The sequence below is a fragment of the Elephas maximus genome, chromosome X (genome assembly GCF_024166365.1).
Source record: "Elephas maximus indicus isolate mEleMax1 chromosome X, mEleMax1 primary haplotype, whole genome shotgun sequence".
NCBI lineage: Eukaryota > Metazoa > Chordata > Mammalia > Proboscidea > Elephantidae > Elephas > Elephas maximus.
In genome coordinates, this window is record NC_064846.1 from 56548154 (window position 1) to 56814455 (window position 266302).

General features: G+C 42.6%; 10 protein-coding genes and 1 pseudogene across 33 annotated transcripts; 5 read left to right on the plus strand and 6 right to left on the minus strand.

Annotated features, from left to right (window-relative positions):
* Positions 1 to 7890: 7890 nt before the first annotated feature.
* Positions 7891 to 12663, plus strand: ARMCX2 (armadillo repeat containing X-linked 2). Of its 6 annotated transcripts, none has more exons than XM_049872886.1 (5): positions 7891 to 7975; positions 9093 to 9246; positions 9494 to 9605; positions 9771 to 9916; positions 10196 to 12663. In XM_049872886.1, exon 5 carries the CDS (start codon positions 10325 to 10327, stop codon positions 12275 to 12277), a length of 1953 nt encoding a protein of 650 aa, XP_049728843.1. In that variant the 5' UTR covers positions 7891 to 7975; positions 9093 to 9246; positions 9494 to 9605; positions 9771 to 9916; positions 10196 to 10324; the 3' UTR covers positions 12278 to 12663. The 6 variants fall into 6 exon arrangements, with proteins under 6 accessions (XP_049728843.1, XP_049728845.1, XP_049728841.1 ...); XM_049872888.1 differs by having other exon boundaries at positions 9806 to 9916; XM_049872884.1 differs by having other exon boundaries at positions 9494 to 9601.
* An 18841-nt stretch (positions 12664 to 31504) lies between these two features.
* On the minus strand, positions 31505 to 36233 carry ARMCX3 (armadillo repeat containing X-linked 3). Of its 4 annotated transcripts, none has more exons than XM_049872774.1 (5): positions 36096 to 36233; positions 35483 to 35562; positions 35178 to 35245; positions 34836 to 34907; positions 31505 to 34547 (listed from the first exon to the last, which is right to left on the minus strand). In XM_049872774.1, the coding sequence occupies exon 5, from the start codon at positions 34399 to 34401 to the stop codon at positions 33262 to 33264; it is 1140 nt and encodes a 379-aa protein (XP_049728731.1). In that variant the 5' UTR covers positions 34402 to 34547; positions 34836 to 34907; positions 35178 to 35245; positions 35483 to 35562; positions 36096 to 36233; the 3' UTR covers positions 31505 to 33261. The 4 variants fall into 4 exon arrangements, with proteins under 4 accessions (XP_049728731.1, XP_049728729.1, XP_049728728.1 ...); XM_049872772.1 differs by having other exon boundaries at positions 35178 to 35242; positions 35483 to 35590; XM_049872771.1 differs by having other exon boundaries at positions 35483 to 35590.
* A 6772-nt stretch (positions 36234 to 43005) lies between these two features.
* Positions 43006 to 46063, plus strand: ARMCX6 (armadillo repeat containing X-linked 6). The gene is made up of 3 exons (XM_049871883.1): positions 43006 to 43119; positions 43439 to 43516; positions 44241 to 46063. Exon 3 carries the CDS (start codon positions 44384 to 44386, stop codon positions 45287 to 45289), a length of 906 nt encoding a protein of 301 aa, XP_049727840.1. The 5' UTR covers positions 43006 to 43119; positions 43439 to 43516; positions 44241 to 44383; the 3' UTR covers positions 45290 to 46063.
* Positions 46064 to 58508: 12445 nt separating this feature from the next.
* On the minus strand, positions 58509 to 65311 carry LOC126068715 (protein ARMCX6-like; annotated as a pseudogene).
* A 9966-nt stretch (positions 65312 to 75277) lies between these two features.
* Positions 75278 to 80015, minus strand: ARMCX1 (armadillo repeat containing X-linked 1). Of its 9 annotated transcripts, none has more exons than XM_049872872.1 (5): positions 79887 to 80015; positions 78927 to 79098; positions 78515 to 78622; positions 78080 to 78153; positions 75278 to 77155 (listed from the first exon to the last, which is right to left on the minus strand). In XM_049872872.1, the coding sequence occupies exon 5, from the start codon at positions 77023 to 77025 to the stop codon at positions 75673 to 75675; it is 1353 nt and encodes a 450-aa protein (XP_049728829.1). In that variant the 5' UTR covers positions 77026 to 77155; positions 78080 to 78153; positions 78515 to 78622; positions 78927 to 79098; positions 79887 to 80015; the 3' UTR covers positions 75278 to 75672. The 9 variants fall into 9 exon arrangements, with proteins under 9 accessions (XP_049728829.1, XP_049728830.1, XP_049728832.1 ...); XM_049872873.1 differs by having other exon boundaries at positions 78927 to 79112; XM_049872875.1 differs by having other exon boundaries at positions 78565 to 78622; positions 78931 to 80015.
* A 587-nt stretch (positions 80016 to 80602) lies between these two features.
* Positions 80603 to 149233, minus strand: ARMCX4 (armadillo repeat containing X-linked 4). 8 transcript variants are annotated; one of them, XR_007515925.1, is made up of 7 exons: positions 106300 to 106393; positions 104789 to 104867; positions 104355 to 104434; positions 103947 to 104038; positions 103518 to 103600; positions 89927 to 90003; positions 80603 to 82670 (listed from the first exon to the last, which is right to left on the minus strand). XR_007515925.1 is itself a non-coding variant. In XM_049872739.1 (5 exons), exon 5 carries the CDS (start codon positions 103468 to 103470, stop codon positions 97039 to 97041), a length of 6432 nt encoding a protein of 2143 aa, XP_049728696.1. In that variant the 5' UTR covers positions 103471 to 103600; positions 103947 to 104038; positions 104355 to 104434; positions 104789 to 104867; positions 149183 to 149233; the 3' UTR covers positions 96665 to 97038. The 8 variants fall into 8 exon arrangements, 6 of the variants coding, with proteins under 6 accessions (XP_049728696.1, XP_049728691.1, XP_049728693.1 ...); XR_007515924.1 differs by lacking the exon at positions 80603 to 82670 and having other exon boundaries at positions 88133 to 90003; XM_049872739.1 differs by lacking the exons at positions 80603 to 82670; positions 89927 to 90003; positions 106300 to 106393 and adding an exon at positions 149183 to 149233 and having other exon boundaries at positions 96665 to 103600.
* A 5161-nt stretch (positions 149234 to 154394) lies between these two features.
* HNRNPH2 (heterogeneous nuclear ribonucleoprotein H2) lies at positions 154395 to 160085 on the minus strand. The gene is made up of 2 exons (XM_049872777.1): positions 159956 to 160085; positions 154395 to 156604 (listed from the first exon to the last, which is right to left on the minus strand). The coding sequence occupies exon 2, from the start codon at positions 156549 to 156551 to the stop codon at positions 155202 to 155204; it is 1350 nt and encodes a 449-aa protein (XP_049728734.1). The 5' UTR covers positions 156552 to 156604; positions 159956 to 160085; the 3' UTR covers positions 154395 to 155201.
* A 162-nt stretch (positions 160086 to 160247) lies between these two features.
* Positions 160248 to 170940, plus strand: GLA (galactosidase alpha). The gene is made up of 7 exons (XM_049872490.1): positions 160248 to 160564; positions 164462 to 164636; positions 166049 to 166226; positions 167044 to 167135; positions 169182 to 169343; positions 169458 to 169655; positions 170527 to 170940. The coding sequence occupies exons 1-7, from the start codon at positions 160362 to 160364 to the stop codon at positions 170791 to 170793; spliced, it is 1275 nt and encodes a 424-aa protein (XP_049728447.1). The 5' UTR covers positions 160248 to 160361; the 3' UTR covers positions 170794 to 170940.
* Positions 170941 to 172992: 2052 nt separating this feature from the next.
* RPL36A (ribosomal protein L36a) lies at positions 172993 to 175767 on the minus strand. Its single transcript, XM_049871449.1, has 6 exons — positions 175762 to 175767; positions 175361 to 175477; positions 174825 to 174930; positions 174562 to 174629; positions 173345 to 173467; positions 172993 to 173068 (listed from the first exon to the last, which is right to left on the minus strand). The coding sequence occupies exons 1-6, from the start codon at positions 175765 to 175767 to the stop codon at positions 173048 to 173050; spliced, it is 441 nt and encodes a 146-aa protein (XP_049727406.1). The 3' UTR covers positions 172993 to 173047.
* Positions 175768 to 180387: 4620 nt separating this feature from the next.
* BTK (Bruton tyrosine kinase) lies at positions 180388 to 216209 on the plus strand. Its single transcript, XM_049872650.1, has 19 exons — positions 180388 to 180531; positions 191590 to 191760; positions 192274 to 192372; positions 194694 to 194762; positions 196364 to 196445; positions 202951 to 203079; positions 203394 to 203461; positions 205628 to 205815; positions 206196 to 206258; positions 206814 to 206868; positions 207155 to 207234; positions 207414 to 207541; positions 208415 to 208489; positions 209352 to 209523; positions 210029 to 210245; positions 211302 to 211366; positions 212008 to 212126; positions 213085 to 213242; positions 215724 to 216209. Exons 2-19 carry the CDS (start codon positions 191620 to 191622, stop codon positions 215793 to 215795), a joined length of 1980 nt encoding a protein of 659 aa, XP_049728607.1. The 5' UTR covers positions 180388 to 180531; positions 191590 to 191619; the 3' UTR covers positions 215796 to 216209.
* An 838-nt stretch (positions 216210 to 217047) lies between these two features.
* On the plus strand, positions 217048 to 219721 carry TIMM8A (translocase of inner mitochondrial membrane 8A). The gene is made up of 2 exons (XM_049871885.1): positions 217048 to 217262; positions 218909 to 219721. Exons 1-2 carry the CDS (start codon positions 217131 to 217133, stop codon positions 219068 to 219070), a joined length of 294 nt encoding a protein of 97 aa, XP_049727842.1. The 5' UTR covers positions 217048 to 217130; the 3' UTR covers positions 219071 to 219721.
* Positions 219722 to 266302: the final 46581 nt, after the last annotated feature.

Genomic DNA, 266302 nt, shown 5'->3' on the forward strand with positions numbered 1-266302 from the left:
TCAAAAGCATCAATTTCTCTTCAGTCTTCCTTATTCATTGTCCAGCTTTCACATGCATATGAGGTGATTGAAAACACCTTGGCTTGGCACCTTAGTCCTTAAAGTGACATCTTTGCTTTTTAACCCTTTAAAGACATCTTTTGCAGCAGATTTGCCCCATGCAATGCGTCTTTGATTTCTTGGCTGCTGCTTCCATGGCTGTTGATTGTAGATCCAAGTGAAATGAAATCCTTGACAACTTTAACCTTTTCTCCATTTATCATGATGGTGCTTATTGATCCAGTTGTGAAGATTTTTGTTTTCTTTATGTTGAGGTGTAATCCATACTGAAGGCTGTGGTCTTTGATCTTAATCACTAGGTTGTGTCATCCGCATAACGCAGGTTGCTAATGAGTCTTCCACCAATCCTCATGCCCATTCTCCTTCATATAGTCCAGCTTCTCGGATTATTTGCTCAGCATACAGACTGAGTAGGTATGGTGAAAGGATACAACCCTGACACACGCCTTTCCTGACTGTAAACCATGCAGTATCCCCTTGCTCTGTCCAAACGACTGCCTCTTGGTCTAAATTCAGGTTACTCATGAGCACAATTAAGTGTTCTGGAATTCCTATTCTTTGCAATGCTATCCATAATTTATGATTCACAGTCAAATGCCTTTGAGCAGTCAATAAAACAAGGTAAACATCTTTTTGGTATTCTCTGCTTTCAGCCAGGACCCATTGACATCAGCAATGATATCTCTTGTTCCACATCCTATTCTGAATTCACCTTGAATTTCTGGTACTTCCCTGTTGATGTACTGCTGCAACTGCTTTTGAATGATTTTCAGCAAAATTTTACTTTGTGTGATATTAATGATATTGTTTGATAATTTCCATATTCTGTTGGATCATCTTTCTTTGGAATGAGCACAAGTATGGATCTCTTCCGGTCAGTTGGCCAGGTAGCTGCCTTCCAAATTTCTTGGCAGAGAGGAATGAGCACTTCCAGCGCCACATTCATTTGTTGAAACACCTCAGTTGGTATTCCATCAGTTCCTGGAGCCTTGTTTTTTGCACATGCTTTCAGTGTAGCTTGGACCTCTTCCTTCAGTACCATCGGTTCTTGATACTATGCTACCTCCTGAAATGGCTGAATGTCAACTGATTCTTTTTGGTACAGTGACTCTGTGTTCCTTCCATCTTCCTTTGATGCTTCCTCATTAGTTCAATATTTTCCTCCACAGAATCCTTCAAAATTGCAACTTGAGGCTTGAATTTTTCCTTCGGTTCTTTCACTTTGAGAAATGCTGAGTGAGTTTTTCCCTTTTGGTTTTCTGTCTCCAGGTCTTTGCACATTTCATTATAATACTCTACTTTGTCTTCTCTAGCATCCCTTTCAAATCTTCTGTTCAGCTCTTTTACTTCATTTCTCCCTTTTGTTTTAGCTACTCTATGTTCAAGAGTAACTTTCAGAGTCTCTTCTGACATCAATTTTGGTCTTTCCTTTCTTTCCTCTCTTTTTAATGACCTCTTGCTTTCTTCATGTATGATACCCTTGATGTCACTTCACAAATCATCTGGTCTCCAGTCCTTAGTGTTCAATGCGTCAAATCCGTTCTTGAAATGGTCTCTAAATTCAGGTGGGATATACTCAAGGTTGTACTTTGGCTTTCATGGACTTGTTTCAGTTTTCTTCAACTTCAGCTTGAACTTACATATGAACAATTGATGGTTTGTTTCACAATTAGTCCCTGATATGCAGCTATTGCAGCTATTGATCTGGCTAATGCCTTTTTCTCCATACCTGTTTCAAAGGATCACCAAAAGCAGTTTGCCTTCAGCTGGTAAGGCCAGAAATGCACCTTTCAGTTGCCTATGTCAGGGCTACATCAACTCTCTAGTCCTATGTCATAATTTCGTCTGCAGGGAACTTGATCGCCTTTCTCTTCCACAAGACGTCACACTGGTCCATTACATCGATGACGTTATGCTGATTGGATCTAGTAAGGAAAAAGCATCAATGACTCTGGACTTATTGGTAAAACATTCACGTGCTAGAGAGTGGGAAATTAAGCCCGCAAAAATTCAGGTGTCTTCCACCTCAGTGAAATTTCTAGGGGTTCAGTAGTATGGGGAATGTCAAGATATTCCTTCTAAAGTGAAGGATAAGTTATTGCACCTGGCCGCTCCCACAACTAAAAAGGAGGCACAATGCCTAGTGGGGCTCTTTGGACTTTGGAAGCAACATATTCCTTATTTGAGTGTGCTACCCTGGCCTATTTATCAAGTGACTTGAAAGTTGCTAGTTTTGAGGTAGGGCCCAGAACAAGAGAAGGTTCTGCAACAGGTTCAGGCTGCCATGCAAGGGATTCTTCCACTTGGGCCATATGATCCAGCTGATCCAATGGTGCTTGAAGTGTCAGTGGCAGATAGAGATGCTGTTGGGAGTCTTTGGCATGCCCCTATTGGTGAATCACAGCACAGACCCCTTGGGTTTTGGAGTAAAGCCTTATCATCCTCTGCAGATAACTACTTTCTTTTTGAGAAACAGCTTTTGGCTTGTTACTGGGACTTAGTAGAGACTGAATGCTCAACCATGGGACAGCAAGTCACCGTGCAGCCTGAGCTGCCCATCACAAACTGGGTGTTGTCTGATCTACAGAGCCATAAAGTTGGACATGCACAGCAGCGCTAATCATTAAATGGAAGTGGTATATATGAGATTGGGCCTGAGCAGGACCTGAAGGCACAAGTAAGTTGCATGAGAAAGTGGCCCAAATGCCCATGGCCTCCAGTCCTGTCACATTACCTTCCATCTCCCAGTTTGCACCTTTGGCCTCATGGGAAGTTCTTTAACGATCAGTTGACTAAGGAAGAGAAAACTCGTGCCAGGTTTATAGATGGTTTTGCACAATATGCAGGCACCACTCGAAAGTGGACAGCGGCAGTACTACAGCCCTTCCCTGGGACCTCCCTAAAGGACAGTAGTGAAGAGAAATCTTCCTAATGGGCAGAACTTTGAGCACTGTACCTGGTTGTTCACTTTGCTTGGAAAGGGAAATGGCCAAATGTGAGACTGTATACTAATTCATGGTCTGTGGCCAATGGTTTGGCTGGATGGTCAGGGACATGGAATGAATGTGACTGGAAAATTGGAGACAAGCATTTATGGGGAAGAGATATGGAGATAGACCTCTCTGAATGGGCCAAAGACTTGAAGATATTTGTGTCTCATGTGAATACTCCAAAGGGTGACCTCAGCAGAGGAGAATTTTAACAATCAAGTGGATAGGGTGACACGCTCTGTGGAAACTAGTCATCCTCTTTTCCCAGCCACTCCCGTCATTGCTCAATGGGCTCATGAACAAAGTGGCCATGGTGGCAGGAATGGAGATGATGCATGGGCTCAGCCACATGGACTTCCACTCACCAAGGCCAACTTGGCTACCGCCACTGCTGAGTGCCCAGCCTGCCAGCAGCAGAGACCAACACTGAGTCCCTGATATGGCACCATCCCTTGAGGTATCAGCCAGCAACCTGGTGGCAAGTTGATTACATTGGACCACTTCCATCATGGAAAGAGCAGCAGTTTGTTCTTACTGGAATAGACACTTACCCTGGATATGGATTTACGGTCCCTGCACACAAAGCTTCTGCCAAAATTACCTCCGTGGACCTATAGAATGCCTTATCCACCATCATGGTATCCCACACAGCATCGCCTCAGATAAAGGGACTCACTTCACAGCAAATGAAGTATGGCAATGGGACCATGCTCAGGGAATTTACTGGTCTTACCACGTTCCCCTTCATCCTGAAGCAGCTGGCTTGAGTGAATAATGGAATGGCCTTCTAAAGACACAATTACAGTGCCATCTAGGTGTCATTACTTGGCAGGGTTGGGGCAATGTTCTCCAGGAGCCTGAATATTCTCTAAACCAGTGTCCAACATATAGTGTGGTTTCTCCCATAGCAAGGACTTATGGGTCCAGGAATAAGGGGTGGAATGAGAGTGGCACCACTCACTATTACCCCTAGTGACCCACTTGCAAAATTTTTGCTTCCTGTCCTCACAACGGAAACCCTTGTGGTGTAGTGGTTAAGTGCTATGGCTGCTAACCAAAAGGTCAGCCGTTCGAATACGCCAGGTGCTCCTTGGAAATTGTATGCGGGCAGTTCTACTCTGTCCTATAGGATCGCTATGAGTCGGAATCGACTCGACGGCACTGGGTTTGGTTTTGGTTGGGTCCTCACAACCCTATGCTCTGTCCAGAGGTCTTAGTTCCAAAGGGAAGAATGCTCCCATCTGGAGACACATGTGTGATCCCATTGAATTGGAAGTTAAGAAGTTAAGAATCCCACATGGCCACTTTGGGCTCCTTCTGCCTCTGGATCAACAGGCAAAGAAGTGTTACCATACTGGCTGGTGTGATTGATCCTGATTACCAAGAGAAAATCAGACTGATATTACATGATGGAGGTAAAGAAGGATATGTCTGGAATGCAGGAGACCTCTTAAGGCATCTCTTAGTACTACCAGACCCTGTGATTAAAGTCGATGGAAAACTACAGCAACCCAATTCTGACATGACTACAAATGGCCCAGACCCTTCAGGAATGAAGGTTTGGGTCACCCCACCAGGCAAACAATCACAACCAGCTGAGGTGCTTGCTGAGGGCAAAGGGAATACAGAATGCATAGTGGAAGAAGGTAGTTCTAAATACATTTACAGCCAGGTGACCAGTTGCAGAAATGAGGACGGTAATTGTTATAAGTATTTCTGCCTTGTATGTATGCATCAAATATTTTTGTTTTCTTCACTTCTAAAATATAAGATGTAAATAGAGCTAGTGCATATCTGATTGTATGTGTGTTTGTTGTATCATGTTAGGCACAAGTATGACTTCATAATTGTCTTTATTCAGAGATTATGTATGGATTAAGGAGATGGGTACAGGTGCCAAGTTGACAAGTGATCATTAAGGTTGTGTGTCAACTTGGCTGGGTCATGATTCTCAGTGGTTTGGCAGTTATGATGTAGTTTGGCAGTCATATGATGATGTGATTACTTCCATGATGAGATTTGATGTAATATGATCACCTCCATGAAGGGATCTGCTGTAAGTAGCCAATCAGTGTAAAGGAAGTTTCCTTGGGTATGTGGCCTGCATAGAATATAAGTGGACTCTCTGGCAAGACTCACAGGCTTTTACTTGCTCTGGATGCTGCAGCTGGCTCCTGTTTATCTGACCTCCAGTTTTTGGAACTCGAGCTACCAGCTTACCTGTGGTCTTGCCTGCCGATCTCGGTCTTCGCAGCTTATGAGCAAGAGCCCTGCTGTCTAACCTGTTGATCTTGGGTTTGCCAGCCCCTGTGGCTATGTGAGTCAGGAGACGCCTCCAGCCTGACCTATGAATTTAGAACATTCAAGCCTCTACAACCACATGAGCCCATGAGCCATTTCCTTGATGGAAGTCTCTTTATATAGATATTTATATGCTTCGCTGGTTTTGCTTCTCTAGAGAACCTGGCCTAATACATTATATATATATATACACACATTTTAAATATATTATACATACTTTATATATTATATAAAACAAACAAAAAAAAAGCGTTGCCATCAAGTTGATTGCAACTCACAGTGACCATATAGGACAGAGTAGAACTGCCCCATCAGGTTCCCAAGGAGCACCTGGTGGACTCGAACAGCCGACATTTTGGTTAGCAGCCAAACTCTTAACCACTACGCCACCGTGGTTTCCATATATTATATATACTTTTATATATGTCATATATTTCCATATTATTAGAATTTTTACCACTAGTATATATTACCTTAGGAACCCTGGTGGCATAATGGTTATGTGCTCGGCTGCTAACCAAAAGGTCGACGGTTCAAACCCACCAGCCACTCTGCAGGAAAAAAACCTGCCAGTCTGCTTTTGTAAATATTACAGCCTTAGAAACCCTACGGGGCAGTTCTTCTCTGTCCTATAGTGTTGCTATGAGTCAGAATCAACTTGATGGCAGTGGGTTTAGTTTACCAGAAAGGAAAAAAAATGCAAGATCCCTAATCTGGACAGTTATATATAACACAGACTCTAGGGCATCGTATTGGTCCGTAATACTTGGGGGAGGAATTACAGACCCTTAAGAGACTGATGAGATCAATGATCTCTATTCCCACAAAAAAAAATGCACTTAACTACACATGCACTCACAAACACAACTTGGCACACAATTTCAGGTAGTCCACGGACTTGGTCAGGTGAACACACCTACGCTAGCTTTATCAGTATGATCATGGGGAGAATGCCTTGGGCTCAGGCATAAATTTGCCTGAGGGGGCACCAAGGTGGGTGTGGACTGGAAAACAGTGACCCTGCATCAAGGCTAAGTTCTTCCTGGATGCCCTGGTGTTAAGGAGACCAGAGATTAGTGGCCCAACAGGGTGCACTTCTCAGGCTATGTGGGTGTCAGCAGCGACTAAGGGCAGAGAACGGGCAGGCCTGGGTGCTCTCCTCTCAGCAATCACTTCTTCAGGCTTCTTGAAAACCACCGGCTTCAGGGGTAGGTGGGAATAGCAGTTCTCAAAGGCTGAGTTTCTTCTTGGTGAATTTGGTGGAAAAAGGGAGGAGGGAAGGAAAGAGCCACCAGCTTGATCACCAGCTTGGTCACCTGTCCATGTATATTTTTGGAGTGAGCGACAGTCAGGTGTCTGAAGCAGAAGATGAGTCTATGGATTATGGGAGCGTGGAGGGAACAGCACCTTCCCCACCTCTTGACAGGGCAGGAAGGATCAGACCATCTTTGCAGTCCTCAGACCTTCAGCTGCCTGGGCCTCACAGCTCTTCCCTTTGCCCAAAAACTAAATCACCAGCCTGGGACCTAATCCAGGGACAGGTGTTCAAAACTGTCGTGGTTACAGCCATCAAATTACAGGAGATTCACACAGCAGTCAGCAATGGTTTGGGAACATTAAATAAATGTGTTTCTCTAACAGAAGAAGACAGGATCATTTATTTATCCATCTGACAAGCTGTCCCGGGAGGAGAAAAAGTAGGATATTATTTGTCCAAAATAAATAAAATTGGACAACCAAACATCTCCCCATGGATCGATTTACAGATCATGTGGAAATATGCTAGTCTTGTTGAGAAAATTACCATGTTTAGATTTGCAAATACCTTAGCATGTTTTGAAATGGTCCTACGTGGCCAATAAAATTAATTTTCTATGGGAAAAAAATTAACCCAAATTAATGGTGCCTTCCAGTTTAAACGGGGAATCTTTTTTTTTATACAGCATGCCCCTCTTTTTCATTGCTGTTTCCCTCTGTGAGCTCTTGTCTTATTGTATGTTCTTACTGTAAAAACAAAGCATGGTGATAGTTTTAAAAACAAAGCAGAAGAGTATTACAAAAATACAGACCCCACTCTCAACTCCGTGTCTCCTTGCCCATATTGGGGTAGGGACCACACTGCCAGGAAAATGGTGAGCACAAGTGGCTGGGGGATTGGAGGAAGAGAGAGGAGAAGGTATCCAGTAGCCCAAGAAAAGATGAAACAATTCCCCAACAAAAAAGTAGAATTTGCCAATAGCCCTCCAAGAAGATGCAGACCCTCCCTGGTACCCAGAGAAAGGCACATACTGACAACAGGGAGAAAGGGCTACTTTTGGCCCCTGGGGCTACAAAGACAAAAAAAAAAAAATGAGTGACAGCACCTGGTGTGGTAGGGTGAGGTGAGGTTGGGGGGGTAAAGCAGAGGGCTTATACTCCTGGTGGGAGTGGAAATTGGGGACCCAAGCTTACTGGCGATGCGGCTTTCACGTGATCAGGAGCTGACGTGGGCAAAGGTACTTAAAGCCCTGACCGCCGTCCTCCCTCCTCCTCTGGGTACCAACTCTCTATTTCGCTGTGCACAGCAGTGCGTTTAACCCAGGCGAAGAGGAGGAGGAGGAGAAAATTCTGCCAAATCTGGGCAGGTGGGTGTAAGGGTGGGCACGGCTTGGGAGCCCTGAGCAGGGGCAGCCCAGAGGTACGGGCGTCGGAGGCCAGGGGAGCCTCTGCCTCGCCCACTCCTGGCCGGCTTTCCCGACAACAGCGCTCAGTCGCAGCTCCTTTTGGTGGGCGGCGGGGACAGGGGGAGGGGGAGCAGAAAGACTTTGCTAGACTTCGCGAAGAATCTGCTTACTCCCTCTGGCAGCCAGTGTCGTCCCACTTTGTTTTTGACACTCAGGCCCCGTGCCCCGACACCGGGTCCTGTTTTGAGAAGAGGAGGGAAGAGAAATAAACGTAGCAGCGCATCTAAGGCCAGTGGAAACACTAAAAAAGGCTGGACCGAGGGGCATGCAATCTAGGAACCTTCTGGCTGATTCACTCCCACTCATTTTGCAGACACCTCCTCCGACCACCGATCCACGCACTCTGTTCCTCCGCCCCCTGGCCTTTGGGGTGCTGAAAAAGGGGTGTGCCAGCCCCTGTCGGGGGGTGGCGGGTTTGGCGCTGTCTGGGCTTCACAGGAGAAAATCTGGGGTTAAACCGCCGTACTAGCTCCCAGACCGCCTTCCAGATACTTCGGACCCACACCGCCCTTCGCCACCCCCACACACCCGTCTTTTCAGTCCTGGAAAGGGAATTCGGGTTCTCAAGCCGGAGAAATGGCGGTTATCTGGGGATCTGGGTGGGAGGCGGAGCCCAGAGTGGAGAAACAGTGGAAAATCACGACTCGAACCCAAGAACGCAGTCATGGAGGCCTGTGTTCTGCAGACTAAGGCTAGGCCTGAGGGGGCTGGAGAGTGAAGAGAGGGTGATCACAGGAGGGGGACAACTAGACTGTTCAGCAGTAATCCTCGGTCCCGTGTCCCATCCAGCTTTCGCTGCACCTCGCCCCGCCCCCTCCCACTTCAGTGCAGAGAAGGGGTGTGGCGGTGGCGTGTCCCTGAGAAATGGCGGAAGACGGGGCGGTGCAGAGTGGAAGGAGGCGTTGAGTGCCTGAGGAGACTGCGCCGGAGGAGGGATTGGAATGAGAGGAGAGGGGTGGGAAGAGTTGAGGGAATTTGGGAGGTAGAAATGTTTGACATTCTGATGTATGAATTCCAGAAGGCAATTATTGGGACTCTTGTTCTGGTGCTGATCCATCCACAAGGCTGTCAGTCTCCAGCGTCTGCTGTCTGTATGTCTGCCTTTTGGTCTGTCCTTAGGATGAAGTTCTAACTGAACTGAAGGAGGGATAAACAGCCCTGAATCCTTGGAGGTCAGTGTTGAGGAGTGGGAACTGTCTGGGAAACCCTGGTGTGGGCGTGACAGAAACCAGAGCAGAGTCTCGGATCAGAGGCTCCTCCTCCCCTTCCATCTTCTCCCTTCTACTAGCACCCTTGCCCCGCCCCCATCCTTTTTGGTGCAGGGAAAGGGGTGTGGCATCAGCCTTAGGAAATAATTTCAGGGGAAGGGGGTAGGGAAAGGAAGAAGAGCCCTGAGAGGGAGAAACTCTTGACCCACAGGGGTTCAAATCAGCAAAGGGACCGGTGTCAGACCATCGAGGCTCCTTTCGGCCCCTGCACAACCACAGGCTTGAAGGGAAAAGAGCAATCTGCTCCTGATTCCGGCAGGTTGGTATGTGTATGAGCACCCTCTGCGGACCCTTGGGGTGGGGAGGTAGGAGGGTAGGCATCAGAGCAGAATATGGGATTTCTACTGCCTTTCTCTGCTCTCCATCAGCTTTCTTGACGCTCATACTGCCTCTGATCTCCCTCTTAAACCAAACCTGTTGCCATCCAGGTGATTCTGAGACATGGCAACCCCATGTGTTACAGTGTGGAACTGAGCTCCATAGGGTTTTCTTGGCTGTAATCTTTATGGAAGCAGATCTCCAGGCCTTTCTTCCGCGAGGTGCCACTGTGTGGGTCCCAACCACCAACCTTTAGGTTAGTAGTCCAGTGCAAACAGTTCGTGCCACCCAGGCCCCATCCCCCCCCCCCATCTAGGTGCTGGAAAATTGTGTGTTGGATTGGCAGGGCAGGCTAGGGATGAAGACAAAACGTTGGACAACCAGGGCCCTGAATGAACAAACGCGGGCCTTGGCACAGTGTCCTGGGTGCTAGCCTACCACCAAGCATTGTGTCCCCACTCTCTACTTAAAGCAGGCCTGGGTAGGCACAAGGTGAGCTGGAGCCCAAAGTCTCGTTTCTATCCTGTACCCTTAGGTCCTGCTCAGCTTGTAACCTCAGCAGAACTTGCTAGCCTGAGCTGTAGCATCTCGCCCAGGCGCGCACGCATCCCGCTTGGGCAAGCCAGCTCTGCGCCCTGAATCAGAGAATCACCTCAGCTGCACCATGAGCCGCGTTCGGGATGCTGGCTGCGTAGCCGCGGGGATAGTGATCGGGGCTGGAGCATGGTACTGTGTGTTCAAATACTCCAGGGGAAGAGACCAGAAGAAGAGACTGGTCAAGGCCAAGCCCAAGGCCGTGGCTCGTACTGGAGCCAAGGCTAGAGCCGGGCTAAGGGCAGGATTCACAATCGACCTTAGGCCTGGATTTGGACCTCCAGCCCCAGTGCTGGCTGGGGCACAGGACAGGGATCAGGATGGAGACTCTGCACTGAACAATGGTGGAGCTGAGGCAATGGTCCCAGCTGCGGCCAGTGCTGAGGCTCAGAGTGGGGCAGGAAGTCAGGCCCAAGAGGCTGGTGGGGCTGGGGCTGGGGCTGGGCCTAAGGCTGAATCGGAAGTTGGAACTGCAGCGCCTTCTGCAATGGCACCACCTCCCGGCGAGGCACAGGCTCCTGGAGCTACAGAGGCTCCCACAATGCCAGAGGCTCCCACAATGCCAGAGGCTCGCACAATGCCAGAGGCTCGCACAATGCCAGAGGCTCCCACAATTCCAGGGGCTCCCAAATTGGCAGAAACCCCCAGTGCAGATGAGGCTCCTGCAGTGGCACCTCCGAAGGCAACAGAAAGTGTGAGGGTGATGGAGGCTCCCACCGCTGCAGCGCCTACTGAGGTGGCAGAGGCACCTGAGGTGGCAGCACCTGCTGAGGTGATGCAGACTCCTGGGGCGGCAGCGTCTACCCAGGCCGCAGAGCCAACAGGTCCTACAGAGCCTCCTGGGACTTCTAGGTCCTCTAGAATAGCTCCAGTTCCTGGAACAGCAGCCACCAAGAGAGCGACCCCAGGGGCACACACTGGGGCTATACCTAAGGCCGGGTCAGCGACTGGAGCTGTACCCAAAGGCGGGGCCAAGGGTGGAACCAAGTCCCGTGCTGGAGGCAAAGGCAAGGGCAAGAAAAACAAAGTTGAAGTAGACGAATTGGGGTTGGGCTTCCGCCCTGGGGATGGGGCGGCAGTAGCTGCTGCAGCCTCAGCTAATGGGGGACAGGCTTTCCTGGCGGAGATCCCTGATTCTGAGGAAGGTGAGTCCGGATGGACTGATACAGAGTCCGATTCAGACTCTGAGCCTGAGACCCAGCGCAGAGGGAGGGGGAAGAGACCAGTTCACATGCAGAAGCGCCCCTTTCCTTATGAAATTGATGAGATCCTGGGTGCCCGAGACCTCAGGAAAGTCCTTACCTTGCTTCAGAAAACAGATGATCCTTTCATCCAGCAGGTAGCTCTGCTCACCCTGAGCAACAATGCCAATTATTCATGCAACCAAGACACAATTCGAAAATTGGGAGGCCTCCCAATTATTGCAAACATGATCAACAAAACTGATCCTCACATTAAGGAAAAAGCCTTAATGGTCATGAATAACCTGAGTGAGAATTATGAAAATCAGGGCCGGCTTCAGGTGTACATGAATAAAGTGATGGATGATATCATGGCCTCTAATCTGAACTCAGCAGTACAGGTAGTTGGGCTAAAATTTTTAACAAACATGACTATTACTAATGACTACCAGCACCTGCTTGTCAATTCCATTGCAAACTTTTTCCGTTTGTTGTCTCAGGGAGGTGGAAAAATCAAGGTTGAGATTTTGAAAATACTTTCAAATTTTGCTGAAAATCCAGACATGCTAAGAAAGCTGCTCAGTACCCAAGTGCCAGCATCCTTTAGTTCACTCTATAATTCTTATGTGGAATCAGAAATTCTTATTAATGCACTTACTCTATTTGAGATCATCTATGACAATCTCAGAGCGGAAGTATTCAACTACAGAGAATTCAATAAGGGCTCCCTTTTTTTCTTATGCACTGCATCTGGAGTGTGTGTTAAGAAAATCCGAGCTTTAGCAAATCATCATGACCTTTTGGTGAAAGTGAAAGTTATAAAACTAGTGGATAAATTCTGATTGGCTGTGTACTCCCAAAGAACTTGAAGAAATTTCTTGGTTTATGCAATTTGGAAGCACTGAAAAGTGAAAGTTACTGCCTTTCCACTTTGCTCATATAGTAAAAGGATCTTTTCAGCTGCCAGTTTTGAATAATGTATCATCCAGAGTGATGTTATCCGTGACAGTCTCCAGCTTTAAGCTGAACCATTTTTTGAATACCAAATAAATAGTCCTCTTGTACTGAAAACACATTTGTGACTATAATCTCACTGCTTGGATGGAAATATTTTTACTGTTTCCTCTATATGAATTGAAAGTGAACCTGTCCATCATGAATAGCCTACATTTCTATCATTTGTTTTGACTTGAATTTATCCACCAAAGATTTCATTTGTGTATCATCAATAAAGTTGTATGTTTCAACTGACAAAAAATTGTTCTTATGCTTGAATTTAAAATCTAGCTGAAGAGATAAGGCACATAAATACCAAAGGATTACTCATTGTCGAATGTGTGCTATCTGGTTAAATGAAGCACAGGTTGCTGAGGAAGTTTCAAGAAGAAAGGATACACTTAAGGTGGGCCCTAAGGGACAGCATGAGAAAAATCAGATGGGCATTCCAGGAGAGGGAAATGGTATGAACAAAGGCATGGAGGTTGGAAATACGTTGCTGTGATAGGAAGGAAACCAGTTTGCCTGGAGTGGAAGCTGTGGAAAGAGGAGTGATGCGAGATAAAGGTGAAAATTTAGGGTGAGGCAAGTTTAGGGGAAGATCCTGAACCCTAAGCTGATGTATTAGAATATTATCCTGTCATGTTCTGGGAATCAATGAACATTTTTGACTAAAGGAAAAATAATCTGGTGGCAATGTGCAAGCCGAATTGAAGTTGGGATGGAGATAAGAGTGGTGACTGAATATGAGGACATTTGTTAAGAAATTGTCGTAATAGACTAAGCATGAGATGATAAAGGGTAAAATAAAGTGGTGGTGATTATAAGAACTGTTAGGGAAAGATGGTAATAAGTGACTCCTCTGAAAAGAGAAGTACCAGGATCTGCTGGTACTTCTGCTGGAGGCTTGGGTACGGGGCGACAGAGAGGGAGGATTGTATGGTCCAGTGCAGGTCCTGACAGGGAAAGCCTCTCTTTCTAGGACAACTCTGGTGACCACCAAAGGCCAAAGTGGGTTACCATTTCAAAGGATGACAAAAAAGCAATGGGGCTTCCGGAAGCCAACTCTTCAGACATGGATTGGACTGGACAATGGGTTGGAGAGGGATGCAGGTGAGGAATGAACTTCTTGGATCAGGTGGACACTTGAGACTATGTTGGCATCTCCTGCCTGGAGGGGAGATGAGAGGGTGGAGGGGGTTAGAAGCTGGTGAAAAGGACAAGAAAAGAGAGTGGAGGGAGAGAGCAGGCTGTCTCATTAGGGGGAGAGTAATTGGGAGTGTGTAGCAAGGTGTATAAAGTTTTTGTGTGAGAGACTGACTTGATTTGTAAACTTTCACTTAAAGCACAATAAAAATCATTTTTAAAAAATGGGGCAGAAAGAATGATGCTTGGTGCAGACAAGTGTTTGAGGTCTAGGTCGGCCTTCTTTTGGAAGAGGGACAGTGGTGTGGCCTTCATGGGAGGGAGACCCTCTTTGGGGGTCCTCGTGACTTCACTTAAGAACAGATGTACCTTCCTTCCTCCCCTCCCTGGCTCACTGAAACAATGAAAGAAGCACATGGAAGGCGTCCCAGAGATTTTTCAAAACCAGCCTACTTTCCTGACATCCTTCATAAAACCCTCATTTTTCTACAAGTGTATGGTAGGCTGTGGCAGTGATGGGGATAGGGACACCTAGGAAGGAGACATGTAGAAAAAGGATAGATTGGCATTACATATTGGTATAACTTATTATTTGGGGGATAATTTAGCAATATGCATAAGAAGTCTTAAAAATGTGCATGCCCTTTGTCCAACTCGTAGAGTTTCCCCCCTTAAGGAAATAATCAAATAATTGTACAAAAAAGAATATACAAAAATGGTCAATTCAGCACTGTTTCTAAGAGTGAAAAACTAAAAATAACTTAAATGTCTGTTTTACCCTGGGTTCTCTAGAGAAACAGAACCAGTAAAGCATATAAATATATAGAGAGGTAGAGATTTATATCAAGGAAATGGCTCACATGGCTGTAGAGGTTAGAATGTCACAAGTTCATGGGTAACCCTGGAGGTTTCTCCTGATTCACATAGCCACAGGGTCTAGCAAACCCAAGATCGACAGGTAAGACAGCAAGGCTCTTGCTCACAGGCTGCAAAAACTGATGAATCCCAAGATCAGCAGGCAAGACCGCAGGTAAGCTGGTAGCTCAAGTTCCAAGAACCCAAGGTCAGATGAACAGGAGCCAGCTGCAGGATCCAGAGCAAGAAAAAGCCTTCCATGAGCCTTGCCAGGAAGTTCACTTTTATTCGATGCAGGCCATGCACCCAAGGAAACTCCCTTTCAACTGATTGGCTACTCACAGCAGATCCTATCATGGAGGTGATCACATTATATCAAATCCCATCCTGTAAGTGATCACATCATTATATGACTGCCAAACTACATCATAACTGCCAAACCACTGAGAATCATGACCCAGCCAAGTTGACGCACAACCTTAATGATCACTTGTCAACTTGGCACCTGTACACATCTCCTTAAACCATACACAATCTCTGAAAAAAAGACAATTATAAAGTCATACTTGTGTCTAACATGATACAAAGAACACACATACAATCAAATATGCACTAGCCCTATTTATAGCTTACATTTTAGAAGTGAAAAAAACAAAAACATTGGTGCGCACACATACAAGGCAGAAATACTCATAACAGTTACCGTCCTTGTTTCTGCAGCTGGTCATGTGGTGGTAACTGGTATTTAGAACTACTGTCTTCCACCACACATTCCATATTCTCTTTGCCCTCAGCAAGCACCTCAGCTGGTCATGGTTCTTTGCCTGGTGGGGTGACCCAAACTTTCATTCCTGAAGGGTCTGTGCCATTAGTAGTAGTGTTAGAATTGGGTTGCTGTAGTTTTCCCCTCACTTTAATCACAGGGTATGGTAGTACTATAAGAGGTGCCCTAAGGGATCGCCTGCATTCCAGACATACTCTTCTTTACCTCCATTATGTAATATCAATCCAATTTCCTCTTGGTAATCAGGATCAATCACACCAGCCAATATGGTAACTCTCTGCCTGTTGATCCAGAGGCGTAAGGACTCCAAAGTGGCTAGGTGTCATTCTTAACTTCCAGTTCAGTGGAATAAGGGATGTGTCTTCAGGTGGGACCATTCCCCCCTTTGAAACTAAGACCTCTAGACTGACAGAGCATAGGGTCATGGGGACAGGTAGCAAAAAAAATTTGCAAGTGGGTCACTAGGGGTAATAGTGAGTGGTGCTACTCCCATTTCCACCCCTTGATTCCTGGACCCATGGATCTTGGCTATGGGAGAAATAGCACCATATATTGGATGTAGTTTAGAGCATATACAGCCTCCTGGAGAACACCGCCCCAGCCCTGCAAGATATTGCCACCTAGCTGGCACCTTAATTGTGTCTTGAGAAGGCCATTCCATCATTTTATCAAGCCAGTTGCTTCAGGATGATGGGGAACGTGGTAAGACCAGTGAATTCCATGAGCATGGGCCCATTGCCGCACTTCATTTGCTGTGAAGTGAGTGCCTCTATCTGAGGCGATGCTGTGTGGGATAGCATGATGGTGGATAAAGCATTCTGTAAGTCCATGAAGGTGATTTTGGCAGAAGCATTGTGTGAAGGGAAGGCAAATCCATATCCAGAGTAAGTGCCTATTCCAGTAAGAACAAACTGCTGCCATTTCCATGAAGGAAGTCGTCCAATGTAATCAACTTGCTGGCTGATTGCTGGCTGATCACCTGAAGGGAGAGTGCCATACTGGAGACTCAGGGTTGGTCTCTGCTGCTGGCAGATTGGGCACTCAGCAGTGGCTGTAGCAAGTCAGCCTTGGTGAGTAGAAGTCCATGTAGCTGAGCTCATGCATAATCTCCATCCCTGCCATGATGACCACTTTGTTCGTGAGCCCATTGAGCAACGATGAAAGTAGCTGGGGAAAGAGGATGACTGGTTTCCATAGAACGTGTCATCCTATGCACTTGATTATTAAAATAATACTCTGCTGAGCTCACCCTTCGGTAAGCATTCACATGAGACACAAATATCTTCACTTCTTTGGCCCATTCAGAAAGGTCTGTCCACATACCTCTTCCCCATAAATCCTTGTCTCGGATTTTCTAATCATGTTCCTTCCAAGCCCCTGACCATCCAGCCAAACCATCGGCCACAGCCCATGAATCAGTATACAATCGCACACCTGGCCATTTCTCCCTCCAAGCAAAGTGAACAACTAGGTACACTGCTCAAAGCTCTGCCCATTGGGAGGGTTTCCCTTCACCACTGTCCTTCAGGGAGGTCCCAGAAAGGGCTGTAGTGCTGCCACTGTCCACTTTCAAGTGGTGTCTGCATATCACGCAGAACTATCTATAAACCAGGCACGAGTTTTCTTACCTCAGTTAACTGGTCGTAAGGAACTCCCCATGAGGCCATAGGTGCAGACTGGGAGGTGGAAGGTAGTGTGACAGGAGTGGAGACCATGGGCATTTGGGCCACTTCCTCATGCAGCTAACTTATGCCTTCAGGTCCTGCTCAGGACTGATCTTGTACATACCGCTTCCATTTAAAGATGGAGTGCTGCTGTGCACATCCAAATTTATGACTCTGTGGGTCAGACAACACCCAGTTCATCATGGGCAACTCAGGCTGCATAGTGACTTGGTGGCCCGTGGTTAAACATTCAGTCTCTACTAAAGGCCCAGAGAAGCCAAAAGCTGTTTCTCAAAAGGAGAGTAGTTACCTGCAGAGGACGGCAGAGCTTTGCCCCAAAATCCTAAGGGTCTGCACTGTGATTCATCAATAGGGGCCTGCCAAAGATTCCCAAAGGCATCTCTATCTGCCGCTGACACTTCAAGCACCATTGGACCAGCCGAATCAAATGGCCCAATTGGCAGCACTAAGTCTAACACTAAGGAATTGGCTAAACAATAAAAAAAAATAGATGGTATAATATTATGCAACTACTAAAAACTGTGATCTATTATGTTTATTGGCATGAGAAGACATTCATCATATGCCTGTGGTATCAATTAAAAAGGTTCACATGATTGAAACTCAGTGAAAAATTTTTCACATGTTTATTAAGTACATCTCTGTGTAGTCACACAAAATTGGAATTATACTGCACATCAGTAGTTTTCATAGTGTAGTCCATAGACCAATGCAGGCATCTGGGACCATAAAGTCAGGACTATTCTCAAAATAATACTAACATGTTATTTGCTATTCTCACTATGCTAGCATTTGCACTGATGGTGGAAAAGTAATGGTGGGTAAAACTGCAGGGGCCTTACCATGAATCAAGAGAGTGTCCCCAAACTATACTAGAGGTGATTTTATTCTTTACAGCCACACACACTATTTTTTTTTAAATCTAGCTTCACTTAAAAAGGTCCTTAATGGGACAGAATTTAAAATCTTCATGGAATCCAGACTTTCTGGAGTCGCAGAGGCTGGGTGAGACCCTGAAACTATTGCCTTGAGATAATCTTTAAACCTGAAGCTAAAAGTATTCCCTGAAGTCTCCTTAAAATCAAACAATAGTTCAGCTTAACTAGTAAAAATTGTCTGCCTTGAGCATTATGCTCTTTTAAGAACTAGATATATGGGATCAAATTGACAATAGCAACTCGAAAGGTTACATAGGAAGCTTAGGGGGCAGTGAGTTTGTGTTAATGGGGGAGGAACAGTTTGGAAAAGGAAGGTGAGAATGGTTGCATAACTCAAAGAATGTAATCAATGTCACTGAAGTGTACATGTAGAAATTGTTGAATTGCTAATGGACTACCATCACCACAACCTCCACCAGACTGAGCCCATAACAACTAGATGGTGCCTGGTTACCACCACTGACTGGTCTGGCAGGGGTCAAAATAGAGGGTCCCAGAGAGAGTGGGGGAAAAAATGTAGAGCAAAATTCAAATTAAAAAAAAAAGACCAGGCTTGCTCGTCTGACTCAGACTGGAAATATCCCAAGAGTGTGGTTCACGGACACCCTTTTACTCAGTACTGAAGTCACTCCTGAGGTTCATCCTTCAGCCAAAGATTAGACAGGTCTATAGGGCCAACGATAACACACGTGAGGGGCATGCTTCATAGTTCGATCATGTATACAAGATTAACGGGCACACCAGCCCAAAAGCAAAAAGGAGAAGGCAAGAAGGGACAGGAAAACTGGACGAAAGGAAACAGGGAACCGAGGTGGAGAAGGGGAGAGTGTTGACGCATAGCTGGGTTGTCAACCAATATCACAAAACAATTTGTGTATTAACTGTTTAATAAGAAACCAATTTGCTCTGAAAACTTTCACCTAAATCACAATAAAAAGAAAATGAAATTGTTGAATTGGTGTATGTTCGGCTGTGTATATTTTTAATAAGAACAAAATTAATTATTTTCAAATGCCGTTAATAAAACTGTAAATATTATAGATTTTATTAAATATCAGTGCTTGAATCCATGTCTTAATATTCTGTGTAACGGAATAAGAAGTATGCACAAAGCACTTCGGCTGCATAGGTTAGTATAATGTTGGTTTCAGAGGAACATATTTGCATGATTGTTTGAGTGTGCGCTGAATTAGCTGCTTTTTTTCTTGAAACACCATTTTTACTTAAAAGAATGACTGGCAGACAAACTATGGTTTTTCAGACTTGGATATTTGGCAGATATTTTCTTGAAAATTAATAAAGTTCTCTTTCAAAGAAAACAACTGACAATATTTGTCACTAAAAATAAAATTTGAGCTCTGAAGCAAAATTAGAATTTCGGGAACTTGCATCCTCAACCATGAGCTTGACAGCTTGTAATACGTAAAGATTTTTTCTCAAGAAGATTGCTGGAGATAAGAATGGAGACAGCTTTTCTTCCTTTTCTCCTTCTAAGATGATGGAGTGCCCTAGGGCCCGATGTTGATCCTACTCACTTTTACTGTGACCGTTGTAACCCGTATAACATTGAACCCATGACCATTTAATAAAGAATATCATTGCTGTCATAACAAGATGCCCCTGGATGAGTGAGACGAAACCCAAGATGTTTTTGAACCTTTAATAGGGAGAAGCTGAAAAGATGTCAGCCCTGAAACAATAATGTCTTCTTCTGGGTGAAGTAGAGGTGATTATTGGAGCTCATATGATGAGATGGTTGCATTAGCATCTCTTGGCTTATTAAGGTAACCCAACCAGCTTCTTTGCTCTGATTAACAGTAGAAACTTCCATTTCCTTCAGGTGAAACTTATTCCCATGCAGAATTGTGTTGTCTGGTTTTTTGAATGAGCTAAGAATCAAGCAATAGGCAAATACCTCATTTCCTAAAATCCGGAGTTTTGTGTCTTAAATCACATCACATGTAAAAGATCAACAGCATAGTTCAAGTGTGGCTGAGTCTTATAAGAACAATTTTTTTTAAAGGTTTAACTTAGTAAAATAATAACAATAGGTACCAAGGATTGAGCATCAGCTACATTATTCCTAAAATGTTTCTGGTGAAATATTCCTCGGGTATTCTATACTATTTAGTTTTTACCTTTTATATTGCATGTTCAGTACATGGGTGAAGTGGGGCAGTTCTCACAGCCATGTTTCCACTGCATAGTCCTGCCTTCCTTGCTTTAATTTATTGATCTGGGTGAACAATTGAATCAAGAAGTGACAATGTTCTCTTTTTATGAGAATATGAACTGATAAATCCAAGGACTGAGAATAAAGAGCTTTTATTTTAGTGGCAGAGCACAAGGATGAAGCAATACAAACTCCTTTTCACGTCCCTGAAGCTGCACTTGTTTCCACCCTTTATCAGGCCAGGTTATTCAACTTTACCATTACCTGTAAGAAATACCACAATGATACATGTTACAACGTGGATGAACCTTAAAAACATCATGCTGAGTGAAATAAGCCACAAAAGGACAAATACTGTGTGTTTCCACTTATATGAAAGGTGAGAACAGGCAAATGTATATAGACCTAAGGTTATTAGTGGCTACCAGGGGTGGGTAGGAGGGAGGGAGGAAAGGAGACTCACTGCTTCGGAGACACTGAGCTTCTATTAAGGAAGGAAAAAGTTGATGAATACAATGAATGTCACTGAAATGTACATGTGAAGCATGTTGAAATGGCACCTGTTTTGTTACATATGCATTCACCACAAAAAAAGTAATGGAAAGAAATATCACGATATCTTACCTTTAACTCCCTTTTTCTGCTTTAAGCAAATGGCTACAGACTAAGACCAGAAATGAAGTAGTAAGCAATATAGAGTCTCAGACAAAACGTGGGATATTGGAGATGAGGTAGGGCAATGTATAATGACACTTCCTTCCACAGTCTGGGGTTGGAAACTAACAGCCTACAATTAACTGAGAGTATTTTCCTTTTGACAGTAGGTTCTAGGTGACAAGGTAGTTGCTCTCATAGAATGATTTCATGGGCAAGAGGAATTGGGTGGGATCAGATGTTGTTTCTAAGGACACTGAACAACTTCCAGTGACGACAATGAGCAGGAAAGAAGATGGAATTCCTGATTAAATGTGAAGAATCCTACTGCAGGAATGCCTTTCTACTTAAAGTCATCAACACCACTTGAAGAATGAGTTTAGGAACTGGCCTTTTCTGTGAAGTAATTGTAGGATCAGTTGAGTTCACCACCTTACCAGAGTTCTTTATTGCAACTGGGAACACTGGTAACTGAAATGGGTGATCTGAGAAATCCTGACCCTCCTTGGGCCTTTTGGAAATAGTTCCCACTGTTCTTCCCTTACAAGGAAAATAGCACTTTGCCTCATAGACCCTCACTGAGATTCATACTTGGAAATATGAAAACATCTTGGGTCTAAGGGTGATATTGCAATATCAGTATGAAGAAGAGAAGAATTATAGATTTTGAGTGTGCCTACGTTTAGACGAGTCCATGTTAATCATAAACAGGACTTTTACCTATTATAAATATATTGATAATATATTGACTAGCTCTAGACTTTTATTAGATATGAATGGTTAAATTTCAAGACAAACTACTAAAATAATAGAAATAGAATGTACAGTGTCTAAAGCAGTAAAGAAAAAAATGCAGTAAGAAAAAAACATTTACTCCAAAAGAAGGTGAGAAAGGAGAAAGGTGAAGGCTCAAAAAATGAAGGCAAATATAAAGCACACAGTTTAAATGTATCAGTAACAACAATAAGTGGAAATAGTCTAAACTTACTAGTTAAAACATACTGTCAGATTTTAAAAATCCAACTGTATGCTAAAGAATAAGCACATAAAACTTTGAAATAAAATTACAGGAAAAGTTATATCATGCAAGCACTAACCAAAGGGAAGATGGCATAATCAAATTAATATGAGATAAAATAGATCTTAAGATGGAAAGCATTATTAAAGATAAAGAATAGGCGAAATGTTAAACAAACTGTGGTGTATCCATACCATGGAAAACTACTTAGCAAAAAAGACGAATGAACCATTGACACACACAAAAACTTGGATGAATCACAAGGGCATTATGCCGAGTAAAATAAAAATAAGACAAAAGCCAACATCAAAAGGACACAAATTGTATGATTCCATTTGTATAACATTCTTGAAATGAAAAAAATTAAAGAGCTGGAGAACATATTAGTGGTTGCCAGATGTTAGAGATGGTGGAGAAGCAGAGGAATGGGTGTGACTGTAAAGGAGTAGCATAAGGGAGATCTTTGTGGTGATAGAATGGTTACGTATTTTGACTGAAGTAGTGAGATAATTGTATCAATGTCAATTTCGTAGTTTTGATATTGTACTATAGTTGTGGAAAGTTTAACCATTGGGGGAAACTGGGTGAAGGGTATATGAAAAAAAAAACCATTGCCATCAAGTCGATTCCAACCCATTGCAACCCTATACATGAGACCTCTCTATACTTTGCAACTCCCTGTGAATCTATAATTATTTCCAGAGTAAAAAGCTTTTGGATGATAAAAGGTTTAATTCACCTAAAAATATAAAAACAATTCTAAATTTATGGGCATTTAATAAAGTAACCTCGAAATATACAAAGAAAAAGGTTATGGAACTATAATAAGAAATGAATAAATCTAAAATCACGCGGGAGATTTCAACAGACTTCTCTCAAGTACTTTAAGGACAAGGAGAACAAAAGAAAAGCTACAGAAATATGCTGATTTAGTGGACATAATTGGAATTCTGCATCCGATAATGAAAGAATACACATTCTTCTCAAACATACATAGAACATTTACAATAACTGGTCTTGTAATCGACCATGAAGCAGGTTTCAACACATTTTCAAAAATCAGTATCATAAAGATCACATTGTCTGACCAAAATGCAATTAGGATAGAAATCAATAACAAGATAGCACTTAAAAAACCCATGTGTTTGGAAATTTTAAAACATGCTTCTAAATAACTCATGAGTCTCTGTCATATCATAGAAATAAAAATAATACAGTATTGGTGCAAGAAGAGATAAATAAATAAATGGAAAGGCTTAGAGACAGACTTGTATACATGTGGAAACTTAATATCCTATAAAACTGGTACCACAAATTAATGGAGAAAGGGTGAACTGTTAAGTATAAGGTCTTGGGAAGACTGGCTCATTATTTTGAAGAAAAATAAAACTGGATCCTTTCCTAACACCAAGTATAAATCTGAACTCCAGAGGATGAAAGGCCTAAATATGAAAGGTAAAATTATAAAGTAAATAGAAGATAATATAGAAGATCCACAATCAACAGCCACGGAAGCAGCAGTCGAGAAATCAAAAGGCGCATTGCTTTGGGCAAATCTGCTGCAAAGGACCTCTTCAAAGTGTTGAAGAGCAAAGATGTCACCCTGAAGACTAAGGTGCACCTGACCCAAGCCATGGTATTTTCAATCACATCATATGCATGTGAAAGCTGGACAATGAATAAGGAAGACCGAAGAAGAATTGACGCTTTCTAATTGTGGCATTGGAGAAGAATACTGAATATACGACGGACTGCCAAAAGAATGAATAAATCTGTCTTGGAAGAAGTACGACCAGAATGCTCCTTGGTAGCGAGGATGGTGAGACTTTAGGATGCGAATCACAGCATCACACCATTACGTAAATTAAAAATTCATGCATACACAATAATGTCAGTTTTAAAAGAACTCAGACAAACAAAAATATACACATCAAATATATTAGAACCGTTGTCTCTAAGGAAGAGGGTGAAAGTAGGAAGCAGAGGCAAGGAGTGAACATTAAAATTTGTACTTAACCAGTTGCTGACTCATGGCAACCCCATGTGTGTCGGAGTAGAACTGTGTTCCATAGGGTTTTCAATGGCTAATTTTTCAGAAGTAGATGGCTAGGCCTTTCTTCTGAGGCACCTCTGAATGGACTTGAACCTTTAACCTTCTGGTTAGCAGCCAAGCGCATTAACCATTTGCACCACCTAGAGGCCCCATGATTTGTACTTACTTTCTCCTATTTTCCAGTATTATTGCAGCCCAAAAGATAAGCATCAGCATGCAATCTTTTACCATCAGAAAAAAAAGCAATAGAGTTATTTTCATTGGAAAATTTACAAGGAATCTATTTGGGGAAAAAAAATCTATCATAAAAAAGATTTTCAACTTAAGAGGGAGGCACCACTTCATGAAAGTGCCTTAGTCCAATTAAATTTTCACAAATGTATTGTTTTTCTACACAAGAAGTATTTCTAAACATGCTAAGGTATTTGATAAGTTTTTAGACTGAATCCTCCTAAACAGTGAGATTTAGCTCTCAACCAAGGGAAGAACTGTGAGGTTGAGGCAGCTAATGATCTGATCCTTCCTGCCCTGTCAAGAGTTGGGGAAGCTTCTGCTCCCCCACCCCTCCCATATTCCAGAGCCTCTTATCCCCTGCCTTCAGGCTCTTGATTCTGTTGCTCACTCCAAAAATATACACGGACAGATGACCAAGTTGATGACCTGAGTAGATGCCTTTGGCTCTTTCCTTCCTTTCCTCCCACTCTTCCTCCCTCCACCAAGTTCCCACAGAGGTAACTCAGAGGAAACATAAAAAAAAAAAAAAAAAAACCTTTGCCATCTAGTAAGTTCCAACTCATAGCGACTGTATAGGACAGAGTAGAACTGCCTCATAGAGTTTCCAAGGAGCACCTGGTGGATTTGAACTGCTGACCAGAGGAAGCACAGAAGGGATTATTCCCACTTACCTCTGCAGCTGATGGTTTTCAAGAAGCCTGGAAAGGTGATTGCTGTGGGGAGAACCCTCCAGGCCTGCCTGCTATCTCCCCTTACTCATGGTGCCCAGGTGGAAAACTTCCTAGATGCTGTCTGCTACCTTTTACCTGTACTGAGAGGTGCAGCCTGCTTGGTCGCTCATCTTTGAACTCTGCATCTCCAGGAACCCAGGAGGAGCCTAGATATGCTGCAGGATTGCTGCCTGCCAATCCACCTTCTCCCCAGTGACCCCTCAGCCAGACTTGGGCCAGTGTCCAAGGAAATCACTTGCTAATGATGCTGATTAACTTAGATCAGGTGTTCTAAACTGGCCAAGTCTATGAATTCCTGGAAACTTATGTAAAGTTGTGTGTTGGTGGTAGAGGGAGGCTGTATGTGGATTTTTCATAAAGAAAGGCCATAATTACCAAGTGTGGAAGGGTGACCCCCAAAATAATACTGATCTTTCGCCCAGAAGTTCTATGTTTAAATTTGTTCCTAATAGGATATTTTTATTTTGTTTTGGTAATAAAATTAATGCATAGTCATTGTAAAAATATTCAAACAATGCAGAAATGTTTTCTTTTATTCATTTAATAAGTTTTTATCAATCATCTGTGCAAGACACTAAGAACACACTGGTGAGAAAAACAGACTAGGTCTTCACATTCATGAAGCTCACAGACTAGAGGGGGGTATACATTAATCAAATAATCACAAATACGTGTATAATTATAATTCCATATATGTACAAGGAATTCCTGGTGGCAAAGTGGGTAAGAGCTACAGCTGCTAACCAAAAAGTCAGCAGTTCAAATCCACTAGGCGCTCCTTGGAAACCACATGGGGCAGGTCTACTCTGTCCTATAGGGTCACTATGGGTCAGAATCGACTGGATGGCAATGAGTTTGGTTTGGGGGTTATATTAATACTTATAATTGCCATTTTGTCCTACCATTCCACTGGGGTGGCTGAAATTAAATCCATGCAAGATCTATTATTTTCCCCATGGTTGGGTTTCAGCTCAAGAATGCTTACAAAGTGCCTTAGAGTTGTTCAAGGAAAAGGTCCATGTGGTCCTAGTATCATTGTTCTACACAATTCACTACTCTCATTCCTTCTTCATGGTCCCTTCAGATATGTGAGCTCTCTATTTTGCTTCTGTGTCATCCCTGAGGGATTGGTACTTTCTCTGCTGCTGTTGGGCCATTGCCATGCTAGGATAGAAAGCTTGGTAGGAACCTATACTACCTGTCTGAAAGCAATATAAAACAGCCATCCCCCCCACCCCAACTGTCCCTGAAAAGGTATGACACAAGTCACCTACACAATCCAGTCCAACTAACATATCCTAGGAACTTTCTAGTCAATAGAAGAGTGAACTGACTTGGAAAGCTTTCCCCTTCCCACTTCAAAATTCACAGAAATGATAGAATATGTATCCCTCTAAAAATAGTAATATGGTCAAGTTCATAATCATGAAATGAAAATCTCCGAAAAAAGAAAGAATTAACAGCAGAGCAGGAGCTAAAGACAAATAAATGGATATTGGCTTTAAGGGCTGGGGACCAGTGTTTTAATTCCACATAAGGACAGGAGGCGATGTCTCTAAGCAGGGGAAGATGGAAATCTGGTACTGAGCTCCTTTCTAAATCCAGGCCCGCCTGAAGTGCAACCAGGACATTAAATCATGATTAGAAAAACCTTCCCCACACCAAAGATAGTAAGATACTTGACAAGAAATATAATTGTGTTCTGTGTGAGACCACGGGTGGATAAGGAGCCCTGGTGGCACAGTAGTTAAGCACTCGGCTGATAACTGAAAGGTTGGCAGTTTAAACTAGCCACTCCAGGAAGATCTGCTTCCATAAAGATTTACAGCCTTGAAAAGTCCATGGGGTGGCTCTACACTGTCCTATAGGGTCACTATGAATTCTACTCGACGACAATGGGTTTTAGGAGGTTTTTTAACGGATTGATAAAGAAACCCTGGGAGCCATCGGAACACAGGCCAACTCTATCCATAGGCATGGAATTGAATTCACAGCTTCTGCATGTGAAGGAACCCAAATGCCATAAACTAACATAAATATTAATCTGCAACTGCCTAATACTCTGTCAAATAATCACACATATAAATGTGTTGTTGTTAGGTGCCATCGAGTCAGTTCTGACTCACAGCGACCCTATGCACAACAGAACGAAACACTGCCCGGTCCTGAGCCATCCCCACAATCGTTGTTATGCTTGAGCTCATTGTTGCAGCCACTGTGTCAGTCCACCTCGTTGAGGGTCTTCCTCTTTTCCGCTGACCCTGTACTCTGCCAAGCATGATGTCCTTATTCAGGGACTGATCCCTCCTGACAACATGTCCAAAGTATGTAAGATGCAGTCTGGCCATCCTTATTTCTAAGGAGCATTCTGGCCACACTTCTTCCAAGACAGATTTGTTCGTTCTTTTGGCAGTCCGTGGTATATTCAATATTCTTCCCCAACACCACAATTCAAAAGCATCAACTCTTCTTCGGTCTTCCTTATTCGTTGTCCAGCTTTCACATGCATATGATGTGATTGAAAATACCATGGCTTGGGTCAGGTACACCTTAGTCTTCAGGGTGACATCTTTGCTCTTCAACACTTTGAAGAGGTCCTTTGCAACAGATTTACCCAACGCAGTGTGTCTTTTGATTTCTCGACTGCTGCTTCCATGGGTGTTGATTGTGGATCCAAGTAAAATGAAATCCTTGACAACTTCAATCTTTTCTCCATTTATCATGATGTTGCTCATTGGTCCACTTGTGAGGATTTTTGTTTTCTTTATGTTGACGTGCAATCCATACTGAAGGCTGTGGTCTTTGATCTTCATTACTAAGTTCTTCAAATCCTCTTCACTTTCAGCAAGCAAGGTTGTGTCATCTGCATAACGCACGTTGTTAATGAGTCTTCCTCCAGTCCTGATGCCCTGTTCCTCTTAATACAGTCCAGCTTCACGGATTACTTGTGCAGCATACAGATTGAATAGGTATGGTGAAAGAATACAACCCTGATGCACATCTTTCTTGACTTTAAGCCAATCAGTATCCCCTTGTTCTGTCCGAACAACTGCCTCTTGATCCATGTAAAGGTTCCTTATGAGCACAATTAAGAGTTCTGGAATTCCCATTCTTCGCAATGTTATCCACAGTTTGTTATGATCCACACAGTCGAATGCCTTTGCACAGTCAATAAAACACAGGTGAACATCCTTCTGGTATTCTCTGCTTTCAGCCAGGATCCATCTGACATCAGCAATGATATCCCTGGTTCCACATCCTCTTCTGAAACCGGTCTGAATTTCTGGCAGTTCCCTGTTGATATACTGCTGCAGCCATTTTTGAATGATCTTCAGCAAAATTTTGCTTGCGTGTGATATTACATGTTTAATCTCAAGTGTAATATTCTATCTCTAACAATAAATAAGAAATCATCTCCAAACAAAAGAAGAAATGACACTCTCTTTCCAGGATTCCAGTCAGGGAGTACATAGAAATGTTTAATAGCTTTTTGTGTCTGTCACCCCACCCCTTAGTAAATCATTATATATATTCTTCTTTTTGACTATTCAGAGGTTTCCCTTGGGTACATAAGTAGAATGAGTCCACTGGGAAATGGTATCTGTCACAATCTCTATCTAGCTTATTTGTTTGCACCTTGCTTTCTCCTAGACACTAAATCCTGAACACATCTCTTTTATGCTACAACTAAGATGATCAATATACAGTAATGGTAGTTGCAGCACTGTGCCTGTTAGGTGAAATATTAGAGACCTGGAAAGGGAAGAGGGAACAGAGTGGGAAAACGGATGAATTATGAGTAAAAAAAAAAAAAAAAACAAAATGAATTATGGGTAGAAGTGTAAAAAGACTTTCTGAAAATCTTTAATCTATCTCTCAGGTAGACATCTCTAAACCAAAAAACCAAACCCACTGCCGTCGAGTCGATTCCGACTCATAGGGACCCTATAGGACAGAGTAGAACTGCCCCGTAGAGTTTCCAAGGAGCACCTGGTGGATTCGAACCGCCGACCTTTTGGTTAGCAGCAGTAGCACTTAACCACTATGCCACCAGGGTTTCCAGACATCTCTCGGTATGTCTAAAGAACAATATATGAAGCAAAGCACTGACGCAGCAGTGAATAAACACAGAACCATGAAACTGATTTCGATCAAATCTCACTCAAATCCTAGTCCTGCTCCCACAAGACCTTCCTAGGAATTTTCAGTTCTCCAAAATTCTCCAGTCTCTTGTATTATTTCCATAGGTCATTAATCATATTCATTGTGCATTTCAAAATTTATATTATCTGCCACTGAAATGGAGCCCTGGTAAAATATTATGTTTTGGGCATTATGTTTTGATAAGAGAGCTGAATCCCATCCTTGTAAAATCACTTTGAGCAAAATTTGAACTGAGATAGGACCCTCCCCTATTCCTAAAACAGTTAAATGAGAACAAAACAGCAGGCTTTTCTCTGAGTTTTCCAATTTCCTTAGCTGCTCAGGAGCAGCCATCGTGTCTAAAGAGAGGATCCTGCCTCCTCCCTGTCCTCATGAACAAGTTCACCACGACAATCCCCCAAAAGTGTGAGAGTGATAATGTCCAAAGTGAAAACATTAGGACATTGGTGTGTAGCCCGACCCTGTGACCGGCCTGGATCAGGCAGTTACGCAACTGTCTCACACAGCACTTCTCTCAAAGTCCAGAAAAGCCAGGTGGGGGACATCAAAACTGCATGCAGTGCACGGAGGGCTGTGTCAGTCTAAGGCTAGTTCATTCTTTCCCAGTCTCTGTTCAACAAGGGTTCCAAAAAATCTTGGTATTCAGTTGCAACCAGAGTCACCTTATGACTATAACAACGACAATTACTATTCCGTATTAAATGCCCAATGGTGCATGAGAAAGGAGGCCTGGTTGCACAGTGGTTAAGCAGCGGTTCTGCTAACAGAAAGGTTGGCAGTTTGAACCCACCAGTCACTCCATAGGAGAAAGCTGTGTCAATCTGCTTCTGTAAAGATTACAGCCTTGAAAACCTTATGGGACTATTCTACTCTTGTCCTATAAGGTTGCTATAAGTTGGAATCAACCCAACGGCAACAGGTTTGTTTTTGGTGTGTGCGATAGTTTCATGAGAATTAAAGGGTCATCTCGAAAGACACAGAAGCACATCAACCCCTAAAAACTATCACCAATTATCTCTCCGGGAGGAAATAAAAAAGTATGAGGGAGGAAGAAAGAAAAATGAGAAGGGACAACCAAACCAAATCCACTGCCGTTGCGTAGATTCTGACTCATAGCAACCCTATAGGGCAGCTCCATAGGGCTTCCAAGGCTGTAAATCTTTAGAGGCAGACTGCCACATCTTTCTCCTGAAGGCTTGTGCCCCTGCCTCGCTGTGGCTTTTTATTATCATTGTTGTGTGCTGTAGAGTCAATTCCGGCTCACAGCGACCCTATAGGTCAGACTAGAACTGCTCCATAGGGCTTTCTGGCTGTAACCTTTATGGGAGCACATTGCCAGGTCTTTTCTCCCACTCGTGTGTTCAAACCGCTGACCTTCCTGTTAGCAGTCAAGCACGTAACCATTGCGCCACCAGGGCCCCTTGGCTTCTTATTACTGGGAAGTTAATGTCATGTTCACCCCAGCTGCAAGAGTCACTCAGCACCTCAAGATCAACATGCCTTGAAATGAATATTTCTCAGATGCTCAAGTTGCATATCTGGGTCAGGGGACAAGTTTGCAGTCATTGCCTCTATTTTCTCAACTATCTCTAGTAAATATTTATTATTATTTATTATTTTTGTGAGGAAAAAATTAAATCAGATTCTGAAAATGTATCTGCAGCATGATCCAACCTCATGTGAAGAATATATAGATATATGTGTAGTAAAAATGTCTGGAAGGGTATACACTCAGTTTCAATTCTGTCCTGCTCTCCACAGCTGTCACAGTCCCTTACAGAATTCTATTTGCAGCCCTCGGCCCTTCACTCTGCATCTTCTCTCTGAAGGACCACATCCACTCCTGTGTCCTCAATCCCAAATCCTATCTGCAGCCCGCACTTCTCCTCTGAACTCTGATTAATGCATTCAAATGACAACAGTGTGTTCCTATCTCAATGTCCCAACAGGTACCTCAAACATTATTTTATTGTTGGTTTTTCGTTTTTTTTTGTTGTTGTTGTTGTGGTTAATTTGTGACTTAAGAGACCCCTGTGTTACACAGCAGAACTGCTCCACAGGGCATTCTTGGCTGTAACTTACAGAAGCAGATCGCCAGGCCTGTTTCTTCCATGGTGCCACTGGGTGGATTCGAACCAATCTTTTGGTTACCAGCCAAGTGCAAACCATCTGGGCTAACTAGGTACCTTTCAAACTCTATTCCCCATTTTAAGCTGGATTCATCCTCGTTCCCTCCCAAATCTGTTTCTTCCACCTAACAATAGGAGCAAGGAAAATTTTAATTCCCTTCCCCTCATCCCCGCCCCTTACAACTCGTGTCAAATGAGTCCCCACTTGTACATGGTTCAGTAGGGTCACCATACCCAATAACTGTAAACCAACCAGTCTCTGATCCTTTTGTCTACTACAGACATTAGAGTATCTAGAGACCTGGAGTTAAAACTAGTATTGAACTAGCCAGAAGATTTTACTCTTTCCTGGCCTCATACAATAAAATAGGATACCATCATCTGGCCTTCCAAACCAAGTAGGACTATGTTGTGGAGGTTGGTGAGATCATGTCTGAGGAAACACTTGGTCTCTTAAAAAAGAACAAAAACTTTATTCCTTTGAGAAACTATTTGGAAGGTTGCTTTGCAGGAATGACAGAACTCTACAAATAGTCACTTAATAAATGTTAACTTTTATTGTTTTTTTTTTAATTAAATGACACTGACACATGGCAGAATACCCCAGCAAAACAAAGGTCAACCAAAAAACTATCAACCCTGCATTCTAAGGAATTAAGGGTGCTCACTTTTCTCGATTAACTGCTATGTGCCAGAACATTGTAAGTACTTTGCATGTATTACTTCATTTAATCCTCATGACAAGGCCCATCTTCTCCACTTATCTGTCATTTCAGAGAGGAAGCTTCGATTTCAGAGAGGAAGCACTGAATTTTTAATCCAAATGTTTTTTCCACTCAGTACATACTCCAGTCGATCACCTGCTTCATTCCCAATACTTTTCTTTTTCAAAAATTTCCTAAAAATCAATGCTCATTATAGGTAAATGAGAACACATAGATGAATAAAAAGTAAAAAGGTAAAAATCACTCATTTCCCACCCAGAGATAAGACTGTTTGGGTATCTATATTTCCAGAGTTTGTAATGTCTATTTAAACATATGCTTTACTATTAAAAAAAAAGTGCAATCATACTATGATTACTGCTATCTAACTCTACCTTTCTCACTCAACAATGCATGGTGAATATCTTTTCCTGGCAATGTAAATTTTCATCAACATATTTATTGCATTCCACTGTGTGAACATGCCATAATTTATTTAACCCACCCAGTGTACTAGACACTTAGGTTGTTCCCAATTTTTACTACTTTAGATAGCACTAGGATGAACAGCCTTGTACATATACTGTTTGGCCAATTATCCAGTTATTTACTTAGGACAAATTCCTGTGAGTCAAAGAGTTTACATGTTTGAAGCTTATGCTATATATTACCAAATGGCCCTCCGCAAACCTGGTGCCAGCGTAAACTCATTCCCATTGCCAGGGTTTGAAAGTGTCCATTTTGCCACGCTCTTTCCAACACTGCACAGTAGGAGAGAAAGATTTTTATATGGGTCCCAAATATTCTATCTAGTTGAAAATATTTAGAGGCTCTCAGTGTTCAATGAGATAATATTCAAACAGCTTTCCACAAACTAGCCTCATCCAGCCCTCCAAATGTATGCCCTACTCCCACTTCCCACACTCTCCACTGTAAACAGATTGGTTTCCTCACCGAAACAGGGTTCCTACCTCTATGCTTTTCTCACCCCATCCTCCCTCACTCCTATCTCCTCCAAGAAGCTTTAGCTGACTATCCTTACCCACAGAAACCTCTGTCTCCTCTGTACTCTGAGAGTGCACATTTGACAACAAGCATACGCTCAAGCTATTCTGTTATCTTTCTGTCTGTACGTTTCTTATCTCTTCAACTAGATTATAAACCAAAAGACAAAGATGGTTTCTGTCGTTCTTTCCCTTTTTTTCCTTCCCCTTTTCTTTCCACAATTCTATTGATGAGACACGAATGAAGTCAATGCAAATGACAGAAAGGAGCTCACTTACGATGAATTGGTTCACTGTCACTTATGCTGAGAAAATAGAAAAAACATTTCCATCTAGGCAGCAAGATAAAAAGCAACAAACATGTTTTCAGAACAAGTATAATATTCATTCATCCAGCTGAAACCTGAAGGCCAACTTGGAAAATATCAGCATTGATGATACAATATGATATTCATTATTCAAAATTGGCAGCTGAAAGGATTCCTTTACCAAATAAACAAGGTGGAGAAAAGGACTAGCTTATAATACACATTGCTTCTAGACTGCAAAATTAAGACGTTATTCCTGGCTCTTTGGAAACATATGCTCAGCCAGTTTGGCCATGAATTTTCCAATTTTTACTTTCACCAAAAAATCATGGTGACTTTCTATTCCCAAAACCTTATCAGCACATACTTGAAATTCTTTAAAAAAGAAAAAAAGTGAACCTTCGCCGAAGTGGTTCTGAGTAGGTTCATTTTCTTCCCATTTAAAATTGTCACTTATATTCTCAAATATGATCAAAAGTTTAAGAATAATATCTTTGTTCTCCTTCTTATTAAAGAGGGAACCCAGTGAAGACGGTACTTGGGCCCTGAGCAGTTCTCTAGTCATGGCTGGATTTTCAGCCAGATTCAAAAGGAGTTTCAAAACCTGAAGCTTGGTTTCTTCATTTCCTGCTGAAAATAAACGAAAAAAGTCTGAAATGGAATTAGCAAGCATGTGCTGATGCTCATTGGTAACAGTCATATTTGTAAGCAGTCTTAGTCCAGCCAGCTGCACAGATGAGTTCAAGCGAGACGTGACTGTGTCGTCACACACTTGATTCATGTATATCTTAAGCCTGCGCTGATTTTCAGCATTCACGCTCAAGTTATTCAGAACAATTAAAGCTTTTTCCTTAACTATGGGATCGCGGGTATTGAGAATCTTTGCAACGATTGGGAGACCACCCAGATCCCGAATAATGTCTCTATTAAATGCATAAGCAGCATTGTTACCCAGAGCAATTAAAGCTGCTTCAAGAATATAAGGCTTTTCAGACATCTCAACCAAGCAAAGAACTTTTTGCAGCTCTAGAGGGGACAAAATAGTATCATCTGAATTGGGGGAAGCCCGTTTCTGGACGGCCCGACGTGCCCGGGTGGCCCTGGCCCTGGCCCTGGCCCTAGCTCTGGTCCCGGCCTCAGTCCCAATCCGGGCCCAAGGCGGGTACCATACAACGCCCTTGTTCTCATTGTTGTCGTCATCATCATCAGACCAGTCGTTGTACCTGCCCCCAGAACAGTCGCCAGTATCATCCATATCCCCAGACCCGCCCTCAGCCATTTTCTCTTTGTTCTGTTTTCTTCCTCTGGTCAGTCTATAAATGCAATAGCAGGCACCAGCCCCGATCACCAGTCCCGCTGTCACCCAGCCTACTTTCCTAGCGTAGCCCATGCAATCGTCCCTGACAATAGCAGGGACCAAGGAACAGAGTAGTCACTCAGGCCGGGGGAGGATGGCTGTGGGCCTGGATTTAGGCCTGTGGAGGGTAGTAGTCTTCAGCCACTTCAAGGCCACAACAGCTGATACTGCAGGTGGACCTAAGAGTGGAGGAATGAAACGGAATTTGACTTTCGCTTCTCTTTGTGTCCTCCCAAGAGGAGAGTTGCACCAAGGGACAGGAGAGTAGTAACTGAGTGCTTGGTGTCAAAGGTGGATTGTTAAACTCTCTCTACGCCCTTCATTTCACCCTCTCCCAGCACCGCCCCCCTCCCAGCTCACTCCCACCCGGACCTAGATAAAAGCAATGGAGCCCAGGGACTCTGCTAGGGCTCAGCCCCACCCCTCGCCCCTCAGCCATTCCCAGGGAATAGCACCCTTTCACTAACCTCCACAAGACAGGGCAGTTTGCTCCTTCTTCCCTCCCCTGGAGGTGTGCCACGCCCAGCAACCCTTGGGATCTGCAGAGAGACCAGAGCCAGTGAGGACTGAGGGCTCCATGCACAGACTAGTACCCTGTTCCCCTGTCAGTTTCCCGATTCACAATCCGATTGTCATTTTCTTTAACCTCTCTACCCCTCTACTCCATTCAAAACATGCTCATGCCTGCCCCTCTCCCTTAGCCTGAAATGGGAGGGATGGAAGGAAAATAAGGCAGCAGCGGATGAGCTGGTCCAAACTTCAGCTGATCTCCGGCCCCCCCCCCAGACAGCCCCTACCTCCACACCAACCTCGACTGCTGATGGGGGGGAAACTTCCTCCCTCGCTTCAAGCGGTGCCACCTGCTACAGCAGACCTGCTGGATGACAGATCGAAAACATGGGGACTAACTGCTGGATGAGAGAGGAGGATTATGAACAAACTATCTGATAGGTTTCCCTCCTGCCACCCTCTCCCCTCTTCCCCAACGCACGCCATTTCCCCACAGTCCCGGGAGTGAGAAAAATACTCAGACTCAGAGCTGAACCTAGATTACCATCTCTGGTTTCTCCCCACCCCCACGCCCGCCCCTCCTGGGGTCCGCAGATGACCTTACCCTCAAATCGACCTTCACCGATCGAGGTTGATTTCCTTCCTCTTCTCTTGCCCAGCGTTGTGCCGAAACCTACGTAAAGACTGGCCACCCGAGAGAGGATCGGACCCACTAGACACAGAGCCACGGTCAGGAAGCCACAGACACAGACAGAAAGACGGGAAACAGCCGCTACTGAGTGCTTGCTGGACGGACCAGTCCCCAGAACACGAAACTCTTTTCAAATTCGGAGGCCCGATTGTCAAAGGGTTCCCACCCTTATTACCTCTCTCGGGGCTCCGCTAACACACCGCGTTGCACCCCACCACCTCCCCATACCCAGCTTTACCCGCCGGCACTGTCCTGGTAAACTGGGAGCCAACACCCAGGCTGCAGCTCCCTTTCCGGATTGCAAGCCTCTGCTCCCAGCAGATTCCCACCTCCAGATCTCTGGGCTCCACCCCAAATATGCCCCTGCTCACCGTTTCGAAGCATCTAAACGGCCTGCGAGCGGGACATACGTCTCGGACAGCGGGAGGCGAGGGGGAGAGACGGACCAAGGCGCCCCAGGACCCGCGACGGTCTCCGCCCTACGCCTTGGGCTAACCCCACCTTATGGAATCTCCTAGGCACTGACCTGCAAGAATCCGGGACAATTGCCTTCTCCTCCTCCTTCTTCCCCCTGCAGCAGGCCCGCCCGCCCTCAGGGCAATGGGGAGCTGGTACTCAGACGGGAACAACGACCAGGACAAGAAGGACTTCTGCACACGTCAGCTCTTGGTCACGTGAGAGCTACGTCATCCACCAACTCGGGTCCCCAATTTCCCCTCCCACCAGCAGTGCGGCAGAAGAGGGCCCGCCCCCCTCCTTTCCTTCCCCTGTACTCGGCCTTGTCACTTCTTTCCTCCTCGCTAATCCCATCTCCCTGTGGTTGTATTCGCCTTCCTTTGACTACCAGAAAGGGACAGCATCCTCCCCTGGGGCTACTGGCTACTTGTACTTTTTTTTTGAAATTTTACCTCCTCCTTCCTGGGCTCCTGGGACAGCAGACTCTCCCTCCACCTCCTCTCCTTCCAGCTATTAATGTCTACCATTTCCTCTGAAATCTAGTCCTAGATCTGAAATGCACAAGCCATCGGAAAAGGAGGCCTAGGAGTGAGAGTGTGGTTTTTACTTTCTTAATACTTTTTTGTTCTTTTTGTCTGCCCCTGCTCCCACCTCCAGTCTGCATTCTTTCTATGAGAAAAAAAAAAATACAATAAAGCTATTTTCATTTGAGTGGGAAAAAAGGAGGAGTGGGAGATTGACGTTAGGTGATGGCCTCCAAAAGTTCCACATTTTCTCCCTTTACGGGCAGCGTTACCCACTTCACTTAAAACAATCTTAATGTTTTCTGGGCCCTGGCACATAACACAACCCTGAACAAGCTAACTAATCATTGCGTCTGAGAATTTGTAAATCTTCTGGCTAGGCTGGTCTTTTACATGGGAAAGCTACAGACTTTTGCCCCCATCTGTTATCAAGGAAGAGGCATTGAGCCCTCAGAAGCCAGAAGCACAGAAAAGGTGGAGTAGAAATCACAACTTCTTGGTGGGTATCTATAAGATAAAGAAGCACGCACACTGACAAAGTGAGTGACCTGCAAAGACCATTACAAGATAGTCTTGGGTAGAAGTAGAAAATATCACCTTGAAATGAAATAGATATTGAGGAACACTGAGACCAAGACAAAATTGGCTGAACTCTGCATCTAGCAATAGAGTGAAACTCTTCCACTGACTGGTTTGATGATCTCAATGATACATCTATCATCAATTATTTAACTTTTTTTTTTTAAATGGGAGAAGTAATAATGTCAGAACAGGGCCTGTGTATAACTTTTAAAAATCTACAGACAATATGAGAGTAAATCAAGAGTCTGCAGAGTTTGGGAACAGGTAAAGCTCCAAGAAAATTCATATCGAGTAACTTCTGGAAGGCAGTACTAGGATATGATTGAAATTTAGTAAACAGAAACCACATCAACTATATGGCTCTGTGTTTACAGATATATCATGTGAAGGGAATTATTTAAGCATAGAAATATATGAAAAGGAAAGTCAGAGTGAAATGTTGGTAGTTTCCAACCCAAGCACTGTCTGGGGAGAAGCCTTGGCTAAGATAAATGGAACATTTAGCTTTCCTTGCCAGAGCCATCCCCATGATGTGTAAGTGCTTCAAGCTCCCTTAGCTGAAAGCTACTTCTTAAGGTGAACCGACTGTCCTTTCTCTGATCGCAGGCTCACCAAGCAACCTTCTGAAGATGTGACTTCCCAAATAGTAGCTTGCCTACATGGAGAGAACAGGCTGACTGACAAAAACCTCCAGTACCCCCTCACAGTTGTATTTCTCAGGGTAAATTATTCAGCTAGTACTCTGTTAAGACTTAGCTTCCCTCATGGCCTACTTACAGAGACAGAATGCAGAGATCCATGGGTTTGAGCATGCAAATCTAAATTTATGGAAGTTTCTGTGAATGGGAGACTTCCCTTGACAGAGGCATTTGCTCTTATTGTACAGAGTCAGAGGTTGATCACTTAACACTGAGGACAAGACTGAACTGGAGATACAACCTTGTGGTATCCTGTCAGGGAAGCTAGGTGGCCTTGGGTCAAAGGACAACCGTGTGTATCACTATTTCTGAACTGTACCCCCCTAATGTTAGGTTACACTACAATTAAGATATGCTGTGGTCCATAGGGAAACCCTGGTGGCGTAGTGGTTAAGTGCTACGGCTGCTAACCAAAGGGTCGGCAGTTCCAATCTGCCAGGTGCTCCTTGGAAACTCGATGGGGCAGTTCTACTCTGTCCTATAGGGTTGCTGTGAGTCGGAATCGACTCAACGGCACTGGGTTTTTGGGCTGTCGATAGGCCCCCAGTGCTTCAATCACAGCTAGACAAAGGTTTACTATCCAAAGCAGGTAAAAAAAAAAAAATTGCTGTCAAGTCGATTCCAACTCGTAATTCATAATGACCCGATAGGATAGAGTGGAACTGCCGCATAGGGTTTCCAAGGAGCACCTGGTAAATTCAAACTGCCAACCTTTTGGTTAGCAGCTGTAGCACTTAACCACTATGCCAGAAAAAAAAAAAATTTTTTTAGGGCTCCTACAAATAAACAACGTTTGAAATAGTTCATATTTCTCTCTGGGAAAAGAAGTTCATTTTACATTTGATATACCTTTTCATTTTCCCACCAAAAGGCTGGACATGTGACCAAAACAGGCCAACCAAATGCTCTCTTGCTAAAATTTGAATCTTGAGCAGAGAGATAAAAAGCTGAAAATCATTGGAATTATGGTATCCTGACAAAACCATCTATCAATTCCTGCTACCCAGACCCCTGAGAGCTGACCCTGGTTGTCAACATTCTCTCATTGTTTAAGTTAACCAGGTTTGGGTTATATTGCTTGCAACCAAAGAAGCTTAACTAATAATCAATATCCCAATGCAGAAAGTAATATCATTTTTCAAGATAACAATCCTCTATAATGTATTTTCCTCACCCTCTCCAATTCCATCAGTGTTACCATCTGCAGACCCCTTTTTTGTTTTCAGGCACTATACAGCATACCACATTTGACCACATACTGATTTAAGCCAAAACATTCCTTTTGGCTGTGGCTTCGCATACTCTTTTGCAGGCTCAGGAACTTTTAACAGGCGTGTTTGAAATATTGCTTAAGGATTTTTCCCTTTTTGCTTTTGAAAGAGTATGGCAGGCATAAACATGCCCCGAAATAAATGTTAGTAGATCTATAATGGAGAGCAAAGTCATTTTTAAGTACTAGTTCCCAGGTTCCTTGGTAGGAATTATGGGTCAGAATGACAAAGTGAGAGAAATGAAAAGGTTGTCACGCCTGTGGGGTTTTTAGATAGAGATTCAAACCTGTAAATTTTCTGACAGACTGTGGGAGAATGGGGGTCTGAGGAGTGGGAGTCATACACTGAAATAACTGGAGAATGTACAAAGGGGGATATTTTATTACTAGCGAGGAGAGGTAAAAGTGAAGTGTTTGTCCTTGAAGCCTGACGGAGGGTTGTGAAAATGAGTCCTTATTATAGAACCATGTCTATGACAAGACACCTGTCTTTGCTAAGCGTTACATACTTTTTAGTCCTTTCTAGTGTATATATTCAAAACCAATAAGACCCACTTATATAAGTACCTAGGAACCAAAAACCGAATGATGACCAATTAAATCTGAAATGCCTGTTTGGAAGGCGTCATAAATGGAATTTATTTGTCTAGGAGAAGCGAACAAAGGGTGATAAAAAGAACAGTCTAAATTCAAAAAGAAAGACCAGACTTGCTGGCCTGACAGACACTGGAGAAACTCTGAGAGTATGGTCCCTGGACACCGTTTTAGCTCAGTAATGAGGTCACTCCTGAGGTTCACCCTTCAGCCAAAGATTAGACAGGCCGGTAAAACAAAACAGGACTAAAGGGGCACACCAGCCCAGGGGCAAGGAATAGAAGGCAGGAGGGTACAGGAAAACTGGTAATACGGAACCCAGGGTTGAGAAGGGAGAGTGTTGACATGTCGTGGGGTTGTTAGCCAATGTCATAAAACAATATGTGTACTAACTGTTTAATGAGAAACTAGTTTGTTCTATAAACCTTCATCTAATGTACACTAAAAAAAGAACATTCCAAGGGAATGCTGGGGAAACAAATGTGGTAGTAGTCTAGGAGAGGTGGAATATAAGATTGGTGAGTGTGAATTAGAAAAATTTGAGAAAGACCAGAAAGTGGGGACATGTTCTTCTGAAAATTCACCAGCAAAACTCTGTAGGCTCCCTGGCTAGCCTCAGGGAAGGGCCTTCCTTACACTGGGGCCCCTAAAAGGGGGAGCTTCCTGCTAGGGTGTCATATTTCAGCGTTCTAAGAAAGAGGCTGCCTGGAGGGTCTATATTTAGAGTATGACTCTGGGCAGGGACAGGTGGATGTCTGGGGACTAAATTCTGCATATGTTGTCCCTGAGTTCTGGGGTTATTCTGAGGGGCTTAAGTGGGTGGTACAGTGAAACTGGAACAGAAAACAGGGAATGAAAGGGTCTCTTTCTCCTGGCGACTGCTTGGGATCCTGTCCTTCTACATGAGGGAAAAATGACCCGGACATCCAAGGGGTGTTGCAGTGATTTGCAGTCATCCACAGGCCCTCACCACCATCTCCACTGGAAAGTGCTGAGCACTAAAAAAGGAAAAAAATGTTGCTAGGGAGTCAATTCTGACTCATGGCGACCCCACATGTTTCAGAGTAGAACTGCGCTCCATAGTATTTTCAATGGCTGTAATCTTCCTGAAGTTGGCACAGCACCGCTGGGTGGATTCAAACCACCACCGATTCAGTTAGTAATTGGGCGCAAACTGTTTGCAATACCCAGGGACCTAGCCACTGCTATAGTTACATGAGTGATGGACACTGGAGATATCTCTCTCACCAGTGCCATGATAGAAGGAAAATTCCACCAGCTAAGCCTAATTTCCATTAGTGAGAAATCAGGGAATTCTCAAATTTCTGGATGATTTATGAGTTGCACCATGAAACTTCTCAACAGATTTTTTTTTCCATTTAAATTTTTTTTATTGTGCTTTAGGTGAAAGTTTACAAATCATGTCAGTCTCTCATACAAAAACTTATACACACCTGGCTATGTACTCCTAGTTGCTCTCCCCCTAATGAGACAGCACACTCCTCCTCTCCACCCTGTATTCGCCGCATCCATTCAGCCAGCTCCTATCCCCCTCTGCCTTCTCATCTCGCCTCCAGACAGGAGCCGCCCACATAGTCTCATGTGTCTACTTGATCCAAGAAGCTCACTCCTCACCAGTATCATATTCTACCTTACAGTCCAGTCCAATCCCTGTCTGTAGAGTTGGCTTCAGGAATGGTTCCTGTCTTGGGCTAACAGAAGGTCTGGGGACCATGACCTCCAGGGTCCTTCTAGTCTCAGATCATTATTAAGTCTGATCTTTTTATGAGAATTTGACGTCTACATCCCACTGCTGAACAGATTTTAAATAAAGCCCTTTTAATGGAAAGCAGGCTAATATATGAAGTGACTAATTGTAAGGTTCAGCATTCACCTGAAGGTTTCTAGGTGGTGCAAACTGGGCTGCTAACCTAAAGGGTGGCAGTTTGAACCCACTCGGTGGTACAGCAGAAGAAAAGCTCTGTCGATATGCTTCTGTTAAGACTTGTTGTTAGTTGCCATGGAGTTAACAGAACTGCTCCATAAGGTTTTCAATGTGGTCCACTACAAGCCAAAAGGTTGGCGGCTGAAACCCATCCGAGGAACCTCAGCACAGGCCTGGAAATCTGCTTCCGAAAAGGCCACAGTCTTGAAAACCCTATGAGCAGTTCTACTCTGCACACATGGGGTTGCCATGAGCCGGAATTGACTCAACCGCAAGTAACAACAGCAAGATTCAGCTGGAGCTGGAGGTCTGCAGCCAGAGTGAAAGCCATCTAGCAACTGTCTATGAAGACCATCTCAGCTGACTGACATCTAATACCATGAATTGAGACAGGAGGAAAAGGAACAGTGGTTTACTTATCTAAAATGGCCACAATTAGACCACTGACCTTCTCAGATTGAAAGCACACTGGTTTTGTTTGTAAGGCTTATATAATTATTATCATTTTAACACACTTACTGTGTAAAAGCTGCTATTGCCTATGAAGCCAGAAGAAGATGTTTTCAATGCGATACAAATTAGCTTAACCAAGTCAATGAGGTCTTCCAATGAACTGGGAATGCTTACTTATTTTATATATCTTTCATTAAAAAATATTTTATTCTTTTTTCTCCAAGTGAAAATAGCTTTGTTGTATTTTCTGATTACACAAAAGTGTTGCTTAAGCCAATACAAAAAGGGCAGAAGAAATAGAACATAAACGTATCAAAAATATTAATAAAAATCTCACTACTATTTGGAGTTCCTTTTCTGACAACCCCCCTCCCCATTTGGTGCAGGGACTGGATGGAAGAGGGAGAAATCAAGGAGAGGGGGTGCAGAAGTTTCAGAGCCTAGAAAAGGATGAGACAATTCCCCCAAGATGTGTGTAAGCGAATGGTAGCCCCAGGAAAAGATGCTGCCCCTTCCCGTAATTGTTGTTGGGTGCCATCCACTGATTCAGACTCATAGTGACCCCATGTGACAGAGCAGAACTGCCTCATTGGGTTTCCTAGGCTGTAATCTTTAGGGGAGTAGATCGCCTGATCTTTCTCCCGCGGAGACGCTAGGTGAGCTCCAATTGTCAACCTTTCGCTTAGCAGCCAAGCGCTTAACCATTGCGCCACCCGGGCTCCTTTGCTGTAATTACAAAAAAGCAAATTCAAACTCCAGGGAGGCAGGGCCACTTCTGGTCTCTGGTATTGTTAAAGAGAAAAAGAGTGACAGGGCCCAGGGTAGTGGGGGGAGGTACGGGGCGGACTGGCGCCTGCCGCACTGCTTGTGGGAGTGGAAATTGGGGGGCAGAGCTCACTGGTGACGTGGTCCTCACGTGACCAAGGGCTGCTTAGAGCAGAAGTCCTGCTAGTCGCCTCCGTCTGGGTACCAGCCCCCTATTACTCTGCGGGCGGGTTGAAGGAAGAAGGAAACTCTGTACCATGCAGGTCTGTGTGAGGGTGGGCGCTGCTTTGAGGGAGGAGGGGTGGGAGAGGGCCAAGAGCGCCACGGGGTCAGGCTCATCGGACCCATCGGGCTGTTGTCCCCTCCTAGCCTACTTTCTTAATACCCCTCCCCCCTCTTGTCCTCTGCCCCTGTTAGTAGAGAAAGCTGGCGGGCTTCGAATGGGGGTGGGGGAAGCGGACGGCGGTTCTGGAGACTCGGAGGAAAGAAAGATTCCACAAACAGGGCACCCGTGTCCCTGGTGCTGGTCCGTCCACCAAGCAGCCAAACCGTCCGTCCCCTCTGTCTCCTGTCTCTCTGCAGATTTGTAGATCTGTTGGCCTGTAGGTCGCAGCTCCAGTCGCGGAGAGGGAAAGAGCAAACTGCGCTGGAACCATACAGGTCGGTGTGAAGGAGGGATTAGTCCGGGACCCTGGGTGGGGGTGGCGGTGGTGGCAGCGGGTCTGGAATCTGTGCGGGCCAGGTCCGAGTCGCCCTCTCCCGGCCCCTTCTTTCTCCACACCCCCTCCCATTTCAGTGCAAGGAAAGGGGTGTGGCGGCCTTTGCAGGGGAAATGGCGGACGACGAGGGGGGCCGGGAAAGCTCGCGTTGGGAAAAGTCGGGCTGGGAAAAGTCGGAAGAGTGTGGGAAAGATTTTAAACTCAGGGTCAAGAATTCAGAAAAGCGAGTCTTGGGACCGATGTCCTCAGTGCTGATACATGCACTACACTTTCAGTTTTCCACTTCCACCTTTCAGTCTTTCCATCTGTCCTTCTGCCGAACTGCCCACCCATCACTGTGTAGGGAGCACTGCCAACAGAACAAGGGAAAAAGGAATTTACCTGACTCAGGTAGAGATTTTTATCGGTAGAGTTTGGTAGGTGAAACTGACTAGCTGAGGGTTTGCCTCTCCCTGGCACCCTTCTGGTCATCTTAGCAGGACCCCATCTCTCCACCTTCTCCGTGAGGCCTAGAAGAGAAATGATGGGCCCTGGGGATAGATAGGGGGTGACAGAAAGGAAGAAAGAAATAGTTAGCTAATAATTCACCTTTCTCACCAACTGTCTGCCTGCCTGGTGAGGCACAAACCCTAGCCCAAAACCCTAACGCTCTTTTTCATGCATAGATTCATCACAAGAGACTTGAAGGAGCCTAAGAAAGGCTGAAGACTACCACCCTCCACCACCACTCATTTGGGCCCTAAAAGACCCCTTCAATCAGGCTGAGCAAGGTGTTCTATCCTGCCCCAAGGCTGCCATAGACTTGAGTATGAGTCGAGCTCGGGAAGTGGGTTGGATGGCAGCAGGACTAATGATTGGGGCTGGTGCCTGCTACTGCGTTTACAAACTGACCGTGGGAAGAGAGGACAGTGACAAGTTGGAGGAGGAAGAAGAGGAAGAATGGGATGGCGATGAGGAACTGGGTGAGGAAGAGTCTGAGATGCACTTTGATTTCACAACTATGGCTCGGCCGTGGACTGATGATGGGGATTGGACCAAACCTGGGGCCCCAGGTGGCAATGAGGACAGGCACTCAGGTGGAGGCAAGGCCAACCGAACACACCCTACTAAACAGCGTCCGTTCCCCTACGGACATAAAAGCACTTGGAGTGCCCAAGGCTTTAATAATGTCAGCTGTGTTCTTGACCTCTCCAAGAGTCCTTTCATTCAGGTAAAAGTGTTGTTTGCTCAGCCCAAGGATGCTGGTTTTTCACGTAGCCACGGTATCAATAGTCATTTGGCCAGCCTCTCCATTGTTGGAAACATGATCCCCACTCCTAACCCCACTGTTGAGGAGAAGGCTTTCTGTGCCCTGGGTAACTTCAACGTGAGTGCCAAAAATCAGGCCCAGAATAAGATGTACATCAACCAAGTGTGTCGCGAGACTGTGTCTCGTTGCTGCAACTCATTTCTGCAGCAGGCAGGATTAAATGTGTTAATAAGCATGACAGCTATTAATAACATGCTTGCCAAGTCCGTTTCAAACTTGAAGCTTCCTTTGATATCAGAAGGCAGTGGATGTACTAAGGCTCAGGTTTTGAAACCACTAATGGGTTTGTCTGAAAAGCCAGCCTTGGGAGGGGGGTTGCTCGGGGCCCACGAGCTATTGTCATTCATGCCCCTCTCTATCAGAAATGGAAACAGAGAGATTCTCCTGGACACCCTGGCCCCTTAAATGGCCATCCCAAACAGCAACGGACCGAATCCACCCAAAGCCCGTTTGTTGAGCACTCACCTGTGTTCTCACTCAAGGAATCTGCAGTGGGTGCTGTAGAAGATGCAGCCTTAGCCAATCACCGCATCACTGGGTGAAAGTTACAGTTGCTGAATCAGGGACCACACTCTCACTGGCCAGGCAGGGGTGCCCACAGAGCTCAGAGTGACCTCTTGGTTTTATAAGTCTGCAGGCAATGCGCATTGTATGTCCCTCCCTTGCAGCCTTCTTCTTGTGAAGGGCTCACTGCAGCTGCCAGCTGTGGGTAAAAAACATCCTATTACAGCATCACAGAGCGATGTTGTTCCCTGTGGTGGTCTCCCTGTTTAAGCTGGACTGTTCTGTGGAGACCAGACACGTGTCAGAGCTTGTGCTGGAAACGCATTTGTTGCTGCTTAGATTGAATTCTCTTTTTCAAATCTACTCTTTCTTCTCTGCGAGCTGACTATTCATCAAAAACCTATTCATACACTCCGCTTTTGTCAATTGTACCGACTTCACTTTACTCACCCAAGTCTTCATTTGTGTGTATCATCAATAAAGTTGTGTGCTTTGATTGGCAAAAAAAGAGACATGGTCCTCGTCCTCGAGTTAACAGTCTACATGAAGAGAAAGACAAACACACACACTAAATGCTAACCAGCTGGGGCATTGGCTCCCTGACAAAAGCACGCTCACCAGTGCTCACAGGAGGTAGAAGCTGAAGTGGGCTGCAGTGATCAGTAAAAGCTTCAAGAAGGGGCTGGGTGGTGGCGGGTGGGGGGGACAGGGCTTAGGAAATGAAGATGGAATGTGGAGAGGACTAAGAGTCAACACCCGTGAAGCAACCAGCACAGTTCCTGGTGCAGAGAAACTCCTTGATCAGGTTGCGTGCCCCTCCTTCCTTCCTAGACTGCCCGCCTAGAAAGGAAGGTCAGTATCTTTGGGGTTTGTCTCCCCATCCCAGGGGGGAACACTGCCACGCATCTGCGTGCTCTTAATGCGTAATTATAGCACTAATGGTTGCCATTGGCTGAGTGTTCACTCTGGAGTTCTAGCCTTCCTGCAAAGCAACTGTTAAACCCACTTCCAGCCCTCCTCTCTTCCTTGGGGTCCCCCACAAATTCCTGGCAGAATGTGAAGGGTAGGTGTCTGACTTTTATGTTCTATACCTCATCTTTTTGATGGGATCTGGGGAGGGGGCCCTGAAGTCCTCCCGTAACTCCCTTTGAGGGTGGTAGGACAGATGCTTAGGGTGCTTGGCATGGCTCTGGCCTGTCCCTCCATCCCGGAGACACCTCCATCCAAGTTCCCAGCACCCCTTTGAGAAAAAGGAGAGCCCATGTGCACCAAACCCCTCTGTCTTAGTTACCTAGTGCTGCTATAACAGAAATACCACAAGTGGATGCTTTAACAAACAAAAATTTATTCTCTCAGAGTCAAGTAGGTTACAAATCCAAATGCAGGGTGCCAGATCCAGCGGAAGGCTTTCTCTGTCTGTCGGTTCTGGGGGAAGTTCCTTGTCATAAATCTTCCTCTGGTCAAGGGGCTTCTCAGCGCAGAGATCTCGGGTTCAAATAATGCTCTCCTCTCCTGATTCTTCATTTTGGTGGCATAAGGTCCCCATCCTCTCTGCTGGATTCTCTCTTTTATAACATAACTGCTTCTAACTCCACCTCATTAACATCGTAGAAGTTAGGATTTACAACACATAGGATAAGCACATCAGATGACAAAATGGTGGACAACCACACAATACTGGGAATCATGGCCTAGCTAAGTTGATACACATTTTGAAGGGACACAATTCAATCCATGACACCCTCCATGGGTCTGTGCAGCTCATTCTGTCCCTCTCCCCGCCCCCAGACGGCTCCCGCACCCACTTTTTTCCATTCAAGCCTGCTTTGCCAATGCTGCTCAGTGTCTTTAATCTCAGTACAAAAGGAGAGGATCTTCTTCCTACTGGCTCGTGGTTGGAAATTCACACACGCCTCCCTACTCCTCTGCGCATCACCAAATGCCCATTTGAGTACTGCTACAGGCAATTGTCCACGATCTCCGAGGCAGTTGACGCTTTAATGCCACAGCTGACGCCTGACACAAGGAGGGCCTCCGAGACTTTCTGTCCATCTCTCCAGCAGCTCTGTCATAGGGAAGCCTGTAAGTGTCTCCTTGGTGTGGCCTTGGCTCAGCCAAAGCTCTCTTCTGTATTCACTGGCACTGCCCTTCTAATAACACTCCCTGTGTCTGGAAACACACCCCTCTATTCCGCCCTTCATCCCTTGATTGATTCCTGTGCTGGGTATGTGTCCAGTTCCCAATGGATTCTTCCTAGATATGGAGGGCAAAATGGAGCATGCCTGCCACTCAGGGCCTGGTTAAGACATCTAGAGGCTCTAAGCACTGGAAAGATTAAAGTGCCCCCTCCAATACCTAATTCAAAATCAAAACAGCACTGAACCATCATCAAGCACAAAACTTACCTTTATGCTGCAATTAAAAGAGGTCCTTTCTGGGGTTCCCCCACTGCAAACATTTTGACAAAGTCACCAAAGCTGAGCTTGTCACATTCTGCATGGAGGTGCCCCGGCCTTAACAGTGGCACACCAGATTAGACTATCTGTTGTGTAATCTGGGACTGCCTTCCAGCTCCAGAAAGGCCCCTGGTTTTGTGTTTGCTTCTTACACATCTCAATATTACGTTAGCATTTGGTGCTTGTAAGTACTGGTTTACCCACTAAATCCCAGGGCCCTCCCTAGCCCTTTCATGACCAAATTATTTTTTATACATGCCCCCTTCAGATGCCAGCACATATTATAAATGGGACACTTACATCCCAAGAACCATAAGAGGCAATGAATATAAGCAGGACTTGCATTTCCCAGCAATCTGATGACAGCGCATACTATAAGCCAAGCAATAACAGCCCGAGAAACCCAAGAGGCAAAAAATGTAACTGGGCTTGCTCTGATCCATGGCCCATGAAAGGGCTAGCCTGCTACCTCTCACGGGGATTTTGTGGTTCGAAGCTCCCCAAACCCAATAAGTGCACACACTTTTGCAGACATCTAGCTTCCCAACTGATGCATCCATCCTCCTCAGGGCCCTACGTGCCACTCTCAAAGTAGGTTCAGCCACAGTCCTTTCACTTTGAAGTGCCACCTGTGGACTGTATGCTGCAGCACCATCTAGCTAAGAGTTTGACAGCTGTGGTGGGGATTTGCTCCTGGGTCCCTTCTAGGGAGCCCTGATTGGCCTAAGACGCAGATGGTGCTTCACCACAGTCCACCACAGTCCTGCAGAGAGCACTGACCAAGCCCTTGTCTTTTGCAGATACTGCACGTACCTTCTCATTGTCTGTCACTTCCTTCCTCACTTTGTCCATGGCCTCCTTTTCACCCTGCAGGTTCATTTTTCCATTATTTGCTGCTTGGCTTTCTGTGTGGCTTAAGAAGGCCTTCCCCACCCTCAGATTATGAAAATAAGCCTCCTATATTGTTTTCTAATTATTTCCTACCTTTCTTCTTGAATTTTTGTCTCATGCATCTACTTGGAATTTACTTTTGTACAAAGTTGGAGGAAGGGGTCTAGTGATCTAATTTTATTTCTTTTTCCAAATGATAACCAGTTAATCCAGCACCATTTATTGAGTATTCCAGTTCTCATGCTACTGTGCGGCATATCCTAGGATCCTCATGCCCCCACCCGGGCATCTCCTCTGTAGTTCCCTGGTGATGGAGACCTTTCTGGGGCACACCCTTTTCCCCCGTGAACCTCTAACTGACTTGGGAAACTGCCATGGATTTAATTTACTCCCCTCAAAGTATATGTCAACTTGGTTAGGCCATGATTCCCAGTATTGTGTGGTCGTCACCCATTTCGTAATTTTCCTATGTGTTATAAATCATAATCTCTGCCTGTGGTTAAAGTGGATTAATGTGGGATTGGAACACCCTTGCTCAGGTCACATCCCTGATACAACAAAAGGGAGTTTGCCTGAGGTATGGCCTGCACCACATTTTTATCTTACAAGAGATAAAAGGCAAGAGAAGCAAGCAGAGTGGGGGACTTCATACCACCCAGAAAGAAGCACCGGGGAGAGGAGTGCATCATTTGGACTCGGGGTCCCTGCGCGGAGAAGCTCCTAGTTCAGGGGAAGATTGATGACTAGGACCTTCCTCCAGAGCAGATGGAGAGAGAAAGACTTCCCCTGGATCTGACGCCCTGAATTTGGACTTTTAGCCTACTTTGGACTTTTAGCCTACTTTACTGTGAAGAAATAAACTTCTGTTCCTTAAGGCCATCCACTTGTGGTATTTCTGTTATAGCAGCACCAGATAACTAAGACAGGAACCTTGCCTCACTGAGTGGCCTCTGGCAGGTGGTGTGTGTGTGGGTATAGGGAAGGTGGTGCATTGGCACTCGTGAGCAGGCCCCTGCCCCAGCTACCGTCTTAGGATACATGCTGGCTCACATGAAACTTCGGAATCCTCACCCTGACAACTTCAGAACCGTAAGAAAATGGGGGCTGGGCTCTTTCCTCCTTCACATTACTATATTTGTATCAGAGAAAAGGAAATTGCTTTTCTATGTATAGGCTTGCTACATTGTCCCATATGGTAGCTATTAGCCACAGTTGAAATGTGGCTCTTGTCACGTGTTGAAGTGCTATGTTGCAAACGGTTTCTTCTAAGCCATCCCTTGATTTTTCTGTTTCTTTTTTTGTGTTTTCTTTGGTCACCCAGAAGTTTTAGTTTTTCTATAGTCAAACGTTTCAATTTTTTCCTTTAGGGCATTTTTATTGTATGTTTTCCTTAGGATAGCCTTTCCTATCCCAAGATTATTAAAAAAGAAAAAAAAAGGCATTTACCTGTCTTTCCTTCTAGTACATTTACAGTTTCATTTTTAGTTAGCTCCTTTGTTAAGCCATTGGTATTTTGTGTGTGTGTTTGTGTATACATAATTTTCTCTAAATGTCTAATTAATTATACTAATGTTATGTATTATAAAATCTATCCTTTATGTTTTGATTGGAGATTTTACTAAGGGTATGGATTAATTTGTCAAGGTTTGACATTTTTATAATTTTCTCATCTGGGCACATTTACCTTTCTTTCTTTCTTTTTTTTTTTTGCCACTGAGTAGCTTTCTTTATAAAGACCTTTCATTTTCTTTTTTGGTTTATTGCTAGGCATTTATATGTTTTTGTTACTTTTGTGCGGTGGCATGATCTTTACCTTCCCCTACAGTGTTCTGCTACTTTGACTCTGCTGTCTTTATTTCATGCGCCAGCACACCAGGCATAACTTTTATTTCTGCTGCTTTAGGAACAGCCAAATAAAAGGGGATGCTAATCAAAACTCAGAAGCACCCCATACCTTAAGATTCTTCTGGGGGATCTGCTTTTTCATGGGAAACAGGTCAAGCATCCCACCATCACTTCTCCCACAAAGGAAGGAAAGGGAAAAGGACAAGGCATTTGTTGCTAATGTTCCACAAATGCTCTTTTCCCAAAACTCTCCCTAAAGACTATTTTCCTTCTTTCATTTCACCTTTACATGTTCTTCCTCCCCCCGACCCGTTTCCTAGCAGTGGAGTAATTCAGACTAGTTCTTCTGGTTTATACTATCATGTTTCTTTCACCTCTGGCAAGGTCTACATTAAGTCTAGCCATCAATATTCTATTGTTCTTTGTCCTTAGATATCTGGATATGGGATGATTTTGAAGGAAGGAAAGACAATATGATGACTCACCTTATTACCACAAATAAACACTCCAAGTAACCATGTGACACATGCCCACTGGGTAAATATTTGCATTTTACAAGGGCCAGTTGTTAATGTGTAAATCTCTAGCCAGAATTCTGTATTTTTCATTATCCAGGGCTTTAAATTGGGTACTAGATGAGGTTGATTACTTTCTCAGTTGGGCAGAGGGTGTGAAAGTGAGGGAAGTGATGAGAGATGTTATCGATAGTCTTCTCTCTCAATCTTTTCTAACCTACCATTTGGGCGGTCCCATGTTGGACTCTGCACTTTTTGAAGCTTGTGTCTAGGGAATTAGGTAACTAATTCCAATGTTCTGAGATTTCCCGGTGACTTATCTGTTCATTTCTAATACCTATCACCCTCTGGGATTTCAGCCTGGGGGTTAATTTGAGCCAGGACACATGTGTTGGGCTATTTTTCCTTCTTCTCTCCTCTTCACAAAGGTACTCTCTGATGGACAATGGACACTTCCCTTGAGTCCTGAGTTCTTACTACCTATGGCTTGCAGTAAAGATCTGAGTCTTCCAGGCCTGGCTCCTTATATGTAGTGGGAGCTTTTGAAATTTAAGAAAATGCCAAATTGATGGCTATGGATTTTTTAAGTTAGCTTTGAGAACTCAAAAGTTCTTGAGCCAAGTATAGGCAGTATCTTGCTTCTCTGTGTGCGGTTATAATCCTAATTGCTTAGTCTTAATGGTGATATCTACCTGTAAACACTAGGTCCCACAGCCTTACCCCTAAATTTTCTTTTAAGAAATCTGCAGTTTTAGCTTTCACATTAGGTCCTTGATCCATTTTGAATTGTTTTTGCATGTAGTGTAAGGCACGAATCCTGATTCATTCTTCTGCATGTGGAAACTCAGTTTTCCCAGCACCATTTATTGAAGAGAATTTTCCTTCCCCATTGATAGGACGTAGCCCCCTTGTTAAAAATCAATTGACCATAGATGTAAGGATTTAATTTTGGACTTTTAATTCGATTCTACTGGCCTATATTTCTATTATTATACCAGTACCAGGCTCTTTTATTTACTGTAGCTTTGTAGTATGTTTTGAAACCAGGAAGTGTGAGTCCTCCTACTTTATTCTTCTTCAAGATGCGTTAGCTATTTCCATATAAATTTGAAGATTGGCTTAAGTTTCTGTTAGTAAAGTTTTATAATTTTCCACATACAAGTCTTTTGCCTTCCTGGTTAAATTTATTCCTATGTATCTTATTCTTTTAGATGCTGTTGTAAATGGTAACGTTTTCTTAATTTCCTTTTCAGATTGCTGATGATTTTACATTTTATTTTAAATTTAAACTTTATTTTTTTAAATGAGTGACACATCCTAACCCATTGCTGTTGAGTCGATTTTGACTCATAGTGGCCTTGTAGTACAGAATCGAACTGCCCCATAGGGTTTCCAAGGAGCAACTGGTAGATTTGAATTGCTGACCTTTTGGTTAACAACCAAGCTCTTAACCACTGCACCACCAGGGCTCCAGCATATCCTAATTGTTCAAAATTCAATAGATAAAAAGGGTATACATTGAAAATCTCCTTCTCTCTCCTTTCTCTCCAGCTATCAGTTCTCCCCCACCAGAAGCAGTTTCTTGTGCATCATTTCAGAGATGGTATATGCATATACACAGACATATGAATGTGTGTTCATTTCTTCTGTTAATAATACAAATGGTACTTAACCTGAAATTTGGATTTTTTTTCCTCTTAACAATAATCTTATCAATACTTTGATATCACCACATAAAAATTTCCTTTCTATTTAACAGCTGAACGGTGTTTCATATTTGTTGCATGAATATGTCATAATTTACTTAGTCTGTCCCCTGTTTGTGGATATTTAGATTTTTTCCCTATTGCTTCTTGCAAACGTGCTCTGTCTCTATAATCCATCATTTTAGGCCAATCTAGTTCTGCTTCTTATTACTCAGTAGGGTCCACGGAGGCTCCTGCTGCCAACTTGTTCATGCTTCTTTAAAAATATACAAACAGCCTCTCCCCTTTCTGGGATTCACTGGTGTCTAGTGACTGACTTGAGAATGCATAATCATAGCCAGAGAGTTTCTGGAAAATTAACTGAGTAGACTGTCAAGCATAAAACCAATTACAATTCCATGGAGACCCTCTCTATGGAGTCAGAGCCGAGAATACTGTGAGACTCCGTTTGGACAGGGCCTGTAGTCAGGCCCAGAAAGGCAAGCAACTCCATGTTTTCTGCCAGCAAAGGGAACTCACGATACAGTTTCTTCCTGTCCTGTCAACTGAGCTTGTGCCTATTAAGAGAAAATGAATAACATCACACATGCTTAAATCACACCCCATTGCATCTTCAGTTGCAGTAGCTTTCCATTATTAACTTTTATAGCATGCATCACACTCCATTGTATTTACCATTTGCTTTGCCTGTATTCCCCACTAAATGATAAACTCTAGTGGGTAGAAGCCAGGGATGCTGATCTTACAATGCCCCAGGTCAAAATACCTGTTCTTGTGATTATCTTCAAAACTCTGAAAATAATAATTGTACCTCTTTTTAATGACCTTCCGATACGAAAAGAAGATGGTTTAGGTCATTTATAGTACCATCGTTCCTCCCCCTTCTCCCTTTAATTCCTGTTATTCTGAAACGTCCTGAGAATATGTCTAGGTTATGGTCTTTTTTTGATTTATTGTATTGGACACACAATGCACTTCTCTTTTAATTAAAAAAAAAGTAATACGGAAAATAATACAATGAGGATCTATGTACACATCATCCATAATCAACAACAAATGCTAAGAGTTTTTTTGTATTTTCTTATAATCTTTTTCTTAGTAGATAAACTATATATATGTTGTTGGAGTCACATTTCCCTCCCCCCCTCCCCAAAGGTAAGCAATATTGCAAAATTGATGTGCATCCTTCAATGCCCATTTTTAATTTTGCTACAAATATACGTATTCAAAATAATAAATAGTTGTGTTTCATATGTTTAAAATTATATAAATGGTATTATGCCGTATCTTTCAACAATTGCTTATTTCACTCAACATTAGGTTTCTGAGAATTGTCTAGATTGATATATAGAGATCTAGTTCACTCATTTTTACTGCTTTATAACATTCCATTATACAAATATATGACATATTATTTATCCAGAAGCCCACAGCAAACATCAACCTTACTGCTGAAACATCGACCATTAAAATCAGAAGCAAGACAAGTGTGCAGTGTATCATCAATACAGTTGTTCTGGAGGTCCCTGACAGTGCAATGAGATAAGAAAAAGAAAAGAGCTATAAAATATTGACTAGGAAGAGATAACACTGCCATAATTTGTAAACTGTATGTTTGCTACTTACAAAACCAGAGGGAAAAAAGAAGCCAAAGTAATAAAATTAATAAGACAATTCACCAAAAGAGCCTGCCTGTAAGTTGACGATACCTATATCAAGAGCTTGTATATGCATTAACAATAATTGTTTCTTATTAGATTTACTTTTGAATGGGAAATACATATTAAAAAAAAAAAAAACCAATGCCCTCAAGTTGATTCCGACTCATAGTGACTCTACAGGACAGAGTAGAACTGCTCCATAGAGTTTCCAAGGAGCGTCTGGCCGTTTCGAACTGCCAGCCCTTTGGTTACCAGCGGTAGCACTTAACCACTACACCACCAGGGTTTCCGGAAATACATATAAAGAAAATGAGAAGACAAAAAGAAAATAAACTTTCTTATTGACCTTTTACCCCAGCAATCCAATATACATGCCAGGAGTCAAAAAACGCTATGTATTTCTTTGTGAAACATTCTAAAGTTATTCTATGCACACGTTCAAACCAAAAAAACCAAACCTGTTGCCGTCGAGTAGATTCTGACTCATACCGACCCTATAGACAGAGTAGAACTGCCCCATAGGGTTTCCAAGGAGCAGCTGGTGGATTTGAACTGCCGACCTTTTGGTTAGCAGCCGTAGCACTTAACCACTGTGCCACCAGGTGTCCATGCATATATTAGGAAATGTAAAATCATATATGATAGTATATAGTGCTCTAGCATGTATAACATTTATGATCACATGCACAATACACTATTCTGCAACTTGCTTTTCTCTGATGCAAATATAGTAATTTGGGGAAGGGGAGAGCCCAGTCCCCAGTTTCCTGTGGCACTGAAGTTGTCAGGGTGAGGATTCCTAAGCTTCCTGTGAGCCAGCATATGTCCTGAGAAGGTAGAAGGGGGAAGAGGCCTGCTCACTAGTGCCTGCAGGGCCAAGCCCCCACCTTCCCCAGCCACACGCACATTCAGCAGCCTTGAGGGGGGTGTGGTGTCACAGCAACCACAGATCACATACCAGTTCCTGGCTACATAAGCTGCTAATTCAGGTAAGCTGATCCTTGCTGGAATTCTCTGTATTTGTCTATCCACCTTTCAGTGTATTGATCTACCCTGTGTCCTCACTTCTCTGATGGATCTTAGAAAAGTTGTTGATTTTAACTTTGTTCAGCATTTTTCTACTCTTTTGTTGTAAAATATATATAACAAAACATTTGCCATTTCAATCATTTTTACCTGTAAAATTCAGTGACATTAATTACATTCACCAAGTTGTGCAACCATCACCAGTAACAGTTTTCAATTTTTTTCCATCACTCTTCATAGCAACTCAGTGCCCCTGAAGAAATAACTCCCACCTTTCCTCCTCCTACCTGTCCCTGGTAACCACTAATAAACTCTGCTCTCTATACATTTGCCTATTCTAGATATTTCATAAAAGTGGAATCACATAACATTTGTCCTTTTGTGACTGACTCATTTCACTGAACATAATGTTTTCAAGGTTTGTTCACATTGTAGCATGTGTAAGGACTTCATTTCTCTTTATGGCTGAGTAAAAATTTCATTCTATGGATACGCCTCATTTTGTTTATCCATTCATCCATTGCTGGACATTTGAGTTCTTTCTACCTGTTGGCTATTGTGAATAGTACTGCAGTGAACATTGGTGCACAAATATCTGCGTCACAGCAAGCTCAAGTCACAAACCGGTCATCCAAGATACCAGGGCCTGGGAAGAGGCAGGGTCTCCATTCCCATTTGAAGGATTCTCCAGAGACAGTTTGGGGGCCTGGCAACCTGAAATGTGGGGCAGATGAGTACAAGGTGGAAAGGTGTAACCAACCTGGAACCAAAACTCTGGTGGAAGGGAGAAAAGATGAAATAGAACCACGCTATATGTAGAGGAGGGCAGTCAGAAGGCAGAGTGCTGTAGAGGCCACTGCTGCCCAGAACAGAGAGACCCAAACAACAATCCAGGGAGGGCAGGGGAAGGCACCAGGCTCAGAAGCAGCACTGCCAATATCAGGCCCAGGGAAAGTAGAAATACTTCACGTGTTTGCCATGGCTTTGAGGAAAAGGACCATTTATAGACACGTTGAAAGCTCCCGGGTTACCTGGCTTTGGTGATGCAGGGGCTAAGGCTTGCTGGCAGAGGTCTAGAAATGCTGGAGGGTAGGGGGCGGAAAGAGCTGTGCAGATCCATGGAGGGGTTCAGTACACAAGGGCTCGCTCTCCCTTTCCTGGCAGGGGTGCTGGGAACTTGGATGGAGGGTGTGGAGATGTCTCCCAGATGGAGGGACAGTCCATAGCTATGCTGCTGCTGCAGTTGTTGTTAGGTACCACTGAGTCGGCTCCAACTCCTGGCGATCCTGTGTATAACTTTGCCAGGTCCTGTGCCATTCTCACACTGGTAGGTATGTTTCCGCCCATTGTTGCAGCCACTGTGCCAATGCATCTCATTGAGGGTCTTCCTCTTTTTCACTGACCCTCTACTTTACCAAGCATGATGGCCTTCTCCAGGGTCTGGTCCCTCCTGATAACATGTCCAAAGTAAGTGAGAAAAAACTTCTGAGGAGCATCTAAGGAGCATTCTGGCTGTACTTCCTCTAAGACAGATTTTTTTCTTTCTTCTGGCAGTCCATGGTATATTCAATATTCTTCGCCAACACCACAATTTGAATGCGTCAAATCTTCAGTCTCCCTTTTTCATTTTCCTGCTTTCACATGCATTTGAGGTGATTGAAAATACCATAGCTAGGGTCAGGGGCAGCTTAGTTGTCAAAGTGGCATCTTTGTTTTTAAGATTTTTAAAGACGTCTTTTGCCACAGATTTGCCCAATGCAATATGTCATTTGATTTCTTGTCTGCTGATTCCATGGGCATTGAGGCATTGAAAGTAGCAATCAATGCCCATGGAAGCAGCCATGCTAAGCACCCTAAGCATCTGTCTTTCCACCCTCAATGGGAGTTACTGGAGGGCTCCATGGCCCCCTCCCAAGATTCCACCAAAAAGACAAAGGGTAGAACAGAAAGGGGGTTCTTCAAAAAAAAAAGGCAGGTGCCAACCCTTCGCATTCTGCCAGGACCTTCCTTGGGACCCCAAGGAAGAGAGGGGGGCTGCAAGGGGGGTTAACAGTTGCTTTGTGGGAGAGCTAGAATTACACAGAGTGAACACTCAACCAATGACAACCATTAGTGCTATAATTACGCATTAAGAGCACGCAGGTGCGTGGCAGGGTTCCTCCCTAGGATGGGGAGACAAGCCCCAAAGATACTGACCTTCCTTTCTAGGCGGGCAGTCTAGGAAGGAAGGAGGGGCACGCACCCTGATCAAGGAGTTTCTCTGCACCAGGAACTGTGCTGGTTGCTTCACGGGTGTTGACTCTTAGTCCTCTCCACATTCCATCTTCATTTCCTAAGCCCTGTCCCCCCCACCCGCCACCACCCAGCCCCTTCTTGAAGCTTTTACTGATCACTGCAGCCCACTTCAGCTTCTGCCTCCTGTGAGCACTGGTGAGCGTGCTTTTGTCAGGGAGCCAATGCCCCAGCTGGTTAGCATTTAGTGTGTGTGTTTGTCTTTCTCTTCATGTAGACTGTTAACTCGAGGACGAGGACCATGTCTCTTTTTTTTGCCAATCAAAGCACACAACTTTATTGATGATACACACAAATGAAGACTTGGGTGAGTAAAGTGAAGTCGGTACAATTGACAAAAGCGGAGTGTATGAATAGGTTTTTGATGAATAGTCAGCTCGCAGAGAAGAAAGAGTAGATTTGAAAAAGAGAATTCAATCTAAGCAGCAACAAATGCGTTTCCAGCACAAGCTCTGACATGTGTCTGGTCTCCACAGAACAGTCCAGCTTAAACAGGGAGACCACCACAGGGAACAACATCGCTCTGTGATGCTGTAATAGGATGTTTTTTCCCCACAGCTGGCAGCTGCAGTGAGCCCTTCACAAGAAGAAGGCTGCAAGGGAGGGACATACAATGCGCATTGCCTGCAGACTTATAAAACCAAGAGGTTACTCTGAGCTCTGTGGGCACCCCTGCCTGGCCAGTGAGAGTGTGGTCCCTGATTCAGCGACTGTAACTTTCACCCAGTGATGCGGTGATTGGCTAAGGCTGCATCTTCTACAGCACCCACTGCGGATTCCTTGAGTGAGAACACAGGTGAGTGCTCAACAAACGGGCTTTGGGTGGATTCGGTCCGTTGCTGTTTGGGATGGCCATTTAAGGGGCCAGGGTGTCCAGGAGAATCTCTCTGTTTCCATTTCTGATAGAGAGGGGCATGAATGACAATAGCTCGTGGGCCCCGAGCAACCCCCCTGCCAAGGCTGGCTTTTCAGACAAACCCATTAGTGGTTTCAAAACCTGAGCCTTAGTACATCCACTTCCTTCTGATATCAAAGGAAGCTTCAAGTCTGAAACGGACTTGGCAAGCATGTTATTAATAGCTGTCATGCTTATTAACACATTTAATCCTGCCTGCTGCAGAAATGAGTTGCAGCAACGAGACACAGTCTCGCGACACACTTAGTTGATGCACATCTTATTCTGGGCCTGATTTTTGGCACTCACGTTGAAGTTACCCAGGGCACAGAAAGCCTTCTCCTCAACAGTGGGGTTGGGAGTGGGGATCATGTTTCCAACAACGGACAGGCTGGCCAAATGACTATTGATACTGTGGCTACATGAAAAACCAGCATCCTTGGGCCGAGCAAACAACACTTTTACCTGAATGAAAGGACTCTTGGAGAGGTCAAGAACACAGCTGACACTTTTAGTGCCTTAAAAAAAAAAACTTAACCACCCCAAAAAGTCGTTATTTTCATTGTGGAAAAGGTGATTCTTATTTATCAGGATCTTCTCCTCTTTGGGAGAATCTGCTTCCTTGCCACCCTCATCTCCAGGGCTTTACTCAGCCTGTGGCCTTGATCTCAGACCACCGCCCTTACCTGTCCACACCTTGTGTCTGCAGTTCCCACTCTGGTTCTACGTTCTTCAGGTTAGTAGATAAACACTAGCCCCTACCACCAGACCTGCTTTCACTAAGTCCCCAATCTGAGCACATCTGTGACAAGTTACGGATGTGTCTGACTCCTTGAAAAAGCCATCTAGTTGTGGTGTCCTAGGAAGGAGATATTTGGACGTTCTTTTCCAGGTCACAAGCTGCCCTAAATACTATCCAACTTGAACCTAAGGGCCAAGCAAATACATAGAGTTTCGATTTGAGTCTCCCCAGATAGATATGTCAATACACAGGATACAAGTTTATAAGTAGTACTGGTGGCGCAGTGGTTAAGAGTTGTGCTGCTAACCAAAGGGTCAGCCGTTTGAATCCACCAGGGGCTCCCTGGAAACCCTATGGGGCAGTTCTACTCTGTCCTATAGTATAGGGTCGCTATGAGTCGGAATCGACTCGACGGCAACTAGTTTGGTTTGGGTTTGTTTTTCTGATTTAGGGACTTAATATTCAGATGTTTCTCGTCTGGTGTTTACTTTCCTCAGCCTCATTTCCACCATTCCCGCAGAAGCACACCACTCGCCTTTTCCAACACCAAATTGCCCCTGGACCCTGTACTGTTCTGACTCTGAAACCTCTGTCCTCACCTCTTATCTCCAGGCTATCACAGCATGTGCAGTAATTGCCTTCCTCCGTTGTCTACATTTATACACAGATACACAGACAAGAGATGATGGAAACTAGCGGATACGCTGGCACGTAAGCCTCAGAGGAATCTAGCTTTCAAGGAGTTCCCATTTAGGTCCCAAACACACCCCCTACCCTGCCCTCCAGCCTCCTTTATCACCTTGCACCCTTTCCCACAAATGCCTGTTTTTTCCATTCCCCTTTTCCCCAGCCAACCCTCTGTACCTGCCCTCTCCCCGCAAATGCCCCCTTTTCTGCCCCACTCCCCATTTCTGACCTGTAGACACTGACACTGCTTTCTTCGGACCAGAAGGGATTGGGATTAAGTAATGGTGTTCTGAGAAGAGGACTGCAGTTTAAGAGCAAGTTCTGGTTTCACACTTGCCTCTACCGCCCCCTCGTGACCGATTCGGGCTTCACATTTCCCTAAGGAAACCCACATTTGCTTTGGTCTTTTTTTTAGGGAAATGAAACATAACTCATTTTGTTTTGTTTTCCTAACTATAAAAATACACATTTCCTGCAAAACTTTCAAACAGTACAAAATAAATATAGCGGAAAATGCAAGTTTCTCCATTGTTTAGCCCCTGGAGATAACTAGGAGCACTGGTGGCGCAGTGGTTAAACCGCTCAGCTGCTAACCGAAAGGTTGGCAGTTTGAATGCAGCGGCCACTCCACGGGAGAAAGATGTGGCCGTCTGCTTCCGTAAAGGTGTGCAGCCTTGGAAAAACTATGGGACGGTTCTGTTTTGGAGCCCTGGTGGTGCAGTGGTTAAATGATACCACTGCTAACCAAAAAAGGTTGGCAGTTCAAATCTACCAGTCCACCCTTGGAAACCCTATGGTGCAGTTCTACTCTGTCCTCTAGGGTTGCTATGGGTGGGAATCCACTTGACAGGAGTGGATTTGGGTTTTTTGGGTGGTTTGGAGATAACTAAGGTACCCCTAGCCACCTTTATCTACATACATACTATTCTTTTTATTACCAAAACACATTCATATCTTACAAAAATACTGCGATACTTGCTTTTTGTGTCTTACCATATCATTTTTTCCTACCCAAATACATGCGTATCAAGCATAGTTGTTTTCACAGGTGCATAGCTTTTCACAGCACGGCTGTATCATTTACTTAACCATTTTCCTATCGACAGACATTTAGGTTATTGGCATTTGTTTTACTTATACCAACTTTTTGGTGAATATCAGCTCACAAACATATATCTCACACACTTATATGACTTTTTTTGCCAGATAAATTCTGGGAAGTGTTACTGCTAAAATGGCATCCTGGTTTGGGAATAGCAAGCTTGGGCTGCCCATGGCAACCCACAGTTCAGTAAATAAGTCTCCATACCCAGTACACAAGCCATGGGGCAGAACAAGGATACAGCCAGGAAACAGGAAGCTGGGGCTCGACCAGCAAAGTACTAAGGCTCCTGACTTTCCCTGTGAAGAAATTCGTACAATCACCTGGGTAGATAGGGGCAAGTGTGGACTGTCAGCTCTTCCCTCAAGCCAGTCAGTGATTCCCACCTGCAGTCAAACCTGGAGAGCCTTTTGTGTAATGTAGTTTATGTAATTGTGCTCAGGAGGAATCTGTACGAAGACCAAGAGGCAGTCATTTGAACAGAACAAGGGGATACTGCGTGGTTTAAAGTCAGGAAAGGTGTGCGTAGGGCTTGTACCTTTTCACCATACTTATTCAATCTGCATACCAAAAAAAACCAAATCTGTTGCCATCGAGTCAATTCTGATTCATAGCAACCTTGTAGGACAGAGTAGAACTGCCCCACAGGGTTTCCAAGGAGCACCTGGTAGATTCGAACTGCCAACCTTTTTGGTTTGCAACTGTAGCTCTTAACCACTATGCCACTCCATGCTGAGCATATAATCTGAGAAGCTGGACCATATGAAGAAGAATGGGACATCAGGATTGGAAGAAGAGGCATTAGCAACCTGTGTTATGTAGATGACACAACTTTACTTGCTGAAAACGAAGAGGATTTGAAGCACTTACTCATGAAGATCAAAGACTACAGCCATCAGTAAGGACTATACCTCAACACAAAGAAAACAAAAATCTTCACAACTGGACTAATAAGCGACATCATGATAAACAGAGAAAAGGCTGAAGATGTTAAGGATTTCATTTTACTTGAATCCACCATCAACACCTGTCTTAGTCACCTAGTGCTGCTATAACAGAAATACAAGTGGTTGGCTTCAGCAAAGAAAGTTTATTCTCTCACAGTCCATTAGAATAGAAGTCCAAATTCTGGGTGCTGGCTCCAGAGGAAGACTTTCTTTCTCTGTCGGCTCTGGGGGAAGGTCCCTGTCATCAGTCTTCCCTTGCTCTGGGAGCATCTCAACGCAGGAACCCCAGGTCCAAAGGACACGCTCTGCTCCCAGCACTGCTTTCTTGGTGGTATGAGGTCCCCCTGTCTCTCTGCTCGCTTCTCTCTTTTACATCTCAAAAGACATTGGTTTGAGACACTAATCTTGTAGATCTCATCAATATAACTGCCACTAATCCATCTCATTACATCAAAGTGATAGGATTTACAACACATAGGGAAATCGCATCAGATGACAAAATGGTAGACAATCATACAATACTGGGAATCATGACCTAGAAAAATTGACAGATATTTGGGGTGGGGGCACAATTCAGTCCATGAAAGCAGCCCATGGAAGCAGCAGTCAAGAAATCAAAAGACGCATTGCATTGGACAAATTGGCTGCAAAAGACCTCTTTAAAGTGTTAAAAGCAAAGATGTCACCTTGAAGACTAAGGTGTGCCTGACGCAAGCCATGGTATTTTCAATCGCATCATATGCATGTGAAAACTGGACAATGAATAAGGAAGGCCAAAGAAGAATTGACCCCTTTGAATTGTGGTGTTGGTGAAGAATATTGAATGCCAAAAGGACGAACAAATCCGTCTTGGAGGAAATACAGCCAGAATGCTCCTTAGAAGCGAGGATGGTGAGACTTCATCTCGCATACTTTGGACATAACAGGAAGGACCAGTCCCTGGAGACAGACATCACACTTGGTAAAGTAGAGAGTCAGTGAAAAAGAGGAAGACCCTCAACGAGATAGATTGACACAGTGGCTGCAAGAGTGGGCTCAAGCATAACAACAATCATAAAGATGGCACAGGACTGGGCAGTGTCTCATTCTGTTGTACATAGGGTTGCTATGAGTTGGAACTGACTCAACAACACCTAACAACAACAACAGGGACTGAAATGGCAGTGGATTTCGTAGTGATCCCTTGGATCTGTTCATCTTCTCTGCTGTCCATATACCTTAACTTGTCTGCCACGCAACTGGAGACGATTCCATTGCTAGATATAAGACAGTCAGCCAAGGTAGTTTTTCCATGGTCAACATGAGCCAAAACAGATATTCCTGATGTTTGCAGTGTTTTTCTGGAGTTGAATCATCTTATCCAAACTATTGAGCACCATGGTTACTTTTCCTTTGACCCCTCTGACCATCCCGCCAGCTAGCTCTATCCCTCGGTGCCTAGCCACACCACGTGTGTCAAAGACGAGGAGACCTCTGTTGCTTCGGTCTTCACAAAATAGGTTGGAATTTTCTTCCTCTTCCTTTCTTTTGGAGCCCTGGTGGTGCAGTGGGAAGCCCTGGTGGCATAGTGGTTAAGCGTTCGGCTGCTAACGAAAAGTTTGGCAGTTGGAATCCACCAGGCGCTCCTTGGAAACCCTATGAGGCAGGTCTACTCTGTCCTATAGGGTCACTATGAGTAGGAATTGACCTGATGGCATCGGCTTTGGGTTTTTTGTTTGTTTTTTTGTCCTTTCTTTTGCGTTGTGCCACCCCCCACAGACAGACAAGCAAACCAACAGGTAAAAGTCGGTGAGCATTTGGTGCTGGGTGGTAGGCTGCAGTTTGCACCTTTTACTTATTCAGGACTCTGGTTGTCAAAGATTTCCCACCTACTGCTCCTGGCTCCCCAGCACCAGCTCTCCCGCCACTCCCATGCCTCATTTAGAGAACTAAAATGAGCTGGTGGGTGGGGTGAGGTTGTAGGAAAAACTGACTCTGCCCCTTCAGGTTTCTGTCCCCTAGCCCCACCCTGACCCTAAGGTTCCCCCTGCAATGTTCATTCTCACAGAAACCTCACACAACCAGAACAGTTTCTTCCTTCTTCTTCACTCAATTACAAACACATCTCTCTGAGGCCAACAGGAAGCTGATAGCTAGACCAGAAAGACTTCGCCTCTCCACAATTCTTGGTCACCTGAGATACATATCACATGGTTCCTAATTTTCCCTCCTACCAGGAATGATACAGTAATGTGTCTGCCTTCCTCCCCTCCCCACCCGAGCACACCAGACCTGTCACTCGTTTTTTTTTTCTTTGCAGAAAGAAAAGCATTTACGTCTTGTTGGAATTTGCTTTTCTCTGATTGCCAGGGAAGGAATATCTCTTTTCCTGGAGCAATTAACTATTTCTACTTCTTCATCTTCTCCTAGGATACAAGGCAACAACCCATCTCTTCACTTCCCCTCCCCTCAGCCACTAATACTAGTCATTTTGCCTAGACCCATAAGAAAGCAGATTTTATGAAATAAGGCAGGGAGAGAAAAATATTTTTTAATTATTTATTTCTGGCCTTTGCTCATTTTCCCTGAAAATGCTAACTCAAAAAAAAAAAAGATTGTACGTGCTTTCATATGTATAGGGTATTGTCTGGAGCAATGTTTGCCAAAGTATCAGTGCTGGATATTTCTAAGAATATGATTTAAGGCAAAATACACCCTATCTACAGTGTCAAATGTTAAAGTCAATGGGACATGGAGATGAACAGAGTTATCTCTTAGGTTAAGAACACCTGGCACTTACCTTCCTGAGTTCCGCACGGTCCAGGTTCCAAACCCTAATTTTGTCTTCAGACTAAAAATATACGCAACTTTTGATCTTATACTCAACAGAACTGAATAAATATGTTCACCAAAAGACATGTATAAGAATGTCCCTAGCAACACTATTCATAATAGCCTCAACTGGAAACAACCCAAATATCCATCAGGTAGGATGGATAAAACAAATCATGATACATTCATGAATATAATCTATATAGCAATGAATACTACACATGCAACAGTATGGATTAATCTCACAGTGTTAACAAAAGAAGTCAGACACAAAAGAATACGTATGTATGTTCCATTTACATAAAGTTTAAAAGCATTCAAAACTAACCTATGGTTTCAGAAGTCATGGTGGTTATCTTTGGGATGGGTTAGTGACTAGGTGTGGGCATGAGAGGAGCTTCCAGGTAATGTTTTGTTTCTTGCTCACTTTGTGAAAATGAATTGAGCTGAACACCTAGAATTTGCACTTTTTTTTTATATATGTGGTATACTTCAGCAAAAGATTACCAAAAAACCTCAATAGTATACCAGGGAAATGGGAAGTGAGTAAATGGAACCAATCTTCCTACTGATCTGGGGAAGATGGGCAAAATAAATATTTTTTAATTTGCTTGAAGACACTGGAGATCTAAAAACATAGTGAAGAATAACTGGTTCAGAACAGGAAGAACTATAGAGAGTTGAGCCTAATGTTCGGGCCTCTTTTCTAAGGGTGCATATGTAGTTATTGAGGGGACTGCTGGCTGGATGAGAGGCTAGGCAGACAGATTGGAATCTAGATATTGCCAAGAGGGGGTACCTGGTGAACCCCAATCTCTTTGGGTTTGGGTCCTGAAAGTTGTACCTCAGAGTCAGGATGAACCAGAGGTAGTCAGGCTCTCATCAGGATTGCAGTTCAACTTTGAATAATCTCAATCATTTAAAATTGGGCTACAGTAATTCCAGAGTGCTAGTGTCCCTAGGTGCCTAACAAACATAAATACAAATCTTCGTTTGGTTTTGATTCCTCTTTTGGAATCAACCTCAAATTATTTTTAAAGTTTTACAAACTACAATTATCTGGCACACAGTAGAAACTAACCAACTGTACAAGAAAACAAGTCAATATGAACAAAAGCCAGCAGAAGTGATAAGACAATTGAAAAATAATTAATGAGGCTTCATATATTAGAGTCATTGGACAGTTGTAAAATAAATATACTTACTATATTTAAGAAGATAAAAAACTATATCGAGAATTTCTGAAGAGAACTGAAAACTGTAAAAATATAAAATGGAAATTCTAGAATTGAAAGATATAATAACCTAAATTAACAATTGTGTGGATGGATTTAACAGCAGAATTGAACAGGAAAATAGGTCAGAAGAAACTATCCAGAATGAATCAACGTATGTGTAGTTGAAATGCAGAAGAAGAGGAGAGAATGCTTCAGGCAGAAGTAGTATCTAAAGAAATAGTAGTTGAGAACTTTCTGAATTTTCCAAAACATCAAGTCACAGATTTAAAAGGTCCTTTAAACCTAAAATAAGATAAATAGAAAAATCACACCTATACACATCATACTAAAACTCCTGTAAACCAAAGAAAAAAAGAATATCTTAAAATCAGCTAGAAAAAAAGAAAAACTCAAATTACATTCAAAGGAGCAACAGTTAGATGGATAGGTGACCTTTCAACAGGAAAAAAAAAAACTGGAAATTAGGCAATGGAAGGGTATCTTTAAAGTGCTAAAGGGAAATTACAACTAAATTAGGTTTATATGCCCATAGACAATATCCTTCAACTATAAAGGTGAAATAAAGAGATTCTTAGACAACTAAATACTGAAAAAATTCACTAGCAAACCCATACTAGAAGTCGTTCTTGTTGTGTGCTGTCGAGCTATTTTCAATTCCTAGCGAACCCATGTGACAGAGTAGAACTCTCCCATAGGGTTTTCTAGGCTGTAATTTTTATGGGAGCAAGTCACTAGGTCTTTCTCCCACAGAGCCGCTGGGTAGGTTCAAACAGCCAACTTTTCAGTTAGCAGCTGAGTGCTTAACTGTTGCATCGCCAGGCCTCCTTGTTCTTAGGCAAGAATCAAAATTTATCTCAGATACAAGGCTACAAAGCATGAAGAAAGGAAGTGCAAAGTAAAGGGTAAATATGTGGATAGAATGAAACAATTATTGACTATATAAAACAATAATAAGAATATCTTGAAACATTAAAATACATAGAGAATTAAGGTATGAATATATATAGAATTGAAATACATGACAACAATGGCATATAAATTGAGATAAGGGTAAATAGTGTTTCAAGTCCTGTGAATTGTCTGAGAAGAGGGTAAAAGGACCAATTAATAGCAGACTTTGATAAATCAAGAATGGATGCTATAATTGCTGGGATAACCACTAAAACAATAATAAAACAGTATAACTTTCAAGCTGATAGAGGAAAAAAATGGAATAATAAAAATTATTCAATAAATCCAAAAGAAGGCAAGACAAGAAAGAAAATGGAACATAGAACGGGTGGGTCAAATAGAAAGCACTGAATAAGACAAGAGATTTAACTCCAAATGTATCAGAAATTACATTAAATAAAAAGATCAAATTCTTTAATTAAAACATAAAGATAGCAAGACTGGATTAAAAATAAAACCCAACCATAGGTTGTTCACAAGAGACACATACCGTGAAAACACTAACCAAAACAAAGCTGATGAAGATATATCTACATCAAATAAAATGGACTTAAAAGAAAAAGCTTTACTAGAAATAAGGGTAAAGACACTCCATGAGGGAAAAAATGTATAAGCCATCAGAAAGATATAACAATCCCAAGTTTCTATGAATCTAAAAACAAAACTTCAAAATATGTAAAGCAAAAATTGACAGAACTACAAGAAGTAATAGGCAGGACTCCAATCATTTTGTTGTTGTTAGGTGCCATCGAGTCAGTCCCAACTCCTAGAGACACCGCGTACAAAAGAACAAAACACTGCCGGGTCCTGTGCCATCCTCACAATCATTGTTATGCCTGAGCCCATTGTTGCAACCACTTAGTCAACTCATCTTTTTGAGGGTCCTCCTCTTTTTCACTGACCTTCTACTTTACCAACTACTACGTCCTTCTTCAAGGACCGGTCCTTCCTGATAACATGTCCAAAGTATGTGAGACAAAGCCTCACTGTCCTCGCATCTAAGGAGTGTTCTGGCTGTACTTCTTCCAAGACAGACGTGTTCGTTCTTCTGGCACTCCATGGTACATTCAATATTTTTTGCCAACACCATAATTCAAGGCATTGATTCTTCTTCACTCTTCCTTATTCATTGTCCAGCTTTTGCATGCATATGAAGTGACATCTTTGCTTTTCAACACTTTAAAGGGGTCTCTTGCAGCAGATTTGCCCAATGCAATGCATCATTTGATTTCTTGACTGCTGCTTCCGTGGGCGTTGGTCATGGATCCAAGTAAAATGAAATCCTTGAAAACTTCAATCTTTTCTCCATTTATCGTGATGTTGCTTATGGGTCCAGTTATGAGGATTTTTGTGGGTTTTTTTTATGTTGAGGTGCAATCCATACTGAGGGCTGTAGTGTTTGATTTTCATCAGCAAGTACTTCAAGTCCTCTTTATTTTCAGCAACCAAGGTTGTGTCATCTGCATATTGCTAGTTGTTAATGAGTCTTCCTCCAATCCTCATACCCTGTACTTCTTCATATAGTCCAGCTTCTCTAATTATTTGCTTAGCATGCAGATTGAATAAATATCATAAAAACATACAACCCTAACACACACCCCTCCTGACTTTAAACCAGGCGGTATCCTCTTGTTCTGTTTAAATGACTGCCTCTTGTTCTGTGTACAGATTCCTCATGAGCACAATTAAGTGTGCTGGAATGTCCCTTCTTTGCAATGTTATCCATAATTTATTATGATCCACATAGTCAAGTGCCTTTTCATAGTCAATAAAACACAGGTAAACCTCTTTCTGGTATTCTCTGCTTTCAGCCAAGATCCATCTGACATCAGCAATGACATCCCTTGTTCCAAGACCTCTTCTGAATCTGACTTGAACTTCTGGCAGTTCCTTGTCGATATACTGCTGCAGCCACGTTTGAATGATCTTCAACAAAATTTTACTTACATGTGATATTAATGATAGCTTTCAATAATTTCCGCATTCTGTTGGATCACCTTCTTTGATCAAAAGGGGGAAAATGCAGAAGAGAATTTCAAATTCCCATGGACTCCAGACTTCCTGGAGCCATGAAGGTTGGGTGAACCCTGAAATTATTGCCCTGAGATAATCTTTAAACCTTAAATCAAAAATATCCCCTGAAATCTTCTTAAAACCAAATAATAGTTTAGTTTAACTAGTAAAAAATGTCTACTTTGAGCATTATGCTCTTTTAAGAACTATCCATATAGGGTTAAATTGACAACAGCAACTTGAAAGATTAAAGAGGAACCTTAGGGGGTAGTGAATTTATGTTAATTGGGGGAGGAAGAACTCAGAAAAAGAGGGTGAGAATGGTTGCACACCTCAAGCAATGCAATCAATGTCACTGAATTCTACATGTAGAAACTGTTGAGCTGGTGTATGTTTTACTGTGTATATTCTCAACAACAACAAAAAATAAAATTAAAAAAAAGTTTGAAGGAAATGTGAATCTATGTATAACCTAGAGGTAAGAAGCACCTTCCTCAGTATGACCTAGAAGCCATAAACAGGAAAATATGAGATACTCGATCACCTATATAAAAGAAGGAAAATATGAACAAAGAAGTCAAATTTCCATCAAGTCCTCCTAGTTTGAGGGCACCGTCACTAGCTAAGTCAGTTTGCCTTAATTCTTGAGCACTAAATAAACAACCTTCCAATAATAATTTGGTTTATAATGTAAATAGATCTTAGAGAATGTTCTGATCATTAAACACTAAGAATCTACTCTGCTTGATAATTATATTTCTTATGGTAACATAAAAGAGCACTGGCGGTGCAATGGTTAAGGGGTTAAGGGAGCAAAGCCCTGGTGATCTGCTCCCATAAAAATTACAGCCTAGGATACCCTATCAGCAGTTCTACTCTGTCGTATAGGGTCACTACGAGTCAGAATCGACTGGACAGCACCCAAAACAGTAACATCAATCATTATTCTGTTTTTTTTTTTTAAAAAATAATCTACCTTATTTGATAGAATTATATATCCTCTGCAAACTTAGAAAGGCTTCAATCACAGAGTAGGCTCTATGCCTAAGCAAAAATAACTTGTATTATACCTGAGCCTTCACTTTTTTAAAATGTAAACGGTCAACAGGATCAAAGAGCTACACTTATTCCACTTTCAATGGTGGATGGAATTACATTTGTAGGAACCTGCAGGATAAACAAAGTTAACCTTTCAAAAAGACTTGCTTCCCTCCCTCTTCCATCTCCACCAACACTCCCATCACCAAACACACACGTTGCCCAAGCCCTTTGCTGGAGGCCTGAGAGAGACTCAATGGAGAGGGTCAAGGGTGGAAGTATACCACTCTGAAAAGTGAATATCAGTTATCTTGCTTAATACCACCCTCTCAGGGGCCGTTATCCTAGTTTTCTGTGCCCCAGGATGGCAGTGAGACAGCTCTGATTTAATGGCAAAGAAGAGTCATAGTTCAAACAGAGAAACCAGAGAAAACCATCAGCCTGGGATGTGATGTAAAGTTAAAATAAAAAGCAGGCATTGAAAATAATCATAATCTTTATAAGAAAAGCCATTCTCAAGGGAACATAAGAGCAGAGAAATTACCCAAACAGAGCCATAAACACAAAATTTGCCTGAACCACATCAATTTATTAAACCTACGCTTGGGAACTCTTTTGAAACAAGGCAGGTAAATATGGATTTTAAAAAAAGAAAACTATTTTCCTGAGCCTTGAAATATTATGTTCTGGGTGACAGTTGATAAGAGAGCTGAGTCCCATCCTGAGATAGAACCCTCCCCTATTCCTAAAACAGTTAAATGAGAACAAAACAGCAGGCTATTCTCTGATGGCAGCTGCCCAGCAGCAGCCATCCCCTCTAGAGAGAACACCCTGCCTCTTCCCTGTCCCCACAAACAGGTTCACCACCACAGTCCTACAACTGTGCCCTTCCTCTGAATGAGTGAGAGCGACAATGTCCAAAGTGGAAACGTTGGGACATTGGTGTGTAGCCTGGCCCTGTGATCGGCCTGGACCAGTTACACAACTGTTTCACACAGCACTTTTCTCAAAGGCCAGTAAAGCCGGCGGGGGGGAGGGGGGGACATCAAAAGTGCATGCAGTGAACGTAGGGCTGTGCAAATCTAAGACTAGTTCATTCTTTCCCAGTCTCTGTTCAACAAGGGTTCCAAAAAATCTTGGTATTCGGTTGCAACCACAGCCACCTTATGACTACAACAACGACAATTACTATTCCGTATTAAATGCCCAGTGGTGCATGGGATAGTTTCATGGGAATTAAAGAGTCGCCTTGGAAGACACAGAATCACAATGGCCCCTAAAAATTATCACCAATTATCTTCCAGAAGGAGGAAATAAAGAAAGAAGTGTAAGGAAGAAAGAGGAAAGAAGAATGCAAAGGGACAAGGGGAGGAGAAAAGAGAGCTGCAAGAGCAGATGCGTGCTGGTCAGGCTTTCACCTCTGCTTCACTGTGGCTATTTATTATTGGGAAGTTAACCTCATGTTTACCCCAGCTATAAAAGTCACTCAGCATCTCGAATTCAACCTATCTATAGAGAAGTTATTACTTTTGCTTCTTATCAAAACTTGCTCTTTCCACCTGACACATTGAAGCAACAAGATAAATATCACCCAAGCCTCACCTATTGGCAACACCCAAGGCTGTGCTCTTTCCTCTACACCTTGCTGCATGGACATCTCTAAAGTTATAGGTTCGATATAAAGAATCTCATCTCCATCTCCATCTTCATCAAGAGGTAGATTTCTGTTGAGTACCTATACAGGCATTATACAAGTGTTTGATTCCATACTAAGCAATTATAAGCAACCGATTGCTCAAGTTTGGAAGGCCACTAGCTCTGCCTCTTACTGATTGAGTGATCTTGGAAAATTTACCTAACCTCTCCAAGTTCAGTTCTTAGAGGGGACAAAGACCCTATTCTTCAGAGGAATTGTTTTAACAGTTTATTTATTAAATACCACTAGCTTAAGGCAGAATGATACCTGGGGGGAAAAAGTCAACCAAAAATTATCAATCCTATCTTTTAGGGAACAGAGGGCATTCACTTTTCCTCATTAACTTGCCATGTTCCAGAACTGTTATAAGCACTTTGCGTGCATTTACCTCATTTAATCCTATAAGATAGGTACTTTTATTATCCACATCTTCACAACTCATTTATCATTTTAACACAGCTCTCTTTTTGATCTAAATATTTTGCCACTCAGTACATGCTGTAAATATATCCATATAAACCCTACCCTTTCTTCCATTCTATCACCTCCTTCATTCCCAACCTAGCCAGTATCCAACCTTTTTATTTTCCAACAATTACACAAACAAGATATATTACAGATAAACAAGAAAACACAGATGATAAACAATTAAAATATTAAATTCATATATTATCTTATTATTCATGGATAACCACTTTTAGCATTAGGGTATATAGCCTTTCAGAAGTTTTAATGCATGTACATACATTACTCAAAAATGGATATACTGTGTATACTGTCATGTAACCTGCATTTTCACTTACAATTATATGTTGAATTCCTTTATGCAAATAAATGTAGGTGGTCATCATCCTTTTCAATGGCTGCATAATATTTCTCTGTGTAGACATGCCTTAACTGCCTGTTTTGAGACTTTTGGGTTGTTTACAATTTTTCACTCTTAAAAACAATGTGAATAGCCAAAAGGCGAAAAGAATCCAAGTGTTCATCAACAGATAAATGGATAAACAAAACTTGACATATACATTCAATGGAATATCATTGCTGTTAAGTGCCATTGAGTCAGTTCTAACTCATAGCAACCCTATATACAACAAAAGGAAACACTGACTGGTCCTGCACCATCCTCACAATCATTGTTACGTTTCAGCCCATTGTTGCAACCACTGTGTCCATCCACCTCTTTGAGGGTCTTCCTCTCTTTCACTGACCCCCTACTTTACCAAGCATGATGTCCTTCTCCAGGGACTGGTTCCTCCTGATAACATGTCCAAAGTACGTTAGACAAAGTCTTGCCATTCTCCCTTCTAAGGAGCATTCTAGCTATACTTCTTCCAAGACAGATTTGTTCTTCTGGCAATCCGTGGTATATTTAATACTCTTCACCAACATCGTAATTCAAAGGCATCAACTCTTCAGTCTTCCTTATTCATTGTCCAGCTTTCACATGCATATGGAATATTACTCAGCCATAAAGAGAAATTAAGTTCTGATACATTGTGCTAAGTGAAATGAGCCAGACAGAAAATGACAAATATGGGATGATCCCACTCACATGAAATATCTGGATTAGGCAAACGTATAGAGACAAAAGTTTATCAGTGGTTACCAGGAGCTGTGGGGAGGAGGGAATGGAATTTATTGTTGAAGGGGTACTGAGTTTCTGTTAAGTGCGATGAAAACCTTTTGGAAATGGATAGTGGTGAGGGTAGCACAACATATTGAATATAATTGATGTCACTGAATTGTACACATAAAAATGGTTGAAAGAGCAAACTTTTTGAATTACAATAAAACCTGCAAAAGCTGGAACCTGTGTGTGGGGGGGAACCTGTCAGAGAACGAAAACACAAATATTTTCCGCTAAAACAAGCAATACAAAAGTGCTAAGACTGCACCAGTCAAAGGCGGAAAAATGTTGAGACCTGGAAGAACAAGGCAGTCTTGTGGAGTTCCAGCCCAATTTTTTTTTAAAGCAAAAAAAAAAAAGGCTGGTACATGGTAGAGTTGCGATTCAGGGCCCCAAATCTGAACACCAAGACACTGCACTATTGAACCCTACTGATGATTTAAAAAAAAAAACTTAGGTAACGGTGTATAATGCTATTTGAGCCAAATAGCATTATATACCATGGCCAATTTGCCTCACTGCCCTTTTTCATAGGGAAAGTTACAGGATACTAAATAAGTAATATGCCTGTTTCTATGTAATCTTGATCAAGATGATTAAAAAAAAAAAAACTTCCAGCAAAAAAATAATACTAGTGTGAAGATGCATAGCTTCATACACACCAATAACTTGTTTCCAAAGGCTAAATTTCTACAAGTGGAATACCTGGGTCAAAGGGTATGCACATCTCAAAGACTTCTGAAATATGTGGCCAAAGGGACCTTGTACCAATGTATACTCCACCAACCAGCACAGCTTGAGAATGCCCCTTTCTCCACACCTTCACCAACGCTATGGGGTGGGAGAGGCAGATCTTCTCCTATATGAATCCCAACATCACTATCAATGGTCCCATAAAGGCCCCGCCCCAACCAATCTTTTAAATCTGATATAAGAACTGAAAATTATTCTTTACACTGCTATATTTTCTTATGGTTTCAGAACGGTAATTAACTTATTCAGCTACATAGACACCACAGTTGGCCAAGAAAGAAGACATTTTCTTATCAAATACCCACTGAATCATAGAATTGTCCCTTTCTGTGTCCCCCCACAACAGGTTCCAGCACTTAATCTTTTGAAGGGTCTGTCACTTCCATCCTCCCCTTACCATCCCCATGGCCACCGGCGAAATTCTATGCCTTTATCATCTCATGCCTAGACTATGGTGGTAACTTCCTAACTCGTTTTCCAAACTCCAGTTGCCACGCCTCTCCCACCCCACTACAACCCATCCTTCACACAGACCAGCCACATTCGTTTTCCTCTCATACAGTCATTCCTCTGGTCATAAAAGGCTTTGGTGGCTCCCAGGGGTGGATGGAGTAACACTCAGACACCTCACTCGCCAACAGAGCTCACCCCACTGACCAACTCCATCCCCCAATATTCTGCTCTCCACTTTCCCCTCCAGGCAGGCCAGCCTCCTCTCTGGAGCAGGATTCCCACTCCCATGCTTTCTTCCCACCACCCCTCCCTCCTGAAATGCCCTTCTGACCCTTGCTTGCCCTAGCCTTCAAGCCCAGCTTACGTAAGCGTCCCCTCCTCTGTAAAACTTTCCTGAGCGCTGTTGCCAGCAGCAGCCTCTGCCTCCTCTAAGCACCCATGAAAAGCATCTGGCTGTGATCATCTTTTTGTTTCCCCATATCTCGCCCTTCCAAATAGATTATAAACTCAAAGACAAGGACGATTCTTTTTTTTTTCCCGCTTAAAACACACAACTTTATTGAAGAAACACAAGGTTTAGATTAACAAATGTAAACCAATACAAAAGTGTAGCTTATTCATGATATATAATTACTTCGCTGTTAGTTTAGGTAAAGAATAAAAATATCTCGGTCTAGGTAGCAATATTGAATCAATAAATGCTTTCTTTGTACAAGCCCTAATATTCATTTGGGATCTTTAAAATGGTTCAGCGTAAACCCAGCCTTCACAACCAGCATCACTGTTGGTGATCTGTGCTATTCATTACTCCAGAATGGCAGCTGAAAAGATCCCTTTGCCCTATGAGCACAGTGAAAAACAAAGAACTTACAAAATACATTGTTCCCAACTGCAAAGTAAAAAATTACCTCACTACTCGTTGGGACAAACCCCCAATTACAGTTTGGTCAGTACTTTTAGGACTTTGACTTTCACCACCAGATCACTGTGATTTGCTAATGCTTTGATTTTCTTAACACACACGCCAGATTCTTTGAATAAGAAAAAAAGTGAACTTCTGCTGAATTCTTTCCTGGATGATGCAAACCCTTCACTTTTTATGTTGTCATTTATATTCTCAAATATGGTAAGGATATTAAGGAGAATCTCTCTGTCTCGTTCTTTATTAAAGAGGGAAATCAATTCTGATGGTACTTTACTACTGAGCAACTCTCGTGTCATGGCTGGATTTTCAGTAAAGTTTATAATTAGTTTCATAATCTGTATCTTGGTGAAGTGATTTCCCAGGAATAGCAAAGCAAAAAAATCTGGAAAAGAATAGGAAAGCAAATGCTGGTAATGATTAGTCACCGTCATGTTGGTTAACAGTCTTAACCCAGCCATCTGCACAGCTGAATCCAAACGACAGATCACAGTGTCATCACACACTTGACTGATATACGTCTTAATCTTGCCCTGATTTTCAGCAATCACACTCAAATTATTAAGGGCATTGTAAGCCTTTTCCCTAATAATGGGATCTTTTGTTTTTATCATTTTTGCAATAATTGGGACACCACCCAATTCACGAATGGCATTTTGATTAAATGTATATGCTGCATTGTTACCCAGAGTGACCAAAGCTACTTCTTGAATGAAAGGATCATTTGATCTCTCTAGGATGTTAAGGACTTTTTGAAGGTCTGTAGCACCCAGAATATCATCAATTTTATAGGGAAAGTTGAACTTAACCCTGCGGGCAGGCCATGCTGCAGCTGGAGGCTTAGTGCTCTTGCTTTTGGGCTTTCCCTTGGGTTTTCCACTTGCTTTGCCCCCAGCCCTTGCCCTCTTGCGGTGGCAGCCTCCACCCCTACCTCCTGGGCAGGGTAAACTTGGTGCAAGTGTCCTGGTCCCAAAGCCGAGACCCACCCTGCCTCCTCTGCCCATCTTTGCGCTTGCCTGTTCTTTCAGGATGCTGAAAAGAGCCTTGGCCTTGGCCTCTAAGCCACCCCCACTCTGGGCCCCCGAATGGGCCTCCACCTTTACGTCTGGACCACTCTTGACCTCCAAGCACACCTCAGCTTTGGCCACTAAGTCAGCCTCAGCTCTGGCTGAAGCCACCACCTCAGGGTTAGCCTGAGCTCTTTTCTCAGTCTGGACCCCAGTCTCTGCCCCATCACTAGACTCCTCGTCGTCCCAGATTTTCTCATTCTCATCTCTTCCCCAGGTCAGTCTGTATACACAGTAGCAGGCACCAGCCCCGATCATCACCCCGGCGGCCACGCAGCCAGCGTCCCGAGTGCGGCCCATGGTACAGTTGGGGAGAATTTCTGAATCCCAGGGGCAGGCGGAGTGGACTCCCTCTGGCCCAGAAGAGTCAGGAGCTGGAGGCTTCAGCTACTGCTGGCAGGTTCTTTTGCAGCTGCAGAGAAAGTGGAATCTAGAAATAAAGGGAAGATTTGAGGGTTCAGACTCCTCCTCCTTTTGTGCCTTTGCATGCAGACATACTGAACCACAGACCAAGAAAGGGATGGACATAGCACAGGCCCAGGGCTTGGTATCTAAACCACCTAGTCCTTTCCTAAGGAGCTTATTTTGGAAAGTTTCCGACCTCCCCTTCCCCCAACCCACTCTCCAAAAGAACAAAACCAACCCCCTGGCAGTCAAATCAATTCTGACTCATAGCGACACTCTAGGACAAAGCAGAACTGCCCCATAATGTTTCCAAGCCTGTAATCTTTATGAAAGCAGACTGCCACATCTTTCTCCCACAGAGCAGCTGGCGGGTTGGAACCACCCACCTTTCAGTTAGCAGCTGAGTGCTTTTAACCACTGCACCACCAGGGCTTCTCCCGCCCCACACCAGTGCATTAAATTTAAAGTTTCTAACCATTTCCCTGGAGTGTTGGTGGTGCAGTGGTTAAAAGCACTCAGCTGTTAAGCAAAAGGTCAACAGTTCTAACCCACCAGCGGCTGTGTGGGAGAAAGCTGTGGCAGTCTGCTTCCATAAAGATTACAGCTTTGGAAACCTTATGGGGCAGTTTTACCCTGTCCTACGGGGTCCTTATGAGTCAGAATCAACTCACCTGCAACGGGTTTGATTTTGGATTCAGTTTCCAAGGAGCCCTGCTAACAGAAAGGCTGGTGATTTGAACCCACCCAGCCGCTCCAAAGGAGAAAAGACCTGGTGATGGCTCCTGTCGAAAAATCACAGCCTAGGAAGCCCAATGGGGCAGTTCTACTCTCTCACATGGGAGGGTCACTATCAGTCCAAATTGAACGGAGGGCACCTAACAACAATCAGTCCCCTACCACCTTGCCCTTCCAGATGTCCCAGGACAGTAGCGCCCTCACATATACTCACACTGATCTAGGCAGGCAGTTTCTTTTTTCTCCTCTTTCTTGCCTCAAGGTGCAGGTGCACTGCCTCCTGAAAACCTGCAGGCAAGGGGGTCAGGAGGGGGATGCTGAGAGCTCTAGGGACAGATGGCCCTCACATCAGTAGGGACACACTTCCCTCTCATGAATCCCAGGCCCTCCCCCTGTGTTGCTTAACTTTTCCCACTTTCAGTTACTCTCCACTCAGAGGCACTGCTTTGAAACTCATTCTCTCCCTCTCCCTCCTCCTTCCATCCTCTCCTCTGACCCTCCCCTCCCTCCCCCCCCAGCTACTTCCTCAGAAGATGACGCCACACCCCCCTCCTTGTAACAAAGTGGATGGTGGTGGGGTGACAGTGTCTGGAAGCCTGAGAGGTGTGAAATGCATAAAGGTCTGGGAACTCTGCTCTTGGCTTCGCACCTCCACTATCTCAGGGGTACCAGGACAATCCCTGTCACCATTATACCAACTTCCACTGCTCCGGAGCAATTTCCTTCTTCCCTCCCTCGGTTTCCGCCTCCACGAAACCTAAGGAATAAACAACTCTGGAACTGAGCGTTTGGTGCGTGGATCAACAACAAAGACAGCGTGTGCCTGCTATTCGGAACAATGTCCTCCCCACCTCCACCTCAGGACTCTCCTGAATCCGTCCCCTTCAGCCACTGCCTTCCCTGGCTTAGAGCTGCAGAGTCCTTTCCTTTCCAAACTCCGAAATAGTGTGCAGAGAGGAGGGAAGGGGGAGGTGGAGGAGACCCACGGCCCCCCTCGAGTTTGCGGTCTCCACCATCCTCCACCCCAGGAGCTCGAAGCAGTGCTACCACCTCGCTCTCACCTACTTGGTTCTGGACAATTTTCTTCTTCTTCGGTAGGCTTCGGCAGGCTTCGGCGTCACCCTGCAGATTGGTCTTCAGGCGCAAGAGTCACAGACACCGACAGGCGACAAGGCAGAGACGGAGGACTCCGCGGACAGAACAGCACTCGAGAGGGTCCCAATACCTGCTTTTCTGAATTCAGGGTCCTGGTTGTCAAAGGGATTCCACCGTTTGTCTCTCACCCTACCCCCACTTCTTAGGACTCGGCTGACACCAGCACTCTCCTTCCCGAGGTCCCCGGCCCCGACCCCCTCCGCTCCATCCCCACCCCCCAGCGGTCAGCCATTTTCCCAGCCAAAACCACGCCTCTTTCCAGCCGCGGAAAGGGAGGGGGCGGGGCGAGAGAGTGTGGAAAACCAGCGGAGCGCGAAACGATCTGTCCAGTCCCCTCCCCAACCCATCCCCGCCCCTAATAATAGCCGTTTTTCCTGTGAGCGCTGCCACATCTTTTGCCTGTATAAAACGGAAAGAAGATTGCTGGAGAGTCAGGAACGGGCCCAAGATAAGGCAAGGACCTCAGCCATCCTCGCCCTTCTGGGGACCTGCAAGGATTTGGGGCAGATTCTTTATTCCCTTGTTCCTACTGGTACAGCGCCCTACTGAAAGAAGACAAGGTGGAATGACAGACGGTCAGGCAGACGCACAGCCCCCAAATTCTGGTTTGGTGCATGGGCCGGCACACAGGACACTAATCCTTAATACCTGCCCTTTCCGATTCAACATCTAGGATGCCAAAAGTTTCCCCTCTCCTGGTCTGGAGCCTCCCCCGGAATACGGCCCCCGAAATCCACTATTTTTATTTTTGAAATGGCTAGGTATAGTTCAAGGGAGCAGAGAAAGTAGGCTGTGTCCCCCTTCGGTATCCACCCTCCACTACCGCACCGCAGGGGTCCCGAGGCAGCTCCCATTCACACACAGACCTGCTGAGATGGGGCAGATACCTCCTCCTCCTTCCCCAGGAACACAGGCTCGCGAACCCTCAAGGCTATAGGGGGTTGGCAACCGAACCAAATGTAGCCCAGGATTAGAAGGACGTCTGCACTCCTTGGCTCTGCTCACGTGAGGGCCACGTCACCAGTGAGCTCAGGACCTCGATTTCCACTCCCACCAGCAGTGCGGCAGGAGCCAGCCCGCGCCCCCTTCCCTTCCCCACGACATCGGGTCCTGTCATTCATTTTCCTCTTTGCCAATCCCACAGACCAGAAGTAGCCCCTTCTCCTTGGAGTTAGATTTTCCTTTCTTTGGTTGACAGAAAGAGGCTGCATTTGCTCCAAGGCCATTGACCTTTTCTGCCCCTTTGAGGAATAATGTTTTTCTCTTCTCTGCTCCATGTCAAGCCGCCTATCCCTTCGCATCCCCTTCCCTCAGCCATGAAGGCCCAACATTGCCCCTGCACCCCTGTAGGAAATGGAGGGGTGGAGGGGACAGGGTTTCAGAAGAGGAGATAGGGAGTGGAAATCAGTGTCTTACTTTATTCTGAAAACTTTATATTCATTTTTTAAATCAATATGCATTGCTTTTGTATTGAGAAAACAAAATAATGCTACTTTCACTTGTGTGGAGAAAGATTTAACTTGAAGGAGGAAAAAACAAAAGGCCTCATTAATTTCATTACATTTATTTGTAACACCAGGAAAATGGTTCTATTGATTACAGCTGAATAGCAGCATTCAAAACATAGGTATCTGATTTAAAATTGAAAGCTGGAATTTCTTCCACCACCACCCCAAAATCAGCAAGATTTTGGCATGATCTACTAATTGTCCACGAAGAGATGCCAGTTGTCTAATCTTGGCCACTTTATGTAAATAATCCTTTACTTTTTCTGGATCACCTTGCGGGGAAACCTTGGTGGCATAGCGGTTAAGTGCTGCGGCTGCTAACCAAGAGTTCAGCAGTTTCAATCTGCCAGGCACTCCTTGCAAACTCTATGGGGCAGTCCTACTCTGTTCTATAGGGTCGCTATGAGTCGGAATCGACTCGACGGCAGTGGGTTTGGTTTTTGGTTTGGATCACCTTGCAATTTGATAAAATAAGTCATTAAAATAAAAGCAACACAGTCCTGTCTTGTTTTAGTACAGAAAATCATGTATTTAACCTCCCAAAGACTTGGCTGACTGCTCTGTGAACCTCCTGTGATTTGATGGCTGTTCTGAACACCTGCTCCTGGATTAGTTTCCACTCTATTGAGTCCAAGGCAGCTGAGGGTCTGAGGACTGCAGAGATGGTCTGATCCTCCCAATCCCCCCTGCCCTGTAAAGAAGTGGGGAATGTGCTGCTTCCCCCACCTCTCCCATATTCTGAAGCATCACATCCCCTGCTTCAGACACCTGACTGTTGCTCACTCCAAAAATATACATGGACATGTGACCAAGCTGGTGACCTGAGTAGCTGCCTTTGGCTCTTTCCTTCCCTCCTCCCGTTCTCCACCAAATCCACCAAGAAGAAACTCAGCCTTTGAGAACTGCTATTCCCACCTACCCTTGAAGCTGGTGGTTTTCAAGAAGCCTGAAGAAGTGATTGCTGAGAGGAGAGCACCCAGGCCTGCCTGCTCTCTGCCTGTAGTCACTGCTGACACCCACCTTGCCTGAGAAGTGCACCCTGTTGGGCCACTTATCTCTGGTCTCCTTAACTCCAGGGCATCCAGGAAGAACTTAGCCTTGATGCAGGATCACTGTTTTCCAGTCCACACCCACCTTGGTGCCCCCTCAGGCAAATTTATGACTGAGCCTAAGGCATTCTCCCCATGATCATACTGATAAAGCTAGCGTAGGTGTGTTCACCTGACCAAGTCCGTGGACTACCTGAAATTGTATGCAAAGTTGTGTTCATTTTAGTGGGGAGAGGGGTCATAGCTCTCATAAGATTCTCATAGGCAACTATGACTTAAAAAAAATAGTTAAGAACTACTCACCTAGAAAAAAAACATACCCCCCAAAAGGAATATCTAATCTGTCTTTGGCTCTGTCTCTCTTTCTCTCTCATGAAAGTAACACATGCTCCTTATTTTTTTAATATGAAAACAATGCCGAAGTGTATGAAGTAGAGTGCAAAGCCTGTTCCACCACCAACCACCTTCAACAATTTCCACCTTTTTTCATGCAAATACAAAAAATATATGTATTCATGTATGTCAAGTTCCAAGTTGAACAACAGTATACTTAAGGAAGACTATTGGTATTTATTTACAATACAGCTACACTTTAATTTGAGAATAACTGACCTCTTTAAAAATTGAGTATTTCTATCCAGGTCAGCTTTTATGGTCTTCGATAAACTTTATAAGCGTCTTCAGGTAGGTCATACTCATTACTTGTTCAGTTTATTCCATGGTTAATGTTACCGTTAAGGTTACTTTAGTGCTTTTGTGAATGGCATGTTGCCTGTCTAAGGAAAAGTAATTAATTATGATATATTTGTCTTTAGTGAAATTTCTTATTATTTTTAATAGTTGTTCAGTTGATATCTTTGGCTTTTCTAGGTATGCATACATAACCATCTGTAGGTGATGATTTTTCATTTCTTCCTTTCCAGTATTCGTACATCTTTTTCTTTCCTTTTCTGGATGGATTATATTGACCAGAACTTCCAGAAGATGGCGGGCACCCTGATCTTGTTCTTTTAGTTAATGGGAATGCCCTTAATATTGCACTGTTTAGTGTAGTGAACGCAGTTTGTTTCTGATGTATTCTTCTTCTATGTATCTGTGATTGAGAGGGAAAGGATGTATAAAAGTTGCACTTTCATAATCCTATATTTAAGACTGAAGAAAATACAATCGTCCATATCATAATATTGGGAGGTGGGGAGAGCTGCCACAAGTGCTGTGCTTATTGGGAATATAGCTGAGCAAAAGCAGGCACTGACCTTGGTCTCATAGGGGACACAAGGCCTTATTGAATTAAATACACATAGGCACAGAGAAAAACACTGCGAAGGAAAGGAGAACTGTTAATGTAGTAAAAGAAGTGGTACAGTCTGGCTGTAGAGAAAGCCTCCTTGTGGGGGACAGGGAGGGATGTACAACTTGAGCTGACATGAAGGAAAGCGGGTATTGACTAGGAAAAGAAGGAAGCAGAAAATAAAAATGTCTCAGATTCTCCACCCGTCTGATAAACATTGTGATAGCCTATCTACCCCATCCTAGGATAAACCCTGTGACAATCACTCCTAACTTTTTAGTTGGCCCTGATTGCACAGTAGCTAAGCTCTAAGTGCTCAGCTGCTAACCAAAAGGTCAGCAGTTCAAACCCACCAGCTGCTCCACGGGAGAAAAATGTCACAGTCGGCTTCTGTAAAGACTAGAGCCTTGGAAACCGTATTGAGCATTTCTACTCTGTCCTATAGCATCGCTATGAGTCAGAATCAACTTGACAGCAATGGGTAGGGTCACATAGATTTAAAAAAAAGTTTATATGTAATCGAAGCATTATTTGCAACAAGAAAGAGGTAGGAACAACCCAAGTGACCATCAATAGAAGAATGGATAACAAATGTGGTACACGATGGAATATTATTCAGTCATAAAGAGAAATGAAGTTCTGATACATACTATAAAGTGGTTGAACCTTGAAAGCGTTATTGTTGTTGTTAGGTGCTGTCGAGTCAGTTCCAACTCATAGCAACCCAGCATACAACAGAACAAAACACTGCCCGGTCCTGCACCGTCCTCACAATTGTTAAGTTTGAGCCCATTGTTGCAGCCACTGTGTCAATCCAACTCACTGGGGGTCTTCTTCTTTTCCCCTGACCCTCAGCTTTACCAAGCACAATGTCCTTCTCCAGGGACTGGTCCCTCCTGATAACATGTCCAAAGTACATGAGACAAAGTTTTGCCATCCTCGCTTCTAAGGAGCATTCTGTCTGTAGTTCTTCCAAGATAGATTTGTTCATTCTTCTGGCAGTCCATGGTATGTATATTCAGTATTCTTCCCAAACACTATAATTCAAAGGCGTCAATATTTCTTTAGTCTTCCTCATTCATTGCCCAGCTTTCGCGTGTATATGAGGTGATTGAAAATACCATGGTTTGGATCAGGCATACCTTAGCTCTCAAGGTGACATCTTTTTGTTTCTCAACACCTTAAAGAGGCCTTTTGCAGCAGATTTGCCCAATGCAATACATCATTTGGTTTCTTGGCTTCTGCTTCCACGGGCGTTGATTGCAGATCCAAGTAAAATTAAATCCTTCACAATATCAATATTTTCTCTGCTTATCATGATGTTGCTACTTGGTCCAGTTGTGAGGATTTTTGTTTTCTTTATGTTGAGGTGCAATCCATACTAAAGTTTGTAGTCTTTGATCTTCATCAGTAAGTGCTTCAAGTCCTCTTTATTTTCAGCAAGCAAGGTTGTGTCATCTACATAAAGCAGGTTGTTAATGCATCTTCCTCCAATTCTGATGCCCCGTTCTTCTTCACAGAGTCCAGCTTCTCTGCTTACAGATTGAATAAGTTTGGTGAATGGGTACAACCCTGACACACACCTTTCCTGACTTTAAACCACGCAGTGTCCCCTTGTTGTGTTCAAACAACTGCCTCTTGATCTATGTACACGTTTCTCATGAGCACAATTAAGTGTTCTGGAATTCTCATTCTTCGCAATGTTATCTATAATTTGTTATGATCCACACAGTCAAATGCCTTTGCATAGTCAGTAAAACACAGGTAACCATCTTTCTTGTATTCTCTGCTTTCGGCCAGGATCCATCTGACATCAGCAATGATATCCCTGGTTCCACATCCTCTTCTGAATCCGGCTTGACTTTCTGGCAGTTCCCTGTCGATGTACTGCTGCAACCGCTTTTGACTGATGTTCAGCAAAACCTTACTTGTGTGTGATATTAATGATATTGTTTGATAATTTCCGCATTGTGTTGGATCCTTTCTTTGGAATAGGCACAAATATGGATCTCTTCCAGTCTGTTGGCCAGGTAGCTATCTTCCAAATTTCTTGGCATAGATGAGTGAGCACCTCCAGCGCTGCATCCTTTTGTTGAACTATCTCAGTTGCTATTCCATCAATTACTGGAGCCTTGTTTTTTGCCAGAAACCCTGGTGGTGTAGTGGTTAAGAGCTATGGCTGCTAACCAAACCCAACCAAACCCATTGCCATGGAGTCGATTCCGACTTATAGAGACCCTATAGGACAGAGGAGAACTGCTCCATAGAGTTTCCAAGGAACACCTGGTGGATTCGAACTGCCCACCTTTTGGTTAGCAGCCGTAGCTCTTAACCACTACACCACCAGGGTTTCCATAAGTTTAGTAGTTATTGGTATTTCTCTTTCTATGAACTGCCTATTTATATGCTTTCACTACTTTTCCACTAGGTTGTTCGTCTTTTTTTATTAACACATAAGAAGTTTCTGTAAATTAAGGAAATGAGCCCTTTGATTATCATAAGTGTTGTAAATATTTTTCCCAGGTTATAGTTTTCTTTGGGCTTCTGCTGTATAGATATTTGTAATCCTTATATACAAGATTTATCAATTTTTTCTTTACTTTTTTTTTATTTTGAGTCCTGCTTAGGAAGATCTGTATTTTTTTTCTAATTTTTTTTATTTAAATGTTTGGTACATATGGAATTATGTTTTCCAAATGATTAGCAAATTTTCTTAACACTAATTATCAAATTACCCCTCTTTAGCTCCATAACATGTTTTAAAATCTGGTAGGATAAGGCCTTCCTGATTACCCCTCTTTTTCAGAATTTACCGGCTTATTCACATGTATTGAATTAGAGATAAAATATATTATTTTGTCAAATTTGCCTTAAAAAACCTGTTTTATTTCCATTGGAATTACATTTAATTTATAAATTAATTGAGGAATAATTGGCATCTTTACAAGAATAGCTTCCTATCCAAGAACAAAATTTTTCTAATTATCTGTCTTCATTTATATTTCTCAGGAGATCTGTATTTTTTAAAAATAACTTCTAGAATACTTCCTGGCACACTGTAGATTACCAATAAATATTTGTTGAGTGAATGACTGTATTTTATAGATTTTTTATTAAATTTATTCATAAGTAGTGTGTCCTTATCTTTTTCCATGGTTTTCATAAATTGATCTTATATTTTATGTTTATTGTTTTAATATAGGAAAGCAATATTTTATAACCAGCCTCTTTATGGAGTTCTTACTGTTTCAAATAGTTATTAGTTTATTCTCTTGGATTTGTTTAATTTATGGCAATGATAATCTTGCCTCCTCCTTTCCAAAATTAATATCACATTTCTTTCCCTTGGCTAAGCATTAGCTAGTACTTCCAGAACAACGTTAAATAATTGTGGAAATACCCTGACATTACTGGCACAATTAAGAAAACAGAAAATAACAAATGTTGGAGAAGCTACAGGGAGATTGGAACTCTTATGCACTGCTGGTGGGAATGCAACCATTTTGGGAAATGATGTGGTGCTTCCTTAAAAAGCTAGAAAGAGAAATACTATCTGATCCAGCAATCCCACTCCTAGGAATATATCCTAGAGAAATAAGAGCCCTCATACGAATAGACATATGCACACCCATGTTCACTGCAGCATTGTTCACAATAGCAAAAAGGTGGGAACCACCTAGGTGCCCATCAACAGATGAATGGGTAAACAAACTGGTACATACACACAGTGGAGTATTACTCAATGGTGAAGTACAGCAATGAATCTGCGAAGCATCTCATAACATGGATGAATCTGGAGGGCATTATGCTGAGTGAAATAAGTCAATCACAAAAGGACAAATATTGTATGAGACCACTACTGTAAAAACTCATGAAAAGTTTTACACACAAAAAGAAACAATCTTTGATGGTTATGAAGAAGGAGAAAGGTGGGAGGGAAAAACATTAGATAAGTGGCTACATGAGTAAAGGGTAAGACAGTACACAGTACTGGGAATGCCAGCACAACTTGTTCAAGGCAAGGTAATGGAAGCTCTGCAGACACATCCGAACTCCGTGTGGGACCGAATTACTGGGCTGAGGGCTGGGGACCATGCTCTCGAGGGACATCTACCTTAACATAGCTTATAAAGAAAATGTTCTACATTCTACTTAGATGAGTAGAGTTCGGGGTCTTAAAAGCTTGTGAGTGGCCATCTAGGATACTCCACTGGTCTTACCCTGTCGGGAGCAAGGGAGAATGAAGAAAATCAAAGACACAAGGGAAACATTAGTGGAAAGGACTAACGAACCACAACTACCATAGCCTTCATCAGACTGAGTCCAGCGCAAGTAGACAGTGTCTGACTACCACTACTGACTTCTCTGGCAGGGACACAATAGAGGGTCCTGGACAGAGCTGGAGAAAAATGTAGAACAAAATTCTAACTCACAAAAATAAAACAAACAAAAAAAAAGACCAGACTTACTGGTCTGACAGAGACTGAAGAAACCCCGAGAGTATGGCCCCCAGACACCCTTATAGCTCAGTAATGAAGTCACTCCTGGGATTCACCCTCACCCAGAGGTAACGATGAGAAAGCAGGAGGGGACAGGAAATCTGGTAATGGGGAACCCAAGGTCTAGAAGGGGAAAGTGTTGACATGTTGTGGGGTTGGCAACAAATGTCACAAAACAATATGTGTATTAATTGCTTGATGAGAAAGTAGTTTGTTCTGTAAACCTTCATCTAAAGTACAGTAAAAAAAAAAGTGAAATAATCGTGGAAATAACTGGCATCCTTTTCTTTTTTCTGATTTTAATGGGAGTGCTTCTAGTGTTTAACCCTTTTGCCAATGCATTTTTTGTTAGAAATTCATATATTTTTATCATGTTAAGGAAGTATCCACCTATTCTTATTCCAATAAATTGTATCCAGAAGATGTCTGGCTTGAAGTACAATTTAATTATGATTGGCTTAATTTTTCTATGTTATGCTCTGTTATGCCTTTGCTTAAATATAAGGTTATCCTCAAGCTGGCCACTTTCATGGAAGCAAAATAGCTGCAATTGTTCTAGGCCTTACAACCGCACATCTTCATCAGTCAGAGTCCCAACAGGAAAAAAGAATTCAACTCAGATAGTTCAAAAGACATAAATGTAGGAGCTACTTACAGAGGCTTATGCAAGGTTAAGAGATCCAGCTAGGAATTTTGAGACACCCAGAGACTAGCAGTAGTAGAAAGCTTTTATTAAAAAAAAAAAAAAAAAAAAAAAAACCTCATTGCCTTAGAGTCAATTCCAAGTCATAGCAACACTATAGGACAAACTAGAATTATCCCATAGGTTTTCCAAGGCCGTATGTAATCTTACAAAAGAAGACTGTCACATCTTTCTCCCGAGGAGCAGCTGGTGGGTTCAAACTGCTGACCCTTCGGTAAGCAGATAACTGCTTAACCACTGTGCCACCAGGGCTCCTAGAAAGCTGTTACCCAGGTGTAAAAGGGAAAGAAGAAGAAATACTATTATTGGAGCCTAGTGAGAGCTGGAGCCATGGAGGAGGGGCCTTCTTGCAGGAACTGACGACTTGGATGGATGCAGTCACTGCCAGTGTTATTTATAAAGACTGTATAATCTCTGATTTTATCTTCTCTTTAAACAAAGAGTTGCTTAGAATATACATCTTTTTTCCATTCCCAGATGGATAATTTTTGGTAGTTAATCTTTTGAGCTTTTATGATGGAAAATTTCAAACATTTACAAAGTAAAAATAGTATAATTATTCCCCCAGAAATCCATTACCCAGTTTCAGTAATTCTCAACATCTATACTTCAATCTGCACTCGATTATTTTAGGTTATTTTTTATTTCGTTAAAAATTTAGATGCATTGAAATGTATCTAAATGTATGGTATCTTAGCTATTCAATTTTGATCAATGATACACCATGTCATTCAAATCCCTGTCATGATATAAAGTATCCCCATCTCCCAAGAAAGTTCCCTCGTGTGCCTTCCAAGTCAACTTTCATTCCTTCCCCAGAGAGGCAAACACTGTGGATTTTTGTTCACCTTAGAATAGTTTTTCTTTTCTTCTATTCTGGAAATTCATAAAAATGGAATCATGCAGTATGTACTCTTCTGTGTACAGCTTCTCTCACTCAATATAATGCCTTTGAGATTCATCCATGTTGTATACATAATTAGCTACTTTAATGCTAAGTAGTATTCCATTGTGTGGAATTTACTCATTCATGTATTGACAGACATTTGGGCTGTTTCCAGTTTTGGCCTATTATGAATTAAGCTGCTATGAATATTCATGTACAGATCTTTGTGTAGGCCTATGTTTTCATTTCTCTTCAGTAAATACTGAGGGGGTGGAACTGCTGGGTAATATAGTATGTACAACTTTATAAAAGAAAACACTATCAAATTGTGTTCCAAAGTGTACAAAACTTCCAGGCGCTCCACATTCATTCCCCTGTGTCCTGCGTCCCAGAAAACGCATGCTTCCGTAAAACAACAGACTCTGGTGAGAGAGATGGGCAGGGCTCCCATAATAATGGAGTAAGGATCTCTGTAGATCCTCTCTCCAGAAAAACAACAATTTAACTAGTGAAAATTATTTTTTAAAGTCATTCAAACTCTAAAAATTTTCCTAAAGACGTACAAAAGAAGAAAAACAAAGGCAAAACATTCATTCAAGAACATCTACCAAATCTCGGTAAAGAAAAGTGAGAGTCTATGGCATTTGAGCCATGATCCCCTCCGTCTTTCTCCACCCACCCCCCAAATCCATGTGAAAAAAAGCTCTATTCCAGGCACATGCAGCCAAGAAAAGGGGGAAAGCGAGGCAGAAAGCGGTAAAGAGATCTGCCCAAGATCACACAGCTAGCGTGTGCAAAGCCAGGATTTGAAACTAGGTTGTCTGGTGACAGAGTCTATGCTCTTAACTACTGTTCTTTCTCATGGCTCAGCTGTGAATAATATTTACATATACACTATATAAACATTGAATATTGATTTTAAAAAAGACATATACAACAACAGTGTATTGGGAGAACGTGGGAAGAGTACGGTTGTGGTGGGAGAAGGAAGTGTAAGACAACGGAATCCTTCCATTCATTGTAGGGCGTCATAGCTGTTGTATAATACTAAAACAAAAAAAGAAAGAAAAGTATAAACAGGTTATTTAGAAATACGTAGATGATACCGGAAAAAAACAGTTAAAGGATTTAAAAGTGATTGTCTTTGGGAAGTAGAAATTTGGGGTGGGGAAGAATGAGGCAAGGTTCTGCTGGGGTGGTTATTGTTGTTGTTGTTGTTATAAGCCTTATGGTACTCTACAACAATGAAAATTACACTTTCAAAAGCCAGGTCCTGGAACTGTGTGTGCAGTACAACTCCAATACTGTGTACAGAATGTACAGAGATACGCATTGTGATACTGACGGGAGGCTGTACACTGAGTTCCAATTCTCTCTGCCTCTGCAAAAGTCCTGTGTGTATTGAGCTTCCTCAGGCTTCTGTAGGTTTTTCCAACCTATAACCCCTCATTGGAGCTACCTTACCCACTCCCTGGCTTTAGTTATCATCCATAACGTGCACCTTCAGCCCAGGCCTTCCTTCTGAGCTATAGATCACACTTCCAAATGGCCACTGAGCATCTCCAGTTGGAAATCTCACGGACACCTCAAACTCAAAAATGTCAAATGAAGATCCATCCTCTTCCCCTCTCAAACCTGCTTCTTTATGTTTTACAAATAGAAGGGGGAAGAGAAATGTTACTGCCCTCCCCCTTCATCCCCTACTCCAGATCGTACTCTTTCTCCTATACTACACTGCCTTAAGGGCAATTAATCTGTTTGTGCAATTCCCAGAAATGGGCCTTTTTGCCCAAGAGGAAGGATTGTATTTTCATCTTCAAAAATTGGTACTGGTGGCGGTTGCACAACATGGTAAACATAATTAATCCCATTGAATTGTACACATAACAAAGTTGAAATGGCAAATGTTTTGTTACATATATTTTTTACCACACACACACAAAAGTTGTGTTAAATGTTTCCTCACATGTGCATGACCCAGAAGGGCCACTTTACCGAAAATCTTAAACCAACCCCTGAGCCCTGAGTCAGCTACTACACTAGAGTAAAAATCTGGGGACCTGGGACCAGAGCCAAGCCCAGAACTAGCCATAAGACCATTTAACTGTCCAGAATATCTAGGGATGTTGCTCACTGCTATCCTAGCCTCAGTGCTACCCTTAGAACTGGTCACGAGGGCTTCCCTAGGCTCCGTGCTTTAGAGGGTCCTGTATCTCTTGCTCACACACATTTATTAAAGAATACATAAGTGCCTCTGTCACATGAGATTTGGTGTTCATTGCTGGCACAGTGCAACTCGTAACCCTAAACATCTGCTCTTTGAGTAACATGGTTCAGGCTCCAGGAAAATGCTTTTCTGCATCTGTTGCTCAATGGCCTCTAAAGAAAAGGCAACTGTGTCCAAATGTCATGAAGATTTGTGGACTGTACCACAGCTAACACAGGAGATAGACATTATTTCAGACCACAGGGAAGATTCAAGCAATGGAAGCACTTAGGGAAGAGAAAAAACTAACTGGTCAAAGCTTTCTTCTCAGATAGCATAAATGCAGTAGTTTATTTTTTTTCCTTAACAAACTATCATTCCCCAATAGTGCCCAGTGTCCATTTTCTTGTTTCTCTTCATTTTCCAATTTCTGATTCCAAAAGTAATAAAAATTTGTGCAGCGTTTTCAACAGTTGCATATGGCAGCTGAAGAACATTTTGCAATATTTAACAACTCGCATTACTCTTTATTTTAGTACATAGTCAGAAAGATAGATAGAAAGTCAGACAGACAGATAGATAACAAGGATAACGCATTGTCACAGATTGGATTCCTCAAGGAAGCAGATTCTGAGACAAAGATCAGAGTGTAGGAGGTTTATCAGGGAGTGCTCCCGAGATCAACACTTGTGGGAGGAACGGGAAAGACGCAGGAACGAGCAGAGCGAGAAGCCAAATGTCAATGCACTGTCAACCGAAGGCCTCAGCAGACCTGTAGGGAATTCTGACAGTAAGATGCAACTTAGCATCAATGAGTCACTGGATGTAGGCTACCCTGAGAATGGGGTATGATCCTGAGCAAGGCAGCTTTCTTTAGCTGAGGCAATCCCTGAAGGGAGCTGACAGTCAAGGGCTTTCTGATGGCAATATTTCTAGCAACTGAAGCAACTAATTGCTAAAGGGAGTTCTAAGCAGGGCATCACAGTGTCCACCACAGTCCACACCTTGGCTGCCCAGATCCACTTCTTCAGGTAAGTTCTGGGATCAGCTCCTTCAGAGTTCTGATGGCCTCTCTTCTTGGGGGAAACATGACATGAATGCTAGTGGGACAAACTACAGCCCCCAACACTGCTCTCAAGCTGGTCTCAAAGCTGTAAATGATCGTCTCTCTCCTCCACTATCAATTCTAGATCTTGGTGGTTTATATGGTGGTATGACCCAGACCTTCATCCCTGGTAACCACGCCTTTCTCAGGCTGAAGTTGCTACACTTGCTGATACTCACATATCAAGACCACCGATCTGTGAAAAGTGCTGGGGTTTTTTCCTCCTCAGTCAGCTTGTCATAAAGGCTCCCCCATGAAGCCATAGGCGTAAGCTGAGGGACTGGTGCACTGATTGTGCATCCAACAGAGCCGCAGTAGTGAGTATCACGGAGGATCTACTCTACCTGATTGTGCAGCCACTTGCATCCTCCGGTTCTGTCTGTGCTTGATCCTATATGTAAAACGTCCGTCTTATTGCTCAGCCTGCCCAACCTTATACCTTGGTGAATCTGACAGACTTCATCTCATGATGAGCTGTTCTGGCTGCACGGCCACTTGTTGTCCTATGGTCAGGCATTCCAGTTCTACCAGGAGTCAGTAGCATGTCAGGAGCTGTTTTGTAAAAGTGTATAATTCTCCACTGCATATGATATGGCTTTGCTCCAGAATCACAGGCGTCAAAGTTCTGATTTTCCCATTGGGCTTGCCAAAAACTACACATGGCATCTTTTCCCAACACAGATATTTCTAACACTATAGGCTCTATCTTTTATATGGACCTAGTTGGAAAATTGCTTGAAACTAAAGCCTGGATGTGCAACAGGGTTTTTTTCTGCTCTAGGTCCCACTCAAAGCTGGCAGCTTTTTGTGTCACCCAGTGTCATGGATAGAATTGTGTCCCCCCAAAATATGTGTATCAATTTGGCTAGGCCTTGATTTCCAGTATTGTGTGATTGTCCACCGTTTTGTCTTCTGATGCGATTTTTCCTACGTGTTGTAAATCCTATCTCTATAATGTTAATGGGGTGGAATTAGTGGCAATTATATTAATGACTCAGGACTCAATCTGCAAGATTGGATTGTGTCTTAAACCAATCCCCTTTTGAGATGTAAACGGAGAAGCGAGCAGAAAGACAGGGGAACTTCATATCACCAAGAAAGCAACGCTAAGAGCAGAGCACATCCTTTGGACCCAAGGTTCCTGTGCTGAGAAGCTCCCCAACCAGAGAAAGATTGATGACAAGGACCTTCCTCCAGAGCCAACAGAAAGAGAAAGGCTTCCCCTGGAGCTGACACCCTGAATTTGGACTTTTAGCCTACTTTACGACAGCACTAGGTTTACTGTGAGGAAATAAATTTCCCTTTGTTAAAGCCATCCTCTTGTGGTATTTCTGTTATAGTAGCACTAGATAACTAAGACACCCAGTATAGGGACGGAAACAATAATCTCTAGTATGGAATGTGCTGCTTCCAGAACTCAGAGGCCTACCAGGAATTGAGCTTCCTTCTTCATGGGAAAGGTGAAAAATTCAATAATGTATCCTTTACTTTGGAGGGAATGTCCTGGCATGCCCCAGACCATTCCACCCTGAAAAATCGTACTTTGTATGCCTGGCCTCTGGATCTTTGCAGGGTTTATCTCCCATCCTCTGGAGTGTATGTGTCTTACCAAGGTCTCCAATGTGTTGTTGTTGTTATGTGCCATCGAGTCGGTTCCGACTCATAGTGACCCTATGCACAACAGAACAAAACACTGCCCGGTCCTGAGCCATCTTCACAATCGTTGTTATGCTTGAGCTCATTGCTGCAGCCACTGTGTCAATCTACCTCACTGAGGGTCTTCCTCTTTTATGCTGACCCTGTACTTTACCAAGCATGATGTCCTTCTCCAGGGACTGATTCCTTTTGACAACATGTCCAAGGTATGTAAGACGCAGTCTAGCCATCCTTGCTTCTAAGGAGCGTTCATTCTGGTCGTACTTCTTCCAAGACAGATTTGTTCGTTCTTTTGGCAACCCATGGTATATTCAACATTCTTCGCCAACACCACAATTCAAAGGCATCAATTCTTCTTCAGTCTTCCCTATTCTTTGTTCAGCTTTCACATGCATATGATGCGATTGAAAATACCATGGCTTGGGTCAGGCACACCTTAGTCTTCAAAGTGAAATGAAGTCTTCAAGGTGACATGTGGACTGCCAAATAAGCCCATTTCAGTTATACACTCAGAGACCAGAAAAGTGACCACCAGGTAGGTCTGTGGATCAACTGTAAGTCGGACCTAAGCCAGGATCCCATTTAGTGCCTGGCCCCTATTCTAACAGGGTGGCCATGATGATGCTTCAGGTCTCTGAGTATCAACATCAACTCGAACCCAGTGTCAGTCCTCAAAATGAAGGACTGGAGGAATCATTGTCATGCATATGTTGTAAGATTCTTCTTCCTGAGCACCCAGCCTCTCTTTCAAACAATGTATTCCAGGTAAAAAAAAAAATTGGCTTAGGTCTAGAGCTGGGCAAGGAACTGTGATTTTTTAGTTGAGGCAACTTCCTTCACACTCTTGACCATGTTTGATTTCTTTTGATTGGGCAGACTGAGTACAAATTGATGGCTGCCTATCTATTTTGCCCATGGCACTGTGTTCTATTGACCATCTGTATTCTATTAACCATTCCCCAGGGGTGTTGTGCTCTATTAACCATTTTCCATAGCTCTCTGCAGGTCACGCCTCCATGCCTGCCACTCTGACAGTGCTGTGCATTATGATATTTGCATCTACCTGGCTTCCAACACTTAAGTGCAGCAATCCTGCCTCTATTGTTTCAGGATCACCATCATTTCTATTAGTGATTCTAATTCTCCAACATTGTAATGCTCTCTCCTACTCTGAGCCCTTGCCTTCAGAGGCAAGCCACCACTGAACTTCTTAGTGATGCTGGTGCCCCTCTCATCAGTGCATTCCTTATAGCTTTGGTAAATGATGTATCCTTTGGGTCCTCCTACAGAACATAGTCCTTTGGAGGATTTTCTGATCTTATATAATGTATTTATTCTGTCATGCCCAGGTCTCTGAGCCTTTAATCCCTCCTTCCACCATCTTCTATGGCCACTCTGGCATTTATACCTCACTTAATGTGGACTATTGTTTTTTCCATCCTTTGAGGAGCCATCCTAGTCGTGAGTTCACGTCATGTCAACGCTCTCCCTTCTCAACCTTGGGTTCCCCAATACCAGCTTTCCTGTCTCCCCTCCTACCTTCTAGTCCTTGACCCTGGGCTGGTGTGCCCCTATAGTCTCATTTTGTTTTATGGGTCTGTCTAATCTTTGGCTGAAGAGTGAACCTCAGGAGTGACTTCATTGCTGAGGTGAAAGGGTGTCCGGGGCCATACTCTCAAGGTTCCTCCAGTCTCTGTCAGGCCAGTTAAGTCTGGTCTCTTGTGAGTTAGAATTTTGTTCTACATTTTTCTCCAGCTCTGTCAAGGACTCTCTATTGTGATCCTTGTCAAAACAGTCAGTGGTGGAAGCCAGGCACCATCTCGTTGTACTGGACTTAGTCTAGTGGAGGCCGTGGTAGATGTGGTCCATTAGTCCTTTGGACTAATCTTTCCCTTTTTTCTTTAGTTTTCTTTGTTTTCCTTTGCTTCCGATGGGGTGAGACCAGTGGGGTATCTTAGATGGCCTCTCACAAGCTTTTAAGACCCCAGGTGCTACTCACCAAAGCAGAATGTAGAACATTTTCTTTAGAGTTAGATGTTCCCCGAGACCATGGTTCCCACAGCCGAAAGAGGACATTTTCCTATCAAATACCCACTGAATCATAAAATTGTCCCTCTCTGTATGCCCCCAGAATAGGTTCCAGCACTTAATCTTTCGAAGGGTCTATCACGTCCATCCTCCCCTTACCATCCCCACGGCCACCGGTGAAATTCCATGCCTTTATCATCTCATGCCTAGACTATGGTGGTAACTTCCTAACTCGTTTTCCAAACTCCAGTTGCCACGCCTCTCCCACCCCACTACAACCCATCCTTCACACAGACCAGCCACATTCGTTTTCCTTTCATACAGTCATTCCTCTGGTCATAAAAGGCTTTGGTGGCTCCCAGGGGTGGATGGAGTAACACTCAGACACCTCACTCGCCAACAGAGCTCACCCCACTGACCAACTCCATCCCCCAATATTCTGCTCTCCACTTTCCACTCCAGGCAGGCCAGCCTCCTCTCTGGAGCAGGATTCCCACTCCCATGCTTTCTTCCCACCACCCCTCCCTCCTGAAATGCCCTTCTGACCCTTGCTTGCCCTAGCCTTCAAGCCCAGCTTACGTAAGCGTCCCCTCCTCTGTAAAACTTTCCTGAGCGCTGTTGCCAGCAGCAGCCTCTGCCTCCTCTAAGCACCCATGAAAAGCATCTGGCTGTGATCATCTTTTTGTTTCCCCGTATCTCGCCTTTCCAAATAGATTATAAACTCAAAGACGAGGACGATTCTTTTTTTTTTCCCTGCTTAAAACACACAAGTTTATTGATAACATAAAAATAAAGTCTCAAATGTATAAACATAAGTCCACGCAAAGGACCAAAGATTATCTTATGTGGAATCAGTTCAGTTTCTGCTCATGAAACATACTAAAAATATCTTAATCCAGGCAAGATAAAAATCAACACATATATTTTCAGAACAAGTTTGAGCTCATTTGGTGTTCATAAAATGGTCCAGCTATAGGCCATCATAGGTCACATCAGTTTTGAAGTTATAATGTGATTTACAATGTACATTACTTCCAGGCTACAAAACCAAAATATTATTCAAATTTATTTGGAACCATACAGCCAATCAGAGTTTGCTTATTAATAGCTCAACTTTTTCTTTCACCTCAGGGTCATTGTATTCTGCTGCTAAGACTCGAAGTTTCTTGGCACACACTTTAGGTCGTTGGAACAGGAAGTAAAGGGAATTTTTACTGAACTGGTCCTGGGTAAATACCTTTGCTCTTTTTTTAAAATGGTAATTTATATTTTCAAATAGTGAAAGAGCATTAAGAATATTCTCTTTTGTCTCTTTCTTGCTAAAGATGTTAATCAGGGATGTTGGTGCATTGGCAATGAGCAGGTCTTTTGTCATAGATGGATTTTTAGAGAAATTCAAAAGCATTTCCAAAATATGGTCTTTAGTTTCTCCACTTCCCACAGTTAACAAACGAAGAAATTCTGAAATATAATTTGTAACCATATGTTGATATTCACTGGTAATAGTCAGGTGCTTTATCAATCTTAGTCCGGCTACCTGCACACTTGAATTCACAGGATAGGTGATGGTGTCTTCACATACTCGGTTTATGTATGTTTTAACTTCCCTATGATTTTCAGCAGCAACTGAGATGTTATTTAGCGCATTTAAAGCCCTCTGCCTAACACTGGGGTAGGGGTTATTGAGCAAGCTTTCAATAATTGAGATTCCACCTACATTACGAACGACTTCTTGGGAACAGGGATAAACAGAACTATTAAAAAGAGCATTATTAGCTACTTCATGAATGGAAGGATCCTCAGTCATCTCAATCATGCAAATGAGTTTTTCAAACTCTCGAGGATCCATATTAGCTTCACGTTTACAGCGGCAGGCCCAGGGCTGAATCTTCTCCCCGGCCCTGATCTGCTTTCTGAGCTCATCTTCAGGTGGGAGGCAGGACTCATTTTGGTATGGAAAGTTTATTTCTGTCCAGATCATGGCTCCAGCCCATGACCCCATTCCTGCCCCAGGGACCACAGACGAGTATGTGCCTCTTGACTCAGCTGACATATTGGCTTGAGCCTTAGGTCTAGATTTTCCTTGGCTTCTGTTCTCATTATCAGGAAAGCAAGAGCTTTCATGGACTTCACCAGAAGCCTCGGACTTATCCTGGATTTTGGCCTTATCCCCAGGGCCACGCTCAAATTTGACATTTTTCCCAGTCTTGGGTCTGAACTCAATACTGTCGTCACTCTCAGCCCAAAACAAGGACCTTAAACTGATCTCCTCAATATCAGGGCTGGACCTGCTATTTAGCTCTTCCTCATCTACATCCTCAGCCAAAGTCCAGCATCCTACGCCAGGCTCTCCCTCAGCCCCAAGACTAGACCCTTGAGTGGTTGCATCTCCATCCCAGAACCAAGACCCTATCCTAGCCTCAGCCCCACCTTCAGCCCCTGCACAAGAACCCCCGTAGGATGCATCATCAGATTGTATCCAGGACCCAATACTGACCTTGTCTTCAGCCCCAGACCCAGAACTAATGATGGTCTCTTCCCCAGTCCCTGATCTGGATTTAGCAATGGCTTTATCCTTACCGCCAGGGCTGGACACAGTACCAGCCTCTTCCCCTTCCCAGAACCAGGACCCTATACTAGTCTCTTTTCCGGCCCCAAAGCAGGATCCTTTGGTGGCCGCCACCTCAGCCCTGACCTGGGACTCTCCACTGGCCTGGTCTTCAGCCCTAGTCCAAGACCTTCTACTGGCCTGGTCCTCAGGCTCCAGCCTAGACCCTCCACTGGCCCCATTCCCAGGCCTAGACCTAGCCCAGGACCCTCTTCCAGTGGCCTGATGCTCAAATTCAGGTTTGGAGCAGTCACCAACCTGATCCCCAGCCCCAGTCCAAGATTCATTGGCCTGATTCACTGCGCCAGCCCAGGACTCACCACTAGACTGGTCTGAGAGCCCTGGCCTAGACTTTCCACCAGCCTGGTGCCAGGTGTAAGTCCAGGACTCTCCACTGGACTGGTCCTCAATCCCAGCCCAAGACCCTCCACTGGCCTGGTCCTCAGGTCCCAGTCTAGACCCTCCACTGTCCTCATTCCCAGGCTCAGACCCAGCCCAGGACCCTCCTCCAGTGGCCTGATCCTCAAATCCAGGTTTGGAACAGTCACCAGCCTGATCCCCAGCCTCAGCCCAGGACTCTCCACTGACCTGACTCCCAGTGCCAGCCCAGGACCCATCCCTAGACTGGTCCTCTGGTCCCAGCTTGGGTACTCCACCAGCCTGGTCATTAGCCCCAGCCCAGGAGCCTCCACCGACCTGACTCCCAGTGCCAGCCCATGGCCCATCACTGGACTGGCCCTCTGGCCCTGGCTTGAGTCTTCCACTAGCCTGGCCTCCAGTTCCAGCCCAGGATCCTTCTCTACTGGTCTGATTCCTAGTGCAAGCCCAAAAGCATCCATTGGCCTGGTCCTCAGACACCAGCCTGGATCCTTCACCAGCCTGGTCCCCAGCCTCGGACATGTACTTTCCAGTGACCTGGTCCTCAGCCCTCGCCCAGGGCCCTCCACTGCCCTGGTCCTCAAGCCCCAGCCTAGACCTTCCACTGGCCTCATTCCCAGGCCTAGACTCAGCCCAGGACCCTCCTCCAGTGGCCTGATCCTCATATCCAGGTTTGGGACAGTCACCAGCCTGATCCCCTGCCCCAGCCCAGGACCCACCCCTGGACTGGTCCTCTGGCCCCAACCTGGGTCTTCCACCAGCCTGGCCACCAGCCCCAGTCCAGGATCCTATCCCACTGGCCTGATCCTCAAATCTAGGCTTAGACCCACCATCAGCCTGATCCTCAGCCCCAGCCCAGGACCCTTTGCTAGACTGAATCCTAACCTCATTCCAGGATCTTCCACTGACCTGTTCCTCAGCCCCAGTCCAGGACTCTCCACTGGCCTGGTTTTCAGCCCCAATCCAGGATGCTCTAATAGCCTCTTTCACAGCCCAAGACACCCCACTAGCCTGGTTCTCAGTCCCAGTCCAGGACCCTCCAATGGCCTTATCCCCAGCCCCAGCCCCAGCCCAGGAACTCCCACTGTCCTTTCTCCCAGTCCAGGGCCCCTCACTGGCCTGACCCCCAGCCCAGGGCCCACCACTGGCTTGGTTCCCAGACTCAGTGACCCAGGACCCTTCATTGATTTGGTCCCCAGCTCCAGCCCAGGACCCAATACCAACCTCATTTTCAGCCCCACCTCCAGCCCCAGCCCCAGGCCCGGACTTGATGCTGGTCTCATCACAAGTCGCAGCCCAGGACCTATGAATACTAGCCTCATCACTAGCCCCACTCCAGGACTCAATACTGACTTCATTCTCATCCCCAGCCCAGGACATACTATTCTCCCAGTATCCATCCCTGGCCTGAAACCTAAATTTGATCCACCGCTCAGCAGCAATCCAATCCTCAATACCAATCCCATTCCAGTAATAGTGGTGGACCTTAGGCTGAGTCTTTCTGAGGGCCTGAATGTCTTCCCCACCCTCACTCTCAGAAGTGGGCATGGCCTCAGCCTTAGGATTTGCATAGACCTCAACATCTGCTATGACTTCTGCCTCAAACCTGGGCATAACCTTGTCCCTTACACCAGGCAAGGGCTCAGCCTGGGAATTGGCCACAGTCTCAGGCTGGGCAGAATCTTTCATATCTGCCCCAGCCCCTGCCTTAGATACACCATTGGGATTGCCCCTGACCTTATTCCTGGCACCAGTCAAGGCTCCAATCTGGAAATTGGCCACAGTCTGAGGCTGGACAGAGTCCCTTTTATCTGCCCCAGGCTCTGTCTTGGGTGCAGCATTGGGATTATCCCAGACCTTATTCCTGGCACCAGGCAAGGCCTCCACTTGGAAACTGGCCACAGCGTGAGGTTGGGCAGAGTCCCTTGCATCTGCCCCAGCTTCTGCCTTAGACACAGCATTGAGGTTTGCCCTGGCTTTATTCCTGCCACCAGGCAAGTCCTCAGCCTGGGAATTGGCTACAGTCTGAGGCTGGGCAGAGTCCCCCATATCTGCCTCAGACTCTACCTTAGATGCAGCATTGCGGTTGCCCCTGCCCTTCTTCCTGCCACCAGGCAAGGCTTCCACCTGGAAACTGGCAACAGTCTGAGGCTGGGCTGAGTCCTTTGTATCTGCCCCAGCCTCTCCCTTAGACACAGCATTGCGATTACCCCTGGCCTTCTTCCTGCCACCAGGCAAAGCCTCGACCTGGGAATTGGCCACAGTCTGAGGCTGGGCAGAGTCCATTGTATCTGCCTCAGACTCTGCCTTAGACACAGCATTGCGGTTGCCCCTGGCCTTATTCCTACCACCAGGCAAGGCCTCAGCCTGGGAATTGGCCACAGTCTGAGGCTGGGCAGAGTCCGTTGTATCTGCCTCAGACTCTGCCTTAGACACAGTATTGTGGTTGCCCCTGGCCTTATTCTTACCATCAGGCAAGGCTTCAACCTGGGAATTGGCTACAGTCCGAGGCTGGGCAGAGTCGCTCATATCTGCCCCAGCCTCTGCCTTGGGCACAACATTGCGATTACCCCTGGTCTTCTTCCTGCCACCAGGCAAGGCCTCCACCTGGGGACTGGCCACAGTCTGAGGCTGGGCACAGTCCCTTGTATCTGCCCCAGCCTCTGCCTTAGATGCAGCATTGGGATTGACCTTGGCCTTATTCCTGCCACCAGGCAAGGCCTCAGCCTGGGAACTGGCCACAGCCTGAGGCTGACCACAGGTCCTCAAGTCTGCCTTAGCCCCTGCCCTAGAAATGGCATTAGGATCCCCGCTGCCATCAACCCTAGAATCAGACGCAACCTCGGCCTGGGTCTTATTCCCAGCCTGAGCCTGTGCAAAGGTTTTCGTGTCTGTCCCAGCCTTTGTCTTACACTTGGCATTGGCTTTGCCCCTAGCCTTACGTTTAGCACTACATAAGGCTTTAACCTGGCTCTTGGTTGTAGCTTGGGGCTGTGCCTTTGTGTCTGTTCCAGTTTCTTCCTTAGACATAGCACTGGTATTGGCCCTAGCTTTAATTCTTTCATCAGCCTGGACACTGGCCACAGGTTGAGGCTGTGTACAGGATAACGTGTCTATTCCAGCCCCTACCTTAGACATGGCATTGGGATTGCCTCTAGCCTTAACCCTGGCATCAGACAAGGTCTCAGCCTGGGCATTGGCCCTCAGGTTTGCCCTGGCCCTTGCTTTAGATTTGGCCTTGGGTTTGCCTCTAGCTTTAACCCTGGCATCAGGCATGGTCTCAGCCTGAGTACCAGCTACAGCTTGAGGCTGAAAAGCAGCCCTCATGTCGATTCCAGTCATTGCCCTATATATGACATTAGTATTTCCCCTGCCATCAACCCTGGCACCAGGCGTAGCCTCAGCCTGTTTCTTGGCCACAGTCCAAGGTTGTATATAAGCTGTCATATCTTCCCCAGCCCCTGCCTTACCCATGGCATTTGTACTACTCTTGACATCAACTCTTGCCCCAGGCATGCCCTCAGCCTGGGCCTCAGCAACATTCTGAGGCTGAGTAGAAGCTTTCATGTCTGCCCCAGACTCTGCCCTAAATGTGGTTTTGTAATTCCCCCTGGCCTCAACCCTGGCACCAGGCATGTCGTCAACCTGGATCTTGTCCACAGCCTGAGACTGTACACAGGACCTCATACCCACTCCAGCCACTACTGGAGACATGACATCTGAGTTTCCCTTGGCATCAACCGTGGCACCAGGCCTGGCCTCAAACTGAGGCTTGGCTACACTCACAGTCTCTTCCATGGCTCTTGCCTCGGTCTCAGTCACAACTCCAGTCTTATTTGTGGCTTCCATCTTGGCCACTTCCCTAGTCACTGCCAAGACCTCAGTCTGTGTCACCATTACTCTTTTAATCTCTGTCTCTTTTACAGCCAATGTACGAGCCTCAGCTTTGGTCTGGGTCATTGCTTCTTTCCTGGCCTCTGACCTGGCAGCTAGTGCCCAAACTTTAGCTTTGGTCTGGGTCACTGCCTCTTTCTTTACTACTTTCCCAGCCTCAGCCTCAGTTTGAGTCATTGCCTCTTTCTTGAAAACTTCCCTGGCTTCGGCCTTGGCCGTAGTCAGAGTCATTGCCTCTGTCTTGACCACTGTTCCAACAACTGCTTTGGCCTCACATTGGGGCTCTGCTTCTGCCTTGGCCTCTGCCCCAGTCATTGCCTCGGCCTGGGAGTTGGCCTTGGGGCTGGCTATAGCAGTGGCTAGGGCTACTTCAGCCTTAGTCTCACCTCTTGCTCCAGTTTCTGCTCCAATCTTGACCTTGGGTATAGTCTCAATCTTAGCCCTAGCCATGGCTTCACTCATGGCCAAAATCTGGTTCTGTACCTCAACCACAGTCTCCTTCTTGACTCTGGACCCATTTCTGGTCGATCTCCTCACACTCTGGGTTCTTCCCTTGGTTAATCTGTAAATGTAGTAACAGGCGCCAGCCCAGATCACCAGTCCTGCAGTCACCCAGCCCACTTCCTGAATGCGGCCCATGTAATCACCCCTGCTGAAGGCACGAACAAGGAACAGAGAGTGCTCACTTAGGCTGGGGAAAGACGATGGTAGGTTTGGGTGTAGGTCTTCAGCCACTCAAAGGCCACTACAGCTGCCACTGGAGGTGGACCTAGAAGCGGAGGAAGGAAATGGGACTAAAATTTCTCTTCTAAGTCAGTTGCATCATATAGATTGATACACAGTGGGACGGGAAAAAAAGATCATATATTTGGTGGGAAGAGTAGATGATTAACAAACTGTCTCCATCCCTCTTATTTCATCCCCTCGCCATCTTTCCCAGTTCCCAACAATTTTCCCCCAAGATGCTTCCATACACATTTCCCTACACCAAATGAACAGTGGGCAGGATGGCAGGAGAGCTGGCTTTGTGTGGGAGACTGAGAAGTCTCCAGAGCTTGATTTTTACTGGACCTACTCTGGTCATCACTCCCATAGTTCCCCATTCTCATACCAACCTGTAATGATCTGAGGCAGTTCCTTCCTCTTTCCTTCTCTTGATTGATGATACACCATAAAGCAGATCTATTCATTCATGAGAGTTTTACACCTAGAGACAGACAGGCAGAATGGAAGGATAAATGGGAGTAGAGATTTGTTCTCGATGGGATAGGCATATTATTAGCAAACTACCTCTCTACCCGCTTCATTTCACCCCACTCCCCTGAGTGCTGTCATACTCTTTCCCCTGTACCAAAACAAAGTTGAGGATTGGGGTTGGGGTAGGTAACAGGGGTAGTGGGAACGGTAACTGGGAAAAGGAGAGGCTGAGGATCCTCCAGACTGGACACTGATCCTTATTGGATGCATGTTGGTCTCCACCAACTCATCCTACAGGTGTACACAGGCAGTCCCCATCCTCTTACCGGTTTATACTGATTGGGACAATTTCTTTGTTTCTTTGCTTCCAGTGGTGCCAATCCCTACAGCAGACCTACAGGTAGATCTATGGACCAGTAAACAAACAGGAGGTAATGAAGACTGAGGCCTTGGTAGAACAGACAAGCACCTGGTCCCTGACCCCAAAACCTGTCTTTCCAGAGCCCAGGTCCAGTTTGTTAATGTGTCCCATCTTGTGGTCCTCCTCTCAAATCTTTCACTCATACTCCAGCCCACCCTTACCCCAATAATCCTACCATCTCCTGCACCACAATCAACAGGGGATATGGCAGCACTGTGGAAATCTGGCAGAGTATAGGAAAGGCAGAAGTTCCCTCCTCTGAGATACTCTCAAGTCTCAGCCACCTGTTATGTCCCCCCTCCCTTGTCATCCCCAGGCACTGCCCACCTTTACACCAACCTCCATGGTTCCAAGCCAATCTCTCTGCCTGTCTCTTGTTTCCAGTGGTAAACACTCTACTATGGGCCTATGGGAAGACCTAGGAACAGATAGAAAAAAAGAAGAGTATGAATGTTGAGTGTGTGTGACATCCCAGCATCTAAGACATGGGTTCCCATACCTGCCTTTCTGGATTCAGAGACCCATTTTCCTGGCAGGCAGAACCTGTGGCTTCCCAGCACTGACATGGGCAGAGTGGAAAAGGGGAGCAGGAAAAATAAAAGGGAAAAGACAGGCAATTTGTTTGAAAATCACCTGTAGGATTCTAGGGCTTTCTCCCAAAAGCCCACCATTTTCTTCATCAAGACAGTCAGGTAGGTGGGGGTACCTGAAAAACTGGAGGATGGTGGGAGACATGGAAGCCCCTAGATCCCACACTCTAGAATCACAGCCTCCTGCCATCTGCTCCGCATTAAACCCATCATCTCCGGGAGTCTCCGGCAGTAGAGGAAACATCTCCAGGAGTCTCCGGCAGTAGAGGAAACAAGATGTAGGGGAAGGCTTTTGTTTTTGTAAAACCACTACCTCCCCCCCAACAAAGACACACACACAAAAAGAGTAATACCATTTGAGACAACAATTGGTATATTCTCAAAATTATCTGAGTTGCAAATAAAAGCATCTATAAAAAAAAAGTTTGTTGTCTTTATTAATCATCAACATACACCTAAGTTAAAAATCCTAAACTTGGTCAGTAAATGCAATCTAAGAAAAGTCCTCTAGCTAGCCCCGTCCCACATCCCAACCAAATACCCAGTGCCGTCATAGCACACCTAAATGCCTGTCATGTAGAGTTTATATTGAAACTCTGTGGTTCACAGACAGTGCCCATGATCACGCACTGACACAGATCCTGGGCATTTTGCTCCTCTCCTTCTTCCATTGCCTGGCCACAAACGGTGCCACACCAAACTGTTGTGCGACAGACAGGAAAGAGTAAAGGCACTGAGTGATGGGACCAGCATCCAGCATACAGATTCCAGTACTCGCCTTTACCGGATTCAGGAACTTGGTTGTCAAACATCCCTCCCTACATTCCAAGAAACCACCCCCACCATACCCGCCGTCCAGTCACTAAGGCCCACCATTTTCTCTGCAAACACCACAGTGGCGAGCCCCTTCCACTGAAATGGGCAGGAGGTGGGACAGGTATGTGCAGTCCGTGATTAGAATCAGAGAGGAGGATGGGCATCTTAATTAACCTCTTAATTCCCTCTTGAGACACTTCCCCCACCTTCCACTCAGCCCGGTCAAAGCTCACCGTTCCCTTGCACCTGTGTAGGTGGGAGGGTGGGAAGATGGGGTAGGGGGAAGGGACGCGAGGTGGGGGGATGGGGTGGGAGAGATAGAGGGAAGGAGTCGGGAGAATCGGAGGCGAAGGTTTCTCCAACTTGAGCCTGCATTGCCCCCTCCCACTTCTGGTGTCAGGGGGCCACTGTGACTGGGCGAGGAGTGCGAGCCCTGGGTCTTACCTGCTGCACTCTGCCCGGGCCCGATGCCAGCCCGCCTTGCGCCAGGCAGCGGGGAGCTGGTACCCAGACTGGAGTGACGACTGCACTTAAGACTGCGTCGCTCTGCAGCTCCCGGTCACGTGAGGGCCGCGCGTCACCGCTGAGCTCGCCCTCCCCCTCCCCCTCCCCCGGGGGGGGCGGGCAGCGCAGCAGGACCCCCCAACCCCCCACCCCGCCCACACGCAGACGTCCCCCTTCACCCCTCTGTCGCTGCGCGCAAGGCTTGTCACTCATCTCCAGCTTCTCCAATCCCAGGGTCCACAAGTGGCATCGCAGCCCTGAGGATGGAGTTTGCGCTTCTTTGGTTACCAGGGAGGGTCTGCGCCCCACCCCACCCCACCCCTCCTCCACAGGCTTGGCCATGGCCTTTTCTGCTTCTTTGAGGAATCTTCTTTCTCTCTTAAGCTATAACACCAGCCTTACTTCCCTCCCTACACAACCTCCTCTCTCTTAGTCCACTGGTCTGCACCAAAATTGGCTAGGGAAGGGGGTGTTAGGAAGGGAAGTGGCGCGCACAAGTTTAGTTTTAACTTTCTTTTGGGTTACATTCCCCCAACCCCTCCTTTTTTTCTTTTAACGTTACCATACCATACATTCGCTGTTTTTGTAGTCGGAAAGTGCAGTAAAGCCATTTCCATTCGACATTAAAAAAAATTCATGTTGTAAAAATAACGAGACTCGTTCGTTGGTACTACATTAAAACATATTTTCTAGTTATTATAAGCTATTTCGGAAACCCTGGTGACGTAGTGGTTAAGAGTTACGTCTGCTAACCGAAAGGTCGGCAGTTCGAATCCACCAGGCGCTCTTTGGAAACTCTATGGGGCAGTTCTACTCTGATCTATAGGGCCGCTATGAGTCAGAATCGACTCGACGGCAATGGGTTTGTTTTGTTTTGTTTTATAAGCTGTTTCACAGTTTTCAAAACAGACTAGCAATTATTGACACTTTAAATATAAAACTTTCCCAAACAAAACTAGCACATTTACAATGTGATCTATAAATTTATCTTTGGAAAGGCATTCAGTTTTCTAATCTTGGCCATTTTACACAAGGGATTTACAACTTTTTGCAGTTCTGGCTGAACTCATGGTCGGTCTCCTGTCAGGTGTCTTAGAACTTCATAGATGACTCCTGGATGACTCAATGAAGACCCAATTCCTGAAGGATTCAGTGCCTTAGAAACTAGTGACGTCACAGAGTAACCTGCTCTCCATTCAAGGGGCTTTTTTTGGGTTTTCCACAGCATGTGATGAAATCGGCCTCATTACACCCATGAAAGGGCCAACTGCTTTCCCACTGATGGAAATGAGGCTTAGCAAGTGGAATCTTTCTATCATGGCATTAGTGCGATATCGCCAGTATCAGTCTCTTGTATATTATAGCAGTGGCTAGGTCCCTGGGTAAGGAGCCCTGGTAGTGCAACAGTTAAGCACTCGGCTACTAACGTTGAACCCACTCAGCGGGTCTTCAGGAAAAAGACCTGGCAGTCTGCTCCTGTAAAGAGTACAGCCTAGAAAAACGTAAGGGACGGTTCCACTCTGTTACATGGGGTCACTATAAGTCAAAATTGACTCAACGGGCACCTAACAACAAGTCCCCGGGTATCGCAAATGGTTTGCACCCAATTATTAACTGAAACGTTGGCAGTTCCAAGCTACCCAGCGCCACCACCGTAACACTTCAGTAAGATTACAGCCGTTGAAATCCTATGGAGGGCAGTTCTACTCTGAAACCCCGTGGGGTCGCCATGAGTCTGAATTAGCAACTGTTTTGATTTTTTTTTTAAGTGTTCAACACTTTCCAGTGGAGATGGTGCTGAGGGTCTGTGGGTGACTGTGAATCACTGCAATACCCCTCAGATGACAGTGTACAGGATCCCAAGCAGTCCCCAGGAGAAAGAGGCCCTTTCATTCCCTGCCTTCTGTTCCCATTTCACTGCACCGCTGGCTCAAGCCCCTCAGAATAATCCCAGAACTCCCCTACAATATTTGCAGAAGTTAGTCCCCAGACATCATCCGGTCATACTCTAAATATAGACCCTCCAGGCAGCCTCTTTTTTAGAACGCTGAAATCGGATACCCCAGCAGGAGGCTCCCCCTGTGAGGGGCCCCTGTGTGGCCTCCCTGAGGCCAGCCAAGGAGCCCACAGTGCCACAGAACCTGATAGATGGCTTTTCAGAACACAATTGCTGTTAACAAACTTACGTTTATCCACCAAAGGAAAAGATAAATAAATTCATTACATAATATTTGAAATCTTTGCTAAAGTTTAAAAAAACATGTCAAAATGCTAATTTATAGCAATCCAAAAACTCTTACAAATCATTAATAAAATGATAAACAACCCAATAGAAAAATGGGCCAAAGACATGAACAGATTTGTTCACAGATAATAAAAGACTGCTAAATATATGAAAAGATGCTCAACTTCAAAAAAAAAAAAAAAGGCAAAATAGTCCAAAGGTGGAAAGAGCCAAAATGTCCATCAATGGATGAATGGATACACAAAATGTGGTACATACATACAACAGAGTATTACTTAACCATAAAAAGAAATAAAGTACTGACACATGCTACAACATGGATGAACCTGGAAAACATGCTGAGTGAAATAAATCAGTCACAAAAGGACAAATACTGTCTGATCCCATTTATATGAAATATCTAGAACAGGCAAGTATATAGAGATCAAAATTTATTAGTGGTTACCAGGGGTGGGTGATAGGCAGGAGGAAAAGAAGACACAATGCTTAGGAGACAACTAGCTTCCGTTAAGGGTGATGGAGAAATCTGGAAACAGTTAATCGTGATGACTGAACAACACGATCAACATAATCGATGTCACTGAACTGTATTGGGAAGATTGTAGAAATGACGAATGTTTTGTTACCTACATATTTACAACAATTAAAAAAAAAAGGCAAATCAACATAATTGTGAGTTATCACGTTTCAGCTATGAGTTTGCCAAAATTTAGAAATTTGGTCGTGTTGTTGACTGGTTTGTGGAGAAATGGACACTCCCAAACTGTTGGATGGAATCTTTATTTGGAGGGCAATTTGGCAAAATCTATTAAATAATAAATATAATGTTCCACAAATTCTTTGACCCAGCAATTCTATTCTTCAGCATTTAGCCAGCCTATAAAAAAAAAAAAATTTTTTTGTATGCCTATACCAGTCCCTTGGTTGTACAAATGGTTTACACACAACTACTAACCTAAAGATTGACAGTTCAGATCCACCTAGTGGCACGGCGGAAGAAAGCCCTGGTGATCTGCTTCTGTAAAGATCACAGCCAAGAAAACCCAAGTTCTACCCTGTAACACGTGGTGTCGCCATGAGTCAGAATCGACCTGACAACAAACGTTTGTTTTTGGTTTTTGGTATATACCTACACGGTTTCACAAAGGTATGTGTACTAGGGTATTTATCACAGCGTTTGAAAAGGTTAAAGAAAACAGAAGGAACATAAGATTCCCATCAGTAGAGGAAAGATTAAATTATGTTAGATTTATACAATGTGGCTGATTTAAAAAAAAGGAGTTGGGTCTATGTGTCCTGATGGAAATATACTTGGGGTATTTTGTTTTATTTTTTTGTTGTTTCTATTCTGTAATTACACATAAATTCCATAAGAATACATTCTAGTATAAAATTCAAACTCAGAAAAAGCAGTAATACCTACCCCTTGAACTCCACTATCCTCATTCAAATCAATTACTTCCCATTGCTCTAAATTTGGTGCGTTAAGCCCTTATCTATACGTTATATAGACAAACACGTCTTATTAAAATGTAAATAGATCATATTTAACATACAGTTTTGCAACTTGTTTCCCCCCACCCCCAGCTTAAAATTATGTCTCAGAGAACCCTACAAGCCAGTATGTTTAAAGCTGCTTCACTCTTTTTAACTCCTGCAGGGTAGAATTACCCCATGGGATTCCCAGGACTGCCACGTATTTCTCCCGAAAAGCTGCTGGATGGGTTCCAACGACCAACCTTTCTGTTAGCAGCCAAGCGCTTAACCATTGCGCCACTAGGGTTCCTTGGTTCCATACCGCATGTTCTAATACATGGGCAAATTTTGTAAACCAAGTGTATTTGAAAAAAAATGCTATTCTCTGTTATGTACCAAGTTGTTTGTATTAGAGAGATTAGTTAAAGCTCATTGATTATGCAATTCAAATCCTCTGTATACTTGCTAATTCGTGGATTACTGAAAGAGGTGCACTATGACTGTGAATTTAACACTTTTCCTTGTATTTATATCATGTTTTGCATTGCATGTTTTGAATCTATATTGTTAATTGCATAAAAGTTTATAACTGCTATGTTTTTAGGTACTATAACCATGTTTAGACCCCTGGCGGCACAGTGGTTAAGAGCTTGACTGCTAACCAAAAGGTCAGCAGTTCGAATCCACCAGCCACTCCTTGGAAACCTTATGGGGCAGTTAGGGTCGCTATGAGTGGGAATCAACTTGACAGCAACAGGTTTAGTTTTGGTTTTATAACCGTATTTATTAGTATTAAGTACCCCTCTTTGTCCCTTTTAGACCTTTCTGTTTGAAATTCTCCCCTGTCCTATATTGATAATGTTGCATCTCCTCCTCTCATCGGTTTTTGCCTGGTTTATATCTTTCCATCTTTTTATTTAATAGAACACAGAGGTGGATTTCTATTTTATTTTTAACACAATCCGAGAGTCTGTCTCTTAGTAAATAAATTTACCTAATTCACATTGTGATTATGATACATTTTGGATTTATTCCTGTCACCTTTTTTTACATTTTCTATTTACCATGCTTTTTTACACCTTTTTTTTTTTTCCTCCTTCACGCTCCATTGATTTATTTTACCTATAGAAGCCTGGGGGTTATGCATTTCTGTTTTTATCCTACCCCCCTTTATTAGCCCTGATAACGTTTTCTTTTGTAGATAGATACCCACCAAGAAGTCTTGATTTCCACCGCCCATTCTCTCTAAACCTGACAGCCTGTTCCTTTATCACATGTTGCAGAGGGACCAGTGACCCTTCCATTTCCCTAGCACACAGTGGCAGTGTGTTAACTCCTCTACTTAGAGCGCTGGCTTCTTCAGAAGATTGATATACTCCCTGAACTAAGATTCTGCTATGGTCACACACTAAATTCTCATATGAAATGAGTGTTTTTAAATCATTCTATTCTGTTCCATGGAAACCCTGCTGGCGTAGTGGTTGAGTACTACAGCTGCTAACCAAGAGGTCGGCAGTTCGAATCCAACAGGCACTCCTTGGAAACTCTATCAGGCAGTTCTGCTCTGTCCTACAGGGTCGCTATGAGTTGGAATCGACTCCACGGCACTGGATTTGGCTTTATTCTGTTCCATTGTTCTGTTTGTTACTGTGTCAATACCACATTGTTACAATTATAGTAGCTTATTAAAAAAAAAAAGACCAAACCCATTGCCGTGGAGTCAATTTTGACTCATAGTGACCCTGTAGGGCAGAATAGAACTGCCCCATAGCGTTTCCAAGGCTATAATCTCTATGGAAGCCGACTGCCACATCTTTCTCCTGTGGAGCAACTGGTGGGTTCAAACCACTGACCTTTTGGTTGGCAGCCAAGCTCTTAACCACTTTGCCACCAGGGATCCTTATTTAGTATGGTTTAATACCTGATAAGACTCACTTTGAACATATCAGTTAATGTGTTTGAACTGTGATGTTGGCAAAGAATATTGAACATACCATGGACTGCCTAAAGAACTAAAAAGTCAGTCTTAGAAGAAATACAACCAGAATGCTCCTTAGAAACGAGATGGCGAGACAATCTCTTACTTTGGACGCATCATCAGGAAAGACTGCTCATTAGAAAAGGACGTTGTATTTGGTAAAGCAGAGGCTAGGGAGAATGAGGGAAACCCTCAATGAAATGGACTGACACAATAGCCGCAACAATGGACTCAAACATACTAACGGTCGTGAAGGCAGTGCAGGACTAGGCAACGTTTAGTTCTGTTATACATCAGGTCACCGTGAGCTGGAGCCGACCCAATGGCAAATAACAATGATCGATTGGTCTGGTCCATTTCTCTGAAGGTAGAGCCATGAAGTCTGATACGTGCTACAACATTGATGAACCTCGAAAATGTTATGCTGAGTAAAATAAGTCAATCACAAAAGGATAGATATTGTATGATTCCCCCATACATGAAATATCTAGAATAGGTAAATATATAGCTACCAAAGTTTGTTAGTGGTACCAGGGGTGGGACGGAGGGCGAAAAGGAAGTCTTTGCTTCGGGGGCATGAGATTCTGTTAACTGTGATGGAGTAATTTGGAAACGGATAGTGGTGATGGTTATACAACATAACAAACATAACCAATGTCACTGAATCGTACATGTAAAAATGTTGAATTGATAAATGTTTTGTTATATATATATATTCACCACAATAAGACAATTTTAAAAAGCCATTTGGAACTTAATAAGTGATGTGAGACAAGGGTGTAATTTAATTTTTTTCCAAATGGATATCTAGTTCCCCAAAAGCATTTATTGAATTGCCCATCCTATCCCCTACTGATTTGAAATACTACCTTTATCACACACGTAATTCCAATATACACTTGGATCTGTGAGAATATATGGGTTAAACACAAGTATTATATTATACATACTATTCTGTAATATGCTTGTCATCAAATTATATATTTAACATTATCCAATCAAACCAATGCCTTTTTAATGACACCCAAAGAAAGCAAATATCTCATATTGTCTAAAACTGTTAGACTGACCAAAACCAAGGCAGAGCATTCTTAGGGGCAGTTGGTTCCATTAAAGAATAAATTGCTACTGCCTGCGTTTTCAGCAGAAAGGATATTTAGGTAACCAAATAGCCCAGCTGATTAGGGGGAACTCTTCCTTTTAGATTAGAACGTTGATCAATAAACATAAAAGAATAATAAAATTCAAATATTATCTCACCCTCAGTGAAATAATTGATTCGGGCAAGGATCATCAATAGCTGCTTAAACCATCAGGCGCTGGTCATGACGGGAAAAACCTAACTTTACAAAGGAAAAATCATGAATCACCAGCTTAGCCCAGTTTGTTTGCTTTTCCCCCTAGCTTCTCAAGATAGATGCTTTGATAATTTATTTTCAGCCTTTCTTAATTTCACAGGGTGCTTTTTTAAGTCTGATTTATTGAGGTGTAACTTACACCCAGTAAAGGTCACCTTTTTTAGGTATAAAAATTTGAACTTCGACAAATTTGTAGAGTCATGTAAGTACCAGCACAATCAAGGTATAGAATGTCTTTATCACCCCAGAAAGTTTCCTCACACCCTTTGTACTCAATCCGCTCTCCCAAGCCTCAGCCTCTGGAAACCACTGATCTGATTGCTGCCCCTCTACTTTTGCTTTCTCCAGAATGTCATATAAATCAATCTTCTGTGCCTGGGTTTCATTTGATGTATGCTTTGGAGCTTTGTTCATCTTACTTGTATCGATAGTTCCATCCTTTTTATTGCTCAGCAGTATTCCACTGCATGCATGTAGCACAATTTGTTTATTCACTCACCAGTTGATAGACATTTGTGCCAATTACCAGTGAAACCAAAGCTGCTACAAAAATGTGCCTGCAAGTCTTTGTGTTAGCCTGTTATTTCTCTTGTGTACTTAGGAGTGGGGTTGTTGGATCGTATGGTAACGGTATGCCTAACTGCATTAAAAAAATGTTTTCCAAAGTGGCTGTACCATTTTGCATTCCCACCAGAATTATACAAGAGTTCCAGGGGGCCCACATCCTCACCAGCACTTGCTTTCATCATTTTTTAAGCCAGTCTAATAGGTGTATGGTGGTATCTTATTGTGGTTTTAATTTACATTTCCCTAATGACTTTTTTTTTAATGACTAGTTGATATGTAGCATCTTTTTTTGTGATTATTGCCATCCATATTGATTTGCTGAAATGCCTGTTCAAATATTTTGCATATATATAAACCAAAAAAACAAACTCATTGCCATGGAGTCAAATCCGACTCATAGCGACCCTACAGGACAAAGTAGAATTGAGCAGCTGGTGGATTCGAACTGCTTACCTTTTGGTTAGCAGCTGAGCTCTTAACCACTGTGCCATCAGGGCTTCTTCGTCTGTCTGTCTATCTATATATCATCTATCTATCTATACTTGCTTTATGCCCATATTTTTAAACTGGCTTGCTTTTTTTATTATTGAATTGTTTGAGTTCTTTATATATTCTGGATACAAGTCCTTTATTAGCTACGTTCATTCATATTTTACCCCATTCTGCCATTTCGATTTTCATTTACTTAACAGCTCCTTACAAACAGCACTAGTTTTTAATTTTGGTAAGTCCGATTTATCTTTTATGGCTTGTACTCTTTGCGTCCTATCAAAAAGTTCTTGTATGACCAAAGATCACAAAGATTTTCTATTTTGCTTTCTTCTAGACTTTTATAGTTTTAACTCTTATATTTAAATCAATTATATATGTTGAATTATTTTTTGTGTAAAATATGAGGTACGAAGGTTTTTATTTTATTTTATTTTTTGCATCCCCCACTCCTATCTGTTAATCCAAAATATGTGCTTTTTCCTCTATATATCTCTGCCTTGGAGACCAATCAAGTGATGTCGGGCCTACACTTTGGTCTTTTAGCATGAGGAAAGGGATTTTATCTTCACTATTTTCTAAAACTAGAAAAAAAACCTTCACCAAGAGAAGTTGATGAACTAGCACCCAATATGCATGTTTCTCCTCATAATGTATGCACACCCTTCCAAGCAAATTCAACACAGCCGGATCCTGGACTCTAGAAGTCCATCATCCGAAAGGGGAAGCACTGTGATAAAATTGGGAAGTTATAGGTACTGAATCCAGGGTAAGAACCCAGGCTGGGTAATCTGGAAAAATTTTGACCCTCTTATCTTTTTTTTTTTTTATCTTTTACAGTTCTAATTTGACATTCTTGAATCCACCACTAGATGTCAGCAAATCCTAAATAAAAAACCAAAACCAAACCCACTGTGCTTGAGTCGATTCCGACTCATAGCGACCCTATAGAACCATAGAGTTTCCAAGGAGCGCCCGGCAGATTGGAACTGCTGACCTTTTGGTTAGCAGCCGTAGCACTTAACCACTATGCCACCAGGGTTTCCAAGGAAGGGATATAAGATATTCAAATTTTGGTATCGTGGGTGTTTATTCCCATTCTCTGTTTTAATGTATTTTTCAAATTCTCTACAAAGAACATGTAGGAAAAAATAAAATTAATCTTGCACATAGAAGGTAAGATGCATCACACCAAATCTGGGTGGCACTTACAGGTGGTCCCCAATTTCTAGATAGCCAGGAGGCCATCAGAAAAAGGGAACTACCAATATGGATAGTTCCATAAACATCATGTCTTTCCAATCAGAGTCTGAACACATGTTAGCACGTGGAAAATAGCTTTTATTACTTACAACAAGAAGCAGACAGCATAAAACAGGGGAGCAGTCCCCCAGGCTCAAAAGCTATCAAGGCAGAGATGATTTCTCCATGCACACCCCACTTTGTGTCATGAGTAAGGTATTTAAATGGGACAATTATATGACACACCGATGCCCAACCCCTGGCTTCTAGAAACTGTTCCAGTGGATAAAAAGAACTTTTTCACACAAGCCCTCTGAGTAGCATTGTGGGTGAGGGACACATGGGAACCTACCTACTGCCAGTAGTCCTCTGGCCAGGTAGGTCCATTTCGGTGAGCTGTAAGATTAATGCTACACAGGAACCCCTAGCACCACAGCTGAGGAGACCATGAGATTCCTCAGCAGGTCTTTTTTATATCCCAAAGCCCACGTGGCCCACTACTTGGGCAAGCATCACACCTCGGAGGGTGGGGCAATGGAAACCTCATCGTGCCCCCTCCCTCTCTGAGGCCTCTGGTCAAGGAGATGAATTGGGTGCTCCCAATTCATTTACATATGTTTAAGTATGGCCTGGCTGTTTTAGAAAGACGAAAACCAAACCAAAAAACCCAGTGCCATCCAGTCCCTTCCGACTCATAGCGACCCTATAGGACAGAGTAGAACTGCCCCATAGAGTTTCCAAGGAGCGCCTGGCGGAGTCGAACTGCCGGCCCTTTGGTTAGCAGCATAGCACTTAACCACTACGCCACCAGGGTTTCCTAGAAAGACAAAAGGAACCTTAATTGCTCAAGTTATTTTCAGGAACCGGATACAAAAAGCCAGATTTAGTTCTTTGTCCCACCGCAGGCACTGAATAGTAGTGAGCATCTTATTCATTCTTCTATTACAGAGCAAAATAACACTGTTATTTAGCCCTACCAAGCTATCACTGTCTCTTATTTCTGTAATGCCAGCATCTTTCCCAAAGACAATGCTGGTTCTCACCCTTCCTGAGACTCAGTTTCCACATTTCTAACATGAGGTAACAACCCTCCCTCAAAGTGTAAGTACGCAACGCCGCTACATGTGTGTAGGGGCCAAGCCCTGTGCAAATTGATCCCCAACCTGTTAAAGAGGTGCCAGGAAGCAGGAGTCCCTTGAGGGAGCCGCCAATGGTGTGGTTTGCCCAGAGCACAGACTGCTTGGGAAACAGGACTGGAAATGTAGGCTGTGTCCATGGGATGGGGAACTTTGAATGCCAGCTGGGGAAAGGAGTTGATAGTTCTCTTTGTAGGCAGAGGACTACCTCTGAAGGTGTTTGTGTGATGATATCAGAACCCACTTCAGGGAAACTGTTTTGTGCAGCTGTGTGTAAAGTGGCCTGGAGAAGGGATGACAGTGTCGTAGGGTAAAAACATCACAAAGTTTAGTAAAGCAAAAAGAAAGTTTTATTCGGCATATGTTCAAAAAGGCAAAAGTGGGAAGCTGACAAGCATGCTGCCAGAGCTAATATCTGCCTGAATCCAGGGAAGAATTAGAGTAAGCAAGAATGGGAAAATGGGCAAGCATGCTACCACAGCCTTGTCTGCCTCTTGTCTGCCCGAGTCAGAGGAACTTTACAGTCATCAGTATATATTAACATTACAAAAGGGCAAAACCTTTGAAAGCTTCACCTTTTCACAGATTGGCTAGAAACTGTGATCCTACATTTTGAATTGTCTTTCTTAACAATCATTGGTACAGGTTTCAGTAACGGCAATCAGGAGGGTCTTCACTGGTCCAACAAATTTTCTACACACTAAATGCTGGTAGAAAAAGTTAAGAATGGAAAATCTTTTGTGTTCCTTTTCATGATTTATGTGAAAGTTTCCCTAAAAGATATCTTCCCAAATTGTCCTAACTATTATCTTTATGGAAACCCTGGTGGCGTAGTTGTTAAGTGCTACGGCTGCTGCCCAAGAGGTTGGCAGTTCAAATCTGCCAGGCGCTCCTTGGAAACTCTATCGGGCAGTTCTACTCTGTCCTATAGTGTCGCTATGAGTTGGAATCGACTCGTCAGCAGTGGGTTTGGTAGTGGGTTATTATCTTTATACCTCAGGGCCCAGTTGATGTGTCCTTGTGAATCCAGCTCCAGCTGGGTCAGATTTTAGGACAGGGAATAATGGTTCCAATATCATGTCCCAAATCAACACAGGGGTGGACGGAAAGAAAGTCTGGGAGCTTGAACCACCTGATCTCTCCATGGGGGCCCTCTCTACAGTGTAGACAGGTCAGCTAACCTTGATGAGCTGAGGGAGAAGGAAATAGAGAGCGATCAATAAATAAAGTGTATATGAAATCGAGTAAATATCCTTTTTGTCTTTTTATATACAAAAACATTTTTAAAAAGCAATTTTATCATCCTGTTGATTTAGGAAATAATATTAGAGTCATTATTCCCTGTCCTTGAGCATAGAGAATGTGACCCAGCAGGAGCTGGGTTTACAAGGGCTCACAATGACACATCAACTGGGCCCTGAGGTATAAATACAATAGATAGAATAATCGTAGAAAATGTCTTTTAAGAAATCTTTCACATAAGCCAGAACACAAAAGACTTTCCACTCTTATCTTTTTCTATTAACATATAAAACCCATAGTGAATAGAAATTTGTTGGACTAATGAAGACCCTCCTGACTGTTGTTACTGGAATCTGTACCACTGTTTGTTAAGAAAGGCAATTCAAAATGTAAGATCACAGTTTCTAGCCAATCTGTGAAAAGGTGACGCTTTCAATGGTTTTGCCCATTTGTAACGTTAATATATCCTGATGATTCTGTAACCCTCCTCGGATTCGGGTAGACCGGGCTGTGGCAGCATGCTTGTCCGTTTTCCCACTTTTGTCTATTCTGTTAATATTTCTTTGGACTCGGGCAGACATGGCTCTAGCAGCATGCTTGTCCACTTCCCACTTTTTTCTTTTTGCTTTACTAAACTTTGTGATGTTTTTCCCCTACAACACTATATATATTGTTCCACAGGCTGCTTTAAAAATAACATTTTGTTCCAAAAATATTGCTTTAAGAGAGAGAGAGAGAAATGGAGACATGCCACCTGGTGATCAGAGTCAGAGTTGCAATTCTGAAAGTCTCAGAACAAGAGGCTTTGCAAGGGGAGGAGGGAATGAGGGAGGGGCTTAGATTTGATGGTTTTGCCAGACCTTTTTGGAATTTACCACCTGGTCTGTGAGTCGGACTCCACTCTAAGGCAACGAGTTTTTTGGTTTGGTCAGCAGTCCCTCTGTATATAGGACTTTCTGTGGTCTCTAAGCTGAAAAGAAAGCGGCATGTGTAAATGTGTGAATATTGACAGTGAAGAAGTTTGAGACATAGAAGCACACACATACACAGATATACCCGTTGTCATCGAGTTTGTTCCGACTCACAGCGACCCCATAGGACAGAGTAGAACTGCCTCACAGGGTTTCCAAGGCTGTAATCTTTACAGAAGAAGACCGCCACATCTTTCTCCCTCAGAGCGGCTGGTGGGTTGGAACCATTGACCTTTAGGTGAGCAGTGGAGCACTTAACCACTGACACGGATACACTGTCAAATAAATTGTTTTAATCTACTCTTTTCCCAACAAACTGGTATACTGTGAACATATTTCCAAAACGTAATATATGTGTACATAATTTTTACCAGTTGGATTACTTATTTTTGCTCTTTACAAATTTTTATGTTGATAGATTTTCCTGATGACACAATTTCAAACAACAAAAATGTATATGTGTACATTGAAATTATCCTGTAACTCCCGACGTCCACTCCATGACCCAGAAAGATCCACTGAAAATAGGTACATGTTCTCCAGATGTGTTTCTCTGTAGTTAATTTATTAATGTATAAACCAAAACCAAACGCGTTGTTGTGGAGTCGATTCCAACTCAGAGCCACCCTGTAGGACAGAGTAGAACTGGCCCATACGGTTTCCAAGGAGCCGCTGGTGGATTCGAACTGCGGACCTTTTTTTGGTTTGCAGCGGTATCTTTTAACCACTGTGCCACCAGGGCTCCTTATTAATGTATAGTTATATAGAAACAAAAATATGTAGATAAAATATACAAAAGTACGCATGTTCTTCAAAATTGTCATCATGTTATACATATTCTTTTGCAACCTGCCTATTTCACTTAATATGAGATCTCTGATTTTCACTAGCATTTCACTGTCGTTATTAGCTGGCACCGAGTTGGCCCCCAAACTAATGTTTATTGGGCACAAATATTGCTATTTAACTGCATTTTTCTATTGACATAATTTACCTACCTCTCAGTTGGTTAGAAAGTCTTCTAACATATCACGGATATGAATGCCATATAGTTTGCAAATATTCTTTCTCTACTTTTCATATAACTTTTACTTTTTTCCTGGCAAATGCAGTGTTTTAAATTTTTCAATAATGCTATGTATTAAAATCATACAGTCCTGTAAATCTAAAATTATTCTAACATAGTTTTTTTTTTAATAAGTAATAATGCAGTTCATTGTAACAGGAATTTAGCAACACCGGGGAAGGGGGGACATGTAATGGCAGCCACAGGGAGATTACAGCATTCATAGCCCTGGAGACTTCAGTATATATACAAAAGGAAAGATTTAAAGTAATTCCAGATTTCACTAACCAAAAAACCAAACCCATTGCTGTCCAGTCAATTCTGACTCATAGTGACTCGATAAGACAGAGTAGAACTGTCCCATAGGTTTTCCAAGAGCGGCTGGTGGCTTTGAACTGCTGACCTTTTGGTTAGCAGCCAAGCTCTTAACCACTGCACCACCAGGTTTCACTGAAACCCCCCCAAAAAACCATTGCTGTCAGTCGATTACAACTCATAACGACCCTATAGGTCAGAGTAGAACTGCCCCACAGAGTTTCGAGGGAGTGCCTGGTAGATTCAAACTGCCAATGTTTTGGTTAGCAGACTACCTCTTAACCACTACACCACAAGGGTTTCCCAGGTTTCCTACCCTCTCCGAACTCCCAACCAGTATTCAAGGATAGATGATTACATCCAGACTCCCTGGAGCCCTGGAGGCTGGATGAACCCCTGAAACTATTGCCCTAAAAAAAATCTTTAAATCTCAAAACAGAAAATCCCCTGAAGTCTTCTTAAAACCAAACAATAGTTTAAAAAAAAAAACCCACTGCCTTCGAGTTGATTCTGACTCATATCAACCCTATAGGACAGAGAAAAACTGCCCCATACAGTTTCCAAGGAGCACCAGGTGGATTTGAACTGCTGACCTTTTGGTTAGCAGCTGTAGCTCTTAACCACTATGCCACTAGGGTTTCCTTAAAAAAAAAAAAAGCCTGCCTTGAGCATTGTGCTTTTTTAAGCTCTATCTATATGAGATCAGTGGAGCCCTGGTGGTGCAGTGGTTTAAGAACTCAGCTGCTAACCAAAAGGTCAGCAGTTCAACTCTACCAGCCACTACCTGTAAAAGCTATAGGGCAGTTATATTCTGTCCCATAGGGTCACTGTGAGTTGGAATCAACTCCACAGCAATGGGTTTGGTTTTGGTTTATCTGGAATCAGGATCCCTGGTGGCACAGTGGTTAAGAGCTTGGCTGTTAACCAAAAAATCAGCAGTTGGAATCCACCAGCTTCCCCTCTGAACCCTATGGAGCAGTTCTACTTTGTCCTATAGGATTGCTATGAGTTGGGTTTTTTGGTTTATACGGCATCAAATTGACAACAGCAACTTGAAAGGCTAGATAGGAAGCTTGGGGGGCAGTGAGTTTATGTTAATGGGGAGAAACAATTCAGAAAAGTAGGGTAAGAATATAATCAATGTCACTGGATTGTGCATGTAGAAATTGTTGAATTGGTGTATGTTCTCCTGTGTATATTCTCAACAACAACAAAAATAAATTATTAAAAAAAAAAAGGATAGGTGATTACACATGAAGGTGAATACCAGGAGGCATGGATCACTGGGGGTCATTTTAGAGGCTGCCGACCACAGCATCATTTCCCCATTTCTCTATACTGGTTTCTGAGCATACTTCATATGTCATGAACATTAGCCACATATAAATTATATGTGCAAATATTTACTCTAGCCTTTTCAGGCAAGCTTTATTGATTTTTTTTTGCCATACACAGTGTTTTAAATTTTTCAAAAATATTTTAATTTTAAAGCAATACAGATCATTGTCATAGAAATTGAATAATACCTGAACAACATGGATTGCCCAGGGAGATTAACACATTCAGAGCCCTGGAGGCTTCAGGACTCAATGTGAAAAGCTTTAAAACAATTCTAGGTTTAACTATTAGCATGCATTTACAAGGCTGTTTCCTTGATTTACTTAACCTCTTCCAACTACCCTGGTCTGAATTATGAATTTAATACTAGGTAATTTGAATAGCTGTTAAGATCAAAGGAGATGGTGGGAGCCTGGCACTTAATCCCTTACCCACAGGGCTTCCCAGGATGGGACACATGATGAAATCACTAATGCCTACATTGGAGGATTGGGTCTGGGCTCTTCTATGGACCAATGACTGGTCCCCTCACTCATTAGGGGAGTAACATAGTGGCACCCATGGCTGAGTCCATAGTCCAAGTCATGGGCCTGGGCTCACTGTGCACCATGACCCTTTCGCTTTGATCCCAGGCCTTGTACTTCCACTGGCCCTCTCAGCATGTGATATCTAGATACTCACGTAAAGGATAAGTGCTATTGTTGTTTATCTGTTTATTTTTCATTATCTATATCAAACTGTAGTCCCTGGACCAGCAGCATCAGCATTACCTGGGAACTTGTTAGAAATGTACATCCTCGGGCCGTATCTAGATGAACTGAATCAAAATCTCTAGGGGTGGGGCCCGGCAGTCACTACTTACATGCCCTACAGATGATGCACCCTAAAGCTTGAGAACCTCTGCTCTCATCCATAAAAGACTGATAGAGTTTTATATGGTATCATTTCTCTGAGCCTCAGTCTCCTCGGTGGACATGATAAACTCCCCCATTTCACCACAGTGATGCGAGGACTAAATGGGAAATCCTGTGCAAGTGGTGTCTGTAGATATTTCTGTGTTATAAAATGAATCACTTTCTGGAGGTGGGAAAAGAATGGAAAATTTTCACAGCATTTCTTTTTTTTTTAAATGTGCTTTCTTCTCTTTACTTTATCTTCTAATTGACTATAATAGGAAATATAATGAGAAATCTATAAAGAATACCTGGCACACAATAGGACTTCAACAAATGCTAGTCTCAGCCTGCCTTGCTTTCTCTCTCACGTAGAAGAGAGTATTTTGATACAAACTACCTAGAACACAGCTATCATAGACAGCATCTGGAAATGAAAGCAAGACGTGAAATATACACACATGTGTATAATGTATGACGCTTCCGTGCCATGCCTGTGTTGTGGGATGAGTCCTGAGGGAATGGGAGAAGGGCAAGAACATACTCAAACCATTTCCTTTTATTCCACATGCTTCCTTGGCCCTGTTACTTTACATCTAGTTTACTACTGGAGATAAATCATTGCTGCCTGATCAGTCTGGCTATAAGTTTATCAATGTCCAGTCAGGATCCTGGTCAGGCAAAGTGGTAGTAGCTGACTGGAACCTCAGGGCTAACACAAACATTGCCATCTTGTCTGGAACACTGCTTGGCACACACCAGTCACTCAGCACATGGGAATAAATGAATGAATGAATGGTAGCGACTCCTGGGCTTGGTCTCTGGGTGATTACCCACCTTCTCATGCAGGGGCTGCAATCATGACCTCTGGTAAATGGAAGGAAGCAGGCTCTGAGCACTTCTGTGTACCAGACTGTGTTCTAGGTATTTGGGATACATTAGTGAACAAAACAAGTCCTGGCTCTCATGAAGCCTACATTCTAGATTCTTAGAATATAGAATAAGAAACAGACAATAAACAGTGAAATACCACATACACTATAACGCCAGGCAGTGATAAGTGCTATGAATACGAATGTAGATATGAGGTTTGGCAGATGGAATTATTATACTATTAGCAACTAAATTTTCTGCACTGACCCTTGAATCCCATTCCAGAAAAATCTCCCTTTTGCTAAAAACAAAAAAAAAAAACCTTGAATTCTGAAGGATGAGGAAGGAACTCAGTCCTAGCCTGCTGTGGCAAAGACATTATTTCTCTGTCAATTGCCTAGCCGTCACTTTGTTAGCAAAGGCACGGATACTCAGTGGGGAGTGGGGAGAGATTGTTGAGGTTTTTGTTCTTTTCTTAAACATTAAAAAGCAGCAGCAAGATTAAAAAGGAATTAGAAAAGTCTCTATATACACTGCTATGGAGTGATCTCCATGATGAAAGAAAAAATCGTGGTGCAAAAAGATTGTCTATAGTATGCTACTTTTATCCAAGGAAGGGAGGAACATAAAAATATAAACCTGTATACACCTACACACACAATTATTATACACCTACACACACAATATGTATATGTGTCTTTATATTTGAGAAAAGAAAACCGTGAAAACAAATATAAAAAGTTTACCTCTAGACTTTTCTGAATGCACTTGGTTTTGCAATATTTACTTAGGAACATATTAAATGTTTTATATAGTTTTAAAACAAAATTAAATCAGGATGAAAAAAATCAATTGCTAAAAACAAAAATGGGACTGTTTATCAAATTGGTGCAAGAAACACACAGAGGGGAATTTTTTTAATTGACTTAAAACAGTAATTTGATGGTGCATCCTAATGCGACAGATACAACTACTATTTTAAATAATCATATTGCTATTAATAATATTGGTGTGGTTTTCCTACAGTCAAATGACCTACTCCTGAGCTATATGCCTGGTGTGATTATTCTGATATAGATGATAGATAACAAATAAGTAATTATGTTAATGTCATTAGGAATTAATATTTTCAGCATAAGATGCAAATACATAATCAAATAAGTAAAGCCTTGTAATACTAAATTTGAACAGAAAATATCAATAGGAACTCATGATGCATTTTCATGCAGAAGAAAATACATATTTTCTAGCTCTGTCCCCTGGAAAGGCCTAGAAACAATGATGAACTCAATAGCAATGAGAATCCTTAGTGCCATGACTGTTACCTCTGTCACATGTCAATAAAAGAAATGAGAGCTCCTTGTAGAAACGAATGATGCCACTTTTTTTTTTAATGTGCAAACTAAGCCTAGAATGTATTGTCATATCAGATAGCAAAGAAGTTGTCAAAGATTATTGGGGGGAAATGTGTGGCTAATAGCCTCCATGAACAACTGTTCCCTTTGCCATGAGACCAGAAGAACTGGATGGTGCTCGGCTACCATTACTGAACATTTTGATCAAGGATTCTACAGAGTAATACTGATCAAAAGGAGGAAAATGCAGAACAGAATTTCAAGTTCACATGGACTCCAGACTTTCTAGAGTCATGGAGGCTGGATGAACCCTTGAAACTATTGCCCTGAGATAATCTTTAAACCTTAATCAAAAAATTTCCCTTGAAGTCATCTTAAAACCAAACAATACTTTAGCTTAATTATTAAAAAATGTCTGCCTTGAGCATAATTCTCTCTTAAGAACTATCTATATGGGATCAAATTGACAACAGCAACTTGAAAGATTAGATAGGAACCTTAGGAGGCAGTGAACTTATGTTAATGGTGGGGAACAATTCAGAAAAGAAGGGTGAGAATGGTTGCACAATTCGAAGAATGTAATCAATGTCACTGAACTCTACACATAGAAACGGTTGAACTGGTGTATGTTTTGCTATGTATTTCCCAACAACAAAGAAAAAAATAAAATTATTAAAAAAAAAAGATTATTGGGGGAAAAATAAAAGAATACTGAGGACACCTCAAAGGACACAGGAGATAACTCAAAGGGACTTCCAGTGGTCAAAGACAGAACTTGAGCATTTTTAAAAAAGGGCTATATACAGCATTAAAAAAAATGACTATGAGATCGAAACACATCAAACATATTTTTTAAAAACCTGTCAAGAGAGTTCTCAGAAATAGATATACAAATGGCCCTTAAATATATGAAAAACCTTACTCATAATAAGAGGAATAAAAATTAAAACTAAACTGAGATATGATTCCTTACCTATCAGATTGGCAAAATACAAAAAATTTGGCTGCACGGTTTTTTGGTCAGACTGTGAACAGGTATGCTTATGCTTTGATGGCAGAAATGTAAAACAGTACCACCCCAGTGGAGGGGAAGTGGTCATTATCTAGCAAAATGATGTAGGCATGCTCCCTTTTACCCAGCAATCCCACTTCTAGGAATCCGTTCCAAAGATACACTTGAAAAAATGCAATAAGACATATGCACTAGGTTATTCATTACAGCTCTATATGTACTAGCAGAAGGGTTAAACAAATGTCCATCAGTAGGGACTGGTTGAAGCAACTGCAATACATCTATACTATGAAGTATTATGCAGTTGTAAAAAGAAGTAGGAATATCTCTGTGTACAACTTTGGAGTGATCTCCAGGATATATTGTTCGGTGATAAAAGCAAGGTAGAGAAAAATGTGTTTACTATGCTATCGTTTATCTAAAAAAGGAGGGAGGGAGAGATAAGTACATAGATGAGAGAGAGAGAAAAGAGAAGATAGATATTGCCTTATATGATATCAAAATAATGGACAGGCTCCCAATCTGGTTCCATCTTGTTTTCCCATGGGTCCCACCATAGGTCACAGCAGCTCAGGCTACGGGGTCAGCAGCAACCAAGTAACTGTGAAGGCCCACAGGCACCCCCACAGCAACCAAGTAACTGTGAAGGCCCACAGGCACCCCCACATCCGCAGTGCAGCCACCACCAAGATTCCTAAAAAGACCTTCAATTCAGCAGAACAGGCAATAAAGAAAGAGCCCAAGAGATCAGCAGGTTGTGGACCAAACCTGCTCCTACAAAAGTTGAAACTAAGCCCAAAAAAGACAATATGAAAGGATAAATCCTCAGGGGAAAAAGATGTGCAAAAATGAGGGAAAGGAGGAGCAAAAGGAAAACTCTCTGGAGTGACTAAGGAAGACACAGACACTAAAGACTGGAGGGAAGGAGAAACAAAAAAGAAGAGGCCAGCCTCTGATGCCGCAGGAGAGAAAGAAGCCATACTTGGCATACTTAGACCAGGTCACATTGGTAGTCCCAGTACCACCCTTCCTGTACAATCCAGAAGAATGTTTTTTATGAGCTATCTATCTCTTCCTGTCCCCCTCCACACTGCTTCTTCTTTCTCACTAAACATAACCATTTAAAATAAACTATGGTTTAGCTTTCCATTGTTTTGAGGTTTTTTTCCCCATTGGGATTTTGTTGTTTGTTTGTCCGATGTCAGTACACAGACATTATGAGCAATTTATTCACAATTCTGAAAATACAAATTTTTTAGTAGCTCCAGAAACATATTTTTAAGGGGAAAGAAATCCCACCTCACTCCATTTCTTAAAATATATTTGTTTTTATTGTTCAATGCCGTCCAGTCGATTCCGACTCACAGCGACACTTTGCACATCAGAACAAAACACTGCCTGGTCCTGCCCCATCCTCACATGCTATGCTGGAGCCCATTGTTGCAGGCACTGCGTCAATCCATCTCATTGCAGGTCTTCCTCTTTTTCACTGACCCTCTACTTTACCAAGCATGATGTCCTTCACCAGGGACTGGTCCCTTCTGATGACATGTTCCGGAGAGGAAGTCTCGCCATCCTTGCCTCTAAAGAGCATTCTGGCTGTACTCTTATTTCTCTAGGATAGATTCCAAGGAGTGGGACTGCTGGATCGTATGATTTTTCTATTTCTAGCTTTCTAAGGAAGTGCCATATCATTTTCCAAAATGGTTGTACCATTTTGCATTCCCACCAGCAGTGCACAAGAGTTCCCAATCTCAAAAAAAAAAAAAAAAAGAGTTCCAATCTCCTCACAGCCTCTCCAACATTTGTTATTTTTCTGTTTTTTTGATTCGTGCCAGTAAACGCCAGGGTGAGACAGTATCTCATTGTGGTTTTGATTAGCATTTCTGTAATAGTTAGTAACCGCAAGCAATTCCTCATGTCTATTAGCCCCTTGAACGTCTTCTTTGGTGAAGTGTCTGTTCATTTCCTTTGCCTGTTTTTTAATTGGATTATTTGTCTTTTTGTTGGAGAGGTGTTGGATTTTCCTGTAGATTTTGAGGGTTAGACTTGCTGGATTTGTCACAGCCAAAAATTTTTTTCCTAGTCTGTATGTTCTCTTTTTACTCTTTTGGTGAAGTCTTTTGATGAGCATAAGTGTTTAATTTTTAGAAGATCCCAGCTATCTAGTTTATCTTCTGGCATTCGTGTATTGTTAGTTACGGTTTGTACCCTATTTGTGCTGTGTATTAGGGCCTCTAGCGTTGATCCTATTTTTTCTTCTATGATTTATATAGCCTTTGGTTTTATATTTCGGTCTCTGATCCATTTTGAATTAGTTTTTGTGTGTGGTGTGAGGTATGGGTTCTGTTTCGTTTTTTTTGCAAATGGACCAACACCATTTTACCAGCACCATTTGTTTAAAAAAAAAAAACAAACTGTCTTTCCCATTTGATGGACTTTGGGCCCTTGTCAAAGATCAGGTGATTGTAGGTGGATGGATTTATATCTGGGTTCTCAATTCTGTTCCATCAATCAATGTATTTGTCATCGTACCAGTATCAGGCTGTTTTGACTACTGTAGCTGTGTAGTAGGTTCTGAGGTCAGGTAGTGCTAGTCCTTCTACTTTATTCTTCTTCTTCAATAGTGCTTTACTTATTCGGGGCATCTTCCCCTTCCATATAAAGTTGATGATTAATTTTTCCATCTCTTTGAAGAATGCTGTTGGTATTTGGATCAGGATTGCATTGTATTTTTAGATTGTTTTGGGTAGAATTGACATTTTCACAATGTTGAGTCTTCTTATCCATGAGCATGGTATGTTTTTACATTTATGTAGGTCTCATTTGGTTTCTTGCTGTAGTGTTTTGTGGTTTTCTTTGTATAGGATTTTACATCCCTGGTTAGATTTAGTCCTAAGTTTGTTTTTTTTTTTTTTTCGGGGCTATTATAAATAGTGTTGCTATCCTGATTTCCTTTTCGCAGTTCCCTTTACTGATGTGTAGGAATCCAACTTATTTTTTTATATTTATCCGCTACACTGCTGAATCTTTCTATTAGTTCCAGTAGTTTACTCATAGAGTCCTTTGGGGTTTCTATGTATAGTATCATAACATCCTCAGATAGGGGCAGTTTTACTTCTTTGTTACCAATTTGGATGCCCTTTATTTCTTTTTCTTGCCTTATTGCTCCAGCTAGGACTTCCAGCACAATGTTAAATAGGAATGGTGATGAAGGGCATCCTTATCTTGTTCCTGTTCTCAAGGGAAATGTTTTCATCTTCTCTCCATTAAGAATGATGTTGGCTGTTGGTTTTGTATACATGCCCTTCATTATGTGGTGGAATTTCCCTTCTATACCTATTTTATTGAGAGTTTTTATCAGGAATGGGTGTTGGACTTTATCGAATGCCTTTTCTGCATTGATTGAGATGATCATGTGATTCTTCTCTTTCTTTTTGTTTATGTGGTGGATTACATGGATTGATTTTCTAATGTTGAACCATTCTTGCATACCTGGCATGAATCCTGCTTGGTCGTGGTGTATTATTTTTTTGATATGATGCTGAATTCTATTGGCTAGAATTTTGTTGAGAATTTTTGCATCTATATTCACGAGAGATATTGGTCTGTAATTTTCTTTTTTTTTCTCGTGTCTTTGCCTGGTTTTGACATCAGCGTTATGCTGGCTTCATAGGATGAATTCAGAAGTATCCCCTCCTTTTCTATGATCTGAAATAGTTTGAGTAGTACTGGTATAAGCTCTTCTCTGAATGTTTGGTAGAATTCTCCAGTGAAGCCATCTGGGCCAGGGCTTTTTTGTTGTTGTTGTTGTTTTTTAATTACCTTTTCAATCTCTTCTCTTGTTATGAGTCTGTTCAGATTTTCAACTTCAGTTTGGTAGGTAGTGTGTTTCTACAAATTTGTCCATTTCCTCTAGGCTTTCAAATTTATTGGAGTATAGTTTTTCATAGTACTCTGTTATGATCCTTTTTATTTCAGTTGGGTCTGTTGCAATGTCCCCCATTTCATTTCTTATTTGGGTTATTTGCATCCTCTCCTGTTTTTCTTTTGTCAATATGGCCAGCGGTTTGTCAATTTTGTTGATTCTTTTAAAAAACCAACTTTTGGTTTTGTTGATTCTATTGTTTTTCTATTCTCTGTTCCATTTTTGTTGGTAGGCAGTGAGATGCCTCTAGAACTCTAGAATGTCTGGATGATGAGAGCAGAGGCAGCTTCAGGAAAAATGAGCCAGGGAGCTGTGGGGATGATGCATTGGGTGGGGAAGCATTTACAGGGGTGGACTACTGGGAGGTGGATGGCCTGTTCTCTCTGATGGACCCTTCCTGCAGTGGGCCTTGATGAAGGAAGGGAGAGAAGCAGGTCATCCAGGATGTTGTCCTCTCAGTAACCTGTAGATATTCATTCAGTGTGATAGGGAGATAATGGCTCCCAAAGATATGTCCATATCCTAATCCTTGGAACCTGTGAATGTTATCTTATTTGGAAGAGTCTTTACAGATGTAACTAAATTAAAGATTTTGAGATGAGGAGATTATCCTGAATTATTCAATGGGACTGAAATGCCATCACAAGTGTTCTTATAACAGAAAAGCAGAGATAGATTTGGCACACAGAAGAGGGGGAGGCATTGTGACCATGAAGGTATAGATTTGGGTAAGGCAGCCGCAAACCAAGAAATGCTGGCAGCCACCAGAAGCTGGAAGAGCCAAGGAATGAATTCCCCCTTAGAGCCTCTGGAGTGATCACAGCCTTGCTGACACCTTGATTTTGGCTTTGTGAAACTCGTGTTGAACTTCTGGCCTCCAGAACTGTGAGAGAATGAATTCCTGTTGTTTTAAAAAGTTTTAAGCTACCAAATATTCAGTAATTTCTTACAGCAGCCACAGGAAACTAATACGATCAGGAAGAGCAGCAAGAGTTGGCTAAGCCTCTGGGAAATGCAGGCATTATCATCCTTCCTGGCACACTGCCTAGCCCACAGCAGCCACTCAGTATGTGGTTATAAATGAATGAAGGTGACTGCTGGGCTCAGTCTCTCATGAGCACCCACCTCCTCACCCTGAGGCTGCAAGGATGCAGGGTCTGAGTACCTTTGTCCCATAGCTGCTGGACACTGTCTACTCCAGAGTCCAAGGACAGCATCCTTTAGGAGACCTCAGACCTTCTTTCCCCTATAGGACTTAGAGCTAGGCTCCCTTCCACAACCGTGCCTTCCATTCTGGGCACTGAATTGGGGTCTCTCTGTGAAGAGGACCATTGGGAAATAGTTGTCTGGAATCTGATAAAAATACCCAGAAAATAGAGATCTCACTGGTAGATCATGATAGGGTGGGAGACTGGGCAGGTGAGGTTTTTATTCCATCAGCAGAGATGGTTTACAATGGCCCTTGAAGCCCATCTTGAAGAAAAACAAAACCAAACCAGCTGCCATTAAGTCAATTCCAATTCATGGCGACCTCATGTGTGTCAAAGTAGAACTGATCTCCATAGGGTTTTTCAGTGGCTGATTTTTTGGAAGTAGATCACCAGGCCTTTCTTCCAAGGATCCTTTGGGTGGACTCAAACCTCCAATCTTTCAGCTAGCAGCCAAGTGCATTAATCATTTGCATCACCCAAGGGCTCCCCATCTTGGAGAAAACACATTTTTTGCTGAAAAAGCCCTATTTCAGTTGGATGAAATAGGAATTGGATCATAAACATGTACTCACATGTACAGCATGACTAGCCTTTATCAGTTATGACAGAGGTACTAAAACCTTGGGATTGTGGGGTGATTTCCAGAACATTCCTGCCTGTCACGTATCTGTGGAGGTGATGGGTTAAAACCTCACCAGAGGGAGGTCGTTGCTGCCATAAGATGAAAGCTGGATGCTGTGATGTAGTGCACCTGAGCCAGGCTAGAAGTGGGAGTGGCTGGACAGTGGTCACTGTCCTGCTGGCCTCCCAGCCATTTTGCCCTCCTTTCAGGAAGGGAGCCTAGGCCCCAGTGGACTCTGGGGGTGTCCTTGCCTCGCCCCTTCCCTGTGTTGTTCCTCTTCTTTCTTTCTGCAAAGCCATGCCATTTTCTCATAGTCTCTTCCTTATCTTGCTAAATTCAGGTCTAAGTGCAAACAAAGCCGAGGCCTGCACCTCAATCACCCCAGTGTATTTCTGTTTCTTATCTAACCTTGAATGGAAGCTGAGGGCTATGCCTCAATCACCCCAGTGTCTCTCTGTTTCTTAATCACCCCAGTGTATTTCTGTTTCTTATCCACCCTCCCCCATGCCCCTTGCTTAACTACTTTGTTAGCTTGTTTTGCAGAAAAATACCAGGTGTTTCAAGAAACCAAGGCCAGAGTGGTAGACAAGCACCAGCCTGAACCAGATATGGCCTGTGGAACATGTGCAGTCCGGCCGAGCTGTACCCAAATTACCTATGTATGAGATTTCCAAAGAAATTGATAAATATGTATAACTTCCTAAATTAGAGTACCAACAAAGACTGTAAGACTGTAATGTAACCCCTGCTCAGGGAGTCAGATCTGGGTAAGCCCCCTGGCTCCTTGCATTGCTGCACTGCAATAAACTGCTTTCTCTTTCCTCAAAACTCAGCACGTCTTGTCTCTTGGCCTTACCGTGCACCAGGCAGGGACTCACTTGGCCTGGCAACACAAACGTTTACAAGACGTAGGAAATTGTATCTGCACTGCCACCTGGCAATTGTGGGGGTGCCAGCATTGATATGAAGATGATTGCTATCTGGGAGATGGATCAACTGAAAGTTGATGAATATTAGTGGGTGACTTTGGAATTTATTAAATATGAGAAACATACTGTTCCAGCTTGCTACGTGTATCAAATAGCAAATCGCCACAGCACTATTAGCTAGACAGTAATAATATCTTATTATTACTCTCTCCATGTCACATGAGGCTCAGACAGGTTGTCATGTTCAAAGTCAGAGAGCTAATTAAGACTGAATCAAGACGCTGACCCATGCCTATATGACTGCTTACTTCACCCTAAGATGGATCGCAACAGATTGCAGTAGTCAAGGTTCCACTCCCCAATGCCACAACTAGCAACTGTGGAATCCTAACTTGGCCCTGAAATTTAAATTCCAAAAAAAAATTCGAGTCCACACCCACAAGTGTTAAGCCCAGGGTACAGATTCAACGTTCCCTACCCTTCTCCCTCCCTACAGGTCCCTGGATGGCACAAATGGTTTGCACTTGACAACCAACCTAAAGTTTGGCAGTTGAACCCACCCAGCAGCACTGTGAAAGAAAGACCTGGCAATCTGCATCTGTAAAGATTAAAAATTTTTTTTTTTAATTTTTAAAAAATCTGTAAAGATTACAGCCAAGAAAACCCTATGGAGCAGTCCAACTCTGTAACACATGAGGTAACCATGAGTTGGAATTAACTCATGGGCAATGGTTTTTGCTTTGGTCCCTCCCTCCCCATAGCCCCACTTCACCTCCCTTGTAAATACACGTGAACTTAAGAAGCAGCATAGCCCTTGCCTGTGCGGCTCATAATCGCCTCCTGAATCAAGGTAAACAAGGCCCTGTTTTTTCCAACTGATCTTGGCTTGCTGTCCTACATTTGCCTTAGGTAAACTGTCCTTCTGGGATCTCTCTTTTTGTCCAAGGTCGAGCCCAAACACGGACATTCTTAGAACCTGTCCCCTCTCCCACTCTGAGTTTCAGGAGCTTTACACAGAAGCTAAAGTCCCCGCGGTCAGGACCAAGCAGGCTGGGGCTGGGATGTGCAGAGGGAAGAGGGGGGCACGGCCTGGGGAATGCTGACAGTCTGACCCCCGGGGGGAGGACATTCTTCTGCTAAATTTACCAAGGTCTTCTGCATAGCTGAGGTCAAAAATCTGCTTGGGTAGCACAAATCTGTCTCCCCCTAGGGGTTGGTTTATATGCCCCTACTCAGGATTCTACTGGGAAGGCAGATTTGAAGGCCTGCGGGGGAACCTTGCAGAGGTCCCATTGTGAGTGGGCTGGAAGCCTCTTGAAAGGTACTCATGATTCCTTTACTTGGGGTGGGTATGGGGCATCATCCCTGGAACATGTCTGGTGAAGTAACTGGTGAAATGGGCCCAAAGGAAGTCTACCGTCTACTTGGCAGTAGAGGCTGAGGAGCCTCCAGGAAGGAACTCAAGCTGCGTTCACTGTGTTCACTGCTTGAGTCAGGGCACGTTGGGTGAACTGGTGCGGAGGTCTGACACCAGACTACTTTCAGGTCATATGCAGGGGCGGTGGGATTTGCTGCAAGAGAATTCATCCTGAGCGAAGACAACCTGGAACTATGAGCTCAGCTCAGGAAAACAGCCTTGTCATTAGGGTAGTAGGGTATTCTAACAGCAGCCATGGAATCAGGACTCCTATTTGTGCCTGCTCCAGTAGCTCATGTTCTAGTATAGATAAATGGTTCAGAAACCAATTACTGAATAAATTTCGGCACTTCTTAGATTTTGACTCTCAGTACCCATCTCTTCTTTCAGAAGCCTCTAATAGGTGGCTGGAGGGATGTGTGTTCTGAGTATCTATCTGTGCTAATCACTCCTGGAGGGCTTCCATGTACAGGCTTCAGGCACCCTCTGACCCCTCACCTCCCTGGTGAGATCCAGCCCCGCACTAACCTGGCGACTTCATGAACAAGGCAGTTTTGCCTTCACGAGACTGAATTTTGGTCAGTCTGGGTGCAGGTTGTGAAATGACTCTTGTGACTCTCCCCAGTTGGCACCAGACACAACAAGAGAAACTCCATCCATCAGCAGCTAGCTACTTTGCAATAGCCCTTGGGGCCCATCTTGGAGGAATCCTCATTTTTGCTGACAACACTAGGAATTCTCCCTGATGGAAAAGGACCTTGATTTGTCAAAGATTTTGCAATGTATTTCCCTGTCAGTTTGCTTAGGGAGAGAGTCAGGGAAGATACGCCATGTTTACAGATAGGATTGTCCCCACTTTAGTTATCTCCTTTATTGCTGGATAAATGAACGAATGCATGAAGAAATGAATGGTTGAATCAAAGAATCCACGCATAAGCCAGTGTTTCTCAAACACTCCAGAATCACCTGGAGGTCTTGTTAGAGCACAGGTTGCTGGGACCCTCCCCAGAGTGTCTGATTCAGTGGGTCTGGGGTAGGACCTGAGAATGTCCATCTCTGACAAGTCCCCAGGCGATACTGATGCTGCTGGACCAGGGACCACACTCTGAGAACCACTGGCACAAGGCATCAGTAGGGACCCCATAAGGCCAAGATTATCATGACTATGAACTTTCCGCCTGATCCTGCCAGGTAGCTCATGTCCACAGTCTAAAATGAATCCCACAGAATTTCATTTTCTCATGGAATCCACACTTTCTGGACCCATTAAGGCTAGTTTAACCCTGGAAACTATTGCCCCGAGGTAATCTTTAAACCTTAAACCAAAAATATCCCCTGAAATCTTCTTTAAACGAAACAATAGTTTAGCTTAACTAGTTCTCATCTGCCTTGAGAACTGTGCTCTTTTAGCAACTATCTATATAGGATTTAATTGACAACAGCAACTTGAAAGATTAGATAGGAAACTTGAGGGGCAGTGAGTTTATGTTAATGGGGAGGAACAACCCGGTAAAGGAGGGTGAGAATGGTTGCACCACTTGAAGAATGTAATCAATGTCACTGAATTGTACATGCAGAAAATTGTTGAATTGGTGTATATTCTGCTGTGCATATCCTCAACAACAATCACACCAACAAAAATAAAATGAGTGCCCTGACTTAGTGCTTGGGGGGTATGGGTGGTTTGCCCACCTTACCTCCCAGCAAACTCTTCTGGGTAGAGTTAGATGTGAGAGGAAAGAGATCACTGCTGGGGTGCGTATTTTTGTGCATATGTGTGTGACTGGGTGTACACACCCAAATGTCTGTGCTGCTGCCCTGCCAGGTACTGCTGTCCCTTTGCTGACCGCTGACCTTGGCCAGGGTGTCTGTCCTTTGCCTTCCTTAAATCATGATTGGAGATAGGGATTATCCAAGTGAAGGAAATAAAATTTGGCTACATGCCTGAGCGATTCTGCAAGCCCCTCATCATGGTGAAAAGAAGAGGATCATGGGCTTTGGAGATTGGCACTCCTGGGATTTGCATGCAGCCTCTGCCTTTTAGCAATGAAAACCTTCAGGACCTGTCTGAGGCTCAGCTTCATTATCAATAAAGTTAGGATTATGGCTCTTGCCTCACAATATCATTGAGAGCATTAAACTAGAAACCTTGGTGACACACTGACACAGTGTCAGGGACATAGTAGGTATTCAGAAAATGTTAGTTCCCTTACCACCCTCTCCTCATGTCAATGCTCTTTGTGGAGAAGACTCTGACATAGAATGTTTTCTGAGGTGGTCTCAAGCATCCCAGACCCAGCCTGGACTCTCTCAACATGCATAAAGCAAATGGGTTTACAGGAAAATATTTTTTTTGTTTCATTATTAATTACCGATTCTAGGTTCTGTCTCATTTTCTCCACTCAGTCTACACTTCTCCACATCAGGTCATTTATCAGACAGTAATAATAATGGCCAGCATTTATAGAGAACATTCTATGCTGAGGATTCAACTTGGTTTATAGGCATTTTCTCATTTACTCATCAGAACAACCCAGTGAAGTTGTACCCTTGTGATCCATGTAACAGATGAAGAAACCCCTACTCAGAGAAATTAAGTACCTTTCCCCAAATGGTATATTTAAAGACCTTCCTATTTCCCAACCTTGCCCTAAACCAAAAAACCAAACCCATTGCCATCAAGTTGATTCTGACTCATAGCAACCCCAAGTGTTACAGATTAGAACTGCTCCAGAGAGTTTCTTGGCTGTAATATTTTTGTAAGTAGATCACCAGGCCTTTCTTTTGTGGAACTGTTGGGTGGATTCAAACTGCCAACCTTTACGTAAATAGTCTAGCACAAAGGGCTTCCCCGCCCAAGGACCTAACACTGCCCTAGTGGTTTTTAAAAAATTATATGTGTGTGTGTGTGGGAAAGAGAGTGTAGTAAATCAAAGAAAAGTCCGGTGTCTTGGAGGATGTGGTGCACACTATCCAGGAAGGCAGAACTCTCTGACATGAAACCATTGTTAAGGGCAAGAGAGGAAGGGACTCATCTTCAGTTCAGTCAGTTTTCGAGGCAGGAAATATAGGGGGAGGACTGGTCAGAAAGAGCATCAAGGGTAATGCGTGGTTAAGTGAACCAGCCTACAGCCATAAGAGGGACAGAATGCAAACCTTGAGAGAAGTGTTTACAGAAATTATTTTTTTCTTAGTGAAATCCATATAACATAAAATTAACCACTTTAAAGTACACAGTTCTGTGGCATTTAGTGCATTCGCAATGTTGTGCAACCACTACCTCTATCCAGTTCCAGAGCATTTCCATCACCTCAGAAGGAAACCCAGATACACTTTGTGTCCTGACAGCGCCTCTTATGTGGTAAGAAGTTCCAGTCTGAAGGATGACCATCCCAAATAAACAAGATGTCCTTACAGCATGGATGGAAATAAACATACACTATAAGGTAGGTTTTGAATACAGAAACAAACATGACCATCTGAGACCCCGGAGTTCAGGGAGTGGAAAGGAAGAGAGCTGGAGGGGGCACACTTTGGGCCTGGGATCCTTCAGAGCACCACCTCTAGGGCAGGCTCCCAAGATGCTGCTGCCTGGGGCTGAAAACCAGCAATCCTCTTGGGGATTAATGAGCTCCCCAGGATCCCATGGATCTGCCACAATCCTTCCTACCCTAACCCCAAAGCTGTTCACTCCTAACACAGGTCCCTTTATGGAGTCGTGTTTCATCTATGGAAGATAATTGGTTCCACTCTGGGGTCAACAGTCACATCTCACACAATACCTTGCATATATGGTCAGTGCTCAATAAATATTTGTTGAATAAATGAACAAATGAGTGGGTGGGTGGATAGATGTTTGGCCAAAGCTTGCTCTGAGATTATGGACCATCAGTGTTTGATTTGCTTCTATGGTTAAGCTGAATGGTTTTGGTTTCAGGCAGACACCTTAGTTCATGTAGACTGCAACGATACTGAGGCAGAGAAAGGCTGCTCTATGCGTTACTTGTTCTTTATTAAAAATAATGCAAAAAATAAGATCAATGGATCGGGATAGGGAATACTGGTTCTGCCACATATCAGCTGGGTGAGTGTCTAGAAATGAATTCTCTCCTGCAAAAGTCAAATTTCCTCATCTTCAAAATCCGATAGTGGTACCTATTTCACAGGGTTGTTTAGATCCCTCATAAAACACTAGCCCTGGGCCTGACACAGAGCAATCATTTAACAAACATCAGTTCTATTGCCACTGATCCATTCCTAAAACAGACAACATAAAACCAGAAAACCAAACCTGTTGGCATCGAGTCAATTCCAACTCATACAGACCCTATAGGACAGAGTAGAACTGCCCCATAGAGTTTCCAAGGAGTGCCTGGTTGATTCAAACTGCCAACCTTTTGGTTAGCAGCCATAGCTCTTAACCACTACACCACGAGGGTTTCCCAAAAGAGACAACATAGCTAGCATTAAAAAGGTCTCAAAAATAGATCAGCAAGAAGAGAAATACATGGACACTCACGTTATGGTTGACATTCATGGTCATTTCTATGTGGTAGAATGAGTTGTCTGGTGGAGTCTGGGGTAGGGGGAAAATCATACTTTCATTTTTATTTACTTAGGAATCTTCAATGCCATATTATGCCCCCAAGAAATAAAATACAGAACATTGTCAGTACCAGATCCATCACTAACTATAGGGTCTTGACAAAGTCAAGATTCCTCTCCTGTCCTCACTTCTGTAACAGGATAGCAAAAACTAGCTGTCTCAAGTTGACCACTCAGAAATGTTGCAGATGGGCAGCAAAAAATCCCTCTCTACTCTTCTTTGGGATGGAAGAGGCTATGTGAGCTCAAGCACAAGTTTAAGAGTCACATTGCAAGTATGTCTTCCTATTAGTAGTTGTAGGAGGGAGGGAGGGAGGGAGGGAGGGATGGGGACAGATAGATGCCATCGAGTCAACTCTAACTCATGGTAGCCTTATGCACAACAGAACGAAAAGGTGCCTGGTCCTATATCATCCTCACAATCGCTAGAATGTTCAAGTCCATCATTGCGGCTATTGTGACAATCCATCTCACTAAGGTTCTCCCACACCCTCGTCGGCCCTCTGCTTCACCAAACATGATGTTCTTCTCCAGCGATTGACCCCTCCTAATGATATACCCAAAGCAAGCCAGTCGGACAGTATTTTATTGTGATCCATAAGGTTTTCATTGGCTGATTTTCAGAAGTAAATTGCCAGGCCTTCTTTGTGGTCTTAGTCTGAAAATTCCACGGGAACCTGCCCACCATGGGTCACCCAGCTGGTATTTGAAATATTGGTGGCATAGATTCCAGTACCACAGCAACACCCAAGCAACCACAGTATGACAAACTGATAGAGAAGTGGCGGGATAATGATAAACCAAAAAAATAAACAGTTGCCATTGAGTCAATTCTGACTCACGGCAACTCCATGTGTGCAGAGTAGAACTGCTCCATAGGGTTCTCACAGTTGTGGCCTTTTGGAAGATTACTGGGCCTTTCTTCTGAAGTGCCTCGGAATAGGTTTGAACTGCCAACCTTTCAGTTCTTAGCTGAGCGCTTAACCATTTACACCACCTAGGTGCTCCTGAAATAATGATAGGAAAAGTTAATACCCAATGGAGTAGAGCCAGATGTCACCTGAGGTCCAAAGGTCACAGGTTCCCAATCCTGTGCGGAAATAAGAGAGCCAAGCAAAATTAAGTGGCCTCTCTTTGCTTCACCTGTGTTATCTCAATGGATTCTTAAAACAAACCTAGAAGGTAGGGATTATTACATATTACACCCATGCCCTGGATGAGACAATAGAGGATTACAGAAGTTAAGTCATTTTCCTAGGGTCAAACAACTATTAAGTGGTGGAGCAAGGAATCAAAGGCAAGTCCAACTCCAAAGACACCAGCTCTTAGAGAAATACCACAGCAGAAGTGATGGCCCCAAAACACATATCTAATCCAAATGCAACGGAAGAGGAAGAAGTGCTCACTCCCAGGACCGCTGCTTTAACCGCAGACTTCTTATACCACACTTTCCTGAATAAGCTGTCGTCTGCATTTTCTATTTGAGGACGGTGTGAACATTTGATTAGCAGGATTTGGGCAGAATCAGCAACAGTGCCTTGGACTCACTATCAACTGTCTCCCAAAATGATACAAGAAAGAAAGAAGAGAGAGGGGTGGAAAGGAGGAGAATAGGGAAGGGTTAAGGTAAGGAGAAAAGAGACCAAAAAAAACAGCTGAATCTTTAACCTTTTTATTGAGGTACAACCAGAATGCTCCTTAGAAGCAAGGATGGCAAGACTACATATCACATACTTTGGACATGCTATCAGGAGGGATCAGTCCCTGGAGAAGGACATTATCCTTGGTAAAGTAGAGGGTGTCTTAGTTATCTAGTGCTGCTGTAATGGAAATACTACAAATGGATGTCTTTAACAAACAGAAGTTTATTCTCTCACAGTCTAGTAGGCTAGAAGTCCAAATTCAGGGCATCAGCTCCAGGAGAAGGCTTTCTCTCTCTGTCGGCTCTGGAGGAAGGCCCTGGTCCTCAATCTTCCCCTGGTCAGGGAGCTTCTCGAGTGCAGGGACCCCATGTCCAAAGGATGTGCTTTGCTTTTGGCGCTGCTTTCTTGATGGTATGAGGTCCCCAACTCTCTGCTTGTTTCCCTTTCCTTTTTTATCTCTTGAGGAAACTCCCTTTACATTGGATCAGTGATGGGACCTGGGTAAGGGTGGTGTTAAAATCCCACCCTAATCCTCTTTAACATAAAATTACAATCACAAAATGGAGGACAGCCACACAATACTGGGCATCATGGCCTAACCAAGTTGACACATATTTTGGGGGGACACAGTTCAATCCATGACAGAGGATCAGCGAAAAAGAGGAAGATCCTCAATGAGATGGACTGACACGGTGGCTGGAACAATGGCTCAAGCAGAACAATGACTGTGAGGATGGCACAGGACCAGGCAGTGTTTTGTTCTGTTGTACACAGGATCACTATGAGTTGGAACCAACTCGACAGCACTTAACAACAACAATAACAATTTTCACACAGTAAAGTGCACAAATCTTAAACGTATAGACTGATGAACTTTTACATATGTACACACCTGTGTAACTACTATCCAGGTCCAGATACAGGACATTTCCATCACCTCGATGGCTCCCTTGCTCCCTTTCCCAGTTAATCTCCACCCCCACACGTAACCATTAATGTAACTGTAAATATACATTAAGTTGCATTTTCCAAAATTTTATAGAAATGGAATCATACAGTATGTGGGTTTGTTTTGTTTTGGTCTTTTACTCAGCGTAACTGTTTTGAGGTTTGCCCATGTTGGTGTGTGCATCAATAATTTATTCTTTTTATTTCTAAGTAGCATTCCACTGAATGGATGTACCACAGTTTGTTTATCCACTCACTTGATAATTCACATTTGGGTTGTTTCCGTTTTGAGGTGATCATGACTACAGATGCTATGAACATTTCTGTACAAGTCTTTGTATACACACATGCTTTTATTTCTCTTGGGTATATATACCTAGGGATGGAATTGTTAGATGGATTGTAGGGTGGCCATAGGTTTTGCTATGTTGTTGTTCATTGTCATCCAGTCGATTCTGACTCACTGCAACCTTGTGTGTGCAAAGCAGAACTGTTCCATAGTGTTTTCAAGGCTGTGACTTTTTGGAAGCATATTGCCAGGCCTTTCTTCTGAGGTACCTGTGGGTGCATTTGAACTGCCAGCCTTTTGGCTAGTAGTCAAGCACTTAATCATTTGCTGTAGTACATTCAAAAGCACTAAATCTTAGATCTCTGTCTCCTGTCTAGTCTGACTTTTTTATTTTAGAGAAGTTAACTTCATTCCCCCCTCAAAATGAAAGTTACACATACTCTCTATAGAAAACCTGGAAAATACAGCAAAGTAGAAAGAAGGAAAATTAAAACTCCCATAACCCAGGGCTCAAACAGCTTCTCCCTGATTCCGGGATTTGATGGTGTCTGAAACCCCGGTGGTGTAGTGGTTAAGTGCTACGGCTGCTAACCAAGAGGTCAGCAGTTCGAATCTGCCAGGTGCTCCTTGGAAACTCTATGGAGCAGTTCTACTCTGTCCTATAGGGTTGCTACGAGTCGGAATCGACTCGATGGCAGCGGGTTTGGTTTTTTGGGCTTTAGTGACTGACTTTCTTTCTTTCCTGTCTTTTTAACGACCTATTGCTTTCTTCATGTATGATGTCCTTGATGTCATCCCACAACTTGTCTGGTCTTTGGTCATTAGTGTTTAATGCATCAAATCTATCCTAGAAATGGTCTCCAAATTTAGATGGGATATACTCAAAGTCGTAAGAAAGAAAAGACCAAAACGGATGTCAGAAGAGATTATTAAACTTGCTCTTGAATGTAGAGTACCTAACCCATGAATGTAGAGTAGCTAAAGCAAATGGAAGAAATAATGAAGTAAAACAGCTGAACAGAAGATTTCAAAGGGTGGCTGGAGAAGACGAAGTAAAGAATTATAATGAAATGTGCAAACACCTGGAGTTAGAAAGCCAAAAGGGAAGAACATGGTCAGCATTTCTCAAGCTGAAAGAACTGAAAAAAAAAAAATTGAAGCTTCGAGTTGCAATTTTGAAGGATTCTAAATGGAAACCCTGGTGGCGTAGTGGTTAAGAGCTATGGCTGCTAACCAAGAAGCTGGCAGTTCAAATCCACAAGGCGCTCCTTGGAAACTGTATGGGGCAGTTTTGCTCTGTCCTACAGGGTCGCTGTGAGTCGGAATCCACTCGACGGCAGTGGGTTTGGTATGGGTTATGAGCAAAATATTGAATGACACAGGAAGCATCAAAAGAAGATGAAAGGAATACACAGGGTCACTGTACCAAAAGAATAGGCCAATGTTCACTATTTCAGGAGGCAGCATATAATGAAGAACCAATGGTATTGAAGGAAGAAGTCCAAGCTCCACTAAAGGCATTGACGAGAAACAAGGTTCCAGGAATTGACAGAATACCAACTGAGATATTTCAAAAAAACAGATGCAGCACTGGAGGTACTCACTATGCCAAGAAATTTGGAAGAGAGCTACCTGACCCCATTTCCACCCCAGTCCCTGTCCCTTCCTGCCTTCTTATCCTGCCTCTGGAAAGAAGCCACCCATTTGGTCTCATGTTCCTGATTGAACTAAGAAGCACATTCCTTACCTGTACTATTTTTTGTTTTATAGTCCTGTCTAACCTTTGTCTGAAGAGTGGGCTTCGGGAATGGTTTCAGTTCTGGGTTACCAGAGCGTCCAGGAGCCATGGTTTCGGAGGTTCCTCCAGTCTCTGCCAGACGATTAAGTCTGGTCTTTTTACATGAATTTGATTTCTGCTCCACACTTTTCTCCCGCTCCTTTCGGAACTCTCTGTTGTGTTCCCTGCCAGGGTGAGGACCTATTTTTTTTAATAATTTATTTTTTTGTTATTGTTGGAGAAGTACACAGCAGAACATACACCAATCCAGCAATTTCTACACGTACAGTTCAGTGACACTGATTGCGTTCTTTCCATTCTCGTCCTCCTTTTCTGAGTTGTTCCCTCCCCATTAACATAAACTCACAGCCCTCTAAGTTTCTTATCTAATCTTTTGAGTTACTGTTGTAAATTTGATCCCATACAGATAAATCTTGAAATAGCACAATGATCAAGGCAGACATTTTTTTACTAGTTAAGCCAAACTACTGTTTGGTTTTAAGAAGACTTCAGGGGATATTTCTGGTTTAAGGTTTACAGATTATCTCAGAGCAATAGTTTCGGCAGTTCATTCTATCTCCATGAATCCAGACAGTCTGGAGTCCATGAGAATTTGAAATTCTGTTCTTCACTTTTCATCAGAATTTTTTAAGGACTTATTTTAGTGTTGTGGTTAAGATCATGGGATCTGAAGTCAGAGTGTCTGGATTCGAAGCCTGGCTCCAACCCTTAATAGCTCTGTGACCTTAAACAAGTGACATAGCCTTGCTGTACCTCCATTTCATCATCCATGAAGAGGGAGTGATAATAGTACCTACCTCGAGGGACAGCTTTGAGGATTTAATAAAACATTGGAACATTTAGAAAAGCATTTACAACAAGTACAGCTTGGTTCATGATAAACTTAACAACCTGAAATGAGCTGTCAACAGTACTCAGCAGTCCTGTATTTCTCTAGTCAATCCACTCTCATGCTTACAGCGGTTTCAGACCTTTTCCACTCTCTTTAAACTTCTATATGCAGATGACCACGCCTCCCATTTACAGAGAAAATAATGTAGCGAAGGAAGCCTTCAGAAGGGAGCGCTCCCCCATCTTCCCAACACCAAACATAAACCCACTGACACCTGCACACATGCTCTCCCTTCTCCTGAGGACTAATTTCCCCACTTACGCTTTGGGTCCCAGCCCCTCCTCTTTCTCAGCAAATGTTCACTATTATTTATCCCTTCTCGCTACTGCATATGCAACCAATCACTCTCAACCGATCCCTAACTGTGAACTTTACACAGCCACAAAATTTCTCCCTGCTTAAAAAAAAAAAGCCTCTCTTGACCACTTACCCCACTCCAGCTACTATCCTGTCTTCTCCCTGCCCTTCAGTCAAACTTCTTGAAAAAATTCTCTATACTTTTTGTTTCCATTTCTTTGCCTTCTTTTCTCTACTACCCATACTCCAGTCCAATCCAATATAGATTTCTGCCCTGTCACTCCATGAAAAAAGACAGGACTAAGGTCACCAAAGAGTCCCTGAGTAGCACAAATGGTTAAACGCTTGAATACTAGTAGAAAGGTTGGCAATTTGAACCCACCCATAGGCACCTTGGAAGAAAGGCCTGGCAATCTGCTTCCAAAAGGTCACAGCCTTGAAAACCCTATGGAGCAGTTCTACTCTGCATGCATGGGGTTGCCATGAGTTGGAACTGACTCTGCAGCAACTAACAACAATAACCAGGTCATCAGTGACCTCCATATCCTTAATACAACACCTATTTACCAGTCCACGTCTTATTTGACCTCTCGGGACCAATGGACACTGCTGACAGTCCACTCCCTACTTCTTAAAACAGTCTCTCTTCCTTTGGCTTCAATGATACAAGTCACCCCTAACATGCATCTTTTTTTTTTTTTTTATTGTTGGAAACCCACAGTTTTTATGAAGTCAGTTTAAACACATAGCAAGAAGCGAAAGAAAAAGGATGGGATAAGTTAACAAATTCAGGGTAGGGGGCAAGGGGTGGAAGGACCGCACTTCCTGAGTCTGGGGTACACGGTGTTCATATGTTATCAGCTGCATCGGCTATCTCTGCTGACGATACGATTACAAGAACCGGAGTTGAGGCTCAAGCGAGGCGGTCCACAGACAGAAGGTGCTCTGGCCAGTGACATAAACGTGCTCGTTCAGAGAGACACAGAAACAAGCGGTACAGCCGGATAATAGCTGCAGCTTGCCGTACAAGACTGCCGAAGAGCCACGGGTTTTGCGTTGCCTGAGCAGAGCACACATGAAGCCAGAACGGCCAAATTAAAGACGCATGAATACTTACTGTATCTTAATGTTTAGTGCCCGCTTTAGTGCCTCCAATGCCTCAGTGACATTTAGTGGATCATACATATTTAGAACCTCTTATTTATTTTGCAAATAAGGAATATTTTGCGAACAGGGAGCTCATGAATATTTAATGCTTCACAAATATTAGGTATTGCTTGGTCCTTCCATTCCTTTCTTTCTAACATATATATCCTGTACTTACTAACTCAGGAGCCCTGGTGGGGCAGTGGTTAAGTGCTCAGCTGCTAACTGAAAGGTCAGTGGTTCAGACACACCAGTCGCTCCTTGGGAAAAAGATGTACCGCTGTGTTTCTATAAAGATTTACAACCTTGGAAACGGTATGGGGCAGTTCCACTCTGTCCCACAGGGTTGCTATGAGTTGGAATCAACTCGAGGGCAGTGGGTTTGTTTTGGTTTTTTTTTTGTTTGTTTTACTTACTAACTACTCGCCTATACTGAACACATCTTTCAAAGTTTAGTGTATGTTTTACACACTACAAACTTGAATTAAAATACTTATCTTCTATAATAGAATCAAATGTTTTCAAAAGCGAATGCACTTTATACTGGGTTAACATATTAAGTAGTGAGGTAAAACTAAAGATACAACTGTCATAATTAAGAGAATACAGAGATACTAAAAGTTTGGATAAACTGTCATGATATCTTAAATAACTTGGGAGTTCCAAGAACCACTTGTATGTTATTTTGTGTTGCCTTACCCCATAATTATAGATACTGCATTCTTAGTGTGAAAAGAACTGTTTCTGTGATAATTTGATACAAAAGTCTCATGCTGCTGCTGAACAGACACGATTTTTTTTATTTTAATTTTTTCGGGACATGATTTGTTTTTCATACTTTGGAGGTTTTATGTCATATTAAAAATTTTCATCTAGCTACATTTCTTTCTTTGAAGATGGAGAAGTTAATGTGAGTGATACGGAAAATATTCTGGGAAAAATTGAGGGAGCTTACAGATAAGGAATTCTTGGAACTAGAGAAAAATCTGCCCGTTGATGGTGAGCATTTAAAATAACAATAAAGCACCTTTAAGAAGTTGTGTTTACTTATGGAGAATCTCCATAACTATCTCCATTTAAGACCTTTTTTTTTTTAATTGTGCTTTAGGTGAAAGTTTACAGAGCACGTTAGTTTCTCATTAAACACACAGTTAATACACAAATTGTTTTGTGACATTGGTAGCCAACCCGACGTGTCAACACTCTCTCCTTCTTGACCTCGGATTCCCCATTTCCATTCATCCAGCTTTCCTGTTCCCTCCTGCCTTCTCATCCTTGCCCCTGGGCTGGTGTGCCCATTTAGTCTCGTATACGTGCGTTACTGTCTGCGTTATAGGCTAGTCTAATCTTTGGCTGAAGGGTAAATCTCAGAAGTGGCTTCAGTACTGAGTTAAAAGGTGTCCGGGGGCCATGCTCTTGTTTTTTTTTTTTTTTTAAGAAGAGGATTTTACAAGGAATAATAGAGTTTTATCTTAAGAAGTAATCTCAGCTTGCCATTTCAATTATAGAATCATCTGCTCCTTCAGTCACTAACCTACTATCAGGACAGAGAAGAGCTTATTCTTCCTTTTGATTCCAGTGGGACAGTGTCCTCAAGACTAAGCAGGGAAACATGGATAGTACTAGAAGGGAAACATGGAGAAACTAAAGAGTGGAGTAAGAAGCATGTGTTTCAGCATAGTAGAATGCCAGCAATAATTCCCTTAGGAGCCAGGGAGCCACATTCAGAACTTTCTCCACTTCTTTTTTTTTTTTTTTTCTTTGCAAATAAGTTAGACCTTTTCTGGGGTTAATTAGGATGTCTGTCTTTTTTAAATTAAGGTTTTTAGTATTGCCTTACTTAATCTCTCATTGGTAAGGCCTGATTTTGTTTCTTTATTACAGCTGATGGAAAAGGGTATCAGAATAGGTTGATTGTTGTTAGCTGCCATCCAGTGTATGAAAGCCCTTAAAGGTGAGAAATATAACGAAAAGGCAGATGAATCTGAAATCTATGTGTTTTGCATTCTCTAAATTTAGAATCCTGCCACCACATGTGTGTTTATGCATAAAACCACACTAATGGTTTTTTCCCCAAAGATAATTTTTGCATATATTTTCCCAAATAATCTTCTGTACCATTTTTTAACCCTGAGATTTAAGTGAAAACCTGCATGAAACCAGGACCCTTGAATGGCTTCACCCTTAGTGGCATGGTAAACTAGAAAAATATCTTCTTAGCACAGGTAGATGACCTCGTAACATTCTTTTAAACCTCCCCAACTGCTCTTAACCTGTCTCCTTTGCAGGTGGATCCTCCTCTACTCCAGATTAAATACTGGCATTTTTCAAGGCTTATTCCTATGTTCTCTTACATTCTCACTCTGATACTCTCTAACCTAGACCATCTTATCCCCACACATGGCTTCAATTACCACCTATCTGCATATGGCCCACACTTTACATCTCCAGGCTAGAGTCCTCTTCTGAGCTCCAGATCCATCCACTTGATTAGCTGTATGATGTCTCTTGAGCATCTCAAAGACACCTCAAACACATGTCTAAGACCAAACTCACGATCTTCATCCCTGAACCTGGTATTCAGTGTTCTGTGAGTCAGGCCAACAGTACTCCCAAATATACAGCTGTACAAGCTAGAAACTTAGAGGTTATCCTTGGCCCCTCACTCTCCCTCACACCTAATTCCAATCCATTGCCAAGTCCTATGGATTTTATCTCCTAAGTAACTCTAAAATACACCAATTCCCTCCATATAAGCGAGGGAAACCCTCAATGAGATGGACTGACACAATAGCCACAAAAATGGCTTCAAACATACCAATGATCATGAAGATGGCACAGGATCAGAAAATATTTCGTTCTGTTGTTATAAAGTCCGCCCTGAGTTGAAGCCCACTTAATGGCAACTGCCACCGCCGCCACCACCACTAATACCAAGCTACTATAATCAATAATCTAAATTGTTCCAATAGTTCCTAATGGGACCCCTCCTCAATCCTTTGTCCACACTATGCCAGGTCGATATTTTCAAAAGGCAAATCTGATTCACTACCCCTATCCCAAGGGCCTCCAATGGCTCTTATGATAGACGAAACCACTTAAGATGGCTTCTAAGGCCTTGCAGGTCCCAATCCCTACATACAGGCACAGCCTCAACTTCAACCACACTTCCGTCTCTCTCAGAACTCCAGTCACAGGAGCAGGACTAGGCTAGAGCAGGGCCTTTTGGCCCTCCACGCCCCCCACACTTTGCACATAGGTGGGAGGTGGGGAGACAAGCAGGACTGAGAGTGGAGTAAACAACCTGGCCCACCCGTTGGCGATCAGAACAGAACACACAGGCCCTGTGGGCAAAGTATACTGGCTGATGGGTGGTAGGAACTGAAATGTTGCAAATAAACTGTTAATATAGTTCTTACAGGACTCCACGGGAGCAGAGCGCGTGCAAAAGAAGTAAAAGCAACTACTGTTTGTTCTTCCCATGCCCGCCAAAGGCGGGGGAGTGATGTGGGGAGGAGACCCAGTGCGCATGCACCACCTACCATAATAAGTCCTGTCCAGGGGAACCGAAGGACTTCCGTCTTGAAGAAATCCTGCCCGAGCACCTGCATTTGCATAACCCAACCCCTTCTCAGGAATCTCTGCCCTCCCCCCACCCCCAACCTTATGAATAAACATCAAGACCCCTCCCCCCTCCCCTTGTTGAAACCCTTAAATACTTGGCTAGTAAGCAAATCCTTGAGTCACTCTCTCTGAAGGTTTCAGTCATTCCTTACTGTCTCCTTTTGCTAGCTGCTGGCAAAATAAATTTGCTTCTGTGACTCCAGGCTGCCTCAATAGCCTTATTGGGCGGCAGTAATCTGGTTGGGTTCAACGGAGGAAGGGGCTCTCGGTGACAATACTGGCGTGTTTTCAGTCTCTTACAGTACACTCTCTGAACACAGAGTGTTGACATGTCATGGAGTTGGCAACCAATGTCACAAAACAATATATGTATTAATTGTTTAATGAGAAACCACTTTGCTCTGTAAACTTTCACCTAAAACACAATTTTAAAAAAGGAAAAAAAGATATCAAACGGAGATAGTTATGGAAGTTCTCAATAAATAAACACAACTCTAAGTTCCTTAAAGGCTACATTGTTATTTTAAATGCACACCATCAACTGGCAGATTTTTCTCTAGTTCCAAGCATTCCTTATCTGTAAACTCCCTCAATTTTTCCCAGAATATTTTACATATCACTCACATTAACTTCTCCTCCTTCAAAAGACAGAAATGTAGATTCTCTCTGGGTTTCTCCAGTCTCTGTCAAACAAGTAAGTCTTTTTTTGTGGGTGTGTGTGAGTTTGAATTTTGCTCTACATTTTCTCCCGCTCTATTCAGGACCCTCTATTGTGATCCCTATCTTAACACCATATAACAAAAGGAGGCTTCCCTCAACTCACCTTGGAGACTGGGTGGTGCAAGTGTTTTACCCAACTGCTAACCTCAAGGGTGGCAGTTGAAACCCACCAGTGGCTCCATGGAAGAAAGGCCTGGCGAACTATGGAACAGTTCTACTCTGTAACACATGGGGTCGCCGTGGGTCGGAGCAACTCTATGGCAGCTAACAACTCACCTCACCTCACCTGACTCCCCGTACTTGCCAGTGGCAGCTCTCCGTGTGCTAGCCACGGCCACAAAGGGCTCCCTCCCACCCGGCCTCCCGGCTACAGCCGGAGGAGGAGCATTTACGCAGCGCGTCTGGAGCAGGAAGCAGGACTCCCCAGGGACCACTCAGAGCTAACTCACTGAGGGGAGGGGGTGTCCGCCACAGGCACGGCACCGAGGGCGGTTCCAAAGACGCCCCTCCCCTTCCCCCGTAGCGTGCTTCAGCCTTGGGCCCCCCCTCTCGGTGGAGCCGGCTTAGGCCGAAAGGAGCAGGTGGGCCTGGGACGGCGGGCGAGGGTCCAAGGCGTGCCATTCCAGATTCTGGGCTGTGGTGGCGAACAAAGTGGTTGCCTCCCTTATCACAGCTGCGCTGACACCCTGCCCACCCTCCTCCGCTCCCTCCCCACCATCAGCCACTGCCAGCGCAGACCACTTCCCCCGGCACGAGCCCCCGCGCGCCCGCCCACGGCCGCCATTTTCCCGGCAGCCTCTTCCCCACCGTTTCCCTGAAAGCACGCTCGGGGCGGGAGAGGGCATTAGAGGGTCTCAGAAAAGCGGGAGTGCGGAGGAAGGAATAGATTCTTATCAAACAATCTTCGCCCTGCTGAGGCCCCACCTACCTCCTGCTGTCCCCGGCCTCGTGGGGGGCTAGCGTAGGGAAAGCGGGCAGGGGAGCCAGAGAGGAGGCGACAGACCCAGAGCAGACCATTGGCACCCTCACCCCACAGGGCCTAGGGCAGGGCTACCCTGATACCCCAAACGGACCCAAGCCTTGTCTTCTTCCGTCACCAGAGCTTATTTCCTGCGCCCCTCCTACAGTTACTCCAGCATTCTGCTGCTTTCCCAGAGACAAGGTTGATTCTCATCCTCCCTGAGACTCAGTTTCTTCATCTCTAGAATGGGGGTGGCAATGACAAGCAATGACATTGTGTGTGTGAGAAACAAGCCTGTGCAAAGCGGGAAGGGGGCGGGGAAGCTGGAGGAGGGAGAAAGGGAGGGAATGAGAAAAAGGTGTCCTAACCTAGCATATGGTCAGACAAAGCATTCTAGTTCCAGTTGCCCTGCAGTCGACTCCGGATTCATAATGATCACATGTGTGTAAGCATAGAACTGTGTCCCACAGGGTTTCAATAGTTGATTTTTTGGATGTAGATGGCCAGGCCTTTCTTCCCAGGTGCCTCTGGGTGGACTCAAATCTCCAACCTTTCGATTAACAGGTGAGCACATTAACCTTTGCACCACCCAGGGACTCCAGAGAAAGCATTAGATTAGGTAAGTGGTTCAGAAACCGATTACTGAATAAATTTCGGCACTTCTTAGATTTTGACTCTCAGTACCCATCTCTTCTTTCAGAAGCCTCTAATAGGTGGCCGGAGGGATGTGTGTTCTGAGTATCTATCTGTGCTAATCACTCCTGGAGGGCTTCCATGTACAGGCTTCAGGCACCCTCTGACCCCTCACCTCCCTGGTGAGATCCAGCCCCGCACTAACCTGGCGACTTCATGAACAAGGCAGTTTTGCCTTCACGAGACTGAATTTTGGTCAGTCTGGGTGCAGGTTGTGAAATGACTCTTGTGACTCTCCCCAGTTGGCACCAGACACAACAAGAGAAACTCCATCCATCAGCAGCTAGCTACTTTGCAATAGCCCTTGGGGCCCATCTTGGAGGAATCCTCATTTTTGCTGACAACACTAGGAATTCTCCCTGATGGAAAAGGACCTTGATTTGTCAAAGATTTTGCAATGTATTTCCCTGTCAGTTTGCTTGGGGACAGAGACAGGGAAGATACGCCATGTTTACAGATAGGATTGTCCCCACTTTAGTTATCCCCTTTATTGCTGGATAAATGAACGAATGCATGAAGAAATGAATGGTTGAATCAAAGAATCCACGCATAAGCCAGTGTTTCTCAAACACTCCAGAATCACCTGGAGGTCCTGTTAGAGCACAGGTTGCTGGGCCCCTCCCCAGAGTGTCTGATTCAGTGGGTCTGGGGTAGGACCTGAGAATGTCCATCTCTGACAAGTCCCCAGGCGATACTGATGCTGCTGGACCAGGGACCACACTCTGAGAACCACTGGCACAAGGCATCAGTAGGGACCCCGTAAGGCCAAGATTATCATGACTACGAACTTTCCGCCTGATCCTGCCAGGTAGCTCACGTCCACAGTCTAAAATGAACCCGGACTTGTGGTTGGGGGGGGTGTGGGTGGGTTGCCCGCTTTACTGCCCAGCAGCTCTTCTGGGTGGAGTTAAATTTGAGGAGAGAGATCACTGGTGGGGTGTGTGGGTGTGTGCACACATGCACACGCACAAACATCTGTGCTGCTGCCGTGGCAGGTACTGCTCTCCCTTTGCACACCCCTAGTCTGTCCACTGACCTTCTCTAGGGTCTCTTTTGACTGCTTCCCTAAGTCCTTGTAAGTTTTCTCATGCAGCAAAGAGGAAACAAGTGTCTCAGGGTTCAGCCTGTCCTTTCCTGGGATGTGATGACATCTAGTGGCTAACTGGAGAATCTTCAGTCGTACCTAGAGAACATTCTGGAAAATGAATTGAGCAGCCTGGGAAGCAAAACACCTACTCCTGAATCCTCTAAGAGAAGCTTCTTGAAAGGCTTAAGAGGGCAAGGTAATGACTGACTTAGTAGGGAATAGGAGTCAAAATGGATTTCTTAGTCTTTTGACATCTATGATAGAAAACAGAAGTCATCAAAGAATCTTAAATCACCTCCCACTGCATTTTCAGTTAAAATGATTCTCTAGAAATGGTTCTCAATGAAGAGAGTACCTGAATGAAATGGAGTCAAGGTAATACCAATTTGGTATCTCACTCATGTCTTAGGGCATTTCGCCAGGTTCTAAGGCCTAAACAACCCAAAGTTAACAGTTCAATTCCAGGCTGGTCAGATTTATGAGGTCTGTAGAAATTCTAGTACAGCTGGTACCACTGGCTTGAGGACATACAGACCTGCAGGCCATTGAGTGGTGAATTGTTAAAGGCACTGTGATCAGGACAAAAATGTGAGATAACCCCTGATGCCACAGGGGTTCAGAGTCCTCACAGCAGGTGCAAGATGTTGTAAATAATCATGTGTTACTTGTACTTTAGTAAGTTTAAACTATGTGTTAGGGGAACAAAGGGGAAGCAATCAGGGATCATTAAAGAAGCAGCTCCTCAAAGATGCAGTTTTGGGGAAAGAGTGGGTTTATAGTGGCCTTTTTTTTTTTTTTTAAGCCACTGCAGCGCTCTGATGGCTCTCAAAGCCTGGTCATAAGAGCAGCAGTATTAGCAAATTCTGTCAGGCCCCACCCCAGAACTACTGAATCAGAAACTCTAGGAATGGGGCCCAGCAATCAATGTTTTTCCAAGCCCTGCATGTGATCCTGATGCATGCTCAAGTTTGAGACCCACTGGCTTAAAACAAGCTTTAGATGCCCTGAAAAACCTAAAAGTAAAGGGTGTTTGTAGGCTCTATTAATAAATTCATGAAAGAGACTGAACAATTTCAATAATAACACAAGCCCACTTATTTTATAAAACCTACTGGTACCTTAGATCTAGTTTGTGGTTAAATGAAAGGCAAAGAAATCGCTTTTACTTCTTTGGAGCTTCAAGAATGCTGTCCTGATATACTGCAAAGTCTACAGAGTAACACAGTCAGTCTGCAGTCAGGGTGATGTTTAGAAACAAAAATAATCAACCTCAGTATTAATCAAATTAAAATAGCAATGGGATACTGTTTTTCAACTAACAAACTGGCAAAGATCAAAGAGAATAACGTGTATCGCAGAGGAGGGTATGGGGAGGAAAGTAAAAAGTAAAACACACACTCTTGGTGAAGACACAAAGTACCACTGTCTGGTAATACAAATCAAAAGCCTCAAAAATATATATACCTTCATTTCAGCAATTCCACTTTTTGCAAATCTTTAAAATAATATGTGCAAAGATGTATTATATATAAGGTTGCTCATGTATTTTTTATAATTAAAAAATTTAAAACAATTTAAATTTCAATAGCAGGGGATTGTAAAGTGTATTACATGGTGCCCATATGGTAGAACATAATAATAATCAGACTATACAAAATTATTTTCCAGTTTTTAAAAGGAAGATTTATTTAACAAGTTTCACTTAGTACAATACATCTAAATGGAAATCACAATACAAGGAAAGATTTAAATCAAAGCCTTAGAATGCCATACAAACAACACGACCAAACTCCTAAAGTATTGGTATTACATCTCGAAATTTTCCCAGATCCTTAAAAAAAAAAAAAAAAAAAAAGTGTACACTCACGTGCCTTACAGGATATTAAACCAAAAAGCTAGAATTAACAAACATGCCAAATGTTTTCACTTTGAATCGTAGACACAGCTCCTATATTTGAATTTTACAGAAAAGCATGTTTCTCAACATGCATCCAAAGTTTTCAATGTATTGTGGTATAAGAGCAACATTTAACATAAGTGAAACTGCTTTAACCTAAATACGCTTACTGCTTAGATACACTCCTACAACATAACTAACTTTAGGAAAGCTGAAAATTGTTTAACAGTTATGGTCAATACTGAAATTTGTTATTACATCCTAGATGAATGTTTCAGTGTTCAAAATTACTGAGCTTGAAGTTTTAAAACAATCCCGAATTCCAATTACAGTAAGCATGAATCACAAGCCTGTAATGCAAAACTGTTAAACTTAATTTCTTATTTTCTTAAAAAAGGAAGGAAGGAAGGAAGGAAGGAAAAAGAAAGGAAGAAGTTGACCGAGAGTGATCAGAATCAATTATATTTCCCATTTACCAACCATACTGGATATGCTAGACATCCCTCCTCCCATTCTAGTCAACTCCCATAAATGCACAGCTTTTATTTCCGTAAGAGCTGTTCAGTGCTCCTTCTCTACCTAAGCGAGATTAGACTGATAGTCGCTGGAGTTTTCCTGCAGAACTTGGTCATATCCACTCATACTGCTCTGACCACCATAGCCACCTCCATAACCACCACTCAGCTGCTGGCTAGCAGGCCCTCCGTAACTAGACTGGTTGGATAAGCCCATGCCTCCCATCATCTGGCTCCCGTAAGCACCACCACTTGCTCCTGCTGTAGAATTCAAAAAGAGTTCTACATAGCTGTGATCATACGCCCCCCCACTTGTTCCTGCAGTAGAATTCAAGAAGAGCTCCACATATCTGTGTTGCATATTAGCTTTGTCTTTTGCCATAGCTGCCACAGCATCTTCATGAGTAGCAAATTCAACATCTGCCTCACCAGTAACTCTGCCATCAGGTCCAATTTCAATGTGTACTCTCATAGGGTTAAGAGGGGAGAAAAAATTGTAAATATCATTCTCAGTGGCTCTGTAAGGTAACCCCCTCATGTGTACACAGTGCCCTGTGGTGCTCTGGAAACTGGACCCACCATCTCCATATCTATGATCAGACATTCCTGAAAAACAGTAATTGAGGTCTCTTCCAAATCTATCAGACCCAAAGCCATACCCATCATTATAGCCACCATAGTCATCATACCCTCCATACCCTCCACCATAGGCACCCCGCCTCATCCTTTCAAACCCAGCTCCTCTGCCAATGCTATTATACCCTCTGCCGGCCCCTGGCCTATCATAGGGACCTGGCCGCTGCATAGCCATGAGCTTTCGAGGAGGATCATAGTGGGTTCGGACTTCAGCTCGGCTACTCTTGAAGATTTCAATGTACCTGTGCCCTATTCTTTCCTTGTGTTTCTTTAAGGCCTTTTCAGCTATCTCCTGCGAAGCAAACTGCACAAAGGCCTCCCCTGTGCTCCGCCCCTGAAAGTCCACCGGCAGTGTCATCCCATTTGGCACAATTTCCAACCCTGAAAAGAACTGAACAATTTCTTCCTTGCTACAGCCAAATGGGAGTCCTCTAAGCCGGACGAAGCCATCATTGGCAGTATCAGGGCTATTCGGACCTGTATGCTTCAACACCCAATCCATTTCAACGCTGTTGGACTTGAATACTTCCACGTATCTGTGTCCCATGGTTTCTCTGTCCTTCTTCAAAGCCAGTTTCACTTCATCTTCGGATTCAAGTTCGACAAATGCTTCACCGCTTGGTCTGCCTTCTCTGGTGTAGATAAAACGGATACCTGATGTGCCATTTTGGATTTTGCAATCAGAGAAGAAGCGCATCACCTCATCGGCTGAGCAGGACCAGGGTAGGCCCCTGACCTTCACCACGAACCCCTCCCTGCCTTCTGTGCTCAGCATCATGGTGACTGTTGGGATCTCGGTGGCAAGCTAGGCTCAGTGCAATTTCAGTGTGGCTGAAAAAAAAATTACAAGACTACTGTCATGGAAAAACATTCACGATATGGTAAGTAAAAAAAGCAAACTATTAATACAAAACTTAATTACACCGATACCTTTTTGTAAAACGTTGGTATAAGCAAAAAGACAGCACCAAAATTTTAACTCATCATTCATTCCACGGTCATTTATTGAATGCCTAGGTACCATTAAAGGTGGTTAATTCTGGGCAGTAGGCTTATGTTTTTTGTTTTCAGGAATTTTTTTCCTTTGGGCCTTTCTGTATATCCAAAATTTTCTGCACTGAGCATGTATTAACATCAGAGGGAAAAAGGGCATAAAACATTAACAGCAACAAAATCAGTGGAAGATGATCCTACAGCAAATATATAAATAACACACAAATAACCTTACTATAAAAAACTCATGTAAATTGATAAACTCAGAGAAATATTAAGACTTAAAAGATAATTGTAAAAAAGATATTAAGGGGAATACAGCCACTCACTTTACAAACATTTTTTAGTTGCAGATTGAGCACTTGGCTCTGGTATACAAGTACCAATAAGCCCCCGGGGCTTATGGTCCTATAGGAGGACTGCATGTCTTCATCTAAGATACTAGTAAGGAAATACATTATGCCTGCCGCAACAGAACTCACGGAGGGTATAAAGGTGGTATCAGGGAGGGACTGGTTGGTCAATTGTATTGGTTGGAGACAGACTGGTTAAATTAAACAGACAAACCAGTTCAAGGATATATAAACAAATAAAAAATATATATGACGGAGCATAGAATAGGAGGGGGCAAGGCAAGAGACAAGGCTGGCAAGGTAGAAACCAGATCCGGAAGGCTTTATATGATATACAAATGCTAAAGGCCTTTTAAGGGATTTAAACAGAGGCGTGAGGGGAGTGACGTTATCAGAACCCTTTCAGACAGATCACCGTGGCAACAGTGTGGCACTCAAACAGAAGGGGGCTGGGGTGAAACTAGCCAGATCAGGTAGAATCTAGACATGTATTAAGGGTTTCACTTAAGGCAACACAGTAAAGGGAGAGTAAAGATAGGATCTAAGCATATCAAAGAAGTGGAATCTCCTGGACTTGATGACAGATTAGATTTTTTTTTGGGGGGGGTGGTGGTGGGTGGGAGTGTTAAAGGAGAGAAGGAGTCTGGGAAATATAAATAGCTAATAAGCATTGGAAGCAATTTTCAAACCTCACCAATCATCAGAAATACCAGTTACAACCAGAATTAATCACCATTTTCACCCATCAAGATAGTAGAAAACTATAAACAGTGAGAATATGTCAGTGCAACTGGGATTCACAAATTAATACACTACTAAAAAAAAAAAAACTAAAGGAGTGAAAATTGATAAAGTATTTCTGGAAAGCAATTCAGTAATATGTTATCACAACTTCTGACAATAAATCCACTTCAGGTTATGTGCCCTAAGGAGATGATCTGAAATTTAGATAAAAATTTATGGAGCTATGTAGTCTCTGATAGGTATTTAATAATAAACATGGAATAGTATACATTCAAAAAAAGCTATGAAAATATTCAATAACATGAGAAATTACTTATGCTATAATCTTAAGTGGGCCCCAAGATAGAAGCTACCTTATAACTTCAACTATGTAAAAAATATATATTCACATACTGTTTGACCCTGTGATTCTTCTTCTAGGAATTTGCCAACAAGCGCAAATGTTTACTGCAGCAGTTAGTAATGGCAGAAAATTAGAAACTTAAATAAAATAAATATTCCTCAATAGGGGGATGGTTGAATGAATGAACTTTATTCTCAAAATGGAATGCTATACAGCAGTTTTAAAAAAGAGATGCATCTGTCCTAAACTAGAAAGGTTTCCAAAACATATTAAATGAAAGAATATGCACAATATGATCTTACATTAAAACATTAAGTATGCATGTATGTAAATGCATAGAAAAAGATCTGAAAGTGTAAGATACAAACTTGTTTTTAAGAACTGGAAGGTAGGAGGAGTGAAAGGGGATTGTCACCCCTTTCACCTTTTACCCTATATACGTCTATATTAATTCTTTAAAATCACTGTAACTGGTATAAAAAGTTAAAAAATATATGCGTAGGGAATGCGTCAAATGTTAATAGGGGTTACTCTAAATTCTAGTTTTATGGATTTTTTTTTGTACATTGTTAATTTTCTACAGAGAGAATTAGTACTTTCAGCAAAAATATAAAATAAATAAAATGTTTGCTTTTCTAGCATTTGGTATAGCAGATTTTATAAAATTTTCTAGGTTTGTATGTGCATGGTCTGACGTGGTCTGGGAACAATGGGCCTCTTGGAAGGAAAGTACAAAGTGTAGTAACTGCCATAAAACTATATTGAGGATTAAATTCAATAAACATGTACTAATTGCCTATTATGTGCCTGACACACTGCATCTGTGGTGATAAGTCTTCCTATAAACCATCCTTAGGTCTCAGTGGACGATTTAAGGTCTGGTTTTTTGCCTGCCTTATCCCTGGGATGTCCCGTCCCATTTAATGTCTCTGAAGAACTCTATGCCTTAACAACCCCTCTGTAGTGACAGGGAGGTTCTGCTTCATTACTGCATCTCCTGAGAAGACCACCAGGACACTGATACCTGAAGTGGGAACCAGGATTCCATTTGAGAGTTAAGAATTTGTGTATTTATATGTGAGTTATACATACACTTTTAAAAAATTGTAATGACATGTGAAATAAGTGTATTTTCTTCTTGGGAAGAAAAATACACCATAATGTTGACTGGTTATCTCCAGGTGGTGAATTACGTGTATTTTTAAAAGAAATTTACAGTATACTATTATTTTTCAAATGTTAGCGAATGAACACATAGACTATTATATGCGGAAAAATAAACGTTATTTAAATATACAATTCTGTAAAAACATTTATTGGGCACCTGTCTGTCAGGCACGCAGCATTTGCCTAGATTTGGCTCTACGGATATAATTCACTTGGTGCCTCCCCCTACAGACAATCAGACAGTGAAGGTTGAGTGCTTGAATTGGGTGAACCAGCACTCATACCACTAGTCTCGATATCTGTTTTTCCTAATTCAAGGCCGTAGTTTTCAAACATTTTTCACCTTGCGGTTTCTCCTAGGGGTCCTCTACTACCCGCCTAGGCAGATAGATACACAAACACACAGTCACGAACGTCCACCATTTCCCCACCAGGCGCAGCAAAGGCGGCTTCCCGGCACTGAGATGGGGGGAGGGGGGGAGGGGTAGGAAGGGAATTAAAAAGGCGGAAACGGCCTCCGGACCCCGCTTTGGTCTCCATCATCACCACCCCCGGGTCCCCAGTTCCCACCCACACACCAACCTCTAATGATATCGAGTAATTTTCCTCCTTCTTCCCTCAAACGGCTATAGCGAGACGGTAGACGACGACCAGAACTACTTCTGCTCACGTAAGCGATAGATCACGTGAGCTCCTACGTCATGTGAGATCTCGGTCACGTGAGCAACGCACAGCTTCAACTCGAGATCACTAAGGTGCCGCACTTCCTTCTGGTACAGAAATAGGGCGGGCGGATATTTAAAAAAAAAAAGTGCGATTGGTTCCGCTGCGTCTTACGTGACTGATCATTGGTCCGCCTCTGGGGATAACCTTCCCAGTTGCCTGAGAAACAATAACGTCATTATTTAATAAGTCCTTGGTGATTGGTCCGCCTTTGGGGTTAAACTTAAAAGTCCAGGTTATCCGCGGTAATCAGTACTGGGTGATCATGGTGACAGGGAAGCTAATGAAGCTAGGCCAGCGGCTGGGCTGTGTGCTTGCGCTTAGTGTTCTAGCCCTAGTTCTCTGGAGCGTCCCTGGGACTAAGGCTCTGGACAATGGCTTGGCGATGACACCTACCATGGGCTGGCTGCACTGGGAGCGCTTCATGTGCAACGTTGACTGCACCGAAGAGCCGGATTCCTGTATCAGGTATCAGAGATACTGGGCGCACCCCTTCCTTCGCTTTTCCGTGTGTTTGTCTGGGTGTGTTTTGAGGGATGGAGGGTCTCAGCGGAGGCATTTGAGCCAGAGGAAGAGCTCCGCTACTGCTGCTGCTTTTTTATCCTCAGCAAACTGTACCGGGTGGGGACTAGCCCTAAACTTTCTCCGCGTGACCCCTTCTGGGATGGGAGTCAGGCAAGCAGCGCCTACTTCTCCCTTTTCTCTTCCTGCCTAGTCACCCAGCTTATTTCCTCCATTACCATGGAACTCCATTCAGACCCTTCTTGTGAGCTTTGCTCTGCCTGTGCCTCGTGCTACCAGTGAGCATAGTTGCGGTGCGTAGGAAAGATGAGGGACCAAGACCCGTGCCGTTTTTTCCCACTTCTGGGTCGTGGTTTTCTTACCTGTAACTCAAAAGTGTTAAACCACATGGTTTCTGAGATCCCTCCTGACCTTCTCTTCCCTTCCCCCACCTCGCCTTTGAGTGTTGACCTGAAGGAACTTTACCTATCCAAGAGGAGGGTTGAAGCTGGATGACACAGGTATCGAACCGGTCTGATCCTCATTCCTTGTCGGTAAATTGGAATAACAACTCTTACCTTCCAGAGTCCACATACACTAAGCAGCAGCCTGGGCAGATTGAAATTTAACATCAGAGAGGCTCAGCAATTAGCGATATGTTTAATCTTTTAGGTGACCTTTTTGAATCATTTTGTCAAGTTCCTTAAAAAATTCCTTTGGGACTTGTTCAGGGTTTTATTAAATGTATAAAGGTTTTTAGGAATAATTAGCTTCTTTATACTATTGAGTTTTTTTTTATCTAAAGAATAAAATAATGTCTCTCTTTATTCAAATCATTTAGGAGCATCAGTTTTATTCATTTGGGTCTTGCATGTGTTCTCGTTAGGTGCCGTCCAGTTGGTTCTGACCCACAGCGACCCTGTGTACAACAGAACGAAACACTGCCCGATCCTGCGCCATCCTCACAATCATTGCTATGTTTGAGCCCATTGTTGCAGCCCCTGGGTCAATCCATCTTCTTGAGGGTCTTCCCCTTTTTCGATGACCCCCTGCCAAGCATGATGACCTTCTCCAGGGACTGATCCCACTTGTAACATGCCCAAAGTAATTGAGAGAATGTCTCGGCATCCTCATTTCCAAGGAGCATTCTGGCTGTACTTCTTCCAAGATTCTGGTAGTCCATATTATATTCAATGTTGTTTGCCAACGCCATAATTCAAAGGCATCAATTCTTCTTCAGTCTTCCTTGTTCATTGTTCAGCTTTCACATGCATATGAAGCGATTGAAAATAACATGGCTTGGATCAGGCACACCTCAAAGTGACATCTTTGCTTTTTAACAGTTTAGAGGTCTTTTGCTGCAGATTTGCTCAATGCAATGTGTCATTCGATTTCTTGACTGCTGCTTCCATGGGTGTTGATTGTGAATCCAAGTAAAATGAAATCCTTGATAACGTCAGTCTTTTCTCCATTTATCATGATGTTGTTTATTGGTCCAGTTGTGAGGGTTTTTGTTTTCTTTATGTTGAGGTGTAATCGATACTGAAGGCAGTGGTCTTTGATCTTCATCAGTAAGTGCTTCAACTCCTTCACTTTCAGCAAGCAAGGATGTATCATCTGCGTATCGCAGGTTGTTAGTTAGTCTTCCTCTAATCCTGATGCCCCATTCTTCTTCATATAGTCCAGCTTCTCGGATTATTTGCTCAGCATACAGATTGAATAAGTATGGTGAAAGGATACAACCCTGATGAAAACTTTTTCTGATTTTAAACCACGCTGTATCCCCTTGTTCTGTTCAAATGACTGCCTCTTGGTCTATATCTTAGTTATCTGGTCCTGCCATAACAGAAATACCACAAGTGGATGGCTTTAACACAGATAAATTTATTCACTCACAGTCTAGGAGGCTAGAAATCCAAGATCAGGTTAGAAGTCCAGCACCAGGGGAAGGCTTTCTCTCTCTGTCGGCTCTGAGGTAATGTCCTTGTCATCAATCTTCCCTGTGTAGGAGCTTTTCAGAGCAGGAACCCTGGATCCAAAGGACATGCTCTGCCCCTGCCCCTGCTTTATTGGTGGTATAAGGCCCCCGGTCTCTCTGTTTACTTCTCTATTTTGTATCTCAAAAGATTGACTTAAAAACACAACCTAATCTTGTAGATTGAGTCCTGTCTCATTACCATAACTGCTTCTAATCCTGCTTTATTAACATTAGAGAGGCAGGATTTACAACATGTAGGAAAATCAAATCAGATGACAAAATGGGAGACAATCACACAGTACTGGAAATCATGGCCTAGCCAAGTTGACACACATTTTGGGGGGACAATTCAACCCATAACAGTCTATGTACAGGGTCTGCATGAACACAATTACATGTTCTGGAATTCCCATTCTTCACAACATTATCCATAATTTGTTATGATTCACACAGTGGAATGCCTTTGTATAGTCAGTAAAACACAGGTAAGCATCATACCATTGGTTCTTGATCATATGCTACCTCCTGAAATGGCTGAACATTGACCAATTCTTTTTGGTTCTGTGACTCTGTATTCCATCTTCTTTTGATGCTCCCTGTGTTGTTCAATATTTTGCTGATTGTTGTCGTTAGGTGCCATTGAGTTGATTCCAACTCATGGCAACCCTATAGGACAGAGTAGAACTGCCCCATGGGGTTTCCAAGGAGCAGCTGGTGGATTTGAACTGCCAACCTTTTGGTCAGCAGCTGAGCTCTTAACCACTACACCACCAGGGCTCCATATTTTGCCTATAGAGTCTTTCAGAATTGCAACTCGAGGCTTCAGTTTTTTCTTCAGTTCCTTCAGCTTGAGAAATGCCGAGCATGTTCTTCCCTTTTGGTTTTCTAACTCCAAGTCTTTGCACATTTCATTATAATACTTTACTTTGTCTTCTCAAGCTGCCCTTGGAAATCTTCTGTTCAGCTCTTTTCTATCTTTTTAATGACCTTTTGCTTTTTTCCTTTATGATGTCATCCCACAACTCATCTGGTCTTCGGTCATTGGTGTTTAATGCATCAAATCTGTCCTTAAGATGGTCTCTAAATTCAGGTGGAATATACTCAAAGTTGTACTTTGGCTCTCATGGGCTTGTTTTAATTTTCTTCAACGTCAGCTTCCTGCTGAAGATTTATTTCTAGGTATTTTAGGTTTTTCTGTGACTCTGGTGAATGGGATCTTTTGCTTCAAAAAGGTTATTTTTGACGTCTATGGAAGCTTTTGTCTTGGAAGAAGTACAATCAGAATGTTTCTTAGAAGCAAGGATGGCAAGACTGCATCTTACATACTTTGGACATGTTGTCAGGAAGGAGAAGGACATCATGCTTGGTAAAGTACAGGGTCAGTGGAAAAGAGGAAGCCCCTCGAGTGAGATGAATTGACACAGTGGCTGCAACAGTGGGCTCATGCAACAATATGTGAGCATGGCACAGGACTGGGCAGTGTTTTGTTCTGTGGTATATACGGTTGCTGTGAGAGTCGGAACAAATGTGACAGCATTTAACAACATGGAAGCTTTGATTATGTTAACTGTAATTTTTCGTCTTACTGAGCTTTCTTCTTAGTTCTAATAGCTTTTAAATTTCATCATCCATTTCTCATTCCTATGTGAATTGGACATGTTAATGTTGCTTGGGTTCTTTTTTAGCTAAGTATTAAAGAGATAGGGGAGGGAGGAGAAAAAGGACCCAGTGAAAAAAATCTCTTTTACCTTGTGTTGGTTGTGATCGCTACCATACTATTACTGGATTAAAGAAAAAAGTTGTAAAACCCCAGGGTACCTGACAGGTAGGAAGCACCCAAGGGTTTGTTGAATAAATTGTAATGATCCTTAGACTTTGTCTTTCAGTGAGCAGCTCTTTATGCAGATGGCCGATCTCATGGTATCAGATGGCTGGAAGGATGCAGGTTACCAGTACCTCTGCATTGATGACTGTTGGATGGCTCCCACAAGAGATTCTAAAGGCAGACTTCAGGCAGATCCTGAGCGCTTTCCTGGTGGGATTCACCACCTAGCAAATTATGTGAGTTTATAGACAAATCTGTTTTCACTCAGGGACCTATAAGCACTCTTCTGTATAGAAGCTTTTTCAGAAATAGCCCTCCTGACATTTAGAAAGTGGAATAGCAGCTTTTAGGCTTTTATCTGAACGTTGAATTGGAAGGCTTATCAGGTGGCATTTTCATTCCATCAGCAGATACTTGTTTTGCAATAGCTCTCATCTTGAAGAAGTTCTCCTTTTGCCAAAACCACTGAATTCTCTAAGAAGCAAAAGGGAACTTGGTTCTTGATGTATGTGTGCATATATTTCCATATAAGCTTTAAGCAACTATTGGAATTATACTATAACTAGAATTTTAGAAGATAGAAGGAAAATATTCTGGAGCTAAATCTATAATCGCCCTGTAAAAATAACACTTAGCATCTGCACTAAGCAAGGGGCAGAGTGGGCAAATCCCACCTTCATTGCTAACTGCATGGTAAGGATCAGCAAGAATCCGGTTCTCAAAGTGCCTACCTTCCTACTTCTCCATCCTCATCACCAGCTGCTCACATGGCACACTCTCCAACCCCAGCCATGCAGAGCTGGGTCAGAGCTCACTAATTAGATGAACACTGTCTTTTAGACCAGCTGCCTGTGCAGCATTTCTCAGACCCTAGCCACCCGGAGCTGGGTCAGAGCTCACACGTTAGCAGGGCACATTCTTTCAGACCGCCAAATAGGCAGATACCAGGCCCTACTGGCTCTCACTGCCCCTGTGGGTTTGTTAATTCACTGGAATGACTCACAGAATTCACGGCGTACATTATGATACTTAAGACTACCGCTTCATTACAACCATAAAGGATACAAAGAGACACATAGAGTGAGGTCTGGGAGGAGTCACAGCGCCAAAGAGGGACACGCTACTCTCTCCTGTGCATGGTTACCAACCAACCAGGAAGCCCCGCAGTCTCAGGGTTCAGGCCTCTTATTGGCCTCCTCACATGGCCATGATAGATTACATCATGCCTTGTAAGTCTTAGCATCAGGACCCCAGGTGGTCCCTCTTGGTTTGGTCAGCCCCCACTCATTGGCCTTAGATGTTGGTATGGATGGACAGAACCAAGAACCAAAGCTAAATTGCTTTTTGCAAGGTGATTCCACACCTCAAAGGATCCCATCAGAGGAACATTAGAGTGGCTGATAGCTTTCTTCTCAGTTTTGTGCTGTAACTCAAATACATAGTTTAAACTTGCTCAGCAGAATTAGGAAATTAGGTCTGTGTCTCCCAGTAAACTCATCTGTATGATTTTGGGGGTTTGTGGAAAAAAAAAAAGAACCAGATCCCTGGTGAAGTACACTTGTCTCTGTCCCTGTGTGGTGTGGTTCTCTCTTTTTGCCACTTCATGATTGACCTTCTATTGTGGTAACTCTCTTTCCTCTAATTTCAGGTCCATAGCAAAGGACTGAAGCTAGGGATCTATGCAGATGTAGGACAGAAAACCTGCGCAGGCTACCCCGGGAGTTTTGGATACTACGACATTGATGCCAAGACCTTTGCTGACTGGGAAGTAGATCTGCTAAAATTTGATGGTTGTTTCTGTGACAGTGTGAAACATTTGGCAGATGGTATGTTTCATTCAAGAGATTTAGCCATGAGTAAAGGGAAGAAATTTGCCAAAGTAGCTGAGCATCCAAAGAACTAGTCTTTGGATTTTAAACACCCTATCACAGTACTAGAAATAATTACCATCTTTTTTTATGTGATAGTGCTTCCCACCTCTTCTCTTCTTTCATTTTCTCCATTCATTCGTGTAAAATCCACACATGCCTAACCCTGGCTAATATTGTACACCTTAATTTTTTTTTCTAAAAGTCAATTAAGGAGGCCCTGGGTGGCACAAATGGTTAAGCGCTTGGCTGCTAACTGAAAGACTGGTGGTTCAGATCCACTCACAGGCATCTTGGAAGAAAGGCCTGGCAATCTACTTTTGAAAGATCAGTCACTGAAAGCTCTAAGGAGCACAGTTCCACTCTGACACACATGGGGTAGTCATGAATCAGAATCAACTCAACAGCAACTGATTTTTTTTTAAGTCAGTTACAATTACTAGTTGTAAATCTCTGTAACATCACTTGTATATTGGTGCCCTCACTAAAAAAAAAAGAGGGGAAAGAGTCCAGGATGTCAACCAGTCACACAGAAAAGCATCTTCATTCCTTGCCTTCTGTTCTCAATATACACATCATTCCCGCACTTCCTCCTCAGAACAATCCCAGCAGTCTGGAAGGTACTATACACCATTTAAGCATGAAGCATCCACCCAACTCTGCTGCTGGTTTAAAATCTTAACGTTGACCTTCCAGGCAGCCTCTTTTTAAAGTATACAGCCCCAGCTGGAAATTCCCTTCTTTCTCTTATTTCACCCATTGTTTTCTCATACAGGTTATAAGCACATGTCCTTGGCCCTAAACAGGACTGGCAGAAGCATTGTGTATTCCTGTGAGTGGCCCCTTTATCTGTGGCCCTTTCATAAGGTGAGCTAGTGAGCCCCAAATCCAACAGAGCCTTGCTGATAGATTTTCAGGACTCAAGAACCTATCAGAAAGGTCTTAAGAACGGTTACAAGTCCAACTTTAGGAGCCCTGGCGGCGCAGTGGTTAAGCATTCAGCTGCTAACCAAAAGATCACTGGTTCAAACCCACCAGCCACTCTGCAGGAGAAAGATGTGTGAGTCCACTTCCATAAAGATTTACAGCCTTGGAAACCCTGTAAAGCAGTTCTCTTCTGTCCTATAGGGTCACTATGAGTCGGAATCGACTTAACAGCAGTGGGTTTCATAGTCCAACTTTACTTAGACTGTCATTCTACCATCTCCCCCAGAATCCAATTGCTTCTCACCAACCCCACTGCCATAATTGTCTAAACCACCATCAACTGGGAAATCATCTTTGATTTTTCCCTTTATGTCACCATTCACATTCTATCTACTAGCAGTCCTATCAGTATCAATCTGCTTCTTTCCATCTCTACTACTGCTGCCCTGGTCATCCAAGTAACTATCATCTCTCACCCAGACTACTGTAACGGTCTGATGTACTTCTACTCTGCCTGCACCCCCCCCACCACTAAATACATATTTCACCCAGTGCCAGAGTGATCTTGTTAAAATATAAATGGAATCGTATCACTTCCCTGCTTAAAACACAACTAGCTTCCCATTGCATTTGGAATAAAATCAAACTCCATACCACAGCCTACCTGGCCCAGTTTGATCTGACCCTTACCTGCCTCATTTTCCAGCACTCTTTCCCTTGCTACACAGGTTTTCTTTTCTCCACCGGGTCTCTCAAACACCCCGAGCCTATTGCTGCCTCAGGGTCCTTAAACTGGCTTTTTGTTCTGCTTGGAATGCCCTTCCCTCAAGATTTTTAACTGGCCAGCTCCTGTCATTGAAGTCTCCTACCAAGTGCCACATTTGAAGAATGAGAAGACTTTTCTCTGCTTTAAAATAGCCTTCTACCCATTCATTATCATGTTGTCCCGTTTAATTTCCTTCAAACTGCTTAGCACTATATGGAAACCCTGGTGGCGTAGTGGTTAAGTGCTATGGCTGCTAACCAAAGGGTCAGCAGTTCGAATCTGCCAGGCAGTTCTACTCTGTCCTATAGTGTTGCTATGAGTCGGAATCGACTCAACGGCACTGGGTTTTGGGTTTTCTATATGGAAGTATTGTTGACATGGCTGTCTGTCTAGAATGTAAGCTCCATGAGAGGAGGGACCTTTTCTGACTTTATCACTGTATTCCTACCATATGGTAAACTGTTGAATAATGAGTGAATCCCTATTATTTCCTTCTGATTTCTGCAAAAAATCTCACCTCTTAACACCTTAAACGTCAGATACAAACTTTTATTCATTCCATTAACAAATTATATGCCTAGGATTCACATTGTTTTATATGCTTGATGATGAGTACTATGGAATTTTGCAGCTTTTACTTTTACTTAAGATCATTTGTTATTTCTGATTATAAAAGTAATGCAAACACAGTAAATTTTTAAAAATCACCCGTAACCCCAACACCTTTTAATAAATTTCCAGCATGAACAGTGTTAAAGCATTTTAAGTAAGAATTTTAAGTTATATCGCCTACTTCTGAAGCATATTTCTCACAATGAAATTCCATTATACAGTAGTCCCCACTTATCCCCCTGGGGGATACATTCCAAGACTCCTATGATAAAATTTATAAATTAGGCACAGTAAGACATTGACAATAACTAATAATAAAATAGAACAACAATATACTGTAATAAAATTTATATGAATGTGGTCCTGCGCGGGATGGAGTGGGACGGCACGAGGTCTCATCACACTAATTTAATATTTTTGGACCGAGGTTGACCACAGGTAACTGAAACCTTGGAAAGCAATGAGGATAAGGAGGGACTACTATAATAAAGATTTAGATGGAGATGTGTTAACTAAAGAGAAGGATGCAAGTGTCTCCTTTGAACTTGGCTGTTTTCATCTTACAAGGATGTTACTAGAAAGTAAACAGAAGAACTCTGTTTTCATAGCCCAATTACACGGAAATCCGACAGTACTGCAATCACTGGAGAAATTTTGGTGATATCTTTGATTCCTGGCAAAGTGTAAAGGGTATTTTGGACTGGTCATCTTCAAACCAGGACACAATTGTTGATGTTGCTGGACCAGGGGGTTGGAATGACCCAGATATGGTAAGAACCTTGAGTCCTCCTTGTTCAAGTCTGTGGGAGGAGCCTTTATGTGGGTGTACTTACAGCAGGGGGCTGTTTTATCTTCTCTTATTTGGATTATTTCCTTTTTCCCAGTTAGTGATTGGCAACTTTGGCCTCAGCTGGGATCAGCAGGTAACTCAGATGGCCCTCTGGGCTATCATGGCAGCTCCCTTACTCATGTCTAACGACCTCCGACACATCAGCCCTCAAGCCAAAGCTCTGCTTCAGGATAAGGATGTAATTGCCATCAACCAGGACATCTTGGGCAAGCAGGGTTACCTGCTTAGAAAGGTACAGTAATTAATACTCTATGGGAGAAAACAGTAATTGGACAGATACATATTCTCCTGATTTTTCTGGTTTATGGTACAACTCATCCAGATGTTTATTTTGGGTATTTTTAAGTTGGCCGTGAGTCGGCAACAGGTTTTTTTTTTTAATTGACTTTATATCCAAGAAGAGCTCTGGTGGTGCAGTGGTTAAAGTGCTCAGCTGTTAATCAAAAGGTCAGTGGTTCAAACCCACCAGCTGCTCCATGGGAGAAAGATGTGGCAGTCTGCTTCCATAAAGATTTATAGCCTTGGAAACCCAATGGCGCAGTTCTTTCTGCTCTGCCCCAAAGGGTGGCTATATAAGTTGGAATTGACTCCATGGCAGAGGTTTTTTTGGTTTGGTTTATATCGAAGTTACCAGGTTTGTCTTGAGCCTGATTCTGTTACATGGGGACATGTATGGATCTTTTAAAAATATTTGTGTTTTTTCTCTTGATCTTGATATTAGACTCCGTAATGAGGCTTTTTGCTACAACCATTATTTCCAAAATAGGCTATTAAAAAAAAAAAACAACCAAACCTCTTGCCGTTAAGTTGATTTCGACTCATGGCAACCCCATGTGTTGCAGTGCTCCATAGGGCTTTCAAGGCAGATAGCCAGGCCTGTCTTCCAAGGCACCTCACAGTGGGTTTGAACCACCAACCTTTTGGCTTGTGCTTGGGCACTTAACCATTGTGCCACCCAGGCACTCCAAAATATGCTATTTTTTTCCTGCAAGTACTTGATACTTAGGACAGTAAGACTGAATGGCTAGAACTAATGAAGCAACTTATTGCCAGCTACCAAATTATTACACCTATCACACCTCTATTCTTGGGTTGCTTTTCAGGAAGACAAATTTGAGGTATGGGAACGGCCTCTCTCAAACTTAGCCTGGGCTGTGGCTATAAGAAGTCTGCGGGAGATAGGTGGACCTCATTCTCATACCATTTCAGTTGCCACCCTGGGTCGAGCAGCGGCCTGTAATCCTGCCTGCCTCATCACACAGCTCCTCCCTGTGAAAAAAGAGCTTGGGCTCTTTGAGTGGACTTCAGCGTTAAAAATGCAAATAAATCCTACAGGCACTGTTCTGGTTCGGATAAAAAAACCCAGCTGAAGCTGAACTGCAATACCAAAAAACTTTCTTTGAGTGTATAGAATGTATATGTTGCTGCTGAAAAGACTACCCCACTTCTTCCTGTCCACCTTTCCTTCATTCCCACTTGTTGAATAAAATCTTCCAAAGATGTTCTTTTAGAAAAACTACTTCTAAAGTTGTCTGTTGGGTACCTGCAATGTCTTAGGCACTGTTCTCGGTGCTTAACATGTATCAACTCATTTTAGTTTGCACAACCCTGAGGCAGGTATTCACTGTATAGAGCCAGGATCTGAAGCCAGACTCTTATCCACCACACTGCTGCCTCCTGACTCCAGCGGATCCCTGCTGAGAACTTGAACTTCCACCCCAGATATACTGAATTAGATTTTGTAGTTTAACAAGATCCCCAGGTGATTCTTACATATAATAAAATTTGAGAACCACTGCTGTACTAGTGGAAACCCTGGTGGTGTAGTGGTTAAGTGCTATGGCTGCTAACCAAGAGGTCGGCAGTTCAAATCTGCCAGGCACTCCTTGGAAACTCTATGGGGCAGTTCTGCTCTGTCCTATTGGGTCGCTGTAAGTTGGAATCGACTCGACGGTAGTGGGTTTGGTTTTGGTTTTGGCTGTACTAGTGGTTCTCAGGGTCCCTAACCAGCATCATCAGCATCACCTGGGGACTTGTTAGAAATGCAAATTCTCAGCAGGGATTTGAACCAGAACGAAGCCTGCTACTGAGGTAGGTAGGTAATTTGGATGGCTCTGCTTACAACTTTAGCCACATGGGAAGACAAAAAGAATTTTACCTCAAAGGACAGAAAAAACAAACACCCAAGCAGGAATAACTTTGGTAAATGGGAGCCCCAGATCTGGAACCAGAGACAAACGAAGCGCGGACACAATACTAAATTTTTAAGGGACTCTTGTTCAGAAAACAGGCCGCCATTCAAAAACCTCTGAAAAACTCTATAACCTAGGTTCCCAAATCCCAAGATTGTTTTGTAATCTATATACAACCAAGTTTACAGGACGAAGATGGCTTACTCTCAACCAAAATTAGAACTAGATATATTATGATCCAAGCAAGGTGCAAAACAGGCATGTATTATCTTTGTCCAGAAGACCCCCTGTAGGGTGATGTGCCTCATTTTTTTTGTGTGTGACAAGGCAGTGATCTTTTCAAACTAGTGTATACAGGCAAGGGTGGTTTTAAGGGAATTTAAAATCAAATCCCCCATCTTTACTAAAATTGGTTTTCCTGAGAACCAACCGGTAGTCAAGGCTTCACGCACCTCCCCTTTTACAATCCCCCTTTTCCCACACAAGCACAAAAAATGGTATGTGCCTTCTCACTCATCCTGAATGTTTTAAAACCAAGTCAAGGTCCACTCAAAATACAATGTCATAATAATTCTTTTGCCTGTCTGGTGGTTACCATTTTTTTTAACTCTGCCCATTCCCGTCTAGTTGACAGGGTTTCTTAACAAAAACTAGAACTGATAAGCCCAGACATAATCCTCTACAGCAACATTCTTCTATGGTGAAAAGTGCTACATTTTGGAGATGCACTTGAAATGCAATCATCAGTGTGTGGCATGTTTCACCATAGCCATACAGTTTTGTTGCATTAAGTACGAAGAGCTGACACCAGAAGGATAATAAAGAAATGATGTAAAATTTTAACTGTTAGGAATGGATATCCCTGTTCCTTATATTACGCCACAGATTCTCTTTTACAATTACTTAAAACATGACAAAAAAATTGTCTACTATAAAAATGCCAGGGCTTACATGGTATTTGAAAATTTACACCCTTAATATAAGACAAGGGTGTTATACTGTGCTCAAAGAACTGGGTCAAAATTCCTTACTCGAGACTATATTGGTTATTGATGGAATAATTTGGAAAAGACAGAATGATTGCAGAATGTAATCAATGTCACTGAATTACACATGTAGAAATTGTTGGGGAAAAATATTTTGAAGTAGCCAAAGTATATGCAACTATTTTCTACTTACATTGACTATGGGTTTAATGTTAATCTATAAGTCTCCCATGTTGACCAATAACCACTGGCTTGCTGTCGAAGTGCCAATATTTGATGCTAGCACAACCAGTCAGGTTCAAATCCAAAATGAGTACCCAAATGACTACAAGGGGCATTTAATAGATGACACCTAGTTTATTTCCCTATCAAATGACCAAATGCAATCAAATGAAGTGAACATAACCTCAAGATTTTATTGTCGTGGTAATAAAACAAGATGAAGCTTAGAACTGGATCACTTGGCCCTGTAATGGAACAGAAAAAAAGAGGTGAGTTGTGTTTTGCAAAGAACCTCTCTGCTCAATCAAATACCATCTGTGCCCCCTAATAAGATTACCATCCTTTGTAGTCTCCTCTTTCCTTCCTACATGAGCCAAAATCAGCACCAAAAACCTCACACCTTCAGCTATGAATCAAGTTATTTTTCAAGATTGCCCCATCTCTCTGCACATATTATTCACCTCTTCAAATATAACAAAAATACGTAGAGAAGACGACACCTTCCATTTATAATTATATACCTTTCTCTTCTTATCTCCTCCCAGTTCAAAATGCTTGCATCTCTTAATAGCCAGCATTCTCTTAGATCTGCAGTTGGGCTCAACACATTCAAGCCTCAACACAATCTTCTTTGTAGTTTTAGCCTGGAAAAAAATAAGCCAAACCCTTCATAAACCATTGCATAAGATCATTTTCTTCAAAAAATTTGACTGTGTTGAATCAAGTACTACTTAAAGCCTTATGAATGATAATGCCGTGCCAGTTGTCTTTAGCCACAGGGAGAAAATAGTGATCTTTACAAATCCCTGTGGATTTAAAAGAAAATGGAATCTCCAGACAGAAGACTTAATTTTAAATATAACAGGCTATATAATTTCCATCAAGTTCTACCACTGAATTTTCATTGAGATGAAACATCCTAGTAGAGAGGGCTTCCTTTCAAATAGATACTCATGCCACCTTGAATGGGTAGCTCTTCAGCAGGTTCTCCATAGTTCTCGGTCAACCCAAAATGGGTCAACCAAGTTCCTACAATTATGAACACCTTTTATAATTCATTAAAAAGGGTTCATAAGTATTACTTAAATGTACTATTAATAACTTTTGCAGCCTGCCCCTTCAGAGTTCTATTGCTATTAGCCTGCAGTTGTCAAAAAAAAGAAAAAGCCAAAATCTAGCTAGAATCTCCCCATCATTAAACAAGCTACCCAAATGTGAAAAGACACTCAAGCATTCCTTTTACCACCCAGAGAGCAAACCATTTATCGCAGCTAAATCAATACTAAAATCATTCTGTAAGTGCTTTTAGGAACTAGGCTAGATGAGCAGTTTGCAAAGTGCCAAAAGAAATGTTCGGGGTACTGCGGTAATGACTTTCTGTGGTAGCCAAATCACCTAGAGTGAGACAGAAACTCAATTCAGCCTGAGAGTGACAAAGAACTGAAGACAGTGGAAGGCCTAAATGGCTATTCTCAAGAGTTTTTAAAAAGGTGGGGCATATTAATTTTTCAGAAAGGGAAAGACCAAAAACAAGAACAATGAGACAGTGCAGTATTACAGACTAGAGTCCACCTAGGCTGCACTTCCAGCTTCATTACCTATTGGGAATGTCGCCGCAGGCAATTTGGATAACTTCCGCATACCTATATAGCAGAGGTACAAGGACTTGTGACAACAAAATTCAAGGCGCTTACCACACAGTTCCTGAGAAACATGTCAAATAGCAATTATCACTAACCTTCTTCCGGAAAATCGGCTTAGTCTGCCCACCATATCCACTCTGCTTCCTGTCATAACGCCGCTTTCCTGGAAAAGGAAGGTATTTGTTATAGCACTATAGCACATGTCACAACAGACACACGATGTCTCCTGACGGCGTTTATATTGGGCCTTCCAACACAAATACAACGCCCAAGCCTAGAGGAAAAAAAATACTGGGCTCATATATTAACATAACTACGCAAATACCACATTAAAACCAAATTATATTAAAAACCTTACCCTGGGCATATAGAGAATCTTTGCCTTTCTTGTACTGTGTCACTTTGTGGGGTTGGTGCTTGCCACACTTCTTACAGAAAGTCCGGCGGGTTTTAGGAACGTTCACCTAGTAAGTAAACCATTCAAAACGTGCAGTGTTACCAGAGCACAACAGCACAACGCCTGACCTGACGGAGCCGAAGCCAGGAGGGCGCTTAACTTCCCTTGCTAACACACAGCGCTCCTGCAGCTGACCAGAAAGAGGCGCCGCAGCACATGCTCCGGTAGAGCGCTCTCTGCGAGGCTGAGAAGGAAGGGGTCATACTAACTCCACCCCCCGAGAGAGGTGACCACCACCGGCTAAGTCTACTTTTTCGATCCCGCCACTTCAATTCCTGGCCCCAGAGCCCGGTCCCTTAGTGAGAAGGACCCGGCAAAAATTGGGTTTCTTTAGTACATCGGGTCCACGTAGGATTTCGGACCCATTCTGGAACAGTACCGTCAATAGGGGTAAGAGATCAAATCGGATGTTACCAGGCCCACTCCCCAGCTCCTACCATGTTTGCTGGAGCGCTATCGACACGAAAAGGAGGGAGCAGGGCCGGAAACGGAAGTATATACGAGGTTCCTGATCGCACTTCCTCATGGGAGACAGTGGGGAGCGACCATAGAGTCTAAGCCTGTGTGCACAGCGCCCTCGGGCGACTGAGAAGACTCGACTCGGAACCGCGGGCGGGAATTTGAGGAAGACATCGGCCCAAAGAGGGTCTTTTCTCTCTCTCTTTCTTTTAAATCTTCTCTCGCCCCCCAGCTTTGCAACTTTTCATCACATCATCACTTTCAGGAGAAGCTGCTACATAGCAGCATTAAGTGGAGGGAGCAGTGCTCTGCCCAGACCCTCTGACCTCCCTATCCCCGAGAGAAGCAGGGACTAGGATCAAGGGGAGGGGCTCTCCACCTCCATGTTCCATTCCTGTTTCGCCTCAAGGACACTGGGAACTTCTTTTGCAGCAACTGCTGCTTCACTGAAGGTTTGAGGGAACCAAATGCTCCAGGTCATTATCACATGGTCCATTCAATAAATGTTAATTGAATGCCTGTTAAGTGCCAGACAATGTTCAAGAGGAGGGACACAATAATCAAGTAGCAATGGTCATACATGCATAATTACAGTCTAAGTATTTTGAAGAAAAGGAACAATTATCGGCATTAAAGCAGTCCCCTTTTGTTGAGGGAGTAAGAGTTGGTTGCTCTAGGTTCTGAAAACTGACAATGAAATTGTTCAGCTCCTGCAACAGCAATAATGAGGCCAAGAGATGAAAAGTAGCCAGCAGCTCTTCCTTTCCCTGAATACCTGGCAGAAGACATATACTAGGTTTCAAAAGTCTAGTAGCGAAAGACAAAAAAAAAAAAAAAAAAAGACCTATTGCCTTCCAGTGGATTCCAACTCATAGCGACCCTAAGGAGCAGCTGGTAAATTCCAACTGCTGACCTTTCAGTTAGCAGCGGAACTCTTAACCACTACCCACCAGGGCTCCACAAAGAAAGACAGCAGGGTTATTTTGAATTAAGTTCTTACTGTAAGCCAGGCGGAGCCCTGGTGGTGCAGTGGTTAAGAGAGACAGCTGCTCACCAAAAGGTCGGCAGTTCGAATCCACCAGCTGCTCCTTGGAAACCTATGGGGCAGTTCTATTTTGTCAAATAGGGTCACTATGAGTCGAAACCAACTACATGGCAATGGGGTTGTTGTTTTTTTGTTTTGTTTTGTTCTTTGGTATATGCCAGGCCGGGTACTAACCATTTAAAATGGATTATTATATAATTCTCACAGTAGTTCTAGGAGGTAGGTGGTATTATTATTTACCCATATGGAAATTGAGGCTGTAGGATGTTCAACAATTTGCCCAATGTCGACAGTATTTAATGGATCCAGGATACAAACCCAGGTAATCTGACTTCAGAGTATGGGTCCCTTTACCATTATACAGTAATAGTTATAACAGCTAATAGTTTACTGACATTTTCAACTGTTTGACACGCATGGGAAAGCTTGATAATGAATAAGGAAGACTGAAGAAGACTTGATTCCTTTGAATTATGGTGTTGGTGAAGAATACTGAATATACCACAGACTGTCAGAAGAAAGAACAAGTCTGTCTCGGAAGAAGTACAGCCAGAATGCTACTTAGAAGCCAGGATGGCGAGACTTCGTCTCACATACTTTGAATATGTTATCGGGAGACCCCAGTCCCTGGAGAAGGGTATCATGCTTGGTAAAGTAGAGGGTCAGTGAAAAAGAGGAAGACCCTCAACGAGATGGATTGACACAGAGGCTGCATCAATAGGCTCAAACATAGCAACTATTGTGAGGATGGCGCAGGACTGGGCAGTGTTTCATTCTGTTGTACATAGGGTCGCTGTGAGTCGGAACCGACTAGACGGCACCTAACAACCAAAACAAGATGAGGCTCTCAAAACTGAACACATAATTCTAAATGTGCCTTGACCATGCAGTAAGTAGCACATTGACTTTTCTGTGTACGTATTTTACGTCTCCAAGTGAAGCCTATTGTCACCTTGGCTTTCTGGCAGCCACGTCACTGGCTTGACATTTCACTTGATTACTAGTAGCAAAAACCCCTGAGCCATATTCACAAGTGTTACTGATACCCCACTTTCACCTGGAATCTTTGAGGTTTAATGTTGGGCCCAATTATGGGACATAACCCTTAGCCCTGGTAAGATACATTTTACTGGATTTGGCTTATCACTACAGGTGATGAAGATCATTTTGAAAACTAATTATTCTGATTCCACCATCCAGTCTAGCTCACACGGCTCTGCACAATGGACAAATTAGCTAGGCTACTTTCTATATCTTCATTTCTGTATCTTCTATACCTTCCTAAAGGTCATCAATAGAAATGTTGAACAGGGCAACACCAAGAATAGAACCTTATATTACATTGGGAATCTTTTGAGGTGACACTAGGCCATTCATTTGCATTATTTGGGTACAGTCGTTGTTCTGTCAGTACAGACAAGTGTGTTAGGGGAGCAGCTGTGGGGCAGAAGGCGAGGAACAGCCTGAAATTTACATTCCCCTTTCTCCTGTCCTCCACTCCCTTGTCTAGATCTCCCATCTTATATCTATCAACTCCCAGTCCCCACCCAAAAATGGACCTTGAGAAGGGACAGGGCATGTGACAGTAAGCAGCATCTGACTAAAGAAAAAGGGAGGGAAGGAGGACGAATTTCTTTGGCCAGTTCACAGGCTGGCAACTGGAGCAGCTGTTCAGGGGTGACTAGTGAAAGGATATAAGTTATCAATAAAATAGGGAGATCATGCAACACTTGTACCAAAACCAAAAAAAACCCCACTGCTGTCAAGTTGATTCTGATTCATAGCGACCCTACAGGACAGAGTAGAACTGCCCCATAGAGTTTCCAAGGAGTAGCTGGCGGCTTTGAACTGCCAACCTCTAGGTTAGCAGCCATAATGCTTAACCACTACACCACCAGGGTTTCTTATCTACTTTGTGCAGATGTGTGAATTAACTACTCTAACATCCTACAAATGCCATTTTTTAAAGCCCTATTGATTTAAAGGGTGTAGTACTAGAATTCTCACTTTCTATTCAGACCTCAGTTCGATTCCCAGACAATGCACCTCAAGTGCAGGCACCACCTGACTGTCTCTGGAGGCTTGAGTGTATGATGCTAAAAAAAAAGGTTTCAATGGCGTTTCCAGACTAAGATGAACTAGGAAGAAAGGCATGGTGATCTACTTCAAAGTGTATTCAACGAAAACCCTATGGATCACAATGGTCTGATCTGCAATGTAGCAAGTGGATGGTGAGGGCCCAGGCAACATTTCACTTCATTGTGTCAGGGACTAACTCCATGGCAACTAACAACAATATTGATTTACAAATTCTGCCAGGCTTATAATGGGATCTGGGATCTGTTTCTACATTAGGGTATGGTGCTGTCTTAGTCATCTAGTGCTGCTATAACAGAAATACCACAAGTGGGTGTCTTTAACAAACAGAAATTTATTTTCTCACAGTTTAGTAGGCTAGAAGTCCAAATTCAGGGCGCTGGCTCTAGGGAAAGGCTTTCTGTCTGTGTTAGCTCTAGGGCCCTGGGGGAAGGTCCTTATCTCTTTTCAGCTTCTGTTCCTTGGCTCCTTGGTGATTTTCATGTGGCATGGCATCTATCTTCCCCCATCTGTGCTTGCTTGTTTCCTTGGTTAATCTGCTCTTCTTATATCTCAAAAGAGATTGATTTAAGACACACCCTACACTAAAACTTCCTTATTAACATAACAAAGAAAACTCATTTCCCAAATGGGATTATAAGCATAAAGTTTATAACATACGTATATTTTGGGGGACACAAGTCAATCCATAACAGGTGCTTAACCAGTAAACTAGTTGCTGTCAAGTCAATTCTGACTCATGGCACCCCCATGTATGTCAGAGTAGAACTGTGCTCCATAGGGTTTTCAATGGCTGTGACTTTTTGGAAGTAGGCCACGAGGCCCCTTTCTTCTGAGGCACCTCAGGGTGGATTTGAACTGCCGACTTTGGTTAGTAGCTGAGCACTTAACCATTTGCGCCACCCAAGGGACTCCTATTTCTACATTAGTGTACAGTGCTTAGGAACAAGTAGATATGAGAGTACCAGATGTGTCAAGGTAGGAAAGCAGGTCAGTCACCAGGGCCTCTGCTGCCATCACTATCTGCAGCCAATAGTGGCTGTATTTCCAAGGAGAATCCTAGGGGAGACTATTGCAGTTGAAACAGGCTAGGAGGCCGTTTAGAAAACATCTAGGCTTCAAGTTGTGCACCCAGTCTGGTTTATCACTTCATAGGATTAAAGGGCAAAGTGTAAATTAAGAGTTAATTCCTGAGGCCAAATCTTAAATGGAGAAAATCAACATTCACAGGAAATGGGAACGGGCACAGGGCACAAGCCCTTGTTAGGGCTTACATTCTGACTCTTTTATCTATAGAAAAAAAATGCTTTCTTAGAAAATGACTCAGCAGGGGGAAGTCTTGTCTCCACCTCTGTCAGGCTCTGTACTTTGGGGTCCCTGTGTGAGCACTCTCCATCCTTCACCATCAACTCTACCTGTGTGGCCCCAAGTCTCCTCCACCTCAGAGGACATGAGCCTCAAAAGACACTCTTCCTCGGCATTCCCTTCCTCCTGTCTCAGCCAGTCTGTGCAGTTCTCCTCTTTCCTATATGTCTCCACTCCCTGTGCTAACCATCCCCACAGTCCTTCCGGCATGTCGTCCCTTTACCTTGGGGGAGCTCGGCCTGCCCACCCATCTGCTCCACCCAGCCCCTTCTAGAGTCTCAATGGCCACAGTCATGTTAAGGAGGGTTCTTTCAGAGCAGGAAGCATGATAATCACGTTGGAGTTTCCAAGCAAATGAAGGGCGGAGACGGCTGCGGGGGGGGGGGGGGGGTGGAACAGGGACAGCAGCAGGGAACCAGATACCATGCTGCTAAGAAGAAAAAAAAGACATTGGTTTAAGTCAGGAAACAAAAAAAGGGAACTGAGTGGCTGTGAAAGGGTGGGGTTTGCTCAGACTGTCCTTCCTCTCTGGACTGTAAGAATATGTCTCCAGGGCCAGTGTCTTCTGAGATCGAGTCCCACCTTCAAAGTCCCGGCATCTCAATGCATCTGGGAAGCTACCTGCTTTAAGTCAGGACTGAGGTGGGTCTGGGGCATGGCAGGGGCTGGGAAGCAGCAGCAGTAGCAAGTACCTTTCTGGGGGCCCTTGAAGGCCAAAGAGAAAGCAGGGCTGGTGCCATAGAGTCGGCTGGCGGAGGAGGCTGCTGGGCTGGGGGGTAGTATCTTCAGCACAAGGTCTTGGCAGTCCCTTCTGGTGATCAGAAGGGGCTTTAGGGGTCTTTTTTAAGGAGGGATATGGTGGGGAGGGGCACAAAGAGAAAAAGGTAACAAGAGATGACCGTCTGAACAGGTATCCAGTGTTGGAAAGGGGCGCCTCTGCAAAACTTGGCGGAAAAATAACACCGCAGGTGCCAGTGGGATAAAAATAAGCCCTTTGGTCAAATAGTGCTTGAAGACTCAAAATGTAGATTTGTGTCAGCGAAGCCCTTAGAAGAAGTTTTATGAGGCAGATTCTCTGAGAAAACTGTCAAAGTTCACATGCCACAATAGGCAGTTGACCTTCGTGAGCGGGGGAAAAGCTAACTACGTAGAGCTGCATCAGGCCAAACCGGGGCCTGGGACCGGAGCTGGCTTGTTGGAGGGACTGTGTGGAGGCTGAGCCAACCTCGTGGTAATAGGGGGTAAGAGACTTGGCCAGAAGAAGGCAGCCTTAGCCTCAGCCCAGACACTGTGTGGCCAAACCCTGAGGTCGTGGTGAAGCTTTCTCCTATTACTACTGCCTACCATGTGCATGGCCTTCTTTTCTCTGGTCTTCATTATTTCCCTCCTCATCTTCCACCTTCTTCTCTTCCTCCTCCTTTCTCTACCTATCTCCCCTCTTTTTTATACCCTCCTGTATTTTGTTCATTCCTATATCCCCTGGCACAAAGTCAGCACTTAATAAATGATGCATTGGATTTTTCTTGCCCTTTCCTTCCCCTACTCTTTTCCCTTTACCCTATTTGCCTAGTACCTTCCTCATAGGGTTGTTGCGGGGATTCAAAGTGTTAATATATGTAAAGCAGTTAAAATAGGACCTAGTACATAGCAAGTGCTATCTCTCAGTGTTGGCTATTATTTTTATTCCACCTGAGATCTGCCAGTGTCCTCAGAGGGCTCTGCTTAGAGCGAATGAAATGACATTTAGAATATAAGAGATTGCTGACCCTGTTGAAAACGTTCTTGGATGAGTTGCTGGACCTCCAGCTGGAATCCCAGTGCGATTTCTCAGCCACCAATTCTCCAAGCTGGAAGTCTCTAGTCGGTGCTGTGCGTTTCCAGAGGCAGGGCAGCAGCAACATCCTGATGTTGGGAGTCTGCACAGCTCAGAGGCTGTCCTCTGTGCTCTTAGTTGTGTATTAGTTCTGCTCCTTGACTCATTTTGCATGCCAAGCCCCTGAAGCAAGGGTGCTATGCCCTCTCCGAAGCTTCAGTTATTTGATAAAACAATGTCACCCTCCAAATAAGCCACAAAATGCAAATGCTCATGGAAACCTAAAGCCGCCAGAAACGGCACCCCTTAGGGCTAGCCCTATATGCTCTATTCTGACCCCTTTTATCATCACACTAAACTAGCTGCTTATTTTAAAGTTCAAACTCATGTTGCTTATAGCTATTGATGTTTTGGTTTAGAATCCTTTGTAAATTCTTCATGGTGAGAACTGGTGTAACTTTCTACCCACTTCTAGGATATTGATGACAATCTTAAATTACCATCACTATGATTTATTATTTCCATTCTGGCAAGTTTCCTATAAGAGTTTCCTTTCAGTGGACTAGACCCATACCAGGAAGTGATTTAGGTATAAGGGTAAGATCCAAAAACCAAACCTGCAGCTGTCGAGTTGATTCATAAGGGGAAGATATGGCTTATGAAAACCCAGGTATGGATGTTCTCCAAAAAGTCCTCAGGTACCTGCCACTTTTCCCCAATGATACTCAGATCTGATTGGCAACTCCTGGGAATAAGAGTGAGCTAGAATTTTCAGTGAGTCAGTGCTCAACAAGAAGCTACAGAAGAAACCTTGACCTATTTTCCCCTGAAGCTGCTTGGTTATGCAAATGAAGCCAAGGGAGGGGGAAAGAGAACTCCTCTGAGGACCCTGAAACAATTGGGCCACATGTGACTTTCAGTTTCTATGGAGATTTAAGTGCAGTGGCTGAGTGTGTTCAGAGAGCTTTGGGAAGCTGGAAACCTTAATATGCCGGGTTTAGGCTGGCTCTCTGAAAGCCATCACTAGATGGCTGTTAGGCTACTGTTGGTTATTTGAACCTCAATGAGAAGCTCATCTTACTGGCCTGCCTCCCTGAAATGAAAATAAACTGCATTTTATTAGCTCACCCCAGAAGAAAATTTTAGAGAGCCAAGAGAAGTAAATTTGAGACAAGTTAGAGGTTGGAACGTACTGGAGTCCAAGATCACTGCCTCAATGGAAATAATAGATTAGTCTGCAAAACACTGAAGTGTGAACAAAAATAGGGAAATGAATTGGTTAGACATGGAGCATAAAGGAGTTGAGAGTGCAGGGGTAAGGGGACTCTCAAAAACTGCTATTTGTTGTGGAAATTGGTACAATGTTCCAGGAAACCATTTTGACAATATGTAACAAAATGAAAAAATACACGTACTTTTTTGACTCAGTAAATGATGCTTATAAAAGGATAAAATACGACCAAACCCGTTGCCATCGACTCATGGCAACGCCATGTGTTACAGAGTAGAACTGAGCTCCGCAGGGTTTTCTTGGCTGTAATCTTTACAGAAGCAGATTGCCAGGCCTTTCTTCTACTGTGCTTCTGGGTGGGTTCAAACTGTCAACCTTTCAGTTAGTAGCTGAGTGCAAACCATTTGTGCCATCCAGACACTTCAATGATGCTTATAGAGAAATCCCAATAACATGGGGAAATAATCAGGAATAACGTTAAACATGATAAAATGGCACAGGACCAGGCAGTGTTTTGTTCCATTGTACGTAGGGTCACTAGGAGTTGGAACCAACTTGATGGCACCTAAAAACAACAATGTTAAATAAGAACTTTAGATTCTTTTTGGAAAAAGGTAAGGTATGTTGGGCAGATACCTGGTGAGTGAATGGGTGGATAGATGGACGGATGGACAAATAGAGAATGTTAAGAAAAACAAGCACGTGGCAAATAGTATATACAATATGATCTCAGATATAAGAAAAATGCCCAGAAAAAAATGGAAAGGAATATGCCAAAATATTAATACCTCTGGATAATGAACTTATAGCCGACTTTTTCTTTTAATATCCCTGTACTTGAAATATTTTTTATAATGGGCATGTTATTTTGATATCCAAGGAGGAAATGTTTAAATCAGGGAACAAAATGTAAACTGAAAAAGAAAAGAAGGCCAAAGGGGTACACCAATCTGGAGTGGAAGATGGAGACACCAGCATCAGTAGTCCCTTCAGGGTAGAGGGACAATGCCCGAAATAGTACCATGACTCTGATGCTGAGTGGAAACTTGCAGATTGGCTCTCTGGGTCTTTTTTCATCATCCCTTGGCCAGAATCTATTGTTTGTAGTGCAGAGCAGAAGAAATAGTGGATCACAGAGACCCAGAAGTTTCCAAAATCACAGAAGAAACATATAAAAGGTTAACAACATGAGATGTCAGGGAAGAGTCTCCCAGGATCTCTTGGAAATGGCTACAGATAAGAATTTATCTGGTAGCACGCGGCCAGAAAACGGATGTTGGCTGGAGATCTTTACTACAAATTTGGCCACATTATAGAACTGACCCCGAAGCTTATCATCAAATGATTAGGTTTCATTGGAGTCTTTGTTGGCTCTGGTTGCAATATTTTCAAGACGATTCTCTTTTGGTTCCCAGGCCAGGGACTTCTCAGTTGAAATCTCAATCAAAACCTGAGGGACGCTTCTTAAGACTGAGAAGAGATCTTTGGTTGGCCCCGAGTTTAGCCCATCAGTTCTAGTCTACCTCTAATTAGCCAGTTGATGATTCTGCCAGTTTTCACAGTGAAGCATCAGGAAGACAGGACTGAAAAGGGAACAAGGGCTAACACAAAATGTGCAGTCCAACAGCTAAGCCAGACCTGAGTTTGCCACTTTACCTAAGTAACTGAGAATTCACTCTGAGAGTGGAAAATGATGAGCACGTGTACAAAAATGTTCAATGCAGCATTGTTTAAAAATTGAAAGCAAACAACCTAAATATCCATCAACAGGAGAATGGGAAATAAATTGTCATGTTTTCATCATACAGAATATTTTATACATATAGAAATTAATTAAAATACATGAAGTAGAGCTACCAAGATACTCAAATCTTAGAAATACTACCTGGAGCAAAAAAGACAGGTTGCTGAAGAATACATACCACTTACATAAAAATTTGGAGTCCCTGGGTGATGCAAACAGTTAAGCTCTTGACTACTAAACAAAAGATTGTGGTTTGAACCCACCCAGAGGCGCCTCAGAAGAAAGGGCTGGTGTTCTGCTTCTGAAAGGTCACAGCCTTAAAACCGTACGGAGTGCAGTTCTACTCTGCACACATGGTGTTGCCATGAGTTGGAAACAACTCGGTGGCAACAGTTTTTTTGTTTTTTATATATATATATAAATTTTTAAAACATGCAAAACTATACTATATATCTCTTATAGATACTTACATATGTGGTAATAATATAAAAGGTGCCTAGAAATCCAAGATTTCTGAGGAGGAAGGGGACTAAGATTGTGGAGGGAACACACAAAGGGTTTTGACTCTATCAATAGTCTTTTATTTCTAAAAAACAAAACAAAACAAAACACCTGAAGCACAATGTTAGGATTCTATGGAGCTAAGTGGTGAGTACACAAGTGTAATGTTATTCTCCATACTTTCTGTCTATTTGAAATATTTCATAACACAAAACAAAATACATTCAACCAAAGAATTATATTCAAAATAAGCAATAACAACCACAGGGACAGAGAAGAATGAATGCCCAACTTAACCTCTGTGCTTTCATTCCATCAACAATGAAACATCCTTGAAAGAACACAACAAGTGACTCTTAGAAACAACCACATAAAGTCCCTGAATGGTGCAAAGAGTTAAGCACTTGGCTGTTAACCGAAAGTTGCAGGTTTGAGTCTACCCAGAGGTGCCTGGGAAAAAAAGGCCTGGTGATCTGCTTTCGACAAATCAGCCATTGAAAACCATAAGAAACAGCAAGTGACTGTAAGAATCCGCCAGTTAGGCAGGATCTCCCTGTGGAGGAATTAAAGAAAGAAACTGTAAGAAAACCTGGTGGAACTGAGAAGAGAGTCCTCATGTGGGAAAAAATACAGTGGACCGTTAACAGTGACAGGTCCTCTTTACCAGCCTGGAGGAATATTGCAGAGGCAAGTGCCCTAGAACCCTGAATTCTCTCTTATCCCCTGTATTTACCACCATTTTCTCTCTTGGTGAATGTTTCTAGAAGATGCAGAGGGGGCAGTCCCAACTGCTCTTTGGATGATAAACCAAAAAGCTCGTTGCGACCTCATGTGTTACACAGAGGACTGTTCCATAGGGTTTTCTTAGCTGTAATCTTTGCAGAGGCAGGTGGCCAGACCTTTCTTCCAAGGAGGCACCGGGTGGGTTTGAACCACCAACCTTTCAGTTAGCAGCCAATCGCAAACCGCTTTTGCCAACCAGGCTCATTTCTTTGATCATAGCCTTTGAGAATGATACAGGTGCTGAGGTAGGTGGCATCACACCTCATCAAAAGCAATCAATCAATCAATTAAAAAACAATCCTCTAAGAGGCAATGAGGTATCACAGAAACAGCAGAGGCTATGCAGTCACATATGAATGATGTCCGGCAAGTCATTTAATCTCTCCAAGTCTCAGTTTCTTCATCTGTTCCTTGTGAGAAATAAATGAGATAATGCATGTAAAACATCGGACAGGTAGGCTGCACTATGAAAAATGGTAGTTCCCTTCCATTCCCCTAAGGAGAGGAAGAGAATGGCCAGAAACTCACTAGCCAATTAAGTAGCACTTTGAAGAAGAAATAAAGAGAAAACACTGCCTCTTGGCTATTCTGGCTAGGTATCATTTTTTTTTTAATTATGCTTTAGATGAAGGTTTACAGAACAAACTAGCTTCTCATTAAACAATTAGTACACATATTGTTTTGTGACATTGGTTGCCAGCCCCATGACTTGTGAACACTCTCCCCTTCTTGACTTTGGGTTCCCAATCACCAGCTTTCCTGTCCCCCTCCCGCCTTTTCGTCCTTGCCCTTGGGCTTGTGTGCCCATTTAGTCTCGTATACACGATTGAACTATGAAGCGTGCCCCTCAGATGTGTTATTGTTGGCCCTAGAGACCTGTCTAATCTTTGGCTGAAGGGTGAACCTCGGGAGTGACTTCAGTACTGAGTTAAAAGTGTGTCTAGGGGCCATACTTTTGGGGTTTCTCCAGTCTCTGTCAGACCAGCAAGTCTGGTCTTTTTTTGTGAGTTAGAATTTTGTACTAACTAGCATCTTATGAACTTATCCCAATCATAGGCAGGCTGTGGTTTTCTGAATTTTGCTCTGATGTTACCCTTAATAGTGTTTTATCTTAACATGAGCAAATGTAGCAGCCAAACAGGATTGAGTTTACTGATTCTGCATGTGTTTTTTATATTAATTCCTTGGCATAGCACAGTTTGTATGATGGAGAACTCTTACTAGTAAGCATCCACTATCTGAATTTGACTGCTTAATAGGGATCTGGTAAGCTGCAAAAAGTGATCATGTGAAAATTCTTGCATTTGGAGGGGGTTTTTTGTGACATTTTTCAATTAAGTTTATTATTATTATTGGAATAGGTAATACATTTACATGGTTCAAAAATACAAAGCATGATTTGATTACTGTTCCACTACCTAGTTTTTCTTAATTTAGTTTTTAGTTGTTGTTGTTGAAAAAGTACACAGCAGAATATGCACCAATTCAACAATTTCTACATGGAAAGTTCAGTGACATTGATTACATTCTTCAGGTTGTGCAACCATTTTGAAAATCTCACATGGGCACACATTTTTCCCACAAAATGTTGGTGGTAGACTGGCACAGTGTTTAGTGGGCTCCATCTGTCTCAAGGATCTTTGGAGGGTGGTGACTTTCATTTTGTTATATTGGTTTTCCAAATAAGATACACAAAAGAAAAAATGAAACCCACCAGGGCTCCCTAAATATCACACAGGAAGCCATAGATATGCTTACAAGGATTATCTAGCTGTACAAAAGCCAAAAGAGACAAAAGTTTGACCTAATCATACTCCCTGGATGCACTGCCTCATTCCTAAGCCTTCTACCTTAGTGAATTTTTGCCAAAGAACGTTTCTTTCATTTTTCACCGTTACACAAGCCTCCCCTGGAGGGTAGCATATACTTTTAGTGGGACAAGTACGCTCCCGAGAAACCTGAGAACCCAATAATGTTTGTGGGTGCATTCTGTTCCAAGAAGCATAAAAGGGTTAAACAAGCACAATGCTCAAGGCAGGCATTCTTTACTAGTTACGCTAAACTATTTTTTTATTTTAAGACGACTTTAGGGGATATTTTTGGTTTAAAGTTTAAAGATTATCTCAGGGCACTGGTTTCAGGGGTTCATCCAGCCTCCATGGCTCCAGAAAGCCTGGAGTCTATGAGAATTTGAAAATCTGTTCTACATTTTCCCCCTTTTGGCATTTGCAGTTTAATATAGAAAACATTATAACACTGGAACTCCATTTTAAATGAAGAGCTCTGTGTCTTTCTATTATTTTTCTCCCTATACTTCTGTTTCCACTCCCTACCCCAGTGAGGTGAAAGGTCAGCCCCATCTGTGAATCTCTTGTGGTTGAATTGACTCTAGGCTGCTGAAATTGTTTAAAAGAAAATTGGGGACTTCCAGAACATGTACTCAAAGAAGCTGCAGCTACTCTCTAACTCAGAGCTGACCACTGCACACTAACTCTGGGGGAGACATAAAGAAAGATCCCTCTCCTTTCACATTATTGATGGGTCAGTGGTGACCAAGGAAGAACTACTGCATTCTCAGGCTGTGTATATCTGGACTGGGTCACAAGGAATAGAGGGGAAAAAGTCAAAGAAGAGGGTACCAGGCCATGGAAATCCCAGTAATCATTCAGCTCAATGATCTAGAGGGGGAGGCCATTTCATCCCTTGCTCAGAGGGGCGATGGCTAGTAATAGGCTTACTTACTTCCTCATACTTAGACCAGCACTAAACCTTACCCCAACCCAGACACTTGAAACAGAGGAAGGCTTCCTCTTGTACAAACTGGATTTCTTCTAAAAAAGAAAAAAGAGCAAAGGCAGCTTCCAGCAGAACATGTCTTATAGAAAATAAGAGCAGAGGCCAAGACTGAAGCAGATGCTGGGTCTGAGCAGGGAGTGCATCCAAGAACATGCACCACAACGTATGGTAAAATGCTGTGTGTACTTCACTCTGCTAAAAGAAGCACAGCTGGACGTGGTTTGTTGGGATCCTTCTGATTTTATTTACTGATCATGCCACGAAGTTTCTCTAGGGTTTATTTTGTCTTCTGTAATTTGAGGTTTTGATTGTGAAGAGGTGCTTAACTGGAATTTGTCATGGAACTAAATGTGATATTAGTACAGAGATCTCAATGAGTTGGAAATTCCTGAGAACAGACTGTTAATTACTTGGTTACCACTTACCCAGTTGCCTTCAAGTGGATTCCAACTCATGATGACCCCATGTGTGTCAGAATAGAACTGTACTCTACAGGGTTGTCAGTTGCTAATTTTTCAGCAGTAGATTGCCAGGCCTTTCTTCCAAGACTCCTCTAGGTGTACTCAAACCTGTAACCTTTTGATTAGCAGCCAAGCATGTTAACTATTTGTGCCACTCAGGTACTCCCTGGTTACCACTACTTCTGTGTAAATGAATAATTTTAATTCTAAAAGGAACCTCTTTGGGATTTCAGCTGAACCTGAGTGCTAGAAAGGGCTCTGATTGGTTGTAAACTCTATCAGCTTGTTACTTCAATGACAGCATTTAAACCAGAGTCAGGGAAGAGAGGTGTGTGGCAGGGTGTGAGGAAAGGTTTCCTCCTTTGCCTGATTTTTCTCAAAAGATCGTTTACACAACATTGAACTTAATCCACCACCAGAGGATAGAGGAGGCAAAGTGGCAACATGATCATTCTGAACGTCCTTGGTGTTCCTTTAATCTATTTCTGTCTCCCCACCTTCTACACCACAGGAAAGAGCAAAATGATGGTGGGGATAGCCTCAGGCTTCAAAAATAACCACTCCTTTGCTTGCCTAGTGTGAGCAATAATCTGTGCTGGACAAGCAGAAAAAAACTGCTGACCATTTACTCTGCTGGTTTTATTTACTCTGCATCCATGGGGCTCCCAAAAGCATAAGGAGTTTGGTTTCAAAAAATAAATCCAATGCCCACAGGAAAATAACCCCAACTGCTAACAAAACATGGTGGTGGTAGTGGGGAGGGGGAAGACTGGTAATTTGTAGTGCTCCATTTTTGTGGCAGAATCTATCTTTTCATTGTATGTGTGAATAAAAAAACAATGGTGGTGTGGGATCCTGAACTGGATCCTGGAAGAGAAAATGGACAATAGTGGGGAAATTGTCACCAGCTTAGGGACTGTAGTTTAGTTCCTGGTATTGTACAAATGTTGATTTTCTGCTTTTGAGCATTGTACTTACGGTATGTAAGATGTTACATTAGAGGAAACTAGATGGAGGGTATATGGGAAATCTATAAGCTCGACTGCTAACCAAAAGGTCAGCAGTTCGAATCCACCAGGTGCTCCTTGGAAACCCTATGGGGCAGTTCTACTCTGTCCTGGAGGGTCGGGTCGCTATGAGTCGGAATCGACTTGACGGCATCGGGTTTTGGTTTTTGGCACTGTTTTTACAACTTTTCTGTCATTTAAAAAATATTTAAAAATTAAAATTGCAAGAGGAAAAAAACCAGCGGTGATTTTTCTGTGACTTTCCTAGCCTTTTTGTATTTCAGTTATCTAAACTGAAGCTTTCTGGAGTATTGTAAGTTTGGAGAGGCTAAACAAGTTACTTACTCTTCCTTAATGATCAGATCCAACATCCACAGCAGTAGGAGTCATACCACCTCTGCATGATGCTGTCTAAACAAACTAATCTAAGCAAAAAGAATGAAAAAAAAAGCCAAAAAACCAAAACCAAACTGCCCCCCCGCTGCCCCAATTTTTTTTTTTTTTTGCAAGTTTAAAACAAAGCTTCCAACTTTTGTAGCTCAGTGGGTGAGGGGCAAAATCAGTTGGGTGGCAGTTAGCCTGTGTCCATTACTGCAGGTGCAGCCCATATATCCTTATGAGACCCCTCAGTTACAGACCCCAATGGGACACTGTTTGAAAAATTTAATTTACTGTCTAGGAAACTGGGAACTGAAAGTCCAACATCTGCCTCAGTGGAGTTCTGACACCTGCATTAAGCATTATCCCTTCTGGGGATATCAGGGTCAACAGCTGCATGGAGGCTTTCGCTGTTCACAGATTATACTTGCAAGCACCATAACAGGCTGGTTAACGTACAGCTGGAGTCTCTGAGTGGTGCAAATAGTTAACAAGCTTGGCTGCTAACCAGAAGGTTGGAAGTTCGAGTGCACCCAGAGGTGCCTTGAAATAAAGACCTGGTGATTACTTTCTGAAAGTTCACAGCTATTGAAAACCCTGTGGAGCACAGTTCTACTCTGACACATGTGGGGCTATCATGAGTCAGAGTCAGCTTGACGCAACTAGTAATGTAAAGCTGCCTGTGGGCATTACCAAGCACACAGGAACATGCCACTTGGCATCCAGAGCATTGCATTGCCTGATATAAGATCCCAGTTTCCATGAACTCACAATGTAGGACCAATCACCCTGATTCAATGTGCATCCATTATACCTGAAAACTGACAGAGACGGAGCTGTGGAAAGAGGATGCCAAAGTAGGCAGAAGGTTTTTTGTTAGCATTGTACATTTCTGTTTCGTTTGAAGTCAGGTGGCTAGGCTGAGGTGGAACCAGGAGGGATGAGGATTAATGTGCTGGGTCCTCAAGAACTCTCTTTATCAACAGCACACAAGTGAGCTCCAGAAAAAAGAAGCTATGGCTTCAGTGATCCTGGAGAGCATCTTTCTGAAGCGATCCCAGCAGAAAAAGAAAACATCACCTTTAAACTTCAAGAAGCGCCTCTTTCTTTTGACTGGCCAGAAACTTTCCTACTATGAGTATGACTTTGAACGTGGGGTAAGTTTCTCTGCTGTGAAACCCTAGTTTCATGGATTGGTCTTAGATCTTCCTTCGCGAGGAGGTAGTAGAAGGGAGGTGGAATGAACCTAAGTACATTCAAACTCAGCAAAATAATTCCTAACCTAGAACTAGCTACCGCCATGCTGGGACAAAAATTCAAATTTGCTAAGAAGCCATGGGGAAAACCTTAACATAGAATCTTGCAGTTGGTGGGCACTCATTAAATGACTGTTGAGAATGAAATCTAAGAGTTAGAAATTGCTTCCTTATTTCTTGTGGTAAAGACATGCGCAGTCATCCACTCTCCTTTAGTATTTGCCCTCCATCCGGTACTCACAAAAAGTTAGATTACTAGATCTGGAGGTTTTTTTTTTTTCTCTCTCTCTCTTCAAAATGACAGGTCCTGATACAGCGTGTGGGTGTTACCTCATTATGTTGACTGATTAGATAATAAAATCGAATCATCTGATTGCTTAATCTCTCTCCATTTTCTTCCTCATTCTTTCTCAGAGAAGAGGCAGTAAGAAGGGTTCAATAGATGTTGAGAAGATCACCTGCGTTGAAACAGTGGTTCCTGAAAAAAATCCTCCCCCTGAAAGACAGATTCCGGTAAGGAGAGACCACTGTCCCCGAGAAAGAGAGGAGAGAGAGACTGACTTTAAGAAACTTGGAACATTTAATTTCTCTGTAAAGAAGCTGGAGATGTTGTTCAATGTGGAACACAGTAAAACACCCTGATAAACTTCTTCACGCCACCATGTGTTGGTTATACTGAGTCTCAGCGTTTTTCCCCCAGATGTAGAATATCTATCTCACTTAACCTGAAAACCTTACAACACCAACTTTAAAATGATGTCATATCAAGTTTTCCAACTGGCCAGAGATGGTTAGTTTTACTCACTCAGTTACCAGGATCAAGTTTAGAGACTTGAGTGTGTCTGAATGCTAGAATCTTAGGGATCTGAGTAATATGAGATTCTTTGATATCCCATTGTTTATTCTCCTTTCATTTCCCAGAGCCCCTCCAAGGCACAACAGCCCCTGACTTCTGAGTTGATTTTTTAAAAATAGCATATATTGTTTTTCCTGATGACAAGAGTGTTGTTGTTGGGTCCTGTTGAGCCAATTTTGACTCACAGCGACCCCATATGACAGAGTAGAACTACCCCACAGGGTTTTCTAGGCTGTAATCTTTAACTGAGCAGACTGCCACATGGTACTCCCACAGAGCGGCTAGTGGGTTCAAACCACCAATCTTTCAGTTAGCAGCTGAACACTTAATCATTGTGCCACTAGGACTCCTTGATGACAAGATAATGCGTATTTATTTATTTATTTAATGCGCATTTATTATAGAAGGTCTGGAAAATACTGAATTTGAAAAGCACATATAAGAAAATAAAAATCATTCATAATCCCATCACCCAGCTAAAACAACTATTAACATGTTGGTGCCTAGACTTACAGGTGCTTTTGTCTACTAACAATCGTACACACACAAACTCAATTCACACACACTTATATATAAAACCAAAAAAACCAAACCCCTTGCCATCGAGTCGATTCCTACCCATAGCGACCCTGCAGGACAGAGTAGAACTGCCCCATAGAGTTTTCAAGGCGCGCCTGGCGGATTCAAACTGCCGACCTTTTGGTTAGCAGCCGTAGCACTTAACCACTACGCCACCAGGGTTTTCACACTAATGTATATGGTGTATATATTTAAACCCCAGAATCTTGCTACACATCTTGCTTTGTAACCTAATTTTTCAGTTTAACAATATACGATAAACTTTTTCCCATGCCAACACTTTTTAATAACATGATCTCAATGACTGAATAGTATTGTTTATTATGGATGTATCATAAATTGTTTACCTAATTTTCTATTACTACACATTTAGGTTGTTTCTAATTATTCGATAAACCATGTTGAAAGGAATATCCTTGTATATATCTTTGTGTAGTTTCCTCATTCTTTTCCTAGAAGTAAAATTTTGTTCTTCTGTTTATGAAATCTGTGCACCTTGGCTATTTTTATCTTTTTTATTTTCTAGAAGTGGAATTTGAATTTTATACGTTCCTACTAGCTATGTGTGAAAGTATCTTTTTCTCTATATTCTCTCCAACACTATATATTATAATGTTCTTAAATATTAGTCAGTTCGACAGTCAAGAAAAATGGTATGTCATTGCTGACTGATTTTGTATTTTTTTATTACTAGTACAGTTGAAAAATTGTATATCTACTGCTCATTTATGTTTTTTCACTTGTGAATTGCCTTCTAATTTTTGCCCATTCTTCTATTCACCATATTCCTAGTCATTTTTAAGAGGTTCTGATATGTTAAGAATTCAATCTAACTGTAATGTCTGTAGAAAATATTTTTCCAGGTTTTCATTTGTCTTTGATTTTTTTTTTTTGGCCATACTGGGTTTTAAAGTCCATGCCATTAAATTAGTTCACCTTTTTCTTAATGGAAACCCCAGTGGCGTAGTGGTTAAGAGCTACAGCTGCTCACCAAAAGGTCAGCAGTTCAAAAGTCCACCAGGCGCTTCTTGGAAACCCTATGGGGCAGTTCTACTCTGTCCTACAAAGTCACTATGAGTCAGAATCAACTCGATGACAACGGGTTTTTTTCTTAATAGTTCTAACCTTCAGCATTATATAAAGATTATATAGCCATTTATATTTTTTCTCAGTCTTTCATAGTTTCATTTTTGATATTAAGTTCTTGAATCCATCTGGAATTTACTTTGGTGTATGGTGTGAAATAGCTACCTAGTCCTTCCCACACACCCTGAGAAATTTAGTGGTTAGCTATTTGTCCCAGAGAGCCTTCCGGTGCCATTGCAAAGGACTCCAAGTACCAAAAGTAACCCAGAAAAGAGCAATCAACCAATACCCACACTTTCTTCTTTCGTTACAGAGAAGGGGTGAAGAGTCCGGCGAAATGGAGCAGATTTCAATCATTGAAAGGTTCCCTTACCCCTTCCAGGTGAGTAATTTTCTCTCACCAACTCTCCAAGGGAGCCTGTAATGCAGTTGTTAGAGATAGGGCATGGGGCAGAGGCCAGGATACTAGATCCCAGTAGACAGAGGTGAGGTGGATAGGAAGTTAAACCAAGAAATGAGACTGACATGGGCTGAGAATGTTTTTCTGTTTTCACAATCTAATATAGTGTCTTTTAGTCTCTACACCTCAAAGAGGATCCATGACAGCTTTAATTCTATTATGGTATGTCTTGTCTATGGTAACTGTATTGAGAAAGATGCTGTTTGTTGAGTGAGCATTTCACTTCCGTCTAGTTCTGCCTATCTGTCTAATGGTGGTTATGTGGGTTGAAAAGACAGAAAAAGGGAGGGAAGGAGCACTATTAGGAAGTTTCATATGGGGAAGGTTTATTAGGCTTACACATGAGCCTAAATTCTCTTCTAGTCTGAATTAGTTGAAAAGCTACATAGGCATCTGTTTGGTAGACATAGTGTAAGTCAGAAAGGAGAATGAGGGCTTCAAATTCAATCTTCAATTAGGCTCGCTTATGTCCTGTGAACTCTATAAGGCCACATGTCGTGAACAAAGCAGCCTCTGTAACAGTGAAAGCCAGAAAAGGAAGTGGAAAGTCTCAGGGGAGGGGGCTTTCTGTCATGGATTTATGAGCACAGCAAGACTAACAAGCAAAAAGAAAAATGTAAAAGGATCTTGTTCATGCCCCTGCCTGCATGAAAGTTTGCAAAGTCTGCGAAGGAGGGATGTTTTAGGCATAATTTTAACTACCGTCGTCTTTCAACAAGATGATGTTGTTTGGTTGGGCTATTGGATAACGCTAAACAGCAGATAATTCAAAATTAATTTATATTTGACTTTAGAATCCACTATGTGATGGCAATGGGTTTTTTGGATGTGATATGTATGAACTCTGTGAGGTTTGAAACCATATCTTATATATTTCATGCACAACACCTAGCACGATGCCTTGTACATGGCAGGTGTTCAGAAACTACTGACTGATTGGTTTGATGATAGTGCTTAATATGTACTTGATTCTTTTTGAAGTAGGTTTTTGGTTCCAAGTTTGTTTTATTTTTGGCTAATACTGGTGAGGGGAAAGCATAGGCAATGGGGGAAAATTAGCTACGAATTAAATTTTTGCTCCATATTAGCCAGTTGAATAATCTATATGTAATAATCAAGATTTAAGTTACATAGATCATTACTTCAATTCTTTTCTATAGCGACTGAAGGTTTAATAATATCATAAAATATTCTTTGTTGGAGAAACAAAAATCTTGTCTCCACCAAGGGCTGAGAGCAATGTTATGAACTGAGTTTATACACAAATTAAAACACACGTCAAGAGGACCTAGGAGTACTGTATTAAAAAAGTTAAGAGATTCTAAGTCCTAGATCCCTGGATATGAATTGTTCAGGAATTCCTTAGGCAGTTCATGTGTCCCCAGCTCCACTGCTGACTGAAGACCCTGCCTTTCTTTGTTTTCCACAATGAATGTACAAAGCTATAGCTTTGTAGTTCCCTCAAAGTCTTTCTTCTTTTTCCTGAATCCTAACTGTTGATGTCTGTGTGTCCATTGCCCCAGGTTGTGTATGATGAAGGGCCTCTCTATGTCTTCTCCCCAACTGAAGACCTGAGGAAGCGGTGGATTCACCAGCTGAAAAACGGTGAGAGCTACTTGGAAAATAAACTGGTTTCCAAAGGAAGAAGGAAGGAAGAAGAAAGAAAGAAAGAAAAAAGAGGAAAGGAGGGAAGGAGGGAGGGAGAAAGGAATGTGGGGGAGAGAGAGAGGAACACAGGGAGGATGAAAGAAAGGAGGGGAGAAACAGAAGAAAGAAAGAGGGGAGAGAAAGAGGAGGAAGGAAGGGAAAGAAGGAAGGAGGGAGGGAGAAAGAAAGATAGCATTTTGCCCTGATACTGGTAATACAATTGGGCTTAGTATTTTTCGTCATAAAGATCAGGCACTAGACTAAGAGTTGTAGTCCAGTTTTACCACTATGTCTCTAGTACAATTTTGTAAGTGTAGGCACTTCCATTTCTCCATGTATAAAAAGGCCCCCATTCTTCACTCCGATTATAAGGTGTCGTGGAGTTCAATGGTTAAGCAATAGTTGGAATTCTAAGAATGAAATGATGACACATGAGAGTGCTTGAAGTCAGAGTCAGAGAACCTGGTTTCAAGTCCTCTTTTACCACTTACAAGCTGGGTGACTTCTGACAAGTAAGCCAACAAGCTTCTTTGGGGCTTCGTTTCTTCTTCTGAAACAGGGGAATAATAATGTTGTTGGCACAATGGTAAAGTGCCCAGCTCCTAACTGAAAGGTTGGTGGTTCGAACCCACCAGCTGCTCTGCTGGAGAAAAGAACTGGTGATCTACTCCTGTAAAGATTCCAGCCTACAAAACCCTACGGGGCAGTTCTACTTTGTTATAGAGGGTTGCTCCGAGTTGGAATTGACTTGCCGGCACACAACTATAACAAAAACTGGCCCTATTCCAGAGTCGTCCTAAGGATCAAATGAAGCAATGTATATGAAAGCATGTGGAAAACTGTAGAGTACCATACAGGAAAGCACTGTACCTCTCTTCATTGGGGATAAATATTTGCCAAGGAGCTATTTCGCGTTCATTGCTTTTTGAGGATCTAAAATTGAATATAGTTTCAGCGTTTCCCATAGACTGTACCAGTGTGTGTTCAGATAAACATGACTGTAAATGCTTGCAACACAGGATGCATGCACACATATTTGTGTGTATATATAGCCATATGTCAAGTGACTGAGAGATTAACTGGTTGAGTTGACATCAGGAAAGGCTGCCTAGAAAAACAGGAAGGATGGCAGGCTGATAACAGCATGGTTGGGTTATTGCATGACAGCTCTTTGTCTTAATAAACATTTAGATTCTGATACTTGGTGGCTGACTATACCAGCTTTGTTCACTCCCTTAAATGCAAGTCTGACTGGTCGAAAAAATAGTCACCAAGTCTTTCTAACTGAAAGAAAGGAGAAAAGACGAGAAGGGTCATTTATTGAATTCCAACTGTGTGCCAGACACTGAAGATAGGTACCTTGTATTTATTAGCACATTTAATTCTTATAGCAACCTTGGGCTAAAAACAATACTAATATTAATAACTAACGCTTAAGGAGTACTTCCTATGTGCCAAGTTCTGTGCCAAGTGTCTCAAATGTATTAGTTCATTTAATCCTCATGCTAAACTTACAAAGTATGTATTATTACCCTACTTACAGATAAGGGACCGGGGCTCAAAGAGGTTAATTAACTTGCTCAAAGGTACGCCACTAGTGAGTAGTGGAGCCCAGAGTCTTACCATATCCCTGGGTCATCTGAATGACTCCAAAGCCCAGTTGTACTACATAATTTTATGCTGCTTGGTTTTCAAGTCCAGAAATTCTACCTGTAGTTGTTTGCACAATATTTTAAGATAAGGCCTGGCTGAGTATTACAAACAGGTGATATATTACACCACAAAGTTCTCGGGATGTTTTGACATAAGGGGCTTGAATACAAAAAGAGCAAAATAGCCCTGGGAAGTACAAAAAGAGAAATCATTTTAATAGTGCTTGTTATGATCAGGCTCTTTTCTAAGTTCTTTTTTTAATTTAATTTTTTGTTGTTGTTGAGAATGTACACAGCCAGACATACACCAATTCATCAATTTCTACATGTACAATTCAGTGATACTGATTACATTCTTCAAGGTGTGCAACCATTCTTACCCTTCTTTTCCCAGCTTTTCTAAGTTCTTTACACATATTCACTCATTTATTCTTCATATTGACCACATGAGGCAGTTATTTTTATCATCCCCATTTTACAGATTGGAAAATAAAAACAGGTACAGAGAGGTTAAGTTACTTTCCCAAGGGCGGGCACCCAGTAAGTGGCAGGATCAGGCTTTGCACCCAGGCTCCCAAGGCCATCCTCTGAATCAATGGGCTATTTCCAAGCCAGAGAAATATTCGCAAAAGACTGAGACGAAAGCTTCAGAGGGCATATCTATTTGTACTTCTTTGGTTCTCTCCACAGTGCCTTGCACACAAAGAGGCATCAATAATGGTTGTGTTGATTAATTTTTCTATTTGTTAATGAGCTCCACATTGATGGACACCTAGGATTTGGTTTGGAAGAAGGGGAAAGTGAGGCAATCTAGCCGACGGCTAAACAAGGGGAAAAAGTACAGCGTGTTCGAGATAGTAGCTCCTTTACGTGTCAAATACTAATTTCAAAACCAGTTGGTACTTTAATCCAACAAATATTTATTGAGTACCCAGTATATTCAAGGTGTAAGCAATGACCGAGGGTAAGACTATCCAGACTATAAACTCGGTTTATTTACTCAAGTCTTAACCTTGCTGTGTCGATTATGCACTGCCATTAAAGCTCGTTGGGTAAATAAAATTACAAGAGGCCAAAAATAAAACCAAAACAAACAAAATGCCCCCACCACTTCAGTTGGGTCATTAGTGGGTCGGTAGTGTGGCCAGGTGTGGTTTTGCCTTCTCTTCCCTTATGTTTTACTGTAGGCATTTTTTTTCCCAGTTGTTCCAAGCCCGGGTGTATGTCTTGTTGAACCTGCCTGGGCTGACAACATAAGTCCCAAATTAGGCACTTACCAACAGATACCATGGTTTCTGGGAGACTCAGGTACAAGTCACTGACAATCCCAGGTCAGCCCAAGGTTCTGGCAATGCCAGCGGTGGGATGCCGTAGGATTCATAAATCTCACTCTACCGATAGATTCTCTGTCTCCTGGGTGAAATGCCCCAATGGAACGTTACTAACGTGAAAAGGGAACGTGTCAGAATACTGGTTACCTCTGCAGGAGTATCGACTGTGAAGAGGCATGAGGGGATCTTCTGAGGTGCTGAATCTGAGTGATGGTGGTTAAACAGTTGTTAGATGAATGTGGCTAGCTGTACACCTTAGATCCGTGCACTTTATTATATGTCAGTTATACCTCAATTAACAAAGTAGGGCCTCAGGGGCCTCATATCCGGCCGCCACCTTTGCTTCAACAGCACTTTCCATGCGTAGGTTGCATCCCTGAGGACTTAGCCATGGCCTGTCTCCTTCCATTTCCTTGAACGTGGCAGTGGACATTTTTATGTTACAGTCCCACTTCGTGTACACTTCACTCTTCAATCTTTGTTTAGTTAAAGGCCAATACAGCCTGTCCTAATGGGCACTTCAAGAGCCAGACAAATGACCAATGTCACCAAAATGCGTGAAAGGATGGCATTAGTGGAACTCCAAGACCAATATGGGGAGAAATGTTTCCTTCATGCCTGAAACAGGATTATAGCTATCTTTATTTATTTATTTATTGCGCTTTAAGTGAAAGCTTATAATTCAAGTCAGTTTCTCATACAAAATCTTATACACACATCGTTATGTGACCGTAGTTGTGATGGCACACTCCTCCTCTCCACCCTGTATTTCCTGTGTCCATTCAACCAGCTCCTGTCCCCCTCTGCCCTCTCATCTCGCCTCCAGACAGGAGCTGCCCACATAGTCTCTTGTGGCTACTTGAGCCAAGAAGCTCACTCCTCACCAGTATCATTATCTACCTTACATTCCAGTCTAATCTTTGTCTGAAGAGTTGGCTTCAAGAATGGTTTTAGTTTTGGGCTAACAGAGTCCGGGGGCCATGACCACTGGGGTCCCTCCAGTCTCAGCAGACCATTAAACTGGTTGCTTTACTAGAATTTGCAGTCTGCACCCCACTTTTCTCCAGCTCCAGCAGGAATTCTCTGTTGCGTTCCCTGTCAGGACAGTCATTGGTGGTAGCCGGGAATTATAGCTATCTTGATAAATGTAAATATAAGAGACCAGACCATCAAGTACTTGGAGATGTGCACCAACCATTAGTGCTTCTCAGGCAGGGCTGGCCCTATGCATTGGTGAAGTAAGCAGTCTGCCCTAGACCTCCCACTGGACACCCTGCTTTTGCAATCTTCTCCTAAGTAGCTGGAAATGCCAGTTCTGGATTAGCCGGCAAAAGAAGACGTGTTATCTTCAAGGAATCTCTTAAGAGTCAGACATTATTTAGGAATGTAGGGAGGGTTCTTAATGAGTGTGCTGGGGGTGGGGGTGGGGGTGGGGTAGAGAGGGGAAGGAAGCCTTATTTTCCTTCATTAGCATATTAGCATAACCTAATTTATCAGAGTAGTTAGTTGTCAGTTAAGTATTCTTGGCACGTACACTATTGCCCAGCCTTGCGGAAGGCACGGAGGATCTGACGGTCTTCAAATCTCTGAGGCATGGGGCGGGGGGGAGGGGCGGATAGGTAGAGAAGGGAGGTAGTGAGAGCAATCAGCAATCAGCCCTGGCAGGGAGGAGTAGTTTATCACGGACGTTGTTCAGAATTGCCAGTGCATGGTAAAAATAAAAGGCAGATGGACTTTTAGTCAGTTTTATTTTTGTTTTCAAATTCTCTGCAGACCATGCAGCCCATTTTTACCTGCACCCTACCTGAACAGCTCCCACCACCCTGCTGTTGGTACAATGGTAAAGAAGAAAACAAACCAGTTGCCATTGAATCAATTCTGATTCATGGCATCATGCGTGCAGAGTAGAACTGTGTTCCATAGGGCTTTCAAGGCTGTGACCTTTTGGAAGTACATTGCCAGGCCTTTCTTCTGAGGCACCTCTGGGTGGGTTCACAGCACCAACTTTTTGGATAGTAGTCAAGTGCTTAACTGTTTGCACCATTCAGTGACTCCCCAATAGTGAAGAACCAAAAAAAAAAAAAAAAACAAAAACCCAAACCTGTTGCCATTGAGTTGATTCTGACTCATAGCAACCCTACAGGACAGAGTAGAACTGCCCTATAGGGTTTCCAAGGAGCGCCTGGTGGATTCAAACTGCGATCTTTTGGTTAGCAGCCATAGCTCTTAACCACTGCGCCACCAAAGTTCCCAATGGTGAAGAGGAGTGCTAGAAAAGCGAGGGGTGAGGGTGGGCGGGGGAGAATGGCTAGAAGTCTCAAATCCATGTTTAGAAAAGCATAAAGATAACACTTACAAAAAAAAAAAAAAGAATTTTTGTTCATTTGCCTCTAAAACACACCTGGCCACCAGAAGCTTCTAGGCCTGCTCCAAAGCCATAAGCTAGTACAGTGTAACTAGCACGCTCTTAAGGACTTGAGTTGGTCTCTACAGAGGAAAGCTTTGTTTTGTTTTGAGCAATCCAGGGATTTTTCTTAGTAGTAAATGCTGAAATGTGTGTGTCATAAAATGTGCGTGTTCTTAGAGCAGCCTGGTTGTGCCCCAGTGGTTACTACTGTCAATTGTTTCTTGGAGCACTATCTTGGTTATCTGACAACATGATTCTCGGATGACTTCTCTAATTGACTTTATGTTACAGTTCTTGAAGTGTCATACTATTAAACACAGACACATGAATTCCTTCTATCTGCAAACCATCCCAGTCTTTGCAAAGTATTTTGGCTTCTGGGAAATCTTTTCAGCCTCATAAGCCTGTGAGGGCAATGGAGCCTCTATGTTCATGCTCAGCAATGGGCTCAACCCACTCCAGTGTCCCTAGGAAGACTAAGGCCATGTTTATTCCAGAGGCAGAATCACCTTCAGTTCTACCAGTAGTTTTGCTCTTGAGCTCAGCTCTGTTGACTATTCTATTAACACAGAAAGCTTAATCCAGAAGTTCTCATTAATGCGGATATCCCTGAAAGATCACTCAGGGACCTGGGAACTTGGTATATTAAACACTGGAGTGAGAGTTTGGCTTGGACACATTGTTTGCCTTATCTGGACAATGAACACCATAATCAATACCTGCCCTACCTACAGGAAGATTGTAAATGGCTATGGAAAATACAGATATCACATTTTTGTTCTTGAGTTCTGGAGACATCAGATATCTTTATCTTGCTGGTCAGGAGTTATTCATCATGACAGACCACTGGAGAGAACTGCACAGGAACACTGCAGGGCCAGGATACACGTCAGATAGGCTAGTCATGTGAGCCAACCAGTCCTGTTGTCTTCTTTCCTTCAGGGTGAATGAGGAAGGGGCAGTTGTTTGAAGCTCACCACTAACCCCAGTCAAAGAGGAAAACATGCTAATGATGGATTCTCCCTCGTGTCAGATGTGATCTCTCTTTCTCTCTTTCTTCTCTCCTGCAACAGTAATCCGGTACAACAGTGATCTGGTACAGAAATACCACCCTTGCTTCTGGATTGATGGGCAGTATCTCTGCTGCTCTCAGACAGCCAAAAACGCCATGGGCTGCCAAATTTTGGAGAACAGGAATGGAAGTAAGAGTTCTGATTTCTCCCTCCTCTGATTCTATTTCCATCGCTCTCCAACTGTCTAACCCAACTTGCCAAACATGTACATATGCATGTGGTTTTCCATTTTAGCCCAGGCACAAAGGGGCCTGCAAAAAGGGACAGAAATCCAGCTAGGGCCCTGCTCTCCAAGCTGTGTGCCCTGGCACAGGGCTGTATCCACCCACCCTTTTTCTACCTTACCTAAAGGCACTGTATGGGAGCCAAGTTCCTGACCAAACCTGACCTTGAAACTTGTCCTAAAATGCATTCCATATCATCGCTGGCTTCTTATTTTTCAGGCTTAAAACCTGGGAGCTCCCACCGGAAGACAAAAAAGCCTCTTCCTCCCACTCCCGAGGAGGACCAGGTATATGCGGAAATTGGATGCTGCTACTGCTTAGATGGAAATTTGCAGTCACACCCTGGAAACACACACACATACAAAACCATTGCTGTCAAGTCAATTCTGACTCATAGAGACCCTATAGGACAGAGTAGAAGTGCCCCATAGTGTTTCCAAGGAGCGGCTGGTGGATCCGAACTGCCAACCTTCTGGTTAGCAGCCCAATGGTTAACCACTGCAAAATACACCAGTCTTAGAATTCCTCTGGGAATTGGCAGTGTTAATTGGTATTCTTGCTGGGACAGAGGATTTGTCCTGCTCATTAGGACTTCCTCTTCACTGGAAAGGCAGAGGGCTATTAGGACGCTGTTGGTAACAATTTAATCCAATCACCTGTTTGAAACACTGTCACAAACCCTGGTATTTTCCCCATCATTTTATTATAAAAAATTTGAAGCATATGGTAAAGGTGAAAGAATTTAACAGTGAACGACACCTAAAATCTACCACTAACGTTTTACCTTAAAATTTGATTTTTTTTGGTTACTTTTTGAGGTCTAAGAAGCTCTTTATCATATACTGTAAGTAAGCAACATGGGTATTACTACACTCATTTTACAAATACAGAAACTGAGGTTCCGAGCCACTTACTAGGTCCACTTACTAGTTCAGTGCCAAGCAGGTTTCCTGACCTTGGTTGTACATGGTATTTGCCCAGGAAGCTTCAAAAATACTGATGCCTGGGGCCCACTCCCAGAGATTTTGATGCAATTGGTCTGGGAAACTGCCTGAGTGTCAGGATTTTTAAAAGCTCCGTAGGTCTGACAGAGACTGGAGAAACCCTGTGAATATGGCCCCCAGACACCCTTTTAAATCAGTACCAGAATCACTCCTGAGGTTCACCTTTTAGCCAAAGATTGGACAGGTCTATAGGGCTAATGGAAACCGTGGTGGCATAGTGGCTAAGAGATACGGCTGCTAACCAAAAGGTCGGCAGTTTGAATCTACCAGGTGCTCCTTGGAAACCCTATGGGGTAGTTCTACTCTGTCCTATAGGGTCGCTATGAGTCAGAATTGACTGGATGGCAAAGGGTTTGTTTTTTTTTATTGGCCTAACGGAGCCCTGGTGGTGTAGTGGTTAAAAGCTCAGCTGCTAACCATAAGGTCGACAGTTCAAATCTACCGGCCGCTCTTTGGAAGCCCTATGGGGCAGTTCTACTCTGTTCTATAGGGTCGCTGTGAGTTGGAATTGGCTCAACAGCAGTGGGCTTTTTTTTGGATTTTATAGGGCTAACAATAACACACATGAGGGAAGTGCTTCATAGTTTAATCATGTATACGAGACTAATGGGCACACCAGCCCAAAAGCAAAGACAAGAAGGCAGGAAGGGACAGGAAAACTGGACGAATTGAAACAGGGAACCCGGGGTGGAGAAGGGGAGAGTGTTGACACATAGAGGGGTTGGCAACCAATGTCACAAAACAATTTGTGTATTAACTGTTTAATGAGAAACTAATTTGCTCTGTAAACTTTTACCTAAAGCACACACACACAAAGAAAGAATAATGCTTGATAAATAATTTCAAAAATAATAATAATGACAAAAAGCTCCCTAGGTGATTCCACTGAGGACAGTGGTAGTTCAGGGGTAGAATTCTCCCCTACCATGCTGGAGACCCAGGTTTGATTCCTGGCCAATGAACCTTATAAGTGGCCACCTCCCATCTGTCATCGGAGGCCTGTGTGTTGCTATGAAGCTGAGCAGGTTTCAGCAGGGCTTCCGTACTAAGATGGACTAGAAAGAAAGGGCTGGAGAGCTACTTCCAAAAATCAGCCAGTGAAAACCTTACGGATAACATTGGTCTGATCCCATTGTACATGGGGTCACCATGAGTTGGTGGCTGACTCTACGACAGCTAACAAAAACAACAGGCGATTCTGTCTATCTACCTGTCTATAGGGCAATGTTGGCTCTGCCTCCACAACAGATAATTCTAATGTACACAACCCAGGCTGAGAACCCTCACGTTGGTGTTTCAAAAATGGCTGTTGACTGAATGCTAAATAAACCTTTTGTTGTGCCTGATTTGGGCTAGAATGGTGTCTCTGGTAAGCCAGAGAATTGGGAGGGATGATGGGAATACTCTATAGTTAACCAAATCCCCTTACTTTTTCTCCTAACTACACAGATCTTGAAAAAACCACTACCTCCTGAGCCAACAGCAGCCCCTGTCTCCACAAGTGAGCTGAAAAAGGTTGTAGCCCTTTATGATTATATGCCAATGAATGCAAATGATCTACAGCTGCGCAAGGGTGAAGAGTATTTTATCCTGGAGCAGAGCAACTTACCATGGTGGAGAGCACGGGATAAAAATGGGTAAGTTCATGTCAGCCGTTCCTGAGCCTTGTGCCCCCCATCCATGCCCTTGCAAAATCCTGCAGCATAATTCCCCCACTCAGTATCCTGATCATTATATCCCAAAGTGAATATGCTCTCCCTCCAAGCACCTCCCAGCGTGTAGCTCCACATGTGGCCTCTGCCGCCACTCTGAGCTTCCAGGGTATAGCACACACGTTGTCGTGCGCATAGAATCAATGCCACAGGTGCGTGCATCAGAGACGTGATGTTCTTTGAGAGTGGGCATGATATATATACAGCTCCATCTGAGATTGGTTCTGAGCCCAGGGATATAGGAATCTGTTTCTCCCCAAAGCTGGGGAGATGCTGGATGGTCTACCATGTTGTCTTCTCTGCAGGGAGGAAGGCTACATCCCTAGTAACTACGTCACAGAAGCAGAAGACTCCATAGAAATGTATGAGTGAGTATCCTTATGTTCCCAGCCCACGATCTTCCAGAAGGAACAAAATATATATCTTTTTTATATCATCAACAATTTTTAAATTTTAAGATACATATTAAAATCAATGCCAACTGGGTCAAATGATGCTACCATCCCAAGTTAGTACCAATTTCTTACCCTTACCCTAAACACCCTCTGCTTAAAGAGAGCTGGTGAGGTTACCACCCCCCCCACCCCCCCAGCTCCAGAAGAACCAGAGTTTGACAGCCTGATAGGAAACATTTCAAAGGATAAAAATGTCAAATTTCTATCGTTGTCCTTTTCTCCATAATCATGGAAGTGGATTTTCCTTGAGAGCCCTGGTCCCTTCACCCTCCACTGTCCATTTCCATGAATCTTTGGTGTCAACCTGGGCTGGGAAAGGGATGCAGTGCACTAGGCACATAGGTACTCAATAATAGGGTTTGAGTGAATTGATTGAAACACTGACATGGACCAGCCCTGGAGGTCGCTCTAACCTCTGAACTAATTACTACATGGTCTAGGAGCCACTCAAGCACTTTCCCTTTGCAGGTGGTATTCCAAACACATGACTCGAAGTCAAGCTGAGCAACTGCTAAAGCAAGAAGTAAGTGTGGGACCGTAAGCAACTATGTGAACAAAGAACATTCTCCTTGCACAATAAGCAAGGATCCTGATTTGAGGGCCTGTTGCTGCCCACCACCTCCAGGCAAGGCCACTATCCTACGGGATCCCAATTCCACTTTTCAGTACCAAAAGCAATGAGGCTGGCAGCTCAAGCATGGAACTTGGCAGTAAAATCAGGGGTTCTATTTTCTCTCAGGTTTGGGCAAGTGGGATGCAAGTATGAGTGCCACTTCCTCCTACAGTCAGCTTCTTTTTCATTGTTTCAGGGGAAAGAAGGAGGTTTCATTGTTAGAGACTCCAGCAAAGCTGGAAAATACACTGTGTCTGTGTTTGCTAAATCTACAGGGTAAGTGCCACTGCTCCAAAGCCCTGGCGAGAAAGGAAGGGGGTGCCCTCCCAACAGCTCCTTAATGGTCGGCCCCTCCCCATCCCTCTGTCCCTTCAACTCAAAACTTATCTCACTTCATTTGTTGGGTTCCACTGACTCTGGTTCCCAAGTTGCTGATTTAGCATCCACTTCCTCAGGGACCCTCAAGGGGTGATACGCCATTATGTTGTGTGTTCCACACCTCAGAGCCAGTATTACCTGGCTGAGAAGCACCTTTTCAGCACCATCCCTGAGCTCATTAACTACCACCAGCATAACTCTGCAGGTGAGTCAGGGGCAACTGAAAAGAAGGATGTTACAAACACCTGGAGAAGCAATTGAGGACACGGTGGTGAGGGGAAGAATAAGCTTCAGAGGGCAGTGTGAATAAACTGTGAAAATAAACCCCTATGAGGCTGGAAAGAGGTCAAGTATAGAGGTAGTCAAAGGCAGACCGGACACCCAATAGGGACTGAGTTCTTTTTGGTGATTGGTCAGTTGATTTAAATGCTCAGCGCTAAGGAAAGACACAGAAGAGGCTGATGATTGATCAATCAGGAAGTATTCACTGAGTTCCTACTTCATGCTCAGAAATTTCCTTGATACTAACCTGGCAATCTACTTCTGAAAACTCAGCCACTGAAAACCCTATGGAGTACAGTTCTACTCTGACAAACCTAGGGTCATCATGAGTCAGAATCAACTCGACCATAAGTATTAAAAAAAAAAAAAAAAAGAGGGAGAGAGAAGCACACGGAAACATTATGAGTCAAGGTCCTTGCCCTCAAAGAATATAAAATTAGAAAACATCAGAAGCCATTTTCTAAGTAGTGTAGAAATCCTAGAAACTGGCAGGTTGGTGAGGGCATTAATTCACGGGGAAAATTTCCCGGAGAAGGCAGGATTTGAGCTAAGCCTAAAAAAAGCCTAGGTAAGGGTATATTTAGTTGGGGGACGGGGATGTATTTAAATTAGTATTCTCTCTTTTTTTTGGTCCCTGAGAACTCTTGTGACAGGAGAAACTTCCCCAAAATGTGGTTTTGTGGAGATTTCCTAGAAAAACGCACATCAGAAGAGTGAGGCTGTGAGGGAGATATGTGAGGGATCATCGTCTAGGCTGCACCAGCTAGGTACAAACATACCCCTTTGTATGTTTCAGGACTCATATCCAGGCTCAAATATCCAGTGTCTCAACAAAATAAGAACGCGCCTTCCACTGCGGGCCTGGGTTACGGTAACTGCTTGTTTCTCTGGGGTAGGGTGAGCTGGCCAGTTGCAAGGACTACCTTCGGGAGAGCCAATTACACCTTAAGTCAGTGAGTGTCCTTGCAGCACCCAATTCTGCACCAGCTACAATTTTTTTTTTTTTAACCCCAAGGAAAGTTAAGACAAAGCCAAGCACAACTTTTTTTTAAATGATTTTTCTCCCTCTAGTGGCTTCTGTTGGTATTGCAAGCACATAGATTCATAAATTTTTTTTCCCCCCACCAACGAGGTACAAAAAAAAAAAAAAAAGCTCCATTTATTTAGTTTTTTAGACATTTGTCCCGGGAATATTTTGTACTTTTCACACAAATATTTTGCAAATTTTTAATAAGTTTATTCCTAAATATTTCATGTTTTGATGGTATTGTTAATGGCCTTGGTCTTTTTAAAATTATTTTTTGTTCTTGAAAATACACACAGCAGAACATACACCAATCCAACAATTTCTACATGTACAATTCAGTGACATTGATTACATTCTTCAAACTGTGCAACCACTCTCACCCTTCTTTTCTGAATTGCTGTTCCTGCGTTATCATGGACTCATTGCCCCCTAAGCTTCCTATCTAACCTCATAAAGGGATTTTTTGAGAGGCTGTTCATCTTCTTGCCTTATGACCAACTTTCACCTAAAATTCCCAGATTTCTCCAACCATGAACTCCCTGTGCCTGAGATTTACCATGAGCAAAGATGGATAAGTATTCCTGAGAACTTCACTTTTACTAGTTCCCTATTTCTACCTCAGTAAGGATTATCTAGTGTAGGAATTTTATATGCATAATCACTGGGTTAACTCCCAAAGAATCACACCAAAGTTTTGTTGTTATAGGATCATGGGAAATAGATCCAAAGGACCTGACATTCTTGAAGGAGCTGGGGACTGGACAATTTGGGGTAGTAAAGTACGGGAAATGGAGAGGCCAGTATGACGTGGCCATCAAGATGATCAAAGAAGGCTCCATGTCCGAGGATGAGTTCATTGAAGAAGCCAAAGTCATGATGTGAGTTACAGTCCAAACTCAACTCTTTGCTGGAATCTAAGAATGACCAGGATAACATACTATGGTTTAAGGTGACTTACAGTGAGAGAGATTTGGGACCAGGGCCTGAGGTCAACCTTTGATTTGTGGGAGTTCTAGCTGCTAAGGTAATCATTTCTCTGCCTTAGATATTGGTTGAGAATAGTATTGATCATGGATGTGTACCATCTCAGTAGCATTTGGGAGCAGATGTAGAAAATGAGACTATCAAAAGAATGATTTTAATTTAGCCTTAGTGTTCATTCAGCCCTGGGCTTGTTTTCTGTTCTATTGATGGGCTCTAAATCCCTGCTCACTCCCACATATTAGGCACTTGAGGTTTAGGGTGGGAAGGAGGAACGTAAACTTGCCGTTATGGTCCTTTATCTGGTGCTCTACTTCTAGGCCAACCCCTTTCTTCCCCAGCCCCTTTATGACTAGTATGTAGGGCCAGAAGGGGAGGACTAGTTCATTGCGTCTTCTGTAGGAATCTTTCCCATGAGAAGCTGGTGCAGTTGTATGGCGTCTGCACCAAACAGCGTCCCATCTTTATCATCACTGAGTACATGGCCAATGGCTGCCTCCTGAACTACCTGAGGGAGATGCGACACCGCTTCCAGACTCAGCAGCTGCTGGAGATGTGCAAGGATGTCTGTGAAGCCATGGAATACCTGGAGTCAAAGCAGTTCCTTCACCGAGACCTGGTGGGACCTCAGGAGGATTGGCCTGGGGCTGAGGGCTGAGGGGATAGAAGTAGCAGTGGAAGATATACCATACACTGATGGGGAAAGGAGGTTACTGGTGCCATTGTTTAAGTTTTATCTAGAAAACGCTAAAAGTTAGTTGTGCCTCTGCCCCAGTGGAGAACCAGTCAACTATCTCCAGCCTCAAATCCATGGGTTTTGCCACGGTGGATACTACAGCAGTGACTCCCCACCAAGCCCCCAAAAGGAAATGGTGGGGCCCTTCAGTGGCCATTCTGGACTTGGAACAGGAGGGCAACCCAACCCTGTGCTTCCCAAAGGGACTGCTCCTGGCACAGAGCTATCATTTGGTTACATCAGAGTCACAAACTGGTGGCTTGTGGGTGTATTTGGCCCACATGGGTTTAAAAGAAAATGTTATATGTTAGTTAGCAGTCACTCAAAAAGAGATATTTCACATTAAAAAAAAACTGGAATTTCCAGCTTATGTTGAAAATCTGGACCACCCTGTAATACTGGGCCAGTATTCTCACAGGCCATGCTACCAGTCAGCTGAGCCGGAGCTGCCTCCTTTAGACCAGACGTGTGTTCTCCCATTTCCTGCAATCACTACCCACCCCACTCCATTCTATTACTTTACCTGCCTGGCCCCTGGTGGCATCTGAGTCTGTGGCACTGTTCGTTTCAGCTAGGCCAAGGCTAAATTGCTCCTCCTTCCACTGGCAGAAAAGCAGAAAACAAAAGAAACTTCTCTTCCATTCTCCCTTAATTTTCTCAGCGTTTCAGGGACGGGATGGGTGTTATGGAATTGCCCGTGTGAATTAAATCATTCTGTATGTCCTCAGGGCTTTACTTATGACTATGCAGCAGGTTGCTTTCCATGTGCAAAAATGCATCAAAATGTCTTAGTGGCAGCAACTGACTCTTATTAGGTGATAAGGTGTCTAGTTCAAAGTGATGAAGCTTCCCAGGCTTCATTCTGCTAGTGGGGAAAAGCTTTGTGCCTTTAACCTGTGTGCCAGGGCCCAAGTCTCACTGGTATTTGTTGTACTACAGGCTGCTCGAAACTGTTTGGTTAACGACCAAGGAGTTGTTAAAGTATCTGACTTTGGCCTGTCCAGGTGAGTGTGCCCTTTTCATCTTTCCCTTTAAAAGTGAAAATAGCACAGTACAAAGATGAGGAGACATTATAGTTTTTAACCCCTCTGTTTCTTTTTTCCCCTCATTCTAGTCTTTTCTACCATCTTCTTATTCCTTTTCTGCCTCTGAAGTATTTAAGTCACTTCTTTCATCCTTTTGCCTTATTGCTATATCCCTCTCTTTTCCTTTCTCCCTTTATCTCTGCCCTGCCTCTTTGTTAGCTAGTCTCCCAACACCTTATTTTGATTTGTAATCCTGTTGACTTTGCTCCATCCCGTCTTCTTTAATAAGCGGTCTAATTCCCACTGGCAATGACAGAATAGAAGGAAGCAAGGAGAGGAACAGGGAATGGAAAGGGGGATAGAGAAGAGCACCTATTAGATTTATTTCACTTCATCCTTCCTGTAATCACAATGTTTATCGGAAAAGCTAAATCAGATATGAAAAACAGGAAAATATTTTTTAAAAATTGCATTTGTAAAAGACACTGGTTGGCCAGCAGAGCCTTTTGAGAAAACCTGTAAGTGCACATTTGTGCAACTCTTGTGACTGTGCCAAGAAAACTAAAGCAAATAGCAAGCTCTTCTAATCCTAACTGTACCAAGTCCTGAATCCCTCGCAGGTATGTCCTGGATGATGAATATACAAGCTCAGTAGGCTCCAAATTTCCAGTCCGGTGGTCTCCACCAGAAGTCCTTATGTACAGCAAGTTCAGCAGCAAATCTGACATTTGGGCTTTTGGTAAGTGGATAAGACTGTAAAAATTACACAGCCTAAAGGAAGAGGAATGCAATGGGAAAATTCACACTTTGCAGCTTTCCCAAAGAGACTGTTCCTGCTTTCATTCATCCAATACTTAGGGAGTGCCACCTACATGTCAGGCGCCACAGGCGTTGCTGGGGATAACAACAGTAAACTAGAACGATCCCTGCCTTCTTAGAACTTATAATATATTGAAGGAAGCAAACAATTCATTCAGTATTTGATATTTTCTGAAAGCTAATTATGTACCAAGGAGCCCTGGTGGTGCAGTGCTTAATAGCTCGGTTGCTAACTGAAAGGTTGGCGGTTCGAACCCACCAGCTGTTCCCTGGGAGAAGGATGTAGTAGTCTGTTTCTGTAAAGATTACAGCTTTGGAAACCCTGTGGGGCAGTTCTCCTCTGTCCTATAGGGTCACTATGAGTTGAATCGACTCAACGGCAACAGGTTTTGGTTAGTTCTATACCAGGGACTCTGCCAGATCCTATAACTACAAAGACAAATAAAGATGCTGTCCTTCTCCTAACCAAATAATCCATTGCTGTCGAGTCAATTCCAACTCATGGTGACCCTATTACAGAGTAGAACTGCACCATAGGGTTTTCTTGGCTGTAATTTTTACAGAAACAGATCGCCAGGCCTTTCTTCTGTAGTACCACTGGGTGAGTTCAAACTCCCAACCCTGGGGTTAGTAGTTGAGTGCAAATCATTTGTGCCACTTTGGGATCCTGTCCCTGTCAGAGAGGAGCTAATATTCTAGAGCAACCCTGATCGCCATCCCATGTAGTCAGTACTATAGCAGAAGTTTGTACAAATGCAAAAAAACACAGGGGGGGAACAGTTGATTCCAATCTTTGAGGGTGATCTAAGAAGACTAGGACCCTTACTACCCCAAAAGACTGACAACTGGCTAAACACATTCTTTTTTCAATCTTCTAGGGGTTTTGATGTGGGAAATCTACTCTCTAGGGAAGATGCCATATGAGAGATTTACTAACAGTGAGACCGCCGAACACATTGCCCAAGGCCTACGCCTCTACAGGCCTCATCTGGCTTCTGAGAGGGTATATACCATCATGTACAGCTGCTGGCATGAGGTAAGTGTTTTATTGATTCCTCTTAGATTATTTGCTCAAACCTACTTTGCCATGTAAACTGCCAGGCCCCCAGGTCCTCCTCCATGGCTGCCTGCCAGCTGGACACAGACTGATAACTGTACACATTCCTTACCCCAGCCTACATCCCAAATTCTCTAATGACCAGAGGCTTTCCCAGGCCCACCCCAGTTCTCACTAGAGTATCATTGTTGTCAGTTGCCATTGAGTCGATTCCAACTCATGGCAACCCCGTGTGTGCAGAGTAGAAGCACTCCCTGGGGTTTTCAAGGCTGTGACCTTTCAGAAGCTGATGGCCAAGCCTGTCTTCTGAGGCACCTCTGAGTGGGTTCAAACCACCAACCTTTCAGCTGGTAGTCAAGCGCTTAACCGTTTGTGCCACCCAAGGACTCCAGAGTATTGTTAGCAACCCTCCATACGAACTCAGTTTTAGGGAGGGGGGTGTTGTGGAGCCACATCATGTAGGAAAACCAGGCAGCCAAAGGCACCCAGGCAAGCGTATGGACAATTGAAAGCGAAAAGTCATTAGAGTTTGTTTATTCTTTTGGGAGTCATAGGCCCTTTCTTCTACTTTACTAGCTGCCAATCTTTTCTGCCTGAGGTCCTAAATGAGATTATCTTTTTAATCCTAAAACATGAAAGGGAACTAAAATAGGTAGTACTTTTTTTTTTTTTTTTAATATAGTACACTGTGGGGTATGTGGATGGGTGTGGTATTTTGGAAATAAGGAACCTGTCCCACTATTATTAAATGCTTTGCTGCTCTCACATTGAGTCCTTCCAGAGCTGCCTTCTCCACTTGTCAGTGGGTATTTGGCAACCTTAACTTGACAACCTAAATCTCTTGTAGGAAATAAATGCCCAGCTCTTAGTTCTGCCCCCGCCACCCCCACCAAACAAGGAAAGACAGACAGTGTTCAAGAAGCACATATGTGAATCTGAAGCCTCCTCGGTGAGGTGAAGAGCAAGTCAGATCATGCTTCCTTGCCCTTGAACAAATGACAGAGGTCACAAGGAAAGTGTGGGAAAAAGGAGAACGCTTTGGAACCATTTCCCTTGTCTCTCCTACATGAGGCAGGATTAAGGGCGGCTGGCTACACTCCCTCACAGTTAGGGTGCCCTCACTCTGCTCACTAAAAACCATTTCAGACAGGCACTTTCTCCATAGCCTGTTTAAAGTAGTGGTTCACAAAACTGGACATGCATTAGAATCCCTGGGGAAGTCCTCAAAATATGGACTGCTGGGGCTCATCCCCAGAGAGGCTAATAAAGTGTGTCTGGAGTGGGGCACAGAAATCTGTTTGGTTTGGTTTTTCTTGGCCGTAACCTTTATGGAAGCAGATTGCCAGGCCTTTCTTCCATGGCACCACCGAGTGGATTCAAATTGCCAGTCTTTCCTTTAGCAGCTGAGTGCAAACCATTTATGTCACCCAAGGACCCTTTTAGAAGTTTTTTAACTTCTCAGGAAATATCGATACTCAGCAAGGCTTGAGAACCACTGATTCAAAGGACCAAGGAACTAATGACCTTTCGGTTCTGACAGGTGGTGACCATTCTGGCATGAGTGTGCCCTGAGTTACCAAATATCCCAGTGGCTTATGGACTGTGGATGTCAAAAAGAGCCTCAGTCTAGAAGCCAAACAGTGATAAAAGGTCCCAGGCACTCAGGATCCCTGCCCAGTAATGCAGCCCCTCATTTTGAAATGTTACTCCCTTTGTTAATTTTGGATATATGGGGTGATAGCAACAATGCTTGAAACAAAACTAAAAATTTTCACAGCTTATGGGATTTCAATTCTTTCAACCACTTAAACTTGTTTGGTAGCCATTTTCACTTCAGTATAACCTGGCAATCTGTTCCCATAAAGATTACAGCCTAGAAGGCCCTATGGGGCAGTTTCATTCTGTCACATGGGGTCGCTATAAGTTGAAAATTGACTCCACGGAGTGGAACAACAACACCCCAAATAAAAAATGTACTTGTGTGCAAATATATAATGAACCTAGCCCTCAGTTTTAATCAATACGTTTGTCAGTATAATTTGCAAATTTTTCTTATCACACTTATAACCTGAGTTATGAACAACAAAAAGTTCACAAGCAGTTTATGGAGAGCCTGTATTTCTATTCTTTCTTCCTTCTGTAAGCAACAAGGTATGGTGCTGGACATACAGTATGTACTTAATAAATGTTTGCTGCTTAATCATTGAATTTTTCTTGAATTCTGGACTCTGGACTCTAGTCCACTATAGGAGCCCTGGTGGCGCAGTGGTGAAGAGCTCAGCTGCTAACCAAAGGGTGGGCAGTTTGAATCCACTAGCTGCTCCTTGGAAACCCTATGGGGGCAGTTCTACTCTGTCCTATAGGGTCGCTATGAGTGGGAATTGACTCAACGGCAACGAGTTTGATTTCATTTTTTTCTTTTTAAGGCCACTATAACACTGTATTTTTCTTTGGTTTTAGAAAGCAGATGAACGTCCCACTTTCAAAATTCTTCTGAGCAACATTCTAGATGTCATGGATGAAGAATCCTGAGCTGGCCAATAAGCTTCTTGGTTCTATTCCTCTCCTCCACAAGCCCCAATTTCACTTTCTCTGAGGAAATCCCAGGCTTTCTGGCCCTGGGGCCTTTATACTCCCACTGAATACACAGAGACCCCACTCTCCATCTAAGAATGCCTCTCTTCTTTGACTCCCCTGAGAGCAAAGGCCAAGGAATTATTTTGCCTGGTATTGCTGCCCCCCCCCCCACCCCGGAAATTTCCGAAGAGTAGAAAACAGACTGAATTTGGATAGAAACAATTTTGGGAGGGAGGGATGTAAATAGCCACACAAGAGGCCCAAGAGCTCTTTGGGTAGGCATTAGAGCTTGGGGAGGGGGCAGATTGGGCAAGAATAAAATGGCGTCATAAAAATGGGAGGGGTGTTTTTGATAAAATAAAGTTACTAGAAAGCTTGAAGGCCTCTGCTATCTCGATTCATCATACAGCCCCCCTGAAGCGCCCTATCTCAGTATTCCTGTGATGTGGCATTGGTTTCACAATATTCCTGGACGGAGAACTCAACAGGATCCTCGGTATCTAACCCCTCAAGCTCTTGGAGAATTCAGAGCCAAACTCACAAGCTAAAGCATAGTGTCTGGCACAGAGTAGGCATTAAATATTTGGGTGAATCTGAAAGTTGGGGATAAACTCTGCCAGAGCCTCATTTCCCTATGTCAGGAAGCAGAAAACTCCATCAAAGAGCTAGAGCCAGGGCCCGGGAATGGCTAAGAAGAGTAATGGGACCAGGAGTCCGGCCCGCATCCAACCACTCTGGCTGAAAAAAAAAAAAAAGCGCGGGCCAATTTGGAAGCGGGCAGGGGCGGAGCTGCTGGGCCCCCCGGAACTGCCCACGTGGTCTGAGGTAACTTAAGAAAAAAAATATATATATATATAAATTTTATTTTGGCAAGTAACTTCTCAAGCGCGGGCCAATTTGGAAGTGGGTGGGGCGGAGCTGTTGGGCCCCCAGGAACTGCCCACGTGGTCTGAGGTAACTTTAAAAAAAATATATATATATATATAAATTTTATTTTGGCAAGTAATTTCTCGCCAGCGCCACTGCAGCGCTGGGCAAGTCCTGCGAGCTGAAGGCGCAGGCTAGGCGCAGCGGGGGCGGAACGCGGGTCCTCCCCGGCCAACAGCAGAGACAAAGCCTGCGGCCACGCGAAGCCAACCGAGCGGCCTGACGGGCTGCCTCGCGCAGGCGCAGTGCGCGTATGGGGGCGGGCCCTGAGCCGGCCGGTTGTGGTTCCGGTTCCGTCGCGGAGACACGTGAAGGTCGGTGAGTTGGTGCGGGGTTGGTCTCGGCACGCGTGGCCGCGCTGGGATGGATTCTCCCTCGTCTTCCTCCGCGGCGGGTCTGGGCACCGTGGACCCGCAGTTGCAGCATTTCATCGAGGTGGAGACGCAGAAGCAGCGCTTTCAGCAGCTGGTACACCAGATGACTGAACTTTGTTGGGTGAGGACCCTGGGGCTGGGACCTGGACACTTTTACCCACTTTCCCTTTGCCCTTACCCCACGGGACCCGCTATGACGTCGGGGATTCAGGGAGGGGGCGGACCCAGCAGCACCGCTTTGGTTTCCCCGGGTTCCACAAGCCGAGCTGGAAGAGAGAAGGGGTGACTCCACTTCTCAGGGGACTGTCATTCCGGACCTCGGTTTTGTGGTGCAGAGGACTGTGAATCAAAGAAAACTTATGCCGCTGTCCCACCCAACACTTTTGGGCACCTGAGGTAGAAGCTGACTAGTGCTGATCACCAAGCCTGACCAGAGCCCGTAGCACTGGAATTTTAATTTTAGAAGCCCAAGTCCCAGGGAGTCAGTGAATCTGCTCTTTGTGGACTCCCCGAGGTTCACCTCGATTACCCAGTTGCCCTAACCGCCCCCCCCCGTGAGAAATGAGTGGCTCTAGGCCACTAACTATAAAAGTGGCGTAATCTCTCCCAACTACACACTTACATGCCTTTCTTGTTGGATTGTTGTGTAACGCCAGGCTGTCTCAGGTCTGAAGGTTGAGGAAGTGGGTGTGCTCCGTGAGAGGACTTTGGCAAAAGGGTGGAAGGCATTTGCAACTTGGGATCAAAGTGTTCTGCTGGCTGTCGAGGACGGTCGGTACGCTGCCCACAGAATCCAGAGGCCAAGGATAACTTCCCTTGGAGTTGGAGGGTCTGAAGCTTGTGTACACAGAGAAGAATGAAGGAAATTCATTTGAACTATATACAGTAATCGGTTTCCATAATTCCTTTTCCCATAAACTTATGGTATGGCAGGACCATGCCCCCTTAACAAATGTCTACTTGACTCTGGTCTGCCTTGGACCAGAGTGCTTTGATTCTTGATATTTGGTTCAGGAGGGGGTGTGGTGGTTAAGGACCCTTTAAGAACCTGTAAGCTATGGACCACTCATTTTGAGAGGATTCAAGAACTTTTGGCTTAAGCAGACAAGGTTACAGAATCTCAGGTCATGGATTTTTTTCCTCTGGTAAGTTTTAGGCTGTCTTGCTGCAGTGATTAATCCTTTCACCCTTTTTTTCTGCAGTTAACTTGAAGGCATTTAATGCAAGCAGAACTAGGGTTATACCCAAACTCAGTGAAGTGCTACTTCACTTGTATTTTGCCATTTTCAGCTTTGTAATATCTCAGCTCCACCATTTCCTGGCTATGCTTTTGGGCAAATTATCTCTGTGCTACAGTTTCTCACTTTGTAAAATGAGGATTAATGATACAGTGAAACCTGTGAGAGCCAGAACTCAGCGGGACCGCCTTGTTTTTCCAGGTCTTGCAAGTTTTCTGCCTTTGACGGGGTGCAGTCTTATCACTTTTCTGTTACTCTCTATTAGTAGAAAATACTTGAGTTTTTCTTCTTTGACAGGTTTCTGCCTTATTCAGGTTCCGGCTTTTGCAGGAACTGTACTATTTATTCCATAGGGTTGTTGTGAAAATTTAATGTAAGTCTGTAGAAAATTGCTGGACACCTGATAAGTTGCCAGGTGTTAACATTATTAACATCAGATTCTATTTTAGGTGAAATTTTTCCTCTAATCAATAAGTAACTCTCCCCACCCCCAAGTTCCCTTTGTGATTCTGTATCTTGTCCTGAGCAGGAGAAGTGCATGGACAAGCCTGGGCCAAAGTTGGACAGTCGGGCTGAGGCCTGTTTTGTGAACTGCGTTGAGCGCTTCATTGATACAAGCCAATTCATCTTGAATCGACTGGAACAGACCCAGAAATCCAAGCCAGTCTTCTCAGAAAGCCTTTCTGACTGATCTCAGCGTTACCTCTTCGGAGAAGGAAGGTAGTTCAAGAAATGAAGACCTGTAGATGGGAAGGTTGAAGAAAAGGCTACCGGGGAATTGGTTTCCACCTTTTTTCACTTTGGGGACATCGTGTCATCTGAGAATGAACAAAGACCAATTTTGTGTGTGTGTGGTTTGAAGGTCATATGTGTATTTGGTTGTGTTTTTTAATGCTGATATTGTGAAAATAATTGACAGATGAATGGAAAACTCTACCAGATGCATATTACTGTATGTGGGACTGTGCTTTTTTCAAAGTCCCGTTAACTGCTTCCTATAATTTGAGAGTGGAACTGCTTTCTATAATTTGATAGTGGGACCACATAGGTAAAAATCTGTCATTTGTGTGGATTCATTTCATATTACTGGGGAGGCTGATAGTCATATTTGTAGCAGAAAGGACAGCTGTGGTGGGGCGGGAGAGTAATTTGCTACTGTAACTCCAGGCCTCCTTATCTAGTATTAGACTATCAGTGCTGGGAAAAAAACCTATGGAGCATTCAGACTGTACACTTCACTTTCTAGATTATCTCCCTCCCCTATACTATGACTTACTTAAAGACCTATATAAAGTATGGCCTCTGGAGGCAGTACAGGCAGCCTGAGAGTCTAGAGGCTTTTAGTTATAAAGGAATCAAGCCAGTGAAGGTAATTCACATTAGTAGACTGCCACAAGGAAGAAGTTAACTTCCCCTGTATTTCAGGGTACAGAAAAGTTAAAGATGTGCCTAAATTAGTCATAAAGATTTAGGCCAGTCAAAAACTAACAGCAGTTTCAGGTAGAGGTGCATGCCTAATGTTAATTACTATAGATTCTATTACCTGCATTCTTTTGATCATTGAAATAAAAGCTTCTACAGATTCAGCTCTGATCGAGAAGGATTTCTATTTTGGTTATCGCCTGCAACCCGGAGAGATTTAGCGTGGGCTGGTTATAAGGCTGAAATTCAGTCAGTCTAGGTGCCTGGTCTGTGTAAGGCATAACACAGTATTCCATGGATCCCTGACCATTTTATGAGAAAAAAAAAAAACCTTGAGATGAGATGGGGAGGGAAGGAAGTCAATGCTGACAGTTAGGTCCCTGAGTGCCGTAAAGAGATCATATTGACTGGATTCCCCTCTTCTTACTTCAAATCCTAGTAGATTGGAGTATAGACCTAAAATGGATGCACTTGTTCTGAGCCTCTAGTGCAAATTCATGAAAGTTGGGGAAATAAAACATTCTAGAAGTCTCAAGTCCCTATTTAGCTTTTCCCCATATAAGCACTACAAAGAATTTTTTTTAAATCATGGTGAAAACACATTTGAGGGCTTACTCTGTGCCAGGCACTGTTTTTGGTGCCAGGGATTCAGCAGTACACAAAAGAAAGTCCCCGTCCTTGCCCCCTGACCCCGGCTCGTGAGCAGGAACAGGCAATAAACGTAAATCTGTCAATACTGAGTGCTATGGAGAAAAAGCAGAGTAAGGGAATGTATGCGTGAGGTAGTTGTTTTATATAAGATGGTTAGAGGTGACTTCCTTGGGAAGGTGGCATTTCAGCAGAAACCTGAAAGTCAAGTGGCCAAGCCACGTGGGTATGTCTGGGGAACATCATCTCAGGAGAGGTGACAGCCCATCCGAAGGCCCCAAGGTGGGGGCTGTATGCCCTGTAGAACAGCCAAAAGGTCAGTATGGCAGGAGTGAAGTGAGTAAGGAGAATGCTAAGAAATGAGGTCAGAGAAATGTAGTAGTAATAAAAACAATGGCATTTTGAAGCCCAGAGAAATCAGGTTTCTGGTTTTTTTGGCATATACTGTATATCTGTATGCCTTCGTTAATTTATTCGCTCCAAAATTTAATGTGTTCATGTAAAACTTCAAGTCATGAAGGAAGGCTCTTGAGTCTTTTCCTTCTTATTAATTTAACTTAGTATGAAAGCATTCTTGTTGCAGTGAGACACACACTGAAATGTCTTCTTTTACAGTGTTATTGCTTGCTGAGCTAATAATATACACCGTGAGAAACAGGATCTGTCACGTTCATGCAATATATTTGAGCACCAAACATTTGCCCTTGTCCTCAGGAGGTTGTTGACTACCAGAACAACCATTATGACTTTTTTCTTTTCATCAATCTCAAATTAGTTTTCGGTACCTGGATAGAAAGCTAGTGCTGTCAGCCTTAATGGCATTCAAAGTCTTCATTCCAATTATTCAAGGTAGAAAACTCAAGACTAGACTGTAAAACAAAAGAATTGTTAACAGCCCCTTTTCCTGAGATGAAACCTTACTTACAAGCCTAATACATAAAATAGAAAAGTGAAGCTGCTCCGGTAGTGGGGGTAACTGGCGCCCTGCCTGCGTTCTCTCCTTACACACTCACTCCCCTGTTAAAACCCATTGCCGTCGAGTTGACTCAGTGACCCTATAGAACAGAGTAGAACTGCCCCATAGAGTTTCCAAGGAGCAGCTGGTGGATTCAAACTGCTGACATTTTGGTTAGTGGCCTGAGCTCTTAACCACTACGCCACCAGGGCTCCCCCACACTCCCCAGTGATGCCTAAAGCACTGTCTTAGGACCTTTAGGGTTTTACCAGGAATAAGACTATCCCTAACGTCTCTGCCAGTGAGTTCAGGAACTAACATTAGTGATAACAGATAAAAAAGAAATCAAGCAAGAACTTCATGTTTGTTGATGATAATAAATTTTAATAAGGAGCTTGTAACAAGTCAATAAGCCCCATATAGTTTTTGCGTGGGATAATGGAAAGCAATTGATGGCCCTTTTTTAAAAAACCAGTTATCCTCATTGACATCTTAAAAAGTCTTGGCCTAGAGAGTTTTTATTCCAAAGACCACCTAATAGTGCTTCTCTTGAGATACTTCATAATCTCCTTTAGCATTATTTTCGTTGGCATCTTCTGGACTCAAAAGATGGGGAAAGGTTTGGTGCACTTCACTTTAAAATCTATGGAGTAGTAAGGGCATTGTTTAGGCTTATTGATCTCAAGTGAAAGGGCAACAAGTCAGGACCAAGAGAGACCCCTCGAAAGGCTTGGGAAAAAAAAAGGCCAAAAACTATGGTAAGGAAACCACAGACGGTTGTTGAGGGCCATATGCTGTCATCCCTTGAAAACAATAGCAGGGCAGGTCATGACTACAGTAGTGAAAAGGACAATACCTGGGAAAGACTACCGACATCACACTAAGCCCTTGTTCAGATAGTTAATTTGAATGCTTATGTAAATCACAAGACAAAGCAAGAGTATCCAGCCTGGGGCTGGTTTTGTAATTAGGGTCCCTAAAATCAACAGCTTCAAGGCAATGCCCAAACCTTTGACACAGGACGCAAAGTGAGCCAGCAAAAGAACTGGTAAGAGTATACACCAGGATGTTACTCTGGCCACAGTGAGGTCCCACTATGAAGGCAAGCAAGGTAGAGCTGACCACTGCACACGGGAAAAAAGATAGAAACTGTGCTTGAAAAAAAATTACTATCTTTAGTACTTAAATAAGAAATGCTAAGGCAATTTGGCAATTAAACCATTACATTCTTCAACACTGTAACAAGAGAGCAGCGTTTGAACAATTAGCCATTTAAAGTATGAACTAATAAAAATTGTGTTGTAAGTCTAAACCTGTATCTTGTAAAAGTCACTCTCAAAAAGGCCACGCCTATGCAATAAAGTGATGGGAGCTTCTATTACACAGAAATACATGGAAGGGACAAATAAGATGTGGCAAACCAGGATTCAGACGTACCGATCAGGAGCTCCACGGGGCCCAGAGAATTTTTAGATGTATCTGCAATACAGTAGGCAATCCCCGACTTACGACATATTCAAGTTACAGTGAACCACACTTAGGACTGTCTTTTGTTTTTTTTACATCTTATCGTTAGTAATATGTACTGCATACAATGTTGCAGTGTGTAATTTGCTGATGTTATCATTCTCAGGGAGCCCTGGTGGCACAGTGGTTAAGAGGTCAGCTGCTAACCAAAAAGGCTGGTAGTGGGAATCCACCAGCTGCTCCTTGGAAATCCTATGGGGTAGTTCTACCCTGTCCTGTAGGGTCGCTAGGAGTCGGCACCAACTCCACAGCACCTAACAGCAACAGCGGCAACATCATACTCAGATGTTCAACATTATGATTTATATTGATACTGGTAATAAAAGGCAAGAATAATGAAAACAAAAAAAATGTATTCGACTTACATCAGAACCAACTTATGATGGAGTCATCGGAACAGAGCCCCATCATAAGTCGGAGACTACTGTATAACGATAACCATAGCTGTGTTTCATTGATGGTATGCACACATCGGCCACATATTTTCTAAGTATTTTACATGGATCATCTTTTTAAAGTTCTTACAACTCTATGAGAGTAACTATTATCACCATACCCATTTCACATATAGAGAAGCTGAGGCTCAGAGAAGTAACTTGTCCAAGGTTAACAGCTAACAATGTTAGAGCTGGAATTTGAATCCAGGCAGTCTGACTCCAGAGCTCATGATCGAAACTACTACAATAAACTGCCTCCTGATGTAAAGATGGGAAGCGATGTTTGTTTAAGGGGCTTGGTCATAACCACTGGAACACATACTAGAGAGGGCTCAAATTTTAGAATCAGGCAGAACTGGGTTCAAATCCTGCCTGCCAATACCTCTGTGACCTTAGGGACATCACTAACCTCTTTGATCCTCAGTTAATAAAACTGAGATGGTAATAACCTACCTTGCAGGGTTGTAAAATGAGGTAACATATACAGTACTTTGCACACTGTAGATGGTTAAGAGGTAGCTATTATTTATTACTATTATTCAGAATTGAGCATCTCTGATAACCCTGGTAGAGTCATTGTCTGAGACAACAGGAGAAAAACAGGAAATCACGTCATAAAAAGTTGATCAATTGATGAAGTGGCAGAGCTAATGGAGCATATAATAGTAAGAATTTGGGGTTTTATCCTGCAATCAACGGGAAGCTATTGGAGGATTTTAAACAGTGGAATGACATAATGAGGTCTGCACTTTTTATTAAAACAATACCAAAAAAAACCCCATTCCCATCAAGTTGATTCTGACTAATAGCAACCCTATACGACAGAACAGAACTGTCCCATAGGGTTTCCAAGGAGCAGCTGGTGGAGTTGAACCACCAACCTTTTGGTTAGCATCTGAGCTCTTAACCACTTCACCACCAGGGCTCCTTAAAACATTACAGAATTGTATAAAGTAAAAGTTCTCCCCTTATTCTCACATATGCATTTAGAAAGATCACCTTAGCAGCTGTATGGAGGTTGGATTAAGGCAGAAAGAACAGTAATAAGGGCATTTTACCAGTTCAGACAAGAAACTATGGAGACCAAAGGATCAACAATTACTTTAAACAAAGATGAGAATGTGAGGGGGCAGGGAAACTAGATTAATGAAAAACGAACAAGCAGAATGGAAATAATGAGAATGTTCATACATTGTGAAGAATGTAACCAATGTCACTGAACAACTTGTGTAGAAATTGTTGAATGGGAATCTAAACTTCTGTGTAAACCCTTCTCCAAAAATACAATAAAATATTATTTAAAAAAAAAAACATGGAGAATTGGGAAGCCCTGATGGCGAAGTGGTTAAGAGCTCGGCTGCTAACCAAAAGGTTGGCAGTTCAGGTCCACCAGTCGCTCCTTGGAAACTCTTTGGGGCAGTTCTACTCTGTCCTATAGGGTCGCTATTTGTCAGAATCAACTCAATGGCAATGTTTTTTTTTTTTTTATTGTACTTTAGATGAAGGTTTATATAACAAACTACTTTCTCAATAAACAATTATTACACATTGTTTTATGACATTGGCTAACAACCCCACAACATGTCAACACTCTCCCTTCTCTATCTTGGGTTCCCTATTGCCAGCTTTCCTATCCCCTCCTGCCTTCTAGTCCTTGCCCCTGGGCTGGTGTGCCTCTTTAGTCTCGTTTTGTTTTATGGGCCTGTCTAATCTTTGGACAAAGGGTGAACTTCGGGAATGACTTCATTACTAAGCTAAAAGGGTGTCCAGTGGCCATACTCTGAGGATTTCTCCAGTTCCTGTCAGGCCAGTAAGTATGGGCTTTTTCTGTGAACTAGAATTTTGTTCTACATTTTTCTCCAGCTCTGTCCGGGACCCTCTATTGCAATCCCTGTCAAAGCAGTAAGTGGTGGTAGCCGGGCACCATCTGGTTGTACTGTAGATGGTTAAGAGGTAGAGGTGGAGGCCGTGGTAGATGTAGTCCATTAGTTCTTTGGACTAATCTTTCCCTTCTATCTTTAGCTTTCTTCATTGTCCTTTGCTCCCGAAGGGGTGAGACCAGTGGCGTATCCTAGATGGCCACTCATAGGCTTTTAAGACCCCAAACGCAACTCACCAAAGTAGAATGTAGAACATTTTCTTTATACACTATGTTATGCCAATTGAGCTAGATATTCCCCGAGACCATGGTCCCCACAGCCCTCAGCCCAGCAATTTGGTCCCTCAGGGAGTTTGAATGTGTCTACGGAGCTTCCATGACCTTGCCTTGTACAAAGTTTGCTGGCTTCCCCAGTATTGTGTACTGCCTTAACCTTCACCAAATTACCACCTAAAACCAACAAAAAACAAACCCGCTGCCATCGAGTCGATTCCGACTCATAGCGACCCTATAGGGGACAGTAGAACTGCCCCACAGAGTTTCAAAGCAGCACCTGGCAGATTCAAACTGCTGACCCTTTGGTTAGCAGCCATAGCACTTAACCACTACGCCACCAGGGTTTCCGAATTGCCACTTACCTTTGTCTATTCAGTGTTTTTCCCTCCCACTCCTCCCCTCCTTCGTAACCATCAAATATTGTTTCTTTTTCTTTAAACCTTTTCCTGAGTTTTTATAGCTGTGGCCTCATACAATGTTTGTCCTTTTGTGATTGACTGATTTCACTCAGCAGAATGCACTCCAGATTCCTCCATGTTTTGAGATGCTTCGCAGATTCATCATTGTTCTTTATTTGGCAATGGGGTTTTATTTTTTAATGCAGAAATTAATTTAGATAGTAGAAGTGGAGATGGGGAAGAGGGAACGTATTTGAAACATGGGGGAGTAGTGAGAGAAAGGAGTCTGGAGTAAAGTGGAAAGGAGGAAAACAGATGATAGTAAGAAAAGAGGTAGGATATAGAATAATAATGTGCTAATGAGAGGTTGCTTTGAGGCTCAAAGGGCAGAAGCGACCAGGAAGAAGAAGGTTAACAGTTGATCAGGTTGAATGCGCTACAGAGAAGAACTTGCACAAAAGCCTATCCATACCTAGCTCTATAGCTCTGGGGTCTGGGTAACCCCTGGAATTGTTTATTGCCCCCCCATTTAAGGAACATACCATACGCTAAAGTCAGAAATACTTAAAAGATCACTCACAACTATAATGTTTTACAAACTTTTGACAAAAATTTATAAATAAGCCAAGCAAAAAAAGATAAAAATGATCATTTGTGTTTTAACACTGCACTTTGATATGGAAAGGAGGAAGGAAGAGAAAGACCAAAAAAGGGAAAGAAGGAAAGAGTAAGGAGTCAGGGACTTGCGGTATTTGTTACACTGAACTTTAGACTTGTAGCTATTTCCTTGAGGCTTAAACCATTTACTATATGACATGACTGACCTGATGTACTAGACCAGGGTTATTCAAACTAAAAATCTAATATGGTCGTGACATGGCTATGTATCTCATCACTTTGAAGTAAACATTATTAACACTGCTTAATTCTTTTCTGAAAGGCTATTCTTCATTATCCTTGTGTGGCAGGATACACCACAAGGTCAAAAGACCCGGGCCTTATTTGTCAAGCACTTTCTTTTTCTCTTCCTCAGGTAGGTCCCAGGGATGTAATCAGCTTTCCTTCTTAGGAGCTGCCAACACTGGGGTTTTTCTTCCCATCAAGATTAACTATTATCCCTAATTCACCCCATTTCCCTTCTCAAGACAAGCACGTAGGCCTGTACTATTTTAAGGGTTTTGCTTTTAATCACTATGGGGAAATAGACATGTGAAAACACAAACGATAAATATGGGGAAATTGCAAAGGTTATAGATTTTACAAATTTCCAACAGTTGACTCTGGTTTATATTCCCTTCCTTTGTTGTTGTTAGTTGCTGTCAAGTCAGTTCCAACTCACAGAGACCTTATGTATAACAACAAAACATTGCACGGTCCTGCACCATCTTCGCGATCAATGGTATGTTTGAGTCCTTTGTTGCAGCCATTGTGTAGTACCTTCCAACCTAGGGGATGCATCTTCAGCACTCTATTGGATAATGTTCTGTTGTGATCCATAGAGTTTTCATTTGCTAATATTTGGAAGTACATCGCCAAGCCTTTCTTCCTACTCTGTCTTAAGTCTGGAAGCTCCGCTGAAACTTGTCCGCCATGGGTGACACTGCTGGTATTTAAAATACCAGTGGCACAGTTCCTTAAAAGCCACTAGAGTAGGACAAACTGACAGATGGGTGGTAGATTCCCTTCCTTACGATATATTAATTACTGATATCCCCTTAGGCCTTTATTCTTGAGGTTTCATCAAGCTTCCACACTTGACACAAAACCCAGAACGGAAAACTATCTCTCACATATCAGACCGGCAGAGCAAATAGGTACTACCTTATATTATTGGTGGGAGTGTAAATTGGTTCCACCTCCACAGTCAGCAGTTTAGCAACACCTACCAAATTACAAATGTGCAAACCTTCCATCCCAGAAATCTGGCTTCTAGAAATTCGTACTACAGATATACTCACACATGTACAAAATGACATAAATGAGGTTTTTCACTGTAGCATTGTCTGCAATAGAAAAGGACTGGAAACAACCTAAGTGTCTCTCAATAAGATAACGGTTAAATAAATTATGTTCCTACAGTGGGAAACTATACAGCTATATAAAAACAAAAAACAAGGTTTATAAAGAAAATGTTCTACATCCTACTTTGATGAGTAGCGTCTGGGGTCTTAAGAGCCTATGAGCGGCCATCCAAGATACTCCACTGGTCCCACTCCATCGGAAGCAAGCGAAAATGAAGAAAACCAAAGACACAAGGGAAAAATTAGTTCAAAGGACGAATGGGCCACAAGTACTACAGCTTCCACCAGATTGAGTACAGCACAACTAGATGGTACCTGGCTACCACCACCGACTGCTCTGACAGGGATCAAAATAGACGGTACTGGAGAGAGCTGGAGAAAAATGTAGAACAGAATTCTCTCTCTCTCTCTCTCTCACACACACACACACACACACACACACACACACACAAACACTAGATTTACTGGTCTGACAGAGACTGGAGAAACCTCGGAAGTATGGCCCCCAGACACCCTTTTTTTTGACATTAAAATAAGTTTTATTTGAAGTAATATTCATTTTATAGTTTTTTAAAATTTTTATTGAGCTTCAAGTGAACGTTTACAAATCAAGTCAGTCTGTCACATATAAGTTTATATACACCTTACTCCATACTCCCACTTGCTCTCCCCCTAATGAGTCAGCCCTTCCAGTCTCTCCTTTCGTGACAATTTTGCCAGCTTCCAAACCTCTCTATCCTCCCATCCCCCCTCCAGACAGGAGATGCCAACACAGTCTCACGTGTCCACCTGATACAAGTAGCTCACTCTTCATCAGCATCTCTCTCCTACACACTGTCCAGTCCCTTCCTTGTCTGATGAGTTGTCTTCGGGAATGGTTCCTGTCCTGGGCCAACAGAAGGTTTGGGGACCATGACCGCCGGGATTCCTCTAGTCTCAGTCAGACCATTAAGTATGGTCTTTTTGTGAGAATTTGGGTCTACATCCCACTGATCTCCTGCTCCCTCAGGGGTTCTCTGTTGTGCTCCCTGCCCAGACACCCTTTTAATTCAGTACTGAGGTCACTCCTGAGGTTCACCCTTCAGCCAGAGATTAGATAGGCCCATAAAACAAACAATAACACACATCGCTCAACCATGTATATAAGAGTAAATGGGCATACCAGTCCAGGCGCAAGGACAAGAAGGCAGAAGGGGACAGGAAAGCTGGACGAATGGAAATGGAGAACCCAAAGTCGAGGAGAGTGTTGATGCGTCACGGGGTTGGCAGCCAATGCCACAAAACAACATATGTATTAATTGTTTAATGAGAGACTAATTTGCTCTGTAAATCTTCATCTAAAGCACAAGAAAAAAAGTAGTTTTAAGTATCAGAAAAAAGAGTGAGAAACTTTCTTTTAATTCATTTTTTTATTGTTGAATGTATATACTGCAAAACATACACCAATTCAATAATCTCTACATGTACAATTTAGTGACATTGATTACATTCTTCAAGTTATGCAACCATTTCGCTCTCCTTTTCCAAATTGTTCCTCCCCCATTAGCATGAACTCACTGCTACGGAAGATTCCTATCTAATCTTTCGAGTTGCTGCAGGCAATTTGATCACACATAGATAGTTCTTCAAAAGAGCACTACGTTCAAGGCAAACATTCTCTACTAAATAAGCTAACTTTTTGTATGGTTTAAAGAAGACTTCAGGGGATATTTTTGGTTGAAGGTTTAAAGGTTATCTCAGGGCAACATTTTCAAGGAATCAGTCCCCATGGTCCAGAAAGTCTGGGTTATGAGGAACCTCTTTATGTACGGATATGTAATGAGCTCCAATACACATTCTTAAATTTTAAAAAGCAAGATTCAAACACAGTATGTAACCTTTTAAGGAAAAAGGGGATAAAACTATATGTATACATCTTGACTTGAATAAGCATAAATTAGCTCTGGGATATTGTTAACATTGGTTGCCTCTGGGGAGGGGATGGGTTGGCTGGGGGATGGAGGGAGTGGGAAGGAGATGTTTTAGTATATATCTTTATGCCTTTTGAATTTTAAATCATGTAAACATATTACATATTCAAAAAATAAATATTATTTTAAAAACTAATAAAATTTCTCCACACAATAGAACTCTGTACTAGAATGTAGGGAGGCTTGATGGAAGCCACTTCCAGGAGTAAAAACCCTTTACTGCAACTACAATACTTTAATATGCCCACTACTCTCAAATAGATAATTTATATCTCCAAGAACCTCAAGCAGGGCTAGGACTGGGTGGGGGCGGGGGGGGGGGCAAGTGAGGCACTCACCTCGTGCAAAATTTAAGGGGGTGTCAAAATATTCAGTAATCAATATCAATAACATTTTTAATGTAATATTTTTAAAATAAAAATTAATGCAAAAATCTATGATGATATTGGACCACATCTACCACCACCTCCACCAGACTGAGTCCAGTGCAACTAGATGGTGCTCAGCTACACCACTGACTGCTCTGAGAGGGATCACAGTAGAAGGTCCCAGACAGAGCTGGACAGAAATGTAGAACAAAATTCTAGCTCACAGAAAAAGACCATACTTACTGGCCTGACAGGAACTGGAGACATCCTGAGAGTATGGCCACTGGACACCTTTTTAGCTCAGTAATGAAGTCACTCCCAAAGTTCACCCTTCATCCAAAGATTAGACAGGCCCATAAGACAAAACGAGACTGAAGGGGCACACCAGCCCAGGGGCAAGGACTAGAAGGCAGGAGGAGATAGGAAGGCTGGTAACAGGGAACCCAAGGTCGAGAAGGGAGAGTGTTGACATGTTGTGGGGTTGTTAGCCAATGTCAAAAAACAATGTGTACTAATTGTTTAATGAGAAAGTAGTTTGTTCTGTAAACCTTCATCTAAAGTACAAAAAAAAATTTTTTTTAATCTATGATGAACACTCCTAAAAATCAAACACCTATGCTCATCCAAAGACTTCATCAAAAGAGTAAAAAAATTAGCTACAGACTGGGAAAAAGTTTTTAGCTATGACATTTCCAATCAGCACCTGATCTCTAAAAGCTACATGATCCTGCAAAAACTCAACTACAAAAGGACAAATAAACCAATTAAAAAATGGGCAAAGGATATGAGCAGGCACTTCACTAAAGAAGACATTCAGATAGCTAACAGATACATGAGCACAGACTCACGATCATTATACTCACGATCATTAGCCATTAGAGAAATGCAAATCAAAACTACAATGAGATTCCATCTCACTCCAACAAGGCTGGCATTAATCCAAAAAACACAAAATAATAAATGTTGGAGAGGTTGTGGAGAGACTGGAACACTTATAACTTATACACTGCTGGTGGGAATGTCAAACGGTACGATCACTTTGGAAATTGATTTGGTTTTTCCTTAAAAAACTAGAAATAGAATTACCATATGATCCAGCAATCCCATTCCTTGGAATATATCCTAGAGAATTAAGAGCCTTTACACGAACAGATATATGCACACCCATGTTCGTTGCTCATATGAGTCAGAATTGACTCGATGGCAATAGGTTTGGTTTTTGGGTTTTTTGGTTATGTTCGTTGCAGCACTGTTTACAATAGCAAAAAGATGGAAGCAGCCAAGGTGCCCATGAACGGATGAATAGATAAATAAATTATGGTATATTCACACAATGGAATACTATGCACTGATAAAGAGCAATGATGAATCTGTGAAACATTTCGTAATATGGAAGAATCTGGAAGGCATTATGCTGAGTGAAATTAGTCAGTTGCAAAAGGACAAATATTATATAAGACCACTATTATAAGAACTTGAGAAATAGTTTAAAGAGAGAAGAAAATATTCCTTGATGGTTACGAGACGGGGGAGGGAGGGAGGGAGAGAGAGGGGTATTCGCTAATTACATAGTAGATAAGAACTACTTTAGGTGAAGGGAAAGACAACACACAATACAGGCAAGGTCACCACAACTGGACTAAACTAAAAGCAATCAAGTTTCCTGAATAAACTGAATGCTTCTAAGGCCAGTGTAGCAGGGGCAGGGGTTTGGGGACCATGGTTTCAGGGGACATCTAAATCAATTGGCATGATAAATTCTATTAAGAAAACATTCTGCATCCCACTTTGGAGAGTGACATCTGGGGTCTTAAACGCTAGCAAGCGGCCATCTAAGATGCATCAATGGGTCTCAACCCACCTAGAGCAAAGGGGAATGAAAAATACCAAAGACACAAGGGAATTATGAGCCCAAGAGACAGAAAGGGCCACCTAAACATGAGATTACATCAGCCTGAGACCAGAAGAGCTAGGTGGTGCCCGGCTACAACTGATGACTGCCCTGACAGGGAGTGCATCAGAGAGCCCCTGAGGGAGCAGGAGAGCAATGGGATGCAGATCCCAAATTCTCGTAAAAAGACCAGATTTAATGGTCTGACTGAGACTAAAAGGACCCCGGAGGTCATGGTCCCCAGACCTTCTGTTAGCCCAAGACAGGAGCCATTCCCAAAACCAACTCTTCAGACAGGGATTGGACTGGACTATGACATAGAAAATGATACTGGTGAACAGTGAGCTTCTTGGATCGGGTAGACACATGAGACTATGTTGGCATCTCCTGTCTGGGGCGGAGATGAGAGAGCAGAGGGGGTTAGAAGCTGGCAGAATGGACATGAAAATACAGAGTGGAGGGAAGGAGTGTGCTGTATCATTAGGGGGAGAGCAATTAGGAATATATAGCAAGGTGTATATAAATTTTTGTATGAGAGACTGACTTGATTTATAAACATGCACTTAAAGCACAATAAAAATTAAAAAAAACTATGATGAACAAAATATCAAAATTTTATATAAAGAGGATCAGTAACAGTGCCATACTGAGTCTGAATGAAGCCTGAGGCAAAAGGGAAAATGTGTGCTTCATATACAATTTTTATTGTGGTAGATATATGTGTAACAAAACATTTCCCATTTCAACATTTTTTACATGTACAATTCAGTGGCAATAATCATATTCATCATGTTGTTCAACCATCACCACTACGCCTTTCTAAATTTTTCCATCACCCTTAATAGAAGCTCTGTGTCCCCTAAGCAATGAGGGGACTCCTTTTTCCCTCCTGCTCACCCACCATTGGTAACCACTAATAAACTTTGGTCATTATACATTGCAGGACTTCGCAACACTTCATACTGTTATACATGGGGTTGCTGTTAAGTTGGAGCTGACTCAATGGCAACTAACAACAAGATATTTCATATAAGTGAGTTCATACAATATTTGTCCCTTTGTGACTGACTTATTTTACTCAGCATACTGTTTTCAAGGCTCACTCAAGTTGTAGCATGTTAGAACTTAATTTCTCTTTCTGGCTGAATGATATTCCATTGTATGTATGTACCACATTTTGTTTATCCATTCGTCTCTTGGTGGACACTTGGGTGGTTTCCACCTTTTGGCTATTGTGAATAGTGCTGCAATGCACATTGGTATACAAGTATCTGTTCGCATTCCTGCTTTCAATTTTTTGGGTATATACCTAGGGGGGGAATTGCTGGATCATATGGTAATTCTATCTTTAACTTTTTTAGGAACCCCAAAACTATTTTCCACAGCAGGCATAACATTTTACAATCCCAGCAGCAATGGATGAGGATCCCAATTTCTTCAATCCTCGCCAACACCTACTGTTTTCCGTTTTTTTTTTTTTTAGGTTATAGCCATCCTAGTGGGTCTGAAGTGATTCCTCATTGTAGTTTTGACTTGCATCTCCCTAAATACAGCCTAGGAAACCCTACGGGGCAGTTCTACTCTGTCATATCAGGTCACTCTAAGTTGGAATCAACTACACAGCATGCAACAACAACGACTACTGACGAACATATTTTCATGTGTTTATCAGTCATTTGATTATCTTCTTTAGTGAAATGCCTAGTCAAGTCCTTTGCCATTTTTTGATTGGGTTCTTTATCTTTTGGTTGTTAAGTTGTGTTCTTGTTAGGTGCCCTCGAGTTGGTTCCAACTCATAGCAACCCTATATACAACAGAACAAAACACTGCCCGGTCCTGAGACATCCTCACAATCATAGATAGCTATGTTTGAGCCCATTGTTGCAGTCACTGTGTCAATCCATCTTATAGAGGGTCTTCCTCTTTTTCACTGACTCTCTACTCTCCAGGGACTGGTCCCTCCTGATAACTTGTCCAAAGTATGTAAGACGCAGCCTCGCCATCCTTGCTTCTAAGGAGCATTCTGGCTGTACTTCTTCCAAGACAGACTTGTTTGTTTCTCTGGCAGCTCATGGTATATTCAATATTCTTTGCCAACACTGTAATCCAAATTCATCAATTCTTCTTCAGTCTTCCTTATTCATTGTCCAGCCTTCCCATGTGTCTTAGTCATCTAGTGCTGCCATAACAGAAATACCACAAGTGGATGGCTTTAACAAAGAGAAGTTTATTTCCCAACAGTCTACTAGGTTACAAGTCCAAATTCAGGGCGTCTGCTCCAGGCGAAGGCTTTCTCTGTCAGCTCTGGAGGAAGCCTTCCCCAGGTCGAGGAGCTTCTCAGGTGCAGGCATCCCGCGTCCAAAGGATGCGCTCTGCTCCTGGTGCTGCTTTCTTGGTGGTATGAGGTCCCCAATTCTCTGCTTGCTTCCCTTTCCTTTTATCTCTTGAGAGATAAAAGGTGGTGCAGGCCACACCCCAGGGAAACTCCCTTTACCTTGGATCAGGGAAGTGACCTGAGTAAGGGTGGTATTAAAATTTCACCCTAATCCTCTTTAGCATAAAATTACAATCACAAAATGGAGGACAACCACACAATACTGGGAATCATGGCCTAACCAAGTTGACACACATATTTGGGAGGACACAATTCAATCCATGACACCATGCATATGAGGGGATTGAAAATACTATGGCTTAGGTCAGGCACACCTTAGTCCTCAAAGTGACATCTTTGCTTTTCAACACTTTAAAGAGGTCTTTTGCAGCAGATTTGCCCAATGCAATACGTCGTTTGATTTCTTGACTGCTGCTTCCATGGGCATTGATTGTGGAACCAAATAAAATGAAATGCTTGACAACTTCAATCTTTTCTCTCTTTATCACGATGTTGCTTATTGGTCCATTTACGAGGATTTTTGTTTTCTTTATGTTGAGGTGCAATCCATACTGAAGGCTGTGGTCTTTGATCTTCATCAGTAAGTGCTTCAAATCCTCTTCACTTTCAGCAAGAAAGGTTGTGTCATCTGCATAACGCAGGTTGTTAATGAGTCTTCCTCCAATCTTGATGTCCTAGTCTTCTTCATATAGTCCAGTTTCTCCCATTATTTGCACAGCATACAGACTGAATAAATATGGTGAAAGGTACAACCCTGACACACAGCTTTCCTGATTTTAAACCATACAATATCCCCTTGTTCTGTTTGAGCGACTTCCTATTGGTCTATGTACAGGTTCCTCATGAGCACAATTAAGTGCTCTGGAATTCTCATTCTTTGCAATATCATCCATAATTTGTCATGATCCACACAGTTGAATGCCTTCCCATAGTCAATAAAACACAGGTGAACATTTTTCCACCCCAAGCTCCTTGTGTTCATTTGTTCGATTCCTGTCCCTTCCTGCTTTCTCATCCTGATTTTGGACAGAAGCTGCCCATCTGGTCTCATGTATTTGATTGAACTAAGAAGCACATTCCTCAAGTGTGTTATATTTTGTTTTATAGGCCTGTAATCTTTGTCTGAAAAGTGGGCTTCAGGAATGGTTTCAGTTCTGGGTTAGCAGAGCGTCCAGGGACCATAGTTTCAGGAGTTCCTCTAGTCTCTGTCAGACCAGTAAGTCTGGTCTTTTTACGTGAATTTGAATTCTGTTCTACATTTTTCTCCTGCTCTGTCCGGGACACTCTGTTGTGATCCCTGTCAGTGTGGTTGTTGGTGGTAGCTGAGCACCATCTAGTTCTGGTTTCAGGCTGATGAAGTCTCTGATTCATGTGGTCCTTTAGTCCTTTGGGCTAATATTTTCCTTGTGTCTTTGATCTTCTTCATTCTCCTTTCCTCCAGATGGGATGGGACCAATAGATGCATCTTAGATGGCCACTAACAAGCTTTTAAGACCCCAGATGCTACTCACAAAATCCAACTATTTTTGTGTGCTGATCTTGTATTTTGCCACTTTGCTGAGTTCTTTGTGGATTTTGGGATCTTTTTATGCATAGGATCATGTCATCTGTGAATAGGGATAGTTTTACTTACTTCTGCATTCTCAATTTGGATACCTTTTATTTCTTGCCTAATTGCTTTGGCTACAACTTTCAGTGGATGTCTGGGTCATACAGTTAAGCACTTGACTGCTAGACAAAAGGCTGGTGGTTTGAACTTACCCAGAGGTGCTTCAGGAGACAAGAGTGGCAATCTGCTTCTGAAAGGTCACAGCCTTGAAAACGCTATGGAGCACAGTTCTGCTCTGTACACATGGGGTGCAGAGATGGAATCGACTTGATGGCAACTAATAATAACAATGGAACTTTCAGTACAATATTGAATAGCAGTTGTGAGTCTTGTTCCTGATCTTAAGGGGATATCTATTAGTCTTTTTCCACTGAGCGTGATGTTAGCAATGGGTTTTTCACAAATGCTCTTTATCAGATTGAGGAATTTCCCTTCTGTTCCTTGCTTGTTTAGTGTTTTTATCATGAGAGGGTGTTGGACTTTGTCAAAATGCCTTCTCTCTATCGATTGAGATGATTGTGTAGTTCTTTCCCTCTGTTCTTTTAATGTGGTTTATTACATTGATTGATTTTCCTATGTTGAACCAGGATTGCATCCTTGGGATAAATCCCCCATGGTCGTGATGTATAATTCTCTTAATATGCTGCTGGATTTGGCTTGCTAGTATTTTGTTGAGGATTTTTGCATCTATATTCATAAGGGATATTGGTATGCAGTTTTCTTTTCATGTGGTGTCTTTGGGCATTATCAGGGTAATGCTGGCCTCATAGAATGAGTTAGGACATATTCCCTCCTATTTTTTGGAAAAGTTTAAGAAGGATTGGGGTTGCTGCTATCAACGTTTGGTAGAATTCCTCAGTGAAGCCATCTGGTCCAGGACTTTTCTCTGTTGGGAGGTTTTTGATTACTAATTCGATCTTCTCACTTGATACGGGTTTGTTGAGATTTTCTTTTTCTACTTGAATCGATGCAGGAAGTTTATGTGTGGCTAGGAATTTGACCATTTCATCTAGGTCTTATATACATTTTTATGTATTTTTTGATGGTTAATTTTTTCCAGAATATTAAAGCAGTTGAAAAAATATTGAAAAATTGAAAAGTAGATTATTACAAGTCACAGCATTATTTTAAGTTTAAATGTATTATTTGTACCCAAAACAGAATTTATTAAATTAACTTTCCTAGCTTTAATGGAAGCAAACTTATCAATATTTTCATTAAAACCAGAAAGTCAGGCCTAATAAGAATATGTAGAATTTGGGGAAGTGCTGGTACAACTTAAACACAAGGTATATATTAGAGAATCTTTGCAGATAAGAATTACAAAGTAGACACAAATTATATGGCTATGTCATGCTAAGAAATTTGGATTTTATTTTGAAGGTGATAGGGAATCTCTGAAATATTTTAAGGACATGTGTTTTAGGAAAATCATAAACACATCAATGTGGAAGACTGGAAAAGGCCAAGACTTGAAGTAGAGATGTGGTAGATTTTTAAGGCAGAAATGTAATTCTTAGATAGGCCAGATTTTGATGACTAAATGTGAGAAGTAAGAGAAAAAAATGAGGATGACCAACTATTCAAGATTCTTCCATTTAAAGCCTGCTCTTTATCCATATTATATCACTTGTTCATTCCTAAAAGATGTGAAAGGAGATAAATTACTCTCTCCTTTCCAAAAAGCCTGCAAAGCAGGTTTTATTTTTGTACCAGAGCTCACCAAAAAAAGTCGAGAATCATTAATCTGATCAATTTTCTCATATTAAAAATGACACATCCACAATATAGAGGCATGCATGTGATATGTAGCCTTCATCTCACCCTCACTATATAGTCCTTTTCAGGAAACTGGCAGGAAATCTAGTATTGTGCTAAATGTGCCAAACCAGTAACCAGTTGCCATTGAATCAGCTCCAACTCATGGCGACCTCATGTGTGTCAGAGTAGACCTGTGCTTCACAGGGTTTTCAATGGCTCATTTTTCAGAAGTAGATCACCAAGCTTTTCTTCCAAGACCCCTCTGGATAGACTGAATCTCCAAGTTTTCAGTTAGCAGCTGAGAATGTTAACTGTTTTACACCACCCAGGGACTCCAAATGTGCAAAGATTGGGGTAAAAAAGAAAAGAGGCAACAAACATCACAGAACTGGTAATTTGATTATTTTTTCTTTTTTAAGCAAGCAAAAATATTTCAAGATGATGAAACAAACAGGGCAGGAAAAAATCCATTTACATTCTTCTATGAAAGAAAGGGCTGGCCTTCTTAAATAATTAACTAGATGTTAAGCCCAGGCTGCCTGAAATCATAAGAGTATTTTCCTTTTAAAATAATCTTTGTTATCCATTTCCAGTAATGTGATGGACAAAATAACCTAAAAGCCCTCCCAAACTACAAAACACTTATAAATACAGAACAAAATATAAAATCTTTTTAAATGTACAACCAAGCTAGCAATTAAGTAAAGGAAATCACCAGGGGTCAAAATACAAAGCAGAAAACCGAAAACCAGAGCATTTAGTGGGAGTTGAAGTTTTAGTCACTCTGGGTGTGTAACCCTGGTGGTGTAGTGGTTAAGCGCTATGGCTGCTAACCAAAAGATCGGCAGTTCAATTCCACCTGGCGCTCCTTGGAAACCATATGGAGCAGTTCTACTCTGTCCTATAGGGTCACTATGAGTCGGAATCAACTGGACAGCAACATGTTTGGTTTTTTTTTTTTTTTTTGGTGGGTGGGGTGGGAGCAACTTGGTTATCTAAGTAAGGTGTTTAGGTTTTAATAGCTGTGTAAAGGCAGGAGACAGTGCCTTGGGCCTAAGGAAAGCAAAGAGCTGGAACTGAAAAAGTAGACTTTCAAAGGACTACACCTTCAATAAAGGGTGGACTAGACAAAAAAAAAAATTTTTTAGACAAAAATCCATTCACTAGTGTAGGGAGACTATCTGGGCTCTGGGAAGGTGAAAATGTCTCCCTGTGAGGATTTGTAAGCTCAGACATGTTCTCACATGAGTTTGGGATTCAAAATGTCCACTTCCGAGGCGGAGCCAAGATGGCAGCTTCCGTCCAGCCCTCTTTACAACAAAGACCTGAAAAAACAAGTGAAACGAGTATATTTGTGACGAGCTGGGAGCCCTGAGCATCAAAGGCAAGCTTAGACAACAAACTGAGGGGCAGGGGGAGGAAGACACCGTTCAGAAGCGGAGAGGAGTTACCGGCCCTGAATCGCGGGGAGCCCTCAGACATCATTCCTGGAGTGGCGGCGGCGGTGGCAGCAGCAGCGGGCTGGTACTAGTGTTCGGCAGCAGTTTCCTCAGGGAGAAGCAGCCAGCCACACAGCCCACTCACACCTCCAGACCCGGAGGAGAAGGTCACTCTCGGCAAAAGCTAAGTACTTGTGTATATTTTACCGCGCCTCCCCCCCACCCCCAAGCCGGCTTCAGCAGCTGAATCTCTGGGCCTGAGGTAGACCCTGCTGAGCACCTGGAGCCATCCTCCCGGCCTTGGGGAAGGAAAAAATTTGCAACTGGGGGGAAAAGGTAATTTGCTAGCTCCATTAACTGGGGGAGCTCAGGACAGAAGTGGCTCCTGTCCAGGCATAAACCGTCTGTGGACCTTGAGCACCTTTCCCTTCTGCATGGACCTGTGTGGGCCTATTTCGGGAGAATAGGCCCTTGTTGGCAAACTCCAACCATTTCAGCGGTACGGTGGAGAGGTAGGTATTTGACATTTGACATTGCTTTGCCTTTTAAACAAGGTCCTCACCTACCCACAACAGGGACCTAAGGACTGGTGGCTCCACTTGGTCAGCCCAGCCATCCGCCATAGGGGTTCAGGGATAAATGGTACCTACCAGTCCTTACAACAAAAACTTTGGGTGCCCATGGTCCCTCTGCAGAGCCCACCCACCCGCACGTTCTAGGGAACAAAGATGTGTTTTCCTCAAAGACACTTGGGGGTCAGTTCTCAGCCCCCTGCCTTGTTCAGCGCGTGACCCCCTGCTGCAATCAGATACCGGTATATATGCCAATCACCCCTGCCCCTCTAAGACTGTAGGACAGAGCCTGTACCACACACTTGATATCAGCTACCTGGAAACCTGAGCTGAATTCATACAAGAAAACTGAATGGACTCCTAGACTTATATACCCAATAACAGCTCTAGCCAGCTGGGGACAGGACACCAGAGCTCCAAAGGTGAAAATAATCAAGCTAGCTCACTCAAGCAACCCATAGGGGTATACCAAACAAAACAAAGCAAGCAGCTACGACACAGTAAGCAAGCATAAACTAATACAATAACTTACAGATGGCTGAAGACAACAGTCAATATCAAATCACATAAAGAAACAGGCCATGATCACCTCAACAGGCTCTCAAAACAAAGAATCCAGGGATCTTCTAGATGAAAGTGCATTCCTGGAATTACCAGATGCAGAATACGAAAGTTTAATATACAGCACCCTTCAAGACATCAAGAAGGAAATGAGGCAATACACAGAACAAGCCAAGGAACACACAGATAAAGCAACTGAAGAAATCAGAAAGATTATTCAGGAACATAATGAAAAGTTTAATAAGCTGGAAAAATCCATAGACAGACAGCAATCAGAAATTCAGAAGATTAACAATAAAATTACAGAATTAGATAACTCAATAGAAAGTCAGAGGAGCAGAATTGAGCAAGTAGAAGCTACAATTTCTGAACTTGAAGATAAATCACTTGGCACTAATATATTTGAAGAAAAATCAGATAAAAGAATTAAAAAAAATGAAGAAACCTTAAGAATGATGTGGGACTCTATCAAGAGAAATAACCTACAAGTGATTGGAGTACCAGAACAGGGAGGGATAACAGAAAATACAGAGAATATTGTTATTGTTGAGGATTTGTTGGCAGAAAACTTCCCTGATATTGTGAAAGATGAGAAGATATCTATCCAAGATGCTCATCGAACTCCACATAAGGTAGATCTTAAAAGAAAGTCACCAAGACATACTATAATCAAGCTTGCCAAAGCCAAAGATAAAGAGACAATTATAAGAGCAGTGAGGGATAAAAGAAAGTCACCTACAAAGGAGAGCCAATAAGAATAAGCTCGGACTACTCGGCAGAAACCATGCAGGCAAGAAGGCAATGGGATGATATATTAAAAAAATTGAAGGAAAAAAATGGCCTGCCAAGAATCATATATCCCTCAAACCTGTCTCTTAAATATGAAGATGAAATTAAGACATTTCCAGATAAACACAAGTTGAGGGAATTTGTAAAAATCAAACCAAAACTACAAGAAATACTAAAGGGAGTTCTTTGGTTAGAAAATCAATAATATCAGGTATTGACCCAAGACTCGAACACTGGGCAGAGCAACCAGAAGTCAACCCAGACAGGGAAATCCAAAACATAAACAAAGCAAGATTAAAAAAAAAAAAAGCCCAACACAGGGTAATGGTGATGTTATTACATAAAAGAAGACAACATTAAAATAATAAAGAGGGACTAAGAAATGTAATCATACACCTTCCACATGGAGAGGAAGATACGGCGATACAAAGAAATAAAAGTTAGCTTTAAATTTAGAAAAATAGAGGTAGATAATCAGGTAACCACAAAGGAGTCAAACTATACTACTCATCAAAATAAAATACAAGGGAAAAATATAGACTCAGCAGAAACAAAATCAAGAACAACAAATATGAAGAAAGGACAATATATAAAAAAAATCTACTCAGCACATAAAATCAAGTGGGAAAAAGAAGCTGTCAACACACAAAAAAAGACATCAAAATGATAGCACTGAATTCATACCTATCCATAATTACCCTGAATGTAAATGGACTAAATGCACCAATAAAGAGACAGAGAGTGGCAGAATGGATTAAAAAACAAGATCCGTCTATATGCTGCCTACAAGAGACACATCTTAGACTTAGAGACACAAACTAAAACTCAAAAGATGGAAAACAATATATCAAGCAAAAAACAATCAAAAAAGAGCAGGAGTGGCAATATTAATTTCTGACAAAATAGACTTTAAAGTTAAATCCATCAGAAAGGATAGGGAAGGACACTATATAATGATTAAAGGGACAATACACCAAGAAGATATAACCATATTAAATATTTATGCACCCAATGACAGGGCTGCAAGATAAATAAAACAAACTCTGTGAGCATTGAAAAGCGAGATAGACAGCTCCACAATAATAGTAGGAGACTTCAACACACCACTTTTGGTGAAGGACAGGACATCCAGAAAGAAGCTAAGTAAAGACAAGGAAGATTTAAATGTCACAATCAACCAACTTGACCTCGTAGACATATACAGAACACCCCACCCAACAACAATCAACTATACTTTCTTTTCTAGTGCACATGGAACATTCTCAAGAATAGACCACATATTAGGTCATAAAGCAAGCCTTAGCAGAATCCAAACATTGAAATATTACAAAGCATCTTCTCTAACCATAAGGCCATAAGAGTGGAAATCAATAACAGGAAAAGCAGGGAAAAGAAACCAAACACTTGGAAACTGAACAATACCCTGCTCAAAAAAGACTGGATTATAGAGGACATTAAGGATGGAATAAAGAAAATTCATAGAATCCAATGAGAATGAAAACACTTCCTATCAGAACCTTTGGGACACAGCAAAAGCAGTGCTCAGAGGTCAATTTATATCAATAAATGCACACATCCAAAAAGAAGAAAGGGCCAAAATCAAAGAACTATCCCTACAACTTGAACAAATAGAAAGAGAGCAACAAAAGAAACCATCAGGCACCAGAAGAAAACAAATAATAAAAATTAGAGCTGAACTAAATGAAATAGAAAACAGAAAAACAACTGCAAGAATTAACAAGACCAAAAGCTGTTTTTTTTTTTTTTAAAAACTCAACAAAATTGATAAACCATTGGCCACACTGACAAAAGAAAAACAGGAAGCAAATAACCCGAATAAGAAATGAGATGGGCGATATTACAACAGACCCAACTGAAATTAAAAGAATCATATCAGATTACTATGAAAAACTATACTCAAGTTCAAAAAAATTTGAAGAAATGGATGAATTGCTAGAAACACACTACCTACCTAAACTAACACAAACAGAGGTAGAACAACTAAATAGACCCATAACAAAAGAACAGATTGAAAACGTAATCAAAAAACTCCCAACAAAAAATGTCCTGGTCCAGACGGCTTCACTGCAGAGTTCTACCAAACTTTCAGAGAAAGTAGTAGTTAACACCACTACTACTAAAGGTACTTCAGAGCATAGAAAAGAACGGAATACTCCCAAACTCATTCTATGAAGCCAGAATATCCCTAATACCAAAACCAGGTAAAGACACCACAAAAAAGAAAATTACAGACCTAGATCCCTTACGAACTTAGATGCAAAAATCCTCAACAAAATTCTAGCCAATAGAATTCAACAACATATCAAAAAAGTAATTCAGCATGACCAAGTGGGATTCATACCAGGTATGCAGGGATGGTTCAACATTAGAAAAGCAATGAATGTAATCTGTCATGTGGATAAAACAAAAGACAAGAACCATATGATTTTATCAATAGATGCAGAAAAGTCATTTGACAAAGTTCAACACACACTCATGATAAAAACTCTCAGCAAAAAAGGAATGGAAGGAAAATTCCTCAACATAATAAACGGCATTTACACATAGCCAATAGCCAACATCATCCTAAATGGAGAGAGTCTGAAAGCATTCCCCTTGAGATCAGGAACCAGACAAGGATGCCCTTTATCACCACTCTTATTCAACATTGTGCTGGAAGTCCTAGCCAGAGCAATTAGGCTAGATAAAGAAATAAAGGGCATCCAGATTAGCAAGGAAGAAGTCAAAGTATCTCTATTTGCAGATGACATGATCTTATACACAGAAAACACTAAGGAATCCTCCAGAAAACTACTGAAACTAATAGAAGAGTTCAGCAGAGTATTGGGATGCAAGATAAACATACAAAAATCAGTTGGAATCCTCTACACCAACAAAAAGAACATCGAAGAGGAAATCACCAAATCAATGCCATTTACAGTAGCCCCCAAGAAGATAAAATACTTAGGAATAAATCTTAACAGAGATGTAAAAGACTTATACAAAGAAAACTACAGTACACTTCTGCAAGAAACCAAAAGAGACTTACATAAGTGGAAGAGCATACCTTGCTCATGGATAGGAAGACTTAACATTATAAAAATGTCTATTCTACCAAAAGTGATGTATACATTTAATGCAATTCCGATCGAAATCCCAAGGACATTCTTCAATGAGATGGAGAAACAAATCACCAATTTCATATGGAAGGGAAAGAGGCCCCGGATAAATAATGTATTACTGAAAAAGAAGAACAAAGTGGGAGGCCTTTCTTTACCTGATTTTAGAACTATTATACCGCCACAGTAGTCAAACAGGCTGGTACTGGTACAACAACAGACACGTGGACCAATGGAACAGAATTGAGAATCCAGACATAAATCCATCCACATATGAGCAGTTGATATTTGACAAAGGCCCCAAATCAGTTAAATGGGGAAAAGACAGTCTTTTTAACAAATGGTGCTGGCAGAGCTGGATATCCATCTGCAAAAAAATGAAACAAGACCCATACCTCACTCCATGCACAAAAACCAACTCAAAATGGATCAAAGACCTAAATATAAAATCTAAAACGATAAAGATCACGGAAGAAAAAATAGGGACAACGTTAGGAGCCCTAATACATGGCATAAACAGTATAGAAAACATAAAGAACGTAGAAGAAAAACTAGATAACTGGGATCTCCTAAAAATCAAACACTTATGCTCATCCAAGGAGTTCACCAAAAAAGTAAAAAGACTACCTATAGACTGGGAAAAAGTTTTTAGCTATGACATTTCCAATCAGCGCCTGATCTCTAAAATCTACATGATACTGCAAAAATTCAACTGCAAAAAGACAAACAACCCAATTAAAAAATGGGCAAAAGAGCAAGTGGGAGAAGGGAGTAAGATGTATGTAAACCTACATGTGACAGACTGATTGGAATGGTAAATGTTCACTTGAAGCTTAATAAAAAAAAAAAATGGGCAAAAGATATGAATAGATACTTCACTAAAGAAGACATTCAGGTAGCTAACAGACATATGAGGAAATGTTCACGATCATTAGCCATTAGAGAAATGCAGATCAAAACTACAATGAGATTTCATCTCACTCCAACAAGGCTGGCATTAATCCAAAAAACACAAAATAAATGTTCGAGAGGCTGTGGAGAGATTGGGACACTTCTACACTGCCGGCGGGAATGTCAAATGGTACAACCACTTTTGAAATTGATCTGGCGCTTCCTTAAAAAGTTAGAAATACAACTACCATACAATCCAGCAATCCCACTCCTTGGAATATATCCTAGAGAAATAAGAGCCTTTACACGAACAGATATTTGCCCACCCATGTTTCTCGCAGCACTGTTTACAATAGCAAAAACATGGAAGCAACCAAGGTGCCCATCAACGGATGAATGGATAAATAAATTACGGTATATTCACACAATGGAATACTATGCATCGATAAAGAACGGTGAGGAATCTGTGAAACATTTCATAACATGGAGGAACCTGGAAGCCATTATGCTGAGTGAAATTAGTCAGTTGTAAAAGGAGAAAATATTGCATGAGACCACTATTATAAGAACTGGAGAAATAGTTTAAACTGAGAAGGAGACATTCTTTTGTAATTACGAGAAGTGGGAGGGAGGAAGGGTGGGAGAGGGATATTCACTAATGAGTAGATAAGAACTACTTTAGGTGAAGGGAAAGACAATGCACAATACAGGGGACGTCAGCACAATTGGACTAAACCAAAAGCAAAGAAGTCTCCTGAGTAAACTAAATGCTTTGAAGGCCAGTGTGGCAGGGGTCTGGGGACCACGGTTTCAGGGGACATCTAAGTCAATTGGCATAATAAAATCTATTAACAAAACCTTCTGCATCCCACTGTGAAGAGTGGCGTCTGGGGTCTTAAACGCTAGCAAGCAGCCACCTAAGATGCATCAATTGGTCTCAACCCACCTGGATCAATGGAGAATGAAGAACACCAAGGATACAAGGCAATTACGAGCCCAAGAGACAGAAAGGGCCACATGAACCAGGGACTACATCATCCTGAGACCAGAAGAACTAGATGGTGCCTGGCTACAACAGATAACTGCCCTGACAGGGAACACAACAGAGAACCCCTGAGGGAGCAGGAGAGCAGTGGGATGCAGACCCCAAATTCTCATAAGACCAGACTTAATGGTCTGACTGAGACTAGAAGGACCCCGGTGGTCATGGCCCCCAGACCTTCTGTTGGCCCAGGACAGGAACCATTCCCGAAGCCAACTCTTCAGACATGGATTGGACTGGACAATGGGTTGGAGAGGGGTGCTGGTGAGGAGTGAGCTTCTTGGGTCAGGTGGACACTTGAAACTATGTTGGCATCTCCTGCCTGGAGGGGAGATGAGAAGGTGCAGGGGGTTAGGAACTGGCAAAAACGACATGAAAACAGAGTGGAGGGAGAGAGCAGCCTGTCTCATTAGAGGGAGAGTAATTGGGAGTGTGTAGCAAGGTTTATATGGGTTTTTGTGTGAGAGACTGACTTGATTTGTAAACTTTCACTTAAAGCACAATAAAAATTAAAACAAAACAAAATGTCCACTTCCTGCAAGGTTCAGAAATCCTCCAGGACAAAATATGGGCATAAAGTGATTCCTATCTGTTGATACACCTAAAAATAACTGTCATAAGCAACACAGAACAGCTCTGGAGAGAATAATCCTCCACAAGATTTCCACAGGTAAAGTTTCACTGAACAGAACTCACAGTAAAAAAAAATTACAAAACACATGGAGAAACACCCCATCATAAACAATGTCTGAAGACAACAAACCGCAGACCTCTGGATCTTCAGGTAATAAAATCATCTACTACACACTACAAATAACTATTATTTAAAATAACTAAAAACATAATTGAAAACATAAGAAAAGAACAAGACAATATATAAAAAAATAAAAGACCAAGTAGATTTGAAAAGGAATTCTAGAAATGAAAAATATAACTTGTAAAATTAAAAACGCAATGAACACATTAAACAACAGATTAAAACCCAACCCGTTATCATCGAGCTGATTCTTACTCATAGCAGCCCTATAGACACCCCTTTAACTCAGCACTGAAGTCACTCCTGAGGTTCACCCTTCAGCCAAAGATTACACAGGTCCATAGGGATAATGAAAATCCTGGTGGCATAGTGGCTAAGAGCTACGGCTGCTAACCAAACGGTCGGCAGTTTGAATCCACGAGGTGCTCCTTGGAAACCCTATGGGAAAGTTCTACTGTGTCCTATAGGGTAGCTATGAGTCAAAATCAAGTTTAGGACAAAGTCCTATGTCTCAGGAAACCCCTCAGTCCCAGGCAAGCCTATCCGTTGCCTGTTCCTGGGCCACTGCCATACTGACTCGTGTACTGTAGTTTTATAATATGCACCTTCATATCTAGTAGAGCTAGTACCCCTCATTGTTCTCTTCAAAAATTGACTGTTTCTTCTTCCGGATGAAATTCAGAATATTTTACCAAATTCCAAAACAAAAATCCCATTGGTTTTTTAAATTGGGATTTCATAACAAATACAAATAATTTGAGAACAGACAGTTTTGCAATATTGAGTCTTCCCCTCATGCAATATAAAATGCCTCTTTCAAGTCTTCATTTATGTCTCTCATTAAAGCTTCAATTTCCTTTCACATAGGCCTTTACATAAACTTTATTCCTAGGTAATCTAAGATTGTGTACTGCTACATTAAATGGGATCTTTTTTCCCCCATTACACTTTATAAATAATTCTTAAGATCTTTGCATATATATTCACATAAGTTTACCTAAATGAATAAATGTGAATATATACATGCTTTTTATTTATTAACCACAGCCTTTTTACCTTTTCTTGTTTTTCTTGGCTACCCCCACTATTCCCCACTGCCGCTGCTGCCACACATACTAACAACCTAATATGTATCTTTCTGTTTTTTCTTCACATTTATGTAATCCTGTTTTATACACATAGACAGATGATAGGTAGATAGATACATAGGTAGTAGAGAGATAGAATAGGTAGGTAGTAGATAGATGATAGATAGAATAGATAGATAGACAGATAGATAGGTAGATAGATAGACAGAATAGGTAGATAGATGACACATAGAATAGGTAGGTAGGTGGGTGGGTGGGTAGATATATAGATAGATAGATGACACATAGATAGAATAGGTAGGTAGATAGACAGACAGATAGATGGATAGAATAGGTACATAGACAGGTTATATGTTTTTTGGTCATTGTTTTAAAAAATTGGATCATGCCATACACATTTTTAAAAATGCTTAATAGATATTGCCAGATTGCTTGTCAAGGTTGTAATACTAAATATTTCTACCACCAATGTATAAGAGTACCCTTTTCCCCACAAATTTTTGCTAGTCTTAATCACCCAAATGTCTATCATAGAGGATTTCCTGGATAAAATGTGGTAACATTGGTACCTGCAGCTGGGAAAGCAAATGAGAAAGATACACTGCTACGTACTGCCATTAGAGTGATCTCAAGGATATACATGTAATGTTAAGTGAAAAGGTAGAATATGCTACCTTTTATGAAAGAAAGGGAGAAACAAGAACATATATTTTGCTTATGTTTTCAAAAATAAACAATGTAAGTGTAAAACAAGAGCTAATAAAAATGGTCACCTCTAAGAAGTAGAGGCTGTTAGGGGTCAGGAATGAAAGCTAGACTTCTCTGAATGCACCTTATTTTTTTTTATAATTTTTATTGTGCTTTAAGTGAAAGTTTACAAATCAAGTCAGTCTCTCACACAAAAACCCATATACACCTTGCTACACACTCCCAATTACTCTCCCCCTAATGAGACAGCCTGCTCTCTCCCTCCACTCTCTCTTTTCGTGTCCATTTCACCAGCTTCTAATCCCCTTCACCCTCTCATCTCCCCTCCAGGCAGGAGATGCCAACATAGTCTCAAGTGTCCACCTGATCCAAGAAGCTCGCTCCTCACCAGCATCCCTCTCCAACCCATTGTCCAGTCCAATCCATGTCTGAAGAGTTGGCTTCAGGAATGGTTCCTGCCTGGGGCAACAGAAGGTCTGGGGGCCATGACCACCGGGGTCCTTCTAGTCCTAGTCAGAACAGACCATTAAGTCTGGTCTTATGAGAATTTGGGGTCTGCATCCCACTGCTCTCCTGCTCCCTCAGGGGTTCTCTGTTGTGTTCCCTGTCAGGGCAGTCATCAGTTGTAGCTGGGTGCCATCTAGTTCTTCTGGTCTCAGGATGACATAGTCTCTGGTTTATGTGGCCCTTTCTGTCTCTTGGGCTTGTAATTGCCTTGTGTCCTTGGTGTTCTTCATTCTCCTTTGATCCAGGTGGGTTGAGACCAATTGATGCATCTTAGATGGCTGCTTGCTAGTGTTTAAGACCCCAGACGCCACTCTTCACAGTGGGATCCAGAATGTTTTTTTTAATAGATTTTATTATGCCAATTGACTTAGATGTCCCCTGAAACCATGGTCCCCAGACCCCTGCCCCTGCTATGCTGGCCTTCGAAGCATTCAGTTTATTCAGGAAACTTCTTTGCTTTTAGTTTAGTCCAGTTATGAATGCACCTTATTTTATAGTTTTGACTTCAGAGCTATGTAAATTTTTTTCCTAGTTATAAGAAAATTAAACCTAAAAATCAGAAACAAAACACAACAAATAACTTTAAATATGTATCAGTTGTTGGCAGAACCACACAGAGAAGAATTATCCCGGGTTACTTTAAAGCACAGTGTGTAATTTGAGTGTACATCTCTGGTGGGATATACTCCAAAGACAAAAAGAATCATCAAGAAATCTTAAATTGCATTAAATAATCATGTTGGTTAGTAATAACACTGGATTTATTATTTTACAACTTCTAGATACATATTGTAGGATAAAGTAATTATGCTAAATTCATTAGGAACCAAGATTTTCAGCATAAAAGAAATACAAATATAAAATCAAAATGTTGAGTAAAAATTCTGTAATACTAATTTTGAACTGGAAATATCTGTATGAATGGGTTTATTTTTCTCTTTCTAAAAAAATATACTTTTAATGTTTATGTAGTTGAATAAGGAGTCCCTGGGTGGTGCGGAATCAACTCGACGGCGGTGGTTTTAGTGGAGTGGTGCGAACCCGTTAAGCGCTTCACTACTAGCCGAAAGGTTAGTGGTTTAAACCCACCCAGAGGGGCCTCAGAAGACAGGCCTGGTGATCTGCTTCCAAAGGGTCGCAGCCTTAGAACTCTATGGAACAGTTCTACTCTGCATACATGGGATCACTGTGAGTAAGAATCAACTCCATGGCAAGTATCAACAATAATTGAATAGATCCCTCGCTTTTTTAAATCTAGTTTCTGGGAATCCAGTCTTTATTAGAAAGGTTTCCTCTGCACCTGCACTGTACCCATAATCCACCAGACTTTCCAATTTTATGATGTTACTTTTTTAAAAAAACTGTAATTATATGTATATATATGTGTGTACATATATATATACACACATATATATATGTATATGTGTATATATATATATAAAACTCTGGTGGCGTAGATGTTATGGCTGCTAACCAAGAGGTCAGCAGTTCAAATCTGCCAGGCGCTCCTTGGAAACTCTATGGGGGAGTTCTACTCTGTTCTGCAGGGTTGCTATGAGTCGGAATCGACTCAACGGCAGTGGGGTTGGTTTTGGTTTTTATATATATATATACATATATGTATATATAAAACTCCCCCACGTGTCAGTTTGTCATACTGTGGGAGCTTGTGTGTTGCTGTGATGCTGGAAGCTATGCCACCAGTATTCAGATACCAGCAGGGTCACCCATGGAGGACAGGTTTCAGCTGAGCTTCCCGACTAAGACAGACTAGGAAGAAGGACCCGGCAGTCTACTTCTGAAAAGCATTAGCCAGTGAAAACCTTATGAATAGCAGCAGAACATTGTCTGATATAGTCCTGGAAGATGAGCCCCCCAGGTTGGAAGGCACTCAAAAGATGACTGGGGAAGAGCTTCCTCCTCAAAGTAGAGTCGACCTTAATGACGTGGATGGAGTAAAGCTTTCAGGACCTTCAATTGCTGATGTGGCTCGACTCAAAATGAGAAGAAACAGCTGCAAATATTCATTAATAATCAGAACCTGGAATGTATGAAGTATGAATCTAGGAAAATTGGAAATCGTCAAAAATGAAATGGAACACATAAACATCGATATCCTAGGCACTAGTGAGCTGAAAGGGACTGGTATTGGCCATTTTGAATCGGACAATCATATAGTCTACTATGCTGGGAATGACAACTTGAAAGGGAATGGTGCTGCATTCATCCTCAAAAAGAACGTTTCAAGATCTATCCTGAAGTACAATGCTGTCAGTGATAGGATAATATCCATACACCTACAAGGAAAACCAGTTAATACGACTATTATTCAAATTTACACACCAACCACGAGGGCCAAAGATGAAGAAATAGAAGATTTTTATCAGCTGCTGCAGTCTGAAATTGATCGAACATGCAATCAAGATGCATTGATAATTACTGGTGATTGGAATGCGAAAGTTGGAAACAAAGAAGAAGGATCCGTAGTTGGAAAATATGGCCTTGTTGACAGAAACAATGCCGGAGATCGAATGATAGAATTTTGCAAGACCAACGACTTCTTCATTGCAAATACCTTCTTTCACCAACATAAACGGCAACTATACACATGGACCTCTCCAGATGGAACACACAGAAATCAAATTGACTACATCTGTGGAAAGAGACGATGGAAAAGCTCAATATCATCAGTCGGGACAAGGCCAGGGGCCGACTGTGGAACAGACCATTAACTGCTCATACGCAAGTTCAAGCTGAAACTGAAGAAAATCAAAGCAAGTCCACGAGAGCCAAAATATGACCTTGAATATATCCCACCTGAATTTAGAGACCACCTCAAGAATAGATTTGACGCATCGAACACTAGTGACTGAAGACCAGACGAGTTGTGGAATGACATCAAGGACATCATCCATGAAGAAAGCAAGAGGTCACTGAAAAGACAGGAAGGAAAGAAAAGACCAAGGTGGATGTCAGAGGAGACTCTGAAACTTGCTCTTGAGTGTCGAGAAGCTAAAGCAAAAGGAAGAATTGATGAAGTAAAAGAACTGAACAGAAGATTTCAAAGGGCCTCTCGAGAAGACAAATAAAGTATTATAATGACATGTGCAAAGAGCTGGAGATGGAAAACCAAAAGGGAAGAACAGGCTTGGCGTTTCTCAAGCTGAAATAACTGAAGAAAGAATTCAAGCCTGAGTTGCAATAGTGAAGGATTCCATGGGGAAAATATTAAATGATGCAGGAAGCATCAAAAGAAGATGGAAGGAATACACAGAGTCTTTATACCAAAAAGAATTAGTCGATATTCAACCATTTCAAGACATGGCATATGATCAGGAACCAATGGTACTGAAGGAAGAAGTCCAAGCTGCTCTGAAGGCATTGGCGAAAAACAAGGCTCCAGGAATTGATGAATATCCATGGAGATGTTTCAACAAACAGATGCAGCGCTGGAGGTGCTCATTCGTCTATGCCAAGAAATATGGAAGACAGCTTCCTGGCCAACTGATTGGAAGAGATCCATACTTATGCCTATTCCCAAGAAAGGTGATCCAACCGAATGTGGAAATTATAGAACAATATCATTAATATCACGCTCAAGCAAAATTCTGCTGAGGATCATTCAAAAACGGCAGCAGCAGTATATCGACCGGGAACTGCCAGAAATTCAGGCCGGTTTCAGGAGAGGACGTGGAACCAGGGATATTATTGCTGATGTCAGATGGATCCTGGCTGAAAGCAGAGAATACCAGAAGGATGTTCACCTGTGTTTTATTGATTATGCAAAGGCATTTGACTGTATGGATCATAACAAACTATGGATAACACTGCGAAGAATGGGAATTCCAGAACACTTAATTGTCCTCATGAGGAACTTTTACATATGGTTGTTCGGACAGAACAAGGGGATACTGATTGGTGTAAAGTCAGGAAAGGTGTGCGGCAGGGTTGTATTCTTTCACCATACCTATTTAATCTGTATGCTGAACAAAGAATACGAGAAGCTGGACTATATGAAGAAGAAAGGGGCATCAGGATTGGAGGAAGACTCATTAACAACCTGCGTTATGCAGATGGCACAACCTCGCTTGATGAAAGTGAAGAGGACTTGAAGCACTTACTAATGAAGATCAAAGGCCACAGCCTTCAGCATGGATTACACCTCAACATAAAGAAAACAAAAATCCTCACAAGTGGACCGATGAGCAACATCATGATAAATGGAGAAAAGATTGAAGTTGTCAAGGATGTCATTTTACTTGCATCCACAATCAACAGCCATGGAAGCAGCAGTCAAGAAATGAAAAGACGCATTGCATTGGGCATATCTGCTGCAAAGGACTTCTTCAAAGTGTTGAAGAGCAAAGACGTCACCCTGAAAACTAAGGTGCGCCTGACCCAAGCCATGGTATTTTCAATCGCATCATAATGCATGTGAAAGCTGGACAATGAATAAGGAAGACCGAAGAAGAGTTGATGTCTTTGAATTGTGGTGTTGGCGAAGAATATTGAATATACCACAGACTGCCAAAAGAACGAACAAATCTGTCTTAGAAGAAGTACAACCAGAATGCTCCTTAGAAATAAGGATGGCGAGACTGTGTCTTACATACTTTGGACATGTTGTCAGAAGGGATCAGTCCCTGAATAAGGACATCATGCTTGGCAGAGTACAGGGTCAGCGGAAAAAAGGAAGACCCTCGACGAGGTGGACTGACATAGTGGCTGCAACGATGGGCTCAAGCATAATGACGATTGTGAGGATGGCGCAGGACCAGGCGGTGTTTCGTTCTGTTGTGCATAGGGTCACTATGAGTCAGAACTGACTCGACGGCACGTAACAACAACAACATATATAAAACTAAACATTTGCCATTTCAACCATTTTTACCTGTATAATTCAGTGACATTAATTATGGTCATCATGTTGTGCAACCATAACCATTATCTGTTTCCAATTTTTTCCACCACCCTTAACAGAAACTTAATGCCCCTTAAGCAATAACTTTCCCTTCCCGGTTCCCACCAGCAGGGGGTAACCACTAATAAACTTTGGTATCTGCGCATTTGCCAATTCTAGATATTTCATGTAAGTGGGATCATATAGTATTTGTCCTTTTGTGTCTGACTTATTTCACTCAGCATAATATTTTCAAGGTTCATCTATTTTGTGGCATGTTATCAGAACTTCATTTCCATCTGGAATTTATTTTTCTAAATTGTGTACGATAGGCATCTATTTTTATTTTCTTTCAGATTGATACCCAAAACCAAACCAAACCCATGGTAGTCAAGTCGATTCCGACTCATAGCGACCCTACAGGGCAGAGTAGAACTGCCCCCATAGAGTTTCCGAGGAGCTCCTCGTGGATTTGAACGGCCGACCTTTTAGTTAAAAGCCAAGTTCTTAACCACTGCACCGCTGGGGCTCCATCCAGATTGATAGCCAGTATCAATTATTAAATAATCTATGCTGTTCAGTTTTTTTTCCCACTGAACAGAACTACTATTACCTTTGTCATACATTAACTTGTCACATATCCTCGGATCTCATTCTGGATTTGCTATTCTGTCCATTGATCTATTTACCTAATCTTATATCAATATTATGTTAATTTGATTACACTGGTTTAAGAGCATTTATTAATACCTGGCAAGGCAAACCCCCTTTAGTGTTCATTATGGATCGAATCGTGTCTTCACAAAACATGTGTCAAATTTTTTTTAGTTTTTATTGTGCTTTAAGTGAAAGTTTACAAATCAAGTCCGACTCTCATACAAAAATTTATAAACACCTTGCTATATACTCCTAGTTGCTCTCCCCCTAATAAGACTGCACACTCCTTCTCTCCACTCTCTATTTTCGTATCCATTTGGCCAGCTTCTGACCCTCTCTACCCTGTCATCTCCCCTTCATATAGGAAATACCCACATAGTCTCATGTGTCTACTTGATCCAAGAAGCTCATTCTTCACCAGCATCTTTTTCTATCCCATTGTCCAGTCCAATCCCTGTCTGAAGAGTTGGCCCCGGGAATGGTTCTTGTCTTGTGCTAACAGAGGGTCTGGGGACCATGACCTCCGGGGTCCTTCTAGTCTCAGTCAGACCATTAAGTCTGTTCTTTTTTACAAGAATCTGGGATCTACATCCCACTGCTCTCCTGCTCCCTCAGGGGTTCTTTGTTGTGTTCCCTGTCAGAACAGCCATCGATTGTAGCCGAGTACCATCTAGCTCTTCTGGTCTCAGGATGATGTAGTCTGTAGTTTATGTGGCCCTTTCTGTCTCTTGGGCTCATAATTACCTTGTATCTTTGGTGTTCTTCATTCTCCTTTGCTCCAGGTGGGTTGAGACCAATTGATGCATCTTAGATGGCCGCTTGCTAGCATTTAAGACCCTAAACGCCACTCTCGAAAGTGGGATGCAGAATGTTATCTTAATAGATTTTATTATGCCAATTGACTTAGATGTCCCCTGAAACCATGGTCCCCAAACCCCCACCCCTGCTACGCTGGCCTTCGAAGCGTTCGGTTTATTAAGGAAATGTCTTTGCTTTTGGTTTAGTCCAGTTGTGCTGACCTCTCATGTATCGTGTGTTGTCTTTCCCTTCACCTAACATATTTCTTATCTACTATCTAATTAGTGAAAACCCTCTCCCTCCCTCCTTCCCTCCCCCATCTTGTAACCATCAAAGAATATTCTCTTCTCTGTTTAAACTATTTCTCCAGTTCTGATAATAGTGGTCTTATACAATATTTGTCCTTTTGCAGCTGACTAATTCCACTCAGCATAATGCCTTCCAGATTCCTCCATGTTATGAACTGTTTCATGGATTCATCATTGCTCTTTATCGATATGTAATATTCCATTGTGTGACTATACCATAATTTATTTATCCATTCATCCATTGATGGGCACCTTGGTTGCTTCCATCTTTTTGCTATTGTAAACAATGCTGCCATAAACATGGGTGTGCATATATCTGTTCGTGTAAAGTCTCTTATTTCTCTAGGATATATTCAAAGGAGTGGGATTCCCAGATCATATGGTAGTTCTATTTCTAGTTTTTTGAGGAAGAACCAAATCGATTTCTAAAGTGGTTGTACCATTTGACACTCCCACCAGCAGTGTATAAGTGTTCCAGTCTCTCCACAACCTCTCCAACATTTATTATTTTGTGTTTTTTGGATTAATGCCAGTCTTGTTGGAGTGAGATGGAATCTCATTGTAGTTTTGATTTCCATTTCTCTAATGGCTAATGATCGTGAGCACATGCTCATGTATCTGTTAGCTACCTAAGTGTCTTCTTTAGTGAAGTGTCTGTTCATATTGTTTGCCCATTTTTCAATTGGGGTGTCTTTTTGCAGTGGAGTTTTTGCAGTATCATGTAGATTTTAGAGATCAGGTGCTGATCGGAAATGTCATAGCTAAAGACTTTTTCCCAGTCTGTAGGTAATTTTTTTAGTCTTTTGATGAAGTCTTTGGATGAGCATAGGTGTTTCATTTTTAGGAGCTCCCAGTTACCTAGTTTTTCTTCTGCATTGTTAGGAATGTTTTGTATACTGTTTATGCCATGTATTAGGGCTCCTAGTGTTCTCCCAATTTTTTCTTCCATGAACTTTATCATTATAGATTTTATATTTACATCTTTGATCCATTTTGAGTTAGTTTTTGTGCATGGTGTGAGGTATAGGTCTGGTTTCTTTTTTTGCAGATGGATATCCAATTTTGCCAGCACCATTTGTTAAAAAGACTGTCTTTTCCCCATTTAACTGACCTTGGGTCTTTGTCAAATATCAGCTGCTCATACGTGGATGGATTTATGTCTGGATTCTCAATTCTGTTCCAATGGTCTATGTTATCTGTTGTTGTACCAGGGCCAGGCTATTTTGACTACTGTGGCAGTATAATAGTTTCTAAAATCAGGTACAGTGAGGGCTCCCACTTTGTTCTTCTTTTTCAGTAATGCTTTCCTTATCCAGGGCCTCTTTCCTTTCCATACGAAGTTGGTGATTTGTTTTTCCATCTCATTAAAAAATGTCATTGGTATTTGGATTAGAATTGCATTGTATCTATTGATCACTTTTGGTAGAATAGACATTTTTACAATGTGAAATCTTCCTATCCATGAGCAAGGTATGTTTTTCCACTTATGTACATCTCTTTTGGTTTCTTACAGTAGTCTGGTAAGATTTATTCCTAAATATTTTATCTTCTTGGGGCTACTGCAAATAGTATTGATTTGGTGATTTCCTCTTCGATGTTCTTTTTGTTGATGTAGAGGAATCCAACTGATTTTTTATGTTTATCTTGTATCCCGATACTCTGCTGAACTCTTCTATTAGTTTCTGTAGTTTTCTGGAGGATTCCTTACGGTTTTCTGTGTATAAGATCATGTCATCTGCAAATAGAAATACTTTGACTTTTTCCTTGCCAATCTGGGTGCCGTTTATTGCTTTATCTAGCCTAATTGCTCTGGCTAGGACCTCCAGCACAATGTTGAATAAGAGTGGTGATAAAGGGCATCCTTGTCTGGTTCCTGATCTCAAGGGGAATGCTTTCAGACTCTCTCCATTTAGGATGATGTTGGCTATTGGCTTTGTATAAATGCCGTTTATTATGTTGAGGAATTTTCCTTCCATTGCTTTTCTGCTGAGAGTTTTTATCATGAGTGTGTGTTGAACTTTGTCAAATGACTTTTCTGCATCTATTGATAAAATCATATGGTTCTTGTCTTTTGTTTTATCTACATGATAGATTACATTCATTGTTTTTCTAATGTTGAACCATCCCTGCATACCTGGTATGAATCCCACTTGGTCATGCTGAATTACTTTTTTGATATGTTGTTGAATTCTATTGGCTAGAATTTTGTTGAGGATTTTTGCATCTAAGTTCGTAAGGGATCTAGGTCTGTAATTTTCTTTTTTGTGGTGTCTTTACCTGGTTTTGGTATCAGGGATATTCTGGCTTCATAGAATGAGTTTGGGAGTATTCCATACTTTTCTATGCTCCGAAGTACCATTAGTAGTACCTTTAATTGTTCTCTGAAAGTTTGGTAGAAGTGCAGTGAAGCTGTCCAGGCCAGGGCTTTTTTTGTTGTTGTTGGGAGTTTTCAGATTACCTTTCCAGCTTCTTCTTTTGTTATGGGTCTATTCAGTTGTTCTATCTCTGTTTGTGTTAGTTTAGGTATGTAGTCTGTTTCTAGGAATTCATCCATTTTGTCTAGGTTTTCAAATTGGTTAGAGCACAATTTTTCTTAGTAATCTGACATGACTCTTTTCATTTCACTTGGGTAAGTTGTAATATCGCCCATCTCATTTCTTATTTGGGTTATTTGCATCCTCCCCTGTTTTTCTTTTGTCACTTTGTCCAACGGTTTATCACTTTTGTTAATTTTTTCAAAGAACCAGCTTTTGGTCTTGTTAACTCTTTCAATTGTTTTTCTGTTTTCTATTTCATTAATTCTGCTCTAATTTTTATTATTTCCTTTCTTCTAGTGCCCAAAGCTTTCTTTTGTTGCTCTCTTTGTATTTGTTCAAGTTGTAGGGATAATTCTTTGATTTTGGCCCTTTCTTATTTTCGTATGTGTGCATTTATTGATATAAATTGACCTTTGAGCACTGCTTTTGCTGTGTCCCAAATGTTGTGATAGGAAGTGTTTTCATTTTCATTGGATTCTCTGAATTTCTTTATTCCATCCTTAATGACTTCTGTAACCCAGTCTTTTTTGAGCAGGATATTGTTCAGTTTCCAAGTGTTTGATTTCTTTTCCCTGGTTTTTCTGTTATTGATTTCTACTTTTATGGCCTTATGGTTAGAGAAGATGCTTTGTAATATTTCAATGTTTGGATTCTGCTAAGGCTTGCTTTATGACCTAATATGTGGTCTATTCTTGAGAATGTTCCATGTACACTAGAAAAGAAAGTATACTTGGCTGCTGTTGGGTGTTCTGTATATGTCTATGAGGTCAAGTTGGTTGATTGTGGCATTTAGATTTTCTGTGTCTTTATTGAGCTTCTTTCTGGATGTCGTGTCCTTCACCAAAAGTGGTGTGTAGAAGTCTCCTACTGTAGTTGTGGAGCTGTCTATCTCACTTCTCAATGCTGTTAAAGTTTGTTTTACGTACCTTGCCGTCCTGACATTGGCTGCATAAATATTTAATATGGTTATATCTTCTTGGTGTATTGTCCCTTTAATCATTATATGGTGTCCTTCCTTATTCTTTGTGGTGGATTTAACTTTAATGTCTATTTTGTCAGAAATTAATATTGCCACTCCGGCTCTTTTTTGATTGTTGTTTGCTTGATGTATTTTTTTCCATCCTTTGAGTTTTAGTGTGTCTGAGTCTTTAAGTCCAAGATGTGTCTCTTGTAGGCAGCATATAGATGGATCGTGGCTTTTTATCCATTCTACCACTCTCTGTCTCTTTCTCATTGCATTTATTCCATTAACATTCAGCATAATTATGGATAGGCATGAATTTAGTGCTGTCATTTTGATGTCTTTTTTTGTGTGCTGTTGACAGTTTCTTTTTCCCACTTAATTCTTTGTGCTGAGTAGTTTATTTTTAATCTATTCTCTTTTCCTCTTATTTGTTGTTTTTGATTTTGTTTATGCTGAGTCTCTATTTTTTTCTTGTATTTTATTTTGATGAGTAGGATAGTTAGTCTTCTTTGTGATTACCTTAATTTTTGCCCTGATTTTTCTAAGTTTAAACCTTTTATTTCTTTATATTGCTTTGTCTTCCTCTCCATATGAAAAATCTATGACTACATTTCTTAGTCCCTCTTTATTATTTGAATATTGTCTTCTTTCACTTAACGACACTGCTGTTTCCCTGTTTTTAGCATTTTTAAATTTTCATTTATTTTTGCGGTTTCCCTGTCTGGGTTAACATCTGATTGCTCTGTCCAGTGTTCTAGTCTTGGGTTGATACCTGGTATTATTGATTTTCTAACCAAAGAACTCCCTTTAGTATTTCTTGTAGTTTTGGTTTAGTTTTTACGAATTCCCTAAAGTTCCGTTTATCTGGAAATGTCCGAATTTCACCTTCATATTTGAGAGACAGTTTTGCTGGATATATGATTCTTGGCTGGATTTTTTTTTTCCTTCAATGCTTTATATAAGTCATCTCATTGCCTTCTTGCCTGCATGGTTTCTGCCGAGTAGTTGGAGCTTATTTTTATTGACTCTCCTTTGTAGGTGACTTCTCATTTTTCCCTAGCTGCTCTTAAAATTGTCTCTTTATCTTTGGTCTTGGCAAGTTTGATTATAATATGTCTTGGTGCCTTTCTTTTAAAATCTGCCTTACGTGGAGTTTGATGAGCTTCTTGGATAGATATCTTCCCATCTTTCATTATATGAGGGAAGTTTTCTGCCAACAAATCTTCAACAATTCTCTCTGTATTTTCTGTTATCCCTTCCTGTTCTGGTACTCCAATCACTCGTAGGTTATTTCTCTTGATAGAGTCCCACATGATTCTTAAAATTTCTTCATTTTTTGAAATTCTTTTATCTGATTTTTCTTCAAATATATTTGTGCCAAGTGCTTTATCTTCAAGGTCACCAGTTCTGCCTTTCACTTGCTCAATTCTGCTCCTCTGACTTTCTATTGAGTTGTGTAATTCTGTAATTTTATTGTTAATCTTCTGAATTTCTGATTGCTGTCTGTCTATGGATTCTTGCAGCTTATTAAATTTTTATTATGTACTTGAATAGCATTTTTAATTTCTTCAACTGTTTTATCTGGGTGTTTCTTGGCTTGTTCTGTGTATTGCCTGATCTCCTTCCTGATGCCTTGAAGTTTTCTGTACATTTATCTCTTGAATTCTGCACCCAGTAATTCCGGGAAAGCACCTTCATCCAGAAGATCCTTTGATTCTCTGTTTTGAGAGCTTATTGAAATGATCATGGTCTGTTTCTTCATGTGGTTTGGTATTGACTGTTGTCTCTGAGCCATCTTATAAGTTACTGTATTAGTTTATTTTATGCTTGCTTACTGTATCCTAGTTTCTTTCTTTCTTCTGATTTGATATGCCCAAATGGGTTGCTTGAGTGAGCTAGTTTGATTATTTCCGCCTTTGGAGCTCTGACGTCCTGTCACCAGATGGCTAGAGATGTCACCAGGTATATGCGCTTATGAGTCCATTCACTTTTCTTGTTTGGGTTCAGCTCAGGTGTGCAGGTAGCTGATCATGAAGTGTGTGGTACAGGCTCTTTCCTACAGTCTTAGAGGGACAGGGGTGTTTGTTGTAGGTACCGGTATCTGGTTGTAGCAGGGGGTCACGCTCTGAACAAGGCAGGGGGCTGAGAACCCTCCCCCTAGCGTCTCTGAGGCAAGTGTGTCCCTGTTCCCTAGAGCATACAGGTGGGTGGGTTCTGCAGACGGACCATGGGCATCCAGTGCTTTTGGTTGTAAGGACTGGGAGTTACCAGTTATCCTTGGACCCCGTTGACGGTGGCTGGGTGACCTGAGTGGAGCCATCAGTCCTTAGGGCCCTGATGTGGGTAGGTGAGGACCCTGTTTAATAGGCAAAGCAGTGTCAAACATCAAACACCCACTTCTCTACTGCACAGCTGAAACAGTCGCAGTCTGCCAACAAGGGCCTATTCTCCCGAAATAGGCCCATGAAGGTCCATGCAGGGGGGAAAGGTATTCAAAATCCATGGACCGTTTATGCCTGTACAGGAGCCGCTTCTGTCCTGAGCTCCCCAGGTTAGTGGAGCTGGCAAATTATCTTTTCCCCCTGTTGTGAATTTATTTCTTCTCCAACTGCAGGAACATGGCTCAGGGCACTCAAATGGCCTATGTCAGGCCCAGGGAAATCAACAGCCACTGAAGCCGGCTTCGGGGCTGGGGGCACGGTAAAATATATGCAAGTACTTAGCTTTTGCTGAGAGCGCCTTTCTCCTCTCGTTCCAGAGGTGTGAGTAGGCTGTGTGGCTGGCTGGTTCTCCCTGAGAAACCGTGGCCGAACGCTACCACTAGCCCACCACAGCCACTCCCAGGAATAGTGCCTGAGGGCTCCCCGCAATTCAGGTCCAGTAACTCCTCTCCGCTTCTGAACCGCCTCTCTCTCCCCCTGCCACTCAGTCCATTTTCCAACTTTGCCTTTGATGTTCAGAGCTCCTAGCTTGTCATAAATATAATTGGTTCACTTGATTTTTCGGGTCTTTGTTGTAAGAGGGATCGCCGGAAGCATCTGGATATTCTGCCATCTTGGCCCCTCCGTGTCAAATTCTTGACCCTCATACTTGTGGATGTACCCTGTTTGGAAATAGTGTTTTCTTTGTTATGTTAATTAGATCATACCCAAGTAAGGTGGGTTCTAAATCTAATCACTTCTGAGTTATAAGAAGAGCAGATAAGACACAGGCACGCACACACATGGCAAGACAGATGCCATGTAAGGATCATCAAATTACCAAGGATCACCTGGGGCTATCTATAAGGAAGGAACAGACATGGTCAAGACTGTGATTTGGACTTTTAGCCTACAGAGCTGAGAGAAAATAAATTTTTGTTCTTTAAAGTCACCTACTTGTAGTATTTGTGTTATGGCAGTACTAGGTAACTAAAATGGTGTTCTTGTTTTTCGAACTTTTCTTTGCTACTCATTTTATCCAATTAAAAAAAAAAACAAAAAACAACCACTTTATAAAAGCTTGGGAGCAGCTATCTAAGATACAACTATTGATCTCTACTCATCCAGAACAAACGAGAAAGAAAAAAACCAAAGATTCATAGAAGAAAGTAGTTTATAGGACAAGTAGTCTACATGAACCATGACCTCATCTACCCTGAGATCAGAAGAACTAGATGGTGCCCAGATACCACTACCAACCATTCTGATCAGGGCCACAACAGACAAATCCTAATAGCATGGGAGAAAAATGTGAAACAGAACTAAAATTCTTAAAAAGTCCATACTTATTGGACCAATTGAGGCTAGAAGGCTCTCTGAAACTATCATGCCGAGATACTCTTTAAACCCTAAACCGAAATTATCCCTTGAGGCCACCTTTTAGCTAATTACAGGTTGTCTCATAAAACAAAGAATATCACCTACGAGTAATGAGATCCTTAAAAAAAATCATCTGTATGAAACCAAATGGTCAAAAATTACTCTAAAGCAAAGATGAAGGTAAAGAGGCAGGGAAACTAGAGTACTGGAAATGGTACAACCAGAACGGAATGAATGAGAATGATAACACATTGTGAAAAATGTAACCAATATCACTGAATAATACGTATAAAAAAATTTTTTTTTATAGAAACTGTTAAATGGAAACCTAATTTGCTGTGTAAACTTTCACCTTAAACACAATAAAAAATTATATACATAAAAAAAAATTCTGCTAGGATTCTAATAGGAATTGCATTACATTTATATATTAATTTTAGGAGAATTGACGTTTTTGTAAACTGTCTCCCTACTCAGGAACATCATATGGGTCTTTCCATAAGTTCAGACATTGAGTATAGTTATAAAATATTTATAAATTAGATTTTATAGTTTTCTTCATATAGGTCCTGTGCCTTTATGATTAAATTTATTCCAAAGTATTTTATAAATTCCTTTTTCTGCTATCATAATATTTTTCCCATTTCCATTTCTAGGCGCATATAGCTATAATACAGAAAATTATTTATTGTTCTGTATTTATTTTGAATCTAAATTATCTTATATGATTTTTTAACTAAAGTATCTTGAGTTTTCTATGTATACAAACAAATCATCAGCAAAGAGACAGATCATTTAATCTCACTATCCCCACTATGTATACAGATTTTCTTGTCTTCGTTCTCTAGAATAGCACTATTCAATAGAATTTTCTGAGATGATGGACATGTTCAATCACTGTGCTTCCCAGTATAGTAGCCACTAGACACATGTGGCTATTGAGCACTTGAAATATGCCTAGTGAGACTAAGGAACTCAATTTTTAAATTTTATTTAGTTTTAATTTAATTAAATCTAGATAGCCACATGTGGCTAGTAGCTACTACACTGAACAGCACAGGTCTAGAATATAAAAAATAATGTTAAGTAATAATGACAATGTTGGCATTATGGACTTAATTGTGTCCCCCCAAAAGATAGCAGCCAAGCTCTTAACCACTGTGCCACCAAGGCTCCATAAACGGTAAGGACATCTAGAATTCTTTCTCCATACTTAGGCTAGGCAATTCTTGGAAACAACAGTAAAAATGACCAAGTTCACTACAATTCCCTTGTACCACATAAAATGTTTCTGTTGTTTCAATAGGACTCAAAATAGCTGTTTAATTACACTGGGTAGCTCCTAGGCAAAAGAAAGCAGCAGCAAAGGGCATACAGAGAAAGTAAAGAAAAATTATTGCAGAAGTAACAATTTCGGCAATGTTATAGTTGATGGGCATAGAGGAAACAACTTGCTTTATACATAAACCTATTCTCCTCAAATCGATTCCAACTCATAGTGACCCTATAGGACAAACTGACAGACACGTGGGGGTTATTACATTATGGAAGGTAATTACATTAAAACCCAAAAAACTAAACCTGTTGCCATTGAGTCAATTATGACTCATAGTGACCCCATGTGTTACAAGTAGAACAGCTCCATAGGGTTTTCTTGGCTGTAATCTTTATGGAAGCAGATCACCAGGCCTTTCTTCCACAGAGCTGCTGGGTGGGTTCAAACCAACAACCTTTAGATCTATAATAGAGTGCAAACCATTTGCAGCACCCAGGGACCTTACATTACAGTAGATGCAAGGTAATTAAATTACATTGGATTACATAATATTACATTTTGGAAGATAATCTGCTTTATTTAATGCCAACTGATTTAATCACATGTAACTACTCCATAATAGCAACTAGACTAGTGTTTGGCCAGATAAGTGGGAATCATAGCCTAGCCAAGTTGACACACAAAATTAACCATCACATTTTTTTTTCTGATTAAATAAACCCCACAGCAGCTATAAAACAAGACAATTCTTACTGATGTCCTAGTGGTTTGTATCATTACTCCAGTGAGCAAAGATTTGTGCTTTTTTAGGTTGACTAGTTTTCTGTGCTACGATCTACTATCACACTATCAGTAAATAAAAATGTATGTAGCAAATGTATCATGTTCCCCAGAGAAATGAACGGCAGATACACATTTAATTTCTATTTCACTGTGATTAAGAGAAGCGCCCTGGTGATGCAATGGTTAAGCACTCAGCTACTAACTAAAAGGTGGGCTTTGAAACCCACCAGCCCTCTGTGGGAGAAAGATGTAGCAGTCTGCTTCTGTAAAGATTTACATACAGCCTTGGAAACCCTATGGGGGCAGCTCTACTCTGTCCTGTAGGATTTGGATTTGACTCGATGGCAGTGGGTTTGGTTTGGCTTTGGATGATTAAGTGAGCATTACTTCTGCCAGGACAGAGGCTAAAAAGGCAAGATTTTCTTGAAACGCATCACCGATGATCCCAATTTCTAGGATCTGACATTAACTTTCTCTACATCTCTTTTTGTTATTTGTTCCCAGGATGTTCCCCTTGTCTGGATAATTTTCCCACGAAAATCTCTTGCCTACTGTATAGGCCTTGAGGAGTGAAACTCAACTGTAGCTTTAGGCCAAAAAGGCAACAGGAACTGAGGTTAAATTTGCTTTTGACTCTGCCACACAGAAACTGATCAGAGAATATGGCAGGGGCAGATAAACATCTGGAGATTTTCTTTTATTCTAGAAGAGTGAGTAAATATGTATCTATCCTTATGTGGTTATGTCTGCCTCTGTGAACATGCATGTAATTATGGGATGAAATGAGATTTTACTGAAAATATCTAGAAAAAATAAAAAACTCTGAATGCTTGTTGGCTTATTCTAAACCTGCTTATGAGCCATGAAAAA

What these genes read in the sequence shown, in the direction of transcription:
- ARMCX1 (XM_049872872.1), bottom strand. Translation starts at nt 77,025, where the DNA reads ATGGGCCGCACTCGGGACGCTGGCTGCGTGGCCGCCGGGGTGATGATC.
- BTK (XM_049872650.1), top strand. Translation starts at nt 191,620, where the DNA reads ATGGCTTCAGTGATCCTGGAGAGCATCTTTCTGAAGCGATCCCAGCAG. An exon ending in AGTATGACTTTGAACGTGGG is followed by an intron (nt 191,761 to 192,273) that starts GTAAGTTTCTCT and finishes ATTCTTTCTCAG; the next exon opens with AGAAGAGGCAGTAAGAAGGG. An exon ending in GGTTCCCTTACCCCTTCCAG is followed by an intron (nt 194,763 to 196,363) that starts GTGAGTAATTTT and finishes CCATTGCCCCAG; the next exon opens with GTTGTGTATGATGAAGGGCC.
- RPL36A (XM_049871449.1), bottom strand. An exon ending in AGATTCTCTATATGCCCAGG is followed by an intron (nt 174,630 to 174,824) that starts GTAAGGTTTTTA and finishes TTCCTTTTCCAG; the next exon opens with GAAAGCGGCGTTATGACAGG. An exon ending in GAGGAGATAAGAAGAGAAAG is followed by an intron (nt 173,069 to 173,344) that starts GTATATAATTAT and finishes GTTCCATTACAG; the next exon opens with GGCCAAGTGATCCAGTTCTA.
- TIMM8A (XM_049871885.1), top strand. Translation starts at nt 217,131, where the DNA reads ATGGATTCTCCCTCGTCTTCCTCCGCGGCGGGTCTGGGCACCGTGGAC. An exon ending in AGATGACTGAACTTTGTTGG is followed by an intron (nt 217,263 to 218,908) that starts GTGAGGACCCTG and finishes TGTCCTGAGCAG; the next exon opens with GAGAAGTGCATGGACAAGCC.
- ARMCX2 (XM_049872886.1), top strand. Translation starts at nt 10,325, where the DNA reads ATGAGCCGCGTTCGGGATGCTGGCTGCGTAGCCGCGGGGATAGTGATC.
- HNRNPH2 (XM_049872777.1), bottom strand. Translation starts at nt 156,551, where the DNA reads ATGATGCTGAGCACAGAAGGCAGGGAGGGGTTCGTGGTGAAGGTCAGG.
- GLA (XM_049872490.1), top strand. Translation starts at nt 160,362, where the DNA reads ATGGTGACAGGGAAGCTAATGAAGCTAGGCCAGCGGCTGGGCTGTGTG. An exon ending in GTTGGAATGACCCAGATATG is followed by an intron (nt 169,344 to 169,457) that starts GTAAGAACCTTG and finishes CCTTTTTCCCAG; the next exon opens with TTAGTGATTGGCAACTTTGG. An exon ending in AGGGTTACCTGCTTAGAAAG is followed by an intron (nt 169,656 to 170,526) that starts GTACAGTAATTA and finishes GTTGCTTTTCAG; the next exon opens with GAAGACAAATTTGAGGTATG.
- ARMCX6 (XM_049871883.1), top strand. Translation starts at nt 44,384, where the DNA reads ATGAGTCGAGCTCGGGAAGTGGGTTGGATGGCAGCAGGACTAATGATT.
- ARMCX4 (XM_049872739.1), bottom strand. Translation starts at nt 103,470, where the DNA reads ATGGGCCGCATTCAGGAAGTGGGCTGGGTGACTGCAGGACTGGTGATC.
- ARMCX3 (XM_049872774.1), bottom strand. Translation starts at nt 34,401, where the DNA reads ATGGGCTACGCTAGGAAAGTAGGCTGGGTGACAGCGGGACTGGTGATC.